Source organism: Pseudonaja textilis, chromosome 2 (assembly GCF_049901715.1).
Source record: "Pseudonaja textilis isolate UNSWEBS1 chromosome 2, rPseTex1.2, whole genome shotgun sequence".
Taxonomy (NCBI): Eukaryota; Metazoa; Chordata; class Lepidosauria; order Squamata; family Elapidae; genus Pseudonaja; species Pseudonaja textilis.
The window spans coordinates 165,340,663-165,596,931 of NC_141991.1; the positions used below are offsets into that span (position 1 = coordinate 165,340,663).

General features: G+C 39.6%; 8 protein-coding genes and 1 long non-coding RNA gene across 17 annotated transcripts; 5 read left to right on the forward strand and 4 right to left on the reverse strand.

Moving 5' to 3' along the window:
* Positions 1 to 27,448: 27,448 nt before the first annotated feature.
* Positions 27,449 to 72,467, forward strand: IGFBPL1 (insulin like growth factor binding protein like 1). The gene is made up of 5 exons (XM_026712692.2): positions 27,449 to 27,996; positions 65,396 to 65,505; positions 66,631 to 66,747; positions 70,597 to 70,750; positions 72,262 to 72,467. Exons 1-4 carry the CDS (start codon positions 27,486 to 27,488, stop codon positions 70,744 to 70,746), a joined length of 888 nt encoding a protein of 295 aa, XP_026568477.2. The 5' UTR covers positions 27,449 to 27,485; the 3' UTR covers positions 70,747 to 70,750; positions 72,262 to 72,467.
* A 1,971-nt stretch (positions 72,468 to 74,438) lies between these two features.
* TOMM5 (translocase of outer mitochondrial membrane 5) lies at positions 74,439 to 76,437 on the reverse strand. Its single transcript, XM_026712693.2, has 2 exons — positions 76,222 to 76,437; positions 74,439 to 74,864 (listed from the first exon to the last, which is right to left on the reverse strand). Exons 1-2 carry the CDS (start codon positions 76,340 to 76,342, stop codon positions 74,830 to 74,832), a joined length of 156 nt encoding a protein of 51 aa, XP_026568478.1. The 5' UTR covers positions 76,343 to 76,437; the 3' UTR covers positions 74,439 to 74,829.
* Positions 76,438 to 97,041: 20,604 nt separating this feature from the next.
* FRMPD1 (FERM and PDZ domain containing 1) lies at positions 97,042 to 175,801 on the forward strand. 2 transcript variants are annotated; one of them, XM_026712765.2, is made up of 17 exons: positions 97,042 to 97,216; positions 132,066 to 132,203; positions 143,464 to 143,553; positions 146,384 to 146,541; positions 147,402 to 147,504; positions 149,954 to 149,999; positions 154,195 to 154,302; positions 159,202 to 159,297; positions 160,697 to 160,822; positions 162,436 to 162,555; positions 164,908 to 165,044; positions 165,399 to 165,525; positions 166,984 to 167,079; positions 170,630 to 170,812; positions 170,895 to 171,042; positions 171,670 to 172,458; positions 173,325 to 175,801. In XM_026712765.2, the coding sequence occupies exons 3-17, from the start codon at positions 143,468 to 143,470 to the stop codon at positions 175,598 to 175,600; spliced, it is 4,599 nt and encodes a 1,532-aa protein (XP_026568550.2). In that variant the 5' UTR covers positions 97,042 to 97,216; positions 132,066 to 132,203; positions 143,464 to 143,467; the 3' UTR covers positions 175,601 to 175,801. The 2 variants fall into 2 exon arrangements, with proteins under 2 accessions (XP_026568550.2, XP_026568554.2); XM_026712769.2 differs by lacking the exons at positions 97,042 to 97,216; positions 132,066 to 132,203; positions 143,464 to 143,553; positions 146,384 to 146,541; positions 147,402 to 147,504 and having other exon boundaries at positions 149,957 to 150,046.
* On the reverse strand, positions 103,236 to 110,063 carry LOC148127228 (uncharacterized). Its single transcript, XR_015742113.1, has 3 exons — positions 109,869 to 110,063; positions 108,976 to 109,078; positions 103,236 to 103,687 (listed from the first exon to the last, which is right to left on the reverse strand). It is a non-coding gene; the product is annotated as an uncharacterized LOC148127228 (long non-coding RNA).
* Positions 175,802 to 177,153: 1,352 nt separating the features above from the next.
* On the reverse strand, positions 177,154 to 189,652 carry TRMT10B (tRNA methyltransferase 10B). 4 transcript variants are annotated; one of them, XM_026712772.2, is made up of 9 exons: positions 189,331 to 189,652; positions 188,594 to 188,785; positions 186,140 to 186,248; positions 185,676 to 185,800; positions 184,226 to 184,378; positions 183,716 to 183,794; positions 178,447 to 178,514; positions 178,065 to 178,188; positions 177,154 to 177,461 (listed from the first exon to the last, which is right to left on the reverse strand). In XM_026712772.2, the coding sequence occupies exons 2-9, from the start codon at positions 188,756 to 188,758 to the stop codon at positions 177,358 to 177,360; spliced, it is 927 nt and encodes a 308-aa protein (XP_026568557.2). In that variant the 5' UTR covers positions 188,759 to 188,785; positions 189,331 to 189,652; the 3' UTR covers positions 177,154 to 177,357. The 4 variants fall into 4 exon arrangements, with proteins under 4 accessions (XP_026568557.2, XP_087782463.1, XP_087782462.1 ...); XM_087926337.1 differs by having other exon boundaries at positions 188,594 to 188,782; positions 189,331 to 189,465; XM_087926336.1 differs by having other exon boundaries at positions 188,594 to 188,782; positions 189,327 to 189,462.
* Positions 189,653 to 190,612: 960 nt separating this feature from the next.
* On the forward strand, positions 190,613 to 202,500 carry LOC113444167 (uncharacterized). 2 transcript variants are annotated; one of them, XM_087926339.1, is made up of 6 exons: positions 190,616 to 190,845; positions 193,725 to 193,772; positions 193,940 to 194,113; positions 196,744 to 196,843; positions 199,444 to 199,574; positions 200,709 to 202,500. In XM_087926339.1, exons 3-6 carry the CDS (start codon positions 193,955 to 193,957, stop codon positions 200,979 to 200,981), a joined length of 663 nt encoding a protein of 220 aa, XP_087782465.1. In that variant the 5' UTR covers positions 190,616 to 190,845; positions 193,725 to 193,772; positions 193,940 to 193,954; the 3' UTR covers positions 200,982 to 202,500. The 2 variants fall into 2 exon arrangements, with proteins under 2 accessions (XP_026568560.1, XP_087782465.1); XM_026712775.2 differs by lacking the exon at positions 193,725 to 193,772 and having other exon boundaries at positions 190,613 to 190,845.
* Positions 202,501 to 203,655: 1,155 nt separating this feature from the next.
* LOC113444151 (uncharacterized) lies at positions 203,656 to 210,230 on the forward strand. Its single transcript, XM_026712740.2, has 5 exons — positions 203,656 to 203,846; positions 205,367 to 205,543; positions 206,656 to 206,755; positions 208,229 to 208,359; positions 209,382 to 210,230. The coding sequence occupies exons 1-5, from the start codon at positions 203,781 to 203,783 to the stop codon at positions 209,667 to 209,669; spliced, it is 762 nt and encodes a 253-aa protein (XP_026568525.1). The 5' UTR covers positions 203,656 to 203,780; the 3' UTR covers positions 209,670 to 210,230.
* A 3,217-nt stretch (positions 210,231 to 213,447) lies between these two features.
* On the forward strand, positions 213,448 to 228,009 carry DCAF10 (DDB1 and CUL4 associated factor 10). The gene is made up of 7 exons (XM_026712744.2): positions 213,448 to 213,894; positions 220,244 to 220,357; positions 221,131 to 221,328; positions 222,617 to 222,819; positions 223,958 to 224,068; positions 224,209 to 224,354; positions 226,669 to 228,009. The coding sequence occupies exons 1-7, from the start codon at positions 213,557 to 213,559 to the stop codon at positions 227,035 to 227,037; spliced, it is 1,479 nt and encodes a 492-aa protein (XP_026568529.1). The 5' UTR covers positions 213,448 to 213,556; the 3' UTR covers positions 227,038 to 228,009.
* A 10,945-nt stretch (positions 228,010 to 238,954) lies between these two features.
* On the reverse strand, positions 238,955 to 247,148 carry SLC25A51 (solute carrier family 25 member 51). 4 transcript variants are annotated; one of them, XM_026712682.2, is made up of 3 exons: positions 246,997 to 247,148; positions 244,857 to 244,930; positions 238,955 to 242,409 (listed from the first exon to the last, which is right to left on the reverse strand). In XM_026712682.2, exon 3 carries the CDS (start codon positions 242,370 to 242,372, stop codon positions 241,491 to 241,493), a length of 882 nt encoding a protein of 293 aa, XP_026568467.1. In that variant the 5' UTR covers positions 242,373 to 242,409; positions 244,857 to 244,930; positions 246,997 to 247,148; the 3' UTR covers positions 238,955 to 241,490. The 4 variants fall into 4 exon arrangements, with proteins under 4 accessions (XP_026568467.1, XP_087782467.1, XP_087782468.1 ...); XM_087926341.1 differs by having other exon boundaries at positions 246,921 to 247,056; XM_087926342.1 differs by having other exon boundaries at positions 246,913 to 247,047.
* Positions 247,149 to 256,269: the final 9,121 nt, after the last annotated feature.

Here is a 256,269-nt window from a genome sequence, read left to right on the forward strand (position 1 = left end):
TGTGATGCTTCATTCATTACTTTTGGTTTTTGCATCCGCTGAGCTGCTGTTGGCTAAATTGTGGGCACACCCCTCCTCTCTGATCACTGGACATGGCCTTTCAGGACCATTTTGACTTGGGATGAAAAAAGCCACTGCCTGCATAATGCCAGATCAGTAAATTGATGTCCAAAAATAGCCTGACATAATGGTGGCCCAGAATAAAACAGGAGAGACCTCTTTCAATGCATTGTGTAAGCTAACTCCTGCTTCACCCTGTAATCCTATTATACCCTAAGCAATCCTATTGTTGCTTAGGCTTTATTGAACACAAGCCTATTGAACATTCAAAAGATTGTTATCTGTTATATAGATATGTAGAGTCAGATATTTTCTAACTCACAACTGCTCACCATGTAATAGCTACCGAATCTCACACTTACAACAAAGCTTTAAAACCCAGTTGTGTCCCATTCCCAAATCAACTAGGGTATGCTCCAAGAGGCACTGAATGAGGACTTCTCTTCTGATTAGAAGCAGAGAGAGTCAACATTTCTCTACTATAGATTACCCTTCCCCAAGTGATTATGAGAAAGGGACAAAGGATCCTTGGCTGGAGTCCAGTCACTTTTAGATCCTCTAGCAACTCTCCAAGAAGCCAAGACCCTAATAAATTTATGGTAAAGAACAGTGTTAGAGATCAAATGTCCATTTGGTAGTCCAAGATCTTCCCATTATTCCAAGTTCAGGATTGGGGCGTTGCTGGATTCCTATAAAAGGGGAAACAGAAAGGAAGCTGTGTAAAATTACTCACCTTTGCCCAATAAATATTATTGTGACTGTGAGAACATCTCCTTTGTTAAGAGCTGTTCTCTTTGCCAACTCCTTTGTTGAGTAACAGCTCCAGGTGCAAAAGTGTTCTTATCCAGCTCAAGATTAACAGAGTTGGACAACACTCAATGAAAATGCAGACTCATGCAAATCCCTGCTATACTCTAAATCTGTCTTCCCCAATGTCACATCTTCTGGATGTGATTGGTTTATAATGCCTGTCATCCCTGACCAGTTTGTGATGATAGATAAGGATGTTTGACCCATGTCAAGGGCACCACAATATGGACATCTGGCAGAGAACTTGCAATCCAAACATTCTGAGCATTGTGCTTAGATTATTTATGGACTTTTTTTTTCATGGCAAGCTATATTTAAAGCAAAAAAACTGATTCTTCAACCAAAAAGTTTCCTCGCTGTAGTTTAAGAAAATAGTAATTAGACCATCTCTGTCTTCTAGAATCCAAAGATTCAAGGAAAAAAAACAGAAAATACAGAGAAAAGCAAACAAAGTGATGATAGTTACTTTGGTAGCCCCAGAGAATAGAAATAAATGTATTGTGCTCTGAATGCAGTGTGTCTTATTTTCTTTCTGAGCTGGCCTATCATTCTTTGCATTCTCCTATTTTTTCAATCACTATTTTTCCCCTTCTTCTTTTGCTTAATTTACCTCTTCCCCTCTTTCTTCAAGATAAAATGGTTCTTCTGGGTCACTCAAACTTAACTTCTCGTGTCTAGGTGAGCTGCGCTTTTTTTTTTTTTTTGCCAGCTGACTCAAATTCCTTCTCCAGCTTTTGTCGTATTCCAAGGGAGCAATAGATTTCCAGTAGTGTAAGTTATTGTCTTTAAAACCAGTAGAGCTCTCAGTCCATACTTTAATGACCTCTGAGAGGGCCCAAACCAATAGTAGGCTGAGTGCAACACTGTGTTTATAGTGCTTTTACCCAACATAGATTGCAGCACTTGTAATTAATCTGATACAGTGAGAACACTCTCGTCAAGCAGAAGAAACAACTCTGTAAGGACCTTGATAGTGGAGCAGTGCCTCCAATTAGTGATTATCACACATATGTTTCGCAGGATAACACGTGGTTATTAAAATGATCTCTCCATGGTACCACAGTCTGGAATGTCATTGTGTCACATTATCATATCCTAATGATCATCAATTGGCTCATTTTTCAGAATTAGGTCTGTAATTAACTGATGGATTGCTAAGACTTCTGAGTGCCTTTCAATTACTGCCAAAAACATAGCTATTGAAAGTATGATTGATGATGAGGCTCTTGGGCATTGACAACCAATACCTGATGCATCTTCATTCTTGAGTTATCCATGGGAAACAAATAACTATGCCCAGAACAGTGGCATCTGCAGAAAAAGGAAATGAGTCCGGAGCAACAGGAATATTCATAGCTGGTAACAGAGATGTGGCTGAATTTCTCAACCATTCCATCCCCAGGGAGTCTCCACGCAAATGTGATTCATGAAGGCAGTACCAGAGATTTTCATTAAGTTCCATTTATTAAGGTAAATTACCTGTCTCTTTCAGCCACATAGCCCTAGGAATTTCTATACCATAGAAAATTTACAGGCTATATGAACAGTGAAACAGAATATTATTATTGGACAATCTCATATTCCTGAAGTGGACAATCTCTTTAGCTACAGGTAAGCCTCAACCTACAGCCACAACTGGAATCACAACTTCCATTGTTCAGTGCCTGAATTTTATTATCTTTTTTGCCATGGTTTTTAAGCAAATCACTGTGATCCTTAAGTGAAGTGTGTGTACATTAAGTGAATCCGGTTTCTCCCATTGACCTTGCTTGCTAGAAACTGGCTGGGAAAGTCACAAACAGTGATATGCAGGGTGGTGCAACTATCATAAATCCATGCTGGCTGCCAACGGCCCACATTTTGATAATGTGACTGCAGGGATGCAGCAAGGGTTGTAAGTGTGAGGACTGGTCAAAAGTCACTCTTTTCATAACTGTTGTAACTTTGAATAAATGCTAAATGAATGGTTGTAAGTAGACGGCTATTGGTACATATATTATTGTATGGTGAGTTGGGAAGATCATACATTTGCATGGACATATAAACAATGTACGCCAGTGCTAATGCACAAAATCTCTTGGTCTTATAGCTATCTCCCCAGGCATTTGCTTTTTTCTGCCTTATTGCCATTGTGGTTTGGACAGCATCAGCATTTTACCGAATAGTCCTAAATAGTCCTGAATTACCCAGCAATTATGGAACCTTCTGAGGAAAGAAACAGGAGTGGAAGAATGGGTGGCCCTAGCAGCTGCAGCAGCGCGAAAGCAGGAAGGAACAAGCAAATGGTGCGGTGGAAGTGGGTCATAAGCATTCTCTTTGTGGTCCACGTCAAACCCCTAGAGTGTCACCTGCAACTTGCAGACTGCCTACCCCAGTAAACCTATTTACATTAGATTAAGTCCTTACTGAATTAAATGAAAAATTGCTCCTAAGTTGCCGCACAGAGAATACGACTGAAGCTATTCTTTTAGGATTGCTGTGCTGTGTCCCTTTTAGAAGCTTACAAAGTTCTTCCTAGGAATTGTGGAAGAGGAAATCAAGAATCGACTTGCACCAATCAGATTTAAGTCAGTTGATGGATGGTGGTTTGTATCCACAGTGAAACATTAAAGCTAAGCAAGGTAGAAAATATTCCATTTGCTGAGATATAAGTTCAATTTCATGATGACATGTTTAAGCGATCTGAAAGTACAGATACTCCTTTCTATCATTAGAAATTTGGGAACTCATATTTTGGGTCTACAAAACAACAGGCTAAGAAATGAAATAGCAAATCTAGTCCCTAATGCAGCTCAAAATAATTGATTGGAATAATGTGCCAGCAAAGGAGGTGAAATTGATATTTTTAAGAAGTGGTACTGCTTCTCAAATGGATTTCTGTAAAGGGAAAGTCATAATAGATTCATGATTTTTACAGTGTTAGATAAATCACTGAGTTAGAAACATGTTAATGAGGCACTCACAGTGCTTTAGGAGCGGCCAGATGCTTGTCACAACATGTTGACTATCAGGTGGCAAAGAAACAGCACAGAGAATGGTACGAATGTGAAAAATAGGATTTTTATATATATAATACGATAAACTCCTGCATTGTGTGCAAAAAGAAATACTACACAAATTATAAGATATAGCATATCAAAGCCATTGCTTTGAAAACTGCTCTTCAGAAGTGATCTATATGTCAATGTCACTGTGCATACTTTTTAAAATGTGGATTTCCAAGAAGAATATTAGATAATACTAGATAACCGGTGACCTATTGAGCCCTCATTTTAGAGTTATTTCATTACCTAAATGGAGAAACAGAATGACCACCAATGACTAAAAAGCAGTGAGAGCAGGAAACATTCAACTTCCTGCCAACTTCCCCATAGAGTTTCCTTGCGGGAAGCTGGAAGGGAGTTTCAGAAATCTTTCTCTTTTCTTTTTCCTTCCTTCCTTCCTCCCTTCATCTCTCCCTCCTTACAATGTAAAGCCTGGAGGATTTAGGCAGTGGGACTGACATCCAAAGTAGATTACCAGGATAGCACCCGAAGCATCACTGTGCATCTATAAAGACCCATATCCCAGTAGGATGTCCTTGGTCCTCCCAGCCTTTCTTTCCTCTTCATCTCCCCACTCTTAGTAATAAAACAATGAGAAGTTAAATTCTCTCCCTAGGAGGGCTGATTCCCTTGGACCCAAAGAGAAAAAAAAGCAAGTGAGTCCACTGCTATGACAGTGATAAGGAGACTAAACCCAGAGCTAAGGAGAACATCTGCTTCACTGATTCCAAGACCTGAAACCAGCCCTATGGCCTACTTTATTAAAATACAAGATGGGTAGTCAAGGTATGTGCACAAATACAATCTTACTTGTATAAAATAGAACTCTGTGAGAAAGCAATAAATCTCCATCACTGCCATATAAGGCTATCAAACTGCTGGTTCGTGTGTTTCTAGAAAGGCATTTGAGTATCGAGGGATAGCTTTTAGATTCAAGACATAATTTACGGTAGAAATCCTCTCTTGTTGTAAATCAGACAGTAGAGCGTATTGCTTTTTGGCTTTCCTAGCCAATGGAAGGTTTGTCTGCTCGTCCTTTTGGTTATCGCAACCAAACACTCAAGGTCATTCATAAATTACACGCAGTTCAATGTAAACAGCAACTCCAAAAATCTTAGCTGCATGCATGGCTCTTTATTACGTATTTAGCACAGCTGGGACATTGATCAAAGAAATGTCATTTTCCCTTACCCATACACATTCACAGATGCACACAATTATTACTCCCAAACCATTCTTTTGATTTTCTTGGAAAAGAGCTGTGTTAATCTATTGGGAAGAGGAAACACTCAGAAAAATTCTGCTAACAACTTTTTCTGACTATAACACATTTTATTAAAAGGGTAAAGTTTCATGAAAGCAGCTCATGAAAGCTGATACTAGTTAATAAAATGTCTTATTTAGAAATAGTGCTAGCAGGATCCTGATTTTTTTTTTTCCAATTTCTAGCCCCGGTTTCCAGAAAAAGGACTCAGAACATTAAAGTATCCTTCAAGTAACACCACTAGAATTCTCCAAGCTGCAGAATAGTTTTAATGCCATCTAATCCAAAGAGATGGTACTGACTGACTGACTGACTGACTGACTGACTTACTTACTTACTTACTTACTTACTTACTTACTTACTTAAATTTATATGCCACCCATCTCCCTCTGAAAAGCAACTCTGGGCAACTTATGATTAAAATCATAATTATAAAAACTACCAAAAATATTAAATGTAAAGGCAAGAAACAAAAAAGGCAAGATCAATACCTTATAAGTATAGTATAAATGTAGTAAAAACAAGAGAAGTGCTGCTGAGTAAAGTCAGGAATTTAAAAAAAATCTTCTGTAATAAAGCATCACCATATTCTGAGCGTAGTAGAGAAAGGAAGGGAAAACTTGCATTCGTACGCATATACTGTCCTCTAGTGTTCCTTCAAAAGGTTGGTGATATTCTTTACCAACTAAATGGAAGAGAATTATTGTGTGTAGCTGTAACATGCTCATCTTCTGCCAAAGGTCTCTCTAGCTAAAGGATTCCCCCATTTCTGCCTATCAGAAAGCTCTTCTGTAATCGACATATGTTATATTCCTTCGATAATCTATAGTGGCCCAGCATTTGCTTTTGTTTAATTAAATAAGATTTGGTGATAATCTCACAATTTAGGTGACCATAACCTGTTGGGGACTTATTCCTAAAGTGGAGAGGGCTAAAATCAATAGCGGGCAGAACTTGAGCTGAAAGTGACTAGGCTGCAATTATTTTTTCTCCTCCATTATTTTCCCTTAGCCAGCAGTTTGTCAAAGAGGAGACAATTCACTCTGGTTTCCTCTCAAAACATTTTTGAAATTAAGCCAAAGACCACAGGACCTTAGACCTTAAGCTTATAAGTTGTTTTAGGATAACAAATTATCTGTTCTGATACAATAAATCTATTAGACTGAAAACATGCTTGATTTGTTCAGTACTCTTAGCTTATTTTACCCATAAACGACAGTGCCAGTCCTAATATAGTGGAATAGAATCATTAAAGAAAGGATGCAAAATGAATAAACAACAAAATGAAATGTGAATGACAAAAATTAAAATATTGATTTATTTTAAAGAACTGAATTGAATGCTTAAATTATCCTGCAGCAAGTTGACCCATGGCGAGTTGGCCGTGGCGAGTTGTCCTGCGGAGAGTTGGCCAAGGTGAGCTGGCCACAACAAGTTGGCTATGGCAAGTTATCCCATTCTGGTGGTTAAGGCACCAGGTTAGGAGCTGGGAGGCCATGAGTTCTTGTCCTGTCCCAGGCATGAAAAACCGGCTGGGTGACTTTCAGTCAGTCACTAGGAAGGAGGCAAACCACTTCTTGCCAACAAAATTGCAGGGAATTATCTAGGTAGTCGTCAGGAGTCAAAGATGGATGGATGGATGGATGGATGGATGGATGGATGGATGGATAGATAGATAGATAGATAGATAGATAGATAGATAGATAGATAGATAGATAGATAGAAGAAGCCCAATATATATGAATACTAAATAGCATATCTTTCCCACCCATTCATTCCCCAAAGACTGCAAAATTCATACTCCATGCATTGTGCATAATTTAAATTTTAAATTACTACAAAACAATGAGGTATAGTGGGAAACAGCAGATAGTGGGAAACAGCATTAATTTTTGCATGTTATTATACCAAGATTTGCATGTTAGAAATAATTGCTATGGTTTATTTAACTTCATCGATAGCTAGCCTAACAAATTAATTTTTCATTTGGTTTACACCAAATAAAATAAATCTTTCAATTAATTTGCACCCCATGCCTGGATCATCTTTTTTCCATTTTAAATTAAAACTAATTTGCAATTAATGGGCAGGTGTGAAAAAGTGCACTGGAAAAAAACAGTGCCAGATAAGCAAGCCTTTTTATAACACACATGCCCATAAAAATAGCAACTTCTGCATCAAAATGTTATTTTGAAAATTTAATGGAACACTAGTCCAAAACCAAGTCAAGGGCAAATCAAGGTGCCACTCACAATTAATTTTGCAATTCTCGCCCACATCCTACAGCAACCGTTAATCAGTTCTCTTCCAGTTAATTACTTTGTTCATCAATCATTACCATCTCCATTATTAAATTCATAATAAAGTGGTGAACAATACCATACATTGGGGTGGAACTAAATGCTAGGGATTTCTGGAAGAAATGAAAGTAGGACAGAGAGAAAGTTGGGAAAGAAAGATCAGGAAGGAAACACAGATACAGACATAAAAGACAGGGTTTGGAGTGCAGTTAGAAGCATGTGACTAGTGAATGGAGGAGACCCATCAGCCATTAGATATTTGGGAGGGAAAACAAAGTCTATCCATCCATCCATCCAAAATCCTTATGCTGTTCCTTTTCAGTGTATGCAGCATTATGCATTATACTGTGGAAGGTATAAATTGTAAGCCAAATTAGGCATGAGATAATAAAAGGGGGGAAGTGCTATATCTGCTCTTATTTTTCAATCGTTTCAAATTATCAGTTTCCACCACACCTGTATCTCTCTTCATACTTTGCCAAACTGCAAGGTTCTATCCAGTCACAGCTTTCCAGCCTCCCTTTTTCTCTCAACCATCTTCTTCCTATACTTGTTTTGCAATTCAGTCATTCTTTCTCTCTACGTGACTGAACCACCTCAGTGTACTTCTTTCATACTGGCTGAAGTCCATATTCACACAGAAATTTGGGAAGTACAGCATTTTAGGTCCAAAGCCCAAAAGGTCATAATAATAGAATAACAGAATAAAAGAGTTGGAAGGGACCTTAGAGGTTTTCTAATCCAACCCCCTGCTCTGGCAGGAGACCTTATACCGTTCCAGCCAAGTGGTTGTCCAGACTCCATAGTTTGGAGCACCCACAACTTCTGAAGGTAAGTGGTTCCATTGGCCGATTGTTCTGTCAGGAAATTTCTCCTGGTGCTTTGAAGCAGACAGGAGAATACATACAGTGCATGATGTAGCAGCACCTTTTAGTACATGTGCTGTCCAGACAGTTTATAGTTAATTGGGAATTGGGATAGTTAGTTAGGAATTGGGAGCTGTCCCCTTAAGGGAATGTATCATGGTAAATGTAGCTAAGGTATCTTGGGAAATGTAGTCCATATCATATGGCCACATCTGTAAGCCTGATTGGTCACTGAATTGACCCTTGGTTGGGTTGTGGAAGGTTCCTTCTTGCTTGCCTGAACCCAGCATCATGCTGGCGTCTCACCTCCTTGCTCCTTTTACACCATAAAGTCCATCCTTTTACACCATAAAATCAGCTATGCAGAAAATTGGACATTGAGATGAATCTCGACGTAACTGTGAGTTATATTTGAGGATGCCTGATGAACCAATAGAGACTTTGTATGGATGCCTTTGTGGAGTTTAAGTCTGTCTGCCTTAAATTCAGCTAGTAATTAAAGGACAGAACAGTAAAAGGATGGTTATATCTTCAAATTCCCATGAAAAGTAAAAGGAATATTGCTTATCTGAATTCCCTCAGTAAAAAGACAGTTAATTTGGACTCCCAAAAGTAAAGAATGTTGTTATATCTGATTTCCTGTGACAAGAGCCAAGTATATTGAAATCAGAATTCCCAAGTCAAAGTACAATTCTAATCTGGACTTCCAAAGTGAAGATACAAGCTAATCATATTGCCTGAATTATCTTTCTCTTCTAAGCCACAAACTTTGAAAGTCTGTTTGAATTGACTGGGAGGGGGACAGAAATCCCATTCCTCAAGAGAAAAACAAAAAGTTTCCTGTTGGCTCTCTTTGAATTATTCTGTTGTCTCTGCTGAATCAGTGGCTGTTTGCAAAAGAGGGGGAATTGAGGCAAGAATTTGTGCTATTTCCCCGGCCCTTCAGCCACAAAGAATGAGGAAGGTTTTCGACTGTATCTCCTTAAAAGGTACAATACTCAAAAGCAACACTTTTTCCTGGGTTTACAAAGTAGCCATGCAACCCAAAGGAAGCATGCGTTTAAATTAAGAAGGTGCTGCCCACAGTATTCCCATCCTTGCTTCTCTCCTCCTGGTGTGAGTGTCAGAGAATTCTGGATGAGTTCCAAGAATCCTGCAATTCTCATTGTCGAAGGTATTCTAAGCAGACCAATGGGGGAGATGAACATTGAGGTCTTTTGCAATCTTGTATGCTGAATGCTTTACATAATTATGAGTCATCAAGATTAAATTTACTAGGTTAATAAGACAGATGTTTTTTTTAAAACTTCCCATTATGGGACGAGAGAGTAACTGGCCTCCATGAACCTGAGCCTCTCTGCTGCACCTTAACTAATATAATGTTAGTTTGGCTGTCATATATACACAAAGATACAAACACATACATCAGGGTTGTATGGAAATGACGCCTTCGGTTTTTAAGTTACCAATAGATGACGGTACCAATGCATTACAGGTGTTATGTGTTCTTTAGTGTCTACTCTCTCACTTAAGTTGATAGGAAGTTGATAGGAGAATAATTTATGTTGCTATTTTTGTGAAACGAAATCCTGCAGTTGCATCACGATGTTTAAGCAATGCACTGGGACTGAAGGAGTTTGTTGAAGGAGTTTCTTCTATGAAAATCGATTGTTTGTTGTAGGTTAATTATGGTAAGGACTGCAATGACATGAGTACTGTGTGCCACTTGGCCAAAAAATGGAAAGATGATGAATCAGGAAGTACTGATTTATGGACTCAATAATGGAGTGGATCAACCAACCTGTTTCACATGAAAAAGGTTGACGAACTAACTGATTAAAGGTGGTCAATGGCTCACTTACGGGGAAATTGCTGTCAAGCTTAGCATTCCACAGGAATCTGTGGGTTTATTTGTTTATTTCATAGACTGCTCAATTCCTAACCCTGAAATTTGTGACCATAGTTTGTGTTATTTTAGTCTGATCTGTTTTATTTTGGCATTGTGCTCTTCTGATCAGTGGTATTATATATACCGGTAATCCTTGACTTACGACCACAATGAAGCCCAACATTTATGTTGTTAAGTGAGACATTTCTTAAATTTGCCCCATTTTATGACCATTCTTGCCACAGTTGTTAAGGGAATCCCCAGAGCTTTTAAGTTATTAACAAGGTTGATAAGTGAATTTGGCTTCCCCATTGACTTTACTTGTCAGAAGGTCACAAAAGGTGATCACATGACCCAAGGACACTGCAACCGTCATAAACCTGAATCAGTTGCCAAGCATCTCAATTTTGATTACATGATTACTGGGATGCTGCAAAGGACGTAACTTGGAAAACAGCTGTGAGTCACTTTTTTCAGTGCCGTTATAACTTTGAATGGTCACTAAATAAACTTTTGTGAGGCCTACCTGCGTATAAAATATAACTGGCCAAAAAAGCAAAATGCCAAAATAAAACAGACCCGGCTAAAATAACACAAGCCATGATCACAAACTTCAATAATTTCCTGGATGACATAAAGTGGAAGCCACACAATAGCTGAGGAGGAGATTATTCCAGTGGGCAGGAAGTACAAAGGGAGGGATACCTTCTCCGTTCCACAAGATGACATTCTTTAATTGATGGGACCTGAATAGGGTGGGAAAGAAATCTAGAGATAAAACGCACTTGGTATCCTAAATGGTTTTCGTGGTGATAACCCACGTTGTCAGTTACACCAGAAAGCCGAGTGGCAACCAGTGCAACTTTGCAAAGCAGCAGGATGATAGAACAGTGTGGTGCTCTCATCATGGCCCACACCTCCATCTACTGGACCAGCTATACTTTCCAGACAGTCTTCAAGGGTCTCCCCATGTACACCACCTTACAGTAATCCAATTGTGAGGTGACTGTCCAAAGAGCCTCCAAGGGGCTTAAAGGGGGTATTAGATGTACCCCTCAGCCATAGCTTCCTCCTGCTGGAGCTGAGAGTCTAGGAAAAATGCCAAATTGCACACAAGTCTTATATGGGGAAGTTTAATCTCACTTAAAGTCAACAATGGAGTCCTTCCAGACCCAGAGGGCGGGGGGGCAAGTAGATGTAATAGCCATCTTGTCAGTCTTGAGTCTGAGTCAATTCCTTCCCATCCGGAACTGCCCAGGCTCCAAGCACTGGGTTAGGAGGGCTCTAGCTACATCACTGGGCTAGGGGTCAAAAGCTGGCTATCAGTCCTCACACTGATGATACTAAACCCAAAACTGGTGGACGATGTAATGCAGCAAGTTGCAGGTACCTGCTAAATCAGAAGGGGAGAAACTCTGGGGAAGAAAAAAATAAATAAAAATTGAGCTTTTGAACTTTAGTATTGGAGAAGACTCCTGAAAACACAAGGGTTAGCTAAACAAACAAACAAATGGATCACCAAATGACCAAATCGATTCCAAGTTCTCACTTGAGGCATAAATCAGCTGGCTCAAATTATGATTAAGTGAAGCTTTTTTGAGAAGTCTATAATGCTGGAACAAGTTAAAGAAACAAGAGGTAGATAGATAGATAGATAGATAGATAGATAGATAGATAGATAGATAGATAGATAGATAGATAGATAGATGACAGATAACAGATAGATAGATAGATAGATAGATAGATAGATAGATAGATAGATAGATAGAAAAATAGATATGATAGATGATAGATATGATAGATGATAGATAGATAGAGATAGATAGATAGATAGATAGATAGATAGATAGATAGATAGATGATAGATAGATAATAGATAGATGATAGAAAGAAAGATAGATACGATATATAGATAGATGATAGTATGATAGATGATGGATGGATGGGATAGATGGATAATGGATGGACTGAAAGACAGACAGGATAGGAAGAGAGAGGGGGAGGGGAGACAGAGAGAGAGGGAGGGAGGGAGATGGGTGGCAGGGAGAGAAACTTTACAGCAGCGATGATTTCATCATTGGAAGCCCTGAAGGAATAGAGTGGGGAGAGCTTGTCTTGAGAGAAAATCAGTGTCTAAGAGTACACACATATTTAAAATATTTAGCCAACAATTAGCTACCAATGGAGGAAAACAATAAACAAATGTATTATACAGCTGAACCATAAAACATTTTCTCTGTAAAAACATTTTCTCTGTAAAACCATTGAATAGAATCGGAATCTATAAAACTGGAAATAAGAGAAAAAGCTACAAATGTCATATAACTACTTCCCACTAGATGGCAGTCAATTCTTAGCTAAGCCAATATAATGTGTTGGTCATTCATTCTGCAGTGACCTCTTGTTCTTATTTGTCACAGGTCAAGTGAGGGCAATATACTTTTCAGAACTCTTAAGCCCTGGAATCCAACGCAATTAGTGCGGTCAGTGACAAACTGAGTTCCAAATACACAGTAACAACTACCTCAATTGAAAGCACAAAACAGGGCCTCCCATCCACTAAATGTGGTTTTCTTTGTGTGCCATACAGGTCCTTGACTTGTGACAGCTATAGGGAATCAGAATTTCCATTGCTAAGCAAGTGATTGTTGAATGAGTCATGCCTGGTTTTATAACATTTTTTTGCCATAGTGAATCACTGCAATTATTATTATTATTATTTTGTAAATTTTATTTGAGTTTTCACAAAAAGAAAAGACACAATTAAAACATCTTTTTTGAAAGCAGCATAATCCCGGGTTACATTTCTTCGTGCAGACACAATTTCAGTTTCATGCTCATTTTTATATTCTATTCCATATCTCATTACAATTTTACATTTTCTACATAGCTTCTCCCCTCTTTTAATTTCCTCAATTTTATTATATTTATTTCATCTCAATTCAAATCATTATATTTATATTTTTTGTCTGTCCTGTTTCAATTGTCTATTATCTTTTCTCATTAAACAAAATTTCTTCTGTAGTTACTGATAGGAGTATGACGCCTTTATATCTTTCCCCTAAAATTATAACACTCAATATAATACATAGCTTCCATTCAGATTCTGTTTGGTACATTCTTAAACAACACACACTATTCTTATAAAAAAGAAAAAATTATAAATGTATATAATTAAAACAAGATTCCATTCCAATTCAATTCTATCGTTAATATTAAAATTCATTTTAGTCTTAAGATTTTTCACGTTACTTTTCAATTAAATATCATACCTCTATGGGAACAATTATTAGCTTTCCAAAATCAATTCCCCCCTCTTCACTTATATTTTATAAAACATTGACTAATTAAAGTGTTCCCATTCCTTCCTAATTCAATTTTCTCATTTATTTTATTACATTTACTTTATTCACAAACATGTCACTAAGTTACACTAACCATTCTATCCCTCATTCTAATCATATGTTGTTTCCAATTTTCTAAAGTTATTTCTATTTCAGATATAATAACACAATCTCATGTACCTTTACAGAATCCCCCTTTCAGTTAAATTTTTACCCATTATCGCTAAATAAGTCCTGTTTCTTTATATCTTGCTCCGGACCTTTGTGACTGCTTTTCTTTTCCTTCTTCCCTCTCTTCTTCTCCCTCCCCTTTTTACCCCTTTGTCTCTCTACCTCTACTTCCCTCTTCTGTATTCCTCTTTTCTGTTGCTTTCCAGTATTATACTTATTTTTCGAATTATTTTTCTTTTCTTTGGTTCTTTTTTTAAATCTTAAACTCTCCATCCTCTTTCCCCACTTTCCTTTTTCTTCCCCACATAAAGTTACTTGTTCATTAAAGATGGCTTCTTCTTTGTCCCAGTCTTCTTGTTTTGCAGTCTTTTCTTGTTGTTTCTCATAGTTCCAAATCTCCATTTCTAAGATTTGAAAAATGAAGCCAAAAGAACCCTTCCCTTCTTGTGCATCTTCTTTGTACTTTTTAAGTTCCATTTTCAATTCATCCAAAAGTGATGCCATTGTAAAAAAATTTAAACAACCACCCAATTGATTTTAGTCATTCAAATATAATAGCCAAAAATCCAAAAGTCACCAAGTAATCCAAATACACACAAACTGGTTCTTTTTGCTCTTTCTTTTTTTTCCACTTTCGCTTCCTGGGGTTACTATTTTGTTGCAAAGTTTCAGTTAAAAAGTATCTTTTAGAAGTCTTATTGAAATTTTACTTTAAATTATTTTAAAGTCCAGGCAGTCTCCTCCCACTTCCAGATCCTGCCCTTATTCTTTTTCTCCCCCTTCCTGCTTATAGAAAAAAAAGTTTTTAATGTCCAGAAATCTTTATTGTCCCTTTGGCATTTAGTTATATTTTCAGCTTAATTGCCTGTTGATGCCAAAGCGGATTTTTCCAATTTCTTATTCTTAATTGTCAATATAAGGAAGGAGAGAGAAGAGAAAAAAAAGCCAAACCTTTCTCTTTTCACTTTCTTTCGCTGGTTCCGACTCTTCTTTGGGAGCAATGTTATTTCTTGTAAAATTTAAATTCCAAGGTACCTTAGTTATTGCTTTTTCAATTTAGTTCGGTCAGGCAAAACTTTCACTTCTTATCTTCCTCCTGCACATTCTTTTCCAGTTGAGTACTTCTTTTGAGGTGGCCATTTCTGACCATCACTCCTACTGCCTTCGGGAAAGGGAGTTTGACCAGCTGAGGAGGAGAGATGTGGCTCTCCTCGACCCTGCTGGCAGTCTCCCCCTTCTTCACCACCTCTACGGGGTGGCTTAGCCCCGAAACCAGCCGGCTCGGGGTGCTCCAGCAGCAAGCCCAGGCAGAAACTGTGCACGATCACGGATTCCTGTCTGTCGCCGAAGCCCTTCAAACCGGAAGATTTGTGAATCACTGCAATTATTGAGTGAATTGTGTTTATTAAATCAATCCTGTTTCCCCCATTAATTATGCTTGTCAGAAGCCAGCTGGGAAGGTTGTAAATGATGATCACATGACCCTGGGACACTGCAACCATCATAAATACATACCAGTTGCCAAGCACCCAAATTTTGATCATGGGATTATTGAGATGCTGCAACAGTTGTAAGTGTGAGGAATGGTCATGAGCCATTTTTTTCAGTGTTGTTGTAACTGAATAGTCACTAAATGAATAGTTGTTCTGTGAGTCAAGGACTATCTGTAGCCAGCAACTTCTAGGGTGCAGGATATCGGTTCATCACACACACCCGCTAGATCAAAATTGGTGTTCCTGTGTAGCTTCCTCTTTCATAAAACAAAGTAAAATCTCTTTGGAGCTGAGCAAAGCCACACATTCAGGTAGTTTTCTCAGCAGTAAGATGGAAGCAACTTGCTGAAGCCTTCTTCCAGGGTGTTTTTTTTTAAAGACTTTCCCTTGAGGCATAAGTAAGCATCCCAACAATAAAATATAAATAGAGGGACTTCCGGTTTGGGCTTCTTCGGCAATGGACTGAAATCGTGTTTTGATCCGTGCTCGCTGCTGGAGCGTCCCAAGCCGTCCGGATTCGGGGCTGAAGCCACCCCGTAGAGGTGGTGAAGAAGGGGGCGGAGTCAGTGGGGTTGAGGAGAGCTGCATCTCTCCTCCTCGGCTGGCCATTACTCCCTTTCCCAAAGGCGGTTGCAGCGGAGGTCAGAAATGGCCACCTCAAAGAAGAACCCGACCGGACAAGATTGTGCAGGAGGAAGTTTAAAGGGGAAAGTTTGACTGACCGGGTTGCATGGAGAACATCTATTTAAGGTACCTGGAACCTGAATTTTAAAGATTAATACTATTCCTAAAAAAAGATTTTAAGCTGTGAAAGAGAAAGGGAAAGGAAACGGAATTGGCTTTTTTTTCTCTAACATCGAGAGTTTTAACTGACTTGGAATATTAAAAAGAAGAGATTTGAACAAGAAATTGATACTAATCAACATGACATTTGACATTAATAGGCTATTTCTAGCTGAAAATAAAGTGTCAAAGGGATAAAGATTCTTGGATAATTTAAAAACTTTCTTTAAAAAAAAAGAAAGAAAGCAGCAGAGGGTAAAAGGATAAAAGAGGGTGGAATCTGGAAAATGGAGGAGACCACCTGGAACTTAAAAAAAATTGATAGTGGAATTTTAACAAGGCTTGCAAAAGGTAAATTGTAGCTGAAACTTTCTTACAAGAGAACAAATCCCCTGGAAAGAGAAAGTGAGAAAAGAAGCAAGAAACAGTTTTGGATTATTGGATGATTCCTGGAACTTTGGATGGAGGATCCTAATGAAATAAAATAAAATCAGCTGGGGATTGTTTACATTTTTTTTAAATGGCATCACTCCTTGAAGAGTTAAAAATGAGACTTAAAGAGCAAAAAGAAGAAGCACAAGATGGAAGAGGATCTTTTGGCTTCATATTTCAATTTTTAGAAATGGAGGTCTTAAACTATGAAAAACAACAAGAAACACTGGCAGAACAAGAAGGGCGGGACATCTTCAATGACCAAGCAATTTTAAGTGGGGTAAAAAAGGGAAAGGGGGGAAAGGGAGTTAAAAATGTTCGTACTGAAGCAACAACCCCCCAAAAAGAGTAATTTGAAAAGTAATCATAATATCAGGAAGAAGCAGAAGGGAGGATCACAGAAGGGAGAATCAGACAGAAAAGGGAATAAAAAGGGGAGGGAGAAGAAGAGAGGGAAGAGGGAAAGGAAAAGAAACTACAAAAGACAGAAACAAGATATATAGGAACAGGAAAAACGTACAAGAATTAAAGGTATAAACCTATTTAAAAGACAGAGACAATGGTTAAAATTTAACTTGAGAGGATTCTGCAAAGATGCATGGGATAGCATTGTTATATAATATGTTAAATGATTAAAGTGATAGAAAAAAATTCTATTAATGTGTAGTGGAATATTTGTTTGTAAAGAGAATAAGGCTCTCAATGATTTAAAAAGAATGTTTAAAAAAACTGAAAAAAAACATGGAAGATTTTTATCAGTTGATAAGATGAACTTGAATAAGAACAATAACTTTACTGACTGTTAATAACTATTGTTTGGTTTTTTATTTAAAGACAGTAATAAATAAAATCTGAAATATAGATGATTAAAGTGAAAGACAATTGATATTACTAGGTAATGTTTGTTAAAAGAAATAGAAATGTAAAAGATTGTTATTAATATTAATGGCAGAGCTGTACTTGAATAGAATAATTATTCCATTTACTATTGTTATACATATGTACACATATATATATACACATATATACTTTTTTCTTTTAAGAATTTAGTGTATATTTTACGGGGATTGTATCAAGCAGAATTCGATTGAAAATAGGTATGTGTTATAAAATAGAGGTTAGATAATGAATGTTATAACTGTAAAGATGTAACTTAAATTTTTAAATAAGATTTGAAAAAAGATACAAAGGTGTTACACTCTAGTAATTACAGGGTAAAATTTGTTTTATGAGAAAAGATAATATGAAATTGTAAACAGGACAGACGAAAGTATAAAAACATTAGAAAGATTTTAAAAGTTAGAAAAAGTTATGTAATTGAATTAAGAAAGGAATGATATAATTTAAAATAAGGCTCTAGGAAGTAAAGAAAGGGAAAAGCTATTGAAAAAATTGTGAAAATAGTTATAAGATATGGATTAGAATGTATAAGATAAATATGTATTGAGTTTATGTCTGTATGGAGAAGTGATAACCGGGCCACGCTGTTCTCAGAAAAAGATATTTTATTTGTATTTGTATGTTTTGTGAAAACAAACTTTTATTAAAAATAAAGAAAATATAAATAGAAAAACAGTGATGGAGCTAGTACGCAAAACAGAATACTGCCTTTCTATACCCTAATGTTCCATACCATTTTTGTCTGGTTTCTCCTGAAGCATTTTTATTTATATTATTTGATTTATATTTGTTTTGTAGCCCTTTTCTTCCAGCATTTTTTTTAAAACCTTCAGAAAAATCATTGAAAGATTTAGTCAAATGGAACCCCATTATACTTACTGGGGTTCACTCCCTGGATAATATGCCTGGACTGTAATCTCAGTAAATAAAGCTAAAAATTAACTGTACTCATAATGGCCATCTTAACAATACAGATTCCAAGTGACATTATGGAGTGGTTAAGGTGATTGATGGCTAGTGAGAGCAGGGGGAAAAAATCAGAGGTGCGATTTCTATGTTAATTGCAGGGGGAAACCATCATCATTATTGACTGAGAGAGGCTATGCCTGCTCCTTGCCATTAAGTAGCAAAGCTGAGCATCAGTGTATAATTCAGTGCAAATGACTCTCTATTGTGGTTTCAAAAGAGCATTGATGGCATGCCTCCATTATTTTGGACAGCACTAAGTTTTTCTTTTCTTCAGTTTATAGAAATTGGGGATAAATGCGTCCAGTATAGGGAGCTGTTGCCGACCATTAAATTTTGAGATGACAGAAAGCATCACCTGGGAAGCACTGGATTGCAGATTCCTTCTGACCGCACTAAGGTAACTGCTTACATCCTGCTTACATCTTCTTCAGTGTCCTTTTTTCTTTCCACAGTCAAGTAAGTTCTAATCATTAAAATTTTTTTCCCAAGGTTGCAATTAGCTCTGCTCTTCTCTTTTTAGCAGCAAGTTGACCCCAATAAAGCTTCTCTAAGCAACAAAATAAAGGATATAGAGAGAAGACTGAATTTGTTTCGTGCCTTCATGTGCCAAGCTGCCATTAAGGGGATGGGAACAAGGGCAATAAAAAAGAAAGGCAAACCCAATCTTCACTGATAGTTGCTAATCAGTAATGATTGTATTTATTCAAAATGTAAAGCTGCTTTATCATATAGGGGTTTGGGGCTACGGGGAAGCAGAGGAACAAACAGTACTGTGCTGTCCAGACAATATATAGGTAATTGGGAATTGAGATAGTTAGTTAGGAATTGGGAGCTGTCCCCTTAAGGGAATGCCTCATGGTAAATGTAGTTAATGCATCTTGGAAAATGTAGTTCATGTCATGTTGTCCCATCTGTAATCCTGATTGGTCACTAAATTGACCCTTGGTTGGGTTGGGGAAGTTTCCTTTACTCCTGCTTGGACCCCAGCAGTGTACTGGTGTCTCACAGTTTGCTCCATCGTTATGGTATGAAAGATCACTGTATTTTTACACTATGAAGTCAGCTGTGCCAAGAATTGGACATTAGATAAATCTCGACATAACTGTGAGTTATAATTGAGGCTGCCTTGTGACCCAATAAAGAAACTTTGTATGGAAGCCTTTGTAGAGTATGTCTGTCTGTCTTTCTATTAAGCCAGTAATAAAAGATTCAACATTTTGCAACCTTCTGACAAGCAAACACAATGAGGAAGTCAGATTCATTTTGCTACTAACTTAACAATTGCAGTGACTTAACAACTGTGGTGAGAAATGTCATAAAATGGGACAAAACTGACTTAACAATTGTCTTGTTTAGCAATGGAAAATTTGGGCTCAATTGTGGTCATAAATCAATGACTTCCTGGAGTTCTTTTCCTTCCTTTCCTGTCTAGAGTAAAAATTGATTATTTCTCAGAATGCAAGCAGAGACGTTTTTTCACCTCTTATTCCGGTGGGCTATTTAAGATTGAGGCATCTGCAAAGCTTATATCTGCCCATTCATCAGATATTAACTTCTTCCTGATGGATGACTTATTAAAATAAGATCCTGACAGTAGCATTGCTCAGAATAGCCATAAACTCTGAGAGACACAAATTCCAAGGCAGGATAGAAGGTAAGGCAAAGAGAGCTACAAAAACCTCTTTTTTTTCCCTGTTATTTGAGATTTCTCTATTGTTTGCATTTTGGAATCAAGGACTTCTAGAGGTCATCACACATTACAAAGACCTTTACATGAGTTGATTCTATTGAACCATTGACCTATTAGACAATAAAGACTAATAAACAGAACTCAGCTTACAAAAAAAGTTAAGTCATTTTAAAAACAATTTCCTTACAGCTATATTTTTTGAAAATATTAAAGGGATATAAATTTCACCTTTTTCCACAGTCTTTCCACAGGTCCAGATTAAATTTTTTGTAGTCTCTTGACAGTCTCATAATAGATCAATATGTAAATATTTGCATTTCATATAATATATATAGATCTCTTTTTAAGTTATTCCAATAAGGCTCTCCCTTAATTCTCTAGAGCACTTCTGGTAATAATAGCTGGCTTATCTTTCTTACCAGAACGTTCCATAAAAACCACCTGTGATCTGGCTCCAATTCCTGATCTTGCCACTAGGCAATACAGTTGGATCATTTTAGTTTCTGAACCTAATGGCTTTACATTTCCTGTCCTCTTTAGACGAGTATAAGCATTGGCTTCAAAACTGGCAAACAGATGATCCTTCTGTCCTTGAACATTGCTGCCTTCGATTGATTTTAGGCTTTTTTCTTTCAACTGTCTTCAAAGCTCTTGATCAATTGCCCACAACGTAACTAAAGAAAAATCTGGCAGAAAGTAATGACTGAATGCAACAGCCTCCTCCATATTAAAAGCATTAGGCTGAAAACTTTAAACCCAGCCCAGCAATAACCAGTGTGGGAATCTGCTAGCCATTATGTTCATCACAATGGAGCTCTGGAAGCTTTCTTTGTGAGCCATCCATTGCACAGAGCAGGGATTAAGCACAGATACTGAGGAAATGAATGAGCTGAGTAGCACAGAAGGGTGAAGGTCTCACCTTTCAAGACTAAGGCAAAAACTATCAAAGAGTTATATGAAAATTTGACACATAATTAAAATGAAAAAGCATATTTTAATCCTGACTCCAAATCTAGACTCCAAATTGACCTGAATAAACCAGGCTACATTCAGCAATTAAGCTAATTACTCAGATGCTTCCGTGCCTGCTTTCTCCTGCAAGAAAGACAGTTATCTTCGTTAGACACAATGATCCCAAATTTTATTTTTTGTGCCTTTGAATCAGTTTTTCATTCTTGGCAACTGCCAGACAAGTCCCTGTAGTTTTGGGGCAAAATTTTGGAAGTGGTTTACCACTGCCTCCTTCTTGGAACTGAGAAAGGGTGACTGGTTTTGTGGTAGGATTGGAATTCATGCTCTCCTGGTCTCAGCCTGGTACCTGGTTCTCTGCACTAAACCGACTCTCCGAAGTCGGTCTGTCTGACTGTCTGTCTGTCTGTCTGTCTACCTACCTATTACATTTCTGAACTGCCCAGCTCCCACCAGGAGGGATTTTGGACAGTGTACAATAAAATAACAAAACATAAAAACAGTATATAAAAATTAAAATGTTAAAATTAAAATTTTAGAATTAAAATTTTAAATTATAAAATAAGGCAAGAATAATTAAACCCTATTAAAAACAGTTAACAAAGGCAGAAGAGGGAGTCTCAGCACCACGATTGGATGGTCCTTTGGGTTCCCCATCCGAAGCCATAGAGTCATGTTTTAACTCCTTTTCAGGAGACCAGGAGAGTGGGGGCCTGCCTCACCTCCGTTGGGAGGATATTCCACAGGACAGAGGCAACAGCAGAGAATGCCCTTTTTCTAGACCTTGATAGTCGGAATCCTTAAATGAATGGGGTCTGCAACATACCTTCCATGCCTGACCGGGTGGTATGGGCTGGCATAGTGGGACAAAGCTGGCTCTGTAGGTGCCCCTGCCTCTTTCCATGTAGGGCTTTATGGATCACAAGTGCAACACCTTGGGAATTGGACATGGAGGCACACTGACACCAATGCAACTCGTGGAGCAATGTGTTACATGCACCCATCTCTGCATACCCAACATAGCTCACACAGCCGCATTCTGTACCAGCTGAAGCTTCCCAATACTGTCTAAGGATAGCCCCATGAAGAACGCATTGCAATAGTCCAAACAGGAGATGAGGAGGGCATGAGTGACCAAGGGGAAAGCCTCCCTATCCAGGAAAGAGCATAACTAGCGCACAACATGGAATGGTGCAGAAGTCCTCCTAGCCATGGCTGCCACCTGCTCATTGAGCTGTGAGTCCAAGAGGACGCCCAGTTTGTATACTAAGTCTGTCTGGGGTAGCAATCCCCTCCAAGGCCAAAGATGATAAACCTCTGGGTAGAGAGGAACCCATCCACAGTCACTCTGTCTTACAAGGTTCCGCTGAAGTCTGTTGACTCACATCCAGGCCCCCACAGCCTCCAGGCACTGCAAAAGAGTGTCGATTGCCTGCTTTGCCTGGGACAGATGTATAACTGGGTGTCAACAGCATACTGCCAATACCTCATCCCATGTTGACTGATGATCTCCTCCAGCAGTTTCATGTAGATTTTAAAAAGGAAAACTCCTGTGGCACCCAACAAAGGAAGGGCTGTGAGCTGAACCTCTCACTCCCTATTAAAATTGATTGGGACTGGTCTCTGAGAAAGAATGGCAACCAACATAAAACTGTGACACCCATCCCCATTTCCCTAAGAGAGTCCAAAAACAGACCCTTGTCAAAGATACCAAAAGTCACAGAGATATCAGAAAGATCCAGGATAGATCCACCATCTCCATCCTATTCCCATCAGAGATCATCCATAAGTGCAACCAATGTTGTCCCATACCCAGGCCTGAAACCTGACTAAAGGGATCTAGATAATCCATTTCTTCCAGAATCCTGTGAAACTGCATGCCACTACATTCTTTCCCCAAAAGGGCTGGTCGGAAACTGGATAAAAATTGTTCAGAACGGTAACGTCCAGCAATGGCTTCTTGAGCGAAGGGCAGCCCAGTGCCTCTTTAAACAAAAAAAAGGGGCCAGGAATAACCTACCCAACAAGGAGGAATTCCCCATTATTTGGACACACCTACATGATACCTCCCTGGTGGTCTTAACCAACCAGGAGGGGGCATGAATCTAATGTGGAGGTGATGGCATTCCATAGGACCCTATCCATTTCTTCAGGTCCAACAGAATCAAACCATTCCCAGATTACTAAGTAAATTATCTGAGATTATTCTAATTATGACATCTAAATTATTTCAGAACTGAACTGACCATTTTTTTTTTGTTCTCCTTAGATAGTGATCAGCAAGCAGCATTACATCCTCTCTTGTCTACAATGTAGAAATCTCAAATAAATTTCTTCCTATTGAGCATCCTTGATAATAATAGGCCATTGTTTTTCTTACCATGAGGCTCAATTCACAAAGGAGCAAACTGACAAATCAAAATCAGATCTGATGTTTAATACTCTACTGCAAGGGTCTTCAAACTTGGCAAGTTTAAGACTTGTGAACTTCAACTCCCAGTATTCCTGAGCTAACATGACTGGAGGAGGAATTCTGGGAGTTGAAGTCCACAAATCTTAAAGCCCGTCAACTTTGAAGACCCCTGCTCTATTTTGTAAACTGGAGCCATGACTCAGTCACTCTAAATTTCAGGTCTGAGCTTGTCAGTTTTGCAATTTTAGGTGGAAAATTTGTCAATTTCACCATCTCTCAATCTTTTTTCTCCGTCAACTGGGCACACAAAAATGCACCTATACAAATTAACAGAAAGCATTTGATTGTTGCAATAAATGTGTATTCTGGAGCCGCCTGGAGTAGCTTTTTGTTTTGTTTTTTTGCTAATTGGGGCAACCTGGCCAAACACAGGGCTTGTTTTGCTCAACACAGAGATAGTCCTCAATTTGCAACAGTTCATTTAGTGACCGTTTGAAGTTACAACAGCATTGAAAACTGTTTGCCTACGATTGTTTTTCACACTTATGACCATTGCAGCATCCTCACGATCACATGATTAAAATTGACTCATATTCATGACGGTTGCAGTATCCCAGGGTCATGCTGCGAACTTCTGAAAAGCAAAGTCAATGGGGAAGATTCCCTTAACAACCTGGTTACTAACTTAATGACTGCAGTGATTCACTTAACAACTGTGGCAAGAAAGGTCATAAAATGGGGCAAAACCCACTTAAGAAACGTTTTACTTTGCAACATACATTTTGGGCTCCATTGTGGTCATAAGTCGAGAATTGTCTGTATTTAATTTTCTTTCAAAACCCCCAAACGGTGCTTCTTAGCTGCATACTTCCACATCAATTGCACCTGTTTAAAAAGTTGGAGGATTCAGATACCTCAAATCCTCAAGTTCTTTTGCACCACAGCCCCCAGCAAGCTGCACTGCTTCTCCCCTCCCTCATGTCACAAAGGTTCTTTTTCAAGAGGCAACTGGACTTTCTGGTTTTTCTCTGACATTTCACTTCTCATCCAAGAAGTTTTTTCAGCTCTGACTGGATGGTGGTGTGGAGCCTTCTTGGAACTGTTGAAAGAACTGTGCTGTAGGACGGAGATAGATGATGTCATATCCCTCCCGCTCTGTCCACTGACAGAGAGGACCGCTGGTTTGAAAGCGGGGCGGTCGAAGAGGCCATCTATGTCAAAATTGAATAGCCCTCTCTCAACAGAGGGGAAGGGATACAATACATCATCATCAGTCTACAACACAGTCCTTTCAGCAGTTCCAAGAAGGCTCCACACCCAGGGGTGGGTTTCTACCAGTTCTGTCCACCTCTGTAGAACCGGTAGCTCTGAAGAGCAGCAGACGTAGAACTGCTGATGTTTTTGCCCACCAGCCCACCCGGGCTCTTACCTGATCTTTATTTCCTGATTTTTCAACTTCAGCTGCTGAACGAGGCACAGCTGCAGTTAGAAAAGCAAGAAAAGAGGGCTGTTTCAAAGGCTGCTTCTCTGCAGGCAGCTGCTGCTGACGATTTACAGGCTCGCAGCCTGCAGGGAAGCTCGTAAATCCCGAACCGGTAGTTAACCCTGTCATATCCCACCCCTGTCCACACCCATTTGCAGATGACCCAGAGGACACAGATAAACCTCCAGGTGGCCGCAACGATTCCCTAATTAAAAGAATGCAAATGACCAGCTGTCTGTAAGAACTATAAATCCTTCCATTCCCCACCATCCAATCAGAACTGAAGAAGCTTCTTGGATTAGAAGCGAAACATCTTCAAAGAAAAATCAGAAAGTCCAGCTGCCTCTTGAAAAAAACAAACACCTTTGAGGTAACCGTGACCTCAATAGCCCCCTCTCTCGGTTTTCCATCTAACCATTCTCTCCAAACGCCTCAGACCTCCATTACGCTTAACGCAACAAGAAGTTGAGATTCTAGGCTTAGACAACCTTGAACTACACCAGCTAAGATTGGACTTAAGCATAATACGCTGCTCAAAAAAATAAAGGGAACACTTAAACAACACAATGTAACTCAAGTGAATCACACTTCTGTGAAATCAAACTGTCCACTTAGGTAGCAACACTGATTGACAATCAATTTCACATGCTGTTGTGCAAATGGAATAGACAACAGGTGGAGAGCATAGGCAGTTACCAAGGAGTGGTTCTGCAAGTGGTGACCACAGACCACTTCTCAGTTCCTATGCTTTCTGGCTGATGATTTGGTCACTTTTGAATGCTGGAGGTGCTTTCACTCTAGTGGTAGCATGAGACAGAGTCTACAACCCACACAAGTGGCTCAGGTAGTGCAGCTCATCCAGGATGGCACATCAATGCGAGCTGCGGCAAGAAGGTTTGCTGTGTCTGCCAGCGTAGTGTCCAGAGCATGGAGGTGCTGCTAGGAGACAGGCCAGTACATCAGGAGACATTGAGGAGGCCGTAGGAGGGCAACAACCCAGCATCAGGACCGCTACCTCCGACTTTGTGCAAGGAGGGACAGGAGGAACACAGCCAGAGCCCTGTAAAATGACCTCCAGCAGGCCATAAATGTGCATGTGGCTGCTCAAACGGTCAGAATCAGACTCCATGAGGGTGGTATGAGGGCCCGACTTCCACAGGTGGGGGTTGTGCTTACAGCTCAACATCATGCAGGACGTTTGACATTTGCCAGAGAACACCAAGATTGGCAAATTTGCTACTGGCGCCCTGTGCTCTTCACAGATGAAAGCAGGTTCACACTGAGCACATGTGACAGATGTGACAGGGTCTGGAGACGCCATGGAGAATATTCTGCTGCCTGCAACATCCTCCAGCATGATCGGTTTGGCAGTGGGTCAGTAATGGTATGGGGTGGCATTTCTTTAGGGGGCCACACAGTCCTCCATGTGCTCGCCAGAGGTCGCCTGACTGCCATTAGGTACCGAGATGAGATCCTCAGATTCCTTATGAGACCATATGCTGGAGCGGTTGGCCCTGGGTTCCTCCTAATGCAAGACAATGCTAGACCTCATGTGGCTGGAGTGCGTCAGCAGTTCCTGCAAGACAGGCATTGATGCTATGGACTGGCCCGCCCGTTCCCCAGACCTGAATCCAATTGAGCACATCTGGGACATCATGTCTCACTCCATCCACCAAATCCACGTTGCACCACAGACTGTCCAGGAGTTGGGGGATGCTTTAGTCCAGGTGTGGGAGGAGATCCCTCAGGAGACCATCCGCCACCTCATCAGGAGCACGCCCAGGCGTTGTAGGGAGGTCATACAGGCACATGGAGGTCACACACACACCACTGAGCCTCATTTTGACTTCTTTTAAAGACATTACATCAAAGTTGGATCAGCCTGTAGTGTTTTTTTCCACTTTAATTTTGAGTGTAACTCCAAATCCAGACCTCCGTGGGTTGCTAAATTTGATTTCCATTGATAATTTTTGTGTGATTTTGTTGTCAGCACATTCAACTATGTAATGAACAAAGTATTTCATAAGAATATTTCATTCATTCAGATCTAGGATGTCTTATTTTTGTGTTCCCTTTATTGTTTTGAGCAGTGTACATAAACTCCTATGTTACAACGTCTTACCAGTTAATGAATATTTCAACTTTAACCACAACAACACAAGAGCAGACAACAGATATAAACTTAATGTAAACCACTCCAAACTCGATTGCAGGAAGTATGATTTCTGCAATAGAGTGGTCAATGTCTGGAACTCCCTACCCCATTCGGTTGTCACCTGCTCAAACTAATTTACTCATTTCCCCTCAAACTAACCTCTATTGACCTCACCCCATTCCTAAGAGGTCTGTAAGGGGCGTGCATAAGCGCACAATCGTGCCTACCGTCCCTGTCCTATTGTCCCCAATTATTAGTTCCTATTTCTTGTGGTTAAACTTATGTTTATTCTTATTTCTATGGTATTGTAACCTTTTGACTAAATCAAGAAAGAAAGAAAGTTCGGCGCTTAAAGCAGCTTCTTCTCGCCCGGGCGCCTGGAGGGGAGGGGCGTGGTCGCCTGGGGGTGGGGGGCGGCTTTCTCGTCGCTCTCCGCTGCCGTCCCCCTCAGATGGCTGCTTTGGCGCGAGTCGTCGCAACCGCTTCCCCCGCTCCTCTGGGATACCGCAGCATGACCGCCGGAAGCCGGGCTCGGTGGCTCTCGCTGGTGGCCCTTTGCTGGGCTCTGGCGTCGAGGGGCGCGACCGGCTCGGCTTGCGCTCCGTGCAAGCCGGACCTCTGCGCGTTTGTGCAGTGCGCCGTGCCGGAGCTGACGGCCCGGGACGAGTGCGGCTGCTGCGAGCGTTGCCTCGGCGCGGAGGGGGAACGCTGTGGCGGGACGCAGGGCGCTCGTTGTGGCCCTGGGTTGGTGTGCGTGAGCCAACGCCAGGCAGAAGCGCCCGAAGTCGACGCCGACGCCGAAGAGGGAACCGGCCGTTGCGTCTGCAAGGAGGACGGCGCCGTCTGCGGCTCCGACGGCCGGTCCTACAGTAGCGTGTGCGCTCTGCACCTGCACAGCTGGCGCGCGGTCCTCGACGGCCGCGAGCGCGTCCGGAAGGCCCACGACGGCGAGTGCAAACTTGGTGAGCCGCGCGACGCGGGTGGGGTGGGGAGGGGGGGAGGGAAAGCCGAGAGAGCGGTCGCCACAAAACACCCGTGGCTTGCTTCCTCTCGTTCCCGACAGCCCCAACTTTCCAAACCTTGCACTCTTTTGATATTTTAATCGGAGAGAGAAATGCATGTCAGTCTGAATTGGAACAATGGGTTGTTCTTTATATTCACACACGCGCTCGCGCGCGCACACACACACACACACACACACACACACACACACGCAATCAAGGTAAAAACTTGAACGTTTGCAGTAACAGACCTGTTTGCAGTAACCTTAGTCTTAGACACTGTTTTTAAGACTTTATATACTATTGTATCTATTAAGACAGTTGTCACTTTATAGGAGCCCGCAATTATAGCATAGCTTTTGAGTGTGTGTGTGTGTGTGTGTGTGTGTGTGTACACATGCATTCATACATGTATGTATGTATTGGGATATCTGTCTTATCTATCTACATCTACCTACCTACTTATCTATCTATCATCTATCCATCCATCCATCTATCCATCTAGCTACACACATATACACACACAGGGTGGAGGGGAGAGAGAGAGAAGGATATAAATAATTATCCTATTTCGTTCAGGTAAAGCAACAATATACAAAATACAGACAATACATGAAATACGATGGGGAAAAGAAATCAAGGGGAATTCTAAAAGTAGATCATTAAACTTCTCAGGAACTGCCTATCCTGACAACTGTTCTTACTTCCATCCTGATCCTATGTTGCCTTGGGTTCCTTGCACCTTTCTCCAGCGTAATATATGATCTCTTCAAAGCGGGTAGCATCCAGGAAGGAAATATCAATGAATTCAAGTTGGGGAATTGAGAATTTGGACTATTATATGGTCCATAAATATGAACACGGACCACATATGGCTATTGACACTCCGACAACCTGAATGCAGGCACACTTGTAATCCTGGTTTCATGCAACACTCATAATTTAGTTAAATTAAATCATGTTCAGAAAACGTGGGTTATGCTTCCGCTACAAGTTCGAGCACCCATTCCCATTCCACAGGCACTACTGTTACAGTAGCTCAGAAGTCATCTTATGCCACTATAACATCTAGGCGCGAACTTTTCCTAACAACTTTCCATAAACATAGCCAGATAGGGTATTATATAGAAAGAGTGTTCTATTCACCCAAACTCACCAGCCTGGGATTTTATGTGACATGTTGGGGGCTTGGATTAAGAAGACCTAGATTCACATCCCCTTCCACCTCTAAAAGTCATTAGATGGCCCTCAGCCAACGGAGTCTCTTTCAGCTTAACTCCCATGTTTGTCACAAGGTGGGAAAGGAAGAAGCGGGGGATGATCGTGTGTAGTGGGCATAGGGACAGGTGGAAGAACTGCTACCACAGTCAGACAAGTAAAGCCAGGAAAGTAATTTGAGAAAACATCCCCTCTCTAATTCACCGGAAGATAAAGTGAGATAGTGGAGAGAACATTTAGACTTGCAAGATACTGTTCCAATAATAGTAGTTTTATATGGCATTGAATTTTACATCTGGTCTATTTATAAAGCTGAGGTGTGTGTGCTATTCCAACAAACATAATAAATAATTGTTTAAATGGGGCCACTGTTGCCTATTATTGTATTATTACATGCATCTTCTCAGCTGTCTATTTAAATGGTAATAAAAGTACGTGCAAAGGAGAGGGGAACACATTTCTCTGTTAGTAAGTACTTCATTATATCTTAACCCAAGGGCACTAATTTACACACATATAATCAGTGGGGTAACATTTAATGGCCCCCTTTGGGAACCAGGCTGGGCGTAACAGCTGTTCTCTTTCTATTTGTAATCAGGCCTGTTCCTTTCACTTTGGTTTGTGTGTGTGTGTGTGTGTGTGTAAATGCAAATATATAAGCATTTCAATAATACATTGCATTTCTTTTCTTTCTTTTTTAGTTTTATTTGTGCAGTGTAACACATTACTATTTTAGAAATAAGTCCCCTTATTTCAAATCTCTGTGGTATGACTAGAAATGCCCAGCCATGTTTTGGATATTCACTATGCTATTTAATGTAATGCTGCCCAACTGGAGGGTCGAAGTCTTTGGATACATGTGAATAAAATCTCTGTATTCATGATTTGTAGCCCTTTCTTTAAACAAAAGCCAAGCTTTTCCCCATCCCGCTGAACGTCATTCAATCTTGCTTAAGAGAGGACTGGGAGAAGTGGGAATCTTACTTGAGACAGGACCCTTTCAAAAGGGCCTGTGTCTCCTATAAGCTGCTCCCTCCCAAGGGCCAGCCAGCTTTATAATGTTCTGACTACTGTGTGTGTGTGTTGGGGGGGGGGGGCAGGGGGAGAGGGGGAAATGACAGATCTCTTTTTGTATCACCAGCAGTGCTTTTCATACCCCTTAATCCTCTTGCTGACTCAACCAGTCTGAGATTAGTTTGAAATTTGCTCATTTCACTGCCACTTAGGGTTACAGGTTACATTTCCATGAATTCTATACACACATTTCTGTGGATGAGTAGATTTTAGAAACCCCTTTAATTTTAAAGAGAAGAGAAAGGGGGATTTTTTAAAAAATGATCAAAATAATCCAAACAGAAACTAGAAATAATCACAAAAGTCCAAAAAATAGTATAAAATGTTTAAATAGCGGAGGCCCGGGTGGAGTTACTATAATGTTTTTTCCTCTAATGTTTTTATGCTAATTTTGTTTTGCCTTTTTTCAAACTAAACAAAATTTGTTTATAACATTTTCATTTCAACCTTTGCTCTAGTGTAAATTTATTTTATGTATGTATGTGCATTGTTATCCCTGATTTTTGATTGTTTTACCTAATTAATATAAAAATAAAATCAGGAGGAGGGATAATGAAATGTTCTTCCAATTGTAGCTTAGGTAAAAGAGCTACCAAGTAGTCTTACTTATTTATCCAATTTTTATCCTTCCTTTTTAAACAACTTGCCCTGTTCACAGAAACAATTAACACAGTCAGCCAATCACCCAATCAGATCTTCTAACCAGTGGTTTTTGGTAGACAAAGTACAACAAGAGTCATCATTTTGGGAATACGTAGTTCCTGCCCACTTTCTTTAGCAAGTTGTGTCCCATGTTCATATTCCCACAAATAAGGTACAGTATTTAACAAATAACATGGGAAGAGAATGGGGAAAATGGTTTCATATTACATAGCAGGGGTGTCTGTTGTATATGACCAAATATGGCCAAGGGGTGGAGTCAGCTAATATACTCCACTCATTGGCCCCACTGCTGGCGGGAAAAACAAAGTCTCATCAGTGGCTGAAGCTTTGGACAGCGCCAACTATAAAATCGGGCGCCTGCCACGGCTGAGCGGCTTTTTCCTAGACTAAAAGAAATAAAGGTTGCTTACCAGTTCCCCATGTCCTGCCTCTCCTTTACCACGTGGACCCTTTGAACACTGGCGACGAGGGTGGGATTCTGAACTGTGGAGAGAACAAAGGACATCTCATGGGGTCGGCGCCATTTTCAACCGCAGCCGACCAACGACATGGCACAGCGCATGACCAGCCTGGCCCACCGCCTGATGGCCGTCCCTTACGATCCCGCTAAGGAGAAATGATCGTCCTACATGGGCTGATTCAACCTACACCTAGAAGTTAATGGACTCCAAGCAGCCCCCGATGTGCAAAAAACATACTGTGATGTTGAGATCTATGAAATGACCAATACCCTGGTCCCGTACGATCTACAGACTGTATCCTGGGACTAGCTACAGCACACCCTCTGTAGTCACTATGGCCCGTCTCCGTCCTATCTGGACAGCCGCTACGACTTCTACATGTCGAGAGAGGGAGAGACGATCAATTCATTCGTGGCAAATCTATGGAGAATTGCAAAGAACTGCAGATTCCCAGATACTGAGGGGATGATCCGGGACCGGATCATCCTAGGAACAAAGGATCCCGCACTAAAAAAAGAAAATCCTGGCCCATGAGGATATCTCCTTCCAAAAAGCCGTCAACGAAGCCAGAGCCACCGAATCATCCGACAACTCAGCGGCACAGATCCGAGGGAACGGAAGAGTCCACACAACTGGGACCAAGTGCCTGCTGTGGCCTAGTAAGTCTGACTCCAGTAACGACGATGATGGCAGAGACGTACATAAGCTGAGGTCCAGTAAGCCAGGCAGGAAATCAGGATCCCGAGAGTGTGGCGGCTTCAGCAGAAACCACCTCTGATCCATGTGCCATTTTAAAGACACCGTATGCCGGAGATGCGACCCTTAATAAAGTGCTCCAGCAAAGTGCCCACCCAGTGCCCATAGTCCAGCACCTCCTACACTCCCTGGGCCAGGGGACTATATTCGCTAAATTGGACCTGGCCCAGGCTATTAGCAACTGCCTGTCGACGAGGCTACTGCTGAGGCGCAAACCATCATCATGCACAGGGGGGCATTCAAGTGCAAGAGACTTCAATTCAGCGTAGGCATAGCCCCAGGCCTGTTCCAGAGTATCATGGAGCGGTTGCTGCACAACATCCCTGGAGTAATACTCTACTTTGACAAAGTAATTGCTTCAGCTACCAGCAGGGAGCAATTGATGGAACGTCTAAGGGCAGTCCTGGGAAGATTCCAGGAGGCAGGATTGAAATTTAAAAAAACAAATGTCACATAGTGGTCCTGCAGGTAGAATTTTTGGGGTTCCTAATTGACGCCACAGGCATCAGACCCACAAAAGGGAAAGCTTAAAGTGATAAGGGAAGCCCCCACGCCACAAAACAAAGCAGAGCTGCAAGTGTTCCTAGGGTTGCTGAACTTTTACAATGTGTTTCTGCTGCAGAAAGCAACCATTGCAGAACTGCTCCACAGGCTGCTCGATAAAACGGCAAGCTGGACTTGGGGACAACAGGAGGCCGAACCATTTAAAAAAATAAAAAGCATCTTAACATCGGACCATGTTATCATCCAATACAGCGAGACGCTACCATTAACTTTAACCTGCGACGCCTCCCCCTATGGTATCAGAGCGGTCCTCAGCCACAAATTACCCAATGGAACTTAAGCTCCTATTGCTTATTTGTCAAAGACACTATCTAAAACACAAAGAAATTACAGCCAGATCGACAAGGAAGTGCTTGCCACAGTCGCAGGGGTAAAATGTTTCCACAAATCCCTGTACAGCAGTCAGTTCGTCCTCATCACCGATCATAAACTCTTACTGGGCATTCTTGCCAGCGACAAACCCACACCGAACATCCTGTCCCCTAGGAAGTTGAGATGGACAGTATTCTTGGCAGCACATTAACCCACCAGCCAGGGAAAGACATTGCCCACGCCCTCAGCCATTGCCCCCTTGCAGACACCGCTGAAGACCCAGTGCTATCCACAACAGTGCTACTAATAGAGAAGATACGGCCCGGGATGATGATGTCCTCAGAGATCACAAGGCTCACGGCTCGCGAAAAAACCATGGCACGGATTTCAAATTGGGTGTGGAGGGGATGTCCAGAAGCAACACAAGGGGAGGAATACAAACCATACCAAAATAGGCAAGCCAAGCTGACAGTACTGAAGGGTTGTCTATTATGCGGGGAACCAGGTACCCCCCTCCTTAAGAAATAAAATATTAGAAACGCTTCGCGAGGGCCATCCTGGAATAGTCCGGATGAAAGCCATAGCCAGAAGCTACTTGTACACCTTGCCAAGAATCCAGGCCAGCACCCCCAGCCATGAGATTCAGAAAATGGGAAACACCCACCACACCATGGGCCCAAATACATGTTGACTTCATGGGGCCCTGCCAAGAACAGACATTCCTGATAGTTGTTGACACTTATCCAAAGTGGCTGGAAGTAAACCTAATGCAATCCACCACGTCGGAGGTGATAATAAAGGTGCTCAGGCGCCTATTTGCCACTCATGGACTACTCATCTCAGACAACTGCCCACAGTTCACCTTGAAATCATTTGAGGCCTTCCTAGCTAAACTAGGGATTAGGCATGCACTATCAGCACCTGCCCACCCAGCCACGAACGGTAAAGTAGAGATAATGGTCCAGGCCACTAAGGAAACACTACAGCATATGGGCCAGGGGGACTGGTAGGAGAGGATCGACAAGATGCTCCTCTTTCAGCACATCACACTCCACACTACAACACACCGCAGCCCAGCAGAACTCTTTAATGGGTTGGCGGCTGCGGACTGTATTAGACCAGGTCCATCCCAATTACAGCACAGAAACACACCCAGACTCCACGGGGAAATGCAGACAATTCACAATAGGAGACCTGGTCTACACACACAGTTACACCAGGGAACCAACGTGGGTGCCAGCAAGGGTCATCGAAAACACAGGGCTGTGGTCCTACAGAGTAGAGACGGAGAGAGGGAAGCTATGGGAGTGACACATCAATCAGCTACGGGGCCGGGTCCCAAGCACAGACAACCAGCCAATCACCCAACACACAGCAACTGAACAACACAGGCTGCAAACACCAACCCCGCAGGCACAAACCCCCGAACAACAACAACAGAGACACTTATCTTACGAAGAGGAAGCCCTGCGGGGTCCTTCTGAGGTCTCAGGCTCGATGGTCCCTGCCGCGCCAGCAACAAGCTTTGAGACGATTCCACTGGCGGGGACCAGAGCAGCGGCGTACCCGTCCACTTGGGCTGCCGCTCCAGGAACAAGTGAGGTGCGCAGGTCGAATCACACCCCTCAAAGCCCTGCCTACTTACGCGATTACGTATGGTAGGCGGCAGCTGATCGGAGGAACACTAACTAGGAGGGGAGGGGTGTTGTATATGACCAAATATGGCCAAGGAGTGGAGTCAGCTAATAGACTCCATTCATTGGCCCAGCCGCTGGTGGGAAAAAGGAAGTCCCGTCAGTGGCTGAAGCTTTGGACAGTGCCGGCTATAAAAGCCAGCCCCTGCCGCGTCTGAGCAGCTTTTTCCTAGACTAATAGAAATAATTGTTGCTTACCAATTCCCCACGTCCTGCCTCTCCTTTACCATGCAGAACCATCGAACAGTGTCAAACTCAATTTCATTGAGGGCCACATTAGGGTTGTGTTTGAGCTTGCGGGAGGGAGGGGCGTGGTCAGCTCAACGTCACTTATCAAGGCTCTGCTTTTGTCCATGAAGGCCTCCTGCAGCCCTCTGCCAGTGAAAACGGAACTCGGGGAAGATGCGCGTGGCCCAACTGGGTTCCATTTTCATTGGCAGAAGCACTGCTGGCTGCTACTTCCCTGTTTCCAGGACAGGCCCATGGGCCGGATCTAAGCATCCCATGGGCCGAATCCTGTCCACGGGCCTTGTGTTTGATACCACTGCTACACAGAGTAAGGAAGGAGATATTCAGGAAACATTACTTGGGTAAAAGAGAATAGAACATTTTTAAAGTCCAGAACAACAGACATTCAGAACAAGCTCAGGCACATGCTTCCCTTGTTCAAGGATCTACGGGGGTGTCAAAATGGTGGCCTGCAGGTCAGATGTGTCACACGTAGGCCACGCTCACCCCAGTTCCACAAAGGGGAAAAACATCACGAAACATCACATGACGGTAACGTGACGTGGCGAGCTTGACACCCGTGATCTAGAAGGAGGAGGAGAAGACATTACAATCAGACTTAAAAGAGTCTGTTATTGTAACCAATCTCAGTAAAAGTAGTTTTAACCTTCCTGTGGAATTGATTTCCTGATCTGAGCTATCTAGTGAGGTTGACACATCCTAGCCTCCATCCTTTTTTTCATTCAAGGCAGGGGAACTGGAAAAAAAAAATCAGCAAAGCACAGCTCCCTTGAGGCCATTCCTCTGATCCCATGGATAAACCAGTTACTAGTACCAAAGGAGAAATTCTACACTCCTTTTGTCTCTCTGTTCCTGCTATGAACAAAATCGCTACTCTGCTTCACAGCCAAGGAACAACAGGGATTGGAAGTGTGGTTTGTATTTCCTTAAGATGCCTCAATGTTCTGCTGGAACCTGCACTATGTATTAGTGTTGTTTTGCAGAAAAAACTCAGAAATTGATTTAAGCTGAATCTAACTATCATGGTGTTAGTGAGCTGGGTCAGTTGATCCCTTTTTGATGTTTCCATAATACATGAACAATATGTTGTCTGCAATGCCACCGCCTCTCTTCTAAAAAGCATTGTTATAAGGTTATTTGGGGACTGCAAAATAATCTGGATCCCCAGTAGCAAAGAGACAAAGAAAACGAACTCTTCGCAACTATATAATTGTTATCTGATATTCCTATAGTCTACCTGGCTTCTGGCTCATCTACATCTGCCGTAAGAGACGCTTGCCATTCTGTTTTCCACAGTGTAAAACTGACAAAGGCTGTTAAAGAACTGAAGCTGTGTTTGGTCTATGTTGCTTTCAGAGATTGTACCAAGGAGGATCTCAATTCACATGAGGATCTTTAAAAAAAGAGGCTATTTTCTGAATAAAGTCTATATCTTATATAAAAGGCACATTTCCCCAGTAGTAACTAGTGGCATCTTCTAAGTCGGTCAATGTTAAGGCAGTAACACAGCTATGCAGATTACTGTTACATCAGGACAGAAAAGGTTAGGATGGCTGTAGAACAGAGGTGTCAAACTCAATTTCATTGAGGGCTGCATCAGGTTTGTGTTTGAACTCAGGGCGGGGGCAGCTTGATGTCTCTTATGTAAGGGCACCTGAAGTGGCAAAGTGCTAAGACAGGACTTCCCTCAGACCCACCCTCCCTCATTATAATCTCCTTCCTTCCTTTTCTTCTTCCTTCCCCTCTTCCCCTCTTTCCTTTTGCTTCCTCGCTCTCTTCCCAACTTCCCTTCTTTTTTTTTGTCTTTCCTCTTTCCCTTTCTCCTTTTCTGTCCCTTCTTAGTTGCTCAAATGCAAAAGGGGAAACATTTCTCCTTTTGTTTTGTTTTGCTTTTAGTTCGTTTTGCTAGCCTCCGCCAGCAAAAATGGAGCTCGGGTGGCTGCATGCGGCCCTCCCGAGCTCCATTTTCACTGGCAGAGGCACCGCGGGCCAGTCCTTTGTTGTTTCCAGGGCAGCCCCGCGGGGCTGTTTCTAAGCACCCTGTGGGCCGGATCGGCTTGCAGGCCTTGAGTTTGACACCTCTGCTGTAGAAGGTACTATGAGTCACAAGTCGGGATCCTGTCTAGGTAGACATAAAGCAGTTCCATGTGAACTGTTTTCTTCCCAGTCCTTAAAAGCAATTTAAAGCCAATCCCAGTCATCTTCACTTCGGCAGATGTTAATGCTAAGAACATACACAGAATATCATGAGCCCCTCATTATTCCTTCCAGCTAATTGAGGGGATGGAGGGTGGGGATATCATTTCATCAGTGCCCTGGCTCTTGAACTACCACAGCTCGAGCCATTACAAAAGTTTTATTGTCCCTACCACCATTCAGAAGTGATAGAAATAAATTGCTAATGCATATATTCATCTCCAGTTCCTATTGTGTAGATTTGTCGGGTCACTTCCCTCCCCACCGCCAAATTTGAACAATTACTACAAGATGGTTTCATCCATCTGCCAAAAGCCATTGCTTCACTTTTCTTTTCAGAACCAGGGTTAGCTCTGAATCCAGGAGGAATATAGGATCTGCATTTTGGCAGCCAGATGTTTTTCAGAACAGCTCACGTAGTAGTTGTTTGCTGCAGTGGCAAAAGTAAGTGAACACAGCCGGAATCATAATAATACTCCAGGCAAAAGGCAAAATCGTCAAGGATTCTCTTTCCCCGTTGCTTCAATGCTGGACGAGGCAGATGTTTTTTTTCTCAAGGATAGTTTTAAAACCAGGTCACTCAAGATACGTTCAGATTGAAGGTGTAACAAGGAGAGAATTAGGGTTGCCTTCATAAATATCTTAGGAGTTGTGGCCCATTTGCTTCTGGCTTTGGGCTGAGTCTTCACTTCCTTTCAAACACACACACACCCAATGGTAGATGACAAACTGACTTCCTCAATTTGGAAATTAATAATTTCATACATCATAAATATTATTTGTATGAACCTGTCCATATCTGAACCTTTGATAATTATCTTTTGACATACAGAGAGCCTCTCCCAAAAATGAAACCGAGGAAAAAGCTCATTGCTCAAAATACAGGTAGTCCTTGACTTACGACCACAATTGACCCCCAAATTTATGTTGATAAATGAGACATGTATTAAGTGAGCTTTGCTCCATTTTACAAATTTTCTTGCCACAGTTGTTAAGTGAACCACCTTACTCTTGTTCAATTAGTAATACGGTTGTTGAAAAATGGTCATAAGTCACTTTTTTCAGTGATGTAACTTTGGTCACTAAAAGAACAGTTGTAAGTCGAGGACTAACTGTACCAGCTTTTAGACATGAGGTTTTTAAATGACAGTGCAGCACTTTGGACTTGAAGACGAAAGAAATGCTTCAGAGCAAACAGAATAGTCCACATGGTCCACAAGTCTTCAAAGCAGCTGCACCTTTTTCTGGCACCCTACAGCTATTTTCTGTAGTTGTGATGTAATCCTGGCAAAAAGTATGTGCTCCTGCGTGTCCCCAAACCCTTTGGTTTTACAATCTGAAATATTGGACAACTCTACTATTTATTTGAGGGTTTTTTTTTAAACAATCATAAAAACCTTAAAATGCGATTCATAAACTCAAAAGTAAAAATACAAAAAAATAAGAATGAAGTCAGAGTTTCTCAAAAAGAATTTAATTAGCTTAGAAGGCAGGTGGAACAATGAAAAGTTGGGGAATGTTTTAAAATCATTTTTAAAGCAGACATTTATTACTGCTGCGCATTCTTATCTAAACGGGCCTTAAAATGGCTCAAAGACTATTCTGGAGCTTTGCAGCTGATTGTAGTTTGCTTCATGCTATAAATGTTACATATAGCATTTATGTATAAAGAGCAGCTTGGTAGTACTATGGCCTCAATATGTTCTGATGCAAAATTAATAGAGCTTAAATCATTGTCTTCTGATTTAAGCATCTGATTTCCCAACACAAAAATGAAGGGAGCAAAACCAATTCAATAGAACAATACTAGCAAATGTAGACACCTTTCTATGACTTCACTGCAGGGTGAGACTGATTGCAAGTCATCAGAGCAGGGCAAACGCTGGGGACAGTTTTATATTTATATGTAATGTTTTGGATTTGATTGCAAGATTTAGCAAGTGCAAGAGCATAAACAGAGCACTTGTTGGAGACTCATTAAAGCAGCCGCACCTGTCTGTATCCAGGATGGAACAGGTGTACAGGTGTCAGAGACCATTCATCATATACTGAATCATCCCTAGCCAGTAAATTGGACTATCAACCTGAGACTTTGAGCACCGAAGAAACTTTATCTTTTTTTATTAGTCAAAATCCTGGCACGAAACAGGTGAAGGAAGCATAATTCAAGAATGGTGTAATATGGGGATACTGAGGCTGAAAAAAAGGAAGATTAAGCAAAGAGTGACTTTCCTGTGAGGAACAAAACAGGTAGGGAGTGAAATCCTGAAGGAGAAGGGACAAAATCAGAGGTGGTATTCAGCAGGTTCTGACCAAGTTCTGGAGAACCAGTAGCGGAAATTTTGAGTAGTTCAGAAAACTGGCGAATCCCACCTCTGACTGGAGATTTTACAGTCTCCTTCCCCTGCCACGCCCACCAAGCCACACCCACAGAACCAGTAGTAAAAAAATTGAATCCCACCACTGGACAAAATGCTTTTTATCTGTTTCCAGAGTCTGCTTTGGGGTAGAGGGCAAATTTGACCCTCGCTTTCCTATTTAAATGTAGTGTGTGGTAGTTAAGTGTGTGATTATGCTTATACTGTACAAAGATTTTTTCTATGTATATCCAAGCATGAGTACTTGAGAGTCATGACATTAGCATGCTTGAAATGATGTCCTTGAAGTCTCCCATTCCTCCTTCTGAAGATTAGAGTTGAATTTTCTACTAGTCGCTTGGAATGTTGTGGCTGTCAAAAAGTATCACTGTTCATATGGCATTTACATAACCCTTCTGGGATTTAAAGTTCCTATTCCAAGCTCATTTAAACTTTAGCCAGTTTTAAAATATTTTGTCCAAAGTGGCTTCTTCCTTCCTTCTAGTATCCTAGAAACAATATCTGTGATATTGAGACAATATCTTTGGGGGCCTGTGAAAATCTGTAAGGTGTTAATGTTAATACAGAAGTGTGGAGGGTTGTTTGTGAGAGGCACACACAATTGACACCCAGACAGTTCTATTGCCCAAAGTAGCCTGATGACTCCAGATCTGTTAGATTACAACTCTCATCCATTTCTGATTGAAGAATGTGAATATTGCAGTTTTACATATCTGGAAAGATCAACGGATGATATAGCTCCTATAGATTAGACCAGGGGTATCAAACTCGATTTCATTGAGGGCCACATCAGGATTGTGTTTGACCTCAGGGGGGTGGTGTGTGTGTAGCATGGGGGGGGCTGTGGCCAGCTTGACATTTGTTTTCGGCTGTGACAGCCTCCTGCAGCCCTCTGTCAACAAAAATAGAACTGGAGGAACCACGCTTGGCACTCCCAAGTTCCACTTTCACTGCCAGAGACACTGTAAGCCAGTCTTTTGATGTTTCCAGGACAGCCCTGTGGGCCAGATCTAAGCACCTCACAGGCCAGATCTGGCCCCAAGGCCTTGAGTTTGACACCCCTGGATTAGACTGTAATGCTGAAGAAAAGAAACAGGTTTACAAAAATATGTTTTAGAAGAATGAATGACCACTTGCGGCAATTCTAATTAACAATTTAGTGCAGCGATTCCCAAAACATTTTATTGGTTACCCAAAGCTGCTTATCAGAAAATCTGACTGAACTTCAGCGACCTGTCCTAGGTCCTTTAGCACGTTATAACTTTTAACATTGCTGAATGAATGATCATAATATGAGGATACTATTGTGCCATAATAACAATATCATTGAATGATCTTTTTGTCATTTGGTAATTTCATTGGCTTTCATCTTATTATTAGAATCTGACTTTGGGAGATTTTTAAAAATATATTTTAGTGAACGTGGCAATCATTATGTCAATTTATATGTCTCTGTTGCAGTGAGTAATGAGTTTGTATGTCATTACCCAAAGAAAACACACTTTTACCCAATTTTGGGCAATTTCCCAGGTTTGGTAAGCACCAATTTAATAGGCTTTTCTTTCTTTTATGTATGTATTCCAGAATTCTTGTTCCCATGAGTATTTTCAAAGCTTTTATTATTATTATTATTCTGAGAACATGTATATGCAAATTCAGAAATCTTATTATCCATGCTTTTTTCTCATGCTCAGTTCATCTTGGAAACTGGCATGGTGTGAAATGAACATATTAATATGTAACATATGTTTCACAGATTGTATAGATCTTTACAGGAATGAGACAAGCAACGGAATAGTGCCCTACTGATTTATGAGCTTCTGGATGGTCACTTTTCCCCCTTATTATGAACTATTTCTATAATATCAGAGACACCAGCGGATGGCATGGTTACCAGTCTCTCTTTAGTCTGGTGAAGATGAGCATCCGTTTATTTATTTATATCTACTACAGGAACCCGGCTATATTTACATTCTGATGGTGACCGTAGCTAGTAATACGATATGCAGTGCCCAAAGTACAAAAATAGAGAAGCGGAAATTATAAAGGGAAGGTGTCAAAATCTGTGCAGAGCTAAAACTGAATGATGAAATGATAGCTCACTGTAGAATTATGAGTCAGTAGGTGAATACATGGATCAGGAAATAAGTTTTGTTTCAAATCCAGAAAAAAAACACATAATCCCCAAATTTTTCTGAATGATTCCAAATGGTGGCTTGAAACGAAACCTGGAGCATTACAGGTGGTCCTCGACTTACGACCTCAGTCGAATCCAAAATTTATGTTGCTAAATGAGACGTTTAAATGAGATTTGCCCCATTTTATGAACTTTCTTGCCACAGTTGTCAAGTGGATCGCTGCTGTTGTTATGTTAGCCACATGGGTTGTTTAGCGAATCTGGCTCCTCCGTTGACTTTGCTTTTTGGAAGGTTGCAAAAGATAATCTCAGGACATTGCAACCATCATAAATATGAGTCGGACGCCAAGCATCTGAATTTTGATTGCGTGAACACGGGCATGCTACAACAGTTGGATGTGTGAAAAATGGTCATAAGTCACATTTTTCAGTGCCATTGTAACTTCAAACGGACACTAAATGAACCATTGTAAATTGAGCTCTACCTGTAGTTATTCCAACCTTTAGATGAAACAATTGTGGCGGACATTCTGGAGTGAGTTGGGCAGGGTGATGAGCACCGTCCATTCTCTCCCCTCTTTCAGAAACTGTGATGTCATCATTGCTTCCTTCAGGTGATTCTTCTTTGATGGTCTCAGCAGCATGCAATGCATCATTTTTCACTAATCTGCCCCTGATTTACACAATATCCCTTCTGCAAAAATCCAAGGTGCATGTACAGATTAGATGAAACCTGGCTCAATAGCAGTAACTACAAGAGAGATCTTGGAGTCCTTGTGGATAATCGCTTTAATATGAGCTAGCAGCCCCAAAGCCATTGCAACCCTAGGTTGCATTAACAGAGGGATAAAATCAAGATCACGTGAAGTATTAATACCGCTTTGTAAAGGCTTAGTAAGATGTAGAGACTCTGGAAAGAGTGCAGAAAAGAGCAATGTTCCAGTATTTTGAGGGACTGCTACAAAGAAGAGGGGAGGGTCAACCTATTTTCCAAAGCACCCGAAGGCAAGGCAAGAAACAATGGATGGAAACTAATCAAGGAGAGAAGGAACCTAGACTTAAGGAGAAACTTCCTAACACTGAAAACAATTAACCAGTAGATCGGTTTGCCTGTAGAAGTTGTAAGTGCTCCATCACTGAAGGCTTTTAAGAAGATACTGAACAGCCACTTGTCTGGAATGGTATAGAATGGCCTCCTGCTTGAGCAGGGGGTTGGAGTAGAAGACCTTCCAATTCTGTTATTCTGTTGTTATTACCTTCCATTTCCTTCCCCTAGCTATTGCCCTATCTTAGCACAGCATATCCAAGGACCACCTGCCGTTGATTTCTCCAGTGCCTTCTCTTACCCATAGCTTTTTCCTGTTTGTATCTACCCCGCTCCAAAAAGAATTTTCCGGAAAACAACCACATTTTGGTCTGTATCTGTGAGGGGGGGAGACTTTGTTCTGTATTCAGAGCACACCCCAGAGCACATTTAGACACAAAATCCTCCTAACCAATTACTCGATAAATGAAATGATTTTGCAAGTAACTATTATATTATATTATATTATATTATATTATATTATATTATATTATATTATATTATATTATATTATATTATATTATATATGTGTGTTGTTTTGCCTGAAATCCAGAGGCAATCCTTTTTGGTATAACCAAATATGTTCTATTAACCAAGGAGGAAATATGAAGATAAATCCTACGTGTCAAATAACTGAAAATAATTGCATTATTCCCTGAAATCTGAGATGGTATCAGAAAGATTTAATGAAAGAGTGTGTAAGATTACTATGCTCTAGGATGTAAAATGGTCCCGTAACTATTATTAGAGAGAAAGGAAAAGCTGAATAAGATGATGCCGCATAATCTTTTTCTAACTAAAATGTATCTATAGAGCAGTGATGGCAAACCTATGGCATGCGTGCCACAAGTGACACGCAGAGCTATTTGTGCTGGCACGCGAGCCACAGGCAAGCTTACCTCACTGCGCATGCCCGCGCCTCATAGCTGATTTTTTTTCCAGTTGGTTTGAGGCCTTTTTCGGCCTCCCAGAGGCTTGGAAAAAGCCTCTGCAAGGCTTCTCGGGCCGAATTATAGGTCCGTTTCATCACTTCCTGTAATACTGGAAGTGACAAAAGGGGCCTATAATTCAGCCCGAGAAGCCTTGCAGAGGCTTTTTCCAAGCCTCTGGGAGGCCAAAAAAGGCCTCAAACCAGTCAAAAAATCAGCTGTGAGGCACAGTGCAGGTAAGGGGGTGGGGGTGGGGATTGCGTGTGCATGCACAGGGGTTGTGGGGCGGGGGGCTGCGCATTGCATTCTGGGTGCTGGCACATGAGTACAGGCATGCTGGTGCACTTGCAATTTTTTGCACAAGAGCCCAAAAAGGTTAGCCACCATTGCTATAGAACAGTGGTCCCCAACCTTTTTTGTACTACGGCCCGGTACAAAATGATCCACGGACCGGTACTGGCATCAGCATGCACGACCAAGGCAAGGCAAGCCGAGCGACCGGCTAGCCAGCCGTCCCCCGCTTCTCCCTGCCACCTTCAACTCCTCCTTTGTACCTTCTCGCGGTCAATGGGCTTTTTGGGCTCTTTCTTAATCTCCTCCTGAGTAATGCGAGACTCCACCACCATTGGGAGGGCTCTTCGTTCGAAGCCACCACCCCTTCGACAAAACTAAGGCGCGAGGATTCCTTCAGCACCCAAACGCCGCTTTCCAACTGACGACCAACAAGCTCTCAAGCGCCGTTGAAACAAGATGGCGGCACCCAAGCAAAGTAGGCCTTACTTTCATTCTTTGCAGCCAGGTACAAAATGATCCACGGACAGGTACAGGTCCAGGGCCCGGTGGTTGGGGAGCCCTCCTATAGAGGATGGGGAAGACATAAGAACACTGGGTTCAACAGCAATAAGAGTATTTCCCAGGAGAATTTCATGCAAAGTTATAGTATTAGATTGTCTTAGCTGAATGTGAAGATTTTCAGGTATTTATTTGAAATATTATTATTATGGTTCATCACATGGTCAATCAGATGTTCAGACTGGATTTGACATTTTTGTCTGCCTATCAAGTCCTTTCCAAGGACCTCAGATAGGTAGGTGTTGATGTTAGTGCTTAAGGGTATTGTGTCAGGATGTAAGATTATTATAATTTGTTAAATTTATTTGCCATCTATCTCGCTGTGGGCCTTGTCTAGGTGGCTTATAAGAGTAAAAGAATAAAAGCAAAAAGAAGTGTAAACATAACAATAACAAAACAGTGAAACAATTAAATAATGAAAGTAATGACAGATTAAAAGATGGGCTGGGTGGGTGTGCAGAGAATGCAGAGAGGGAGGTGAGATTGGCTATCAATGTAGTAGCCACCTCCAGTGTGGTACTTCCCCAAAATACCTGTTTCGGAAAGCATCTGTCAAAATTCTCCAGCAAATGCTCTATAATTTTATTTGTAACGTTTGTAAGGCTTTTGTTGCAATAGCTGTACCTGTCTTTCTTTTCAACCATCTTTGGGGGGGAAGGCAGGAAAATTCTTTCTAGCAATCCAGTAAGATTGCTAGATTTTAAAAAACACACACAGAGAGATGACTGACAACACTTCAGTGAAGGAATCGAAGCTTTGTCTGGATTAGTCTTGCAGGGTCTGCTTTTGGTCCCAGGTGTATTCTGTTGCTTTTGAAATTGTTGGATCTCATGCTTTCTACTCTTGTCCTGGCTTTGTCATCTGCATTTGCCTGAAAAACTGAAGCTTCTGTAAGCAGACTTAATGATGACCTAATGAGCAAAAACACATCAGGAGCCAGTCAAAGAAATGAGAATTCTTTTGAAGTGTGGGACTTTTCCAAAATCTTTGTACCCATGCCACTCCAGTCAATCAGTTCTTGAATTGCAGAGCTATATTTCATAAACTCATTTCTATGAACTTATTTTTCTATAACATGCCTTTGAGCTGGGAGAATTATTGGGTTATATTAAGTTTAAAACATACTGTGATGGCCCGGGACAAGGCACGAAGGTCACACAGCCAGCTGAGAGTTCAAACTCTCCTTTAGTGCTCCAAATGTTGCCTCAAAATGGTCCCATGTTCTTGGCAAGTCCCACAGCAAAACGCACACATACACACATGGCAGCCTCTGGCTGCCAGCAAAACAAAGGAACAGGGAAATGAGTCCACAAACCAAAGAACAAACAAGGAATCCACAAAGTCAGGAACAAGGTACTGAGTCCACAAAAATCAGGAAGAAGGCATTGAGTCCACAAGTAAGGAAGAAGCAAGCAATCTTGCAAACTCCAAGTGTCTGTAGGGGCACACCAAACTCTACCAATTCAGCATTTGTTCCCGGCAAACGCCCCTCCACACAGCGTTTCCTTAAATCTCAGTCCCCAAGTGCGCTTTGTGAAGAGGGGCAGGGTGCTCTCCTCCTGAGTTGTTGGGACAGCCTCCGCTGTTCCCACCTTCTCTCTACTCTCCATGCTTGGGGGTCAGGAGGGAGCAGTCCTTGCTCATGCCCTGAGCTCTGTAACTCTTCATGTCCACTGCTTGCCCTCTCTCGATCATCCTGCCCCTATTCCACCCTGCTAACAAGCTGTTTCAATCCTGAGGGGCCCTGGGCTTCCTCGGCTTGTTCCTCCTCAGATTCCACCGAAGCGAATGAAGCCACTCCCTCGATCTCCATTGGCTATAGCTCATCCTCTTCTGCAGATTCAGGCTCCATGGGTGCAGGACACACACTACTTCTTGCTGGAAAACAACAGACTTTTGAAACCAAGCATCAAATTTGTTGATTGTTACCACCTGTTATATAAATTGTGAAACTTCAATTGTTACAAATATTGTTAATATCATGCAATTTGCAGCATAAGAGAGATGAAGTATGATATGATTTAGTACATGTCTGAGGAGCCTGAATTGAGCAATACAAAAATGACCAAACCTTTTAATCATGAATTTTCTTAGTAAATTGTTTAAAATTAGAAGGTAAAATTGATCATTTTGTCACCCAAAATTAATTCAGGAGCAGCTCTAGCAGTCATAAATTGAATATACCAGTACATACATACATACATACATACATACTAGTGGCGGTATTCTACTGATTTGGCCTGGTTATGCTGAGCCAGTAGCAACAATGAGCAGCGGAGAACAAACCAGTTCTCTCTGCCGCTTTGCTGTTGGGCCCACTCGCCTGCACAGCAGAGTGCTGCGAGGCAGCTGCTGAAGCGACCAGGAGAGGGCAGGCTTGCAAGAGGTGAGTTGGAACGCCTCTGCGCCTGTGTAAAATGCATGTTTGGCGCATGAGCACGCAATGTGTGCATGCATTAAAATTGCGCCCACCAAGCCACACCCACCGAACTGGTGGTAAAACTTTTTAGATCCCACCACTCATACATACATACATACATACATACATACATACATACATACAAAAACATAACCAAAGATTCCCCATTTTACAACTTTTCTTGCCAGTCATTAAGTGAAGAAATTGCTATCCAAGGAGAGGTTTCAGTTCAATTTGAGATGGAGCAATTATTTAATACATGAAGAACATTTATTAACCCTGTTCTATAATAACATACAGAACAATGGAAAATCATTTACAGTAATGTGAAAAAGTAATGCCTTCAATTATAAACTTAAAAATTTCATCGAGAAAAGTATCTCACACACACACACACACACACACACACACACACCTGAAAAGAAGGCAGTTTGGGGGGGGCAAGGAATTTTTTTTAAAAGAAATTATAAAATGGATATCGGCTTGACATTGCATCATATCAATGGTATCTCATTAAGTTAACTTCTGTGCAAACTAAATCGAATGTATTTTATATCCAGGCTGCATTCATTTCTTTTTTCCAACCTTGCCTATATTTTGGAGGGCAAAGACCAAGTCCAGCCTTTGCACAGGAAAAAAAGTGCTTTTCTCAGACTACATGATCCAGGTAGTTCAAGGGGAGATGCCCACACAATGGTGCTGCCCATATCAGCAAAAAAACAGACTGAGCTCCTATACCTGATTCTGCTTATCTGTTTCAGGGACAGTATTATTTGTGTCTTAATGTTGACTAAATACTATTTTATTCAGAAGCAACAGATAAGAGAAGCGTCAAGGGGAGGATGAAAACTGCCAAGAGCATGGTGCCAGGCTAAACTGCAGGGGAGGGGGGACAAGTCCTCCCTTTATGGCTTATAAAGTTGGCAAAATATGGTTACAATATTTTCTTTAATGAACAGGCAACCTGCAGCCTAGAACTCCATGTAGTAGCTCCTGAGTGAGTCTCTTTTTTCTGCTGTGAAAACCTTATCCGATTGCACCACAATTCATGGCAGTGTTTCTAAAAATGGCTGACAATTTCCCATCCTTTCCCAAACCAAAAAGAAGAAAAGAAAAAAAATAGTACATCTAATCTATGGTGCATCCATGCTTGGGTTTTTTATCACTGCTGATGTGGTTCCTGCCTGCCAAATATTACTGGTTCCAGCTGTAGATAATGGTTTAGTAAATGCCTTTTTTACTCTAAGTCTGAAATTGGCTCTTCTTTAAGGCACAATACATTCAGGATTTTTCGCCACAATAACACACTGATTATTGTTACTGTTTGTCCCAATAGTTCACCAAAAAATGGAGCCAAAAGGATAGACTATACCTGCAAATGTCATTCTGATTAAAAGGGCGGGGGAGGGGCGGTAATATAAGAACTGAGTTCAAGGAATCATTCACCCTTTCTTGAAATGAGCGACAGTTTTCAAAACCAGCCATGCTAATTATCACTCTTCCTCTTCACCAAAATGCCAATTAGCGAGGTACCAGCATGCTGAGGTCAGAAATGCTAACAAAAGCTCTGCAATTTCTGCTTGCAGTGTTTTTGTTGAAAGCAAAGAGGTTTGTGGTGAATTAATCATAATGCTATGAGTGTCTGCTGTTTAAATATATGTGTTTGTGTACAGTTTGCATACAAATACTCATAATTCAAATGATGGAAAACGTGATCCGATTCAATCCAAGAAAGCCTTCATTGTAGAGCAGTGGCATGCCTCTACATTTCTAGAGAAATTTGTAGAGAAATTGTAGAGCTTCCGTACTGGAGACAAATTTATTGAGCGTCAATCACACTTGGCCAAAAAAAGCTGTTGTGTTGTATTGGTATGCTACCTTACCCTACCTTATCCTATTCCTATCCTATCTTGTCAGGCCTAGTTAACAAGGCAAAAATAATAGGACATAAAAGCTCAGATAAGGAACTTTTTGTAAAAAAGCTGTGCATCAAATCAGATAGGAAATAATTCTTTCAACTGCTGTATATCAAAGGTGGATAATTTCTGTTTAATCTTGTTATAATAAATTTCCTGTCCACATTCTTATGTTTGTTTCTCATACCCATGCAATAGAAAGACCTGGAAGCCATTCTCTGTTGGGTAGGAGGAATTGCTTTTCATCTCTTTCTGGATTTTATAGCCATACCTTCTGATGTGCATTTGTAGCATCTCTCACCATTAGCCAGGCTGCCAGTAGATTGTGACAATTCTGGTTTGAAAAGCATCATCGCAGATCTCTCCCTGACTTAGAACCTGTTCTGTGTGGACTGTGATGATAAAAAGGAAATTATCTCTATTGTCATTCAGCAGAGATGTTCAAAGTGTGAAGGGTCATCTGCAGGACCTCCAAGATATACTATATTAATCTGTAGATCTTTTTGTAGATAAAGTCACAGGAAGTTGCCCAGGCTTGGACTCTCAAAATCAAGTTTGGCTGCTTCTTGTCAGCATCATGTAAACTTTGGTGTATGCTATCTGAGAATCCTTGTGATTTGTGGAAAACTGAAGCCATATATTTGCCATGCGTATCCTTGTCTACCATTTTGCTGACTGCAATGTTCTAGAAGTTTACATTTCATCTTCTCTACTTTATATCTCGTTCTTCTTTGTTAACCTTCCTGATTGCCTTCAGCTCCATCAAACACCATGACGCTCTTCCTTCCCACCTCATTTCTCTCCCCAGTTTTTCACTGAACCATATTCCTTTATTCAGGGATACCTTGAGTTATCCCCTCAAGGTTTTGTGGCACTACACATAGCCCTTTTCTCTAGCAGTAGCCATAAGACTTCTGTGGAATAGAGTGAGCAGGTCGCACTTAATAGGAGGAGCAGAGTGATCCAAGAGAAGATGTTTCTTTATTATTGGGGAAAAACATGTTGCAGAACTCAGAAAATCTGTTGATCAAGAAAGTTACTTGGCACGTAATGTTGACATGTAAACTGTTTCAGGCAACTATATAAGATTTGATTGTTGTTGCTGGTGGGGGGAGAAAAAATTATTGGGTTTGGTGTTTAGTATTTTCCTTCTTAAATACCCCCAGACTCACTGTGGGTGACTTGGGCATCCATATACATTTTCTTAATAAATAAACATATGCATGCATGAACAAATGGTTTACAATTATGATTATTGTGAAGGTAAATAAGGTGATCCTGGCAGTATTAGAAGCCTCTGTGGCGCAGTGGTTAGAGTGCAGTACTGCAAGCTACTTCTGCAGCTAGCTACCTACAGTTGGCAGTTCAAATCTCACTAGGTTGACTCAGCCTTCCATCCTTCCGAGGTGGGTAAATGAGGACACAGATTGTTGGGGGCAGTATGCTGACTCTGTAAACTGCTTAGAGAGGGCTGTAAAGCACTATAAAGCGGTATATAAGTCTAAGTGCTCTTGCTATTGCTATTTGGAGGAAGGAGCTAGGTAGCTAGCCTAAAGAAGTTTAGAGAAATTTGGAAAATATACTTAATCTGTATTTTCCCAACACATGTAGAGGTCCAAAGACAGGAGGCTAACTAAATAAAAATGGAAAAGAAGTAGATGTTTTTTAGATCTGGCCATTATCTTTGAGAGACAAACTTTTTGAAGAAACAGAGATGCTTGTAGGGTCTGTTTTTTTCCAGAAATCTGAGGTAGAAATAGGATAGTGGATTTAACTACAAGTTGAATGTCAAGTGTTTCAACTTATAAAAGAGCAATCAGATCTCTCTCTCTATATGTGTGTGTGTTAATAAATTAAATAACAACTAAACCTTTTTCTAACAGAAATGAAATCTAAAAATAAAGTGCTAGACTCTAGACATTTTTCAACATGTTGATGCAAAATTGTTTGCCTCTTAGAGTGAGAGAGCATAATCTTTCATTTGTAAGAACCCCCTTTGGCATTAACTAGTTCTCACATAATTTCACAGGAACAACTATGTATGCAAAGAAGCTAAGTTTTTACAAGAAAACAAAATTTTGTTCACCCACGTCAGACTTATACATGCCTTGTTTTCAAAAAATGGGGAAAACAATAAGTATTGCTAGTTAATGCAGCCAGATGCACCAGACAATGGCTGTATTTACACATTACATTAAACCAGGATTTTGTCGCTCTTTTAGGCAGGGTTCATTGAATGGACTCAGCAAGTGGCTGTTCACCCAGCCAATTTTATTTGGGTTAAGAAGAATTGGATTAATTAGTATTTGAGGGGTGAATACCAAGGAATACCAAGTTTGTAGACCTGATAGTTGAAAAACACCCAGGAGAAAGTAGCATTGCCAATCCTATGTGGATGGTATTGGAGATTGTATTCTATGTATTTGTATGAAATTTGTATCTGAAAGCAGGAATCTCTCCTGAGTAATAATTAGTGAGACAGGTTTATAAAAGAACAGATATTATGCTTATGCACCAAAGACAAATTCCTTGTGTGTCCAGTCTCACTTGGCCAATAAAGAATTCTATTCTATTCCTATTTCCTATTATCTTCCATTTCTATTCCATTCCATTCTATTCTACTGAAAGCCAAACTTAGCATTTACCTGATTACACCCTGCCAGAAGAAAAATCAAAGGGCTTGTGATATGTGCTATTGTGCCGGGGGGGGGGGGCAGAAGGAAGTGACCTCAATTAGTAATCCCTTACACAAGATCTTGCAGAGCAATAACCAGAAAGGGAGTGCAAAATAAACATTTAACATATATCCCACTGCATTTTTGGGTTAAGTGGATTATAACAATTTAAAGAATCTGTGCCATTGGCCTTGGATCACTTCTTAATGTCTTGAGTATCAATCTGCCCTGTCTGTTGATAGACCAGTATTTCAGTTTGGTGGGTCTCTCTTCTTGAGCCCCTAACATATAGTGGTACTTGGTGTCTGGGTTGTTTGTTTGTTTGATCTTGGATGTAACATTCTTCATTTGAGGGAGTTAAATGCTTTCTTGCTCATCTTCACACAGAACAGTTGATTTTGGTTCACCTATCCAAAAATGTTTGTGCTGTAGATACATACTCTGTTTTGATGGACAGCATAACCACTATTTTTGCTTGCTTGATTACACAATCTTAGTTTCAGTCTGCCCAATCTTCTGCCAAACCAGTTTGATATTGCTGTGACAGTCTTAAGAGTTTAAATGGGCACTGCCAGTGGTGCTATTCTACTGGTTCAGCCCAGTTCTGATGTTCCGGTAGCGCCGAAGATCAGCTGAGACAGAACCAGTTCTCTCTGACGAGCTGCTGCTGCCGGACTCTCATACTGACCTTTATTCCTTGCTTTTGAAGCTCAGCTGCTTTGCGCGGCACAGCAGATTGCCATGCATCAGCTGTTGAAGCTACAGGGATTGCAGGAGGTGAGTAGGAAAGCTTCTGCGCGTGCACAAAGTACATGTTTGGCATGCACACGCAAAGTGAGTGCACGTGCGCAAAGCACGCCCACCAAACCACGCCCACCGAACTGGTGGTAAACCTCTTTGAAACCCACCACTGGGCACTGCCCATTAGGTACAGTATCTGCTCACCATCTTGATTCTAATCCCTCCCTCTGTTTGATGTTCTCATCTTCCTATTCTGATTGTCATCACAATACCTGGCCATGCTACTACAGTTAAGTATAAGGAGTTTCCAACTGTAGTCCTTTGTTTGTCACTTTGCAATAGGAATTTTCACTGTTTACACATAAACACATGTTTGTGTTTGTTTACACATAAACATATTTATGTTCATGTTTACACATAAACAGAAAGTCAGTTTCCCTTGGTTTCGTCAGCTCCAGCTAGCCCTGGGTATTTGAAATCTTTTCTGTCTGGATAAAGAGCAACTTCAGATCTTCCTAGGAGTAGAATTTTATGAGGTTTTAACATAGTATTGTGATTTAGGAGATTTCCTTATTTGAGGGGATTTTGCTTCCTGGCTGGCTTCCTGGGAAAATTCACTTTTGTTATCTTTTAACCTGTATAAGACAAAGGGTTTTTAGACATTTTTCTTCAAGTACAAATATAATTCTAAATTGTATATGTCTACAAGTAACTCCTAATTACTCCATCTCGAACCCGATTCTCAACTTTAAATGTTTTAGGTGTAAGAAGAAAAATACCCACTTGCCACCTGAGTTACCTACTTTCAAAGGCATAAGCTACTCCCAATCTACTAACGAAGTTACTGAAAATGCCCTCAGATATGATGCTTTGGGGGCAAGGGAGCAGACTTTGGCTCCAGACGGAGACAGCAACAGCAGGGAAAGAGCTGGAGATCAATCGATTTTATTTATGAATAAGAATTCACTTTTTCCAATCCAGTCCCTCCAGTGCCACTTGGAAGCCTTGAGGGATGCTGCGGATACTGAGGTTTTGTTTTCTACATATTTGTAAATTTTCCTATGCGATGGAATTCCTATGCCATATGATCATGCACTTTAGGCTCTTTAATAATAGTAGGCAAATTTTAGGGCTATGAGTTATCTTGATTCTCTATCAATAAATATAACTCAACGTACGGCCACAATTGGGACCAGAATTTCTGTTGCTAAACCAGAAATTCAATGAGTCAACTTGATGACCTTTCTTGCCATGATCGTCAAGCAAATCCCTGCCATTTTTAAGTGGATCACACAGTCATTAAGTGAATCTGGCTTCCCCTCATGACTTTGCTTGTCGGAAGCTGGCTGGGAAGGTTACAAATGACAATCACGCAGTCCTGGAATGCTTGGCGGCCATGGTAAACACCTGAAATTTGATCACGAGACTATGGGAATGCTGCAATGGTCATAAGTATGAGGAGTAATCATAAGTCACTCTTTTCCATGCCATTGTAATTCCAAATGGTCACTAAACAAATGATGGTAAGTCAAAGGCTGCTTGTATTCACAAATCTTCCCGGATCTGTTTTAAGGACTCTACTGTCCTTGGTTTCAGTGCATATGCTGATGTTATGTCTCCCCTTTAAATGCAGGAGGGCAAACCGAAACAAGCAGTTCCAAAATATCACAAACCAAAAAGCAAACTCTCACAAGAGGACCGATGAAGTATCTTCAGTCCTCAGCAATAAATCCAAACTCTGTCCGGCAAACCTGATGTGGCTATAAATCCCAAAGCCTCAAAGAGTTCTCTTCGAATGTTCACTCCCAAAAATCACTTTGTTTCTGGCAAAGCTCGCCAGCCAAGCCGTTTCCTTTTATCCTCTATGAGGGCGTGTTAATCTCCTTAATTAGTCACTGGCTCGACGCCTCCTCCCTAATTGAGATTGATGCCTCATCCTTCGTCTGTTTCTCACATCTAACCAGGATCTTTCCAAAGACTCCTCCCCACTAGAAAACTCTCGCATGTGTTCCTGGTTAGCTATTCCCGGCTGTTGCTCAGCCAGAGGAGAAGAATCAGAGGAGGTCGAAGGTCCTGACATCTCTATTAAATCAGGTTCGTCTCTCCTAGTTAAATCCATTTCCTCATCCTGACTACAATCCAAATCGCTCAGCAGTGCTGGCTCATAATTCACTGCCATTTCCTCTTCGCTTGAGCTCACATCTGCCAACGGAACAGATTCCAACTCCGGAGTCACAACATGCTGATATATTCACAGGTGAGAAAGTGATACAGTACAGGGAAAATGAAAAGTCTTAATCTGTACTGAATAACACCAGTGAGAGCAAATTGTGATGATTGGGAAACTATGTTTTTTTTTTATATCATCTTCTAGTCATCCAGAGTTTTATAGCCCAGATATGAAAAGCTTAGGCTTTGGGGGCTTTTTACATCTGACTTACACTCATCACTCACTCCCACATAAAAGGGATTTTCAGTGGCTGTGATTGCTACACAGCCACCAGAGACCATTTCTGAACTGACCTACATTGTTTTGTGAGCTCAGGCAACAAATTTAAGGAGATTTTGCAACTTACCTGTGGATCTTTTAAAAAGAAATTGCTTTCAGTTAGGTCCTCTGATTGAAAAATTGGCATCTCACTTAAAAAGCATTTCTCTGCTAGTGATTTATATCAACTTCCAATCTCACTAGACTGTTTTCAGTCACTCTTCCTTCATCCATAGTAGCCCAGCCAAATTTGAAAGAGTTTTGTCTCTCACTCTTCAGCATGCTACAAAGCACCAAGATATATTGTTTTTTATTTTTTTCAAATAATATCCCTGGAGATATATTCTAAACTGAAACTGTACAAGGGAAAGAGAATAATGATTTGTTGAGTTAGGAGTCAGGAGTTGGGATGAAGTGTTCCCTCCAGAGGAAAATGAGACTGCCCATAAACCCAATTTTTAAAAAGAAACTATTGGCTTCACTGCAATTTCAGTTAATCTGCAGCTAAACCGGAACTAAATTGATTCACCTCTTGAATATTGCCAACATCATTGCAACACTGAAGTTTGGAGCTGCTTTTCTGGATTGGGGGATTCTGCACACTGTCACTCATACCCTTGTGATCTTTCATCTGGACTATTGTGAGCTGTGGTGGCGCAGTGGTTAGAAAGCAGTATTGCAGGCTAATTCTGCCAACTGCCAGCAGTTCAATTCTCATCGGCTCAAGGTTGACTCAGAGCCTTCCATCCTTCCGAGGTCAGTAAAATGGGTACCCAGATTGTTGGGGGCAGTATGCTGACTCTGTAAACCACTTAGAGAGCGGATGTAAAGCACCATGAAGCAGTATATAAGTCTAAGTGCTATTGCTATTGCTATTTGGAAGTTTCAATTGGTGCAGAATGTAGCAGCAAGTGTAGTAAATGGCTCCACTTACTCAGTATCTGTAACACCACTACTCTATGAGCATTGGACCCTGGCTGCATTGGTTGCCAGGGTGCTTCCAAATGCAATTCAATGTGTTGGTTTTAAAGTCCTTCATGGTTTAGAACCAGGTTACTTCTCCCCAAATGTTTTTACCTATCCAATCCAGTCAGACCAGATGGGCATGCTTCAGATCATGTCTGACAAAGAATTCCAGTTGTCAGGGCCCAGAAGACATGCCTATTCTGCCACACTGCCCACCTTGTGGGACAGTCCTCCTCCAGAGACCAGGGTAGCTGTGTCGCTGCTGGCCTTTTGTAAAATCTGGTTCTGTGGCCAGGCCTGGCCCCTGACGATGTACGGGAACCAATTTTTTGGTTTTGCTCGTGATGTGGCTTGATGCTGCTCAACCGCTGTATTTTAACTTTTGAAATGCTAAAATTGTTTTTATTTTAACTCTGTTCATCACCTAGAGACACTTATTGAGATGGGTGACCGTATAAATCAGATGGAGGGATGGTTGTATGGATAAATAAATAAAATAGAGAATCAAGTCATGGTTTCTCAAACTTTAATTCTTTATCATACTTTTTTTAAAAGTTATCACCAAAGTAAAAACTAAATATTGCTGGTGCTGCTGTGCTTGTATCTCAGCAGTGTCTTAAAATAGTTAAGAGCAAGTTGTAGTTGCTTTCTGCTGCTAAGGCTACATTTAGACGTTATACAAAGCTGAGCTTTATGGCCCCACTTTGCCAGCATAGCACTTACTCTGCTAGTATAGTAGAGCTTAAACCATGTACTTACTGTGTATTCTCAAACACAAAAATGAAGGGAGAAGAGCATAATTCCATGGAACTACACAACAATACCTTGTACTATGTGCTTCTCTTTCATGGCAACACTGCAAGCTCAGAGCAATTGTATAAATCAATGCAGCCGTGAAATTCTCAGAAGACATACTTGGGATATTTTAGTACTGTTTACTATTATCCAAAGAAAGAAAATGCTGAAGGTTTGCGATGCTTTGGATTTGGTTTGGAAGAAAGAATTCAGAATGTGCAGGGAGCACTGATTGTTATTGTTATCATTTCCTGGCACTTTTATCTATAATTCAAGCAAGTAAACATACCTAATGCTCCTGCCTCCAATTTTTCTCACAACAATCCACAAATGGAACCTTTGTCTGGAATTATAGTTTGTCTTACACCAGTATGTAATGTTACCTATTGGGAGCACTCTGTTTGTTTATATTACTTAGCATGACTGACATTCTTTATATTCTTTATATTTATAGAGACTTTTATCATTAAAACCTAAGAGCTCCTGCTGCGTATGTAGGGACCTGGCCCTAATTAAATATTCAGAATACGAGCTGAATATTGTTGAATTTGCATTTATGGGTATGTTAATTGGACATAGTTGGTTTAAAACCAATCTATGGCCCATATGAACCTCCCTTTTTTTCATTTTTAAAGCCAGTTTCAAAGTCATATTTGTTGGCTGCCTCCCAAGAGCTTTTGCCCACTCCCTTCCAAGAGATATGAAGAGCTATGCTAAGAAGTCATTTTTCCTTCATGTCTAATTCAAGATAAATTGTGGTATTTGCTTCTAATGGTTAGTTTAAAGTGTATTTTACATTAACAGGTTGCATTTGAAATATTTGTTTTTAAAACATTGGCTCTTTTTTATGCTGTAAGCCATCTTGGGAGGATTTGAGTTCTTGTGAAATGACTAGAAAATTGATTAAAGCAATTAAGTAAAACAATTGTTTGTGGAGTAAGAATTGTGGAGTATGTTAGTGAATTATGGAATAGGAATTGTGGTGTAGGTTAGTGAAGAGTTAAACTTTAAGAAGCTCAAATCATAACAATATTCCATAGACAGGGAGATTGACAGTATAATGGACTCAGGAATTGCATGAAATAACAGAAAAGAGGCTGACACACGTTGGGGTGTCATATTGTATGGTTTGAAAAGAATTAAGAATGGCTTGTTTGCTTACATTTGTGCTATGAAACTGTCATGCTGCAGATGTTGCCCCAGAAGTGTGCATTATTTCAAAGAGTTATTGGTATAGATGTCATGAAAAACAGTTTGCGAGGTAGGTGGGGTTGGTAATTCTTCCTGGGGAATCTAAAATATTGCTGTATGCCAGCTGCTGGTGGCAGTAACTACTATACAGTAGAGTGTTCCTTTGTCATAGAATGCCTTGGGCCATTCAATTGCAAAACCTATCGCGTTACACTTTTTTTGGCTACAGTCCTCAACTGGGGCCAGATTTGGGGGAGGAGTGAGGTTAGCATAGGAGATTTTGTGAAAAATACATGGTTTACAAGAGCAAACTTAAGTGGGTTACTACATGGCTTCCATTAACACTGTTCCATCTACAAGGCTATCTCTGGGAGAGGGAGATGTAAAAAAGTCAATATGGCAGCCACAACCCATTATGATGCATATAAAAGGGCGGGTAGGATTTCATGGTCATCTTTTTTTACTACTTTTACAGGTAGTCCTCACTTAGCGACTGCCTCAGTTAGCTACTGGAGTTACAACAGTGATAAAAACTTTGTGACCAATCCACACATTTATCACCTTTGCAGATCTGTAAAGCAAAGGAGAGTTGAAGTAAGATTACAAACACAGCCATGGTTTTACTTACCAACGGCTTTGCTTAACAGCTGAATTGCCAGCCCCAGTTGTGGTTGCTAAACAAGGACTGCCTGAGTGTATTACTTTTTGGGGTACTCCTGCTATTCTGTCCTTTCTCACTTGCAACCAGCTGTCACTCTTGGACAGTTCAGCCCTTTGAATAGGAAAGGGTACGAGGAAGATGTTTATTTATTCGTATCAGAACCATCACAATTAAAACAAGGCGTATAAACCAGTGGTGGGATTCAATTTTTTTTACTACTGGTTCTGTGGGTGTGGCTTGGTAGGTGTGGCAGGGGAAGAATACTGTAAAATCTCCAGTTAGAGGTGGTATTTGCCAGTTCTCTGAACTACTCAAAATTGCTGCTACCGGTTCTCCAGAACTGGTCAGAACCTTCTGAATACCACATCTGATATAAACCACATTGCCTGAGTTCAGTTAGTAGACTGTACCAAAATCATATTTTGGCTCTGTGGGATACACAACTGTCACCAAATGCATATTTACCTCAGCTGCTTTCTTCTCCAAAAGCAACTTATCTAAAAAAAATGTGTTTGGCTAATCCACAGCTTAGATTCATTGATCTGTATGAGCTTGGGCAGTTAGTTAATTCTGTAAATCATGATATGGATTACCATGTTTGAATGGCTTGTATGGACTGAAGTTTCATCCACCTCAGTTGCTTCCTCTGAAACAAACAAGCATCAGGCTGTTCTTTTGCATGGAGAGAAGAGAAACATCTCTTTCCTGCCTGAATGTTGACTGCAGCGCATGAAGTAGGTCTAGACTGCTAGAATATCTTTCACAATGGGCCTTTTTGTCCATTGGCTCAGTTCACATGAAAGTGATTCAGTGGCTTTTTTTTTTTTTTGGCTCCTAACAATACTAAAAATATTTTGGAACCTGAATCCAGGTAAAGTAGTAAAGGGCTGCTCAGATACGCTTACTGGTTGGCATTTTTTTTCCAATGAGTTTTAAATATGAGCCCAAGACTTAACAAGGAAAGAAGGAGTGTGTGCGTGTGTGTGTGTGTGTGTTTATGGGGGATGGGACGAGGTCTTTAATCAATGGCTGAGATTCAGGAAAAGATGCTGATTTGCAGCTCTTCTCTAAGTTGAGTGCTCATTCTAGCTGCTTCAGTTTTAAGCTTTGCCCAGCCTTTGTGAAGCATCTGTGGGAAATTTTGCCTAGGCTGAATTGCATTGACAACTGTGAAGCTTAGCTCTATGGATGAATAAGTGATGTCTGGGAAATCCCACTTATTTTGGCTCCTGTGGAAATGATTCTGGGGTCGGAAAACATGGGAGGGGTAGTGAACAAAGCAAACAGATACAGTGGCAGTATGGAAAAATCATCCTTGTAATTGGATTTTGTGGTGGATAAAATGATCTGCCAGGTTACAGACAGGACAAATCCAGACACAATCCTTTTTATTAAAATACAAAAATCTAGCCCATTATTTATTATAACCAAGGCTTGTCATTATTCAAAGGAGTTTATGGTAGTATTTATCAGAGATGCCTGTTTATTATTATTATTATTATTATTATTATTATTATTATTATTATTTCTACAAGATATAGCTTAGAGGAAATAGTCGTGAGCAAGTGCTATTTCTTCTAAGCTACCCTTTTTATGAATTTGAATTTTATATTAAAAAGCTATATTTTTATCTATTTGAAACTTCATGTCTGCATCTCAATTAGGTCTTTATTGTACATGCTGTATAGTTCATTAGAAAGCCAGTTTGGTATAGTGGTTAAAGCACCATGCTAGGAACTAGAAGATTGTGAGTGCTAGTTCTGCCTTAGGCACAAAGCCACCTTTGGCCAGTCACTCTCCACCAGTCTTAGGAAGGAGGCAATAGGAAATCACTTCTGAAACTATCAGGAAAACTATAGGGACTAATCCAGACAGTTTACAGGAGTCAAGACTGCCTCAAAGACAAAAATAGGCTATTAATTCTTTTTAGTTATTATTCTTAATTAAAAAGATAGAATCTTATATCAAAGCTGTAAAAAAAAATTACTGTTGTCTATGTGTCCTTGAAAAATTAATTGAAAATGGAAATTCTTTACATGAAATCCCAGTGTTTTAGTATTTTGAAACAGCTACCTTTTCTGTTCTTTTTTGATGGAGGGAGAGTACATGTAATTCTTAAAACAATGAACAGGAAAAAAATCGTTTTACTATAGAAAACCATAAAATGGTCACACTGAAGCAAAAGCAGCAATGTTTTTTCTACATTTCTTTTCTTTTACATTCTTGATAAATATCTACTGGCCTTTATTTTAAAAAAATGTCCCTTTCCAAATTCCCTACATAAGGAATACGTAGTAATATTAATGACAGAAAAAGATTCTGCTTTTTTATCTCATCTTTTTTCATCTCCTGTCTAAGATGTCATTGTTCATCTGTCTAGAACAGTGTTTCTCAAAATTAGCATAGCTGGCTGGGAAATTATAGGAGCTGAAATTCACATGTCTTAAATGAAGTTGCCAAGGTTGAGAAACACTGGTTTAGAAGGAAGTGGTATTAAGTCTGCCAAAGCAAATGTAGCAAGTTTTATGACATCTTAAAAATTACTGATTTTATCATGGTGTATATTTGTCATTTCCTACAGGCTAAAAGATTCAAAAACAATATTGCTGATCCTAACAGTGTTGATTTTTATCATGCACTATGACCATGCAGATGGAAATCAATTTTATCTGTCACAAAGAATTCCTGATATATAACTGGAGAATACATGGTTTCTCAAGGCTATAAAACAAGAGAAGAGGGAATCAAACTATTCTCCAAAGCACCTGAAGGCAGAACAAGAAGCAATGGATGGAAACTAATCAAGGAGAGAACCGACCTAGAACTAAGAAGACATTTCCTGACAGTTAGAGCAATTAATCAGTGGAATGACTTGCTTCCAGAAGTTGTGGATGTTCCATCACTGGTAGTTTTTAAGAAGCGATCAGATAGCCTTTTGTCTGAAATGATTTTGGGTTTCCTACTTGAACAGGGGGTTGGACTAGAAGATCTCCAAGGTCCCTTCTATTAAGAGAAAAATGTTACTGAATCTTTCTACTCCAGTATCCATGCCCCATTCCTTACCTGATTTTAGATAATGAGATTTGTTTATAAATCCGTTGTTGAATGTCATACTTTTGCAGACCATTTGGATTTTATTCCTTGGCAATCTAGTCTACATTGTTCTTTCTTTTTTTGCCCATCAAAATCATTGGCAGGGGACTTAATGTGGTTATAACAGTGCGGTCCATTAACTTAAAATCTAATACATATGGAAGAACTGTAAAAAGTTATAGCCAACTGTTATAAAGAATAAAATTTACTATTAACCTGCTACTGCTCCTCATCCTTGAAAGGTACAGTGCTTCTAACAGACAACCTGTATTAAAGCACATGTGGAAACAGTTATGCTCCCTAGTCATCCTCATTCATGAACCAGAAGAACCTCAGCAGCTATATAGGTACTTCTGGTTTAATGACCACAACTGGAACCAGCAGCTTGGTTGTTAAGCAAATAAGATGCTAAGTGAAACATCACAATTTTAAGATCTTATTTCCATTTTCCTTTGCTTTACAAACTTGTGAAAGTTGTAAATGCGAAGACTGGTTGCCAAGTTACTTTTCCACCATCATTGTAACTGCTAAATGAGGCAATAACTATTACCTGTAATGCTGGCATCTAAAGGAAATTAGTAGACTGGGCATTTCACCTTTTTTTACAGACACAGTTAAATAAAATTACTACAGACATTAATTTCTCATTTGAAGCGTTACAGATGGGAGTTCTTCTAACAGATGGCCTTTCGCTGCCTCGCTTTCCCATCGTTTTCAAAGAACATTGTGACAAGAGACAGGTGCCAGCTACTCATTCCCATCTTCCCTGTTGCTTTAGCTGCAGGCATCTTCTATTTGGGATTCTCCCAGCATGCCAGGTGTGGAATGCATCTTGCTATGTCAGTTCCAAACAGCCAAGCCTAATGGGGGGGGGGGGATTTTGTATTGTGTTCTCAGAGGCTGATCCAGAAGTCTTCCTCCTCTCCCGCACACCCCACCCCACCCTCCAGGGTGATAATTGCCATCTGCAAGGGAAGCAGTGCTAATGGCAAGGGAATCCAGGCTGTCTGTGTATTCCTTGTGAATTGGGGAAGCTGAAAGGAAATTGGCTTAATTTTACAAGCCTGCTCCCTCCATCCCAGAAGGCTTGCCATCATTCTGAAGTGTTGCCATAGATACAGCTAAGAGAGAACTCTGCGTGAAATCAAAAGGGGAACTATAGAATGATTAAGATATGTGAACCTTTGAGTTGCCTTGCTAGTTTGAAAGAGCAGTCATTACTCCCGGGATGTATATTTATGTTATTTTCACTTCTACGAAATAAGATGTAAAGAACAGTTGTTGACAGCTGGACCTGGGTGTCCCAGAACCAAAATAGACTTGAGAATAAACAAAAGCATAGAATTAGAATCCTTTCCAATATAGAAAACCATGCTGTGATAACCCGGGGCATGGAACAAAGGCAACACAGTTAAATAAGCAAGAAGAGTCCCTTTAATTATCTCCAACTTTGCCCCCAATGTCCAGGTTATCTTCAGCTGGAGAAAAACTCTCAGGAACAGCCTTTAACTGGAGAAAATTCAGTCCGAAGACGAAGTACATACAAACTGTCACTAAACATTCAAACAAACCATGCTGCAGTAATTAACTTGACAGGGCAGGAGAAGGAATTGCAGCCTTGAAAGCTCAGCCAAACACACAGGGTTGGGAAGACGCCAGGAACCCAGATTAGCCTCCATGATACCGGATAATTCACAGTTTGCTTCTAACAACTTTGCTGTGCATAGCTTCCCTTTTTAAACACTTGTGTTCCCAGCTGCAGCTATGAAGGGAATCAGGGCCCTTTCCTCCCCTGTAAGCCATGCAGCTCATGTTGCTCCCGTCTCCGTTCCTCCCTGCATGCCCTAGGATGAAGAGGGGATGGCCCTGAGTCTTCCTCTGAATTCCCTCTGCCTTTCTCTACCTCTCCCCTGCTCTGCCTAGCTGGACTTTGCCCTTCCCCAGTTTCTTCCACAGTCAAAGGAACCACATTCCCACTCCCTGTCAACTGCTCGGTCTCCCCCTTGGAATCAGATTCCTAAAGGGGCATGACACATGCATATGTTGGCTTTGGAACTACCCCACCCCACCCCGCCTTCAGAAGATGTTGAAGAATACTGATATTAAAATTATTTTAAAATCCTTTGGGTGCATAGAATTAAGAATTACTATAAAACAGCTATTTTACATTCCTTTTTTTTTCCTTTGGGGGTGCATAGCAGAATATCTGGGAATCTTCTTTTCTTGCATTTAATCATTTCAATAATAGATTATTAAAAACACTCACTGGCCCAAAAGCCACCCAAATAGAACATGGTTGCATGAGGAATGTGTGTTTTCATAGTCTTAAAATCACCAAGTCTGTTAATCTTAGATATTTAGAATTACACTTCTACTAAGATAATATTTAGTAACATGCAAACATTAATAAATTAGACAGACAGACAGACATAGAATAGATATATGCGTCCATTAGAAGCATTGCTCTCTTAAATCTTTACCAAAACTAACAGCAGATTATTTAAAACTATGTATTTTTAAATATTAAAGAATACTTTAAAGATAATATTTTTTACAAACCATTTAAGCTGTTAGAAACCTTGATAAGTAAGTTCCACCCTAACTTCCTTTGAATCATAATTTAGTGTTAGGAATTTGGAGGTGGCTTAACTACAATTCCCAGAAGTCCCAACATTAGCTATACTGGTTAGAGCTCTTGGGAGTTGAATTCAACAACATCTGAAAATCCCAGCTTGTCTGTTCCTGCATTTAATGGAGTGTGGACTGTTTTACTAGCAGACTGAATGTTCCATTTCAAAGATTGTTGTTTTCTTACCAGGATCAATCAGATCAGGGCATAATTCAATTCCTTAAAACTCAAATGTTGTATAACGGTGCAGATCAGGCGCTTCTGAGATTATTGCTTTGTACATCTGTAATCATGTTCATCCTTCATTCACATTTTTTAAGAGTCTGGTTTTTTTCAGACCTTGAAATTTTCTTGCACAAGAACTCTGAATAGTTAAGAAAGTCTTCATGGAAAAGCAAGCGCCATTGGATTCCATGAGAGAGCAACAGCGCCACATCCTGGACAACTGCAGCCTTTTTTTCTTAAATTGTCTTTGTGTTTCCTGACGCATCTCTACTTTACCTTAGCTTAGAAGAAGGGACAGTGAAAAAGATACATAATCGTAATTTAAGATTCTCAAGAATCCAAATTCTTTACAGGGCTCCAGATTGTTCTTCACAAATCGTTAAGCATTATATTTCCATACTAGCAAATGAAATATAACTTTAAGGCACTTTAATTTATTTAAAAGTACTGATATTAGTGGAAAGAATTAAACTGACAACCATTCACTAAGGGAACTATTTTTATTATCTCTATTCCATGAAAAATTCAGAAAGCTAAAAAGTGCAACTATCAAATATATCTATTTATTTCCAAATAGAGGCACAGTACAGGTAGTCCTCAACTTACAACCACAATTGAGCCCAAAATTTCATTTGTTAAGTGAGTTTTGTTCCATTTTAGGACCTTTCTTGCCTCAGTTGTTAAGTGAATCACTGCAGTTGATAAGTTAGTTACCCATTAATTAAGTGAATCTGTCTCCCCCATTGACTTTGCTTGTGAAAAGGTCGCAAAAGGGCATTACATGACTTTGGGACACAGGAATGGTTATAAGTATGAACCAGTTGTCATGCGTGTCAACTTTGATCACATGATCATGGGGTTGCTACCAAGGTTGTAACTGTTAAAAATGGTCATAAGTCACTTTTTCCAGTACCATTGAACAGTCATCAAATGAACTGTTGTAAGTCGACTCACATTCTAATTCTAAAATGCTATATATCTCTGTTTCTTACAGCTCCTGCTATAGTTGTGCCACCAAAAAGGATTCACAATGTAACTGGAGCCCAGGTCTATTTGTCCTGTGAGGTGAAAGCTGTTCCAACACCAATCATCACTTGGAAGAAAGTAAGTTAGGGGTCCTTCTAGATGCCAGTTGGCTGAATCGGGAACCTACATCAATGCCAGGAAAACTTCTGACTCAAAAGCAATATCTTACTTGTGAGAGTAGGTTGTGAGATATATTCAGTTGATCCTGGATCTTCTAGAACCCCCAAAAGATCTATTTATTACAGAATATAGAGCAGGGCTGTCAAACTCGCAGTCCATGCGCTGGCCATGGCCACGCCCAGTTTATCAAAGGGGGGGAAAGTTCTGATAAGTCATGTGATGCTGCCATGACGATGCAAGTTCTGACACCCCTGATATAGAGGTATTCATAGACTGGATCTTAAAAGCTCCATTAAAATCCTGCAGGAGTGTAGAGCAGCTCCTTAATTGGATGTATTATTATTAACAGCTTTTCTTTACCCTTAATTAGCTGGAGCTGACAAAAGCATTGAGGTCCTGAAGATAAAATATATTTTAAATTCAGCGAGCTCTGTTTATTCTTGAATATATACTGTTAGATTATCATGATAGAGGTAGATTATCAGCCTTTTCGTTAGATCAACAGTCAGTACCATTTTGTAGGTGGCTGAAGAATTGTAGTGAATGAGGTAATGATACAAGATGCGTATGGCAAGTCTTCTCTATTATTTTTAAAATAAATCTTTGCACTGTGGCATTTTTAGGATTTGTACAAATGCCTTGTGTTTCCTTTATCATGATGCTCTTGATTTTTGGCAGCAGGTACCAGAAGAAGCTCTGAGGGTGCCAAAAATGGTCCAGGGGGCTCCAAATGTTCATCATAGATTAAACGGTTAAACCTATGAATATCCCAGAAAGGGAAGTCTTGAGGAATGGTAGGCTAGGAAACGGAGTATGGCAGTTATAGCAAACAAAGTATCTTAGGGTATTGGAATGTAAGGTTATGATGAGGCATAATACTAAACAAAGCAAGAAAATAACTAAGCTGAGAGAGAACCAAAGACTTTTCATTTCAACTCTGAGCTGCAAAATATTCTCCATTAAACAAAGCCTCAAGTTTTCTTTAAATAAAAATTGTTCTACACAAATGGTTAAATAAAACATGTAAATAAGTTTAAGCCAATGAATCTCTTTCAAATAGGCCGTCTTGGTTAAATCCCATAGGTCACGGAGTCCCCCAAGGGAGTTAGGCTCTTAGAAGAATTGCCCGGAGACAGAGTTAACATGGCTGTTCAGGTTCGAGGTGGTCCCTCTAAGCATGAGAGCACAGGCTGGGTTTTGGTAAGTATGTCAGAAGGGCAATTTGTAGTGGGACAGCTACTGGGACACGGAACGATTTTTATGTGTAGGATCTCATTTCTTTGGCAAATGATCCCTCAGGATTGTATGTCATCAGTGAGTGTAATTAAACCCAGTGATTTGTGGTGTAAAAGCCAAATTTATTTATTTGTCAAATTTATTCACCTACCTCACCGTGGGGCTAGTCTACATTACAACAATAATGAAGAAGAAACGAAAAGAAGTGTAAATATAAAAGTAGCAAAGTAAAGGAACAATAGAATAAACCCTGAAAAAGAAAGAAGGATAGAGTGATATGAGAATAAAAAACGGGTGGGTGGGTAAGCAGGGAATGAAGGGGAAGTTGGGGCTTGCTATCAATCTGTAGTATCCCCTCCAATGTGTTGGTAGTTTCTTTATTTCATTTTCTTCGTTTCTTTTCTTTCCTTCGATGGAAGCATCATCCCATTTATTCCTATCATCATGATCCTACCCTTTTCAACAGACTGTCAGGAGATAGATAGGTTGCTCTTGCCAGAAACTGATTTGATTGCAAATAGACAGGCTTTGAAATTCAGCCAAAGGCTGGAGGAAACACAGAAAAGTAGAGAGAGCGGGGGAAGGACAGACAGACAGCCCTCTGAGAGCCATAGTGGGTGTAGCTTGCAAATGAGCAGTGCTAAATTTTCCAGCCTTTGTAAGATTGGGAATTATAGTGAATGAAGCCTCCTTAGAAGTGTAAAACAATAGAATTGGGAATAATCGATTCAGTTGCAAAGTTTCAGGAATATTAAGGCATAAAATTAATGCTTAGACCTGGGCGTAATCTAAAAGACCCATTTAGCCTTTTGAAGTTCCTTCTTAACTCTCACCAAATTATAAAAAAATGGGCTAAAAGTATTAACTCCACCAAATGCAGGGGTGCTTTGTTGGATCTAGAAATATTCCGGGCCTGCTAAAAGAATACTAGAGATAAGTATGGAAACTACAGGTTCTGCATCTATGGGTGGAACAGGATCTGCACCATTATTTTGGCTTAAATATATCATTTGTCTGCAGGAAGATCAAGGGGTCATTAGGCTTTGTAGCCAGCATGCAATTCTCTTTCAAGTACCGTGTTTCTCATATAATAAGGCCGGGTCTTTTTTTTTTTTTTTTGAACCCCGAAAAAACAGCTAGGTCTTCTTTTAGGGGGTGACTTAATTCCCCCCCTCCTTGCATCCTTGGGTGGGCGGGCGGCGATGGCTTGGATGTTGACCTCGGCATTGGTGGGGCACTTTGTATCAGGAGACCTTCCGCCACCGTTGCTTTCCCTTCTCCCCATGCTGCCACGGCGTTTGGAGCAATGCGGCACAGCTGACAGGCGGGCCCTCCTGCCCAGTGGTGGAGCTCTGGCCAAGGCAGCAAATGCCTTCCCGCTGGGCCCTCTGCTCATCCCACCAGGGCCGCACCAGAGCCGGGCGGGCTGGGCAGAGCCAGGAAAGTGAGCGGCGGGTGCGTGCCTGCCTGCCAAGTGAAAGAGACGGGCTGACCTGAGCTTGGTTTCCCAAGTCCCTTCAGCCCGACCCCGAAGGGACCACCGGGAGAAACTGCCCAAGGCAGTGCTGCTTCCCTGACTGGCGGGACCAGTGGAGAGAGCCCAAAGCCATCCGTCCTTTCCACCCCTCGCCCAGCCCATCTCCACGCATCTCCAAACGTGCTGGCAGCTCCAAACGCTGCAGCGGCACGGGCATCGGGCTCACTTGGCGGGGCTCAGCTGGGAGGAGGACGTGGCGTGGGCTGTCGCCTCACCTCCCTGTCCACGGGCGGGTGGGCATTATCACTGCCTTGAGCAGACTCTCCCGGTGGCCCCTTCGTGGTCAGGCTGGAAGGACTTGGGAAGCCAAGCTCGGGCCAGGCTGGCTCTTTCACTTGGCAGGCGGGCGCACACCCGCAGCTCTCTTTCCCGGCTCTGCCCAGCCCGCCCGGCTCTGGCGCAGCCCTGGTGGGATGAGCGGAGGGCCCAGCACGGAAGCACTCACTGCATTGGCCAGAGCTCCGCCGCCAGGCAGGAGGGGCCGCCTGTCAGCCGCTCTGGGCGTCCCAGGTGAAGCTCTTCGTGCTCTGCCCGGCGCCAGGAAGGGATGGCGGCTGGGCGCTTCTCCTGGGGTGGGCTGATCCTGCACTATGGCCCCAAGAGATTCACCTCCCCACGTGGGGTTGGGTTGCCCTCTCGGGTAGGCTTTGTCATACCGGTAGTAGGGTGTCGTTTTTAAAAGAATGGCCTTTGTCTTTGAACAATGCCAGGGAAGGCGGTGACAGGAGCGCCTGAAGCCAAGTGTCCCCGCCGGGCTCCGGTTGCAGGGAGGAGCCCTGGGTGGCCACGCATGGCTGCGCCAAATGCCGCATGGCTGCACCAAACACCGCAGCGTTGCTCCAAATGCCACGGCAGCACAGGGAGAAGGGAAAGCAACGGTGACGGAAGGTCTCCCAATACGAAGTGCCCCACCAACGCCGAGGTCAACACAGGTGGCACCATATCCGGGTGTGCAACAAAAGTACTTCCTAACGGCAAGCCCCCATGCCATTCCCCATGCCATTCCCCGCCATTTCACATGTTTTAATATAGGCCTTAATTGCGGGGAGGGGCTTAATTTCATTTCATGCGTATAAAACATGCTGGGACTTCCTATTGGGGGAGGCCGTATTGTTGGAGAAACACGGTACCTCTTAACTGACAAGAAAGATCATCCATCCTTACACTCTTTCGCTGATGGAGAACTCCCTCTTGGGATCTGCACAAAGTAATATGCTGAACTCATTGTTTTCTACTTGGAAATCTGAACTTGAGCTACCCAGAAGACTTAATTATATTAGGTATGAAGTCGAATTTCCTTCTGTATTTTCTTCTTCAACCAAGTATTAATTGAATTCCAGTGCCAAGCACATGTTCCTACTGATATGCTATATTTCAAACTGCATTCTTTTTCTCCTATTTTTTCCCGTAGAAATTACAGGTGGTAAAGTTAATAATATATTTTAAAAAAACACACAAAAGAATGGTGAAATATCATGATACAAAATGTCAATACATAATATGGTCAAATTTAGCATTTTATTGATAAAAATTTCTTGAAGATTTAGTATATAGACTAACAGAAGAAATGCAAAAACAGCTAGGAAGATGGTCCTAGCAAACCACTCCGTTTTGCCAAGAGCTCCACCATTGATCTTAACTCAGGGAGCCTTTACTTTTGATGATTGCAGCTGATTTTATTGGATTTTATATATGCAATGTTGACTACTAATTCTATAGCACCTGTATACCTTGAAATAATAAAGAATAGATAGTTTATGGAGATGCTCAGTCATTCAGAACAAGGTTGTCCCAAAGGTGCTTTTTCAAGAGGCAACAGGACTTTCTGGTTTTTCTTTGAAGATGTTTCACTTCTCATCCAAGATGAGCTGAAGAAACTTCTTGGAGGAGAAGCGAAACGTCTTCAAAGAAAAACCAGAAAGTCCAGTTGCCTTTTGAAAAAGCACCTTTGGGACAGTAGACGAAATTGTTTTTCCCAAACTGATTGCCAGGAAATTATCAAGTCTGTTCTGATCAAAACCATATTTATACCTGGCATACAAGGAGAGACTTACCATTTCACAAGAATTATTATTCTTAAATCGCAAAGGAACTGCTGTACCCAAACGTTCACTAAATGGTGCTATTGGGAAGAGGTTTTTCAGTCCCTGATTCTATTGAAAACAATGTAAAAAGGGATTACAGGTATGCAAACACAATTACAGTGCAATTATAGGAGCCAAAAAAATAATAGCCCCAGAGAGAAAATGTTTGGTGTGCTTGTTATTTCCCCATAGATTAATCCTCTGACAAAAGATGATGAAGGTGTTTATCAGTGTCATGCCACAAACATGGTGGGAGAAATGCAGGCAGAGGGGACTATTAAAGTCCTGCACCAAAGTAAAAATAAGAAGGATCACTTCCCAGCATCAGAAGACGTGAAGTAGCAAGGTAACTTTAATCTTAGTCTTCCATGTTAATAATGCCTTTTTAAATGACTATAAATGCCTGCCCTTTTTTTCATAGACAAGGATGGCATAATAAAATGAACAAAAGGGGGCTTTAGAGGCTTACAAGTCGGTTTCAACCTAAAGGCAAATAGATCTTGATTTCCATGGAACATTTATAAGCACACGGTTGCAATTTGCACACCATTGTTCCCCAGAACTCACCTTACAGGAGTTATTCTCTGAAAGGCTTTTATACTACATTGAGTATGTTGAATTTCTGATTTTTCTAAAAAAGAAAGTTAAAGTTGGTATCGTTGCCTAGTGCTGTCAAGCAGAATCTATGTACATTTTACTACAGGCATTGTAAGAATTATGAAAATGTTGGAAATTGCCGCTATGTGGCCATCCCTTCAATTCTAATCTCTGAAAGTATGGAAATATCTCAAACAAGATCTTTTTTCAGTGGTAATTTATCTTGGGGTAATTGGTGGTTGTTATCCTCAACTTCATAGTATGCATGATGAGTTTCAATGGAGAAATACCTGTAAAGGCAGATAAATTGACTAACTTTCTCAAAAAGGGATGGAGAGAAAACTATGACAGACTTATTGGAGCAATTAAATGCTTGATGCCTAGATAGTGGTGAGAACAGGACATTGGTAGCATTCATGGTTCTCCTATTAAGCTATGGGGAAGACAGGAGCATCCCCTTTATTATTGTAGTATAACTCTTTGTGCCTTTAATCTATTAACTGCACAGAAACATGCTAAGAGTTTATGAGTAAATTGCAACTTTTTCTCATTGTATTTGTAGTTCCTTATATGGAGACACTATACCAGGGTTGTCCAGCCTTGGCAACTTTAAAACTTATGGACTTCAACTCCCAGAATTCCCTAGTCAGCATGGCTGGCTAGGTAATTTTGGGAGTTGAAGTCCACAGTTGCCAAAGTTAGATACCCCTGCTCAACAGTATTAGTGATACTATACTACATTTTTCCAAAAACTAGTCCATGTGTTTGAGAAGTCAGCAGCTGATGCACATTTTCAGGCATACGACTGCTAGAGTATAGTTCTGCAAACAGTCCACGTTCATTTACATTGTGCAAATAGCTTTGGCTATAAAAGCTGCTACACAAAGCAAGATCAGTGCTTGCCAACCAAAGTTGAAATCTAACACTTTTTCCTCTTCACCTTAAAAGGAAAAGAGAACCAGAACAGATGGGAATATGGTGGAACAGGAAAAAGTGCATTTTAGGGTCTGATAAGAATAGGAGCTAAAAGGTAGGGATGAAAAGAGAAAGAGTAAGTGCTTTGGACACAGAAAGAAAATTGGTGGATTACAATAAGGAATGTGTGTAAAAAAACAATTAAGAATGAGTCAATAAAACCAATTATTTGTAACTGAAACTAAACAAAATCCTCCACATTAATTTTCTGTAAAACTGCATATAAATATTATTTGTGAATGCCACAAGTTATTTTTTTCTCTTCCTTCCCCCACATCTGTCTAGACCTCCTCCAGTGGGATCGGAATTGAACACAATCTAGACACCAATGGATGGATTAGTGATTGCTTTCTTACTTTCTGAAGACTAGAAGACACTATCTCAATCTTTTCTTGAGTAATGGTGATATTTGTACCCCCTTTTTAGTGTTTGATGAATATTGAACATGTAGTTAGTATGGAACGAAGACATAATAAAAGCATGTTTTTTTAAAAAAATGTTTTTATTGGCACGCTCAAGTACATCTAGAAAACATTACAACTTACTACACAAATTAACTGGCAAAATAGTAATTACTGCATTCAAGGCCATTTAAAATTGAGACATGGACAAAATATTCATTTGAGCTCTCCCTTCACGAAGCAATCAATTCTCCATCATTTTTGTCCATAAAACTAAATGGCCTACTAAATGAGAAATAGCAAAAACAATATTGTATTTTAATGCATTAGTTTAACCACTTGAATGAAATTTGCGAAGGTTTATATTCACCTTTCTTCCAAGACCCTTATAATGAACTTCCCTTCATTACATAATCACCACAACCCTGTATGGTAGATTGAACGAAGAGCTGGCTCAAAGTCATCCATTGAGTTTTCATGGCTTGGGTGGAATTAAATCTTGTCTTCACTGTGATAGCCCAACAGTTCAAACAATACACTGGCACATTACAAATTCTGAACTGGATTCTGAATAGAACTCCTGTCCTATAAAACCTAGAACATGTGTCAATATAATACACACATGCACACTCCTCCAGAACGCTATAGGGTCTCCTGCTTGTGTAGGGTGGCTGAACTAGAAGACTCCAAGATCTTTCAACTCTGTTATACCTTTACTCTTACGTCTTTAAAAGTGCACTAAATTTGAGAACATACTGTTTCATCTTTATCATCTTCGTTGCTTGTCTTTTTATAGAATAATGCCTTTAATCTAGTCATATTCTCTGCCCAAGGTAAAAGATATTATAACAGGTTTTGAAGTGTAATAGAAAAGATGGAAACTCAGAGTTAAACTGCAGTTTCCTGCATGCTTATACCCATTTAGTAGAAGACAAACTCCTGTTATTCTATCTTCTCATTCCTGTGTTACTTTTATATTTTGATTAGGTAGGTACACTTCAACGCAAAACAACCCTTAAACTTCAGCTACCTAGTTTTATTTTCCAAAAATAGTCCTCAGATTTTGATGGAACCTAGAGGTATTCGGGGGGGGGACGGGGGGGACGACTCTTCCCCCAAAAGTCATGATTGTTAAAATGACAAAAAAAAATCATGAAACTACAAATGAAATCCGGATTTAAAAATGACCACACCACACTTTTCTTAGGAAAGATTGCTACTTAGCCATTGACATCTGGTGGCTGCTTTTATTCATGGAAATGCTCACATGATATATTCAATTAGAGAAATCAAAGTGGGAAAAGAACCACCTCATACACATAAACCAGACTGCTTTTTGAATGAAATGAAAGCCCCCGTCAATCGCTCATTTCTGGAAGAAGCTGATATGGATATGAAAGAGAGCGTCTTCTCATTTTTGTACATGGCATCTGGATACTAAGGTCTGTTGTCTTCCAGTTAGGTTATCTGGCTGACCTAGCCTCCATTAATTTAATATTTAAAAAGCAAAAAGAAAACTTCTGAAGCTACGCCTAATTTCTTCATTGCTCTCAAGGGAGACAGTTTCAATAAATTGACTATGATCTTGTTTCATTTCAAATAAAGATTTTAGGCAGCAGGCACATCAATGTGGCCGCAATTCCTATCTTTAATATGAAAGTCATGCCTAAACTAGTACCTATCTCCCCATTTAGCACCAGTGATTACATAAGTCATCATTGTTTGGTATTCTTCCTTCCTTTGCTCTCTGACCTGACAAGCAACTTCATTAGATGAGCCCACATTTTAATCATAACCAAATTGTTCTGTCTATTACTCCATGCCTTTTTTTAGCTTGATTGCTTAACAAAACTCAGTGTCATCGCAAACAAGAAGAATTGTCAGCTTTGCTTTTGGCTGAATTTAATATTACCTGTTTTTGATCTTTTGAAAAGCTTCAAGCACAGTGCTGTACAGTGTGTGTTTTTTTCTCATCCCGAAGTGTCAGAACTTAACAAAAAGGATGCAGTATGAAAGAATGAGTTTAACTAATATGACTGGAAATATAGCAGAATACTATCATTAGAACATATAGTCCATTTATTTTAATCTTTCAGGATATATCCATAAGGTTTCACATGGACACTGTATAAGTGACAACAATATCACTATGAATGCTTCAGATATAATTATATTTCAATGCATATTTAGCAGCTTTCCCAAATCGGGCCTGATTATAAGCTCTGAATAAGAATAAGATTGCACCAACATGAAGACAAGAACAAAAGTCTGGCACATGGAAAGAAAAGTGACAAAAATATTTTACTTTTTCAGCTGCTCTACAATCTTCATATGGAAATGTTCAGGATCCATCTGTTAGGATATAGAGTCACTTTAACTATAGTCCATTCTTAAAAAGGCATTCAAAGTCCAGTTTGGTCTTCCATGCAGGCAATCCTCGAAGCTCTTATTATCATATGCTGTCCAGCTTCTTTAAAACAAATGGAGCTATGGAAAGAAACACAGTAATGCTCTCAACAAACAAAAGAAGACATTTAGATCATAACTCCTGGTTTAAGTTTAACTAAATCAGCAGGAAAGTGATGGTATTCCCTTAGTATAGGTAACTGACATTGAATGTCCTATATAGGTATAACTACACCATGGTAAATTTTCTAGTAAATATTTTTTGCTTAGTTTCTTCCCCATGGTGATGAGCCACAAAGCTCTGTAAATGATCTGATCTTGAAAATGCAGATTTAAGAAAATTGCACTGAAAATAAATTTTGAGTTTTCCACCTCTTGAATATTTGCATTGTTCTTAAGACATTCAATACCTAACTTTAAAGTTATATAATACATGTGTACAAATCATGAATACTAGAGATATTTTTAAAATGCAAAACAAAACAGAAGGGCATTATTTCTCAAGTGCCAAAAATGTTTTTTTGGAACTCAGGGGCCAAGTAGCAGTATTCAAAGAACTGCCAATAGTCCAAGCCTCTGGCTTTATGAAATACTGCATTGCAGAGTACTGTCCTTATATCTCAGCTGCAAAAAATGAAGACATCTGTTAAATTACAGTTGTCTTTCCATTTGTTTTTTTTGCTCCATCAGAAAATTTAGCTGTAAACACCAGGTTTTCCTGATTATGGTTTTCTGAGTTTATTATTATTTTACATAGTGTTTACCCTTGGGTTGTGATTTCCCCTAGAGTTTGGTTTAAGATAGACAGCCGCATAAATATTTATACTAACTTTACTTATTTAAAGTTAGCATTTATTCTTCCTTGCACCAGTATTTCATCCTTGCCCATTGGATATGGGCAGCCAATAATAAATTTAAATAAATAATAATCTACTCTTAACTCCAACCTTTCCCCCCCCCCAACAACTCCCTAGGGCCGGACCGAGGCATGCCTGGCCAAAGTGACCTTTTTTAAAAATTTGTCAATTGCTTACAAGATAATAGGTATAAGTAAAAACATAGTTATGAATACATGGATACATATAAGAAAAATAAATATATATATAAAAGAAACAATAGGACAGGGACGGTAGGCACGTTGGTGCGCTTATGCACACCCCCTACAAACCTCTTAGGAAAGGGGTGAGGTCAATAGTAGACAGTCTAAGGTTAAAGTCCAATTCCTCTCGGGTTCTACTTCAAACCCCTTAGCCGCTACTCCGCCCCGCATCTTCTGATGACACGAAATGCTCCTCATCTTCCCATCTAAACCTCCCCTTCCCCAACGTTAATGAAGGTCCCTGCTAAACCCCGGCTTTGCAGCAGCTCCCGGGAAAATTATCCCCAGCACGTGGCCGCCGCCGCCGCCGCCCCAGATGTGCGCGCGGGAGGCACTCACTGATGCGCAGCACGGCAACGTAGATGAGGAAGTTGCGGATGGAAGAGAGAACGTCCTCGCGCATTTTGCGCTTCAGCTCCTCCGGGTCCAGCTTGGGCCCCAGACCCTCAAGGCGGAACATGGTGGTCTCAGCTGCTGTCGGCGCCCAACCAAGGAAGCTTCCGAAAAAACTACCCAAGGGCTCTCTCTCGAAGTAACCCCGCCCTCCCTACGGATGTCATTGAGGGACAAATTTCTTGCTACGGTCCGCGTCCAAGGGGAAAAGACTAGGGTTATTGCCCCTTCTTACACTTCCGGTACAGAACGCTTTTCAATTCTTGACTTCCGGAGCCGAAGGAAGGTTCTAATCCTGAATACGAGAGAAAAAAAAGTATCTTAGGGATGGTAGAAAATCGCATGTGTTTTTTTTCCTTCTTCTGATTTTTCACCTTTCGTCTTTTCCTCTCTCTTCTTTATTATGTAAATAGCCCCGCTGCCTGTAAACTTTTTTTCTCCCTGTTCTCAGCAGAAAGGTAATGCTGTTTTAAAAATTAAGATTGGGAGTGCGGATTTATTACAGCTTTACTAAACTGCAACGTTTCGGTTCCTGCTTCCATCTGCAATAAAAACAAAAAACACAAAGATGCTCTAACTGCATATTTATAATTCTTCTGCTAGGAGAAAAAAAAACCCCATAAACGATTCAATGTTATATCCAACAGTATGTTGCAAATTGCAATGACTATTTGCCATATAGATTGGGTAGTTGAAACTGAAAAATACACTGCTCAAAACAATAAAGGGAACACAAAAATAAGACATCCTAGATCTGAATGAATGAAATATTCTTATTAAATACTTTGTTCATTACATAGTTGAATGTGCTAACAACAAAATCACAGAAAAATTATCAATGGAAATCAAATTTAGCAACCCATGGAGGTCTGGATTTGGAGTTACACTCAAAATTAAAGTGGAAAAAAACACTACAGACTGATCCAACTTTGATGTAATGTCCTTAAAACAAGTCAACATGAGGCTCAGTAGTGTGTGTGTGGCCTCCATGTGCTTGTATGACTTCCCTACAATGCCTGGGTGTGCTCCTGATGAGATGGCAGATGGTCTTCTGGGGGTTCTCCTCCCACACCTGGGAGGAGCATCCCCCAACTGGACAGTCTGTGGTGCAACGTGGCTTTGGTGGATGGAGCGAGATATGATGTCCCAGATGTGCTCAGTTGGATTCAGGTCTGGGGAACGGGCGGGCCAGTCCATAGCATCAATGCCTTCGTCTTGCAGGAACTGCTGACACACTCCAGCCACATGAGGTCTAGCATTGTCTTGCATTAGGAGGAACCCAGGGCCAACTGCACCAACATATGGTCTCACAAGGGATCTGAGGATCTCATCTCAGTACCTAATGGCAGTCAGGCTACCCCTGGTGAGCACATGGGGGGCTGTGTGACCCCCTAAAAAAATGCCACCCCACACCATTACTGATCCACTGCCAAACCAGTCATGCTGGAGGATGTTGCAGGCAGCAGAACGTTCTCCACGGTGTCTCCAGACCCTGTCACGTCTGTCATGTGCTCAGTGTGAACCTGCTTTCATCCGTGAAGAGCACAGGGCACCAGTGGCGAATTTGCCAATCTTGGTGTTCTCTGGCAAACATCAAACGTCCTGCACGGTGTTGGGCTGTAAGCACAACCCCCACCTGTGGACGTTGGGCCCTCATACCACCCTCATGGAGTCTGTTTCTGACTGTTTGAGCAGCCACATGCACATTTGTGGCCCGCTGGAGGTCATTTTGCAGGGCTCTGGCAGTGCTCCTCCTGTCCCTCCTTGCACAAAGGCAGAGGAAGCGGTCCTGATGCTGGGTTGTTGCCCTCCTACAGCCTCCTTGATGTCTCCTGATGTACTGGCCTGTCTCCTAGCAGCACCTCCATGCTCTGGACACTACGCTGGCAGACACAGCAAATCTTCTTGCACAGCTCACACTGATGTGCCATCCTGGATGAGCTGCACTACCTGAGCTGCTTGTGTGGATTATAGACTCTGTCTCATGCTACCACTAGAGTGAAAGCACCGCCAGCATTCAAAAGTGACCAAACCATCAGCCGGAAAGCATAGGAACTGAGAAGTGGTCTGTGATCACCACTTGCAGAACCACTCCTTTATTGGGGATGTCTTGCTAACTGCCTGTGCTTTCCACCTGTTGTCTATTCCATTTGCACAACAGCATGTGAAATTGATTGTTAATCAGTATTGCTACCTAAGTGGACAGTTTGATTTCACAGAAGTGTGATTGATTTGGAGTTACATTGTGTTGTTTAAGTGTTCCCTTTATGTTTTTGAGCAGTGTATTATCCTTGTGGGCCCAAGCTTGTCTTCGTTTTCTTCTGTTTATAAGAATAAAAGGAAGATACTTTCAGGATAAGGTAAAGAATTCTAGGTATAGAATAAAGCACATGTGGAACATACCCAATCCATACAGTTTGATAAATAACAAATTGGAAAACAATTCCATCATCCTGGTGATCTTGATCACAAATTACCTGCAGAATAGGTTTGCACAACCCCCTGTGAATGTTCTAATATCATAATCTGGCTATAACTGGATTGTGACACAATGTGGACTTTATTCTAGATGTTTGCAATGATAATGAGCCATTAATGGACATTTGAGTAGCAACTACTACTCAGGCATTGTTCAGAATTGGCCCAAGACATTTTGCTACCCTCAGAAGAACAACAAATGGTAACTATTTGATTGAGAAGAACCCCATTCTCAAACCAAAGTTCACAGTATCTAAAGCCAGTAAAATGTTGGCAGCATTGGCAGTTCATCCATGACAGTAAATCATCTTTTCCATCAATATTTTTATGTCCTCTAAAATCAGCTGTCTCACAGCTCTCTACATCTAATATGGCATTGCCTGCCATCCAATTTACAAATAGGAAAGAAATATTTCTGGCTCCAAACAGCTGGCAAAATGCTTCTCAGTAGAGCTGCTTTGCTGATGATTCTCAAGAAACAACTTCTAATTCTGGGAAAAAAAGAGTTCACCATTTTAAACCCCACCAATGCTACATCAAGTGTTACAAAACATGATAGAACATTTAAAATGGCAGTTATCATCCTCAGCTTCACCCACTTATGCTGTGAATAAGCTTAGGACTGGGCAACTGTTTTTGTAACTGCTGCAAAATTATGATATGTACAAAAATGGAAAAACTGAAATATAATTGGATGGTTGGCTAAGATGACATAATTAGCAGAAATACCTTTTGGACTTTCTGCTGAAAAAAAGAAATCAAGGGTTGGAAGCCCATTCGTTATATATTTTTTTCTTTTTTTTCCTTTCTTTTACTGCATATTTTCACTTACTAACTTTATTCTTTTTTCCAAAATTTGCATTGCTTTTATTCTCTTAAAATGTATTTAATAAAAATTATTGTAAAAAACAAATTGGGCAGTTGATTGATACAAGAGTCAGTGGTTTCTGACAAAGAGCTTTACACTACAAGCAATCATTAATGAAACCAAGCTCTTGCCTGAGCAGTTGAAAGACAATCAACGTAGAATTTCCTTCTCCTAACTCTGGTTACACTGTTACATGGTTTGAGACATAGAAAATAGCAGGGAAGAAGTAAAGCTATGAGGACAAGAGATAAAACTGGGATTCCTAGGCCATTCTAATGGTTCTACAAAGAGTTAATGAAGAAAGACTCAGAATTTGTGTCTACACTCTGATGTTAAAAGTCAGGTTACTGCTGATTCTATGTTTTACGTGAGTATGGGAAGGAGAAGCACATGATATAACTCTTCTCTAGCTTTCCCAGGATGAGATTTGGGAGTTGAATGCAACATGTACACGTTGGGTATCTAGCTGTGCAAACTGCAAAGTTTGTCTTCTCACTGCTTTAGGGTCTCTTTGAAATTTATGTGGTATCCTAAAAGTGCTTTGTCACTGCTAAGAACATCAGGTGCGCATTGAAATAGAGAAAGGAAGATCTAGGAAGCAGTATTCATACATTGGCAATTAATGTTTATGTATAATTCATTCCCACTCATTCGGTTGGCAAAAAATTAGAAGTGCTACAGAACCAGAAAGTTAGGCCTTTGGGAGAAGATAGTGGAGGAGCAGAGAGCTTCTACAGACAGCTCATAGAGCTGTGACAATTACTGCTAAGATGAAAGGAGATGATACTAAGAGATAAGGATAAAGGTGGGATCTTTGGACATTTTGCTTTCCTTTCCAAAAACTCAAAAAAATCAAAGTGTCTGATGGCCTCAGTTAGGGTTGTCAAACTCAGTTTCAGTGAGGACCACATTAGGGCTGTGGTTGACTTGGGTGGGGAGCTAGCTGGCGGGGTACGGCCAGCTTGATGCCACTCCCCAAACTGCTGGCATGTTTCCTCTTTGCACTAGGTAGATGGGCTGAAGCCATGCTGTCCCGATATTTCCTCTTTGCATTGGGTAGACCGGGCTGAAGTGCCACAGGCCAGCCTCTTACATTTTCCAGGACATCCCCGCCTTGTGTTTTCCAGGACTGGGCCTTGTGTTTAACACCCCTGGGCTAGGTGAACTGAAGAAACTTTCGGATATAATCTCTGGAAACACCTCATTGATTGCTAGAATGTCTGTCTTATTCTAGACATTTTCTGTGGCTAGAATTGGGGCACATTACATTTTTCAAACAAGGAGCCACACTTGACTAATTATTGTTAACTCACCTTTGTTATCTAGAGTAATAAATTATATCTAACATTGATGTTGCAAAGACTATCAATTTCTCATACATTTTCTACCATCCTACAATTGTATGTACCATAATGGGATGGGAGAAAAATGAGCTTAATTTCTATTTTCAGAAACGGTGATTTCATGGGCATTTGTTTCCTTCTTTCTAACAGGGTTTGGACAAACTGTTTTGCAATATATCTAAACCTGTTTTGTAGATTGTAAGATCCAGTTTGGAAGTCTAAAAGCTGCCCACCATATCATCTAATACAGGGGTGTCAAACTCAATTTCATTGAAGGCCACATCAGGGTTGTGTTTGACCGGGGGGGGGCAGGGTGTGTGTGGCCAGCATGATATCACTTGTGTTGGGGGGGCGCCTGTGGTGGCCTAAGCACTCTGCCAAGGTAAATGGGTTCCTGATCTCTGTTTACAGCTGCAACCGTCGGCCAGCGAAAACAGCTTGGGAGGGCAGCCGTCCCGAGCTCCATATTCAGAGGTGCCAAGGGCTGGTCCTTTGCTGTTTCCACGGTGGCTCTGCGGGCCAGATATAAGCACTCTGAGGGCTGGATCTGGCCCCCAGGCCTTGAGTTTGACACCCCCAATATAAAATATAAACAATGTAAAACAGCTATAAAACCAGCCATGTTTTTCTTTATCATGTTTTGCTGTGATTTTGTTCAGTTGGTGTAATAAAGCTATCACTATTATGGATTTAGACTTTTTTCCATCAACATACCTACACAATTTTTGTACTTTATATTTTTATGTTCCATATCTTTATTAATGTTCTCTCTTAATAAAAATTGCAGTTCAGTGCAACCTGGATGCCTCCTAGATGGCTTTATTTTGAATTAACCTAATTCTAATTTTTATTGACCTTCAAATAGTTTCTTTTACTATTAATGCTTTTCTTTCATAGTTTTCAAAATCCTTTTCTAAATTTTTCTGAGCTTCAACAAGAAGAGAACAGAGAAATAAAATGATGATTATATTACTAAACTCCATACGCAATACAAGTCTTTTTCTCCAGAATAATTATTTCTGAATTGCATGCAGTGAGATATCCTATATGAACTGAGAAGAATCGAAGCAAATGTTGAAGAGAAGAGAAATAATGAGATGTCCAAATGACTGTAGACATTCTTGCTGAAGAACATGGATTATTTGGAAACTATGCAGTTCAATCTTTTGTTGTGTTTCCTGTCCAGATATCTTTTCTGATCATTTTTCTAAGGATCAATTATTTTTATCAATGGGATGGTTTTACAGTGAAGAAATTTTAATCCTTGGTTATTTTATTATTTTATTTTGGCTTTTCTGAAATATAGCTTTTGTTGATGAATATGTATACACATTCATAAACACAGCATTTTCCACCTGCATGTATTACTTAGGGAAAGAAAAGTTCCCAGGATTGGATTCGAGGAACCAGCAGGTTTGGATTAACAAAACAATCAATGTAAATTTCTGTTGGTATGTTGCTCCTCTTTCCTGTGGAGCAGGGGTGTCAAACTCAAGGCCTATGGGCCAAATCCAGCCCGCAGGGTGCTTAAATCTGTCCTGCAGGGCCACCCTGGAAATATCAAAGGACCGGCCTGTGGTACCTCTGCTGGCCAAAATGGGCTGCCCACGGCCTGTTTTTGGCCTCCATGACCTCCTGCAGCAGTCTGCTGACTGAAAATGGACTGTGCAGAGGCCCCACGAGGCCCCTAAATGGCCCATTTTTGGCCTTCCCGGCCTCCAGCCGAAAATGGGCTGTGTGGGGCCTCCATGGGGCCCGTTTTTGGCTGGCAGAATGCTGTAGGAGGACCGGATTGGACTGGATTACGATTCTGTGGCCTCAAGTAAGTGCCTGATCTGAATAGAAAACAAGCAACATCCTATGTTAATACTACAGTTTAATGCCAGATTTTACATACTGTAGGTCCATTTAATCTACAATCAATAATCTATAATTAACAGCCATTTCTGTTTACTAGCCTGGAAATTTACTTCTGCTATTAGATCTTGTATTATATTATTTATGCTATTGTATTTTTTATTATTAGTTGAATAATAAAAAAAAAATAGTATTAATAGCTAATCTGCCTGGAAAAGCAATTTGCTATTAAACAATGGGGTATAAATTTAGAAATAAAAAGTTTAGTGGAGTATGAAGAATAAGTATTAAATGTTTGCCAGTAATATCTGGTAGAAGAAATAGGGAAATGGTTATAGTAAAGATCTGTGGAAAGAAAGAAAAGGGAAAAATGCATCTTGAGCCTATGTCAAACACCCACCATGGCCATGCCCACACCCAGCCAAACACACACACACGCACACACACGCACACACAGCCATCCAAGGTCAAACACAACCCTGATGTAGCCAATGAAATCGAATTTGTCATCCCTGCTGCAGAGGTTGTGCTACTTAAATTCTATTTCAATTTATTATAATCAAGGATCAAATTTTAAATTAAAAGTCATCTTCCTTTTGGATAAACAGGTAAAAATTTTAATAGATGTTTTGGGGACAATTTAAAATTTTCTTCTTTGTCCTCTTAGGTTGCATGTTAATTATGGTGTGTAGATAGCTAGGTGGTATCTAGTTAGCTAGATAAAGAGATAGATAGATAGATAGATAGATAGATAGATAGATAGATAGATAGATAGATAGATGATAGATAGATAGATAGATAGATAGATAGATAGATAGATAGATAGATAGATAGATAGATAGTATTAAATTCTTTCTAAGAATGGGGCAGGCATTGACGAATGAAACAATGTTTATTGTAACAAACAGGTTACCTGAGTCTTCCAATATGCTGCCGAATTGGCCAGCTGACGGATAACAGCTGATGCTGTTTGACAACTCCCTTTTATAGTTCGCTATCAGGCTGCTCAGCCAGTTGGAACAAACAAAACTCCCGCTCAAAATGTGAACCAAGAAATAGAACTTCTGTAGAACCCAATACTCTTTTCCCCCAGCTAGGAGCATACGTAATCGTTTAAATAGGCGGGGCGTCTTCTCTTGCCCCAACCTGCGCATCTGGTTGGAATGGACCGGCTGTCACCAAATGCTCTGGAGGTGGTAGTGCTGGACTTCTCGCCAAAGATGAGTTGGACTCTCTCAGAAACTCATCATCGGGTAAGTTTGTGCCAGCACTCACATCACTCAACGGTGTCTCGTACTCCAGTGCGTCATACCCACAAAACATTCCCTCTGTTTGTTCGTTCCCCTCTGAGTTACTCTGGGATGAGTCCCAACAACCTCTCAATTGGTCGATATGGCATTGCCATATTCTGCCATCCTGTAACCCAATTTTATAACACCTGGGGCCCGTTACAGCCACCACTTGGCTGGGCAACCAGAGGGGATTACCCCCCAAATTCCTAGCATAGACAGGGTCATTGGATGGAGCCTATCTAAATTATTCCTAAGCTGCCTTCCCATCAGCAGCTCTGCTGGAGAATGATTTGTCACTGAGCTAGGGGTGATACATTGTGATAGTAAATAAGTGGCTAATTTTGAGTACCAATCTTCTCAAGTCTGCCTAAAACCTCCTTGGCAGCCCTTACAGCCCTTTCAGCTTGCCCATTCTCTGCCGGGTGATAAGGGGCTGTCAGAGCATGCTAGACCCCCTTCTTAGCTAGAAACAATTCAAAACTAGCTGATGCAAATTGTGGACCATTGTCCGAAACAAGAACATCTGGAAAACCATGAGTTGCAAACAAACAGTCTAATGTTTTTATGACAGCTGTTGAAGTAGTAGAATGCATGAGGGACAGCTCAAACCATTTGGAATAAGAGTCCACTACAATTAAGAATATGCAGCCAAATCTATGTTGACTCGTGCCCATGGGACTTAGCTGATTCCCATTCCCTTGGGTTGGCAGCTGGTGGGGCAGGCCACAATAGTTGACACACCTGGCAGGTCCTGACCTTAGTAGTTATGTCTGCATCTATGCCTGGCCACCAGACATAACTCCTTGCCAGTGCCTTCATTCTGGCAATACCCAGATATCCTTCATATAAACTATCAATTATCCCAGACCTCAACCTGCTAGGGACAATGACACAGTAACCCCATAATAAACACCCCTGCTGGGTGGACATCTCATGCTGCCTGGCTCTAAAAGGTAAGAATTTGGTGTCTAATTTTCCTTCGGGCCAACCCCTTCTCACCCAGTCCAAAACCTGTAATATTACCTGGTCTCTCAATGAACATTGAGCAATATCTGCTGCAGTCAGAGGTAACTGTTGATCATCTAATGAGAACACAGTTAATGATGGTGCGGGGTCAATTACAGGGGTTGGTAAGGGACAACGGCTTAAAGCGTCCACATGACTACGGTGTTTCCCAGCTCTGTATATTAATTTATATGAGTAGGAAGCAAGGAATATTGTCCACCTAGTCATTCTCTGTAGGACTTGGACGATCTCCAGACAAAATGCCTAATAAAGGTTTGTGATCGGTCACAAGCTGAAAATGGTGACCATAGAGGAACTCATGAAATTTTTTGATGGAAGCGGCTGCTGCTAGGACTTCCTTATTGATCTGTGCATAATTCCTCTCAGTACTTGATAAAGTCCTGGAGAAATATGCTTTCGGTGCTTCCAGGTCATTTGGCAATTTGTGTGCCAGCACTGTGCCTATCCCAAAAGGGGATGCATCACAGCATAGTACCAATGGTAAATCCCTGTCAAACTGTATTAACACAATGTCAGATGACAACAGAGGTTTGACAGCATTGAAAGAGAATTCTTCTTTCGGCCTCCATGACCAGGAAGCCTTTGCATCCAATAATCTATGTAACGGTTCTGCCACAGAAGCCTTATGCGGAAGAAAAGAGCTATAGAAATTCAGGAGCCCCCCCAAATGCTTGCAGTTGGATGGTATAGGGGCATCCTTAATAGCTCTTACCTTTGACTCAATGGGATGAATACCTTTAGCATCTATGTGATATCCCAAAAAATCTACTTGGTTGACTGCAAATTTGCATTTCTTTTCCTTCAATTTAAGGCCTGCTGGGTGAAAACATGGAAATGTCGGAGCAGTTGACATCTTGTCTATCATGAGATTAAAAAAAACAACACAATACCTCCAGCTCTGTTCTTCCTCAGCTTTCAGGAAGGAATCACATCCTCTTCACCAATATTGGAAGAAACAAAACTTCTGCCCAAAATGTGGACCAACAAACAAAACTCCCACTCAAAATGCGGACCAACAAATAGAACTTTTGTAGAATACAATAGATGATAGATAGATAGATAGATAGATAGATAGATAGATAGATAGATAGATAGATAGATAGATAGATAGATAGATAGATAGATAGATAGATAGATAGATAGATAGATAGATAGATAGATAGATAGATAGATAGATAGATAGATAGATAGATAGATAGATAGATAGATAGATAGATAGATAGTTGAAAGATAGATAAGATGATAGATAGATAGATAGATAGATAGATAGATAGGTAAGTCTTAACAGTTGCTTGGATAAATTGCAGGTTTTTTGGCAAGATTTTCAGAAGTAGCTTCTTACTAGTGCTGAGAGAGAAAGACTGGCCCAACCTGCAACCTTATAAACTGGGAGAACTGAACTGGAAAACTTTGATAGAAGCATGGTATGAAATAATGCAAAGATGTTATTATTGTATTTATTGTTGCTTGGGAAATGCATTTTTTTAAAAGTATATCTAATAGGGAGAAGTACTGTTAAAAGGTTATATTTTATTTGAATTATTGTTTTCTTACATACTGTGACACCATACATGTAGTCCTTGACTTACCACAGTTCATTTAAAAGGTTGTTCGTTTGTTTGTTTTGTTTTGCTCCATTTGGTTTCTGTTAGCAATGCAAAAGTAATCAAATCATTACTTGTTAGCATTTAAATATTTAAGATTTTGGAAGCACTGCAAGATAAAGCAGTGATTAATATGGTGCTGCCAAGAAGACTAATAGATCCCTGGTGAATCAAGAACATTCAGGTCTTTCAACTTTTACATCTAGTGATCTTGTCATTCCGATTGATATGTCAGTTGGATAGATGATTGAGATGTGATTGTTTTTAGGCACTGTATTTCTGAGAGAAATGGGTTTCTGAACTGTCTCTAGAGCAATGAAAGCTTAAATAGAAAGTTAGCAGAATCTTGTGGGGGAACCTTACTCCAGAGGACAAAGCACTGCTACAGCTGTACTCCAAGGGTACTTCAAGAACATTTTGTTTAATTGAAGGAACCCAGAACACGCCAACCTTGCCAGATTGTATTAACCAGGCAGATATTATGGGAGCCAGGCTGGCAGTCTCTCATGTAATCAGATCCTAGGCCGCAAACAGCTTATATAAGTAATGACCAATATTTTGAATCACATCCAAAAGCCACTGGAGCTCGCAAAGTAGAGGTGTTACATAGGCTTAGCAAAGCATGCCCATTATTGCCCACAGCAATGAATCCTGAGCCATTTGAAGCTTCTGGGTAATCTTCAAGGGCAGTCCCATGTAGACTGCATTGTAGTACTCAAGTCTTTAGATGATCAATGCCTGAGTGGCAAGTTACAACATATAACAGTCATATAAACTCCATTGTCCCATGAACTGATACTTCACAGTCTGGTTATGAAATGTCTTCAGGAAGAGGAGCAAATTCACAAAACACCAACGATTCAGTCCCATGCTGTGTGTGTTCTCCACTGGTGGTAATTCAGTTTCCCTGAGAAAGTATATTTAGGGACCGGGTTATTTATTTGATGTAATATTTCTCCTTCATTTTACCACCATTGCCAACATGGTGTTCTCCAAGACAATTGTTTCAAAAGGTAGAGGTGCTGTTATATTCTGGATATCAGAATTGTGAGGGAAGCCTCACAAATGCAAAATGGCCTACTTCCATTCAACATCCATCTCACCTGAAGACAGATTCTGGATCGTGATGGCATCAACTGCTTCTGTTTTGAAGGATGGTTGGTTTTATTGTATTTTGTCACCACGTTCCTCTTTAATCATACCAACCTAGATGTGAATAAATTACTTGGTGAAATCTGGTAAGAATTATTAGGGGGGAAGATGGCTGAGTCATGTGCCAGAGATTAGAAATGCTTCTTTACCAGAGAGTTGTGTAAATAAACCTAGGATATCATAGAAGCCTATTACACTGAGAATACAAAATGTTCTCTCTCTTTTTGTTTAAAATAAGGTTCCTCATCCAGGCTTTCTGGGATAATGAACTGTTTTAATTCAATCTTTCATTGAGGATGCTAATCATCTGGATCCTTCTCAGTCTGGTTTCTGAGACAATACAATAATGGTAAGGCTTGCTGGGAGCTGGCAAGTGTTACTAGGAGAAGTGCTCTGCTGGATGCCATTGACCCTATTATTCTCCTGGAGCATCTGGACAATATGGTATCTTGGAGGTAACCTGATCTGTGGTGGATCTTGCTTGGTGTAGTTAAACATTGCTAGGGAGGTTCTGGTATTGCCCAGCCCACCTAATTACAGCATTAAACAAAATACTAGGAAAAATGTTCCTAACAGTATGAATCAACAGAACAATTTGCCCTGAAAGATGATATGTTTCTTTTACTGAAAAGCCAGAGGTAGAATGTGCACTAACAATGGTTTTCTTGTATCAACAAGAGGTTGGACAAAGTGATATTTGATTATCTTTTCTGATTCCAATATTTCTACAAAGTAAACAATGAAGCTATTTTTCAGGCACGATGCACACTCTTAACAATCCTATGAAATTGCAAATTGTTTGATCATTCAGGTTGTGGAATTAAAAAAATTCTGCATTTGAATGCAGAATGTTTATTTGTTTACCTAATTCATTTTACATAGCGCATCAAACTGTATGAGAGCCAGTTTCATGTAGTTGTTAAGGTACAATTTACAGCAGTTTGTGTAATGGTTGTTCGAAGTTACTACAGTACTGAAAAAAGTGACTTATGACCATTTTTCATACTTATGACTGTTGTAGCATCCCCATGATCATGTGATTTACATTTGAATGCTTGACAGCTGACTCACATTTATGACGGTTGCAGTGATTATCTATCTATCTATCTATCTATCTATCTATCTATCTATCTATCTATCTATCTATCTATGTTTTAAGAACCCAAAGAATATATTAAAAATCTGTTTACTATTGTTTCCTAGTCTAAGATACAGAATAAAGGCCTCAAAGTTATAGGAAGGCAGACTGTGTTTGAAAGTTATGAAAAACTTCCTAATAACAATAACAAAAGTTTCATAAAGGAACTGATTACTCAGAAACTGATGAGTGATGAGTTCCTCTTTGCTATATACACAAAGAAACTAAACATATCTGCTGCCTGCCAAGGAAACTTTAATTTGGATTTCTGCACCAAGTATGGGATTGAATTCGGTGGATAAAATGATTTTTTTAAATTCTGTGATTAGTCCTGTAGCCCAGGACTTGTCGTATCTCTCATACGAACAAAGGACGCGAGGCATGTGACTTGGTTCAGCTCATTTATTCGGGAAAAACACAAGTGGGGTCAGTGGGGAAGAAGCGCGGCTTAAAAGCATTTTCCGCCGAGCGCTGCGGCCAATCGGTGTCGTTTGAATCGCCCGCGATCGGCTCAGCCAATCGCGGTCGATTCCGAACGACCAATCAGTGCCGCGCACTCAGCCAATCCGGTGGCCGTGCGCTTTGGCCAATCCGGGCTGCCGGATTTCGAGTATGCAAATGTCTGTACAGAACACCCTCCTCTTGGTTTGGTCCTACGTGACGTACTTTCCGACTGGACCTGCGCAGGTCAGTTGTTTCCTGGCTGTCGGCCGGTTCGGTTGGGAATCCTGTCGCTCTCCGCCTCGTTGATGGAACCGCCTGGAAGGATGAGTCAGGCCTCTCGCCGCAGCTCCCTCCTGGTCTCCCGGGTTGGTCGAGCCGCTGGCTTCGCTGCTCCCGCTCAGACTTCCCAGGCTGGTTGAGCTGTCTAGGCTGCTCCCGCTCGGGCTTCCCGGGCCGGTTGAGCTGGCTCGGCTGCTCCTTCCAGGTGAGGCTTCGAGTGGGTCGCTCTCCGGTTCTTCAGATGGTGAGTACTGCTGGTTTCTTTTGGGGTGGTTTTGTCCTTCTTGTTCTTTGGGGCCTTCCCTCCCCTCTTGGTTGGTGTCTTGCCGGTTCTCCTCTGTGTCTGATGTTTGCGTGTCGGTTGTATTTCCCGCGGTGGTTCTTGATCTCAGTTGGTCGATGTGACATTTCCACGCTCGTCCGTCGGTTGTTTGAAGGCGGTACGAGTGTGGGCCCGTTGCTTGGGTTATTGTTGCCGGCACCCAGAGGGGGTCCCCGGTAAGGTTTTTTGCGTACACCCTGCCTCCTGGTGCGAATGTTCTGCATTTGCTGGTGGAGTCAGGGGGCTTCTCTGGGTTGTATGTGGGGTGCAGGCGGTCGAGCGGTGATCGCAGTTTCCTCCCCATCAGTAGCTCCGCTGGGCTCCTGTTTGTTGTTGTGTTCGGGGTTATGTGCTGGATCAGCAGCATCCAGTTTATCTTGTCTTGTATGTCCCGGTTTCGATCTTTTGAATGGTCTTCTTCGTGAATTGGACCATTTTCCGCTTCCTTCGCCGCCGGGTGCGCTGGCGCCGTTAACGCGTGCCGGATCCCTCATTCCGCCAAGAATTTTTCGAAGGGTAGCGCGGTGAACTGGGGGCCGTTGTCTGAGACGATGACATCGGGAAGGCCGTGGGTTGAGAAAAGCTTACTGAGTTCTCTGATGACGGCTTCTGTGGTGGTTGTCTTCATGTTGCTTACCTCCAGCCAGTTGGAGTAAGCGCTCACGGTTACCAGGAAAGTGTGTCCTCTGGTTGGTCCGCGAAATCTATGTGGATCCGGGACCATGGCCCCCTGGGGGTTTCCCATTCTAGGACCGGGCGGCGGGAGGGTTTGGTCTTGATTCTTGGCACTGCCTGCAGGAGGCCACCCAGGCTTCGATCTCTTTGTCCATCCCTGGCCACCAGGCGTGACTTCTGGCCAGGGCTTTTGTCCTAACGATGCCAGGGTGCCCTTCGTGCAGCATGCTCAGGACTTTTTTCTGCAGTCTCTCTGGAATTATGACTCTGTCCCCCCACAGTAAACAGCCTTTTTGCGTGGATAGTTCTGTTTGTCGACTCCGGAAAGCTCTGAATTCGTCGTCCACGTCCTTTTCCGGCCACCCTTTTCCCACCCATCTTAGAACCTGCGCCAGACGTCTGTCTTTATTGGTTGCTAGGGCAATGTCTGACGCGGTTAGGGGTAGGTTGGGTAAGGTCTCGATGCTAAGGGTGGATGTGGTGGGTGCTGGGTCAGCGTCCAGGGTCGGTAATGGCGTGCGGCTTAGAGCGTCCGCGTGTGGAATTGACTTACCGGGTCGGTGGACTAGCCGGTAATTGTAGGCGGCGAGGAATTCGGACCACCTTGTCATCCTTGGGGAGAGGATGATTGGGGTGGCCCGGTCCCCCGCCAGTATTCCCAGCAACGGTTTGTGATCCGTGATTATGGAGAAAGCCCTGCCGTAAAGGTATTCGTGGAATTTCTTTACGGCTGCGACGATTGCTAGAGCCTCTTTGTCCAATTGGCTGTAGTTTCTTTCGGGTTTTGAGAGAGTCCTTGAGAAAAAGGCGATGGGGCTTCTTTTCCGTCGGCGAGGGTGTGGCTGAGGACGGCTCCTACGCCGAAAGGTGATGCGTCGCAAGTTACCGTGATGGGGAGTGTCTCGCTGTACTGGATGAGGACAGCGTCCGATGTGAGAAGGTCCTTGGTTTTGTTGAACGTGTCCTCTTCTCGTCTTCCCCATGTCCAGGTGGCTGCCTTGTCGAGCAGCCTATGCAACGGCTCCGCCACGGTTGCCTTTTGGAGCAGGAAAACATTATAGAAATTAATCAACCCCAGGAACGCTTGTAACTCACTTTTGTTTCTGGGTCTCGGGGCTTCATTGACAGCTTTGATTTTGCCCTCGGTGGGGTGGATTCCGTGCTGGTCTAGGAGGTATCCTAGGAATTCCACTCGTGCCGTGTGCAGTTGGCATTTCTCCCTCTTAACTTTTAGCCCTGCACTTTGGAATCTTTGCAGTACCTCCCTTAGGCGGCCTTCCAGTTGTTTCTGGTCGGTCGCGGCTACCAGCACGTCGTCAAAATAGGGTACTACCCCTCTTATGCCCCGGAGTAGCCTCTCCATTAGGCTTTGAAACACCCCCGGGGCTACGCTGACTCCGAACTGGAGTCTCTTGCAGCGGAATGCCCCTCGGTGTGTGACTATTGTCTGTGCTTCTGCGGTTGCCTCGTCAACCGGCAGTTGCTGGTAGGCTTGGGCCAGGTCAAGTTTGGCGAAAACCCTGCCCCCCCCCCCCAGTGAGTGTAGGAGGTGCTGCACTACTGGGACGGGGTAGGCGTTTTGTTGGAGCGCGCGGTTCAGGGTGGCCTTATAGTCCCCGCAGATTCTCACCGACCCATCTGGTTTTATCGGGGTGACTATAGGGGTCTCCCACCGGGAATGGTCCATTGGCTCGAGGACTCCCTGCTCGATGAGCTTATTTAATTGCTCATCGATCTTGGGACGGAGGGCAAAAGGCACTCGCCGGGGTTTGAGGCGGATGGGAGCAATGGTGGGGTCAAGGCTGAAAGTTATTGGGGGCCCTCGGTACTTGCCTAGGTCTCCGTCGAAGACCTCTTGGAACTCGGGCACGAGCTGTTCCTCCCAGTCTGCCTCGGCGACGTGGTTGGTGCCGGTCACTTCTATTCCCAACGGTGCGAACCATTGGAGTCCCAGGAGGCTGGGGCGGTCTCGTTCGACGATGGTCAGGGGAAGTATTTCGGTGCGCCCTTTGAATGCGCCCTTGAAATGCCCGGTCCCTACCACGGGGATGCGGTTCCCCTGGTAGTCCTTGAGGATGAGCTTCTGGCTCTCCAGCTCGTGCCATTTCATGGAGGGTACTAGCCACTTAATCTCCCGCCACGTGACCATGGATAGGTAGGACCCGGAGTCCACTTCCATCTTGCATGGGCGGTCTTCGATGGCGACCTCCACGTGGACTTTTCGGCCATCCCAGTTGGAGGAATGGCCGACGACGATCGTCTGGTGCGTTTCCTCGCACTGGCGGTTTTCGCTGAAACGGCGGCTCCTTGCTTCCCGGCTCCACCGGCTCTCGAGATCTCGGTCGCGGTTCCTGGGGGGGGTGTTGTCGCGTCTGGTGTTGTCGCGTATCCTCAGGCTGCCGTCTCGGTTTCGGGGGCTGTGGTTTCGTTTGAAACGGCAGACCTTGGCGATGTGGCCCCGCTTGTCGCAATGCCGGCATATCGCATCGAAGAACCGGCATTCCGACCGCGGGTGCTCGCCGCCGCAGCCGGCGCACTGGAACTTTGATTTTCGGTTCCGTGGTTCGCGCCGGTCGCGCCCCGTCTGCAGCCGGTGGACGTCTTCCTCGTCGTCTTCCGATTCGGAGGGGGACTCGAGGTCGCCATGGTGCGTGGATGCAGCCGCTCGGTGGTTGATTCCGGGCCAATTCTCAGGGGTCGCAGTCGTCTCGGCCGTGGCGGGCCGCTCCGTGGTGCTGGCTTGCCGCAATTGGGCCGCTGATTTCCGGGTCGCCTCTGCTGCGGTGGCTTCGGCAAGGGCGTCGGCGAGGGAGATGTCGCCCTTTGCCATGATCCGACTCTGTAGGACGGGGTCCCTGAGGCCGAGGACGACGCGGTCCCGCAGGGCTTCATCGAGATCGGTGAACCCGCACAGGCCCCCGAGGTCCCTGAGGTCAGCCACAAAGTCGCTGACACTCTCGCCTTGCTTCTGGTCGCGGCGGTAGAACTCGTGCCGGCGGATGAGGGTGGGCATGGCGGGCGCGTAGTGGCTCCTCAGCAGCGGTTCGAGATCGGCCCAGTCCATGGCCTTCACGTCGAGAGGCTTGGCGAGGGCTTTTGCCATTTTAAACACTGCGGGCCCGCAGTGCGTGAGGAAGACGGCTCGTTTTCTCTGCCCATTCGCGTCCTTGAGGTTGCTACTCTCCAAGAACATGAGGAATCTGTCTATGTATGATTCCCAGTCCTCCGTAGCTTGGTTGAAGGGAGCGGGTGGCACGTTGCCGCTGGCCATGCTGCCGGTTGCGGTTCCGTGGGCCACGTGCGGTGTGGGACTTGTTTTAAAATCCCATCCTCGTCGCCAGTGTCGTATCTCTCATACGAACAAAGGACGCGAGGCATGTGACTTGGTTCAGCTCATTTATTCGGGAAAAACAGAAGTGGGGTCAGTGGGGAAGAAGCGCGGCTTAAAAGCATTTTCCGCCGAGCGCTGCGTAATCGGTGTCGTTTGAATCGCCCGCGATCGGCTCAGCCAATCGCGGTCGATTCCGAACAACCAATCAGTGCCGCGCACTCAGCCAATCCGGTGGCCGTGCGCTTTGGCCAATCCGGGCTGCCGGATTTCGAGTATGCAAATGTCTGTACAGAACAGGACTAATGCTGGATTTTGGAATTTTTGGAACTAAATTTTTGGAACAAATGCATTTTGAAATCCCTACGAAAGTAAGGAAATTTTTACCTATGAGCGTTAGCAGTTTTTCATCCAAGCCTAGGGAAATTCTTTTAATGTGAAAGTGATATGTAGACTACGATCTTATGAATATTCATTAAAAAAATAAAGTTCCTCTTGGTTCATGGACTCTATTCCCCATTAATACATTCAGGGCAACATTCCTAAATGATGCATGGTGATGATTACCCCTACTTGTAGTCAAGATGTAAGTAAGAGAGAGGGACATATACCTTATTGCTCTAATGGCGCAGTGGTTATAATACAGTATTGCAGGCTCAAGGTGGACTCAGCTTTCCATCCTTCCGAAGTTGATAAAATGACCCAGATTTTAGGGAGCAATATGCTGATTCTGTAAACTTTCAGAGAGGGCTGTAAAGCACTGTGAAGCATTATATAAGTCTAAGTGCTATTGCTATTTGGTGTCAAGAGGGTGAAAAAAATCAAGAAATGATAAAACACACCAAGAAATACAAGTGAAGCATCCAGGAAAGTTCTCCTATTGTCAGTGCCAGTAGGTAGAGCAGACCAGAAAAACAACTCTACAGGAAGACCAAAATGACACTTTATTGAAATAGGCTATACTAACAGAATCTTGCAAGACTGCTGGGAATGTACTTCCCCTGTTATACCTCAATGAATCAGGGAGGCATTTGTCTGAGTCTCTACTGAACACTACCTGGCTTCTCTTGGACTTAAGGAATGTTTCAATCTGTTTGCCTAGGTACCAGTTCTTGCATACTTCAAGATCACCTCCCTGGCTTTCTATGATCATTGACTTGGAAAGCAGATTGAAAAATGCAAACGGAAATAGAAGATAATTGATCTAAGTAACAAGGATCTGAATAACCCTAACAAAGTGGACGTTTAAACAAACTGGTAACCTGGAGATGGATGGAATGCTGATAGACTACACCCTCCCTTCTCCCTCCTGTCCTTCAGAATATGTTGAAGGCTTCAAGATCTGGGCTTCAATAATCCTGATGGCCATTGGATAGCATCCAAGAGATAAAAGTTCTCTGTCTTGCTTTGTTTTATTTAGCCATAGTTTCTATACTAGCTATATGCATCCTAAATCAAAGCTGTCATTTAAAATCTAGTCCAATGTTTTTCAACCGTGACAATTTTAGGATGTGTGGACTGTAATTCCCAGAATTCCTCAGCTGACACATCTTAACATTGCCAAGGTTGAAAAAGACAGATCTAGTCATGGGTCTGATCTGACATTCAACATCAACATTCAGAAGTGTAGCCTCAGTCCATCTGGAGCAGGGGTCACCAACCTTTTGGACCTCAGGGACCACCAAACTCATAATTTTAAATCCCGCGGACCAGAGACCCTGGGAAAATCCCAAAAATTCTGCAGGAAAATTCCCCACTTCATTTTCCTACTGAGCGATTATTCTTTACTTGGGATCACAGGATATCATCTCCAGCTCAGTTCTCAGTGAGTGAGTGAGAGAGAGAGACTTTTGGCTTCATGCAAGGAAAGCAGCAGAAGTCTTTTTTTTTTCTCTCCCCCAAATTCTGCCAGAAATGAGTCTTTGTGAGACTTGTTGCACCGGTGCAGCCTCTTGGAGCAGGATGCCTTGCACTCTCCCAAAAACTCATTTCTGGCGGAGTTTGGGGGAGAGAAAGAAAAACTTTTGCTGCTTTCCTTGCATGAAGCCAAAAGCAGAAGAAAGAAAAGGAAAAAAGCAGCCGGATGGCCAGGCCAGGCGCATGGGGTGAGTGGGGCAAGTTCCCCCCTCCGCCCTTTCCTCCCTCCCCTCACTACTTCGTATTGTTTGCAATGCAAGCAATGCAAGCCTTGTGTTCCCACTGCAGCCTGGATTAATTGCTTTGGGGGTGTGTGCTTTGGGGGTGACATTTCTCTGCGGACCACCAAAATTTTCTCGCAGACCAGCAGTGGTCCCCAGCTCACTGGTTGGCTACCACTGATCTGGAGCACATTGGTAATAGGAGGCTACCTGAGTAGTTGTGACAAAAGCAGCCCAGGTTGCTCAATTAAATATTATTTTAACTGTAGAATCACCTTTCTGCAATAACCTATGCTCTTTGGTGTTTCCTTATCCATATCTGCGTTAATAATCATAATTAAGGCTTTTACATTGCAGGTACATGCTGTTCTACTGGCCATTGTAAGGAACACTTGAAGAATAACTTCACGAATCTTAAACGTGTAAATTAATAATTCCAAAGGAACAAAAAAAATATCATTTGATGACTTCGTCCTTGGGTCATTTTGTTTTAACCCGTTAAGTTACTGCTCTAATATGCTGAATTAGCTCCATCATGAGGCGCTGTCGAATTACTCCGTCAAGAAAGGCAAACTTAATTTCTTGACGGAGTCATACGAATAGCCGCCCCCCACCCCCGGCCCTCGTGACGTTTGCAGAAAACACCGCCGCGTCTATACACCATATACAGCGTTAGGGCGGAGCTTCCAAGGATAGGGGGCGTGGCTTTCAACTAGGGTTGCGTTCAAGCCCCGCCTTTTGCCGAGCGGGGCGGGGCGGGGGGAGCCAGAGGCTCTGGGCAGGCGAAGCAAAGGGGCGGGGTTATTGTAGAATTAACGCCGCCTCTTTCAGCGCGCGGCCGGCACCTGCTGCTGCCCGGCGAGGCAGAGGCAGAGAAGCTCGGCTTGCGCCGCCGCTGCCGCGCAAGCAGAAAGGACATCTCGGGTACCGTAATTCCCGCTCGGTTCCGCGAGCGCGCAAGGCGAAGAAAAGTTCGCCCCTGGAAAAGAGCCGGCAGGTAAGCGCGCTGGGTTCGACCGTCCGACGCGTCTTCTCAGCTGGAGCTTTGGGTTCGTACGGTCCGCTGGAAGCCTCGCTCTGAAGGGAGCTTACGCGAAGGTAAAGGGCGCCTGGGACTAAAAACTCAGCCCGCTGCCCGATTGACAATCCAAAGCGAGCGGGGCGGGGAGGCATCTCTGGGTCTCCCGAAGGACAGGCGAGCGCCGCGGGCAGCCTTTCCTCCTGGAAGCTCCTGGCCGCCGCTGAGCGGGCAGCTGGAGGTCAGGTTGGTAAGAGCCGGAGGAAGGTGACAAAGTCTCCCCCACCCTCCATCCAAAGTCTTAGCCTCTCAATGTGGATTGAAACCACCGTATGTTCTGTCCAAAGTTTTGTAGCCCGGCATCCTGCCTTGCCCGGGAGCGGGTCCTGTTTGCTTCGTCCCTCAGTGTGGATTGAAACCATCCTTATGTTCTTCCAAAAGTGTTTTTGTTTTTTTCCAACTGGACTTTCTCGCTTTTCTTTTAAGTCGTTTCGCTTCGCATCCAAGGAACTTCTTCAGCTCTGACTGGATGGTGGGGAATGACAACCGTGACCTGGATGACTGAAAATCTCCATGGACAATCGTATATTCTGTTCAAAGTTTTGTAGTTCGGCATCCTGCCTTCCCTTGGGAGCAGGTTAGGTTTCCTCAGAGAAGTAATGCTATTAGCGGGTACATGTGCTGATATAAAAATGTCAGTCAACCGGTGCATGGCTCTTTCCATAAAGGCAGGGGGGTTTTTTGGCGGGTGAGGGGGAATTAGGTCAGGTGAAGACCATAGTTTTTGTCTGTGGAGATTCTCAGTCAGAGCTGAAGAAGCTTCTTGGATGAGAAGTGAAAGGTCCGCAGAAGAAAAACCAGTTACCTCTTGAAAAAAAGCATCTTTTGTTTTTATGTTTTACCTGTATATACGTAACCGTAAAAGCCTCCAAGGGTTACCCTATGGTAAGATGGATGGCCAATAACTCTTGTAAATAAATAAAATAAATGTAAATATATAATAGCCTCACCCCACTTTTCGCAGGGAAAATATATCCCACTATGAGGGCTGCGTGCGGTTGAGTAACTTGATGAAGTGCGTGGCTCAGTTTCTGTGAACAGTCAGACACAGAGTTTCCCTTCTAGAAGGAAGGATGATAAACTTCAAGTGGCTTCCTCTTTCTGAGCCAATAGGCTAGGGTGATGTGACATGCATCTCTCTACTTATCTTAGAGTTTGGTAGACTTTGCTGTTTGCCTACCTTTGAATGGGTATTAAATCCAGTTTGTATAAGCCCTTAAGGTCGCTTCTTATCCCCTCTTGAGTTTTTTGAAGGTGTAAATACAGTATATCACATTATTGGTTCCCTTTTTTTCCCCTCTGCCTGGCTTCTCCAACTCAGTTTAACTTCAGTCCTCCCATTGACAGTCTCAGGGTGATACGATTCTTAAGATGTTAGATGTGGAGTAGGGAATCCAGATTTTTTTTTGGCCTCCCTTAGTTACAGAAGTTCACTGGGTGATCTTGGCCCAGTTAGTTTTTTTCTCTATCCTATTTTGGACTGTTTTGGGGGAGCAAAAGTATACCAGCCTGAGCTCCTGAATGAATGTGGGACATGAACTGAATACATTCTTTGCCAAAGTTAACTTCTGATTCAGACATTTCAAAAGAATCAACTGCAAGTCCCTCCTTTTTTTGAAAACCAAAGCATTTGAACAGGGCAGCTAATTTACTGTGTCAACTTCTGTATTAAGAAGCATTTTATCCCCAAAAGCTTGAATAATTCCTTCTTTCTGATATTCTAGAAGATCATTAAAATTCCCCCAGTCCAGCCAGCTTTGGCTCCTGTTATCTGCTGAGGATGCCCATTCTTACATTTACATAATTATTTTATGTTGCTTTATGCTGTTTGTTTTTGTCTTATTTCTCTTTTGTTGTCAACTGCCCTGAGTCATAAGATTAATACAATTAACACATATAGTTGAATAAATAAAATTCCCAGCCTTCTATCTTGATTGGCAGTAACATTTTGCTAGAGTTTCCAAAAAGGTTTCTCAGAGCCAAGCTGCAAAGATCAGGGGATTTTATTTTTTTTAATTTCTGTCCCCATTCTTTTTGATGGATTAATTATGATCTGTTTCTTGGAGTGCATTGATAAACAGAAGATAAGTGAAATTGTACCAATCTGAATCTCCCTTTTGATCCTCTGATCAAAAACGAATTCTGCCCCCCTTTTTTGAACCTTCACATTCTGACCTCCAATCTTGCACTTTGCCAGAATAGAAATCCATGTGCAGAGTTGCCCATACAGTACTGTACTTTTGTTGTGTCAGCCTGCCAACTGGGAATCATAACATCAATTATTTAAAAGCTATGATTATCCTTTCTTAAAGAAGCATACATCAGCTACTGCTCTTTTTTTTAAAGTTCAGATGTTTAATAATAGTCGGATTTAATATCCTGCCTTTTATTTAATTAGGGATGTTATATAGAGAGAGACAGCCATTGTATCGTTGTGTCATTCATATAAGGCTGGGGTCAGAAAGAGCATAATTTTGGTTTTGTAACACTGCCAATGTTAATTCAAGCCCGGGACCTAAATGGTCATAGGTTTTCTGTCCACCCACTCTCTCTTTCTCCCACCCCCACCCCCGCAATTTATTTCTATATCAACAACTTGACATGCAGAAACTTAACATATGAAGCTTTCTCTGCCATGACTATAAAGTGTTATTGCAAGAGCTTTTTCACTTGCTTAGTTCCTCTATGTCATTGTTGCTATCAAAGAGATAGGAACAGATTATTAAGCATAGTGTCTTTTTCAAGAAGCAGCACATCTCCACCTGCCGAATCCTAGTAACTTGCCATAAAAAAAAAGAGATAATTTGATCGTGATTGTTCTGGCCGTGTTCTCGGTCATAATGATGGAAAGAATAAATATTGTTGGATTCGTGATGAGCAGTGATGAGAAAGGGTGTGGGATTATTTTCTTACAGAAAGGAGCCCATTTTGCACTCTGGAATATAATGATAATACCCCATTGGCCTAATGGCTTTTGTAATATAGCCTTATGGTGCTGGAGAAATCTGAATCTCTCTAAATCAGGAATGTAGATAAGCAAGGTTGCCCTCCCTGCTTGGCACAGATGATCTCCAGAAGCTCAAGTCCCTTCCGTTTGTGGATGTATCTTGCTCTCTGGGGGACTGCAGCAACAAACAATGAGTTGAAAAGCTATCACAGTTTGCATTTCACAAATGCAAGTTCCCCAGTGACTGAGTTCAGACATTGTGCTAAGCTACAATTTGCTGAACCACAATTTTCTTTCATAGCCACCCTTGGCTGAGCTCCCTCTTCATGCTAAGGCACAAATCATAATTCACAAATTATATTAGCTGCACTGAAACAATATGCAGCACAAAACACACACACCATTGTTTGGTTTACCACAGTCCTGTGACTCTCACCCCACCCACATGTACAGATTCAGTTCTCAGTAAGCCATCCGTGCCTGCTGCTGTAAACCAGGGAATGAAGCACCCAGAAATCTTAATTTAATCATGTCATTTAGGACTCAAGCAGGAAGATTTCTGAGATCCTTGCTGGTTGATAACATTCAAGGAAGTTGATGCTACTGGACCTTTAAGCCATACTATGTGCAACCTACAGATGGGTTGGATGAGCAGTTGTGGGAAACGAGAATGTCTCGTCTAATTAAGAAAAGGGTGAGGAGTGACATGATAGCAGTCTTCCAATATTTGAGAGGTTGTTTCAGAGAGGAAGGGGGTCAACCTATTCTCCAAAACAGCCGAGGACAAGGTAAGCGGTAATGGATGGAAGCTTAACAAAGAGAGGTCCAACTTAGAATTAAGGAGAAATGTCCTCTCAGTGAGAACAATCACTGAAACAACCGTCCTCTGGAACTTGTGGGTGCTCCAACCCTGGAAGTTTTTAAGAGGTTGGAGAGTGGAGTGATATATGGTCTCCTGCTTGAGTAGGGGTTTGGACTAGAAGACCTCCAAGGTTATTTTCAATTCTGTTATTCTGTATTCTGCAACATCTGTGTTGGTTGCCAATATGCTTCTGGTTATGGCACAGAGTCTTGGTGGTTAGCAATTAACATGACTTAGGCTCCAAATAGCCTGGGGATCACCTTTGATACTCTCCTGCCATTCCCTAATTATAACAATTATTTCTGTTACCTTTAGGTTGGGATGTACATCCTAGAAAGAAGATGCTTTTAGAGGTTGGGTCCGATCATATAATGCCTCACCAATTTAAATATTCTACTCTTTCCACTTTATTGGTATTTCTCATTGGTGATGTCCATTTTATTCCTAGAGGCTTTCGTTGAAGTCCATTTTATGCCCACACAGTTTGGTTCATTCTGTCAGATTGGTTGATTGCTCTATATTGTTCTTATGAGTTTATAATTTTAAAGCTACACTAGCTGATGCTTTGTACAAGAAAGGAAAGGTGTATGTGGCTCAAGGACTAATTATAGGGTCATTGACTGGGTGCTAAGGAATGCAACTGTTTCCTGAAATGACTCTTACTAGGCAGTTTGCCAATAGCTCTCTGGTTGTTGTTTTTTTCAGAATACTTAAAGGACTATAAGATAAAGCTACTCATTTCATTAAAGATGGAATTGCAAGTATAGCTTTTCTTGAATAAGAGTATCAAGTAGTGATGCTTAGAAACAACATCTGGAATCTCTTCTATAGACCATCAATTGGTACATGGGATAGTAGCATTATTTTAAATTTACCGATGGAGAAGAGGGCCCCAGTGAAGAAACTTGGTTTCTATCTATCTGAATCAAGTTAGAATCAAACTGCAAAAGAGAATCCTTATGCTCACATAATGAATGTAGCCAAGCTAGTATTCGAGTTCTAGTTTCTCAAATCTAGGTCTTATGGTGTTTCTATCTATAAAATATACACACACTCATAAACACGCACAAATTGTTGGATAGAATTTTATCCATCAAAGTTTTCCAGAAGGTAGAAGGCTTGATAGACACTGTTATACAAATTATTTTCCTCCCTCCATCCCCATATTTTTACCTGAAAGATTATTGCACTGATAACCCTATTTCATTTCATCATGAGACTTTTAAGGAAGAATAATTAGTTTATAGTGAGGGATTTGAGTAGAGTTTTGAACTAAGGATTTTTATAAGATCTCTCCATCTTTATGTAAGTTCCTCATCTGTACCAACATTGCTTTATGATGAAATAAGGGCAATTAAGGTAAGCCAAAAAAGCAGATTGATCTTTATTTGCTGCTATAATCAGTTGAACATCTCCATCATTTACCCTAACCACCAAGAGTGCTTTGGCTGAAAGATGATGAACAATATAACAGTAGTTTTATTTCAAGAATTATTGATCAAAGTTATGTTTTTGTCAAGGACGGCATTAACTGGATGAAATATTCTTTGTGGCTTACCTCTGTGTTGGCTTCAATTTTCAAAGCAAATTTATAAGCCTGTATATGTCACAATATTTTCAGCAAATTGGATCTTAGGAAAGCTTGTTTCCAGTTCTTATATCACTGTCTTATTAGTGAGTCCATTTCCTTATCTGCTGATGAATTAACTAAAGCTTTACTTGATTAATCAGGGGGCCACCATTAATAGGTAGAGCCAGGAGTGTGTTAAATGTTTAACAATTAGTTCTGCTTACTTCCATTGCCACCACCATACTGTGTCACTAGCTGCCAAGCACAGTTGATCAGTGTGCTAAGTAGTATGATTCGGTTCTCAACCGGCTCTCAAAAGAAAAAAGTCTAATAATTGACCTCATAAACTGGTATGAGCCTGCTCAAGCATCCCACTAAATAGGCCTATGCATTTTTAAAAAGCTCTTTTTATTCTCATGTACTGCTGAAATACAAATTGCCAAAAGAAAATGACTAATAATTACCATTGTTTGTCCTGAGAAGCACCTTTTTCATCATCACCATTACAATAATAATTGTCTGTTGCTTCCTTAAATTTTTGAAGAATACATCGGTATGGTTTTGGTTTTTTTTTTGCCAAATTACCCTTCCCTTGAACCAGTTCTATCAGCTGTGAGCTCTAAATATTGCTCATAGGTAGGACTAATTCATAGTTTACAACTGTGCCTCAGTTTCAACACCAAAATATATAGGAAGAGCTATCCAATCTGGATGCACCTGGTTCTGTGCTTTTAATACCAACTCCACCTGTGAAATTTTTCTGAGGAAGAACTAAATTCAGGATACTGGGGGAATACCACATCCAAAACAACAGAAAAAAGAATTGACATCCAGATCTGCTGAATGTTTCTTACAGCTATTAAAGGACGGGGCACCCTGCCTTATGTCAGATTTGATAGCATTAATGCAATCGGTAATTACTCCAGATGCAATTTCCTCCCATTTGCTTAGCTTTCTCCCTATGGGCCTTCCAGATTATCTGTAGTTGCTGTCCACGTTATTTGAAGAGAGCTGAGGGAGAAAAGGAGGAAGCACTGATAAATACATTCAAACCTACTCATTTTCTAGTAAAGAAGACTTGATGGGCTTATTTCAGATTCTTCCATTGTCTGGTCTTTTTGTATTCAGAAGCTGCTTTCAGGACACCTAACTTGATGGTATCGATGGAAACCAAGAATCAGGATCTGGTATGAAATGCAGGTTCAGGATAGAAGACTTCAACTTCTCCTATCAGTTTCTGTGAAACTAACAAACTTGGGAAATTGGTGGATTGAAAATCTAGCCATTTTTATTTTGTAGAAGGTAGATGTTAGGACACTAATCCAGATTAAGCTCCTATACTCTCAGGTGGGCTGTTAAAGAGCATATTCCAGGGCAGATATAATTTTCAACTGTAGAAGTCTTGAGTGAAAAAAAGTTCTGATTGAATGCCTATAGTTTTCTTTTTTTTCAATCCTCTTCACACATTTTTTTCTTTTCCAGGAAAAATATGCATAATATATATTAGTTTGATTCTATGTATTACACATGCATTTTTAATGTCTTATAAATCACTTGCAAACCTTCCCATTCTGCTTATTCTTCATCATTATCACTCAACAATTTTCTTTTTCCTGTTTATATCTTCCCACACCCAGTCCATTTAGTGTTCAAGGAACTTCCTCCTCCCTTCCTTGTCTTACATAGTAGCTTGTATCATCAGTTCTTCCATAAACTGAGATCCTACAGCACTAGGTGAGCAGTTTGAAAATCTGCAACTGTCTCTTTGGCTCCTGTCTTTTGCCTGATGACCGTCCCATCCCTTTTAACAGTGAGGCTCCTCTATGATGGAGCTGCCACGGACAGGAAACTATGGTCACTATCACAATATTTAATTTAAAACTTCTTGCTGGGCTTTTCAACATCTGGGTGGAGTTGAGTAGGTGGAACTTTCTCATGACCACTCACCAATGGCTTTCTACCATTGTCCACACATAGGAGCTCCTGACTTGTCCTGCAGCATGAAACTGTCTGTCCTCATGATATTGTAAGCTGCCCAGAAGCTGCTTGATAGTGAGATGGGCAGCATATAAATTTAATAAATAAATAGCATAATAAATAAATAAAAAGGAAGGAAGGAAGGAAGGAAGGAAGGAAGGAGGGAGAGATAGCAAAAAGTGAAAGGAGAAAGGAAAGGAAAGGAAAGGAAGGAAGGAAAGAGAAAGAAAGAAAGAAAGAAAGAAAGAAAGAAAGAAAGAAAGAAAGAAAGAAAGAAAGAAAGAAAGAAAGAAAGAAAGAAAGAAAGAAAGAGTTGTGTAGTCTATCTCTTGCTTGTCTGTCTCACACATCTCTGATCCAAGGGGTTGCCCTTGTTTGGCCATATTGATTCTTGACCAGTGACTCAAGATTAGAAGTGATTTAAGGTCTTCCAAATGACTAATATATCTCTGCTAACAAGAAATATTGTATTTATTTTATTTATGTGTCAAACATGTACAAGATAACAAGTATAGGTATGAACATAAACATGAACAAAGGAAGTAAATACAGATAAATGGGGACAGTAAAACAGGGACGGTAGGCACGCTGGTGCGCTTATACATGCCCCCTTTATAGATGGGATTGAAAGAAAAGAGCTATAGCACTTCATGCAAAAAGCAGAAGGAAACGAAATAAAAAAGAGAGTTTTGCTTGGTTGTTACCAGTAACCAACAAGACACTTTACGCAGGATTTTTTTTTTTAATCTGGTATGTCTGTCCATATGTGGCAACTTGATAAGATAAATGTTTGCTGCAGAACTAAAAGTGCACCTATTCACTGGTGACATGGAAAAACAAGGGGCAGCTGACATGATTCATGTCCATGCAAAAAGACAAATTTACAATCTGATTTTTTTAAAAAAACCTAAAAAGTAAACTCTCTTGTGAGTCAACCTTTGTTCTGGATGGCATGCCTATTTCATTTGCTTGGCGACAATAGGGAATTAGTTTACCATTGCCTTCTCCAAGTATTTTATTCAAGTACTAATTAGGCTCACATTCATAGGAATCTATTTATAATTCAATTTCTGACTTTCAAGTGTCTACACCAGGGGTCCTCAAACTTGGCAACTTTAAGACTTGTGGACTTCAACTCCCAGAATTCTGGGAGTTGAAGTCCACAAGTCTTAAAGTTGCCAAGTTTGGGGACCTCTAGTCTATAACTTGAAGTTGAAGAGGTTCAGACACACTTCATTTATCTGCAGCAACATGTGTAATTTAGCTTTATCTACAAACCCTGTTTAAGAAATAAGATAGTTTATGGGGTATCTTTGTAATATTTGGCCATACTGTACTGAGGGCCATGACTAGAAAGCTGTAGGATTGCCACATTTGATGTAAGTCCTAGGTATCTTGAGTTTGTACCTTTGACTGGTCAACAGATAGTTTGTTCTCTTCCTTGCTACTACAGGTGGTCATCAATTTACAACAATTCATTTGTTCAAAATTACAATGGCACTGGGGGAAAAGTGACTTATGATCATTTTTTCACACTTATGACCAACTGCAGCATACCCATGGTAAGGTGATTTACATTCATATGCTTGGGAACTGATTCATATTTATGACGGTTGCAGTGCTCTGGGGTCATGTGATCACCTTTTGCGACCTTCTAAGAAACAAAGTCAATGGGGAAGCCAGATTCACCATGTTACTAACTTAACAATTGCAGTGATTCACTTAACGAATGTGGCAAGAAAAGTCGTAAAATGGAGCCAACAAATTTCTTAGCAACATAAATTCTGGACTCAATTGTGGTTGTAAGTCAAGGACTACCTATACTAAAATGTCAAGAGTGGACAGCAAGGATACTTGATTTTAAAAAAAACCTTCCACTGTAGTCAGTACAGCCCTTAGTATTCTTGATGGAGGCTGATTAAGTCCTTGCTATATCCATCAGACAGTCTGGCTACTAAATCTGGATTGGGGAAGGAGTAGATATAGGAGAAATTCTTGCCAAGGCTGGGACAACAATCCCTTTGTGTTCTGTTTCAGCCCTCCAGCATTTTCACCCACTTTCGTTTGCCAGGGATTGTGCATTGCTTGGAATGTTTGCAAATTCACTCCCAGAGACTTTTGCAGGACGGGCAGTGTTAGGAATAATCACAGTGGGCAGCGAGGTTGATGAACTGGCAGGATAATTTCTCAAACTTTGTTTAACTGCAGTGTTCAGATTTCATAACTAGCTCTCCCCAACTCTCTGGGGGTGTCTGTATTCCATACAGGGCTCAAAGATCGATTAATTCAATGATCTCCAACTTTGGTATGAAGCAACCCAGGCCTAGGAGTTATTCATTTGAGACCGATTGTTGTTCCAATGTATTTACAGCTACTTGATACACAAATTAAATTGAGGAGGCATTTCTGTGCCCACCAGATTGTCAGACAAAAATCTTTACTTGCAGGATTGCTGTGGGTTGAGTGGCCCAGTAACCAGCTACCCAAGAAGAGCAATCTTTATTATGAAGCACTTTAATTGTTCTTGATGTTCAACCTTTTGGGCAAAAATCCTCCCCAGCTTCACCCAGGCCTTTTGGATGTACACGCAGCATGGATTATTTTTCTTGTCACTGAAATCTCAATTCCCACCATACACTCACTAACAGCTTGTCTTTCCCTCCTTGTACAGTACAGGTAATCCTCGATTTACAACAGTCCATTTAGTGACTGTTCAAAGTTACAATGGCACAGGAAAAAGTGACTTTTTTGACTGCTTTTCACACTTACAACCATTGCAGCATCTCCATGGTCACATGACCAAAATTCATATGATTGACAACTGGTTCATATTTATGACAGTTGCTCAGTGGTAGGATTCAAAAAATTTTACTACCGGTTCTGTGGGCGTGGCTTGGTGGGGGTGGCAGGGGAAGGTTACTGCAAAATCCCCATTCCTTCCCCACCCCACTAACCTGCTTTCCAGCTCCATTCTCCTGTGCAGGGCAACAAAAGATGACCCAGCCTATCAGCAGGGACTTGGGAGGCAGAGAAGAGATGGGGGTGGGATCAGTCAGAGGTGGTATTTGCCAGTTCTCTGAACTACTCAAAATTTCTGCTACCAGTTCTCCAGAACTGGTCAGAACCTGCTGAATACCCACCTCTGCAGTTGCTATATCATAGGGTCATGTGATCATCTTTTGTGACCTTCAGACAAGCAGAGTCAGAATGGGGGAACGCCAGATTCAACAGCTTCGTTACTAATTTAATAACTGCGGTGACTCACTTAACAGCTGGGACAATAAAAGTCATAAAATGGGGCAAAACCCACTTAGCAAATGTCTCACTTACCAACAGAAATATTGAGCTCAATTGTGGTCATAAGTCGAGGACTACCTGTATAAGTCTTATCCTGAACTCCCCATCCAGAAGAATTAATGAAATATAAAATTTAAAAAAACTATATGGAACTGGGACTCAGCTATACAGTATATCTAAGTTGCAGCCCCCTGATTGCTAGTAGCTTTCAATGCATTTCAAGAATAGTTTTGCAGATTTTAGGATTAGAAAATAACTTTTCAAGCTGTATTCTATAGCTGTGCTTTATTCTGTGGCTTTTGGTGCTACTTCGTTGTTGTGGCAGACAACAAAATCCAGGTTGGGTCTCAGAGTGATTTAAATTTTCTTGTGTTGGCTGCCGCAGTGAACGATGGATAGATGGTCAGAGAACAGAAAACGCGTCTATTCACTCTTTTCCCAGATCCCCTTCCTGAGAAACTGCCATCTCTCTCCCACTTCACCTAGGTGTATTTTTAGAACCAAAAACCCTTAAGAAGGCAGCCTATTGATTCTGTCCATCCTAGCCCTCACGTACCAGCTTTTCCGTTTTAGAATTATATTCTGGTCTTCTTGGTAACATGACCTCAGCATCAATATTCCTATTATCTCCCATGCTTGTGTTCTGAAATAAACCAGATCCCTGCAAGTGTCTGGTGTTTTTGTTTTTCCACAGGATTGTCAGCAACAACAACAAGCCATTCGGTTTGTAAAGATTGCTAGGAACAGAAGGCCGGAAAAGACCCCACTTCTAGAGAGTTTTAGCTTTTACTTTTTAAAAATTTCACTATTGCATGCTCCGCGTGTAGCTCTTGGTTTATAATTAATGGGGTGTGCATAAGCGCATCAATCGTGCCTACCGTCCCTGTCCTATTGTTTCTTTTTATTTTTCTTATAAGTATCTATCTCATGTATTCAAAACTATGTTTATTCTTATACCTGTATCTTCTAAGCAATTGACAAATCAAATAAATACTAAAAAAATACTAAATACTAAAGATACAAACCATTGTCAGCCGAATTGCTGCGCAAGACATAAATAAGCTTCTGCTTTGTTCTAGTGTTGAATGAAAGGCAGGTTGGTGATCCCTCCATTCTGAGCTATGGAACCTTAAAAAAAAAAAAGCTATATTAAAGTTTTTAGACCCATTTCTTTCTTTAAAAAAACTAATTGACTTGGGCAGCTTGCCCTGGCTTTGAAGCAACTGGGTCTTTTTTCTGGAATCATACATCTGTTCTCAGCTGTAGTACAATCTGCAGAAAAGCCATGTTTGGTCTAAGGAGTTGAGGCTGCTGACAATGTGCTAAAAGCACATCTGCATTTGTTGCAAGTAACTGCAAGCCTATTCGTTTGTTTGCTAGATTTATATCTAGTCTTTCATTCAGGAGCTCCCTCCTCCCCGCTTCAGGAGCTCCCTCCTTCTTTCCCTCCCTCCTTCTCTTCTGCTATTTTTTTTCCCCTATTACAACAATCCTGTGAGATAAATTGGACTGAGAAAGAGCCTAAAGTAAACTTCCATGGCTGAGGGTGGAACCAAAGTCTCCCTAATCGTAGCCCCCTCTCCTAATCACTACACTATACTGGTTATCCAATTTAATCTATTAAATAAAGCATATAAGTGAATATTATATCCTTGTCTCTCTCATCAGAAAATTTGCTGTTACAAATGGAGTGAACAAGGTGTGGGGGTGAGTGGTTAAGGCGCCAGGCTAGAAAGCAGGAGACCATGTGTTCAAATCCCACCGTAGTCATGAAAGCTGGCTGGATGACTTTGGACCAATCACCAGGGGACGGTGAGTTCTAGTCCTGCCTTAGCTGACTGAAGTAACTGTTTGATACCTAAAGATATCTGGGGCGTATATTGCAAGAGGCTTGTCTAAAGCAGAATTCTTCACTTACCCTGGCAGGAACAGGCCAGTTCATTTCCATACTACCAGGATTACAGGATATCACCCTGAACTTTGTAGGAGAAATTAACCCAGTTGCAATATCAGCAGCTCCCGTTTGATAGTAGCTCCTTGAGATCAACTCCAGCTCTTTCTATCTAGCACACTGCCTTTCTATTTACTGGCTTCTCCATTTTTTGGCACTGCCCAGTATCTTCTTGTGACAGCTGAAAGGAATGGGGAAGTCTCAGACTTAGCATATGATATAAAGGGCTTTCAACAAGTTTTTCTAATAACCACCCACTGAAAACTACTATAGTCATTCTTTCTCTCATTCAGATTGGATATGAAGTTGCTTTGCTTTAGTTACTGAAACTATTACATCAGTGGAGCTCTCAAGAGGACAAATGTAATATTGCCAGAAGACAGATGTAATATTCCCAGGGCAGTGAGCTGTATGATATCAGAAGTTCCTGGATTGCAAAGTTGTTGGGCTAAATGACATTCTCCTACGATGAAGCACCACCAATTATCCATAATTAAAATAATAATGCAGAGGTTCCTGCTTCTCTAGTATGACACTTCCTTCTTGTCCTGTGCAGAACCATAACTTGTGTCCAGGTGAACCTGGTTCCATCTTGCACTTTGTTTGGAAACCAAGTTTTCAAAAGGAACTTCTCCCACCTGTTGTTCCGTCCAAATTTCATAAAAGTGAATTGTTCTTGGGTACCAAAATAACCACATTTAGGCCAAGGCAGAAAAAATAATAATGATTAGATAAGTAACTGACGCAAAAATACAGATTCTAATCCTATTAAGGAGATTTGTAATTATCAAAGACTGTACTTGGAGAAAAAGTTGTTGTTCCAGAAAGGTTGCTTTTCTTGGATGAAGATGTAGAAAGTACTTGAGGAAGAAGAAATGAAAAATCAATGTGGAATTAAGGCAAGCGGGACCACCTTGTTCATTAAAAAGGGAATAATTAATGTCCACTCAGTTTAGAAGGTAAGAGAAAGGCACAGTTTGAAAAGAGATGCCAATAGGATAGGAGATTCTGTGACCCTGTGAAATGAACATAGCTTCACGAGTTGTGCTAAAATAATTTTCCATCACAGCTGATAGCTATAGGTTGCTTTCAGGCAGGTTTGTTAACATTACCAAGCAAAAAGGTAACCATACAACAATCCTACTTTCCCCTCCTTAATGAGTTTGTGTCTTCTTAAAAACAAAATGGTAGAAAACAAAGATCATTCATAGAAGACAGAATCATCTGCAAGATAATTGCACAATGGAAATATCTTGGTTCAGAAGCCACCCATGGAAAGATCACAGGAGTAAAGATTGAACGGGTCCAAAGAATTGCTGTTAAATGGTACTGCCATCCCCCCATGCTGCCTTCATAGGCAAGTGGTCACCTGTGTGATAACAACAGCATGTGTAGTAAGAAGTCAAACACTGCAGATTATCTACAGTCACATTACAACCCAGTAAAACTCAGAACATCATATGGACAGAAGAAATGGTTTTATCTAATTAGGACTATTTTGTCTAGGTCCGTGATGGCGAACCTATGGCCTGCATGCCACAGGTGGCACGCAGAGGAATTTGTGTGGGCACAAAAGCCCAGGAAAACTTACCTCACTGCGCATGCACGCACCTCACAGCTGATTTTCGGCCCATTTGAGGCCTTTTTTGGCCTTGAGGGAAGCCTCTGCAGCCTCTGTAGCCCGAAAATTAGGCCATTTTCATCACTTCCTGTACTTCCGGAAATACCAGAAGTGACGAAACGGGCCCATTTTTCGGCCTGCAAAGGCTGTAGAGGCTTCCCTCAAGCCTCTGGGAGGCTGAAAAAGGTCTCAAATGGGCCGAAAATCAGCTGTGAGGTGCACGCGCATGCACAGGGGGCTTGGGGGGTGCCTTCAAGGAGCTGGCATGTGATTGCGGGTGCGCAAACATGCACAAAATTTTTGGCACAGGAGCCCCAAAAAATTAGCCACCACTGGTCTAGGCCGAAGTCAGCATCCCTGTAACCTATATTGCTGACCTTTCCCTACTTAAATCTAACCACAGCATAAGCATATCCTGGCAACGAGCTTTCATGTTGGTACCTTCATCTCATCCTATCCTGGGAAGAAACAGCTTAGGTTATTGTTAGTTATACTGGTGTACAAGCATTCTTTTCCTGACACTATCCAAGGGCAGCCTCAAAGTGTACAAATGTGTTAGGCTTTGGGACCTATTGCTTTGGAAGGAGGTTACGTGACACATGGATCAGAGGAAACAAAGAGCTAGACAGGGAGAGCAGGAAGATTTAAGGTCGTGGTGGTATAGTTTTCTCCCAGCTAGTGGACAGGTGAGAACATCTCAGCTCAGCAGTGGGGAAAGTTAATGATATAATGAAGGTGAATATACATGTCCCAGGATAATGTTTCAGGATCCAATCTGAGTCAGTCACTGAGACCAGAAGTTTTATCTTCTGCGTTTTAGGACTTGTACTGGATCCTGCAAAGTTTATGATGATAATTCTCTTCAACTCTGTCATTTTCTGATTATTCATAATCTCCAAATTATAGACATACGTGTCAGACCAGTAGTGTTGGGAATCCCTGGCATCAAAATTTGTTCATCCCTTAATGGGCTTACACTGAAACGTAAACTGAACTTCCTTTAAAAAAAAAAGGAACCACGATGTCTTGACATTTAAAAACTGCATCTGGAAAGTGGAAGGGGACTTAACTGCATAGGGTTAATAAAAATGAGATGGGAGAAAAATAAAATATAAATAGCTTATTTGCTATGGAGTTAACTGCTTAAGAGGTAGGTTAACCAGGCATCTTCCCTTATTCCTTATGTTTTACTTTAGCTGTCCATTCCATTCCCCACAATTTATACTTAAGTGACCCACATTCATTTACAGGGGATACATACTTTGGTTGTTCACCCACACCTTGTAAAGTTCCTTAAATATAGGCAGATTTCTGCAACACTCACTGCTTTTTACTCTGCTGATATTTAGCCATTCATAAAATCTGTGGACTTATGCTTTAAAAGCATTCTAAAGCTTGCCACTGTTCAGAAAATGTATAAATGTTTGGAAATAATCGGTAGTGGAAAGATTTGTATAGGTGTTGTTACAGCCATCATATAGCTATCATTATCTAATTCCTGGAACATTCATCTCATGCATTTACCATTATCTTAACTTTTAAAAAACTATTTTTCCCCTGGCTGCTTTGGTGATGGTCATTTCAAGAAATGGAGACTTTTGTGTATTGCAGTGTCCAGTGTGTTTCAAGATAGAGGTGCTCTTCATTTTATTTGTGGGAAAATCAAACCTGGACTCTGGAGATTGAAACTGACTAGATTACTGTAAGGGTACACATAAGATGCAGAAAGTGTTCATAAAATGGGTGAAGCCTTGAATGAATAATGGGAAGCAGGAGGGTCTCTATCTGCTTTCTGCCAGGTATCAGTAAATGAAAAAGGATTACATGTTGCAAAATGGCCTTGGATCTGTAAAGGAATAATGATCTGATAATTACAATGATATAAATAATTCGTTTATCACACAAACAGATGTAAGGACTAAACACAACATAGCAAAGAAGACCAGGAGGAACTTCAGTCTGCAATAATCACTCCTTTTGGTCATGAACAACCTACAACTTTCTTGGTGCTTCTTCCATTGCTCAGAGTTTCAAGATATTTGCATTCTGTTCCTGTTCTAACACAGTGGACATTGTGTTTCACTGTCAGGCTGTTTGCTTAATGAGTGCTGGTTGCTTTTTGGAAAACTACCACTGGCACAATGCCTTACACACAAAAGAGGCTCCTTGCCAGTATTAACAAATCATCACCTCCCCTGCTCTTCAAAGGTTGGCCTGGTTTTGTTCTTAGACACTTTCCAAGTTTCACTTCTGCACAGGTGCAGCTAAATTAGATGGTCTGCTAAAACCAGAGGAACATTTCTGCAACAAGTACTAGCCTATGGTACATGGGAAAGATCATGACCTGGGTTGATTCAGAAAACATTTATAAATATGAGGGCCAGAGTCTTGTCAAAATGGGTCTTTTCAATTTGGTTATGCAGCACACGTACACTGCCTATTTTCCCAAGATAGTTTGGCTAGCTACCACACAAGCCCAGAAAAAGATGCATGCAGTTGAAAGAGTTGCTGACCAGTGCTACACCTACCCCCAGGTGACCCAAAGCACTTTTTCCTTTCAAGTCCAAAATAATGCAGAGTTCTATGAGAAAAAAAACACCACTCCATCTGGCTCTAGGAGGGAGAGAGGGAGGGAAAGAAGGAGGAAGGAAGGAGGGAAGGTAGGTAAGCAGCCTGGTACTTTGCTGGTCTTGCCCCTGGTAATATAAGCAAGTTCTGATCAAACTCTTGTAAATCTTAGTAGTTGGAAGCTCAGGTCAGTTTTCTCAAAGCTGCTGGACAGAACTAGTTTTGCACTAGCAGAGATTTGTTCCAGGGGTGGGATACGACAGGGTTAACTACCGGTTCGGTGGTTTATGAGGTTCGGTGATTTATGATGTGCTTCCCTGCACGCTGTGAGCCACGTGCCTGTAAATCGTCATTAGCACACTGCGTGCCGAGAGCAGCCTTTGAAACAGCCCTCTTTTCTTGTTTTTTAACTACAGCTGTGCCTCAACTGGTTCTATGTCTGCTGCTCTTCAGAGCTACCGATTCTACAGAGGTGGACAGAACTGGTAGAAACCCAACCCTGATTTGTTCTGTAGAACAATCAATGAACCCTTTTGGGTTTTGCAACATACTATGATCTTCTTCAGGCTGGAGTTGATTTAAATGCATATTGCACAATCAAATGTGCCCAGGATTAGCCACATATGATATCTCTGTATAAAGCAGCCTCACAGCCTATGGAAGTTACTAGTCTAGATGGTTCCTGATTTACGTGTTAGATTTACTAAGTAGTACTTGGAAAATGCACATAGTAGGAAAAAGTTGTATAAAGTCTGTAGATGCCAGAAATTCAACGTGCAGCTCTTGGGCAGGACAAGGGCATCCATCTTATTGTTAGCATGAATAAGTCAGGACGTAGCGCAGGGGGAACTTTTTCTAAGGCACTCTTCTGTCTTTAGTTGAGAAGAGATACTTCTTTGAAGCCCACCTCTTACAGGCTTACCTCTAATATGATAAGGATTTAGAAGGGCAGAATTTGAAAATTAGAACCATTCACCTTTGATGAGATTGAATTACGCAGAATTAAGAAGGGTTGTGCCCAGAGCCTCCATTTCAGTTAGAGATAAGAAGGTGACATTTCTGTTTGCTCTTACAGCCTCTCAATGTAAGCCAAAATGGGCTTACATTTTAATCTTTTCAGCCTTTCTATCATGAGTCCCTTCAAAACCTGGGATCTTTTAAAAATTAGCTGGTATTCTGTTTTTCCCTGCAAGTGAGCAATATATGCATGCAATCTTTAAATAAGACACTGTCTAGATCAAGCATCCTGTCTACAAAAATACCATTAATGTGAAAAAGTATGTTAAGAGAACGAGCCATGGTGGCGCAGTGGCTAGAATGAAGTATTGCAGTATAATTCTGCCAACTGCCAGCAGTTCGATTCTCACCAGCTCAAGGCTGACTCAGCCTTCTATCCTTCCGGGGTCAGTAAAATGAGGACCCAGATTGTTGGGGGCAAAAGGCTGACTCTATAAACCGCTTAGAGAGGGCTGTAAAGCACTGTGCTATTGCTATTGCTAGGAAAATATTCTGATAGAGTTTTAAACTGATGGTGCGGATATAGCCCACTGCCTGCAATGAAATCTGTGGTGTTTTATAATGTTCTGGAAGGAAACATGTTTATCAGATATTTATAGAAGGAGAGGAAACATGGAGGGAGAGGGGAAGAAACATGGTTGCTTCATCCCAAACTTTATATATTAGTTACTGCGCATAGCACCCTTGTTCTAATCGTTACAAATTGCATTCATATCTGCTCTGCTGACAATAGGAAGCAAGATGATATAACTCCAGATTCAGAACATCAAAGCCTCCCTCATTAACTGATAATTGCATTTTCTATAAAGATATTCTGGAAATTGAAAGAACCCCATAGAAATTTTCTAAACAAAAAAATATTTTCTGAAAATATTAGTATCTTAATATGAATTAAGATATTATGTGAGTTGCCTGCATGTAAAGTAGAGGCAAGTTTTTTTCTTACCCTTATTTCCTCTTTATTTTCCCACTTCCACCCTTGCTTTTTAATATCTGCAAGGAAGTCTTGGCTTGTGCTACTAGATGACACAGAGAGCTCTACAGAGTAATGTATAATTCAGTTGAACACAGTTGATTTTATTTTCTGACAACATTCTTTTGTTTGTTTCTAAACCTCATACTATTATTCCTGTGTTAATGCAAAAGATAGGTGCCTTTAGCATCTATTCTGTTAGCCAGTCTGAATTGAAATTGATGCTGATAGGTGAAAATTGGCTTACACATCCATTTAAGGAATATCAATTCTGTATTCTTACTGAATCAATTTAATATTTAGGTATCTGTATATCAAAAAGACAACCGAATTAGCAACGTGTAATATAAATAAAATAGAGAGAGAGGTTTCTTCAGATATTCATAGATGGGAGTCATTAACTCTCACTCTTTGAGGATAGATGAACACTCTCAAAATGAATATTATTCCTAGATTAATTTATATTCCGAAAGGAATTGCAGTTTACGCACATGGAAAATATTTTCAGAAAAGAAAAAACACTCCAGCAGAATTGTGTGCGATTTATCAAAGTCACAAACTCTTTGATGTTTTGTGATTTCTTGCCCCATTTTTTCATTTCAGTGGAAAGATGACTTTGGAAGCCAAGGAAGCTACTGGTTGCAGCTGGATTGCCTCAGGTTGCTTTCCAAGTGACACATGATGAATTTCTAACAACTGTGGCTAATGCAAGGGATCAGCTCAAATGGGATTTCACAGCTCTTGTAGCTCATGTCCTAAAGTTGATGGAAAAGCACCATGTGCCTCTGGATGGTAATTATTGCAGGCAGTGCATCTCTTGAACAAAAGCTTTTAAGCTCGCCAGCTGCACTTTTAGAATTTTTGTTCATTTAGAACTGTTTTGCAAGCTCTGGCTTTTAAGGATTATTTGTTTCTGAAGAGAGATCAAGAGCCTGATACAGCAGGAAAATGGCTTTTCAATTCTTTGAGAGAAACCCCAATTGTTTCTCATGAAAATGTACACCTGAGGAACTCAATATCATAGAACTGATGTTTGATTGGATTTTGTTTTGTTTTTTGAAACCAATGCTTGTATATCACAATCCTCCTGATTCTACTATGCGGTACGCCTAACATTGATCTAAGCAATTGTGTTTTCTAGATCATTCCCCTGTACAGCAGTGACTTCCTTGCGATTCTTCCCTCTCATAGAGTAGTCCACCTAAATAGAACAGGAAGGAAATTGATCCAAGTTAATTAGCAGTAGATCAGTTTTTCATTGATTAATTGATATCCCGGTCAATTAGCAAATTTAGGCTGTTTATTTTTGCTTTATTTAGTGGTGTTTGGCCTTGAAACAGAAACTAACCATCCATTGAAACAAGTGAGATATATTGAGAAGTTGACCAATTGGAAGACCCCAATCCATTACATTATTTGATCATGGGAGGGGGAAGGGTCATCTTGTATTAAAAATACAACTACACTTCATTTGACACTGATCCCAATTTTGTTTACAAAAGGAAGATTCAACAAGAATGTTTGAGAAGGGGAAAGTTGTGGTTTTGGAAAGATAGTGACTATGCACCCTATTGGAAAATTAAAAGGATAATTATGCCCAGTGGCCAGGATGACTTGATCCTTTCGAGAAGGAATGGTCAAGGGCAGGGGTGGGATTCTACCAGTTCGCACCTATTCGCTAGAACCGGTTGTTAACATTCTAAGCAGTTTGGAGAACCGGTTGTTAGAAGAAATTACTGGCCTAATCCTGTAAGGAAGGCAGGAAGGAAACATTCTGGTGTTGCTTACAGAAACTGCCTCTCCGTTAACCCTTATTACATTCTTGGCAGGACTAGACTTCCTGTCTCAGGAACTTCTCTGGAGTTTTTTTCCCCCCTCCTTTGCTGGTACTTTGCTTGTGTGGAGTGACCATTCAAAGTTACAATGGCACTGAAAAAAGTGACTTGTGTCCATTTTTCACACTTACGACTGTTGCAGCATCCCCACAGTCATGAGAGGCCAGGCGAGGAGATGCGTGCCTCGATGTGAGTGATGTTGAGTTGGCCAGACCCAGCCAATAACATGACCACCAAGCCATGTCCACCCAGTCACATGACTACCAAGCCACGCCCACCACCTAAGCCACGTCCACAGAACCAGTTATTAAAAAATTTGAATCCCACCCCGGTCAAGGGCAATGCTTCTGCTGGTCTCTGTGACATGTTTGCTAGATTCTTTGCAAATAAAATGACTTACATTCTTTTTTTCCCCCAATAAATTTTGTATTTTTATATTTTAAAAAACATCTCTTTTGGTGAACAATGTGGTTCCAGGTTTTTACATTTCAATACAAACATGACCATAATTACATATTCATCTTTCATATTCAGTTTCATATTACATTATTACTTACTCCATTTTCCTTTAAATATTCTCAAATATTCTTATATTCATTATACTTGTTTTATCCAATTCCAATTCATATCATAACTTTTTTCATTTTTCTTTAAATATTCTCATATCTTGTTTTACAATATTATCTAAATTTCTTATTTCATTTCTATATTCATTACACATATTTACTTTTATCTGTCACATTTGCAATTTTATCACATACTATTATTCCATTCATTGTTCAATAGGTTCCATCCTAATTCTAGTAATCCAAAAGTTGTCCCCTTTAATTGTCAGTTTGAGTTTGCCACCCTCTTTGCCTTATACACTACTCCAATTTATTCTCTTTAATTCCTTATAAAGATTTACCATAATATAGTAAATTACTTATATTCCTCAGACACCTTTTAAATGGAGTCTAATGTGATCTGGGATAACATCTTGTGACACTGTCATTCAACCTTGTGGAGACAGACTAACAGCATAGAATCTTCTGTAATAATATTTCCATCACATGTGGCTAGATCCAGGCCCTTCATGGCTTCTTTGGCTGAGTACAAGTAGCTAAAGTCAAGAGGTGCTGAATGCTTCTTTGAGAGGAGACATAGTAGCCTTGGAAGAAATGGTGATATGCTGTCTCTTGAAGAAACCCTATCTTGATCAGGCTAACTTTTGCCAGGTATTTAACCTTCCCTTTTTGAGGAAGGTGCTGGAGAAAGTAAAGTTGAATCAGCTCAAAAGCTCCTACTTGAAGCAATTATCTGGATCCCTTCCACCAGATAGGTTTTAGGCCTGTTATTAAGCAATAACTGATTAGACAGTCTAACAACCCATTAAATTCTTCTTTCTGAGTTTTGGATCATAGCTGGTTATAAAATTCTCCAATAAGCCCTATATATCTACTGCATTATAACTTCTGATTGAGAGATATAAAAATATCCCTACAAGAAGAAGAATAAAAGACATAGGAGGGAGAGTACAACTGTGAGAATAAGTAGAATAAAATTAAGGATGTTAGGGATTCATCATTTATGCCTGTAGTGGTACCAAGTAGAAGTATTATGTTCTATGGAAGTTCCATTGTTGGTCCGCATTTTAAGCAGGAGTTTTGTGTGTTCCTATTGGCTGAGCAGCCTGACAGTGAACTATAAAAGGGAGCTATCAGATGGCATCAGCTGTTATCTGTCAGCTGGCCAGCTTGGCAGTATATCGGCTGACGCGGGTAACCTGTTTCTTTGTTACAATAAACACTGATCATTCGTTAATGCTTGCCTCAGCTCATTCTTAGAAAAGACTACAAAATTGGTGACAAGGGTGGGATGCCAGTCTGAAAGCTGAGGAAGGACAGAGCCGGAGGTAGTGCTGTTGCTTTTTGTTACCTCAGGATAGACAAGATGTCGACTGCTCCGACATTCCCATGTTTCTACCCATTGTCCGAAACTTGGGAAGCTTACATTAATCGTTTTGACTGTTTCCTAGATGCTGCTGATTTGTCTGAGATTTCAAACCATAGGAAAAAAGCGTATTTCCTAAGCTTTTATGGAGCCGCAGTTTTTGATACCGCCACAGCACTGTTGGTACCTCAGACTGTTCAAGCGGTATCCTGGGAAGATTTACAAGAACTTTTAAGTAATCATTACTCGCCTAAACCATCTAGGATTGTGAGGCGGCACGCATTCAGGAGACAAGTACAGGCTGAGGGAGAGACTTTCAGTATCTACATGGCCACCCTCCGAAAAGCAGCACTACATTGCGAGTTCCAGAATCTTGAGAATCAATTGCTTGATTAATTAGTATGTGGTGTATGAGATCTCAGGCTTCAAAGACACTTGCTTGCTAGGGGCGATTTAACCCTTGAGATGGCTGTTGAGGAGTCTCAAACAGCAGAAATGTCAATTATCTCTGCTGCTGAGATACAAGGCTCTTATAGCAATGCTACAACCAAACCAAGTGCTGCCATGCATTACGATGACAGTTTCCCTGACAAAATTTCTGAAACCGATGAAGATGTAAATCACCTCAGAGGGCAGCCCCCACCACAGCGAAAGAATTGGATTCCTGATAACAAACCTATGCAACCACAAACAACCTGCCTGAGTTACTGTGGTAATCATTTAAGATCCGCATGCAAATTTAGAAACATAATTTGTTTAAATGCCAAATTTGAATATCCTGGTCAATTAGCATAATTTAGAGAGTTGATGCCAATTTTGCTTTATTTAGTGGTGTTTGACCCTTGTAGAAACAGAAATTATTTGATCCATTGAAACAAGTGAGATATATTGGAGAAGTTGACCAATTGGAAGACCACAATCCATAACATTATTTGATCATGGGAGGGGGAAGGGTCATCTTGTATAAAAATACAACTACACTTCGTTTGACACTGATCCCAATTTTGTTTACAAAAGGAAGATTCAGCAAGAATGTTTGAGAAGGGGAAAGTTGTGGTTTGGGAAAGATAGTGACTATGCACCCTATTGGAAAATTAAAAGGATAATTATGCCCAGTGGCCAAGATGTCTTGATCCTTTCGGGAAAGAATGGTCAAGGGCAGGGGTGGGATTCTACCAGTTCGCACCTATTCAAAGCTAGAACCGGTTGTTAACATTCTAAGCAGTTCGGAGAACTGGTTGTTAGAAAAATTACTGACCTAATCCTGTAAGGAAGGCAGGAAGGAAACATTCTGGTGTTGCTTACAGAAACTGCCTCTCTGTTAACCCTTATTACATTCTTGGCAGGACTAGACTTCCTGTCTCAGGAACTTCTCTGGAGTTTTTTTCCCCCTCCTTTGCTGGTACTTTGCTTGTGTGGAGTGACCATTCAAAGTTACAATGGCACTGAAAAAAGTGACTTGTGTCCATTTTTCACACTTACGACTGTTGCAGCATCCCCACAGTCATGAGAGGCCAGGTGAGGAGATGCGTGCCTCAATGTGAGTGATGTTGAGTTGGCCAGACCCAGCCAATAACATGACCACCAAGCCATGTCCACCCAGTCACATGACTACCAAGCCATGCCCACCACCTAAGCCACGCCCACAGAACTGGTTATTAAAAATTTGAATCCCACCCGGTCCAGGGCAATGCTTCTGCTGGTCTCTGTGACATGTTTGCTAGAGTCTTTGCAAATAAAATGATTTACAGTCTTTTTTTCCCCAATAAATTTTTGTATTTTTATATTTTTAAAAACATCTCTTTTGGTGAACAATGTGGTTCCAGGTTTTACATTTCAATACAAACATGACCATAAATTACATATTCATCTTTCATATTCAGTTCATATTACATTATTACTTACTCCATTTTCCTTTAAATATTCTCAAATATTCTTATATTCATTATACTTGTTTTATCAATTCCAATTCATATCATAACTTTTTCATTTTTCTTTAAATATTCTCATATCTTGTTTTACAATATTATCTAAATTTCTTATTTCATTTCTATATTCATTACACATATTTACTTTTATCTGTCACATTTGCAATTTTATCACATACTATTATTCCATTCATTGTTCAATAGGTTCCATCCTAATTCTAGTAATCCAAAAGTTGTCCCCTTTAATTGTCAGTTTGAGTTTGCCACCCTCTTTGCCTTATACACTACCCCAATTTATTCTCTTTAATTCCTTATAAAGATTTACCATAATATAGTAAATTACTTATATTCCTCAGACACCTTTTAAATGGAGTCTAATGTGATCTGGGATAACATCTTGTGACACTGTCATTCAACCTTGTGGAGACAGACTAACAGCATAGAATTTTCTGTAATAATATTTCCATCACATGTGGCTAGATCCAGGCCCTTCATGGCTTCTTTGGCTGAGTACGAGTAGCTAAAGTCAAGAGGTGCTGAATGCTTCTTTGAGAGGAGACATAGTAGCCTTGGAAGAAATGGTGATATGCTGTCTCTTGAAGAAACCCTATCTTGATCAGGCTAACTTTTGCCAGGTATTTAACCTTCCCTTTTTGATGAAGGTGCTGGAGAAAGTAAAGTTGAATCAGCTCAAAAGCTCCTACTTGAAGCAATTATCTGGATCCTTCCACCAGATAGGTTTTAGGCCTGTTATTAAGCAATAACTGATTAGACAGTCTAACAACCCATTAAGTTCTTCTTTCTGAGTTTTGGATCATAGCTGGTTATAAAATTCTCCAATAAGCCCTATATATCTACTGCATTATAACTTCTGATTGAGAGATATAAAAATATCCCTACAAGAAGAAGAATAAAGACATAGAGAGGAGAGTACAGCTGTGAGAATAAGTAGAATAAAAATTAAGGATGTTAGGGATTCATCATTTATGCCTGTAGTGGTACCAAGTAGAAGTATTGTGTTCTATGGAAGTTCCATTGTTGGTCCACATTTTAAGCAGGAGTTTTGTGTGTTCCTATTGGCTGAGCAGCCTGACAGTGAACTATAAAAGGGAGCTATCAGATGGCATCAGCTGTTATCTGTCAGCTGGCCAGCTTGGCAATATATCGGCTGACTCGGGTAACCTGTTTCTTTGTTACAATAAACACTGATCATTCGTTAATGCTTGCCTCAGCTCATTCTTAGAAAAGACTACAAAATTGGTGACAAGGATGGGATGCCAGTCTGAAAGCTGAGGAAGGACAGAGCCGGAGCTGTTGCTGTTGCTTTTTGTTACCTCAGGATAGACAAGATGTCGACTGCTCCGACATTCCCGTGTTTCTACCCATTGTCAGAAACTTGGGAATCTTACATTAATCGTTTTGACTGTTTCCTAGATGCTGCTGATTTGTCTGAGATTTCAAACCATAGGAAAAAAGCGTATTTCCTAAGCTTTTATGGGGCCGCAGTTTTTGATACCGCCACAGCGCTGTTGGTACCTCAGACTATTCAAGCGGTATCCTGGGAAGATTTACAAGAACTTTTAAGTAATCATTATTCGCCTAAACCATCTAGGATTGTGAGGCGGCACGCATTCAGGAGACAAGTACAGGCTGAGGGAGAGACTTTCAGTACCTACATGGCCGCCCTCCAAAAAGCGGCTGTTGGGTATATTGATACACCAACTAGGTTTGGGTGAATAAATATATAAACCTAAGTTTAAGTGTTTGTAGCTTTAAGCACCAAACTGCAATGTAATTAGATAATTAAGGGTGCGGTTGCAAGCAGCAATTAAAAGGCAGTGAGAGAAACGTAACACTTCCTGATTACTGGTTCCTGGTTTCTCTGATCTCTGCTGCCTGCTGTTTACCCCTGTTTGGGACGTCTGCTTGTTAATGCTTGTTGGCTACTGTGCTGTACAAAAGGACTGTTTACTTGGTGAGCTGATATCCTGTGCATACTCAGCGTTGTCTTCGAGAGAAAGGTATCGGAAGGAGAAGATTTACAAGCAGATAAAGACATTGTATTGACTAGTTTAATGAACTAAGTTACTGGATGGATATATTGGATAAATGACATATGGACTGAATGACACTGCTTAAACTCTGAATGAATTAAATAACTATTTAAAACTACAAACAGTGTTTTTGTCTCCAGTGTGTGTATACTCTTGGGCCCAGCCTCTCTCTCATTTGGCTGCCTGGCTTGACTGCTGCTGTGCATTCTGCTTGGGGGTTTGTCCCCAAACACTAACATTGGTTATGGGCCCAGCAGTGAGCACAGTCTAACTAACCAGGATATAGCAGTGATATTTGGTGTGAGTTGCACATTACTGTAAAAACAAACTGTTTGTTGAATAGTTATTTATCTGAAGAGCAATGGCACAAGTAAATTTGCCAAGTCTGTCCATGATATCCAGACTAGATGGAACAAACTATGTTTCATGGTCAATGAAATGTAGTTTACTTCTGCGAAGAGAAGGTCTGTGGGACATAATAACAAACCCACCAGATGTATCTAACTTAGATCCTAATGATGAAGAGGATGCCAAAAAGATACAAGACTATGAACGTAAGAATGAGCAGGCTTTATGCATCATAGGACTAACTCTCTCAGACCAGCAACTCATCCATATCCGTGGAGAGGAAAATGCTGCTAACTGTTGGGAGAATCTCAAGAAGATTTATGTTCGAGACAGTGTAGGAGCTCATATCAATCTTACACGGAAGCTGTTTAGAACACATCTTGAGAAGAATGGAGACATGTTAACTCATTTAAACTGTATGAAAAGCATTTTTCAGGAATTACAAGAAAAAGAGCTTATATTTAATGAGTTACAACAAGTATACATCATACTGTCTTCATTGGATCGAAGCTATGATGATTTTGTGACAGCTTTAGAAGTATTGCCAAAAGACAGTTTATCAGTAACTGAGATTACCGGCAGGCTATTAGAAGAAGCCAGAAGAAGGTTTGAACGTGACCAGCTGAGAGAAGATAAACCTAAGAAAGAAGAGAAATTATCTTCAAAGCTTGAAAGAAACCAGCTATGTAAAGTAATGCACCCGGAAGAAGAGAATTTATCTTCGATGGCATACACAATTAAAAAGTGTTTTAATTGTGGAGGCAGAGGACATTTGGCAAGATTCTGCAGAAAAGGAAAACGCCAGAATGTAAAGAAGCCAAAGAAATCCTTTGAACTAGCCATGTTTAGCAACTGTGATGTGAAGAATGATTTATGGGTGGTGGACAGTGGTGCATCCCACTGCATCACGAGAGATAAGACAAAATTTATAAAAATGTCTACAAGCTCTCAGCATATATCACTCGCGAATGGCTGGCACCTCAAGGCCAAGGGTGAAGGTATTGCATATTGTCCATGCTTAAACCAGAATATAAAAATGTTGTATGTACCACAGTTAAAGATGAACTTACTTTCTGTAAGAGTATTGGATAAACTAGGTTATGTAGTTACATTTAAGGATAATAAGTGCATACTTGATAAAGATAACAAAAGGGTAACTGCAGCTTTAAATGGAGCATTGTATGTCTTACATGATAGTAAGAAAGGGGAGGCACAGACTGTATTTAACAATATAAAGCCTCATAATGAATGTATCCATTTATTGCATAGGCGTTTGGGGCATGTAAATTTTAAAATGCTAAAACGTACAGTAGAGTTATCTGAAGGAATAAGGTTAAAACCCTGTGATAAATATTTGCGTTGTAATGTCTGCTGTGAAGATAAGAGTAAAATATTGCCTGCAAATAGGCTAAATGGTTTCAAAACTAAAGAACCTTTAGAAGTAGTATTTGCAGACATTATAGGTCCAAAGAGACCCAGTATGGGGGGTGCTCGATATATACTGAGCATTATGGACCATTACTCTAGATATGGGTTTTGCTACTTAATGAAAAGCAAAACTGAAACATATCAACATTTCTTCAACTGGTTAAAGTTTGCAGAAAGAAAGACCAAACGGCAACTGATAACCTTGGTGACAGATAATGGTACGGAATTTGTTAACAGCAAATTCCAGAATAGATTAAAGGTAGCTGGAATAGAGCACAAGAAATCTGCACCATACAGACCACAACACAACACATTTATAGAGAGAAGAGGCCAAACACTACAGGCAATGGTTAGAACAATGTTAACTGATTCTGGATTACCTGATTTTGTGTGGGGGGAGGCTGCAATGTGTGCTAATAACATATTGAACAACGTTGTTAACTCAACTACTGGTGAAATACCATTCACCATGTGGCATGGCAGGAAGCCTGATCTGAGTTACCTGCACACATTTGGTGCACCAGCATGGGTGCATATCCCTACACAACTCAGGCGTAAAGGGCAACACAGAGCTAAACAATTTTTCTTCGTTGGTTACCAAGCTAACCATAGGGCATATAGATTTTGGGAGAAAGGCACATCTAAGGTGTTATGTAGTGCTAATGCCCAATTTCTAGAGCACGTAGGATGGGATAAGTTAGAACAGGATAACAATAAAGAAGTGATTATTGAATCCTATAGAAATCCCATTAATTATCCCTGTAACTTTAAAAATAAGGTAAAGAGAGAAATACAGGAAGAAATTGTGCCCATAGAAGAAGAAATAGAACCAATAGCTGAGCAAGATGAGGAACATGAACAGGTAGTAATTCAAAAAAGTCCTCATACAAGCCCTGTAATTCCCAGAAGAACTACACGAATATCTAGACCGCCTGATAGATACCAGGCTAACACAGTGTGCCAGGTAAATAGAGTTCCAAATACTGTGGATGAGATAAAAAGGTATCCTTCTAAAGAGAAGGAAAATTGGTATGCAGCAATGAATAAGGAATTGAAATCCTTGAAGGATATGAAGGTATATGAAAATGTGAGATTACCTGTTGATATAAAACCCATTGGCTGCAAATGGATTTTTAAGATAAAAACTGACAAGGATGGAAATATAATCCATAAGGCAAGATTAGTAGCCCAAGGTTTTAGACAAAGTGCCAATGACTATGATGAAGTATTTGCACCTAGTCTTAAAGCAGCAACATTAAGGGCAGCTTTAGTGTGGGCAGCAAGCAAGAAATATATAGTTAACCATTTAGATGTGGAAACTGCTTACTTGCACGCTCCACTAAGACATACTGTATATATGAAAAGGCCTATTGGATTGAAAGGTGAAAATAATAATGATTGTTGGTTGTTAAAGAAGAGCCTCTATGGTCTTAAACAATCGGGCTATGAATGGAACCAGTATATTGTAAAGGAACTAAACAATATAGGGTTTAAAGCTGGTTTAGCCGATCCATGTCTATTTAAAAGGGAGACAAATGGTAAAATATCATTATTATTATTGTTCACTGATGATATTGCCTTGATTACTGAGACTAATGATGAAGCAAATAAAATAGTAGCATCATTAGGTAAGAAAATAAAAATCAAGCAATTAGGGGAAGATAAAGAAATATCTAGGTTTGAATATAGTGAAAACACAGAAAGGTTTTAAGATATCTCAGGAGGATAAGATATCTAAATTGCTAATAGATTATAAGATGGAACTTTGTAAGCCAGCAAAGACTCCAATGAGTCAGGATATTTGCAAAATGGATACTCAAAGTTCCAAGTTTGATAAGGCAATATATCAATCTTTGATTGGTAGCTTATCATATATTAGCAATTGGTCAAGGCCAGATATTGCTTATAGTATTAATCAACTGGCACGACATAATAATGATCCGCTTCAATGTCATTGGAATGCATTGAAGAGAATCTTAAGATATCTTAAAGGAACATTACACCATGCACTGTATCTAGAACCAAAAGGTGATCTCATACTGAGTGCTTATGCAGATGCTAGTTTTGCATCAGAAAGAGACACAAGAAAGTCGACTTCAGGAACAGCCATAATGCTGGGTAAGACATTAATAGGTTGGAAGTCAATAAGACAACAGCATATAAGTTTGTCTACTATGGAGGCAGAATTCTCCTGTTTATCGCTATGAATTGATTATGTATAAACAAATGTTGAATGATATGGGTATAACTGTAAATTATCCTATAATTGTACATGAAGATAATCAGGCAGCAATTCAAATGGCCACAAATATTGCAGTAAAAACTAGGAGCAAGCATACAGATTTAAGGTATCTAAACGTTAGACAATCTGTACAGAGTAAAATGATACAGCTGGAGTACTGCATGTCGGAGGACAATATAGCTGATAATTTTACTAAAGCCCAAGGTGCCATTAAGCACCTAGAGAGTTGTGAAAAGTATGGGTTTAGATTGTAAGGGTATTATATATTTATCTCACCCAAAAGGGGAGAATGTTGGGTATATTGATACACCAACTAGGTTTGGGTGAATAAATATATAAACCTAAGTTTAAGTGTTTGTAGCTTTAAGCACCAAACTGCAATGTAATTAGATAATTAAGGGTGCGGTTGCAAGCAGCAATTAAAAGGCAGTGAGAGAAACGTAACACTTCCTGGTTACTGGTTCCTGGTTTCTCTGATCTCTGCTGCCTGCTGTTTACCCCTGTTTGGGACATCTGCTTGTTAATGCTTGTTGGCTACTGTGCTGTACAAAAGGACTGTTTACTTGGTGAGCTGATATCCTGTGCATACTCAGCGTTGTCTTCGAGAGAAAGGTATCGGAAGGAGAAGATTTACAAGCAGATAAAGACATTGTATTGACTAGTTTAATGAACTAAGTTACTGGATGGATATATTGGATAAATGACATATGGACTGAATGACACTGCTTAAACTCTGAATGAATTAAATAACTATTTAAAACTACAAACAGTGTTTTTGTCTCCAGTGTGTGTATACTCTTGGGCCCAGCCTCTCTCTCATTTGGCTGCCTGGCTTGACTGCTGCTGTGCATTCTGCTTGGGGGTTTGTCCCCAAACACTAACAGCGGCACTACATTGCGAGTTCCAGAATCTTGAGGATCAATTGCTTGATTAATTAGTATGTGGTGTATGAGATCTCAGGCTTCAAAGACACTTGCTTGCCAGGGGCGATTTAGCCCTTAAGATGGTTGTTGAGGAGTCTCAAACAGCAGAAATGTCAATTATCTCTGCTGCTGAGATACAAGGCTCTTATAGCAATGCTACAACCAAACCAAGTGCTGCCATGCATTACGATGACAGTTTCCCTGACAAAATTTCTGAAACTGATGAAGATGTAAATCGTCTCAGAGGGCAGCCCCCACCACAGCGAAAGAATTGGATTCCTGATAACAAACCTATGCAACCACAAACAACCTGCCTGAGTTACTGTGGTAATCATTTAAGATCCGCATGCAAATTTAGAAACATAATTTGTTTAAAATGCCGAAGAAAGGGAAACATAACTAGGGTTTGCAAATCTGGAAAAAACTTTAATCCACATTACCAGCCTCAAGTTAGATCACAAAAGCAAAAAGAAGAATGTTTTACTATTACTAGGGCTTCTTACAATTCTAAGTTACCTAACAATTTTTCTAACCAGATTTACACTAACAAAATTCATGCAACTGTCTCCTTAGAAGGAAAGCAGTGTCCAATGGAAGTTGATACTAGCTCATCACTCTCCATTGTATCCTGGAGCACTTTAAAAAGGTTAGTTCCTGCCATCACAAAGAAACGTCTCCAGCCATGCAAACTGTCCCTAAAAGACTACCAAGGGCGCTCTATTCCAGTAATTGGCACAGGAAAATTTAGTATCCAATTTCAAAATTTTGAGGGACTATTTCCTCTCACAATAGTAGAAGGCACCCTACCAAGCCTATTAGGGTTAGACTGGTTTAGATCTTTGGGACTTACAGTATCTGGAATACATTCCATTAAGGATCAGGATTTATAAGCCTTATTAAATGACTTTAAAGAGGTATTTAGTGACGAATTAGATCAATATGTAGGAACTCCAATCTCATTTACCTTGGACCCTAATATAGCACCCATCAGGTTAAAACCTAGAAGAGTTCCTTTTGCATTAAGACCTAAAGTTGATGCAGAATTGGAAAAAACTAATAGCCCAAGGGGTTCTAGAACCCACAGATTTTGCAAAATGGGAAACCCCTATTGTGACACCCTTGAAGCGTGATGGTTCTATCAGGATTTGCGCTGATTATAAAAGTACCATAAATAAGCCCTTGCAAACCAATGCTTACCCAGTGCCAATAATTCAACATCTGTTGCACTCACTGGGAAAGGGGATTATTTTTGCAAAACTAGATATGTCCCAAGTCTATCAACAGTTACTGGTTGACAACCTTACAGCGGAGGCACAGACTATTGTCACCCATCATGGTGCTTTCAAATGTACAAGATTACAGTTTGGAGTTTCAGTAGCACCAGGGTTATTCCAATGCCTTATAGAGAGACTACTTCAAGGCATTCTGGGGGTAATACCCTACTTTGATGACATTCTTATTTCTGCATGCAACAAAGAGGAACTTTTCAAATGCCTCAGAGGTCATTACGTGTTTCAAACAAGCAGGCTCGAAATTGAAGAAAAACAAATACAAATTTGCAGTCAACCAGGTAGATATTTTGGGATATCACATAGATGCTAAAGGTATTCATCCCATTGAATCAAAGGTAAGAGCTATTAAGGATGCCCCTACACCATCCAACAAGACTGAGCTGCAGGCTTTTGGGGGGCTCCTAAATTTCTATAGCTCTTTTCTCCCTCATAAGGCTTCAGTGGCGGAGCGGTTGCACAGATTATTGGATGCAAATGCTTTTTGGACATGGGGGCCCAAAGAGGACTTTTCCATCAATGTTGTTAAAGCTCTGCTGTCATCCGATAGTGTGTAAATACAATTTGACAGGGATTTTACCTTTGGTACTATGCTGCGAAGCATCCTCTTTTCAGATAGGCACAGTGCTGGCACACAAATTGCCAAATGGCCTGGAAGTACTGATAGCATATTTCTCCAGGACTTTATCAAGTACTGAGAGGAATTATGCACAGATCGATAAGGAAGCCCTAGCAGCAGTCGCTTCTGTCAAAAAAATTCATGAGTTCCTCTACGGTCACTATTTTCAGCTTGTGACCAATCACAAATCTTTATTAGGCACTTTGGGGATCATTCAAGTCCTACAGTATTGTCTCCAAGAATGACTAGGTGGACAATATTCCTTGCTTCCTAGTCATATGCATTAATACACAGGGCTGGGAAACACCTTAGTCATGCGGACGCTTTAAGCCGTTGTCCCTTACCAACCCCTGTAATTGAGCCCGCACCATCATTAACTGTGTTCTCATTAGATGATCAACAGTTACCTCTGACTGCATCAGATATTGCTCAATGTTCATTGAGAGACCAGGTAATATTACAGGTTTTGGACTGGGTGAGAAGGGGTTGGCCCGAAGGAAAATTAGACACCAAATTCTTACCTTTTAGAGCCAGGCAGCATGAGATTTTCACCCAGCAGGGGTGTTTATTATGGGGTTGCCATGTCATTGTCCCTAGCAGGTTGAGGCCTGGGATAATTGATAGTTTACATGAAGGACATCCAGGTATTGCCAGAATGAAGGCACTGGCAAGGCATTATGTCTAGTGGCCAGGCACAGACATAGACATAACCACTAAGGTCAGGACCTGCCAGGCATGTCAACTATCATGGCCTGCCCCACCAGTTGCCAATCCAGGGGAATGGGAATTGGCTAAGTCCCCAACTGGCTTTGAAGAAATCAACAGACACATTCATTAACTACTGTTGGGAAATGCCCACCAGGCAGGGAGGAAGATTCAAATGAGGATTAGCCTTGAATTGTGAATTTGCAAGAGATTCAGGACTGGCACCCTTCTACCCCCCCACCCATCCCCATGCACCATATCTGTTCCCAAGAGAAGGCAAGCAATCTGGGGGATTCCTGTATAACAGGCAGAATATAATGAAGTAGCTTGAATTCTACACATGGCTCTGGTTGCTTGCACCTGACTACTGACCACCATCATTGCTACATGGAATCGTGAAATCCAGAATGAATAGACTTCCAGATACCAAATTCTAGAGATGGAAAGATCTATCTCATGTCCTGCTTGTGAATTTCCAGAGGTGCTTCTAGAAATGCTAATAGCCACTTAGAAACAGGAAGCGAACATGGCAAGGTATTTATTATGTTGTCATAGCTGTCCATGTCCTGCCTTACAAAAACAGCTAAGTCCACAAAGCATGAAGGGAAGGGATCATCCTCAGACTATGCGCTACTGGAAAATCCTGCCTGAACCCTCACTTTGTGCTTTTCTTTTGCCACAGGTTGAAAGGCAAATGGGTTGACGTCTCCTCTGTTCAGCAACAGGTGATGCCCAGAGCTATAAACTGAACTGGGAGTTCCTAAAATGCAAAACATATGAGTGGTTTGGCTGGATTAAAGCTGGCATTAAGAACAAACACGTAAGTTTTGGCAAACTGTTGGAATCAATATATTTGTTTCCTCCTCTTTTTTTTCCTCCTCCAATTTTAATTGCAAACTTGATTTTTCCACAGCTCCAACTGTGCCTTCGGAGATTACTAAGATTTATTGGATTTGCTTATTTAAACAGGTTTCAGACCCACTAAAATCAATTGGGTAGGCACGCTGGGAGCAGACCTATATGATTAAGCATACAATTTGAGCAGCATTGTTTACTTGCTTCAGTCCACAAAGTCTAGGAAACTATCTTTCGGGGTGGCAAAGAGTAGCCTGTTCTCTTCCTTCAACACCTAAATCTGATGAGGGGGTGCCAGACTGGGCTGCAAAATTCTGGACAACCACCAAAAAACAATAGAATGTCATATCATGCTGTAATATAGTGCCTTGTAACAGTCATGCACTTCTTTCATTACTGCCCTCGGTTTATTTTTGTATAACTCTTCTTGGGAAGATCAATGTTTGGCTGTTGTCCTTCTCCCTTTCTTTTTATATCTGCCCCCTCCAGGTATACACAGATTTATATCCTCGTCAAGGAGTCTGGACCTCATTGTTCTGGTTGACTTGGGACATTCAAACTTTCTGTTAGAGGAAACACTTTACAAATGGTTATTCTCACAGCAACGTTGTGCTTCTCTAACTTTAAGTAGCTACATCCTGGGGGAGAAAAACAAACAAACAAGCATAAGCTATCCTATCTTTTAACCATAAGAGCTTTGGAAAGATTACAATAGAATGATCAATATTCTCTGAAATGCTGAGCTCTCACCACAGGAGAATGCACTTGATTCAGCAATTTGCTAGGATTGTGTGCTGTAATCTAGCTTTGGCCTCAGAGACATCTCAAAGGAGCTGAGCCATTGTCTCTTTTTACCAGAATATGAATGTGTTTTCTACATCAGAATACCATTTCTTACCTCATTTTTTCCTAAACAGAGTTGATTGATGAGATTAGGCAGAGATGAATTTATCTTTGATTGTTCTATTTGTTAATTTTGTTCCAAGTTCAGATGATATGACTGTGTGCATAGTGGGGGGAAATTGAGCTACTCTTGCCGATCATGTAGCTGTTAAGATAGATCTTCAGAATGAAGAAGAGGGGAAGGGGCCAGTCTGATGAAGTGGTTGTGGGTCTAAAAGCCAAGAGACTGTGAGTTTTAGGCATGAAATCCAACTGGATTGTCTTGAGCCAGTCGTTCTGTTTCAGTCCAGTGTTGTAAAATATTGGGCTCAACCCTGTCAGGTTGTTTGTGGGGAAAATAGGAGTTGGAAGGAGTATTATGTATGTGGTCTGCCTTGAGTTATTTATTAAAAATAATAATAATAAAGTGGGGAAAAGGAAGGGAGGAAGAGTAGGAAGTGTAATGGTCATTTGGCTTCACCGGTGTGATTGAAAATGCCAAAATTCAGGTGCAGATTTTTGAACTCTTCATGCCCTTCTGTCTGGCTCAACATCACTATCACTGTTGCTTTCTTCTCTTTGCTTTAAAAAAAATCCAAATGAAAAATCCTGTGTGTGCACATTAAGAACCTTACACATTGTGCTTGAAGAAATCATAACACTCTCATCCATCACTTAATAGAATTCTTTGATTGTCCGTGCAACTTGCTGGTAGTTCAGTGTGAGAAATTAATAGATAACTAGTTAAAGAATCCTAGCAGGGGAAGCACGTAATAGCCTTACAATCTTTTTATAATAGATGCTTGTTTTTAGACCTCCCGGTTAAACAGGAGCGAAAGGGCACCTGACAGACAATGAAAAATTATGCAACAGCATCTTGCGCCCAGATTCACTCAAAGTGATGGTACATTTATTTCCAAGAGTCTGTTTGCAAAGCTCAGCCCATGGCAAACTTCGTTGCTGCTTTTGCAAAGCAGATTTGCAAGGGGAAAAAGCTTTTTGGTGCGTAGGTAAAATGCCATAATTGAGAGGTGATCAATTTGACCTGAAATTGACAACTCAATTCAATTCAGAAATTCAGATTCAATCAGGAGACTAATCCCATATTGTTTAGTACAGTAGAGTATCATCTGCACTGCAGAGACTTTATATTTTAGCTGGGCTTCTATTTATATATATATTTAATATAGTTATATTGTTTTTATTTATTTATATATAAATAAATTTATATTGTGTTTTATTTATTGTGCTTGTTAGCAGACCAGGGCTGCATTAATGGGTGACCATATAAATCAATATAAATAAATACACAAATAAATATCAGATATTCAAGAATTCCATAGAAGTATAACCAAAGTGGAAGACCTACAAACACTCCAGAGGTTGTTGTTTTTTGTTTTGTTTAGAAAAGTACCAACCAGACTCCCAAAATACAAAGGGAAGCCAGACTAACAGAAAGCCTTCTGGACAGTTAGAAAGTTATAATGTGAAAAAGTCTCCTTGTATTCTATAGCAGGGGTCTCCAACCTTGGTGACTTTAAGACTTGTGGACTTCAACTCCCAGAATTCTTCAGCGAGCAAAGCTGGCTGAGGAATTCTGGGAGTTGAAGTCCACATGTTTTAAAGTCACCAAGTTTGGAGACCCCTGTTCTATACGATATCATCAAACATAAGGGATGGACTGAAAAGGGATTTTGAAGATCATCTAATCCAGGGATGTCAAACTCGATTTCACTGAGGGCCGCATCAGGGTTGTGTTTGACCTCGGGTCAGGGAGGGTGGCCAGGGTGGGCATGGCCAGGTCAACATCACTCATCAAGGCTCTGTTTTCGGTCACAACGGCCTCTTGCAACCCTCTGCCAGTGAAAACTGAGCTCAAGGAGGACGTGCGCGGTACTTCCGAGTTCTATTTTTGCTGGCAGGAGCACCGCGGGCCGGTCCTTTGTTGTTTCCAGGATGGGCCCCGTGGGCGAGATCTTAGCACCCCTGAACTAATCCAACCCCCTTGCCCTGTGTGTCCAGGAATTCCCTATCAGAACACTGGCTAGACAAGCCTACTGTTTTGAGATGTGAAATGTTCCATCCAACAACCCAAAGAAAGCCTAGAAAACGGTCAGCTGTCATACTTAATGGCGATAAGGTCATACAAGTATTATCTTCTCCTGTAAGACGGAAGTTGCTACAGAGTCATTCACTGCCTCCCCCACACACTTTTTCTCTCTTGCTTGTTTCCAAAATGTTCTGCAGCTGCTTTTTTGAAGGGTGTTGTTTGTATTTATACAGTGAGCGTATGTGGTTATTCACTTTTTGTTGCTTTTTAATTAATAGCAAAAAAGAGAAAAAAGGAGCAAAGCACAAAGATAACAGGGATGGAGATTCATCCATTGTCAAAGAGAAGGGAGAAAGAGCATGCATAAAAAGTGCTTGCTGTGTGCTGGGGTTATGTTTTTCATGCCACCCTAAAGTTCAAACAGATTCCGCGGAAAGGCTGCCTTTACATACCTAATAAATATACAGCTAGAAGGACTTTAATTTCAAGAAGTAGGCAGGAATTTCTAGCTTGCCATTCCAAAGAAATGCCTCCTCCTTCCCCTCCTTCCCTCCCTTTCTTGTCTAGGTATTATGCAATTGGCTCTGCAATATAAACATGGAAATGAAATCTTCTGCCAAGTTTGAAACTCCTGAGGCTTCTGAAAGTTGATTTGAAAACACTGAAATCTGGAACTAAGCTACAATGTTGTCATTTTTCTCTGGTGTTTTTTTTTTTTTAACAAATTTTATTAATTTTCAAAGACAATACACAGACAAACAAAACATAAAACGTAAGAACATAGAACATCTTTTCTAAGAACTACTTAACAAAACAAATAAAACATCTTATTTAAGTATAACATAATTCTAAATTATCACATTTCCATACAAACACAATTTAATATGCATCTTATGTATTCAACTTCATATCTTATTACTCTTTTTCCAACTTCTCACTGTTTCTTCCTTTACTTCTGTTCAATTTTATTCATTAAACTTATACTTTCATCTATTTCATATTACTATATTTCATATTTATTACTGTTTCATATGTTCTTATCCAATTCTTATTAATTCTTATGTTCTTATTAATTCTCAATAAACAAACAAAATACATAACATAAAGACATAAAACTTCTTTTTAGAAAGCGGCTTAACCCCGGGTTACAACTTTTTGTACAGACATAAATCAAATTCATGCTCTGGTGGTTTTTATTGAGTCCCTGCTCAAATTGCCTATTCAAACTCCCCCCACCCCCAATTTGGAGATAGAGAAAATGGGTGGATCCTTTCCTCCATTTCTCCAAAAAATTCTTGGACAAATTTATTAAGCATCCCTTGGTGATAATACAGCAGCAAAGTTATCTCACCTTGCCTTCCATTGGGATTTAACTGAGTATGGAAAGCCCAGAGGGTTGCAAACTCCAGAAGAGATAATTATAGAATCAGTGATAGGAGATACACAATATTGGCCCACTTTACAATTAAATAAGTGTAAGAATATCACACTCCGGCAATGAGGATTTCATTCCAATTGTCTCCTCAAAATTCTGCCACATATATTGTTGTTAATCAAATTGAAATAAGCACTGGAATAAAGTACAAGTTAATTTCTCTGCCCGTCACTACTCATCACTTTCTACAGTCATGAGGGAAATAGGAGTGTACAGATCAGCTTCTGTGATTGACAGGCTTGGTATAAATACTCCCAAGAGCTTAACATCCTGTACTTACTTATTCAACCGCATTATGTGTTTTTTGCATGTTTTAAAAGCTGCAGTGACTGAACTATCGTGCCTTGTTCTAGATTTGAAAGGTGCCACTGGTGCCAACCTTTCCTGGGACTTCTCCCAGGAAAAAGCTGGTGCCTTCACATATATTCCATTAATAGAAGTGTGGCCTCCTTATCACAGCTTTAAGGCAATCAGTCTGGGAAGAGTGGTGTTATATGCTCCTTGAAAACAATTGATAAATAGCCTCTTAATCTCTAGCCAAAATAGAATTGTTCAGCAACACTAGAGAAGTGCGGAAAGGACATTCAACTATTATTTCACTCTGAGCATCCATTTAATGGGTACTGCTTTGGCTCTAGCTCCTTCTTTGGGATTTTACCCAGCCTATCAGCATCCAGATGTCCTTGACAGTGTTTGGAAGCTAGCAGGAAGTTTGGTCCTTCCAAGCAAAGTGATGGCACTGCAGAGATTCAAGAGTGCTGTTTATTGTACTCCGGTAGAATCTCAAAATCTTGAATCCTATTCAATGTTTTTCTCGGTCCCATCTTATAGTGAACCAAATCAAGGCAGGTTTGTTTTGAATTTCCTTCTCATACTTCCCTCTGTCTCAGGATTGGAAAATCTCTTTTCCAAATCCCTCCTTAATGGCTCACTCATATCTCCCCATGACCAGCTCTAAATTCCCTTTCTTTGAGAGAGCATCAAAAAATGATACAGGTCCAAGTAAGATGCAAAAGTTGAAAAGCAACCCAGAAGAAGGCAAGGATAAATGATGCATACCATTGCCCCCCAAAAATTGCATGGACAGGATACTCCACTTCCAAGCGTCTCTTTACCTTTCTGCCATCCTAAAAGGATGTCATTAAGCCTAAAGGTAGATATAAATCTGTGCATGAAAGAGCAACTTCTCCATAGTTCTGAAGACAAATATATCATGGGTAACCTCTGTAATGTTTGGACAGAACATGTGGGAGAGTGTCAGCAATAGAATTAGAGGCAAAACACAGATGATAATCTAATCACCCTGTGGGAGAAAGTTCTTGTTGGATTAGGCCCGTGTTCAGTGTTTTTTAGCTTGGGCCTTTGTTTTGAAAGTTTTGCCTCTGTTAGATTAGCAAATATTCTTCAACATATTCTTTTCAAGCCTTGGGTAACTTTTGTGCTGTGCATTATTGATCTCTAACTTACTCAAAGGCTGCCTTCACTGTTGTTGTTCTCACTGATAGATAATCTAGCTCAGCTATTACATTCAGAGGGTTTCAATGTTATTATAGGAAAAGATAATGCTGCTATTATTAGTGGCCTTGAGCACTTGCTTTGGTTGAAAGGCAGAGCGGGTTAATTTATCACAAAATAAAACCCCAGTTAAAACGCAGTGGGTTCAATGCCTCATGAAACCATAAGTCCAAGAAATATATTGGTTATAAAATCACAGCAAAAACAAGCAGCCTGCCGTTAACAGTATCCAAACAGGAAGATCAGGTATCCTCTCCATAACCACTAATATTGATTGATTTCCATAGGAGCAGCGTGTCAGTGCTGCACCCAACAGGCACTCTGGTTTCATTGTCATCCATGACAAGTTCAGCCTGGTTTTCTTTCCCATCCGTTAGGATTACAACACCAGGGTAAGAATGACCAGAAAGGGTTTAGTGAAAGTCCCCTGCCTAAATCAATTGTGGCTGCTGGATTTTTCGGCTTCGATTTGCCCAGTGGTTCCATTGCCTCGTGGCTTGATTTTCTGCAGTCACTGAGAAACTTAGGAATAAGAACGTTGATATGGTTGCTCCATGTCCTGAATTTCCATTCAGTATAAAATGCCTTGGGGGATATTTCACGAGAGTCCTGTGCTCAGCAACAGTATCCTTGGTTTCAGTAATTATAGTCATACTAATGGTTATGTCCATATTATTTATACCTTCATCGTGTTTCTCTTTCCCTTCTAAATGGGCCCTTATTGGTCTGATGAACTTTCATTGTAAACAAATACATTTCACTGATGAAATAAAGCAATATTCTACAGGGGAGTCAGAGTTAATTGCTAAAATCTTAGCTGAGTCATTAAAACACCAGAATGGCAATGCATAACTGAACTGAATTGTCATTTAAAAAAAAAATAACACCTTACAAATGATGTATACTTCATTTGACTGTACGATAATGGATAGAAGCTAATCTGTTCCATAAAATACATGATCTCTATTGTAGAATTTAATTTATCTCAGTAAGCTTATTTGGATGGGTATTTTTTCAATAATTCCATTGGAAGGGCATGCTTCAAAAAGATCCCCCATGGGTACCAATGTACTTCATCGAAAGACCCTGTCCCTCATGCCTACTATTCTTGTTCCAAATGGTGATAGGACCAAGACCAGGATTGGTATTCAATAATATTAGTTATTAGAAATGTGAAAAGCAGGGCACACTGGCAGGAGGATTATGGGAGCTGTAGTTTCACATGTCTGTCGAACACCTAGCGAATAGAGATTGTCTCAGAGGAATTTCCACTATTCCGTCAGCGGAGTCAATCTGGATCAGGCATCCACCTTGATTTCTAATGACTTGTTGAGTGAAAATTTGGTTAAACCCCCATGTGTTTCAAGGTTTTTTTTAGAAAAATAATATCTTGATGAACTTAGCTCTGTGAATCAGACTTGAATGTTGTCTTTTCTGCTTGCTTAATGACAGCTGTTTTTTTGGCAAGGTCATGACTAGCATTTTTAAACTACCCTCTATTCAAACAACTTTTCTAATTAGAGTTTCCAAAGCAACAATTGGGTTGTTTCCATTCCATTATGTCCTGAACTGGGGCATGAGGGGAGGGGGAGAGAGGGAGACAAGAAACAGAGAGAGATCTGCATTGACCCCACATTTGTTCTCTTTTGCAAAACATCCCAGAAAGAGTGCATCTTCCTGAAAAAAGATTTGGCGTATATAATATTTATGGAGAAAGAGAACATTTTGTCCCACAATCATTTGCCACTATGTTCCTGTTCTTTGCAAAATTTTCATGAAAGTTCTGTACAAATATCGAATTAGTACTTTTAAAACTCCTTTCTTAGAGCTACAAATGAACTTGATGGGAACTTAAAAGGGCCTGGGTTGTAGCATATATGGCTAACTCAGAAGACCATCTTCTTCCAGATAGAGAAGGAACAGCGTATGTCTGGGTTTTGATTTCAGATGTAATGCCATGACGGATCTGAGATTTGAAGCCTAAAATCCAAGGGTTGAGACTCCTAGATAGGATCAAAGTATTCTTAGAAGAGTTATTGTCAAAAGATGCTATTATACAGCAGCTTTTAACAGTCTGATGCAACGCTGATTTAGAACAGTTGTGCTTTTTATTATTTCAATGGAAAACATAGGCTGGTTCCATAAATTGCCTAATCTCTATTGAAAATGGTGCCTTCATTGCAGTAAACCTTCTGGATTGGTATTCGTTCTAGTGTATTCATTACAATTTGGGGGACTGATAGAATTTCAAAGTGCTTAGAAGGCTACCTTCCTCCATAAATGTGAATTGAAATGGGTAGAAGAGTTGTGGCTTTTGCAATTTCAATACGTGTAATGTAGAAATTATTGATTAGGTACAGATTTATCCTCAACCCACAAGATAGAAATTTTAGGAACAGATAGAAGTCACGGTCTCCTAGTTTCTACCCTGGTGCCTTAACCAGTATACCAACATGGCTCTTCAAAGATTTGTGTGTGTGTGTGTGTGTTTCTTTGCTATTGCCTGACATTGCTGATGTTTTCTGGCTTATTGCATGGTTGCAAGGTACTGCGCCTCACTACTAAGGATTGTGTTATGGCACTTAGTGTCCATTTCTCCCAATAATATAATATATATTTTTCCAAAGTGTCTTGCCATTGCCTACTTCCTATGGCTGAGAGAAAATGGCTAACCCAAGGTCACCCGGCTGGCTTTGTGACCATGGCAGTACTAGAACTTACAGTCTCCTGGTTTCTATCCTGATTCCTTACCTACAACACCAGAGTGGCTTTCTGTAGATGTACTAAGTAGTAATTGTTGTTTGTTTATTTAAACAACATTAAACAAATGAATCTGAAAATAGCATAGAAAAGATAATGAGTTTAAAGGACCTGTACTGTCTTTAACCTGAAATGTTCAATTAAGCAGTGAACATTCCCATCTATCTCATAAGTAATATCTGTACTTATGCATCTATTATATAGTGATACATATTAGAGATGAAAGAATAAGTGTCAGCTCCCAGTGACTAATAGATAAGTCCCTGGCATTTTCTTGGCAAATGCTGTATTTTTTGGAAGTGGTTTACAATTGCCTTCTTCATTGGCTCAGATCCAAAATCATACAACAAGCTAAGAGAAGAACAGAAAAGGTGCTGGGTGTCCTGCTTGGCGGGGGGTTGGACTAGATGACCTACAAGGCCCCTTCCAACTTTGCTAATCTGTTAAATCTGTTAAACATAGATGTCCCTACTGCTAGTCCAGCACCTCAGCCACTAGGCCAAGCAGGCTCTCTATAAATGCATTATCTCACTTTTAAAGATTCCTGTAAAGAAGGGACAAACAGAAGGAAGTTATGCAATCCAATGCACTTTGTATTAATTAGTGTTGTACTAAAAGGAATTTCTGAGTAATAGGAAGTAGTTGACTCCAGGATGTTCCTGCCTGTTTGTACAGGGGTTTAACAAAACTACAAGTGAATGCCATCTCTTTAGTCCCTAAGATCAGGCAATGACATTGCACTGAAGTGAGATCTGAACCAAAATATATCTAGCTGATAAATATTAATATACAGGTAGTGTGCTTGTGTTGTGGTTAGCTGGCAGCAGGTGCGGACAGTGGAGGAGAGCGAGGGCTCAGATGAGGGGCCAGGACCATTAGGGAGTGGACTGCTGCCTTCAGAGATTGTGGGGGCTGGCAGCAGCGATGAGGAGGTTCCCGAGGAGCCTTTGCCAAGTGCGCGTGCACGCAGGATTGATCGTAGGAGAGAGCAGTTGCAGCAGCACAGGTGACTCGGAAGTAAGGCTGCAAGGTAATGGCCCCTCCCTCAAGAGGATAAAAGCCAGGTTTGAAGAAGCGTTTTTTGCAGAAGGCAAAGACGCTCTGAAACTCAGCCTTGTGGACATCGTAGTTAGTATTTGAAAACTCTTGTAAACTAGTTCTTATCTCTAGGTTTTTGGCAGCCTTGACAAACAACTTGGCAAGGTTCTTTCTTGTCGGAGCTAATTAGTTGGAAGCAGCCTTTGAGCAGAATTCGTGGATTAAACCTTAAAAGGTGGGGGCTGCTGCCTTTGTCTTGTGTTTGCTCTCTTGGAACCAGGTTGGGTCAGAACAGCTTGAGAGAAAGACTGTATAATAATCCCAGAAACTTTTTTTTCAGAAGCATTGCTCCTGCCAAGGGAATTATGGAACACCCAGCAAAGCACGTGCTTCTGTGGGTTTTCAGTTCCTGGAGGATCAAATCAGAAGTCGGGCTGAAAAACACATTTTCTGCCCTAGACTCTGAAGACATTTTGCTAGTCTGAATCAGTAAGATTGAATTAAAAAACATATAGCCAGACCCAATTTCAGGTGGCTTCCATGTTTTTCATAAATCAATTTTATTGATTGATTGATTGATTGATTAGCCCTTGGGCCATATCAAAGTGCAGAGTTCCAGAAACGAATTATGGCTGAAATTTGGTAAAAGTAATTTGAAATGGAATTGGATAAAATACAATTTAAAATTAAATTGGAATAAAATACAGTCTAAGATGAAAATGGAATAAAATACAATCATTTAAGATAGAGATAAAATATGATAAAATTATATTTCAGCGTCATTCATAAATCCATGAATTTTCTCCAATGAAGGGTCCTCCTTGTGTGATAGTGACTTTTCAGTCGATTTTGTGCAGATGTCATGCCGGCTGAAAATTTATGAAAGTTGAAGTTCAACACATCTGGATGGTACCAGATATGGGGATGTTGATGTGAAGACTGCAGTTCAGTTCCCATATTTTATAAATATAATGGTTCTTTAAGCTGAGATATTTCTTAGAAAAAATATTTGTTCCCCTTCCTTTGCCCCAGTTCTTCTCTTATACCCATATTTTAAACACTTTAAACACAATTTGAAGTTTCTTATCTGCGTCAAATCTATCTAAATCTATCGTATCTAAACTAATTATATTCATACAGTGTAAGAGATCTCAATTGTGTTGATGAAAAGACACATTTCATGAAATTAATACAAATATTTTTTAATAAATAGAAATTTTACCCACTGTTTTGCTTTAAGAAAAACATACATATTTAGACTGCAAAGTTATCTGAAAATATTAACTCAAGAGGACTTTTTTCTATATGACTCTGTTATTATACTGTTACGTCTAATAAATTACTGTATGTTCCTTAATAGCATTTTGGATGTGCTTTTCTAAGTAATTTAAACATGAGTATTTGAAGAGACTCTAATCCATCCATTTAAATTGGAGGGCTCCTTGGAAGAGGAAGAGGAGGAGGAAAATATTTGCTGGGAGTCGGCTGTGAATAACTCAATAAATTTAGTAAATAAATACATAACTTGTTTTTTCTCTGCCATAGGTAAATGGAAGATCTAGAAACACGCAAAGCACGCAGGATAGAGCAGATGGTAGCAAAATGGCTGCGTCGATCACGAGATAATTCAGCCAGGTATGTATTTTAATGTAAAGTGTTTTCATTGGGTGTGAGATGCTGTTCAGTAGCTTACATTTTGCTTACATCTGGTCTTGCCACCCAAAGCTGTTTTGCAGTGAGGAAGGCTTATGTTGCTTAAGTTGATCCTTCTCTCTCCTAGGACAAGTAAAATACCACAGCAAACTTTTGGACTTTAGTATGTACTCTGTATATGATTACTCCTGAAGGTAGTTCCAAAACTGCAACTGTTGTAACATATCAGTATGCTCACAGTGCCATCTCAGGTGCAGAGAAAACATATCAAAGTTGGCATTAGTTTCTAGTGCCAGGGCAAAGCCTTAGCTATAAATGTAGGGTGGGATACCAGTATTAAAATAATTAAAGCCAAAAGAGAAAAATAAAGCAGAAATAAAAGTTATTTGTAACCTTGTTTCACAGCAGTCTGCAAAAGAAAAACCATATATAAATTTAAGCTGGAGGGGAGGAAGAAATTTAGAGTTAGGATGATTGGCATCCTTGCTAACCAACTATTATGGTGGATTTATTGAGCTAACATCAGGGAGTGAGAGTTCCTGACCCCCATTTTGCAGCTACCTTGTTATTTTTTAAAAAATTATTTTCTGGCACCAGGAGCCAAAAAGAGCAGGGCAATGAAGTAACTGCATCACCAGAGGGCACAAGATGGAAATTGAACTGCATTTCCCACTTTTTTTTTTTAAGCTAACAATGTCCAGAATTTGTGGAGGCTTAACATGCCTCTTTGATTTGATTTCCCACTGAAGGTTGGTGGGAAATACTGCCATTATCAAACAACTGAAAGGGCAATTTTGAGAGGAGAGAAGGCAAGGAGCTGCAGGGAGGAGTGTGTGTGTGTGTGTGTGTGTGTGTGTGTGTATTGTTTACAAAGGTCAATTTGAAAATAGTGCGAAAATTGCCAGATTCTCCCATGGAGATTTGCTTCCCAGACCAAATTTCTATTCAGGACCCAGTCATGAGTCTCTGGGTATCATTCTTACCTTTGTTAGCTTCTCCAGATGTTGGAGGGTTGCAAATTTGGGTTTTAGTAAAACAAAATGACCCCACTGCCATTCTTGTGGCTTTTGTTAATATCTGCCTGCCCTTTCAGCCTTTAGCAAGTATGGGAAAGTCAGGTAGCAGGATGATATTCTCTCTGCAGAAAAACTAATACATATATCATACACCACCACACATTTGACAACTTACCCATACATCACAATACACATTAAAAGAAACATTTGTTGCATGGTTGTGACCTCCATCTCCACTTTGGGCACAATAGCACAAAATAGGTTACTTTTTATCAAGTCTCACCAATATTTTTTTAGACAATTTATTGCAGAACAAAACTTTAGCACAGGGAAAAAAAGCTTGGATTTAGGCTTACCACGTCTGGCTACCTGTGAGAGTGAATTATCATCCTGTGGTCTGGAATGAACCTCCTGTAATGATTTTTTTTTTTTGCCAGATGCGCATTGCAGGGAATGACTTTAGGTTGAGGAATCGGTAGGCAAGCTATGCTAGAGGGAAACAGATGCAGAATTATCCCTCTTTTTTAATGAAAAATCCTCAGTAATTTCCAAGGAACTCAAGACCAACTTTCTCAGGATTGGAAAGGTCACTTCATCATGCTTGCTGAAACACTAAATACTTAAATGTCATTTCAAACTTTGAACATCATGGCACTCAGGAAATATCATTGAAAGTATCATTGAAAGAAAATCACTAATAAATATTACCTGTTTGTTGCACTGCAGAACAAATCTGTTAAAAATAAAATGCCTTAATTTTGCCTTAATATAAATGTTGCCAATTTTCTGAACCCTTTGCTTTTTTTGTATGACTTTGGAAATTTGTGGCTTTTCTGTGATAGATATCATGAAGGCAGCAATGGTTCCATCCTGGTTTAATTTGGACTTACGAGACACTATCACTGTAAATGCTATCTTAAGCTTGGTTTATTTCTATACAATATTTACTGTAATTCTTTTTTGACTGAGATAGATGAAGCTCAAATTTTTACAGAGTTGTTCCAAACTGTGGAATTGTTATCTTCAAAGCAAGTCAACATTTCAGCACTGGTACATAACATCAAGCCTATTCATGTTCACTTCATGTCCACATGGATTTTCCACTTCGTTAGGAACTCCATTGTGTTACTATTCCACTCATATCAAGTGACCTTATGTAGCAAGAACTGTCCATGCATACCCTCTTTGCTGAATATATGGACATCCGGCTAAATTGTAAGATCCAGATATAGCCTTCATGTTTAAATGTGCATGCTAACATTTATTTATTCATTAAATCCATAGGGCTGCCCAATTCACCTACCCATTCTTGCTGCCTTACAATTTGCAGAAACATGAAAACAATGAAATAGAAATGGGATGCAGTAATATTTAATATGACAAACATTCAAAACAGAAAAGGGAAATAGAGTAATAACAGAATAATGGAGAAACAGAAATGACCAAAAAAAGGATTAACTGAGGCCAACCCACACATATTAGTCAAGTTCTCTCTCTCTATAGATTGAGCATCAGTATTACTTTTCAGCTTTATGGGTATCTTTTCTGGATCTGCCCAGTACTATTTAAAATATTTATCAGATTGTTACTTTCCACCTCATACATTTGACAATAAACATTCCAGCCACAATATATATCAGAGCATCTTTCTTGTTTACTGGCTTATGTTTGTTTTCCTCACTAGGTATGTACTGATGTAAAAATATCTCCAAAGCAAAAGCTGAGATTTCAGGAAATCGGAAGCACTGGATCTTTTTTTTTTAAACTGGCTTTTTTTTTCCACCCTAAATTTGCAGAGGGAGAGCATCAGTGAGTGATAGATCATCCGATGGCAGTAGGCAACCTGCAAGTCATGTCAAACTCACAGTGGATGTTCAAAAAGATGTGCTACATGGACATTATGGCATTGAAGTTTCTCATAAGTTCCCCCTCTTGATCACATCAGTTGCTGCAGGTAGAAAACAGTTTTCCCTTCTCACATTTTCCTGATGTTGAAAATTGTCTGGAGAAATACAAAGCTGTGGTTTTGAAAAGACAGATGCCTTAAAAATATGCTGATCTCTGACATTGTCTTGATCCCAAGCTAATATACATAGTCAGATAGAAAAAACTGGCTGAGTCCAGGCTCTGGAATTTTTGAAAGAATAGAGAATTGGGCACAATAGCAACAGCATTTAGATTTATATACCGCTTCATAGTGCTTAACAACCCTCTCTAAGAGTCAGCATATTATTGCCCGCAACAATCTGGGTCCTCATTTTACCAACCTCGGAAGGATGGAAGACCGAGTCAACCTTGAGCCTGGTGAGAATCGAATTGCCAAACTGCTGGCAGTCAGCAGTCAGCAGAAGTAGCCTGCAGTACTGCACTCCAACCACGGTTCCTTTCAGCCTGCCGGAGGGAAGCTGGTAGTCAGATCTTGCTGGGATGTCAATCTAAGCAGATACCAGTATTGCCAGCCCCTGAGTGCCTTGCATCAGTCAGGAGTGGAGAACAAAACAGCATTTGGAAGGACAGAACGTTGTGGCAGGTTATGTTGAGAAGGAGACTGTCCTTTCTGCCATTAGTTCTGCTAGAAAGGAAGTGCTGCTGACAAGGGCAGTGTGGGCTCGTCGAAGGGCGCCCATTAAGAACCTTTCAATAATTTGGATTCAGATTTCCAAATTGTAGGCAAGCAATGCCAGGTCATCTTACATGGCTTCAGTTTCTTTACCTGCACACTCTCATACGAGCACACATGCATTTGTTTGTTTGGGGGCGATGTTGTAAACAGGAAATGCCAAGTGTCTCCCTGACAAGGCTGATGTTTTGCAGGCAGCACTGCTGATGGGAAGCTTCTGCCAGGGGATCGCATCCTTGCAATAAACAATGACGCAATGGAAGACCTTACCAGTGAACAAGCAGCTGCTCTTTTAAGGTGCAGTATGGGGAGTCTCCCCCAGGGCAAAGGGGGGGCAGATGGCTAAACTTCACATCAGCGGCTGACTTTCATGCCATGTTAGCTTGCAAGAGCTTCGCTTTCTCTCCTCTCTTCAGCTGAGCACCCCAGAAAACCATACCCTATTTTGAAGCTGGTATGCTATACTCAAAAGCATGTGAGGTATTTTTGGTATAGGTAGTCCTTGACTTACGACCATAATTGAGCCCCAAATTTCTGTTATTAAGTGAGACGTTTGTTAAATGAGTTTTGCCTCACTTTACGAGGTAGCCACAGTTGTTAAGTGAAAAACTGCAGATGTTAAGTTAGTAACCCTGGCTGTTACACGAATCTGGCTTTAGCGTTGACTCAGCTTGTCAGAAGATCGCAAAAGGTGATCCCGTGACCTTGGGACCCTGAAACTGTCATAAATATGAGCCAGTTGCCAAGCACCTGAAGTTTGACCCCATGATTATGGGGATGCTTTAAAAGGTCGTAACTGTGAAAAACAGTTACAAGTCACTTTTTTCAGTGCCACTGTAACTTTGAATGGTCACTAAATGAACTTTTGTAAGTTGAGGACTACCTGTAATGATATGCAGCAATAACATTGAGAGGCAGGAGGCAGAGGTGTAGATAGCCTGCTGAAGATATTTCAGCCCACCGGAGGAGGGAGGGCATAGGAAGTGTTTCAGAAGGGACCCTCCCTGGTTTTCTGGAGAGTAAAAAGAAAAGAGGGGAGAAATACTTTTTAGTCTTGCAAAAACATGTTATTATAATCTTACAACAAAGATATAGCCAGTGTTCCTGCTTGAACTACCTTGCAGGGATAACAGTTTCACAGGAAGTAATGCTATTCAAGAGAAACACGTTTAAAACATTCTGACCTAACTGAAATAATTTAACAGTTCTTTGATCCTGGCTTGTCTTTAAACACAGAGAATTGTAGTATGAAAACAGGAACATCCATTTTTCTTTGTGGTGTTTGGCAGTAATGTGCGTATTTGTTTATGTAGCATATCATCGGGATGCGTAGCACTTTGGAGAGAATAACAAGGCAGGTTTCCCACACTGCTTTGAGACTGTTTGCAGTCTCAGCTTTGGCCCAGGTGAGATAACAGAAATCAAAATGGTAAAAATTAGGAAGCACTAACAAAGCTGCTGAAGCTGCATGGGAATTAGTTACAGGCTCAGTTATAATAAATTAGGAAGGCTATTAGTACCAAATTCTTCACTGAAAGCATGCATTTTGAGAAGGCATTTGTAGCACATGTAGGGGCATCCAGGTACTGTATTCTTGGAGGCTGTTTCAAGTAAGGGAGAGGAAGGAAGAAAGGATGAAGCTGTTTGAAAGAGTAGAAGAACCTTGGATGGTGGCATTAAAAAACTAAAGTTCATAAGCTGGAGCTTATTTGGTTGTTGGAAAGAGAAGAACTGGCTGGTCGATTTGTGAAGGACACTGAAATTTAGAGCAAACAACCTGTACTAAATTATGGAATGAACAGGAAGACATTATAGCAATCTAAGGAGTATCATGTGACCAGAGCAATGAGAATAGGGGATGGTTTGGGCATGTGAATAGAGCAATGTAAGATCAGATCAATTAATTTAGGCAAATTTAGTTTAGGCAAGATTAGGAAGGTATTGGCCCAAAGTATTCCTGGAGGAACTTTTAAAGTGTTATTAAAAGGAAAGTGATGTAATTTGAAAGACTGTATATGTGGGCATCAAATGATTAATCCAAAACTATGAGCATGTACAACAGGGTGAATGGTAATACGGCTGCTGGATACAGAGAGTATAGAGAAAGAAGGAGGTGGCAAGATATTTTCTCTAATTGAGATTGATAGCTACTTCCAAGCTAAATATGGATGGAACTGAGGGAATCTGGGGTGGGAAAGGCAGAGTTGGAAATCACCTGCCCTTAGAGGAACACGTAATCCTCAACTTATGACCAGAATTGAACCCAACATTTCTTTTGCTAAGTGAGACTGTTGTTAAATGTGTTTTGCCCCATTTTAGGACCTTTCTTGTGAATAACAGCAATTGTTAAGTTAATAACATGATTGTTAAGTGGGCTCACCCATTGGCTTTTCTTGTCAGAAGGTTGCAAAAGGTAATCACGTGACCCCAGGGCACTGCAACCATCGTACCAGTTGTCAAGCGTCTGAATTTTGATCATGTGACAATAGGGATGCTGCAACAGTCATAAGTATGAAGAACAGTCATAAGTCACTTTTTTCAGTGCCATTGTAACTTCAAACAGTCATTAAATGAACTGCTGTAAGTCAAGGATTAGCTTTGTTGAAAATGATGCAGTGTTTTTGACTTTTATAGTAATGTCTTTGGATAAAGCCATTTAGTTGGGGGGAGGAAGGGGGGGGGTGTTCTCCTTGTTTCCCATCCTGTGTATTCAAACTTGTGTTGTTTTATTATATTGTCTTAACAGGGAATCGCAAGGCGCTCTCCAGTTTACAGTTCTGCGATGCACCTCGGTAAATTGCCCTCATGTACCACTGGTGTTTGAGTTACTCCTTGGAGGGTAAGGTTTGGCCTCCCAATGGGTATGCAAATGAGAATCACAAATACGAAGCTCCAGGAGGTAATCTTAGAGATACCATGGGTGGAAAATATGCCCAGATAAGGGACTTAATGCATCGTGGGCAAAGATGGTGAGATGCTTGCCAATAAAAGTGAGGTAAAAGGGTTTAAAGGGTGGCCAAGTTGACATCACTGGACTATTGTCACCCAGTATGCAACATCAAGCAGAGTGTTGGAATTGGGTTCAAGCTATATATTACATGCAAATGTGCAGAGCAGGATGTTGTCAAATAGTTTAGATGGGGGAAATTGATTTTGGAAAGAGTAGACAGTAAAAAGTTTTTTAAAAAAGGTACCTGGGCATACTTATTCAAGAGCTTTCAGTGCATTATCCACTGATCTCAGCGGCTTACAAAAAAACATACTTACACTGCACTGTAATCACCCGACATCTGCAAATTCTGAAAATATCATTTTTGCTTCCACAACAGAACTTTTCTGCCCACCCACCACCCCCCATACCACAGTGGTTTACCTTTGAAATACAGGCCTGACCCTGCTTAGCTTTCTAGCCCAAACAAGTCTGGTTAGATATTGCCTCTCACAAGTCCAAATATATGTATGTATGTCTTCATTTAAATCCATCCAGGAAAGGAATGGATTGATGGAAAGGAAAATATGAATTTGTAGTAGGTAAATATAACTGCAGTCCATCCCAACATCTCCTTCCAGAAGCAATTTTAAACTAACATTTAAATGCATTTGTATTCTATAATTTCCAGGCTCCTGTATAATGCTGGAGTCCCCATTCAAGCAATCAATGACTTGAGTGCCACCATACAGACATACGAAGTCGCTCTCTTATAGAAAGTTAAACCATTTGGACCATCTTGCGCAGGATTGTTCCCCAAGAATATGCAACTGCAACTCTGTGTGTTCAGTCAGCAAAGAATTGCAAATTAAGAAGCAAAATAAGTACACTAAGAACACACTTATTTGAGTTTTTTTTTAAAAAATAATCTAGACAGCCTAATACAGGAGGGAGATACAGGGAATTGTGCTGCTGCCTTTTTCAGTAGTGCACCCTGGGCTTTTGGTCCTCTTGTCCTCATTTATTCGTACCTATTTCCTATATTCTTGCTCATGTTTATACTGTTATCTTGTAAGCGATTGACAAATCAAATAAATAAAAAGTGTTGCCCTGGCTGCAGAAGGCTTGCTTGGCCCTGGTCCATCCCAATTGTCACAATTCTCCAGGGCTTCCAACTTGCCACTCCAGATTCTTTATAGCTGAAGATCTTACAGATAGACGAGATGAGAGCTTTCATCATGCAAAGTGTCACGAAACAGTGCCCTAAATCTTGCTTTTGTGTGCAGATGTATCTGTGGGTAATAAAATAAAACCTACTCTGAAATTACGGGGAAACTAACATAGTCAGGGTGCATAGCATTTCAAGGAGAATAACACTGCCTTGAGACTTTGCAGTCTCAACGTTGGCTCAGGTGAGATAACAGAAATCAAAATGTGAAAATTAGGAAGCACTAACTAAGCTGGCGAAGGGGAATCAAGACTTAGTTATAATTAAGTTAAAATAAATTAGGAAGGACATTAATGCCAAACTCTTTACTGAAAACATGCATTTTGAGAAGACATTTGTAGCATATGTAGGGATCAGAGGTGGTATTCAGCAGGTTCTGACCAGTCTGGAGAACCGGTAGCAAAATTGTGAGTAGTTCGGAGAACCGGCAAATACCACCTCTGGCTGGAGATTTTACAGTATCCTTCCCCTGCCATGCCCACCAAGCCACGCCCATAGAACCGGTAGTAAAAAAATTTGAATCCCACCACTGGTAGGGATATCTAGCAAGTATTCTGGGAGGCTGTTTCAAGTAAGAGAAAGGAAGGAAGGGTTGTTTGAAAGATAGAAAATCTTGGATGGTATTATTAACAAGTAAAGTTCATAAGCTGGAGCATATTTGGTTGGTGGAAAGAGAAGAACTGGTTGGTCAATGTATCTGTGGGTGTAATAAAATACAAACCTATTCTGAAATAGTTGATAAACTGACGGTGGTAAAATAAACTTGTTTTCTGTTCACTCTGGTGAGTTGTACAGTATTGACAGAAGTTCTGAGTTGTTTGGGGCATGTGTGAAACCAACTACTTGGAACTAGACCCCCTTCGCTGTTCATTTGCATTTATTTCTTAGACCTGCTAATTCAAGAGATTGCATGGTTCTGGGATGTTCCTTTTCTCTCCTGATTTTTTAATAGATTTAATTGTAATTAAAAATTTACTATCAGCCCTAACTCAGGAAGTACATGCATTAAGGGATGATAGAAATTGAGAAGACATTGAGAATTGGCATCGCAAGATGTTCATCCATATTTGTGGTGGGATGCAGCAAAAGTTCAATTTGTTTCCAGATAATTCCGGGTTTGTTTAGTTTACGGCTGCTGAAAACCACTGCAGTGAAGAGACATGAAAGAAACTGATAAATGCAGTGTTGATAGTTACCAGTGTTTTCCCCCCCAACTAAGACAATGCAAGAATTCAGGGTGTCTCTGGTGATGAGTTGAATAGTGGAAGATGATACACATCTTCACTCAGCAGATCGTTACAAAAAAACAGATTACTCTGGCTTGTCTTCACTTAACATACAGTAAAATTTTGTCTACTAAAAGGCAGTGTTGATGGCCACTAAATCAGGGGTCTCCAACCTTGGCAAGTTTAAGACTCGTGGACTTCAACTCCCAGAATTCCTCAGCCAGCTGGACACCCCTGCACTAAATAACTGTCACTCTGATAGCAATTAGTCATGACAATTAAGAGATTCCATCTTTAAAAGCAGGATCCTTCCATGTGCCACTTCTTATGAACAGGCATTCTAACTCCTACAGGACTACCTTCCAGATGTTTTATGTTACCCTAGCCCACAGATGTGAAACCCACAGCATCGCATTGCCATCACATAACATTTCACAACATTTTTTTCCTTTGAGGAGCTGGGGTGGGTGTGGTCATGCATGACACATCCAGCCCACGCAGGCCACCAGTTTGACACCCCTGCCGTAACCCATCCCATTCATTCATTTCAAGCTGGGATTGTTGAGAATTACAAGGGGTGCTCCCAGTTGAGAAGAGTTTCTTCAAAGGCTGAATGTGAGCTGTGTTTTGTTTGACTGTTGTTAATGAAAGTCATTGGTCCTGAGGATAAGGTTAGGAGTTGTGATCCTGGGCATCTAAAAATCATCTATTAAGAAAAGCTGCTCTAAGAATTCAGGTTGTACTCTTTCATGCAATCTATGTTAGTCGGGCTAAAGGGAATTGTAACTTTAGAGCTGGCTGCTCTAAAAAAAATTGCAGAAGGAGATTGGGCCAGTGTTGATGGGCAGAGACCACCATTAACATTTTTTGAGGACTTGAAATCCATTTTTCTTAACTATGCTGCCTATTTTAGGGCTTATGGTCTAGTTTTCACATGTTTATACCCAAGAAAAATACATGAAACCTTGCTGGTGGTTCCTGGTGGTTATGGTCTGCTGAGGGAGATGGGTCATTCTGAAATGTGATAGATAGATAGATAGATAATAGATAGATAGATGATAGATAGATAGATAGATAGATAGATAGATAGATAGATAGATAATAAAAAATAGAATAAAATAAAATAAATAATAAAATAAAATATTCTAGGAGTTGGAACAGCATGGTGATCTACAGATAAAGACTCTGGCCTCTCACCTGGAAGGTTGAGAGGTCAATCCTAGGCAGTGGCAAATATGTCTATCAGGGCACAAAGAGAAAATATCTGTTGCAAACTTTCCATAGGTGTCAGGAAGGGCATCAGGCCAGTAAATGCTCAGCTCCATTCCGTCACCCTGACCCCCACACTAAAGCAAGGGATTACCAAGGGGAAAAAAATTTCAGGAGGTTTTTTTTTTTTTAAAAAAAGGAGGAAATGGTGGGAAGATTCCAAATTACCCACCTTTTGTACTTGATGGTCTGTTGCTCTGGTCCAGCAAACTTTTGATGGCCTTACTCTTCTTGTGATTCTGTTTCAATTTCTGTTGTGAGAAGGCATTAAAAGATCTCAGAATTTGTTACCACGTTGTATAACAGTTTGCCAACCCAGTGCTTTTGTTTTTCAGGGTGGCCATAAATCATCCTTTCTTACAGCGGAAAAAAGAGCCAGGCTAAAAACAAATCCTGTAAAAGTCCGTTTTGCGGAAGAGGTTGTCATGAATGGACATAATCAGGTTTGTGTGAATGCTATTATTATCAAGCCATATGGAATAGTTGGCTTTCAAATTTGACAGGTAAACCAAATTACATGCTGTATTAAGATAACTGCACTAGCTGAAAGTGATCATGAAATGAAGACAGCGTGGCCTTTTCACAACTGTTATCCCCTCCAACTTAAATACATTAGCACTTTGTCAGATAGATTCATGGGCTCAAGGTCATTTGAACCGAGTAGGATGCCAATGAAAAATAAGCAAAAAATCTTTCTTTCCTTGCTAGAAGGAAAAAGCTTATTAAAAATATATGTTTCAACCTGATACAGTAAATACACTGAAATCAAATTGTCCTTGGCAGGGGTGGGATTCAAATTTGTTAACAACCAGTTCTGTGGGTGTGGCTTAATTGGTGGGCATGGCTTGGTGGTCATGTTATTGGCTGGGTGTAGCCAACTCAATACCACTCACCTTGAGGCACGCATTTCCTTGCCTGGCCTCATGACTGTGGGGATGCTGCAACAGTCGTAAGTGTGAAAAATGGTCATGTCACTTTTTTCAGTGCTATTGTAACTTTGAATGGTCACTCCACACAAGCAAAGTACCAACAAAGGAGGGGGAAAAACTCCAGAGAAGTTCCTGAGACAGGAAGCCTAGTCCTGCAAAGAATATAGTAAGGGTTAACGGAGAGGCAGTTTCTGTAAGCAACACCAGAATGTTTCCTTCCTGCCTTCCTTACAGGATTAGGCCAGTAATTTCTTCTAACAATCGGTTCTCTGAATTGCTTAGAATGTTAACAACCGGTTCTAGCGAATAGGTGCGAACTGGTAGAATCCCACCCCTGGTCCTTGGTATTCTTGGAAAAAGAAAATGGAATGGAATGACAATGTTAACAGGGACATCTACAGGGGAATGGGAGAGTCAAAAAAAGTCAAAATGGTAACCATGATCATGAATTGAAGTCCAGGGATTTTTTTTTAAATATACGATTCAATTGTGCAATCACGGAAGCCATCTTAAATTTTTGTAACCCCTTTGCAGATATTCTTGAATTTTTCTGTGCATGAACATATTTTTAGGCACACTGTTTCTCCTGCTGGGGTATTGACAAACAATGTAACTGCAAAATTGTCAATCTAAAAAGTAGAGATCATCTGCATTTCTCCGAGTTTTGTTAAACAATAGTCTCCAGCACCTCTCATTATTGGCTAAATTGACTGCTGTTGCTGGGAATTCAGATATAGTTGAGAAGCTCATCCGCTTGGGGTATTAACAGAACGCTATTTTTTTCCCCATTCCCTTTTTGTTTACAAAATTGTGAACACTTTGCTACAGGTCATACCTGGCAGAGATGAATAAAACCTTCCATTTTGCTTTGGCTCAGTTTCCCCCCCCCCCTTTTTTTTCCAATTAAGTTGACCTCAGTTTGAAGTTTTCACAAATATTCCTATCTGCTTTTGCGTGCATCTTCTGGTAATATGCATGGACACGTTTCTAGAAGACACATTTTATCTGCCGTTTTCTTTAATGCAGTCAATTTTCATATATCGTGTCCACTGAGGCAATGTACTTTTCTTCAAAATATTTAATATGCGTATTTTTAATTTGAAAGCTATGTGGAAAAAATTCAAATATTGCATGAATATCACTGCAGTTCCAAACACGGGTTTCTTGGAAAATGTGAAATCAGTGGTTTTGCATTAGGGTGCAAACCAGACCTATTGTTCTCCCATTTATAATCACGTTGCTCGCTGTCTAGCCTTATTTTTCGGCTCAGTCAAGGATTATGAGCTCATGAATGTATAATAGGAGGCATTGTTTTACATATAGGGATCTCTCTAAGTCCATCCGCTCTATCCATGCAGGAAGATAACTTTCCCAGATACTTTTATAGTACTTTTCCAAATGGCACAGCAACCTTCGCAGGAGGGCCCATCACAGTAGTCCTTTTTAATGGAATATTACTGAAGCTGAAGTAAGATTTTTTTGGAAAAATCCCAGAAGTGCTTTCACAGTGTTGGCCTGAAGGCATAAATTGTTGATGAGATGAAATGCTTTTAAACCTTACTTTTCCAAGGTAAGGCTTGTATATCACCCCACGGCAATCTTCTGCACGAGTCATCTGAGGAATCTGTCTATGTAAATGATGGTCTCCCCTCAGTTCTGCTATGCTGCCTCATGATGGGAAGGGAGGTGTAATGCTAGGAGGAATGAACAAAGAATAATGGGAGAATATACCACGAGTATAATAACCCCAGTAGGCTTACCAAGGCTTGAAGGTCATCCCAGCTGCCCAGCTAAAGCAAGCAGGCAAGCATGGCTATTGGCCAGCAGCAATATAGAAAGATGTTGAAAGTGGATGCCAGCATTCATTCATAATGTGTGGGACAATGCAAAGATGAGTCACTTCCACATGATGCTGAGAAAACCCCATGGATAGACACAATAAAGTGATTGATTATATAGTACAGATAGTCCTCGACTTTTGACCACAATTAGACCAAAATTTCTGTTGTTAAGTGAATTTTGCCCCATTTTACGACCTTTCTTGCCACAGTTCTAAGTGAATCGCAGCAGTTGTTATCTTAGTGAAATGGTTGTTAAGTGAATCTGGCTTCCCCATTGACTTTGTGTCAGTCTGTGCTCCATTCAAAATCCAAGAAAGAAATACTTAAGACTCCATAGATTAGAGAAAAGAATTATTTTACTGAAAAATGAAATGGTAGCATCAAGTAAGATTCTGAATCTGAGAAATTAGGCGCGCAGATCACCTATACAAAGTGATGGAATTGTTCCCACCCCCCAAAGTTCAAAAGATTCTTCCAATTAAAAGTTCTGGATATGATCATGTGGACGTCTTCAGGTGGTGATGAGGCCTCTGTCCATTGACCTTGGCATATTTTGATAAAGATTTGCAGCTGCGCAGAGAAAAGAAAGCTAAACAAGAAATAGAAACCTAAAAGCAGGAATTTATACTCCCCCCCCCACTCCTCATTTACACAACACAAGAATGTAACACCTCCAGCTCTCTTCCCAGACAATTCCCCCCTCCTCCCCCTGTTACTTATGGCAGCCAAAAGATGCAAAGTAGTAGCAGAAGATCTTGAAGGCTGACACTTTGCTTGTCAGAAGATCGCAAAAGGTGATCGCGTGACCACAGGATATTGTAACCATCATAAATATGAATCAATTGCCAAGCATCCGAATTTTGATCATGTGACCATGGGGATGCTGCAACAGTTGTAAGTGTGAACAATCATAAGTCACTTTTTCCAGGGCTGTTGTAACTTTGAATAGTAATTAAACAAACTGTTGTAAGTCGAGAAGTACCTGTATTGAATTATGGGCCTCCCTTGGGTCAAAGGGCACCCAATATCCTAATGAAGAAGAGCTGATTGTGTTTGTCACATGGCTAGAGCAGAGCCCTTTGGGAGTTGCCATGCAGGAAAAGAAAATCTAAAGTTACAAAGATAAAATTCCAGTGGGAACATGACACAAGCCCAATGCAGAAAAAGATGAATCAATTACACCTTGACATCTTAGGTGTCAGCGAATTGAAATGGATTGGAATTTCAGTCAGAAGATATTGAAGAAGAGAATAGTTTCTGCCTTTTAAGATCAACTGTCAATGATAAGGAACCAAAGGTCCAGAAATATGACACAGACCAACATTTGGTACGATAGTAGCAAATGTTTTGGTAAAAGATATTCAGATGCTATGACACGTCTATACCCCTAACAAGTGGGATCATGCATGACATGTTTTTTCTAGTGACACCCTACAGAAGGTGAAAGTTGGACTTTGAAGAAAAAGGGTAAAAAGAGTCTTTTACTTTCTTGAAAGTTGGTGCTGGGGAAGACCCTTGAGAATACCAGATATAGACCCCCCAAAAAATCCTCCACCCTATTCCTTGCTTTTTGTTCTGATTAGATCTATGCAAAATTAAAGGGTAAACTTATAGTGTGTTAAGATTCTTTTACATTTTTTTAAATTGCTGTTTGAGCTATTCAAGTGCCAGGAAGACATTAAGGCATTTAGAAAATCAGTCCTTATTTCTAGAGTTCATTATTCTTAATGAAGAAATTTTGAAAAAGGATTTCTTTGGGGGGATCTTAAAACAATGTAAAATGTTGAGCTAAAGAAAAATCCTTTGGCATTGCAAAAATTACCAACTATTCATATTTCTTTAAGGCCTATCTCTTCTTCAAAGTCTTTAAACCAATGGAACTCGTGTAAAAGAGATTTCTCAGGGCTCTGGTCCCACTGGCAAGCAAAACAAACCATGACTGCTGACTTGAGAACTGGCTGAATTAATTGAATCCTGCCAGTATAAAACAATAACAAAGAATAATAATATTCAATAACAAGAATAATAAACTCTATTCTGGATAAGGCAATAAACTAAGGTATTGGGAGAATGGCTGGAATCTGGAAATCACAAATTATCCTTTTTACTATCTCCAAAGTATGTGGCAATGCTTTAACTTTCCCACAAGGAGGCTGCTTTGTAGCACTGGAAGTAAATTTAATCTTTTGATTTGTCTCACTTGCACCCAAGAGACAACAGAAAGGCAAGCAACAGGAAGGCTAATTCTTTACTTAACATCATTTATTTCCTGCTCTGTAACCTCTGGCTTCCAGATTTCCCTGTTTTTTTAATTGTATCTGTCTATACAGTAAAATAAATGCTGAAAACTAAATATACAACAGCACCTCAACCTGACAAAATGTTCTTTAAAATGTAAATGTTCTCAAACCCTATTAAGCCTTGAAAGCCAGTAAGGGAAATCCCCAGAATTAAGCAAACTTTACTTTCTGCTAAGAACTCCTTTTGTTCCTCAGTAAATTGCTGCATATTTCAGACATAATTTGAGGGTCAAAAGTATTCACTGGATGCTGTCATTTGTGTGTTTGTCTAGGGAAGTTCTCTCCTGTGTATGCCCAATGTTCTCAAAGTCTATTTAGAAAATGGGCAGACTAAAGCATTCAAGTTTGAAGCAAACACAACGGTCAAGGTATGTTTATGTATAATATTGTGATTAAATGTTGGATTAGGAACTTTCACTTGGCAATGGTGGCCATTGAAGAGTTGGGCCTGTGAATATTTCTCAAACTCTCCTCTATATTGCAAGATGTTTTGTTGAGAGAAATTGAATAAAATGAGAAGAGATGCCCTTTAAACTCAATGACGAAAGCCAGAAGATGAATACATTGCTGCAGCATCTACTACAATAATGGAAAACATACTGTGGGCAGGTAAAGTAACAATCTGGTATATGATGGAAACTCTTGGATCCTCATGAACCAAACAACATAGTTCAGTATTTTTGTTTGCTGAAGTGACTTAAAAATAGAATAAGAAAGCAATCAAGTAGCCAACTTGCCTCATCCACAATGCTGCCTGTATTTTTTAACGCTTATAAATTTGGTTGGGACATGATCCACATTTATCCAAATAGCAGATTTTATCGCAGCCTATGGTTAGTGCCCTTCATTGCAAATTTTATGACTATATTTCTAATGTATGGTAATGTCAGAGAAATTAGTAGTACAAATCTTAATCCTCTATATCTCTGTGCTGGATTGTATTCTATTTTGATTCTAATCCACGTGGGTATTTCTTTTTTCAAATTGCTGTCAGATTACATTGCAGTCAACAATGGGAGTTCGTTGTCAGTAAGCTACACTAGCCAAGATTGTGTGCCAAAGAATTTTTATGCATTTGAATGGCTTCTCCATCATGGGTCAGATCTGCCATACCTTATGACGTGTGTACTGTTGAGGTAATTCCCCATTAGGAGAATGAGCGCATACAGGGAGACGTATTTGAGAGTAGTGTTTGAATAATACACACACAGCACACAGATACACTGTAAGTAAATGTAGGTTTTTTTCCTTTCAATAAAGGTTTTAGTCAAAGTTCAAAATAAGCAGTCCAAAAGTCATTCACAAGGTAAATCAGTCAGTTTTCAATCCAGGGATAATCCAATAACAAAGTCCAGTATCAAAAACAGTTCAGTATCAGACTTATATCAAATCCATGAATATCAGTCAATTAGAAAAAAATGGAGGAATGGCAATACTCTCCATCAGAAGGAAAAACAGAGACTGAGACTCACTCAGGCTCTCTTCTGAGACTAAGACCAAAACAATCCAGGTTTCTGGCTCCATCTTATGGCCGTTTGAGAAACCACACCCAATTACACTTTTTAGGATTCTCTTAAAGATACTTTAAAATGTCTATCCTGGGTTTATATATTTTCAACCCAAATAGTTCTTAGGTGACTTACATTCCTAACATGTACAATTATCCTTGTGAACAATTAAGCTCTCCAAGGACATCATTGTGTGGACCTAGATACTTTCTACATGTTGTTGAAATTGTGATTTTTTTTTTACACCCGTAATTGGTAGGATATTGTTCTTACTTTGAAAGAAAAGCTATCCATTCGAAGCATTGAACATTTTGCCTTGGTTTTGGAAGAACAGTATAATGTGCTCAAGATGTATCTTCTGCATGACGATGAGCTCATTGAACAGGTTAGTTTCACTGCTTTAGGACATTTCTGGTGGTGGTGGACAAATTAATAAACTTTTGCCCAGGGATACTGACCAGTGCAGGGAGCTTAGAATCGCTCACTTTGGCGTTTTGTCTTCTGTGCTTCATAATCCATAGATAGGGAGGGTACAAACTCCAATTATCAACTCCTATCAGCTTGGCCAGCATGGCTAGTGGTCACAGAAATGAGATTTACAGATCAGTCACATTAATAGAACCACGTCTCACACCTTCCAAAGTGGAAATATGTATCCCTTCAAAATATATGGCTGATGATGGAAAACTGGGGCTATTGATTCAGAACATTGCACTCTTGTAAACCTGTTTATATAGCAGCAGCCTTACTGAAATAATCCCAGTTTTCATGTATTGGTTTATAACCATAATAAGGATTTGATTTGATAGAATATCAGTTTCCCTAGAATCTATTTTCATAAACTCTTTTCAATACAGTGTTAACAGCTATCAATTGGTTATTCAAAGTAAAATTTTAAACGCCCTCTTAGAATTTGTATAATCTTATTACTAATGATAGCCCATAAATATTTACTTGATGCTGCTTTGATTTCTTTAAAGTACCATTGAATTATACTTAAGTCATGCTGAAGTGGATTTAATATAAGTTGCTTCCCTAATGAATCATCTTGAGATGAAGATAATACACTGATTGTCATACAAGATCTATTTCTTCCATTCTTTCTTCCAGAACGACAAGCACTCACCTTGTTATAATAGTAGACACTGAATGATTGAGTATTTGGAATTTTTAGACAAGAATTTCCATCCTTTTGGTTTCTTTGATGAGATCCACATAGATTAGAAAGATTTGAGTAATCCAAAATCCCACCCCTCATCCTTGGCAACTCTCTCTCTCTATATATATATATAACTCTGCACAATTTACTCTGCTTGTACCATACATGGAGAGGATCAAGAAGTTAGATGGGATTCTGAAGCAGTATTCAAAACTTTATATAACAAAACCCATCTGCCTTTTTGCTGGAAATTATCCAGACTTGTCTGAGCAGCTATAAAGTATTTAATACCTTGTTTATCAAAATATCTTAGCAGATAATCACTAGAGGTTGGTTTCCAATTCTAAGGACTTTTGTTATAGTAATAGCATGCTATAGACCAGCGGTGTCAAACACAAGGCCCTCGGGCTGGATCTAGCCCATGGGGTCATCCTAGAAAATGTAAGAGGCCGGCCTGCATCACTTCAACCCAGTCTACCCAATTGAAAGAGGAAACATCAGGCTGGCCTGCGTCACTTTGGCCCAATCTAACCAATGCAAAGAGGAAACATTGGGCCAGCATGGCTTTGGCACAGTCTACCTAATGCAAAGAGGTAACAAGAGCAGTTTCGGGAGTGGCATCAAGCTGGCCATGCCCACCCAGTTGGCCATATCTGCCTAGTTAGCCACGCCCATCCGGCCTCCTGAGGTCAACCACAGCCCTAATGTGGCCCTCAATGAAATTGAGTTTGACACCCTTGATCTACCAGTATCTATCTATCTATCTATCTATCTATCTATCTATCTATCTATCTATCTATCTATCTATCTATCTATCTATCATTTCTTCTTTGTTTCAGGTGGTTCAGAAGAAAGAGTCTCATGATTATCGATGCCTCTTCAGAGTTTGTTTTATCCCCAGGGACCCATTGCATCTCTTGCAGGAAGATCCAGTGGCTTTTGAATATCTCTACTTGCAGGTGATATGGGAATACACTATGAGCTTTTCTGACTTGGTTAGGTTTCATCAATAAATAGCATAAACCCAAGTATCAAACAAGTTTATTTATCCATAATAATGTTGGTGCCTTTACATATAGGGAACATACAGATGTGTATAACACAACACTACACAACACTAATAATACTTTTCAAGTTGTTTGAACATATTTGGAACCATTCAAGATTTAATCTATTTCAGAAATTTTGACTTTTAATTTTTACATGCATTTTATAATTACAGCAACAAACACGAAAAAATAAAGGCCACGTTGTGTGTCCAAATGTGATACATGTGCAGAAATAAGAATGGGGTGAGGATTGTATAGTAAATTGGGGTTTACTATACAATTTTGTGTTTCTGTATTAATTTATTTATGCTCAGTATACTGTAGTTTTAAAGATAATTGTTTCAGAGTACAGATAATTTTCTAAGGGGGCAGTTCTCTTTGTGAGATTAGGAAGAGGCTTGACAAATTTAACAGGTCATTAAGAAAAGAAAGCATTCTTAAGGGCCTAGTACCATCATTTATTGACTTAATTTGCATCTCAGGTTTAGAGAAAGCTAGTTTTCACTGGGGATAATCTATACTTTGAATCTTGTTAAATGCTTTTCACTTCGATGTTCAGTTTTCCGTGGATTCAGTTTCCACCCTATATCATGCCTTGTTCTTAACTGAATAAATGAAAAAAAAAAAAATAAACAACAAACTAAAAAGTCCAAGAAATTCTTCAGCAGTGACTGCTCTCTAACATACTTTAAGGCGCCTCTGTGGCACAGTGGTTAGAGTGCAGTACCACAAGCTACTTCTGTAGCCAGCTGCCTACAATTTGGCAGTTCAAATCCCACCAGGCTCAAGGTTGACTCAGCCTTCCATCCTTCTCAAGGTGGGTAAAATGAAGACCCAAATTGTTGGGGGCAATATGCTGATTCTGTAAACTGCTTAGAGAGAGCTGTAAAGCTCTATAAAGCACTATATAAGTCTAAGTGGTATTGCTATTGCTATACTGTCAAAAAATATAACAATACCCTAACATGAATAGAACCTTACACAGAAATTTCTAGATATTACATCTACTCAGATACACACAGAGGCTGCAACCACATTACATTCAACTTTATATAGTGTGCTTGTATTGTCTTACTGTATGAAAATAAATCAGTTTTACACTCTACAGTAGGTACTTGTTCGTATGTTGATTGCTTAACATAATGTCCCAGTCGGAATGTTATGGGTGGTTTATGGTTGCTAGAATTATTCCTGCTTTGCTTAGCTATATAAGTCACAATGCTCTAAGTCAAAAGCAGCTAAATAGGAAAGAAAGTAACTCAACTGGCAAAATAATAAGAATATTGTTTTGATAATCTGCCAAACTTCCTTTGTTTTGTTAAATAAAATATGGTCAAAAATAAACCATGGGTGAATATTATGTCTGAAAACAAATATAAACCTGTCTCTAACACACACCGACATATTCTATCATGTGAAATGTTAAAATAAATATACCACATGGATCTTTTGGTCAGTCTCTTTCTGTCCTAATTACAGAGAGAAAAAGTGGACTGAAAAATCTGCATTGGGTTGTCATGTGCATGTCATATCCCACTTGATTTCTCATATCAACATAGGTGATAGAACACAGAATAACAAGAGTTAGAAGGGACCCGGGAGATCTCCCAGTCAAACCCTCTACTCAAGCAGGAAACCCAGAGGTGGTATTCAGCAGGTTCTGACCAGTTCTGGAGAACAAGTAGTGGAAATTTTGAGTTGTTCGGAGAACTGGCAAATACACCTCTGACTGGCCCCGCCCCCATCTATTCTCTGCCTCCCGAGTCCCAGCTGATCGGCTGAGTCTTCTTTGGTTGTCCTGCACAGGGGAACAGAGCTGGAAAGCAGGTTAGTGGGGTGGGGAGGGAATGGAGATTTTGCAGTAACCTTCCCCTACCAGGCCTACCACACCATACCCACCAAGCCACACCCACAGCACTGGTAGTAAAAAAAATTGAATCCCACCACTGAGGAAACCCTATAATGTTCCAGACAAATGACTGTCCAATCTCTTCTTAAAAACTGGACGTGGGTTTCCAGATTCAGAAGTTACAAATTCTCTATCCAGCGAACGTGTGCATGTGCGAACCAGTCTCAAATTGTACATAACTCAAAAGAAATTAATTAAACACTGGGCTTTGCAACCATCCTAATTGCCCAACGGTCTTAACAGTAGAAATCACTTCTTACAGTAACAGGATTAGAGCAAATCCTGTTTAATCTAGCCTGGTGCAATTGTTTGTCTCTCCTCTCCCCTTGTTAACCCGGCCCTGTCCATTTCAGAGCTGTAGTGATGTTCTTCAGGAAAGGTTCGCTGTTGAGATGAAGTGCAGCGTCGCGTTACGGCTGGCCGCTTTGCACATCCAGGAACGGATAATCACCTGTGCTCAGCCACAGAAAGTCTCACTAAAGTATATTGAGTAAGTGAAAAGGCACTCAGTTGTAAAGTCCACTTAAAACTTTTTTAAGGAAAATACATGGCATTTAAAAAAAAAAACATTAAACCAACGAGTTCAAAGACAATCTGTCACATAGGTTGGTCTTTTTTTACTGGGTCGTTTGCATCGTTTGCTCTCCTTGGCCACCCACCTCAGGTGGATGCCTGTGGTTGAGAACAGTGCCACTTCTGCTTCTGAAGGCTAGCAAATTGCTGAAACTTACATTGCAGTCTTGTACTCTAAAACCTTCTGTAACGATTATAGGATGGTGACTGCAAGTTCTCCTGGATGATCATTTCAGGGTAGGGTTGTTGTTGTTTTTTCCTGATGCTGCAGGAAGGATTGGGGAATAGAGAATTTCATTTCTCCAACTCTACTCCGAAACATGAGAGGCAAAGACATCAAAAAAGCTATTAGTTTCCACATGAAGAGGAATCATCTCTTGCTGGACCCGAGGCAAAAGGTAAAGTGGCTTTAAGATATCTGGGAAGGTCACCCTCCAATGGATCTTGACTCTGCCATCGTCTTCCTTGTTAGGTCCTTTTTATTCCTGTATTTACTCTTATAGAACCTAATTTTTCCTTTCCCAAATACCAGTATATACTGTTGGAAAACAAGCGGGCACAATGACTCAGTGGTTAAAAGACATTGAGCTTGTTAGCTGGAAAGCTCTAACAGTCCAGATTTGAGACCCGAGCGCCATGTGACGGGGTAGGCATCAATCCTTGCCCCAGCTCCTGCCCGTCCAGCAGTTCGAAAGTATGCAAATGTGAATACATAAATAGGTACCACTTCAGTGGGAAGGTAACAGCGTTCCATGTGCCTCATCAGATAGTCATGCTGGCCAACTGACCACGGAAGCTTCTTCAGGCAACACTGGTTCCCTCGGCTAAGAAATAGAGATGAACACCGCCCTCTAGAGTCAGACAAAAACTGGGGAAACCTTTATATTTACTGTTGGAAAGAATAAGGAAGAATAGGGAATGTATTTCTATAATAATAAAATCAATTCTTTTATTAGTGGGACCGAGATGAAGCGCTAGAAGATGCTTCAGACATTGGCACTAGGAGAGACTAGAAAATATTTGTGGCCAGTAAAGTATAAAAAGGGGGGCTGTGTGGCTGTGTGTATAAATACAAATGATCTGGTCCTTGACTAAAAAAGGTGATTTGATCTCTCTGATTTTCATTAGAAAAATTAATGAGATAACAACACATGCTCCAAGAGCACAATGGTGGATCCATGGGGAATTTTAGGATGTGCATATGCTGTCGGTAAAAAAAGTAGGACCATACCTATAAAGATAGTTAATAATTGCCTATAATTTGTGATTTGAATATGGTTTTGTATTTATTGGGAATCAACTAATCTCATATTTTACTGTATTCAATGCTTGGGATAACATTATTAGTTAAAAGGAAACACAATATTTCTGTTCTGAGTATTACTCTGTGATGCCTTCAGAAATACTGACTGTTCCCAAGACTACAGATAATCCTCATTTAGTGAACACAATTGGAACCAGCAATTTGGTCACTAAATAAAGCAATCCCTAGGTGATACTACAGCTTATGATCTTACTTCAGCTTTCATTTTCTTTATGACCTGTGAAGATCATAAATACGAAGATAGGTCATAAAGTTACTTTTTCATCACTGTTGTAATTGTTGAATGATTGCTAAATTAGGCAGTCAGTAAACAAGAATAGCCTATATTTCTGATTCAGAGATGCCCTATAATACTGGTGGACAACTGGAACATTTGCCCCACTATTGTCCCACGAAGGTCATGGTAGTAGTAGCTTGCCATATTATTATTGACCCCAAATTTTATTGTATGAGTATAATAATAAATAAGAGGCTGTGGGACTACCAATTGTGAATATCTGGTTGTGTTAACTTTGCTTTTCCACAATTGCAGCATCTCCTTTCAGCAGCCCAAGTGCAATTGTGTTACCTGCAGATTCTTGGAGACCTGAAACTCTATGGAGGGAAAATCTTTAATGCCACACTCATGGTAAATTTATGATGTCTAATAGAAAATAAAATATGTATTTCAGGGCTATATATAATTGGTTTCTCGGTGCTCTCTGATATTGGTAATTTTCTCGTAGATACAGGTAGTCCTACTTGGGACCAGCAACTTTGCTGCTAAGCAAAGCGGTTGCTAAGTGGGAAATCACATGACTGCAACTATGTTTTCCAGCTTAAAACTGACAAGATTAATTAATTTCACACTTTCGGTTTTTGTTTGCCTTCCAACTACTCCCCACCCTTTGTATTACTGGAGTACCTGCTAATGTCTTGTACACATCAAAAGCAATGTGAGTGCCATGGGCACACTACTCAACAACTTACTCTCTTGAAATCCCTTCCTCTCCAATCTTCTTCCTCTGCAGGGGGAGCAGATGGAAGGGGGGGGGAAGCAAGTGATTTTCATTGGCAATCTCTCTTTTGCCTGATCCTTCCCCCTTTTCCCATAAGGAGAGATATTGGAGAGGAAGGGATCACAAGAGAATAAACTCCTTGGTCTTCTAAATATTGAAAGCAATGTAATCACACTGGAAGTCTGGGCCTAAAAGCCACAGGCACGCTATTCAAACAGCTTATAGTACTGGTCTTGAAATTTCTTCCCTTTCAATTTCTCCATTCTGCGATGCAGGAGGGGTGTTGGGGGAAAACAATTTATGTGGGCAATCTCTTCTTTACCTCACATTTTTCTGCTGCCAGCACAATCTGCTGGCTGTTTATATCTACAACCTAACAGAATTAATCAAAGAAGAAAAAATAGGAGTCATGTACACCATTCAATGTAAGGATTTTTACAGCCACTATGTAGGCCACACAGATGGCAGACTGTACCACAAACATCAAATGACAGAAAGAAGACATGAACAGCGCCTTAATCTTGTAACACATAGAGAGACTTGACCATAGCTTATACTAAGACTCTGTTAACATTTTAGAATATTGGGGAATTCCTGGAATGTGACATTCACACATATCAGTCACCAACAGACACACAAACTCTATTTGCATACTATTCAAAAGACATAATCAAAAGCCTAGAAAGGAAAAAATGATCCTGGAACACATCCTGTTCACAGCAGCCAACACCCACATTGGCAAAAAAAACAAACCAGGACCAGATAAACATTCAAGGGATAAATAACACCTTAATCAAGGAACCATTAAAAAGGAAGCCACACCCACACAAAGATTGGCAAGACAAGATGCTTAATATACATATATAAACAGCAGCTCTCCTTTCCACTGATGGTGTTATGCAGCCTGGTAATGAAATGTCTGCAAGAAAACATCCAAGCTCAAAAAATATCAAGGACCCAACAGTTAAGATTTCGTTTTTACAGCAAAATAGTATTTTTAGTGAATGTCTCAGCCTTTCCACCATTGCATTCAACTCTTCATGTTACAGTATGAAAGCTAGGTCATCTCTGTGATTTTGGGGATTTTCTCAAGGTCATTGGGAATGTCATGATGGAAGGAAACAGTTTGAATCCTTTATTTGAAATAGCTAGGCCTCTGTCTTAAAATGACTTTTCAGACACCTTGTCATCATTTGCACTTCTTATGGATTAAAAAAGCAGATATTTGGTGTTTATTGATTAGAATTGAACTGGTTGCCACATGAGCCAAAATAAAATTCAGTGATCAAATGCCAGGACACATGCATACATCACAGATTGCAATACTGATGCAATGACACAACCTAAAGTGTGGCAATGTTAAGTCATCTCTCACTGCTTGCATCAGAAGAAGTTCCTTGCTTCCTATGCGGTGTATAGATACCATTAAAGAAAGAAAGAAGGAGTGGCACTTTTCTGAAACAAAGGATGGCATAGTAATTCATAAATTGAAGCAAGAGCGGGGAGCTGTCACTCTTAGTAATGCTATTGTTCAGCTATTACTTTGAGGTATCCCTCTTACTTTCCTGACTGATGGAGATCTGGCGATTTTGCAGTAGGAATGGGAGGGCCATCTTGAATTCATGGAGGAAAGGCAAGATGAAAATAAAATAGTATCCATGTAGATGTCTCAGATTATACACCAATAAAAAAATGAAATAGTTCTATCTTATTGGACAATAGTTAGTTGTGGGACTAAGAGTGATCCTGAAGATGTACAGGCTGTAAACCAAGAAGGGTTTTAAACTGTTAGCACCTCGAATTATGCTGGCAACTATAGAGGTGGGGATAAAGAAGACTTTGTTTAGCCTTGGTCCAAGGTGAAACAATTGTCCATGACTGCAGCAAGTTTCAGAAATACTTTTTGCTGTTAATGTTTAATGTATAGCAATAAACAATGCACAAAGATGCCCTTTGTGGTACACAAGGCCCAGTTATTTTAAGAGTTCTGAAATTCAATATTGGTATTAGAAATGTCAAGCCAAGTCTTTTCTGATTCTCACCTTGAAATACCCAGTAACCTGTTTTTCCTGAGGTCCACCCATGACACTATTTCTGTTTTGCTTGACAAGGAAATAAATAGACCCATCATAACCATTCAGAAAGAGGCCTGATGCTACATATAAAATCAGATGGCAAACAGGCTGCTGTATGTTTGATGGTATAAGGTCGAGTGTCTATATTTTGAGTCTCTGAATTCATTTCTTTACCACATTAGTGTATCTGTGTATAGATATCACATAAGATCAGTCCAGGAAGGCCTACCATCTGAGACCTTGAGATGAAGCCACTTGTCTCTTCCACCCATTTGTTCCCAGGACCAGCCTAACACACTCCTGCCAATTAATTAGTTTGCCAGTCACCTTAAAAGCTGTGAGCATTTCTCAGAGGCATAAATTGTGAGGGGCCCACAGCTTGATCACAACTGTTAAGATGAGCTATGATAATCCAAAAATGTTCAGTCAGAAGCAATTATGTGGAAATAGTAATTTCCTGAACTGGTCAGTAATATAGAAAAAACAGACCTGCTGCTATCATCCAGTGCTGGAGTTAATAAATGAAACAACTGAGTAATTTCCTGCTTTCCTCTCTACAGTACAGCATAAATGATAGCCAGTAAGTTTCATAAAACATTGAATTATGTTAAAGTGAGCTGTTCAATTCCCATTTAGGTTTTTGTAATGCTTTTGTAAACTTTTGGCTGCATTCATAAAACATAAGATGTTATTTGTTTAACTTCATATTTCTGAATTTGTGGCAATTTCACACACCCTAAACATTTCTAAACCATTGTTTAGACAGCACAAATGTAAGCCATTATTTGAGAGAGAGAGAGAGAGAGAGAGATTTCTCTATAGGATCCAATTCTTTACTAGGTGGCTATTGTTTCTTCTCAATCAAAGCAAGAATGAGAAAAGGTTAATACAGAATACTATTTAAAAAAAAAAACCTTCTGAACTGATCAGAAATGTCTCCTTGAGATTAGCATGTATTTAAAAATAACGTTGTGAAAGTTCAAATTGTGTTACTTCATTTGTGTGGGTTTCTTTACATGTCCAAATTATACTGTATAGAAATTGTATCCAGACACGAGTTTGTTCCTTTCTAAGTTTGGTCATAAGCTGCTTTCCCCCCATGAAGCTACAGGACAGAGAGACATGCATTGCCTTGCTGGTGGGAGCCAAATACGGAATCAGTCAAGTGGTTAATAGCAAACTCAATATCATAACCTTGCTGGCAGAATTTGCTAACATAAGCAGACTGGAACTCACTAAAGAATCTGACAAAGTAAGCATGGTGAAGATCTACCTCCAAGATATAAAGGTAAATATATTTCATATCAATTTTGATGTATTACCCTGTCAGGAACATTTCAGCTCATCATGTTTCCCTTCTTCTGTACAAGGTGCTCACTCTGCTACTGGAGTCCAACAATGCCAAAGATCTGGCTTGTCTCATCAGTGGTTACTACAGAATGTTTGTAGATTCAAGCAGCTCCATATTCATCTGGGAGGAGAGAAAACCTCAAATGCACCGGATCTCTGCTGAGGAAGGTAAAAAGCAAGTTTTCTTAAATAAGTAAAGGAGAGGACTGTTCCAAACTCAATAGTGCACCTGTTGCTAGAAATACATGCATATGTTTAGCACTTTGAAGTCTCCGTCTGTTATTTATTCTTCTCTATACAGCTTTATTGCCCCCTTCATTTGTAGGAGCAAAAGCAAAAGGATTCTTAGAAACCCCATTGGAAATGGTCATTGAGATACTCTGAAAGGATGTGGGAGATGTTTCTGTCACATTTGAATGTGAATCCATCTAATTTCAGGGGCATGAACCAGTGCCAGAGATACCATTCAAGACACAGTCCTCCTAATTTTGCATGCAATCTAAATTTATCAGGCTTCCTATAGTTGAACCTGGGCCTACTTTCCCCCATCCAGATCCCCACAGTCTCCACACACTGAGACAGACCCTGTTATGGTTGAAACGTGTTTGAATATTAGCCCATTATCCTTTGACTACCCAAATGCTGCTGCTGAGAACAGTATTCAGGATGTGTTCAGAGGAATCCTTTTTCTTAGCTGTACAGTCATCTTAAGGATCTTTTTAGGGAGCTTTTATTTCAATTGTGTTCTAAGTTTGCTTGGAAGGAAGCAAGGAAATTGTCTGTATGTGTTTGCAGGATACGAATCTAGAACCTGCAGTGACTCTGAAGAATTTTCTGAGCCAGATTCCTCCTTGGACCATTTCTCAGGCACACATTCACCCAAGTACAGCAGTATTAGTCCCCCAATTGAGGAGGAAGGAGAGCAACAAGAGCTGGAGCAAGAAAGAAAGACCTTGGAGGCCAAAGAAATGAGCTTTTGCAATGGGTACAACATAAGCGATAGCCTTTCAGAAGCCTCCGATTCAGCCAACACAGAAAGCAGGGGGCCAAAGTCCAGTGGCTCAAGTGACTCTCTGGATGCCTTGGAAGAAGATGATTTAGAAGCGTGCTCAGCAAGCAGGACAGAGATTTTTCAGTTTTGTAACTATGCTCTTCAAAAATTGGCCAATAATGACAAGGTGCTTTTTGAGGCAGATGGAGATGAGGAAAGTGGAACATCACAAGAAAATTTTTTTTCTTTCCTCCTGCCACCCCTGGTATCCAGTCCAGGTCTTCTACAGCCAGAAGAGGAATCCAGAAGAGAAAACGGTATGAGTATTCTAGAGTCCAAGCTGGCCGAAAGCAACATCATGGAGTACTACAGCCTCTGTGCCAACCTCTCTCCAGCCAGCAGTGGAGGGAAGAATACCCAGAGTGACAGTCCTGAAAGTTGCTCTTTGCAGGAGCTTGAAAACCATGAGAACATCAGTGAGGGCCAGGCTCCTGTTTTTGTCTTGAGATCTCCCCCTGGCTTTGAAAGGACTAACTCAGATAATAAAGTCTGTGATGGAACCGAAAGGATGACTCCAAAAGAGCCACAAGCAGGTGAGTTAAAAGATAACCCCTGGAGTATCTCCTTTGTGGTATGAACCTCCCAAGGTCTTTTATTTTGACTGCTATCTTGGCAATCCTTGTTGGTCTCTTCCATATTTCACACTGTTACTCATGATGTCTTGTAGTGCTATAGTATCAATGTGAGGCCTTTAGAATAATTAAAGCTGATTGAGTCACTTACTGAAATCTAGCCAGTTATTAGCTTTTCCTTTCATATTCAAAATATTATTCCTTATATCTGCCCAATATTTTGTTTTCATTTAGGCATGGGTGCCTATGACTGAGAGTTAATGGCTATTCCACAAAACTCATTGCAAAGAAAATTCCAGTTCAGTGTTTCATATTATTACATTTCCTCTGATTTTTTTCTTTTAGTTGCTAAAAGAACCAATACACGGAAATAAATTGTCGCGGTACTTACTTTTTGTGTTCATGCAACTATAAATGGTGGAATATTTGTGTGAGAACGTTTTAATGTAGTAAAAAAAAAACCTAGAAATTTACTACTACTAACGAGTACTCTGTGATAGCAGAATTTCTGTAGTCTCTCTCAACTTTTCATCCCTTTGTGCCATAAAAAGATACAAAAGTGGATGGAAGAGGATGATGGGTAAGTATATCTCCAACTTTGTTGAGCTGGTTACAATAGATTAAATTTCAGTGACAAGGTGAGAGAGGAAGGCCATCAGATAATGCCTGACATTTCCCTAGTTTCTTTATTAGCTTGTAGAAAGAAATGAATCGAAGGCACCTTTAGACACACATATCAGCAGCAACATAAATCTTTTCACAAATGACTTTTGAAATAGGACAAAAAAGTAATTCTCCATATTGATGGCCTCTTCTTTATTTTTTAGGTTCTGAAATTCTACCCCTACATTGTTCCCCAGAGTTGCCATCTTGTGGCAGTTTGGATGAAAACATCCTGTCAAGACAAAGCAGAAGGGTGAAATTCAGGCCAGAAAAAGACCCAACGTGTGCCCATAAACTGAGGAAAAGAAGGTCCTTCCTCGAGACAAATTTTACTTCCCAAGTTAGTTTCCCCAAAGCTTCACCCCATGCCCTGGAAACCAATGTTGGTTGCAGTAAAGATGCTACCATTTCAGGAGCTTCAAATCCCTCAGGTGAGAGTTTATTGAAGGAACCCCAGCAAATTCTCAATCTTCTTGAAGCCACACAGAAAACCCAGGTGGTCCCAAATTCAACCTTTTCATTTGATTCACCAGAAATGGGGAAGACTTCATCAGTAACCAATTCAGTCTTGTGCCTGGCCTCTGCGCAGGCAAGTGGAGGAAGTTTAGACTCAAGAGATTGCTCTTTAAATTCCTTTTATGTGGCCCCCCATCAGAGTCACCATTTAAGTACACCAGAAATTAATTTTCAGCCAGATGGTCCTGATCCCACTTGTGAAGAAAAAACAGAAAAGCTTACAGAAATAGCTAGACAGGTTCAGGGACATTGTGAAGTAAAAGCAGAGTGTTCCGTAAAGCAAGCACTTGACAAGAAAACAATCAAAACTACGCCTCCAACAGGAGTCAGTTATGTATTGATTGAGGAAATAATACACACTACGACCAAACCTTCAGGGTCTCAAAACAGCATCCAAGACAAACCTTCGTCTTTTGCCCCAGTCTTGGACCTGGATTCTCATTCTGCAGAGAAAGCTGAGAAACAGGAACAGGTTATGCTAGATCCCTGCAAGAGAGTCAAAAGTGACTCCATCTTGTGTGAATCCAGCCAGGTCCTTGGAGACTTAAAACTTGAAGAAAGTGCCAGCCAATTGTCAAATAAGGGTGCTATGCAGAAATCGGGAGATGAAAAACTTCTGGGGATTTCAACTGTAACTGATACATCAGGCCAAATTTGCTGGCCAAATTTCAGTTCAGCAGCAGAAAATGCAAAAATCTGTCAGCAAGCAGATCATGATTGCCAAGGAATTACTAGCCAAAATGGCCTGGGCATTAATAATTTATCTTTAAAAGATGATGTTATCAATCAAGTCCCAGCCCACTTATCAGCTTTGAGTATATCTCATAATCTGTGCCAATCTGCAGACATTGCTGGTGACTTTAAAACAGAGGGGAAAAACCTCACAGGAAATGCTCTCATTACAGATTATAAAAACAAAAGATCCAGTTCACTAATGGCTTCCTCGGAGGAGAACGTAGAACAGAGCAAAAGTGGTAATTCAGCTGGACAGGGCTACCTTTCATTTGACATTTTGCCTAAGACTGCCAGACCCAGTGAGAAAAACTGTACTTCAGATCTACCCTTTCTGTCTTCTGACAATGCAACTGGAGGTGCAGTGGCATTCAGTGACACAGGTCTGCCAGGTTTAGTGAATTCTGAGGAAACCCCACAGAAACTGGAGAGATGCAGCTGCCAGTTGTCTTATGCAAGCTGTTTCCATGGGGTAGAAAATGAAGCAGAATTAGACAGCACCAAACCCTTCGCAAGTAGCATTTCTGAAGGACCCTTAACAAGTCCACCTTCAACAAGAAACCCACTGCCTTCAGATTTTAATCCCACCAGGCACCTCCAAGCACATACTTATGTGAACGGGACCCCCAGAGATTCTCAGAATGACGGATACCTCCCAGAATTGCCTATCAAAGAACTGAGCGATATGAAAGAAAAATGGTCTGTCTCGACATTTGACTTCTGCCATTTATTAGGGGATGTAGTAGAGCTAAAGGAAATTTTAAGGCGGTCTTCAGGAAGCCAAAGGAAACATCCAGAGGATCAATGCACTGCCCTTTTTTCAGAAAACAAGAATGCCTTGTATGTGGAATCACAGAGATTGTTAGCCAATTGTCAGAAGATTATCAAAGCACAAGGGCCTTCTCCAGAGACACCAGTGATAGTTCAAAAGACCTTCCAGAACCTTCTCCGGTTGATGGAAGTATGCCTACAGTTCACAGACTGTGGCTTTTGCAGTAGTGGGCACATAGACCTTAAAACCAACCTGAGGGATGTTTTATGTAGCTATCAACAGTTTTTGGAGGCATGTCGGCAAACTCATGAGAAGGATTACTCCAGCCTAAGCTTAAAACTATGTGTGTGTCAATATACGGCCCTCACCGCTTCCCTTTTCTGCCTTGTACAGCAGTTCAAAGCTTCATCCTGCACATGAGATGGATTTGTTAAGCTGTCTCTTCCTGCTTCTCCTTTCTTTGCACTAACAGTACAACTATTGTTAAATTCATTATAAAGAAAATTAGCTATTTTGAAAACTTGCATATTTTGTGACCTTCTGAGTCAGCCTGATAAATGTATAACCCTGGGAGAGTCTAATAAAAACAGGGGATGTGTAAAAGAATGGCTTGAAGGAAAACTGAGAATTGTTTGGTTTCATTTGTGAATGGATATTAATAGTCAAAGCTTGAATGAAGTCAAGGGAATAAGTCATTTCTCATAAAAGTATAGCATAATTCACATCCAATTTTACTTTTTTTTCCCCCCTTTCCCCTTAAGTGAAGAAGACACAGGATCAATCTTTTCTGAAGGTCTTTTCAATGTTAATTGCTGTGGATAAATGCTACTTAAGAATACTCAGAGAGTATGTAAGCTGTAAGTCAAACTGGACAGATCTGCTGAACATATTATCTTACAATGTTAGCGTGTGCCAAGTGGTGGAAATGTTGATCAAGGTTAAAGAATCCGTATCATAGGTATCTTATCTTTTGTGTGGGAGTCGTCTTTCTGGTGTTTTAAATAAATGCACCTGGAGTATGTTTCAAAAATACATTAAAAAAAAAAAGACTCAGTGATGTATAAGTGATAAGATGCTGGATTAACACCAAAGAAGACCCTGATTCTTGTTTACTTAAGCCATAGAGGTTCACTTGGCAACTTTGGGCCACTCACTCTTTCAACCCAAACTGTCTGACATGCCAAGGGTCACTGGCAGTGAAGCGTCACAGGCAGTATGGTAGTATAATGGGCTGCAAGAATAACCTTGGGAAACAGGAAGAAGAGCTGCTGCCTACATAATGGCCCTGGCTTCTGTTTCCCAGGATTGTTTTCACAGCCTATTACAGGTGGTAGCAGCTTTTCTTCACAAGTTGCTTTTACTTTTTATTTTAAAGGGATATTCCCCTTTAAAATAGAAGACAACTTTTGAACAGTATTTTCACCCAATTGCTGATTTTTTTGTACTCACTGAAAATGGAAGTGATGCATCTCTTTATTATACCTAATAAATAAAGACCTAGTTAATTAGCAGGAAGTAAGCTCTACTATAGAGGCCTTGTTTTTGAGTGCCTATGCAGGCAAGCACTACAAAGCATTTTATAATATCCCTACCCTTAATTTTAGAATGCCCCTAATAACACAATTAGTCAACTCAGCTATGCTTGGAAGGGTAAATAATAGTGGCAAGGAGATTTAATCTGAAATTAGAGCAATAAAGCATTTATGTTTTTTTAAAAATAAACTGACATAACCTCAGCTCCTTTGCCTATGAGTGCAGGAAAAGCTACCCATTCATTTCATTATGAAAGATTCATTGCTTTCAGCAAAAATTCCCAGCACAAGTGTCATGTTTTTTTTAAAAAAGTGCAAATCAGTAATAAGTGCAGTTAATTGCAATGTAAAACAAACAATGTTTTAACCTTTCTAATAGATTCACCAAGAATAACCAATGAGGGACCCAGTCTTTTCCCCAAGAAGTACAGTAAGCAGAAATGAAGATCAATTAAATAATCATTTACTCTCCCCACATGTCTATATACAGTAGTGTTGGAGTCAAAGCTTCATAATTTACAACTGGAAATTTTAAATCACTGTAGTCCAAAATATCTGGAATGCAATTGAGTAAAGGAGACTGTTGTAGGTTACCAAAAGCAGACCAAATCTTGTTTTCTCATATTTGTATCCAGAATCCTTTTGTCATTGTGTGTCTTTGAAGATGTATCCCTTTCCAGGAGAAACTGCAGCTTTAAGTGCTTCTTCCCAGCTCTTTGTATCATAGAAAGTTGATAAGGCATCAAACACTAAAAGAAACACATTGGATAATTATTAAAAAAAGTCAGGAACATTACAAGGAGGACAGAATCCAATCATGGCATAACAGAGCTTCTATAGAAACAATAGCCATCCTCTGTATTTCTAGACTCTTATTTTCCAACAATAATTTAAATGTGTTAATAAGGAGTGTGCAAGATTTGTGGTCTTTAATACAGCATGACATTCAAGGCTTTCGTACTTTGCTCAAGGTAGACCTCTACTGTTTAATGCCTATTTACCCATTTCTCTTCGGACAAGTCCGGTATGTTAGGACTATATCTACCTCAGGAGCAATTTCTTGAACGTTTCATGTGATACAACATTTTGTGCCCTAAAAAGTACAATAAACAAAAATGAAGATCAATTCTGTCCGAGTCCAAAACTCCAGTGTGCATAAACCAACTGTGCAACCATTGTCAGAAAGATGTAATTTTTTTTAAAAAAATGGATCAACATCATCCATGCAAGTTATCAGGAGTTGATTTGCAACAGCTAATTCCAACTATAAATTGAATAGGAAATCTGATGGTAATACCATGCCTGCAAATAGATGGCAGTAAATTCTATCAACAGGCGTGTGCATTACTTACCTTGGTTGATTGCTAAGGTTGTTGAATGGTAATTTTTTGCATTGATGTTTTTTACCATGTACTCTTGAATGGGCAGTCGTGCTGTCTGCAGATGTCTCTCCTGGGCAATTTGGAAAGTGAGTTTCTACAAAAACAAATTAAATATACTAAAAGGAGGAAGGGAGGAAATGATTCTTTATGCCAGTTTTTTTTTTAAAGGACTACATCTGGCTATTAGATTCTTTAAAAAGCTTACTATGCCTATCCTCCAAACCCAGAAGCTCAATTTTAATCATGTTAGTGAATTATACACAGGAAAATTATATTTGGGATTAGATAAGTTCCTGCAGTTCACCAATAAAATACTGCCTAGCTATTTCTGTAAGAATATCATTATACTTACTTTTTGAATGCTTTCATCCACCAGCCCTCCCAAAATATGTACTTTTTCTGGATCAACTTCCTCAAGAACTAAAATGAGAAGGACACAAACAAACATCTAGTAATAAAGAGAGATTGCATGATATCATTCTCATTACCATATTCATAATACCATATTCATATTCAAATTACCATATTCATATTCATGCCTATGCACAACACCTTTAGCAGGAGCCAGTAATAAAGGCAAAGAAATACAGAGAACATCAAAACTGGCAGTAAAGTTATAACAGTTATTATGAATGGGAAGCATTCAAAATATACACTGTCCTTCTACATGGGGCTACGTTTGAAAGTCATTCAAAAACTGCAGCTGGTTCAGAATGCAGCACTGATAACTACAGGTGCACTAAACTGATGTAATATCATCTCTTCGGTAGGATCATTAAACTCCACTACTTTTGAGTTGCTCCCAGTATGTTTCTGGGTGCAGTTCAAGGTGCTTTTGGTCACCTACAAAACCTTCATAGTACAAGACTGGATTACTGGTGGGACTTCCTATCTATCCTTATTTCTGCCAGTTCCATGAGATCTGACAGGTAGGTTTGTTCTGAGTTCATCCAATTGCACAATAACATCTACCGGTATCTTAACTTCTGTTGCTGTGTCTGCTTGTGGAACAATCTACTACTTATCCCAAAATTCAGAAGGACTAAATCCCAATGGCGAGTAAAATTTTAGCTTTCTTCCTGGACATGGTCAAGAAGCTAAGTGAACCCCATTTTAGGGGATTATTGCAGGGAATATGTGTGCTACCTGGGTGTGATGTGTTTCAAGTTTTGTTTATGTTTTTAACTATCTAATCATATGCCAAGAAGGGGAGAAGAACAATAGGTTGATTTTTATTTTTTTTAAATGTATGTTGAGAGTGGGTGAAAACTTCATTAGTCTCCCTTCGTAATACGTTTAACTCAGTTAGGCACTAACTGCTCTGTCACTGGAGGCTTCGGCAGCAACATAGTCCTACTAACTAGCTCAAAAAAAAAAATTCAAAATTTCGGGGATTTAGAATCTGTCCACTTACTCCAAGAAATGCCATATATTGCATCTGTCAAGCACCAGAGATTTCAGGAGATCCAGGCAGTTCAAATGTGTATAAAGTTTTATTATAAGCTTGAGCTCTCTACAAGAATCTGAACTACTAACCCTCAAGGGAAATTAGAAGTTAAAAATAGAAAGGAATTCAAGGTGGGATGGCCTACTATGTCTTGTGGGCTTGATGATGCGTGTGACCCTTTCCTCAGGCTCAGCCTGGTCATCTCCTACAGCATCTGCCCCATTACTATTCCAGCAAGGTTCCATGACACGACTAACCCTTTTTCCATTTCCTTTTTCATCCAATCAGAACGTGGGAGCTTTGTTTTAGAGTAGGTGTGTCCAACCAGCAGCCCAAGCAGCTTTGAATAGCTGATCATGCAGCTCTCCCAAGATTATATCCTTTTAATATTATGTGATCTATATACTGTACATTAGCTATATTGTATATACAGTATTTTATGTGTCCCAGGACAATTCCTCTTCACTCAATGTAGCCCAGGCAAGCCAAATGTTCTCTTACTATACAGCTAAACTTAGTAGGTAGTTTTGTAATGGAGAGGCTTCTAACCACTCTTTATATCAAATTCTCTTCTCAAAATCGGTCAAAATATGGGATTTAGGTGTTCTATAATACAACTGACTTGGTGGAATTAGTTGGGTCTGTGGGGGAGGGGGGGCAAGGTAATTGCTTCTTGTCTGTGCTGCTACAATACACTAACTCTCTCCCTGAGCCAGTTAAGCATGCAGGAAAAATTAATATGTTATTCTACCTTAATTCTCTGAATTGTGTAGCAATCTTTAAAAAAATGACTAAAATCAGAAAGACTGAAATAGAATGGCTGCTAAGTGTTAGTCCTCTGCCTTGGTTCAAAACAAAATGTCTAGGTATGCTCAAATATATTAAAATTATGCCCAGCAAAATCTATAAAATATACAATACAGAATAACTGTAATAATTATGGTTTCTATCTGACCCAATTTCTCCTTGCCTGCTTTGTGAAGGGTTTGTTTTTTTTCTCCTTCTCAGCTCCAATAAGCTTACTCACTGGACTCTTTTGAAGAATTCTCCTTCCTCGTTAAAAAAATGATTCTTAATTATGTTTTTATCTGTCTGCAAAACTTTGCTGTTTTCCAAAGCTTGCTGGTGCTCTCAGCAAGCTTGTGTTTAGCTGGTGATGTTATTTTGGCTAAATAAAATATTAAGTGCTGGTACTTGAGTACTGAAAATGAAGGGAACAATGTTATTTATAGATACCATTTACACTATCATTTTCTCATATCTCCAGTAAGAGTATTTCTGGCTTAAAGTGCATCAAACTAAACTACCATCTGCTTAATATTATAGATTTTTCTATTTTGAGATATACCTTTCTAATTGTTGGTAGTAATTAGCTCTATTTTTACTCTAAAGGTTACTATATATTCCATGCTAGTCTATATTATTTGATGATCTTTTTGAAAAATAACACCAGAACAACAGTGCCCAACCTTTCCACCTTGGTGTAGCAGGGGGAGGCATGTGAGTGATAGATGCACACAGGCACACACAGCTCTGTTGGTGGGAGAAGTAGGCACACATGCCCTCCCCTTGAGCGAATGGAGCTTCACGTGTGAGAGGAGGGCACTTGTGCTCGCATGCAAAGCTCCACTCGTGTAAGCAGAGACCGTTGAGCACAAAGCTCCATTTGCGTGAATGGAGTTTCACACTCAAGCCCCCTCTGCTCACACGAGTGGAGCTTTGCGTGTGATCACAAATGCCCACTACTCAAGAGCGCTCTGCTTGTGAGTTCAAGGGCCCACCACTCTTGTGAGTGGGGCTTTGCGTGCATGCGCTTGCCCGCCATTCACATGGCCCAGTTCCAAACAGGGTGCAACCCAGTGGTGGGCCATTGCCCAGGGGTTGGGGATCCCTGCAGTAGAAGGTCTGTAGCTTCAGTTTAGGAAGCCTTTAGTGATTTTAAATCAACATTTAATTCATTTTTTATATTTGCTTAGTAGGAAAGGCTTGGTATTTTAGATTCAGTTATTCTTCCTAATCCAGGAGTTTCATAAATATTCTAGAATTAGGAACTTGATGTTACTCATAAGGTCTATTAACTTAGCTCCTTCCTTGTTCAACTTATACATGAATTTATAGGCAAAGAAATTTTCAAATCCAAACTTTCAGCCCTCTAGAGTAACAGACATGAAGTCCCCACTCTTTTTTTATGTAGAGGATCGTTTTAAGAATTTCAACTGGCCTCAGATGATCACTTAATATTTTTGTGCATTACTGCAAGGAAAATCACCTTGGAATATATTTCCAGAAGACTAAAGTACAGACAAGTTCTCGACTTAAAACTGTTCAGTGACTGTTAGAAATTACAATGGACCTTCATAGAGTTACTTACAACCTGGTTTTGACAGCCTCCTGCTCCCCCCGCCCAGATCACATGATCAAATTTTGGAAACTTGGCAACAGGCAACATGATCGCAACTTGCAATATTTTTTTGCTTGAAACTGGTATTAACTTTTGGTTTCCAGCAAAAAATGTCCATTGGGTATAATGGGTTCTCTTAACCATCACAGTGTTCATTTAATGACCATCAAGATATATAACCTTAATTCTAGACTCAATTATGCTTTTAAATCAAAAACTATCTAAAACGATCTTTCCTAAAACATTTAGGAAGTTTCACTGGGGAGTTTTAAATCCAGGTGTAGTCCTTCAAGACTCAGGATCATGGGATACAAGTATCAAATCTGTATTCTTGTGGCCTCAAAGAGATTCTTCAGCTCTTCTATTTTTTTCCCCACACTTTTCAGCCCTAAAACTATTCACTGGCCAATGCTTGGCTCAGTTGCTTATAGATCTCCATTACATTTTACCCAAATTATAGGATGATTTTTGAGGAAATAGTACAAACTAAGTCTATTACAGCAGTGCTTAAAGCTCTAAAATGTGTATTCAATGCAATTTTACCGCTAAAAGCTGGCCAGATGAAGAAATAACCTTATTATTCATTTTCCAGTTGGGTTGATCCCATTCGCCAATAAATTCCAGTTGTTTTGGATTCTAGTGAATTTTAGAACATTTCACAATTTCCAAATTTCCTCAAATTTATGGTGGCTGGGAGTTATCAAACAAAGGCTCTTAGATGCTGAATACTAGAATAAGACAGGCCTTATTCAAAATTCATCCCATTACAGTTTAACCACCTTAGATGGGAGTCAGCTAATTATGCTGACTCACTGTCTTTCCCATTTCAACAAAGACTCTTCTTCAGAGCAAGGTCAATAGTTGGCGTTTAGCATTTTTATATAGGAGAGTTAATAAAAGATCCTATAGCTAATCGGATTTTCTGTTGTGATGGTTCCATGAATCCATCCATATTAACAAGATTCCATTTTTCTTGGTTGTTACGTGCCCGAGATCAATCTGAAGAATCTTATATTATTTCCCTTCCATTAGATAACAAAAGCTTTACTACAAATAATATAGCAAAGTTTTACACAGAAGCTGTACAAACAGCTGACTTCTGATCCATATGTGCAATACGATCATACTTGCTCCACTGATTTTTGGAAATATATAAATAAATTTCAATGTAGTAACAATTTAGATTATTAGTTTTTAAAATATAATTTATAACTATGTGGTTTATTTATTGCATTACTGTACTGACTGAATACCTAGATTTAGATTTTACTTAAAATTCATTTTATAGTGCTTTTTATCTTATGTTATAGTTCTTTTATGTTATCTAATGTTAATTTTTAAGTGTTAGTAAGAGTCCACTGCTGCATTATATTTCAGCAGTGCTGCAAAAACCTTTAATTGCGAGTCCTCACCCCACCAATCAAAAGAGACTAATTTTTGGTTCCCAGCCACAGTATTTAGAGAAAGAAGTGCATATACAACCACCACAAGCTTGCATTAGGTTTGGCTGAGTTATAGTTATCCCTACTTACTGCAATTCTGCTACTACCAAGGACCGAATTCACATAACATTTGCTCAGTTTGGCATATAAAGCTGCTTGTCCCAGCTGAACGCTAGAATATATAGCATTGGTTGACAGTTCATGAGGTGGATGTAAAATAAGTGGAAACAAGTTTCTCATTTGAAACATACATTAAGAAACCTCAAATCCAATTATTACTCATTTAAAATAATAATAACAAATTTTAAACAATCCCAAAGTTGCAATATACCATTATCAGAATCTGGTGTGAGATATACAATCATGTCCAAAGGAAATAGGTCAAGATAACTTTCTGCAGTAACATCCATCTGAAAAAGAATGTAACATATGTAAATGGAATTTCAAAAAATCATTTTAGAAAGACTACTTGTGCAGGAATTAGTGTGCAGTTTTGAGGAAAAAATTGACTATTCATTACCGTTCTATTGAAAAACACATTTTGAATCAAAACAGCATTTTAGCCCAATTTAAACGTAATAATATTTTACAACACTACTGAAGATATTAAACTACAGGATTTCTTAAAAAGCAACTATTCTGTGCCTACTCACGTTTGGACTGCAATTCTGGAAGATACCACGTTAACCATCAAGAGAATATTATGGGAAAGGAAAGGAAAGCTACCAATTCTACGTGTTTTACCTTCTATTGATAAGGCAACTTGAAGAAAAAGTATTTTCCTTTAGTGTCATCACTTGGAGAAAGCTAAAGCAGAGAGAAAGAGGGGAAATATACTTACCAGATAATTGGCAAATCCATCATTCATTCTCAAGCATGCTTCATAAATAGGACTATTTTTCACAATTCCTGTGAGGTGGAGCCAAAAGGGCTTTTGAGCTTTCTTGTTAGACCCATAAAGCCGCCTAATCTGTGCAGCAAGCCGACTTATTTCCTTTGAAGAAGGAAGAAAAGCCTCAAGTGAGATTGGTTGTTTTTTGCTTTAGGTGCTTATACTGGGAACATATGTCTGGAACCCATTATTTAACAGCAGGACTATACATTTCTTTCTAATAAGGTACAGTAATTCTCTGCCAAACTGAGAGTTCTCCATAAAGTATCAAATTCTATATAAGAATTTGGAAATGTAACTCAGTATATTTACATCTTTAATTGTTAAGTTCCCACATGCCAATTTATATTAACATATTTAATAACTTGAGGTCAGACAAAAGCTATGGAGGGATTTCACGAAGCATATGAATCCAAGAACTTTGCATTTTATTTCAGGCTGATGTAAATTTCCTCCTGAGCTGTCTGGAGAGCCAGTTTGGGGTACTGTTTAAGGCAGTAAAGCTGGCTGGGGAATTCTGGGAGTTGAAGTCCTCCAGGCTTAAAGTTGCCAAGGTTGGAGACCCCTGGTTTAAGATACCCAGCTACAAACCAGGACACTGTAAGTTCTAGTCCCACTGTGAGCACAAAACTAGCTGTGTGATCTTGGCCCAGTCACTTTCTCTCAGCTCTAAGAAGCAGACAAGGACAAAGCATTTTTGAAACCCTGCCAAAAAAACTGCAGACACACGTCAAGGCAATAGCCAGGAATTAAAACTAACTCAAAGGAACCAAAAAAACCCTGCTTATGAGCATCTCAAAACACTGGATCTCATGCTCTGCCCTATGTAATTGCAATACACATTTTGATCTTGCAACATTGTCCTCATCAAATTTAATAAAGAGCACTCCATCCATCTCATCTATTGCCTTTCAGTGGCCCTAAAGTCCTCTCCATTCCACTTCCAGTACACCCAATCCAAGAGGTAAATCTTAGAAAATATCCTTAAAATCTGGCCAATCCCAATGTTTCCTCAGTTCAAGAGAACGTAGTCATATAATTACAAGCAAGGTATAAAATCTCTCACAGAATAGTTTTTCTTCATCCATCATTCAATCATTTCCTTTTCTGTGGATGCTGCAGAGGTGGTGTTTCCTGCACTTATAGAACTAACGACTTACATTCCAGTCTGGGCCTAAATGTTCAGGAAGCTTTCTATTGTTCTCATGAGGAAAAATCAAATGTTCACATCCACATTTCTAATTTTTATGGGTACAATTCCTTCAGTCAATATAGCAAATAATTGAATGCAACCTCTTCAAAGTATTGTGAAATAAGTACTCAAGAGCAGAGGCACACTCACCAGTGCTGAAAAGCAAATTCCATGTTTTTTTAAAAAGAGCAAAAAATATAAAACTACCTTCTGAGTCATGTGACCGGTCAAGCTCATGTCAATACACAGCCGAGGACCTGTTGCTTTGGCTTCTAGAAGCCGATCTTTTGCAATGGCTTTTAGATCTCGCTTACTAAGTTGAGGAGCAGTGCCTGAAACAGAGAAAAGAGAAGGAAAAAACAAATCATCCAATTGCTCACCACTGAACGATGTTAAACATACAGGTGAGGCATAAGCCATGATTTTGCCTTTTTTGAAAGGCACTTCTGTGCCTATAAATCAAAATCTCTCCCAAAATATATGTTCCCCAGGCTGCCTACACTTCCTTCCAAGTGAACATTACAAAACATTAGCTGTAGTAGAGAAGCCTGTTTCAGAAAACCTGAGCACCACTCACAGAAAACCTAAGTAAAGTTCCTTGAAATTTCAGAGTAGAGAGAGCAACTATTTTCTATAGAAGATGGACACGGAAATTATACTGTTTCTTGTACCTTTTTGTTCAGCATGCTTTGCTTTACGTCGTTCTCTTTCACATTTTCTTTTATCCTTCTTTGCAGAAACAATCTTCTCCCAGTGTCGTTGTTTCCTTAGAACATTCCTCTTAATATAAAGAAAAATAAACAGACATGTAAGGGAGGAAAAGAAACCATTTGCAAAGTTTTTCTTATTAGAACTAGATGCATATGTGGTGCATATGTGTTTGTATGTGAATATATTCCGTTGTTTAAACTTCCCAAATTTTGCATATGACATCTAATGCAGCTTACACAGTATTCATTTCTCCTCTTTTTCTACTCTCATACACAGAAACTGTTACAAATTGCAGCTATTTTACACAGATAGAAAGGAATACATAATTGTGTGCTGTATTTTTTCCCAGATAACTATTAAAAATGACAGTATAATTAAGAGTTAGTATCTTTTTCTGCTACTAAAAATGATGGGAGTACAGTATTATTTGCTTAGTGCTTTCAGTCAATAGCAAATGTAATGTTTAAATTGCATTTTGGCACACTGCTTGCCTTTCTAAATGCATAAAAGATATTTGTGGAAATCCAGGAAAGATCTGCTGTGGAAGTATTTTTGTAGCAACATTTTTATTAATATGGTTGGCTGACAATCAGCTAGATCAGGGGTGTCCAACCTTGGCAACTTTAAGACTTGTGGACTTCAACGCCCACAAGTCTTAAAGTTGAAGTCCACAAGTCTTAAAGTCCACAAGTCTTGAAGTCCACAAGTCTTAAAGTTGCCAAGGTTGGACACCCCTGATCTAGATGTTTAGATTGGATTTGGCATTTTTTTATCCATCAATTTAGTTCTTGCCAAGGACCTGCTTATTATGATGATGATGGTCACAGAGTCAGCCAGATGTTTATTTATATATTTATTTATTTATTAGAATTTGTCAAACAAAAATGAGAACAAGAATAAAAGAATAAAAATACAATGCAGGGACGATAGGCACGTTAGTGCACTTATGCACGCCCCCTCTACTAACCACTTAAGTATGATGTAACATCATCCATGGAAGTCAATTTGTGACTGAAACTGTGAAAATTTGTAGCTGAAACAACTGAATCAGGTAGCATGTTCCAGACTTTGATAACTCTATTACAGAAATAATATTTTTACAGTCAAGTTTAGAACCATTTACACTGCGTTTAAAGCAGTTGTTTGCATGCGTATTATTGCGATTAAAACAAAAAAGTCATTTATAGGTAAAACATTGTTATGTATAATTTTGTATGCAGTACCTAGATCTGACCACAAGGGATACAGTTCTAAATTATCCAATCTCAGAATTTCAAGCCTAGTAGCATAAGGAATTCTACTGTGTGCAGAAGAGTGCAAGACTTTTCTCACTGCTGATCCCGCTCAATTGTATTGATGTCAGATATATGGTGGGGATTCCAAACTGTTGAACAATACTCTAAGATTGATCTAGCATAAGTTTTATAAGCTCTAATTAGCAATACAATATTTCCAGGAAAAAAAACAGTGCAAAATTAAATTTACAACTCTTAATGCTTTTTAAGCTTGGATTTAGTTTAGATTGGATTTGGAATTTTTATGCATCAATTTAGCTGTTCCCAAGGCCCTGTTTATTATTATGATTGGCCACACAGTCAGCCAGATGTTTAGACTAGATTTGGCATTTTTATCCCTCTTTTGAGTCTTCCTTGCCTGAAGGTGTTAAAGATATCGTCGCAGGATGTAAATTGTCCAAACGAAGCTGCCTTTTGCAATTGACCTACAGTGATTTTGTCAATGCTGATGGTGTTCAAGTGGTCCTCCGGTTATTATTGTTAAAGGATCTTTAGGCCACTGGTACAGAGAAAGGCTCAGCTGATGTCAACATGACAACTTTTTGGCACCAGCTTAAAACTTTTCCATTGAGCCAGACATTTGAGAACAAATCTGTTTTGGTTCTTGTTTGAATGTGTTTTGTATTGCTTAAATAGTCATTGTAATGTATTATGGTAATTTCCCATTTTCTTCCTATTATAGTGATATCTTTTAGCTAAAGAGCAATAATGAGCTATTTCAAAATATATAAACTAAAGGGAAACTGAAGTAAACAAAACATTTATTGCTACCTACAAACCGGGAAAGTGGGGATAAAAAGAGTATTCATTCACAATGTGTGAGTACCTACCTTACATATCTACAAGTATGCCTTTAAACAAAGCCATTGCTATAAGACTTTTAGGCCCTTCCTCAATGTAAAATATGATCCCTGTGAAACACTGAGATTCACAATAGAAGAGAATTCTTTATTGGCCAAGTGTGATTGGACACACAAGGAATTTGTCTTGGTGTAAATACTTTCAGTGTACAAGATACATTCGTCAAGAGTCAAGAATCACAAGGTGCAACACTTAATGATAGTCATAGGGTACAATAACATGAAACCACATTAAAATTGCCCAGATTTGTTTACATACCGAACACCAATTCTCATTTCCTGTAACCTGTTCACTGGATCTTTCATCGTTCCCATCAATTTCCAGAAGCTCAAATGCATCCCAGAGATCTTCCCCATATCCATCTCTGTATTGATCACAACCTCCACAGATGCTTTTCTCTGCTTTCTTCTCAGGATTAGTCATGGGGGGGGAGGGGAGTTGTCCAAACTGCTGTGAAAGCATAGGAAAAAATGACGTTAAATGCTGGGCCATAGAATTGAATTGGCAGAAGTGAAAACTGCTCTCATTCTAAAGCAGGATAGTTTTATTCTGTACTGACTGCAGCTTCTGTCTACTTTTCAAAAGAGCCTCAAGTAAGCATGTTATAGTAATCCAACATTGAAACACGAAAAGTATATAACTCAGTGTATTCACCCTTTATTCAGAAAAGGGGAAAGGGTGTGAACCAGTCTTAACGGGTGCTGATTAATAGCACGGAAAGGGAAGAATAATGCATTGCCAATTCCAGATATGTAAAAGAAGACGCACTGGTATTCCAACGTTGCCTGAGAATTTCAGACTCATGCAATTCCTCCTGCCATATAAGGTCTTAAAGGCATGTCTTCTACTTAACACTTCGTTGCACAAATAAAATCAGTGTGTAGTTTCCCCCCCCACCCCCCAAAAAAAGATAAGCAAAATGTGCTTTACAGATAACTTCTTAAGTACTTTTAAGAGTCATGAATTATTTTTCAGACTAACCGTCTGTTACTCACCTCCCTCTAATAGCAATTTCTCAATTAGCCTTTCTTTTACTTTTCCGGACACTTTTTGATTCAATTACGAAAAATTCGCTCCACGCCGAGCTATTTCCTTCATCTATCTATCTATAAGGCATCATCCAATGAGACTTCCCTCTACCGGGAACCAGCTGCATTCTGGGAATGGTAGTTTTCATCGTGGGCGACGGGACAGGATTATCTGATTCAAGATTGGGCGGATGGGAGCGTGCGTTGCTTTGATTTGGAGACCACGGGGGAGGAGTGTGAATTTGATTCGCTGGCCATCCGTTCTGAAATGCCATCCTGAGTTGGATTTCTACAGGGAAAGCAAAAATACTCTTTTCCATTCCGAAGCCTATTCGCAAGTTTATTGTTTTTCGGGCCAGTTTTGATTTCTTTTTATCTTTTTCTTTAAAAAAATTCATTATAAGTCGCTCAGTAATTAGAAACCAGGCGATCTATCTGTGATGTGATTGCCATTTCATGTATGCATCAACCATGCTTTACCTCACCTATACCCTACAGAGGAGCAGAAATATATTAATCACACATTCTGAGTGCACATATTTATTTTATTGATTGATTTGATTTGTGAATCGCTTACAAGATAATAGGTGTAAAAATAAACATGAGTATGAATACAGGAAATAGATACGAATAAATGGGACAGTAGGCACACGCCCCTTAATTCACTGCATAATTCGCTCAGGTGAATAAAGATTCACACAATTGCAGCGTTCACATAATATGCTAGGTCTCTCCTCTAAGATTGAAGCCTAACCCGACAAACTGCCACCTGCATGCTAGTAAACCATAGATTAGGATAGTCCGACTCTTTCCAGAGGTTTTGTGCTTCCTTACAGATCTAGATACGCTATTACCTTCAATTTGTAACTCCCCACGTTGTTCTGTCTTCATCTCACATAAAACATCTAAAACTGCCACTATCAAAACACATGATGCACCCACAATAAATTTAGACACCCCCCCCTTTAGTGGATATTTTCTGGGGAAGAATATGTATGTGTATACACACACACACACACAGGTGCATGCGGCTAGAAACACTCATAAACCGCTTTTGGAAAATAACTTAAAAGGTGTTCCAGATGGGAAAACAGCAGCGTGGCTTTTGATCTGAAAGCCGCTTTCTGAAACCCTACGGTCACTTACAAAGAGAAAAAATCCGATTATTAAGCGAAGCTGGAAAAGTGAGAGGCTTGCTCCGATTTCCATCCATTGCATAACTTTCCCTCTGGTCTTTTCTTGCCATTGGTTACAAGCCTGCCACTTCCCCCTTTCTGTTGCAATTGATTTGCTCCTGGTGATTTTCTTCTTCTTCTCTTTACGATTAGAAAAGGGGGAGGATTGGTAGACCCGGTTTCTTCCGATCCGAGACTAGAAACCTGAAAGTCCCAAACTTCTGTTCTTGCTCTTTCTTTGGGAAACACCATAATGAAGCCGCTTCTCTGCAGCCTCCTGCAGCTCTGGCCTCGAGGATCTGTTTCGGTGAGTGTTACCCTCCTCCATTTAGCCACTTCTGCAGGACTTGATCATCTCCAGTTAGTTTTTCTTGTCCCCCCCCCCCGCCCCCCAATTGTCCCGTTTGCTTCAGTTCTCTTATACTTCTCTTCCCAAACTTCCCTCCAGATATGCGGTGCAATCTTTGGGGGAAATCTTTCGAGGCAGAAAAAAACATCTGTTTTTGCAACTTGGATTCTTTTTGCAAGGCGGCGTTTCTCAACCTTGTCCGCTTTGAAGATGTGGGAACTTCAACCCCCAGAGTTCCCCAGGGACTGAGGAACTGTGGGAGTTGAAGTCCACACATCTTAAAAGTAGCTGAGGTTGAGAAACCCAGTATTAAAGGGTCCAACTATGCTGTAAAAGGGCAGCGGTGGGTACAAAATTGTGCCGGGCAGAAGACCTATTTTGACTTGGAGAATGCAACTGCGATTCAGAAAAGGAATCTAAGATGGGAATGGCAAAAAAACAGGAGCTGGGGGATTAGCTTTCTTGGGCTGGGTGCTTTTGGCTGGGAATTTAAAACAGCAACAGGTAGACACCATTCTCTTCTAATTTTCAGTTAAGGCCCACAAGCCACCTCAGACTCTCAGAGAGTGGGGGCAATGAGGCTATAGGGACAGGCAGCAGGAGGTTTTTCCTATTGGTTTCAGCTTGAGAAAGAGGTCTTGGATTACCCCAGGTGATGTCTTCATTCTGGATGAGAGGTCATTCAGAATAATTCAGGGCAAAATTCAGAACATAACTGCGTTAAACAAATTGTACCTAGCAGTTGTTGAAACTGGGTGAACTGCTTGCATTGGTGCATGCATAAGCGCACCAATCGTGCCTACCATCACTGTCCTATTGTTTCTTTTTTATTTTTCTTATAAGTCTATCTCGTGAATTCAAAACTATGTTTATTCTTATACCTGTATCTTGTAAGCGATTGACAAATCAAATAAATACTAAAAAAAATACTAAAAACTGTTTATTGGGAAACGTGAGTGTTGCAAGAGGTGACTGCATTTTGCAAGTACTGTAGGTGTGACTCTAGCTCAGTGGTCACCAATCAGTGGGACCGGGGACCACTGGTCGTCCACAAGAAAATTTTGGTGGTCTGCAGAGAAATGTCACCCCCAAAGCAATTAATCCAGGCTGCGCAAGAACACAAGGCTGCACTGCCCACATGGCCCATGGGAAAACAAGGCTTGCATCGCTTGCATTGCGAACAACACGAGGTAGTGAGGGGAGAGGGGGGAAGAGCAGAGGGGGGGAACTTGCTCCACTCGCCCCATTTTTTCTTCTGCTTTTGCAAGGAAAAAGGAAAGCCGCAGAAGTCTTTCTTTCTCTCTCCCAAACTCCATCAGAAATGAGTCTTTGGGACCTTGCAAGGCATCCTCTGCGCCAAGAGGCTGTGCCGGCATGACAAGTCTCTCAAAGACTCATTTCTGGTGGAGTTTGGAGAGAGAAAGAAAGACTTCTGCTGCTTACCTTGCATTAAGCCAAAAATCTCTTCTCCCCACCACCAGAACGGAGCTGGAGACAGTATCCTGCAATCCCAAATAATGATCGATTGGTAGGAAAACAGGGTGGGGAAGTTTACTGCAGACTTTTGGGGGGATTTTCCTAGGGTCTCTGGTCCACAGGATTTAAAATTATGAGTTTGGTGGTCCCTGAGGTCCAAAAGGTTGGTGACCACTGCTCTAGCTCATCTTCCCTATTGCATTTTTTTCTTTGGAAAAGTTGGATTTGAGTGAGAGTGTCCGGGAGGTTATTAAAATTGTGAAAGCAGATAATTAAAAGTGCCTGCAGACTGATAAAAATGTATATGTGAACATTCATTGAGTTCAAAACTCAAAATGTTTAAATAGTTTTTGTGTGAATTTAAATATATAATTCAATAAAGCATGCCAATTTAAGACTTTGCAAAATTGCACCACTTAAATGTTCTGATATTGTCTGAATATATACCTGTTTGCAGATTCAGGACTATGATCAGAGTGTATCAATATCATCTGAGAGTTGGATACTTTTACGTTATTTATATTAAGATTGTGAGGAATGGGGAAGGCTACAGGGACAATTTTAGTTATAAGAGAGTTTGCATAACTAAGACTCCACCAATTTAACCTTTTAACAGGAAGGATTTGGACACTATTTTTTCTGTGTGCCTGAATTATGTTCACTGCAGGTTTTATTCTGATCCATAGTCTACCATTTTTCTTTTCCATTTGACCTAAAAGGAATCTTCAATGTTTGTTAGCCTAATATCACAAATATCAGCTTCTTTAGCAAAAAGCAGGTACAGCTCTTATGCAATAACTCACTAACTAAAAAAAAAATTTCCCCAAGGTATTTTTTAACCGTTTAAAAAAGAATTTTTTATTTATATTTTTTCTTTGTCTATGTATTTTTATTTATGTGTGGGATGGGTTAGGTGTCACCATTTTAAAAGCAATTTTAAAAAATATGTCTGGTCTGCCAGGTGCCCAAATTTGATGACATGACCACAGGAGCACTGCAAGGACCAGTCAAAACTACCATTGTTCAGCACTGTTGCAACTTAGAATGGTCATTAAATGGGGAGTAACTGTAGTTGCAGTTCTCTAAACCTATGTGTTCATTCATCTTTGCTGCTACTTCTTGGAGGCAAGTCATTATAATCATTTTAAATCCAACAAACTCACGAATCTCTTAAGTCCTGTTATACAGTGCCTAGATAACATTGCACAACAGACAGTAAAACCTATTTGAAGCCTATGAAAATCAAATTTTTCTGGGAGAAAAGGACTTTACTGACAGGGTGGGGTGAGTTGAGTTTGCTTTCTGCCTTTTTTTATAAATGATTCAAAGTTAGTAAATGTTTTGTAACTTATTTTTCCCAGTTCTTCAAGCAAATTTGTCATTGGTGAGAATTCATCCCATTGAACAAGGTAGTGTGGATAACTATAAACATTACCTGCAGCAGTGCCAGTTATACAGAGTTTCAAGCCATAAATAATGCAGTTCCAATTTCACAAAATTTGGGGAGCACTGATAAACTATATGCCATATGTACTTTATTAAATGCAATACTGTATTCTATATTTCTGTATTGTAGCTTCTGCCACGAACCATGCCAGAGAGATATGGGGGGAAACACCTAAGTGTAACCTCGAATCATGCATACCATACAGAAGGAGAAAACACCAAGCCAACTGAGCGGTATCCAATGCCCAATAAAAAAGACCTACCACATGATATAATTGAACACCTGGAAGAAGCAAAAGCAACGGTAAAAATCAGCTGGGGGAAAAAAAATCAGTTCGTAGAATTGTGTAGTATCTTTATGAACCTTCAACCTAAGTGTTCTTCCTATACACCTGATTAGAGTTTGATCATTATCAGATTAAAGAGACCTTAATGGACAACAGGTTTCTAACTCTACATGTGAATCTAACGATTAAAGATGAGGATTTGATATGCTATCTAATACATGTTTCTTATTCAGCTGAGTTATGCCCTGAGGTTTAAAATAGGCTGTGGTTAGATGAGAAATAAGATCAGAAAGAAAATAGTTTTGTTTAGCCCTTTTCTGTTCTTGTAGAATCTAGGCTAGTTGCTGCCTTTCACAGCATAGTTGAAAAGGGACATGACAATGAATGGCTTCATCAGGTGCTATTTATTTGTTGTCATTCAGATATTGTAGCCCCATTAGGCCACCAAGCCAGAAGAAGCACATCAGTCCTGTATCTTCAGAAACCTTCTATAAACCTCAACATCTGGTAACAGAAAACTCCCAAGATGAAGGAGCACCAGCTGAGCTTCAGTTCTCTTAAGTTATTTTTCAGGCTTATTGTTTTGAATCAAAGAATATTTGCCAGAACTTATAAAACTGCCTTAAAACAGATCAGATCAGCTTATTTGTCCACATAGCCCAATATTATTTAACTGGCATTTGCTTTCCATTTACTTTACATCCTTCCCCTGAGAAATAGTTTTTTTTCTGCTTAAAAAGCCTCAGTTGTAAAGCTCAAGTCCTTTTGCTAGGATGCCTCACAAAGAGAGAATTGAGATCACTCAGCAGTATCCTTATATTGGAACCTCAGCACATTGTTTCAAAGATTTTACAAATATTCTCAGGACTTATTTAGCGTCTGCTAGAATGCAGGATCCATCTCTGATTTCTCTCGCTTAAACCTTTTCCTCACTTAATCATCATGTGTGCAAACTGAGAATCCAGAAGAATTAGGAGGGAATGTTATTAGCACCAGCTAAGTTGTTGTCTTCCTTCAATGGCTTGGGAGGTAGCTGTCTCAAAATGAAAACTCACCCTGCTATTTTTTAGAGGAGAGCTATCGGAACAACAAATCTGAGAACATTATAGTTCATGAAATACTAGTCCCAACAGAATGTTTTGATAGTAAATGGGTAGAATAATTCTGGACTCCTGAATATTTCCCTGAATAGTCTTGAATGTGATTTTTTTTATAAATATAGTTTATTAATTTTTAAAATTAAAACCAATCACAATACATACACAAATAAGCAAAAGAAAAAAAAGAAAAGAGGAGAGAAGGAGAGGGAAAGAATTTTGAGAAAAGAAAGAAAAAGAAAGGGGGAAGAAAGAAAGAGGTTACAAAGTAAAAAGTATTCTTATTTTAACAGTTTGCAAGATCTTCTTTCGTTTTCATAACCTTAACTTGTGTCATATAACCACACCTGTTTTTAACTTATATCGCTACCTTGTTATTATAGGTTGATACTTTTCTTTCATGCCTTATGATATATAATTTATCTTTGATCAATCCAATTATACCAACAATTCCAGCTATCGTAGTATAGTGAAGTGTCTTTGTTTTTTAGCGCCAAAGTCAATTTATCCATTTCTGCACATTTTGAGATTTTTTTCAATAATCATTTCTTCTGATGGAATTTGATGTTGTTTCCACTGTTGAGCGAAGGCTAATCTGGCCACTGTTAAAATGTGTATTGTTATGTATTTGGCTTTTTTGGAGATTTGCTTATCAAAAATCCCTAGTAGGAAGGACTCTGGTTTGTATTCGATCTGCTCTTTAGTGATTTCTTCCAACCAAGTTTTAATTTTCTTCCAATACTTTTGGGTTTCTGCACAAGACCACCACATATGGAAAAAGGTTCCTTCTTTTTTCCTACATTTCCAGCAATGCGGACTCATGTTGGGGTGATCTTCGCTAACTTTGAAGCGGGGAGATGCCATCTATAAAACATTTTATAAAGATTTTCCTTGTATGCTGCCGATTTGGTAATCTTATTGTTTCTGCCCCAAACTTTCTCCCATTCCGCTAATGTGATGCTGCGCCCTATGTTCTTACTCCAATCAATCATATTTCCTTTTACAATTTCTTCTTCTAGTTCTGTTTCTAATAAGTAGTTATAAACTTTTGTTATATTTTTTTTATTGGATCCTAATAAAATTTTATCTAATTGTTGCAATTTGTTATTAATTCTGAATTCTTTTTTGTCTTGTTTGTATCTGCTTTGAATCTGGAGGTAAACCCATTGATCAATTTTATGTCCTTGCTCCTGAAGATCCGGCCTCGGTTTCAGATTTCCTTGTGGGTCTAATAAGTCTTTGTATTTAATCATTTTGGTAAGCTCCAAATTGTTTGGGTGAATCATTGCCTCCATTGTTGAAATCCATACTGGTACTTTTGTATAATGTTTTTTCCTTATTTTCCTCCAAATTGTTAAAAGTGCATCTCTAATTAAATGTCTATGGAAATATTTTTGATTGGTTTTCCCTACATCCCATAGAAAGGTGTGCCACCCCCTTTGTAAATCGTGGCCTTCTAGAAATAGTATTTTTTTATTGGTTAAATTCACCTGAATAGTCTTGAATGTGATTTTAAGGTATCTGACTATTTTCCCCTCCTTGATTCTCAGAATGGATTTTTGCCCAATGTGTTTAAAGTGATGGCTAATCGACCGGAAGAATTCAGGGTATTCTTTGCCTATCATGATGTCATCATGCACAAGAAAACAGGTATGAGTAGCAGTCAAACATGGATGTTTTGAAGATATTTTTCTAAGCCAATTGCACTAGATTGCATTCCAGATGTGTTCCTAGAATATAGGTGTAATTCAAGAACCATTGAACCAAAGAAAGTTAGAGCCAACAGACTATTAAACTACGGTGATATCAGAAAGCTTTAAAATCATCTTAAGGTGATGCAGTAGGGCTCTAATTCAAAAGCAATTAACTTCATAGGATACTTCAGTAGGGAGCTAGCTCTGAACTACTGAATGCAGTTTTCCATGTTCTTTATCTGAATGCTAGAACCTACTAAGACTGCTGATGGCCTTTTTGAGACTATTGTGAAGCTAAGAAGGGATTTTATGAAATTCACAATACTTGTCACTTGTCAAAGTAAGGCACTTTTCACCATAAAGGCTACAACTTAGAATGTGAAATTGGTTTTCTCTGGCAGTAGAAGTGGCTGCGGCAGAAATCCTTTACCATCTCATTCCTGTATAAAAGGCATGTCTTTTCTTGGCTTAAATGAATCACCTCCATGAACAACAATGCAACAGGATTTGATTTTAGAATCCTGAAAAATGGCTATAATCTGACAAAGAAGATAGTCACTTTTCAATACGTTTTTTATTTTCCAATAATGACCAAATGGTCAACAATAGTTAGTAATCTGATTAGATTTTGGGACATTAGAACAGGTCTAAAAGGATAGATGTATGACACTGTTCTATCTTTTAGCATCATCAGTTTATTTCTGATTTTTATCTTGGTTATAGAATGTCAGATAAGTGTCAAACCTATGCATAAAGATTGTTGCCTTCTTCCCCTAAAAAAAAGGCTGTTGTTGCTTCTCTTAAAATTTGGTCATTTGCCTAATGCTGAGAATGCAGTTCTATTCTTGCTTGATTATACTTGACTTAACTGTCTGTTGATAATGACTGTCCACATTGACTTATGATTTCTGGGAAATGAGTGAATCCTGTTGTGGTTTTGACTCTGTAATGCGTATTTGTACAGTACGCTTTGTGGCAAGTGAGGCTTCTTTCAGGATTTAAAGAAATATATTTATTTGTCAAGCAAGTATTAGATAACAGGTATAAGTTTAAGCATGGTTATGAAAGCATGAAATGGATACGAATAAAAAAGAAACAATAGGACAGGGACGGTAGGCATGTTGGTGCACTTATGCATACCCCCTACAGACCTCTTAGGAAAGGACCTCTTAGTCAATAGTGGACAGTCTAAGGTTAAAGTTTTTGGGGAAGAAACCAGAGTCAGGTAGTGTATTCCAGACATTAACCACTCTGCTGCTAAAGTCGTATTTCTTGCAATCAAGTTTGGTGTGGTTAACCTTGAGTTAGTTAGTATCTATTGTGTGCTCTTGTATTGTTGTGGTTGAAGCTGAAGTATTCATTGACAGGTAGATAATTTTATGTACTATATTTAGATCGGATTGAAGGCGGCATAATTCTAGGTTGGCTAGGTCTAAAATTTCAAGTCTGGTGGCATAAGGTATTCTGCTATGAGTAGAGGAGTGGAGAACTCTTCTTGTGAAAAATTTCTGGACTTTCTCGACTGTATTAATATTCATTATGTAATGCGGATTCCAGACTGATAAGCTTTATTCAAGTATTGGTCTAAGCAAATGTTTTGTATGCTCTAGTTAGTAGTGTGATATTACCAGAGAAAAAGCTACGCAGAATTAGGTTAACAACTCTTAATGCCTTTTTGGCTATGTAGTTACAGTGGGGTCTAGCACGTAGATCGTTAGAGATGAGTACTCCAAGGTCCTTGACATAGTTGCGGTCATCAACAAGGTCTTGATTATTCAGCTTGTATTTTATTTTCTGATTTTTTTTTACCGATATGTAAGACAGAGCATTTGTTTGTTGAGATTTGAAGTTGCCATTTGTTTGACCATTCTGACACATAGTTGAGGTCATTTTGAAGGGTAGCAGCATTGTCAATGGTGTTGAATAGCTTTACATCATCAGCAAACAGAATGCAGTTGCTCTTAATATGATCACAGAGGTCATTTATGTAAAGTATAAAGAGAGTTGGTCTTAGAACACTGCTAGGGGGACACCACTGTTGACAGGTACAGGATTTGATAGGGTGTTCCCTATTTTGACCATTTGTTGCCTGTTTGACAGGAATGCATCTATCCAGTAATGCAGTTATCCCAGAAGATGGCAGATAGTAGTATATAATTATTTTAAAAAAATACCTTATTTTTGCTCCTACTGGCATAATAAAACATTAACAGGTTTTTAAAAAGCTGATATTGTATAACTACATGGTATTAGGGGATACCCATCAGCTTCAGTGGTGGTATGCTACTGGTTGAACCGGTCAAAAAAAGCCTCGACGATCAGCTGAGAGGAGAAAGAAGAGAAAAGCACAGGATTACCCTCCCATCCCGCTTGCGCTTTTCTCTTCTTTATCCACTCAGCTGATTGGCCCTGCAGGCCTCAGCTGGTGTGGGGAAAGCTGTGTGTGTGTGTTAGGGGTGTGCACATGTGTGCACGAACCAGTAGTGGAACAGGTAGGATCCCACTGGCGAATCTGCCCTGAGATTACTCACCTTTTACAACTCTCTTCCTCCACAGGAAAGCTAAGTATGGCTGACAAAGAGCTCATTGCTGTGACTGTGAGTACTGTAAACCGCACTCTCTACTGTGTAACTGTACATAGTGCCTCACATCGGAGGTACTCCAAGAAACCAACTTTAGCAGATCAGGTCAGTCCCCATAACTGCCTTGTTTGTCTCTCTCTTTTCCTTCATGAGAATCTAGTTGTATGAAAATATCTGTAAAATTAAGAGAAATGAATAAAAGAAATTGGTTTGTTTGCTTGCTTGGTTTGTTTGTTTGTAGGCTGTCCAAATCCAAAGAGACTCTGGGCAGCAAACAGTTTCACTATGCATGCATTTATTGCCTGCCCAACTCCGTAATGTATGAATCTTAGAAGTGCACATCAATAAAAAGCAGAGCACCAAAAATGGATAAAAATAAAGATAAAACCAAGATAACGAACCAGTCATATCGATGCACATAATTGAGGTGGGCATAACAAACATTCAGTCTCCTAGCAGGAAAGTGTGTCAACTTACATGAAAGCTCAGTGCCCAACAGAAGAGCCACATCTTAATTGCGCTAGGAAAGGTTAATAGAATTGGGGCTGCCAACTATCCAAAGATAGATACAGCAGCAGAGAAGATACTTCTTCCAGCTCCCACACTGCCCCAGAGACAAGACCTGGAGCATGCTTATCCTGTGTAATCTAGTAGGATAGGCAGAAATAACCATGCAGCCCTGCTAATAACCCTGCCTTGTGTCATGTAGGGCAGGGGTCTCCACCCTTGGCAACTTTGAGACTTGTGGACTTCAACTCCCAGAATTCCTCAGCCAGTATGGCTAGCTGAGGAATTCTAGGGGTTGAAGTCCACAAATCTTAAAGTTGCCCGAAGTTAGAGACCTCTGATGTAGGGCTTTATAGGTGATAATGTGAACTGCATCCAGAAGCCTATTTGAAACCAATACAGCTTGTGAAATTATGATGCTACGTGAGTGTAGAATTATGCCCAATGTTACCCATTTGCTGCAGTCTGGACCTATTACAGCTTTCAGATGGACTTCAAGAGCAGCGTCATATAGATCTCATTGCAGAAATCTAGACAGGAAGTGACTAGGGTGGATTTCTTGTATTTATATACAATAAGTTCAAAAAAAGCAGAAGAAACAAGTTGTACAAAAAGAAGCTTGCTCTAAATTCAGATGTTCCGTAATTTTAAAAGATAGCACCTTAAAAGAAAGAGGGAAAGTTTATTGAAGAAAACAAAATAAAAAATGTTATGCCCTTTGCTTTTCTATAGGTGGCTGTGAATTGGAAACTGGCTGATCTAAGTGATCGGGAAGTGGCCATGCTTGAGTTTGCCCTTGCTGTCTGCAGAGCAGATAATATAACAGAAGAGCACTTTCAAAAACTGGAGGCACATGGATTTGACCGAGAAGATGCCTGGGACATAGGCTCCATTTCAGCCTTTTTTGCCATGGCAAATCGCATAGCTCTCTTCACAGATATGCGTCCCAACCCGGAATACTATAACATGAATAGAGAAGAGGGCAAGGTCCAATCTTCCAAATAAAGTTTGCTGGTATGTACAAGACTATTCGCTCCTCGGTGCTATGGCTAAGTCTGACTAATGGGCAACACTACTTTCTATTACAAGCAATACTGTACTTTCAAACAGTTTTTTTATTTGGCTGATGTAGCACGTCTTGCTTACTTTCATGCACTTAAATATTTTCTACTCATGAGAGAATCGAATTCTAAAAAATAGGGCTGATTTTATTTTTATCTTATAATATTGAAACCTAACTTAAACAATCCTTTCGTATCTCTGAGCTTTTCTGAGCAGTGGTATTTTGATCAGAAACATTGATTTTGGGTTCAGACTGCAATTTGGGGAGTAACATCATCTTAACTGCTGTTATATAGTTACACTGATCAGAATACATAATTCTGTCTGTAACTGATTTGAGATGATTAGTCAATAATTTTGACTATAGTCTGTGTTTAATAATGGAGACATTTAGTACAAAAAGGTACTATGCGATTTTACCAGGCTTTAAAATGTGTAATTTTAGATTTTTGTCATGAATCAGGAATATTCTTACCTTGATGTTATAAATTACATACCATAAAACTTCTGTAATTCAAATATATTTGAATGTTTATGGTAATCCTTGATAAAACTCTAAGCCAGGAGAGTTCCCATTAATCACTTAACGACAGCCTTGGTTACCAATGGAATTTTTGGATTCGACTGTGATTGTAAGTCAAGGGCTATCTATGGGTATATAATTTTTCAAAGATCTTGAATAATAAGTGCTATTATTGGTATTTTAAGTAATTGAATATATTGATTTCATACATCACTTATCTTTCTAAATTTATTTCCTAATAAAGTTCAGAATCATATTTTTGCTTTCAATTTAGAAGTGGTATTCAAATTTTGTTTTAAGTCGCATGTTTTTTCAGTTGTGGGTGTTTATACACCTTTGAGGGACTTATTTTTTTATAGTTTGCTTATGAATCTTTCTAGATTTATTTTTCTTAATTTTTTTTTCTTTTTAATTATATTCCTTTAACACAGAGGTCTCCAATTGACAAGTTTGGGGACCCCTGCTCTAACACATTGTTCCCCACACAATGAATAAGTAATAAATGCTAATAAATTCTATCATAATTTGTTTCTTCCCTCCTTCTAAAGAATGACTTATCTCATGTACATATAGCTTAATCCTATATCAGATATTTTAATATTCTACTAGATCTTTTACTTAGTCATTCTAAAAAGTACTTATCAATAACATTACATTTTTTAAATATACAGTCTTCTTTCATTTGTGATCATTTCCAGTTTGGCCAAATATCCAAGTTTGTTCCTTGAGTTTGCACCAGAGGGAGCCTTTTTCAAGTTTGCTTTTATTTCTATCTTGAATAATATAAATTGTTTCTTTTCCATATGGTTGCAATATTATAAGTTTAAATGAACACCTTCACTTCTATCAAATATTTTCCATCCTTCAGAAAAAGCCTTAAATGTAATCCTTTTCTATAAGATAGTTTGTCTGTTTCAATAAACCAAACTCTGTCTCCTTTTTACTTTTTCCTTCTGTGTGCAAGCTTCCTGGATAATGTTATAAACTGTAGTGAAGTAGCCCCAAGCAATTTAACCATTCATGGATAATTAAAAATGGACAGTGATAAATAATCAAAATGGATACTGGTGTGTGTGTGTTTGTGTGTGTTTGTGTGTGTGTTACAGATATATATGTATATAGCATGTGTATATGTGTATTATGTATGTGTTTGGGTAACAGATAATCAGAGTTGGAAAGGACCTTATAGGCAGGAGACCCTACACCATTTCTGACAAATGGCAGTCCAATCTCTTCTTGAAAGTCTCAAGTGATGGAGCTCCCATAACTTCAGAGGGCAAGCTGTTCCATTGGTTGATAATCTCCATACCTTGGTAAATTTAAAGTAAAATAAAGCAATGAATACTAAAGAAAAATAGTGATCTGAGTGAGGATATACTGTCCTTAGGTGCTTATTCCAACAATTCACTCTTTATGAAGATTTCAGTCATCCAGATTATGATTGTCTAAAAGGCGCGTTTTCAAAAGGCAGTTGGACTTCCGTTTTTTCATTGAGGAAGACATTTCGCTCCTCATCCATGGAGCTCCTTCAGTTCTTAATTCAGTCAGAACTGAAAAAGCTCCTTGGATGAGAAAGGAAACTCTTCCCGAAGGGAAAAAAACAAAAACAAAAGTCCAGCTGCCTTTTGAAAAAGCGCCTTTGAGTTCGCTCTTTATTTCCTCTTTTCAAGCAACGCATTTACCAGCCCGGAACAGCATTACAGAAACATCAGAAGCACAATGATTACGCTCTTTACATAAAACATGCCAAGCGAGAACCACATGGATGTCCGAAACATATACTTAATACGAGTAAATCCCTAATCTTGAAAACGGTTAACGGTGAATTTCCAGGCAGATTTATTCGCTCTTTATATAGCGACCCAATTAAGGCAGCCGTGGACCAAGTCCTCCCATCTCCAAATCTCCAGTTGTGTTGTCTCTTCTCAATTGAAAATTAATTCCTCCTCCATCCCTGCCTGCCTCGTACAGTGGTAACTTTTACTACTTCTCCGGCTTCGCTACCTCCCATCGACCGATCTCGTTTCTGGCCACGCCACGCTTAAGAGAAAGGCCGCGCCACCCCCGAGACCTTGGCTTTGAGAGGCCTGTTGGCAATGATATCATAAAGGAGGCGGGTTTGGGGAGACAGTGTCGGGCATGCGTGCTTCTTTTCGCCTCTAAGACCCACCGAAGGCTGGTGTTTCGGATTGCTCGGTTCTGTTTTCCCCAAGGGCATCATGATTAAGCGTTTTCTCCTCTCCGGTTTCCTTCAGCTCCACCGCCGCAGTGGCGGCTCCGTTTCGGTGAGTAGCATTCTCTCAGCCGCCGCCCGCCTCCCATCCCCGCTTTCCCGCAATCCCGTAATATTTCCATCCTCCTCGCCTAGAAACCAAGGCTGTGTCGAGGGGTTTCCTGGACCGGCGCTTTTTGGACCTAATTCAACAGGGGGCGCTTTCGGCCAGGGAAGCCACGGGAGATGATGGGGTTCAGCTCTTTTATATTTATATTATACCGTTGGTGTAGTAGGTAAGATTGAGGAAGCTAGAGGGAAATTGGCAGCTAACAGACTTTCTGTAAATGTGCCCAATGATTAAGTCAAATGAACTCTGGAACTCTTTATTGTGAAATGCCCGTTGCAGGGTTCTCTCTCCTGTTTGGAGAAAAGCACAATCTTGTTTATTAGAATCCTTTCCCAATAGCTTTTTTCCCCCTTGTGTCCTTCAGAAAGTGTAAAATTTACTGAGAATGAAGGGGGGCATTAATTCACCAAAGCAAGGGAAATAAAGAAACAATTGGTTTCTGACAGAAATGTTGAGGAGGGGAAAAAAAAGAAGAGATGCACCAGCTCATTGCATATAGCTGCTTTCCTATCTCTCTTTCCTTCCTTTCCTCCTGCTCTCCTTACATACATACATACATACATACATACATACATACATACATACATACAGCTCATCTCACTATCCAAAGTGAGATATTTCCCCATTTACTTAGTGTCATCATAGCATCATCCTAACCATCAGTGAAATAATATAAAGCTGTTAGTTACTGTTGTTTTTGCACAACTTTAGAAGACTTTATGAATCCCTTGTGAGAAAGTGACATAGTGAATCTCACTGCTTTCTAATTTCATCTTACCTTTATGTCAAAAAAACCCAACTCTCTCCATTCAGAATTTAAACTTCTCTGAAAAAAATGAGTTTCAACAGTTACTTCACTTTATTTTTTAGAAAGTTCCAAAAGTGGGAGATATTTGGCCATGTTTCTGTTTTGTAGCCCTTCTGCTTGCTTTCTCCTCACATACTCCTAACCAGAGTTGCTCCAACAGTAAGATGGGTGGCATATAAATTTAATAAAGAGATAAAATATTCTATTCTAAACAGAAGAAAATCTAAGCCTGAATTGTTATAGCGGAAGATTAGGTTATCCCAAACAATATCAAGCATTCATTTTGAACATTCATGAAAAGCTAGTGAGGATTGAGACCCAAATAGCTGAATTTAACGTTTGACTCTAAAATAGTGATCCGAACACAGATTTACACAGGGACGTCTATGATTCTCAATATCTTTGGCTACTGTATAATTTTTTCAAATATCATACTCTACAGTATTGTATACAGTATACATTTTAAAAAGTATATATTTTACAGTAAACTCGGGTTTATCACTGGTGAGACCATCTCTTCAAAATGGCAGGTGAGGAAGTTTAGCAATCTCACTGCACTAGTTTGAAATGCCTATTTAGATCTTGGACCTGCAGTGATACTGAAGCTCTTAATATCCCATGTAAATAGAAGATTCCCTTTCATTCTGTATTTTAGTTTCTTCCTCTCAGTGTATCAGGAAACCTATGGGGAAGATCCGAAAGTGTAGCACTAAATCATCCAAAGAGTACAGAAAGAGAAAACACTACTAAGGAGATTGGACGCTATCCAATACCCAAGAAGACGGATTTGCCATATGATATAGTAGAGCTCATGGAGGAAATGGAAGTAAAGGTAAAAATATCTTAGTGGAACAATCCTGCCTATGCTAATTTTCTTATTGTGGGACTGTATATTTCTTATCTTGCGTAACACTTTCCCCCCTTTGGCTCTGATACCTATTATGGCTGGTTTTTAGCAAGACATAAAAATATAAAAATTCTGATTAAACATTGTCTGAATTTGGTACTCTCATTAATGAATTAAATGATGCATCTTGGGCTAGAACTTAGATGATATTGCGTGCTTGCAAAGTCATCAAGCCATCAATCATTCTTCAAGAACTATATATCTCCTGTTCTTCTCACTTTCTAGAATAACAAAAGCCACCAGGATGACTAAACATCTGTTGAACTATATTGGATCTTAGGGCTATTGATTGGAAGAAATAATACAGTATTTGATACACTTTTTTAAAAAGTTGGATTGATAGCAGATAATTTTATTATTCCATGTAGCTAAGTGTGGTTAATGTGGTGCTTTTGATTCTTGCCTGCTAGCAACCTTTCAATTGGAAAGGACAAGACTTGAAAACCAGAGATCTTCTTCTAGAAAAATATATATTTTCCAATGAGCCATTATTCTTCTCCATTAACATCACTCTTTGACACTCCACCACAGGTAGTCCTTGATTAAACCATTCATTTAGCAACCATTGGCACTGAAAAAAATTAGTTATGACCTGTCCTCATGCTTACAACAGCTGCTGCCTCCCCTCAGTCACATGATCAAAATTCAAGCACTAGGCAACAGCCATCTACTTATGTTGGTTGCAGCAATACAGGGTCATGTGATCACTGCTTGCAACCTTCCCAACCAGCTTCTGACATACAAAGTCAGTGGGGCGAGCTTGATTTGTTTAATGACCATGTGATTCACGTAACAACAGCAATGATTTGCTTAATAACTGTGGCAAAAAAAGGTTGTAAAATAGGTTGCAACTCAGTTAACAGCCGTATTGCTTAGCAACAGAAATTCTGGTCCCAGCTGTCCTAAGTTGAGGACTACCTGTACATAATCCAAACTAATTCTGCCATGTAACTATATTATCTGTGAATTGAAATAATACGGATATTGGATAGCCTGTTGTATAAATGATGTCTGACTACTTTTTTCTTAATTCTCAGACTGGGTTTTTGCCCAATGTGTTTAAGGTTATGGCTCATCGGCCAGCAGAATTTAGGGCATTCTTTGCCTATTACAATGCCATCATGAACAAAGAGACAGGTAAGAATGCCCATCCTGCACTGACTGGATGGAAACTTTTTCCTGGTAAGAATCTCTTAAGTCACTTAGTGGCATTTAGTATTCCAGTATAGGTCCAATTTAAGAATTGGCTCAAGCTGTCTTTGACTATAGAACAGGAACCAGCCAATTACAATACTATCCATTAGATTTCATATCCCTGAAGAATCCCTAATTTGCAGTCAAAAAGTTATTATGAACTATTGTTTTATCAAACATGAGCGGTCTGGTGGCCTAGAGGTAGAGCTCTTGCCTCACAATCAGAAGGCTATGAGCTTGATCCCAGGTAGAGACAGATATTTCTCTCTGTGGGCACACTGAGATAACATCTGCTGAACAAAACTCCTCATTGGCAACAGGAAGGGCATCTGGCCATTAAAACACTCTGCTTGCACCATTCAGTTGCCCAGACTCTACCCCGCAAGGGATTATGGGATTGTTAACCAAAGTTGATGATTATTATATCAAACATGGTTTTCCAGTCATTCTTGAAACAAGATTGATGATGATGATGAGCTTTCAATGAAAATAAAAGGAGGTCTCATAGAATTTCACAATATGTAGCAAAGAATGGTTTATAGATTGTCCTCAACTTACGTCCACAATTAAGCCCAAAATTTCTGCAGTTAAGTGAGACATTTGTTAAATGAGTTTTCCCCCTTTTACGACCTTTCTTGTCACGGTTGTTAAGTGAATCTGGCTTCCCCATTGATTTTGCTTGTCAAAAGGGGATCACATGACCCTGTGACATAGCAATAGTCGTAAGTATGATCCAGTTGCCAAGCATCTGAATTTTGATCACATGATCATGGGGACATTTCAAAGGTCATAACTGTGAAAACTGGTCATAAGTGACTTTTTTTCAGTGCCATTGTAACTTGGAGCGGTCACTAAACAAACTGTTGTAAATTGAAGACTATCTGTATTTATTTTAAAAGCTAGCCCTTAAAATGTGAATATGTTCGTGCAGATTATTGCAGTGGTGATTCAGTTATTGGTGCATTGGGAAAATTGTAGTTTTAGTTCTGATTATTTGAGATCCAAAATTATTTGTTGTATGCATTGGTCGTGCAGATTATGGACTGTGCTACAAGATTTTTATGAATGTGTAGTAGCTGTTAGGATTTAATTAGGGCAACTGCCAGACTCTTGACACAGTATATATTTGGATAGTATTATTTTTTCAAGTTGAATAATAAAAAGCCATCAGTCTCATTTTAGGGGCTATTTGCCTTCTTAGCAAAAGATAACGGTATTAAATATAGAAGGTTTAACTTCTATTTGAAGTTGCTTGCCTGCAATCACATGATAACATATCAAGCATGGATTGAAATTGTCAAATTATGGCAGTAAAGCAAGTCCAGGATAATTCCTATTAATTTACAGTCGTAATACTTGCTTTGGGGAATAAGCCCTTAGGCAGCTATAGAAATAAGATTCATCTTTCTCCCATAGGAAACCTAAGCAAGGCTGATAAAGAACTCATTATTGTGGCTACCAGTATTGTCAACAAGTGTCCCTACTGTGTAATTGCACATAGTGCCTTACATCGCATCTACTCCAAGAAACCAACTTTGGCAGATCAGGTCAGACCTAAGTTTATTTTTCTTTCTGTGTGGGTTTGATTTCTGTTCTGCTTTAAATAGCATATAAGCATGGTTAAGTACATGCAGTAGCTTGGAATCTTTGTGGGAAAAGTGGAAGGAATGCGTGAAAATAACTTTTAAATTCACACGCCAGTTTTCCACAGTTGTGTTGTTTCACAACTGTATTATTCTTAGCAGTTTTGTCCTTAATTGAATTCCATTTGAAGAATATGGTTGTAAGAAGATTACGTAGCACCTGTCCTGTAAGAAATTGCAATTGAGATAAAATCTTGAAAGATTTTCAAAGAAGGCCGGATAACAATTACAGATTAGTTCTAAATGAGATTCTGTTAAAATGAAAGTAAAGTAAATTCATCCATTTCTAAAGACTGCAGAAGTTAATTTAGCCCTCCAATCTGCCGGTTATTAAAAATCAAGCAAAGCAGGCAGGCAGATTGAGTTGCTCACAGAATCACAGATTCACTTAGAGATCTATCTTTCTGCAGTCTGCTATCTGGGTCTGCACTGAAAAATAGAAACAGAAGGAAGGAAGGTTCAGCTCTGCTTTTAGATTAGCTAGAAAGCAAGAAATCCAATGATTTCCTGCTTTCTAGCTAATCTAAATCTCCCGGCAGAGTAGAACAGCTGATGGTCGGGGGGGAAAAGAAAAAATCGCAACTTAGCAGGCAAGTTTGCCAGCTAAGGAGTGAATGGATGGGGAGGGGAGGGGAGGGGCCAGCCAGTGGCGTGATTTGCCAGTTCTCCGAACTGGGCAGAATCATAATAATCAATTTTATACAACTGGTCCGACCAGTAGAATCCCACCCCTGGATATACTGTTACGAATATCCTGTATTGTGTTATAGTTTGCGTTCATAAATATTCCTCATTCTTTGTTCTAAAGATATTGATTTCTTTGACACAAGCTGATCTGGGCCATGCAGGCTAAAAGATCTCACATTTAACCCTAAATTAACCCAAATGGAAGTATGTAATTTCTTATGGCTTTGTTTTGTGTTTAGGTGGCCGTGAATTGGAAACTGGCTGATCTAAGTGATCGGGAAATGGCCATCCTTGAGTTTGCCCTTGCTGTTTGCAGAGCAGATAATATAACAGAAGAGCACTTTCAAAAACTGGAGGCACATGGATTTGACCGAGAAGATGCCTGGGACATAGGCTCCATTTCAGCCTTTTTTGCCATGTCAAATCGCTTAGCTCACTTCATAGATCTGCATCCCAACCCAGAATTCTATATCATGGGAAGAATACCAAGAGAGAAAAACCCAGTTCCTCCCAATAAAACTTGTTGATATCCTAATCTGTGCAAACACTGAGGTCAAGCTTGACTAATTACTGAATTACAAAAATGGATCCGTTTTAGATGCAGTGAAAAGAGAATCAAACTTTTGATTGTACAATACTTCTGAAATGATTTCCAAGTACATCTCAATTGGATTGAGTTTCTTTAAAAGAAAAAGTGAGATCAGATACTAGTAGTTCAGTTTCTTTTGGTCATAACTAAAGATATGATTGGAAGTAAGAACCTCGTATCTTTTATTTCTATATAGCTAACTAAATAATAAGACCTTTTTATTCAGACATTGGAAAAGACAATTCTCATTTCCTCTAAAGTACTGGCAAGCATGTTTGATGTCTAAAGGCTTAGGTTTTTGCACTGGATCAGGAATCTTTTTTTTTAATTATTTTAATGAGCTTTATAATGTAATTATATTTCTTCTCCATGGATTTAACAATGCTTTCATACATTTGTAAATTTCAGCTTTTTTATCCTTTGATTAAAAAGGTCATGTAAACAACTGAAGAATGAAAGGTATTAAACAGTTACAATAAATTAATATATGTTTTTGCTATTTTTTGCTATGTATTTTATTGTATTTAGTTTGCTCTTTGTAAAATGTCTTAAATTATAATGGTGTGACAGATTTCCCGATGCTGATATCTCAGAGCCCTGATACATATTTGTATATTAGATTCAAGCAAAGATGAAAAAGCAATTACAGTATTTTTTTTAACTGAAGGAATACAGTATGTTGTTGGCTCAAGACTGATATGCATTGAAATTCTAGTCTTGCTGTAAACATACCTCCTTTAATCCTAATGTTTGAAAGCTCATTTTGTTAGCTTGGTAAATTAGTTGGGTCTGTAATATTAGAATTAGAATTATTTTATTGGCCAAGTGTGACTGGACACACAAGGAATTTGTCTTGGTGCAAATGCTCTCTGTAAAAGAAAAGATACATTCGTCAAGAGTATTTGTTCATTATAGTAAGGTAAGAGTAACTACAGGGAATCTGTGTCCAAAATATATTATATTCATTCCAAATCTAACTTTAATACTCATTAAATATCATTCAAATGAGTATTCTCTGCATGGATGAGAAGCTCTTTAATCTGGAAATGCAGAAACAAAAAATGCACAAATATATTCTATGCTTCTTTCATTGATTCAATCCTATTTTGCTGCAGGCTGCCATGACCAGTTTTTAATCATTAATCATTTTAATCATTAATTCCATAGTGATCGATAAAATAGTGATCCAATATAAAGCAAAACTAGTGGCCTAGAAAGCTTACTGACCCACTTTTCAAAATCATTAATTGGTTCTTATTAGTTCATCCAGCTATGACTGTACTACAAATTCTTCAAAAACCAACCATGAAATCCCACAAACATTAGATAAGTAATGAGTCATAATGCTTTTTACAAATGTGTATGGGAATGTACATCTGAAAAAAATGGAAGTTCTAATGCAGGATGGAATCTGAATAAGAACAGATCTACCAAAAACAGTCTCTGGTCATTGTAGAGACATTTCATTGAGCACAGGTTCATGGCCTGCTCAAATAGCTGAGGACACCATAGATCACTTTAATCGTGGTTGTTGAATCAAGGACAGGTGTCTATGGAGATTCTCAATCACTTAGGTCATGGTTGTTCAAAAGGTGGTTTTTCAAGACACAACCGGACTTTCTTTGCTTTTCCTTGAAGATGTTTCACTTCTCATCCAAGAAGCTTCTTCAGCTCTGAGTAAAGAACGAACCTTTACCCTCATCCTATACCCAAGCTACAAATATTCCCCACTATTGCATAACCATGTCTCTCCAATATTCTGTTCAATCTTTCCAGGTGGACTGTGATTCGTCAGAACCAACACTCAGAACAATGTGAATGGGATATGCCAGGTATGGCATGCTTCTCCCTTTTTCCTTTAAAGGAAGTCTTGGCTTTGAGAAGAAATATCCATCTGGTTCAGTTCCAAGCTGGGAGAAAGACACTGGAAACATGGAGGCTGATTGGAAAAATGGCTTATTGATAAAGCAGAACCATATGGGTTTGTGGTTCTGGGCAGCTGATAAACTGAAGTTGAGAGTGGAGTTTTTTTTTATACCTTCTTTGGGCTTTGCACTTGAACTTCCTGTTCCTGTGCAAAGAACATGTATTCTATTGGCTGTTGTCAGATTCCTATGGGATCATGTAGGGGTTATGTGGGATCATAGCTGGCTCTAGGGGCAAAGGAGGAAACACCAAATCCTAGGTGTTTGTCTGAGCTCCTGGTTTGGTTGAAGTTTGGACTCCCCTGAATGGTGTAATGAAGGGGCTTGTGTTCTGAAAGGGTGTTCGGCAATTCCTATTGTGGCTTAACGGCTTTCATCCTGTTTTGGATCTTGAGTGAGAGTTAATTCTACCATTCTGCCTTTGTTTAGACTTTGCTGCAGGGAGTTTCAAAATATCCTGTCTTGAATGGATTTCTGCCTGCAGTATTTGCTTTGCATATGAATAGAGCTATCTAGAAAACCGTCTTTCTTTTTCAATAAGCTCTTTATCTCATAAGTGCTGACATCTGCTGTGGGCTATTAAGAAAAGAGGGGGTTGCTTTCTGCCTCTAAAAAAATGTGTTTCTCCATTTCTTTGGGGAAATAGAATATTCTGCTTTTTTAATACTTCTTAAAACATTTCATTCTTCTAGGAGAGGGGTGGATGCTGATGAGTGGGTGCTAACTTTCTACACGTGTATACTTGTACCACCCAGTGTTCCTGGGTGAGTTTAAGGATGGTTAACAATCCCTTCTGGTATATTTATTGTCACAAACCCAGTTTTTATGACAAGTATTCTCAGATTATTTGTGAAAGACTGGATTTCTAATTATTCTCCAAAGCACCATAGGGCAGGACAAGGAATAATGGTTGGAAACTGATAAAAGAATAATTAAGGAATTAGGGAGAAACTTTCTAATAGTAAGGACAATTAACCAATGGAACAGCTTGCCTTCAGAAATTTCCATCACTGGAGGTTTTAAAGAAGAGACTGGACGGTCACTTGTCTGAGATTGTATAATTCTATACATATACATATACATGCATAAGCACACCAACATGCCTACCGTCCCTGTCCTATTGTTTCTTTTATTTTTCTTATATGGACCCATTTCATGTATTCATAACTATGTATATACTTATACCTATTATCTTGTAAGCAATTGACAAATCAAATAAATAAATAAAATAAATTCTCCTGCTTGAGCAGGGGGCTGGACTAGAAGACCTCCAAGATCTCTTCCAGCTCTATTCTATTCTAATCTAGAGAGACTAAGTAACATATTGCTGGCTTCCTCTCGAGCACCGATGACGTTACCTAGTTGGGTAATCTTCAAGAAAACAACCAGCTTAGAGAGCCTCAAGGATCCCACAGTTCAACCAAGAGCTACAGCTATTCTCCCCTATTGGTTCCTCCCACTAATTTGACAAGATACTGTAGTAGGCAGGGTAGACAAGACATCAATTCGCGTTTGGATTTTTGAGACTGACGGAACCCCGCTAGCAACCCTGCATCTCTGAGCACAAACTCTGCTGAAAGCAGCCATTAATCCTACCTAACCCCGCTGAAAATGACATTTGATTCCTGAAATTCTGAAACGAAACCAGAGGTTTTCCAGTTTGTTTAAAAACGCCCGGCCGTTCAAAGCCCAGTATGAGCGCGTTTCCCCAAAGCGGGGGCGGGGAACATCCCTTCGGGCGGCCGCTTCGCGACGCTCTCGAGTTTGCGCCCGGTGCGATTTCTTTGGTGCTCACCGCACCGGAAGTGGTGGGGAGCCGAAGGCCCGGGGGTGGGTGGGGAATGGTGGTAGTGGTGGCGCTGCTGCTGCTGCTTGTCGTGGCGGCGGGGCCGGGCTCGGGATGAGCTGGAAGGCGCGGTGGGGCCCCACCCCAGAGCGGTCGCCCCCGGGCGACGGCGACCAGTCGCCGCCCCCTTCGAGCTCACCACCCCGGGAGATGTCACCGAAGTCGCCCCCGGCTTCTTTTACTTCCACCGCCCCGGTCTCGGCTCCAGGCGGGGGGCTTTTCTCTTGGGTGCGGGAACGGGGCTTGGGCCATGGGGGCCGCTGCGTGGAGCCGGCGAGGGACACTTTCCGGGCCATGACGAGGCTCTACGGTGCTATTCAGCCCGCCGATTCGGTGTCCCCCATCACCCGCACCCACGGCGCCGTTTTCAACCTGGAGTACTCCCCTGGCGGGTAAGGAGGAAGAGAAGGGATGCTCGGAGTCGCTTTCGGGGGGCGCTCCACCTCCTCGGTGGTGTGGCTGCTCGCACCTCGTAGGGCGCGAGAGGTCTCCGTTTAGTGGCGGCTTCGCGGTACATTTGTTTTGCAGTTTAAGCTGCAGGTTGAATTATGTCCACGCTTGCAACGAAGAATTGTGTCTCCATTTTTATTCCTATACTTGTTCCCCACCCCCCGGATTTAGGACAGTGTAGTAGATGTTGCATCCCGTCCCTGCTCCCCCCTATACAGACACACCCCCGGTGGCTGTAGTTTGCCCGTAAAGTTATGAGGACATACTGTGATTGGGTAAGCAACTGCACAAGGCCGGTGAAGTGTTTGCAAATAGGGAAATAGGGACAGGGTAAGCAACAAATAAGATAAGAAAGGATGTGTCAGTTAGGGGTCAGAAGCCACTTGGTGTAATGAGAAAAATATGCGGTTTACTTATTTCAAATATCTCAAGATCATGAGAGCAGTTCCATTAGTGTCAACTAATGTTAATTTGCTGTGTTTTGATGCTGTCACCTACAAACAGAAGCTTTTGCGCCTTTTTTTGTGTGTAACTCTGTTTCCTATCCTTAAGTTCTTTTTAAAGATGAATGTATGATTTAAATGGCACAAAAGATCCACATTTTAAAAAGAAATATTCTCGTGATTGATTGGGATATTGCATTGTGCTGCTCCAAGGGAAAACTGCAACATTTTTTGTTGTACTGCATTTATTCTAAGATCAGAGGAAACGAAAGTAGGAAAAGTATAACTTCTGAATAATTATTTGTTTTTGTCTCCTGATAACTGCCTGGAGAAGTCTTTGCAGTTTTCTTGGCAAGATTTCAGAAGTGATTTGCTACAGAAATTTTGGTTTCGATTGTGGTCATAAGTTAAAGATTTATCGGTTTTTGCATTGAAGAACGTAAACTGGTGTTGCAGAATATAGCTTGGTTTAGCATAAAGTGAAATCTATTTCTCAGAGACCCTCATTATTTTAAATACTGTAACAAGTTAATCTCCAAATTACATTTTTGTGTATATCCAGATTAATACACTTTACAATTTCTATTTGGTTTTTTTAATCTTTTTGTTCTTGGATTAAGATGATGCCGGTATATTTCATATAATACATTGCAACAAACAATTTTTTTATTACAGGTAGTCCTCGATTTACAACAGTTCATTTAGTGAGCATTTAAAGTTATAACAGCACTGGAAAAAAAGTCATTTTTGACCGTTTTTCACACTTTCGACCTTTGTAGCATCCCTGTGGTCAAGTGATCAAAATTCAGAAGCTTGGCAACTGACTTATTCTTTTGACGGTTGCTGTTTCCCAAGGTCATGTAATCATCTTTTGCAACCTTTGGTCAAGCAAATTCAATGTTCTTTATTCTCAGCTAAATAATATATGCTGGCTGTAGTCCAGATATTAAGCTGTGAAAAGTATTTGAAAGGGATGCTTCTGTAAAATGTCTTGGTGTGAGTGAAGCACTCCTCAAAATGTAAAGGTGGTTCCATACTTTGAAAGGCCCATTTGCTTGTTTCAGAGGCTGTTCCAGTTGACTGTATATGCATGTCTATGCATGGGAAGTTCTTTTATTGTTCATGTTTTATCAACCATATGCCTCCTAAAGGCTGAGATCTCTACTTAAAATAATAGCCCATTGGGACTTGAATGACAGATCTGCTAAAGTTATGAAAAAGGTACTCCTGTTTAAAAACTGTTAAATTGAACAGATTGGGATATCGTGTAAAGGTGATATATTTATCTGAACTTTGATGTTTTTCATTTAGCACATGTGTATTTTTATACAGTCTTTTATTTTATCTATTTTTCTCCTGGAAATATATGTTGTATTTTACTTTTTTTTTTTAATATGGCCTTAAAGATGATCAGTCAATAAACAATCTTTGCATTGTCTATCCGCTTTTATTGAGATTGCCAGAAGTACAACCTTATTAAGTAACTGTGCTATAGTACCTTAATAAGTCAAGAGTTTTTCATCTATGTGCTAAAGCTCATAATAAGTTTCTACACTGAAAGTTCACAAAGAAAATACGACTTTCATGCAAAATAAGTTTTGGCTGTAAGTACTTGAAACATAGATTGCCTGGTATTCCTTGATGGTAATAGTTGAATTGTTTCATCTTGCCAATAATTTATTTCTTGAGTCTAGAATAAGGTGGCTGGTGGAAACCAAATGAATCCCTTTTGCATTAAATCAGCAGTATGAATTCTTCTGTATCAGTGCTTTGACACTTCTAATTTGGCTTGATTCACACAGTGTTATTTTGTGTTTTATTTTTGTTTAGGATGATATAGGTGTGCGCACATTTCATTTAAATTACCTTCTGTTAGTAACAAGGGAACTATAAATGACAGTGATATCATTAGAACAAGCTCGATTCCTTTCCACTCCATTTTTGTTTGTTTTTTACAAGTACAAAATCAGTGCATTAAACATGGCAGAGGCTTCACGGAATTATTTAACATTTTTTTTCACAATCATTCCCAAAATGCAGAAAAAACTTATACAGCTGAAAATCATCAGTGGATTGCAGTTGAGTTTCCATAGTGCAATTTGAAGGCATTTTGAAGATGCACAGTGGGGCTGGAGACTGCATGCATCCCATAAACTTTGGGTCACTGTTGTTTGGTCCATGAATTCTGGCCTAGTGATACATGACAGCAGCTTGTGAAATCATTGAGAAATCGGTATTTCAAGGTTCTCTGCTTTTTTCCCCTCTCGCTTGATGTCATACTTTAAGCTTAAGAAGCATTAAAGTTTACTACTCTGCATTTGGACATAGAAGCCAGAAATCTAGGACTTGTATTGTTATTTTTTTAACTTACAATTAGATCTTTCTAATTGTAAGGGATCTGAAGAGTCGGCAGTGGGCTCTGATTTTTTTAACTCAGGTTACCTCTGAGTTCTTGGAATTTGATAGAAACTCAGAGCTAAATATAATTCTAGATTGCCATTGTTCAGCATTTGTTTTTGATTCCTAAGATACATTGCTTAGCAGAACTAGTACTTTTATTTAGGGCTATTCATTTTTTATATGTAAAGTTCCTCTCTGAGTCAGTCTGGCATATGGCTTTTCTTTGATTGCTAAAACCTTTGATCTTCCATTATTTGCAATTCCTTCAATACCATCTATATTTGATAGGCAGGTCCCACCATGCATCCTCACATTTGTCTTTGGCAGAGCTCCCAGGCTTTTTGTCCTCTTCTTTGTGGCAATCTCCAGCTAGTAAGCTTTTAGTGGTATAAATAGCATTGTATACAATTCAGGTTTGCCCACCCGCGTTGTTTTTTATTAAACCCTTGTCTATTTGCATCCTTGTTGCACTTGTAATGTGCCAGTGTATTTCTGGTAATATAAGATTCTACCCTTAATGGCAGTCTAGCATCTGAGGCCTCTCCCCTCTCCTGCTGGAAATTTTCTCTACTTCCTCTATTCCTAATCTTAGTTTTTGTTATCAACTAGCTAGCATTTCTTTGGACTTCGTCTAGATGGATATGTGAACAGCAAGCAAGAAGCCATAGGGAAATACAAACTATCACAGGCTACCTATCAAAACATATTTTCTAAATGAACTTAAATATTAAAATTAAAAAATAAATATCAACATGAAAAACCCTATTTTTATTGCTGAAGATATTAAATATTAAATCATATTGAAAGAAGAACCCAAGGAGCATTTGAACAAACTGGCCAAAATAAATGTATTTGGTGTCAAATAAGCCATAGAGAGGACCATCAATCATGACTCTGTGGAGGCTAATCCATAACGCTTATTAAGAAGACCTTTGCTTTAATAGTGACATGTTGCTTTTTGCTTGTCAGGGATTCACACAGGAATCCTTAGGAAAGATAGTTGGAGTATGTGTGTGTGTATGATAATTTTCCAATTATTCTAGTCCCTATTTGTTCAAAGGCCTTTATGGTTAAAAGTATCACTTTCAACAGAGTCTACAAATTCACTTGGAGCCTGTGCAGCTGGTAAAGCATTGGCATATGGATTTGAAGCAATTCCAATTCCTAATTTTGGAGCTTTATCTCCTTCTGTGAGGGAGATCGGCAATTTAAAAATGTGTGAGTGAGTGAGTGTGTGGTGAAGAGAGGGAAGGAAGGGACAACGTGAAACCACAGCAGTTTTAAAATTTTTGTAAAGGCAGTACTGAGTACAATATAGTAATCTTCCAAATGTGAAGTTATAAGAATGTGCATAACTAGTTAAGATATCTCCGTGCAGGTGTCATTACAGCTGCACATCAGATAAAGTTCATAAAAGATACTTCTAACCACAGAAGGTGTTAAAAGTCTTTTTTTAATAGTTAAGAGTCATTAAATCACAATGTTGCTTACAGGTTTGGGAATTTATTGACTCCTTTGTTTAATTGGATTCTCGCAGGTGTGTCCTAATTGGGCATACATTCTGGTAGGGAGACATTCCCTGAGGATGGGCTCCAGCACGAGTCTGAAAGCTCAGAAGACTAAACCTCTGATCCCGGTGACTGACCCAGATTGGAACATTATCCTGGGCCACATATATTTGCCTTCATCCATAGGTTCTTTTTATCTAGGGTCTTGCCACTCCTGAGGCACCCCAAATTCCACTTAACAATCTGCACATTCATTTAACAAATGCATTAAGCAGAGCAGCTATGAGAACTCATTAATGGCCTTTCAACTGTAATGGGCAGACTCCATTATGGTTGTAAAAAGATAAGCCCTTTCTATTAATGCAGTGTAAAATCTCTTCCTAAATTATATGGATGCACGTGTATTTTTTGCAGAATTGGGGAGAAAAACATTAAATCTTGCCTTTGCTGTTAGATGATGTTTAAAAAGAAGGCTGCAATCTATACAATGTACTCATAGCCTTATTGTATATTTGTGATCACACAAACAATGATCAGTTAAAGGAATTGTGTTCATTGAAGCTCAAATGTATATGGGAAATATTAGTTTAGCAGGTGCAGAGTTTAATAAAGCATTATTCAAGGTTTGAAAATGGAGGGAGGGGAAGGGTGGGAGGGAGAGAAGGAAGAAAGGAAGGATCATTATTTTTCTTGAATAGGAAATACTTTCAAATGAAGATATGAATTGTTTCTTTTTGTGTAAATAGCCAGCTACATTTTATCATCTTGGTAATTTTGTTGATCAAATAGTAATCTCATTGATGAAATCACCTGTAAATACACATCATAGGGCAAAGTTAAGAGAGTAACATGTTCACAGAGTTAGCCCACTCTGGTTCTCTTGAATTAAACAACATTATCTGTTGGGATTCAAGAAGTATACCTTCTCTATCATAATGGGTGCCTTTTGGAATAAGGTATACCCCTGAAATCCATGTGCTGCCATCCTGTTGGACTTCAAAGCCTTGTGTGATTTGGATGGGGGGCCTTGTTGGGTGTGTCTCTTGTTTTTTTTTATGTTTATTAGCATGTTGTGCCTGGATCCGAACTTGGTTTTATTATAGTTTGGGTATTAATGTTACTATTTGAGGATTCACATAGGGTCAGTTAAATTATTAGAGCCTAAATTGAATTGAATAAATAAATAAAATTTGAAGTCTTCTAGAACTCTGGGGAGAAAGTACTTTCTCCCATTATTAGAGTGATATTTTTCTGATCGAATCTTGGATGATTGAACAAAGCATTTTCCTGCTCAGTCCTTTTTTTGGACAATTGTGTACACCAGTTTTATCAGAAGTGCTAGAAGAATTCATGAAACAGTTTCTGCTTCATAACACTGAAGCAAGTGGAAGAAAATAAAATTAATAATTTAAATATGTAGAACATAATTTAGAGTACTTTAGCTAGAAATATTACACCCTGGTTATTGAAGAAAGCAAGTGTGGTGTAATGATTAAAAGAGCTAGACTAGAAACCAAGAGACTATGTGTTCTACTCCTGCCTGAGGCACAATGCCAACTGGGCGACTTTGGGCAATCCTACTCTCTCAGCTCTAGGAAGAAGGCAAGGACAAACCACTTCTGAAAACTTTCCCAAGAAAACTGCAAGGGCTTGTCCAGACAGTTGCTTGAAGCCAAGATTGACTCAAAGAAGCAACAAAGTTATTATATTTTTATTCTATTTATTCAGTGCATTGTTGTTTCTGTAGTTGGTTGGCTTTGTGCATATTAATTTAAAAGAAAGAAGAAAAAAATCTAACACAAAAGAAACAGCTTTGTCTCATTATTAGCATTATTGTTATTGATTCATTTCTAAGTATGCATGGACCTTTTGGAGCCTTTCTTGTGAAAGAATGTGAGGTTTATTTATATGTAATATACCTGCTTTTTTTTGCTGTTCAGGTCAGTGCTAACTGTTGCTTGTGAACAGACGGAAGTGCTGCTGTTTGATCCCATTTCTTCAAAGCACATCAAAACCCTTTCCACTGCTCATGAGGACTGTGTAAATAATATCAGGTTAGTCTCCTGGGAGGTGAAAATCAGTTGCCAATGATTAAAATTTCAAAGCCTGTCTTGTTCAACTGTAAAAGTAGTGAAGGATGAAGTTGTAATGTTATGCAAAGTAGTTGTCATTCAAAATGTTTGGGTTCAACTCCTGCCAGTTCTTCCTCCTAACCAAGGGGATCATAAACCAGATTAATAATTACAGTGTTCAAAAACCATGGCAATAGGAATGAATTTAAGACAGATGTAATTCCAAATGGAGAATGAGGATCCAAAGAAAAATATATAACAACACGAAAACTTAATTTCAAATTTGACTGAACATATTTCTTTGTTAGTAAGTAGCAAACATTGATTAAAATGAATACATACACAAGCTAATAATTGAACATGATATAATCATTTATAGTCATTTAAAATTTGTGTTTCTTTTCAAATGAGGCATTTTTTCATGGATTGTGAAATGACAAAGTAATGGTACCTCTCATACATTCTTACTAAATAAGCCAAATGTAAAATTGGCTACCTTAGAAAGCTTCTTCTGATATTTCTTAAACTAGCAGGTCCTCAAATTCCCCCTTTAAGCACTACAGCCCATTTTTGAGATCTGCTTTAGTCTTTCAGATGCTCTAAAAGCAGTAAACTGACATTATTCTATATGATGTAATTATATTTTGGAATCAATGCAGGGTAACATTTAGTATTATGATTTACTGATGTTTGCTATGAACTTGATTGCGTTAATGAGATCCTGTCCCTTTCCATTCATCTTTTTATACTTGTAGGTTTCTTGATAACAGATTATTTGCAACTTGCTCTGATGATACTACCGTAGCACTATGGGATCTGAGGAAGCTAGATTCAAAAGTGTGCACTTTACATGGTCACACCAGCTGGGTGAAGAATATTGAATATGATACCAACACAAGACTCCTAGTAACATCAGGATTTGATGGAAATGTCATCATTTGGGATACCAACAGGTAAAGAATTGACCCCTTTCTTCATTTAGATGTACTGAAATGACAACACTTCCTTTTTAATACAACAACACTGCCTTTTTAGTATCTTATCTGAAAACCTGCTAGCTGCATGGAAATAGGGTGGTTGTACTTTGAGTTTCTTGGTTCATGTCTTAGTGGTGTGCAGGTGTAAGTCAAAGTTCATTCCCTATCATACTTTATTCTTTCCTTTCCCCTTTATTGTAAGGTCAACAAACTGTCATAACTGAAATTAGCATAATGCTTCTGCAAATTGTCCACTTAGAGCCAAGCTTGGAGCAGAATCTTGAAATATTTTTAAAATTTTAGTAGATGAGTAAGAATGACCACATCAAATCTTTACTATGACCATAAATCCAGTAGTTTTATTCAGGGGTGGGCTGCTGGGGGTTTGCAGGGGTGCAGGAGAGCCCCTAGTTAAGATTCTGTGCAATTTGGAGAAACCCCCCAAATCCCACTCCTGGCTAGCCCTGCCCACCCTCCCAGGAGTCCCCCTGCGGCCTGTTTTGGATGCAGGTATGTGCAGGGCGTGCGCAGGGTGAAAAACGGGCCTCCCGGAAGTTTGGGAAGGCCAGATAAGAGCCTGTTTCCAGCTTCCAGAGAGCCTCCAGAGCCCGGGAAGGCCATTTTCACCCTCCTGGAGGCTCGAGGAAAGCCTCTGGAGCCCGGGTAGGGCAAAAAGCCCCCCCCCCGGTGCAGGAGGACGACTAGGCCATGCCCACCATGGCCATGCCCACCCATCAACCGGGCAGAGAATCCCTTGCTAAAATTTTTGAAGCCCACCCCTGGTTTTATTTATAAAAAATGAAACAGATATGGAGAATTAGAACTTTTATACTGAAACCAATCAGGTGTTTTGAGCAGCCATGATATGTCACCACTGCATAATATCCCAGTGCTTTACAACAGAACATACAATATTGGTGGATTAGAGTACGGGAATATCTTCTAGGTCTAGAATATCTGCCACATGTTGTCTTACTTTACAAGCAGCCATGTAATACTGGGTCATGGCAACTGCTGTTTGTTTGAAGCGTGCTTTCCTCTGCTTGCGTACTGCACATGAGACACTGCCAGCAACCCACGAAGCATAGCAAAGTCCTGCTGCTTCTTTGAAGCTGTAGAGCAGGTGCTTTGGAGCTCGAGTTGAATGAGGAAAGATGAATATTATTCTTTAAGAGAAATACTATCTCAAACGTAGGATTAAAAATGTGGGTTCTTAAAACTATGCAATAATAATGCCTGTGGTTTGATGGGTGCCTTTCCTTAGGTGCACAGAAGATGGCTGTCCTCACAAGAAGTTCTTTCACACCCGCTTTCTCATGCGTATGAGATTGACTCCAGACTGCTCCAAAATGCTGATCTCCACTTCTTCTGGGTATCTTCTGATCTTGCATGATCTCGACTTGACCAAATCTTTAGAAGTTGTCAGTTATCCCATTCTGAGAGCCAGAAGAACCACATCAAATTCTGGCAAGTCTTGGCATTTTGTTAATATTACCCCTGTTGTGCCTATATTGTTCCTAGATCTTGTGAGATAATAGATGGCATTGGATAGATAGCATTGTATGCAAGAAGTAACTTGAAAAGCCTGTATGGTATATATTGCAAAAGGTTAGTAGGATGAAGGACATATGGCAATAGCACTTAGACTTATATGCCACTTCACAAAGCTTTACAGCTCTCTCTGAGCGGTTTTACAGAGTCAGCATATTTCCCCCAATAATCTGTGTTCCCATTTTACCAATCTTGGAAGGATGGAAGGCTGAGTCAACCTTGAGCCTAGTGAGATTTGAACTGCCAAATTGCAGGCAGCTGGCAGGCAGCAGAAGTAGCCTGCAGTACTCCGTTGTAACCACTGCGCCACCTCAGCTCTTGTGCTGAAAGTTCATTTATAGTATTATTTTGCACACACTGAATTTATGGCTTCATTTGTACACCCTAGTAAATTAATTTCAGTGTATGAATTTAGCCTCTGCTAATTTTGAAAGCATTGCTTTATTGCATCTTTGTGTCTATTTCTAACTGAATTAGTTGCTGTAGGGTGACTAAAACATTTGAGAAATAAACTGCATAAGTGTTCTTTCTCTTATAATAAACTACCTTCTCATGTTCGTACATGTTAATAAATCTGGATGGATCTGTTAGCCTTGCCTCTTTTTATGAAGAGGTGGCAGTGTTCTTGAGTGGCATGTGAACTACTGTGATGCCTATTCTTTTTGTGACTTTTTATGCTGAATGGAACCAGCCTAATGTTTTTGCATGGTAGCTTTTTCTGGAAGAATGCCAGTTAGGGGACTTGCCTTATGGGTATGTTCTGCTATTACTGATCTTGCAATAAATAACAAGATTAGTTTTCAGGAGGATGAGATTCCAAGGAAAATAATCTGTAAACTATTAATTTCTAAATGTTGGCAATACTTCTTAGAAATAAGCAACCACATGATACCTAACCCAAGAAAAGTTCTTAAAAATCAAGAACGATTTTCTCAATCATTAATGGAGCACCATTTGAAAAGAGTTTTCAAAGCCATTACATTAATCCATTAGGAGAGGTATCAAACCCTGTTTTTGTTTTTGATGTCACCTCATCTTGCTTTTCCATTCTCAGACCTGGCATCTGTCACTTCACCTGGTCCTAGAAGTGCTGAGTCACCAGGACACCAAGGAGATTCGGGCCCACGTACTGAGAAACATACCGTAAGAGTAACCCAGCGAGAAGGTATGTAAAACAAGTCAATGACTAATTGCAAAACCTGAGCCTCTTCTGCATGGCAAGGGCTTACAAAATGTTCTGTCCTATTGGACAAGGAGGGAATTCAAAGTGATGTTAATTGTAGTGTTGCCATTCTGTTCCCTTAGGTGGATCTCCACGTAATAGTCTTGAGGTTTTAACCCCAGAGGTTCCTGGTGAGAGGGATCGGGGAAACTGCATTACATCACTTCAGCTCCATCCTAAGGGATGGGCAACACTTCTTCGATGTTCAAGTAACACTGATGATCAGGAGGTAAAAGTAGGGTGATGATAATGGTGCATATGTATGTTGATCATGTTCTTGCAGAAAAACTGGAGTGTCAACTCATAAAACATTTTCTATACACGTTTTATATTTGCCAACAGAAAGAGGAGGGAAGAGTTTCAAAGAGCAAGCAGCAGTGTGGAATCGAAAGTACATTCCATTCATATTTTCTTCAGAGACTGATTAGATGACTGAAGCTTCTGCTGCGCAAAAAATTAATTGGAGAGCATGATTGATGACTCTTGGCTATGGATGTGTTTCATTGGAGAATATGAATTGGGGTGGGGGTGGGGAAGCAGGATCAAGGGTGACAGTGAATTACATGTCTCAGAGTTGACTATGCCCAGGTCATGCCGACATGTTGACTTCCAAAAAATCCCTTGAAATTTTGGGAGTTTGGCTCGAGAGTGATGATTTAATTGGGGTAACTGCCAGAATCCTGATATGGAGGTCTTTTGCCTATTAATGGAATAGAAGCAAATTGTCACTCCATTGATAAAATGAGAAATATGGAACAAATGTGGCAGCAGTGTATACAATTGTAATCTTGAGTTGCAGTGTTTGCTTCACTTGGATCATTTGAATGATGTGGTGAACTTAGCTTGACTGAAAACGATGCAGTTGAACATCTGGTTCATTATTTTGCTTCATTCTCATCATCTTTGAAGGTGATATCATGTTCTCCAGGGGAGGGATCCAAATTTCTGAACAACCGGATCTGGGTGGGTGTGGCCTAATTTGTGGGTGTAGCTTGGTGGTCATGTGACTGGCTGGGCATGACTTGTATGTAAATATAAATATGTTAATATTGCTTTTTTTTATTAAAAAAGAACAACTTTTACCTAAAATCAGGCAGAGCAGGCAGGCAGATTGAGTTGCTCACAGAATCACAGATTCACTCAGAGATCTATGTTTTTGCCATCTGCTACCTAAGTCTGCACTGAATAATAGAAGCTCCAGGCTCAGCTCTGCTTTTAGATTAGCAAGAAAGCAAGAAATCCAACAATTTCTTGGGGAGGGGGGTAATAGCGACTTAGCAGGTAAGTTTGATGGCACACATGCCATGTAAGGAGTGAGTGGGCGGGGCCAGCCCGTGGCATGATTTGCTGGTTCTCTGGCAGGTAGAATCCCACCCCAATGAGAGTGCGTTTTGCACTCATGTAGACCATTTCCTAAAAACCTCAGCTGTGCCACCTGGACAGCTGACAAGCACTGCGCAAAGCAGCTGAGGTTGAAAAAGCAGGAAATAAAGGACAGCCAAAAATCCGGGCAGGTGGCTGGACCAAACAGAGCTACCGATTCTATAGAACCAGGCCGAACCAGTAGCATCCTACCCCTGTGAAATGATTGAAAGCCATGGAGAAAATCCTATTCTCAGCTTGTTTTGCTTCCAAGAATTCAGGATAGACTAAAGGAAATACAACTGTGTAATGAATTGAGTACAGTTGTACAGACATAAAGGCAGTCCTCAACTTACAACCACAATTGAGCCCAAAATTTGATCCTAAGCAAAATGAGTGAGTTTTGTTTCATTTTATGACCTCAGTTGATAAGTAAATCTCTGCAGTTGTTAAATTAGTAACACAATTGTTCAGTGAATCTGGCTTTGCCATTGACTCTGTCAGAAGGTTGCAAAAGGTGATCTCATGACTCCAGAATGTTACAACTGTTATAAAAATGAGTCAGTTGCCCAGCATCTGAATTTTGATAAAGAGACCATGGGGATGCTGCAGTGATCATAAGTATGAACAACAGTGCTGTTGTAACTCTGAACTATAATTAAGTGAACTGTTGTAAGTGGAGGACTATCTTTATCAGAGCCCAATAGCTTAGATGGCTTGAAAGGGGATTAGAAAATTCATAAAGGACAAGGTTTCATATGAACTCAATAGTTAAAAAGAAATGTCTGTGTTTATAAAACGTATTTTTCTGAAGATTTTCCTTACTACATTTAGGCACTTGTTTAGTCATTAAGAAAATACTGAACTCAACAAGTTTATAACCATAGTTTACAAAGCATTGCTATTGCTTATGCCCATGTAATTAACTGTTAACATAACATTGTGCACAGTTATACTGAATGAGTCTAAATAACAGCAGGTAACCAATCCTGGCTAATTTAGAAAGGGTTTAGAGGTCTATTTAATATTGAAATGGGAGACAACAGGGAAGTACTGCTAGACTATCCATATTGTTACAAGAAAGGCTCCATGAAATGGGGGGGGGAGGGGGGGAGAGTGAGTATTATGCAATATCTATATTGATATAACATTAAGTGTTATTTTCCCTCTACTTCCTGTAGTGGACCTGTGTTTATGAATTCCAAGAAGGAGCACCAGTACGGCCAGTTTCCCCTCGCTGTTCCCTCAGATTGACTCATTGCATCGAAGAAGCCAATGTAGGCCAGGGCTACATTAAAGAACTCTGTTTCAGCCCAGATGGCCGGATGATCTCCTCCCCACATGGCTACGGAATCCGTTTGTTGGGGTTTGACACCCAGTGCAGCGAACTGATTGACTGCTTGCCCAAAGAAGCTGCCCCCTTGCAGGAGATCCGTTCACTCTACTCGCATGGGGATGTGGTTCTGACTACCAAGTTCTCTCCAACACACTGTCAGATTGCCTCTGGGTGCCTTAGTGGTCGTGTTTCTTTATATCAGCCAAAGTTCTAAGCTCCCCTTGCCTTCAAAGGAACATCTCTGTTTTTTTTAATTACTTCAGTTTAGTTGGAGTGTTTGCTTTTTTAAAACAAGTCTTGTAAATTTGGACAAGTACAGAGTTAATATTGGACTTAAAACTGATACCAAGTCCAGTCCTTTATGTGTGCTGTGACTGAATTTGCACATTAGATTTTTGTGTACATGATATCTCTCCGCTCCTGATAATTCCATCCGTAATTAGAGGTAGCTTGGTAGCCCTTGTCAACCTTGTTTTTTCTGTGTGTCTCTTGGTGCAAGATGTTGGATGGGCTTGAAAGGAGGGGAAACAACCAGTTATATAACCTGTCTGCTGCTTTGTATCAAAGGAGTGGAGATCAGCTCACTTGGATTCTTTGATTTCTGGATTTTGCTGTCTATTTTCTCCTAAGTAATAGAGCACTTTCTTGCACAATAGACTAATTATAGCCAGCATTTACATTATTTTTTCGTGAACAACTAAATAGATTGTTATTGTTACTTTTTTGTGTTTTTCTGCTGTGGTTCAGTTTGTAGGCTGGTACTCTTTAAGAATTGTGCAGTGTTAATTATCACTCTGTGCTCCCACACACAAACTTCTCTCATCTAGGCCCGTCCTTGACTTGCTGGAGAAAGTTTATTGGAAACTGAATAACTTAACATTTTTCTTTCACAAATCTGTTAAAGGAGCATCTTCTGTTAAATTATTGGACATAGATTGGAGAATGGAGTATGTGCCCAACCATATATATTTACAATCCAGCAGGAAATCCTACCCCAAAAACCTCAGTGAAGTGAACAGGAGTTTGTAAGCAAGCAAACTGTGGTAGACCTTCTGTGGTAGACCTGGTAACCTTCTGTTCATTTAAAAGAGGCTGGTGCTGGTCCTGAAGCTTTGGGTCCTTTCTTGTGATGGGTTTCATCGCAACAAAGGACTTTGAAATTGAATAAAATCTTTTTTAAAAAATGTCAGTTTTTAAATGAATGTTGCTCAGTGCTGTACTTACGTTTGCAACCTGATTAAGGCTAGTTGGCTTTTGATGTGCTTTGCAAGCCACACACAGGTAAGCTATAGCATGTGGGGAAAAAAATCCTTACTGTGCACACCTTACTCCATATGCTGTAAGATTATAGATAATTTTGTGTGTGTGTGTGTGTGTGTGTGTGTGTGTGTATGTATGTATGTATGTATGTATGTATATGTGTATATGTATGTATGTATGTGTATATATATCAAGTTTTCGCGGGTACTTACATGTATAGAATTCAGCTTTGTTCGGGTGTTTTCCCACGTCATTATAGTTGTGCTTTTAAAATTGTAGCAACGTTTTGGCCGAATCTCATCTGCCATCATCAGGCTTCTGTATGTATAGACGAACACAATACAGAAGCCTGATGATGGCAGATGAGATTCTGCCGAAATGTTGCTACAACTTTAAAAGCACAATTATAATGACATGGGAAAATACCCGAACAAAGCTGAATACCATATATACATATATATACATATACATATACATATACATACATACATACATACATACATACATACATACATATATATAATTATCACCAGCTGTATATGAAAATCAAAAGATTTTGCAAAACTAAATATTTTCTTCTGTTCCAAGAGTAACACATTTTACTAGCATATTTGCATGTGAGAACATGTTATAATAACTTGGCAGTGATACCTCTAAAGATGTTTTAAAAAAATCAAATGTCTTCTTTTGCCCAGTAGTGGCATAAGCAGAATTGCTTATACTAGAAGATTGCTGAATTTCCATTGAATGTGAGATACATAGAACATAAATTAATTATGTGTCAATTTCTGCAGACATGCAAGTAAGATGACATGGCTCCCTGGAATTTACATGTAAAGTGTTCAGTTAATTTAGAGCCATTTGGAGACTTAAAAGTTTTTGCCAGACTCATTCCTATCTGTTTAAACCGTCTAAAACTCGTCCGCATGACATTTTTCTATATGGTGTCCTGGAAATTAACATGATTGCATGCCTGAACGATCATTTTTAAAAGAAAGTGATTTTTCCAGTAGGAGGAGAAGTTTCGTTTAGCAAGTAGCTGCTGTGCAAGTTGTTCTGAAAATTATGCCAAAAACAAAATATATTTATAAAGTTGGTCAGAAGAATATCAAATTTGGGATAATAGATGTCTATAAATGCTGTTCTGGAAAAAAAATGTGTTGACTGATTCTCAGAATTGTTAGTGTAGACACTTTATTAAGAAACATGTGGCATAAGGGACTAGAATGTAGCTGTTGATCACCATATGCTCTGTTGATGATTTAATAGATTAACATAAATACGAACAAGCCCAGAGCTATGCTGTCTGGAATATATTTTAAGTTAGACATAGGATGGAATGGCAGACAATACCTACACTTCTTGTTCTTCTGTGATTCAGTCTTCATTTAATATCATTCATCATAAGAGTTGAGTTTCTAGCCATCTATTTTAATGGCTAGAATGATTTTTTTTAAATCTAAAATCTGCTTAGCCAGGTGGTGTATTGAAATGGTGCTCTTGTGTATGTGAGAGAACAGTAAACAAACATATTGTAACTGTGAGATGAATACAATTTGCATTTAAAATTAAATAGAAATCACTTTTTGCTGGATGATCTGAATTAGATATGCCCACATAATCTGTTCTTGAATTTTAAGATGAAATCAGATCTAAAATCAGTTTGCAGATCAAAGCTCTGTTGTTTGAGTCCAATCTCACTTTTTTATTTTTAATGTATTCTTAAATTTTTTTAGAATATTTGAATTTCTGCTTAAATTTTATGTATATTCCCAAAGGCATTAAAAATACAAGAACAGCTGAGCCAGAAAACCAAAAAATAGAAAATGCTGGTTGTTGATTACTCTGCCTCTAATTGGGCTGCAGAGAGAAGTACTGCAGTCCATGGCTTATCATAAATAATTAGTGTGTAAATTAAAAAAATATGTGGATAGATCAATTATTGGAATAGGAAATGGACAGCAGGTCCTTGAAACCTTGTTAAGATTTCAAATGAATGGCAAAGCAAATACATAGACAGTAGTATCATAGGTATTTGGTCCATTTGTACATTGAATGTTGGGACACACTCTCTTCCTTCCCCCCAACCCCGAAATCTCTTTTAGGGTAAGCAATTAAACAGTCTTCCCACAGCATCTAAACTATGATTCCTGTATTCCTGCCTCTTTTGTTTGGAGGTTAGGCTGGGATAGAGGGAGAAATGTCTGTGTGCTTGACTCCCTGTCTTTTCTTTTTCAATTAGAAATCTTCCTGTACAGTTGCTTCGTTTTGACATGAGTGTGTATAATTTTGGATGTCCAGTCAGTAGTAATGTTCCAAAACTACACTTTGTGAGAACTGGCATATTTTCCAGGCTCTGAAAACATTATTCTTAAATTTTGTAACTAGTTATTATATTTACAGAGTAAATATTTACAGCTTTTGACACTTATCAAAAGTAAACCTAAGGCCTAATGAATTTACAGAATAAGAAGGAAATTCTTGGTATGCCAGATTTTTTTAAAGGAGCAGGGTGATGCAAAGAAGATTCATGGTACTTAAACTGCATGTAAGTGCAAACCAGTGATTATGAATCAGAGTTTTATGTATGTATGGGTTATTAATTCTGCACTAAGAAAAAATATATACATAAAATGCAAAAATCCCCTTAGTCCAGCTGCCAGAATTTGATTTCTGTTTATCTTTTATGCAGGATAAGGTTGCATAAAAGTGACTCCAGATATTAAAAATAAGTATTTTGGGGATAAAAGTGTAACTCCTGTGTTTTAGCATGTTCCCGTGAAACTGTGACTTACCCATGATGAAAGGTTCTTTGACTAGTCAGGAAAGTTTGAGAAAGTGAACTTCTGTAAGTGCATGCACAAGCAAAGGGCAACCTTTAAGTGCATAAGTTTCAGGTTGCACTGTTGAATTCTTAGTTTTAAAAAAAATCAAATTATTTGATGAAGGTAATTTCCTTACTTCCTTTGATGTCCTTGAGAATTGCTGTTATTTGGAGCAGTAGATAGCGTACATCTAAGACAAATGAATCTGAACAGATCCAAATTTATATTGTCTTGATTTGTCAGCTTACATTTACCTTTAGAGCTCTTTTTTTAGTGCAAGATTCATACGATAAGAAACAGGGTTTCTTTTGATTTTTTGTTCAAAAAGAGCAATGGTTTTCTGAAATGGAGTGCCTTTTTGCTAATGTCAATCTTAGTACAGTTCCATTGACTTTAAATTACACTAAAACACTTTTTAAATTGCTGGTAAATGTCATCTCAAAATTCAGTTAGTTGGCTATGTATTTGTGGATATGAATATACTTCACAAAAAAAAAAACAGGCTGTATTTGGAATGAAGTAATGGCTGCCTAGATGACACTAACTTAAAGTACAATCATGGTAATAGAGTCTTCACTATTACCACCGGTAGCAAGAGTTGCTTGGCAAGTGGGGAACTATATAATGGAATGAATGAATGAATCATCGGTATGAATGAATCAACACATTATGGTATCAAAAATTATGTTTCAAGCTTTATGTAATTTTCTTCCACATAATATTTCAGTAAGCTGGATTCTTAAAAATATTTTTGTTTAGTCAGTTTATTTTGATAACGCAAAAGCTTCTGGCATGGTAAATTTTTAACCTATTTATTAATTAAACTTCTGAAATATTTTACAGTATAACTATAAACTCTTGTCACACACCAAAAATTGACCGAGTAGTAAGATTCTGCAAGATGTAGAAAAGTATACATATGGAACAAATACTTTGCATGTAGCCTGAGAGATTAAATCTCTGCAATCTCCCTGTGATAAATTGACTGGGCAATAAATAAAGAGGAAAAAAAAGGCGGGGCGGGGGGGGAGAGAGATGTTGTCTGACATCAGATGTGAATGACTTCTGCCTTAATGAGGGAGATGGCATGAATTAGATGTAAAAAAAAAAACACCTCACCTTGAACTGGATAGCTAATGGATTGACTTGACAAGGCTTTTTCAATCATTCCTATGGCTTTTGCAAGCTAAGTACCAAAACGCTAATTCCACAGTCACTGAAAAGCAGCCCCCACTCCAACTCCAATACCAGTTTCAAGCATATTTTTTGCAACCATAAGAACTAGAACATTTTCTTTAAAAAAAAAAAAAACCAAGATGTTGGGATTCCCAGGAAGCATTTTGCACTTTCCCCAATCCCTATAGAATTCTAACATGCAGCCATGAAGATGATTTGGTGTTTGGATCACCCCAATCTAACTCTTCCTAAAGCTTTAAAAATCTTCAGTAGAAATGCAGAGAGTAATTGATCGTGGCTTGTATTTTTTGGTAGAGCTGAATTTATTGTATTGCAATCATCAATGTAAACTATATATTGCATTGCATTTTTTTAAAACATCCTACCTCATATCATGCTTTTTTTTCTTTTTTAAAAAAAGGTATGCTTATTTTTAAAATCAGCATACAGTAATTCCTTTTCAAAATGCAGAAAGCCAGCAGTGCAAAGAGATGATCTTTATCTTAGGCAACTGAGAATGACCCCTTGAAGCAAAGCAAGGCTGTTCAATATTCTGCATTTAGTACAAGAACACTGCTGTTTTCCCCCAATTCTAAATCCTCCAGATATGTTGGATTACAACCCCCACAATCCAGTCTCCATGAACTTCGTCTAATCACTGCTTTAATTACTTCTAGATGTTGATTTAGTGCTTCAAAACTTTAATAAAATTATATACTATACTGAACTTAATCTTAGTTTCAGAAATGTCCCGTGATTCACTGATCTTTCTGTCTCGTAGTTATCATCCTTAAATTAGATAGTATGGCCACGTGGCTTTTTAAAATGAAACATTTTTCAGTGGGCATGTTTCGAGCTTAGTTATTATTTTGGCTTAATGGAAATTAACATTTGACTTTGTAAAATTCTAGGGGGAAAGTTGCCTGATTATAAAACTGCAACACTGAAAATTAATGTCCTTATGCATGTCTTTTCAAAGATCTCCAGTAAACATTAGCTATAACAGTAACTGATTTATACAGTTTTTCCTCTTTACATTTATTTATCATTTATTTCTGTAAACATCTTTTACATCTGTTTATAATTCTGGTAATATGTATTATGCCCATATATGCTTTAAATGAGTAGCTTAATATTTGTCCCATTGTATATTAAATTCTAGAAAGCATGACATATCAGCCAAAGCAGATACATTGTATTTATTGTGTTTGATACATTGATACAAAAACCTTACAAGAGTTTATCAAAACACTACTGATATGTACAACTGTAATTGTTGCTGAATGTACACGGAGTGCAGTAATATACACCAGATTTGAGAATGGATAAATCTCAGTACTGTATTTATAGGGGTAAAAAATGGTCTGCTAAAACATTTCCACTTAGGTTGTGAAAAAGCTGGTCATGTTTCAGTGACATTGAAATCAGACTAGAATTTGTTGCACTGATTTCAAAAGGATATAGAGCACACATGAAAATTGCCACTTATTCCAAGTTCAAAATTCACATTGAAATCAATCAGTTATGGTTGGCAATATCACTTGAAAGATAGCTGGTCCAACAACATTGACCTTCTGGTATAATATACAATGGTAAGAAAATGTCAGGTGTTTGGGGATTAAAATGTTGGAAGCTCTATAATGCCTCTAAGGAACAGAGTACACACATTCTTGTACATGCCCCAGAGTTAATTTCTTAGCATGCAATTTCATGTGGAAAGTATTCCTTGAGCATGAAAGCAAGTGCTTTGACATTGTATACTAGCTATAGATGACCAGAATTGGAAGCTGTTACATATTTTGCATGTTTTTCTCTTAAATATTTTTATAGGATGTCTCTGAACAGCTGAAAACTTTCTTTTCGCCTTTTTTGTAATGAATGTCAGGGATCCAATTGGTTTTATCTCTAAAGCATGGGGAAGGTTGAAATTCCAAATAAACATTATGGAATAAACTCTTGGATGCTACTGAACATATTTCATGGACAGGATTTCATTGCAAAAGTTAGCAGATAAGAGATTTGATGAGTTCTCTAAAAATATAATGATTTAGCATTTTAAAGATAGCTTTGGGGAGTATGAATCTCAAAATATCAATCACATTTCTACTTATATGGAAAATAGTTGCATCACAATCTACTAGTTTCCAGCTTCAATCTAAAAAGGGATTGGGTATGGCTTCCACATGTGTGAATTTTACATAGTGGTTTTTGGAATTCCACATGTCCATGTATCAGGCAGAGCTACCAATTGATATTAATTTGGGAGAACTTTCCTCCTTTTAAAGATCATTGTGGAAAACAGCTGAGTGAAATTTAGAGACCACAATGGAGAATTATTTCCCAAATGTCAAAACAAAAGAATGAAAAAATGGAAGTAAGTGGATAGAGTTGAAATGTACATTAAACTAAAGCCAGTTCTTTAAATAATTTGCATCCCATTTGTTAATAGCTTTGTGGTGTCAGCTTATTTGTAAACATATTTCCATCTCATGCAAAAATATTTTTTTAAATATGGAAGTACAAATTTGTGCATGTAGAGTACTTTGAAATTATTTCATAATAAAAGGTGTACATTTTAAATACATCTACAAGAATTGTCTAGGAAATGTATTTACTCTTACACGGGTGATGTAAATGTTTGAACAATTTTTCTTGCTTGCTTAATAAACACTTCACATTCATACTCTGAATTTGTTGCTTGTATTTCAGTAATGTGTATTTTAAAGATTTTTTTAAAATCAACACTGGACAGACTAGTCTTCAGTAATGTAGATTGATGTATTCAAGTATCTTTTAGACACTTGAAACTCAGTTCAATTCAAAACTGTACTTAAATAATCATCTTTAACATTTTCAAGTATTGTTTCAATTGTAAATTTTCTCTATCTATACTATATCAGGCACCAGTGTGAAGCATTGTGTTTAATTCTCTTCTTCAGAAACTCAAATTCATCTGTTGTATACACAGCTGGATTCATACATAGTATGAAACCATAGTATTTGTTTTGTTTTAGCTTAATATTTATTGTGAATTCAATTATTTAAGCAATTACAGCTTACGGAAATGAATGCTCCAGCTAGTAAATGTGATCAGATTCCACTAAACTCTACAGAGGGAGTGATTCAGTTGCACAGTGACATTTTTTCTTTCTTTTCTTTTTTTAAGGAAAAAAGATTGCTTTCCAGAACCCATTCTGAAACTCGAGTTGGGTAAGAAGTTAGTACAAAAAGAAGGAAGATGAAATTAGATAAAAATATGTTCCCAAGTAGACTTTCCTTATAGAAAATCCTATATTTTTTTGTATGTTGGATAGAAAACATTATAATAAAGTTGGATTTAATGGACATCTCTTCCTATCCATTAAATCGTATTTGTACTGTTGAGTTCAATGAAAATGTGTACAGAATTGGCTTTGCGCTCTATCTAAGCATTAACTGGATCTAAATGCTTTCCTTTATCGAAGAAACACCAACATTAATTAGATACTGCTAATGCTGTTATAAACAAGCCTAACTGTGCTTATTTGGGTTTGACTTTAGCTGCTTCTACTTGGATTCCAGTTCAACTGTGACTTTTGAACAAGAAGAAAAGGAGCATTGGGCTAAAATGAATTGATCTGGTATTAAATTGAAATTCAAGGTTATAGTTTTAAACCTTTTCCTCCTTCCAACCTGATTTAATCCAAGTTAATTATATTTACCCTATTGCTTTGTAGTAAATGGCAAATTTATATTGTGACTCTCCTGGAAATATTCCACAAGGTGTGCCTTACAATAGGCCTCTCAGTGAAACAGAGGCGTCCTTGAAACTTGTCTAGCATTTATGACCTCGATTTATGGCAAACAGCTGAGCCCAAAATTTCCATTGCTAATAAGTGAGTTGTGCCTCATTTTATGTCCTTTTTGCCACTGTTGTTAAGCGAATCACTGTAGCTAATCATGTCACTAAGGAAATCTGGTTTCCTCCATTGTCTCTGCTTGTTGGAAGCTGGCTGGAAAGGTTACAAATGATGGTCCCATGATCCTGGGACAGTACAACTGTCATAAATACATGCCAGTTGCTAAGTTTGAAGCATATTCACACATCCCCAAATCCTGTTTATTGTCCTGAGTGGCAAAAGTGGCAGAGTAACTGAGTCGCAGAATAAAAGAAATTTACTTTTCTCTTACACTTATTCGAGAACTTAATTGATGTCCATTCCTCAGAACCTCAATTATTCATGGAGGAGAAATTTTCAGCTAAAAATCAAATCAAGTTTTACAGGTAGTCCTTGACCATAATGGAGCCCAAAATGTATATTGCTAAGTGAGACAGTTAAATGAGTTATGCCCCATTATATGACTTTCTTGCCAGTTAGGTGAATCACTCGTTAAAAAGAAAGTTAAGTGAATCTGGCTTCCCCATTGACTGTTTGCCAGAAGGTTGCAAAAGGGGATCAACGTGATCTGGGACCATGCAAATGTCATAAATAAATGCCAGTTGCCAAGGTCTGAATTTTGATCGCATAACTAGGGGGATGTTACAGTGGTCTGTGTGAAAAATTCATACTTTTTTCCAGTGCTGTTGTAACTTGAACAGTCACTAAATGAATGGCTGTAAAAATCAAGATTACCTGTAGTTGGCCTTGGATTATGAGGGTTAATCTTTACTAGTAAAATACTCACCTGATACTTGCTGATAAGGGTAGTTGTCAACCTAAAAGCATTTGTTCAGCAATGGTTTGCAGCAGTCTTTCTCTACTTGTACTGAATTACAACACACATATGTCTTTTGTTGTTACTTAATGTATACCCTTAGCAGTGTCTTCCCAACTCTGGGACAGGCTTAAATGTTAAATGTCTTACATGAGCAGACAAAAGAACTATAAGATACGAGTTTTTTTTTTTAAAAAAAAAATCAGCCTGTCTGTCTAGTTAAAAAAAAAATTCCAGGAACTCTAATCAAGAAGCAATGCTCTAGTGATAACTGGCCTGAGTAAATTTGTGTGTGTGGGCACGCACATGTTCTTAGCTTCCCGAAGAAGCAGAAGATTTTGTGGGAATCCACTTCAAAAACTCTGGTATAAAGTTTAGTAGGCTTTGTCACTCATTATTATCCATTCATTAACCTGGAAGGAAGTTAAATGATTGCAATGAGTTGGAAAGAGGTAATAGAGGTAGATTAGGAATCCGCAAAGGGGGTAGAGAGCAAATTTTATGCCCGTCTAGTTTTCTGCTCTCATGAATGAGTAATACTTTAACTTATCAGTGGGAAACGGTCCACAGACAGCAGTTTCCTAGAATGAAGATGAAGAGCTACTTTTTTCCTTTGAGAGGTTTAAAATATTTATGTGTGATGCAGGCCTTTTGTCGTCTCATATGGTATCTGCACACTTCAGTTACCAATGCTACGTGCTCCCAGTCCAACCCCTTGCTTAGCAATCCACAACGAGAGCATCTCCAGGAGATGGCCTTCCAGCCTCTGTTGAAATACTTCCAGGAAAAGAATAGCCACCATCTCTGGAGGCAGACTCTCCCATTGCTGAAGGTAGGGATTTTTTTCTTGATCTGCTTTCTCATAATTAAAACCAATTTTGTGTCTGTTTTCTGAAAGAATCCTGAAAAAAAATCTACTCTTTTTCTCCATGACAGTTCATCAGATACAGATAGTCCTTGTTTAGTGATTGCCTCGTAGAGCAACTATTCAGTTACAACAGTGAAGAAAAAACATCTGTGTGTGACCAGTCCTCACATTTACGACCTTTTGTCTGTAATGCAAAGGAAACCCGAAGTAAAATCATCACTTAGCAATCACTTCTGCTCAATGACCAAGTTGCCAATCCCAGTTGCAGTCATTAAACAAGGGCCACATGTACTTGAAAAAAATAGCTATCTTCTCAAGGCTAAATGTTCTGAGTGCTGCCAACTATATTTTTCCTTCCAAAGTTCTTAATATCTTATCTTCCTCAAAACACACTTCAACTTGTTAGTGTCTTTCCCAAAATGCAGTGCTGACAACTGGATTCAATGATCCAGACATGATCTTACCAATCTGAACAGAGAAGAACAATGAATTACTAACTTGACAATCTACTTCTGTTGACGCAGGCTAGTTCCATGTCAGCAGCTATATCAGTGTTGATTCGTGCTCCATTTGAGATTCACCAAGACATACAGTTCCTTTTTGTATGCACTATCGCATATCCTATACATATGCTTTTGATTTTACTCACAAAAACGGAGGATTTTGCATTTGTCCTTGTTGAAACTGATGTTGTTGAGATTTTCCTGAATCTTGATACTGGTTCCTGAGTTATTTGGTATATCACTTTTTATGTCACCTGCAAATCTGATAATCCTATTTTGTAAATCTTGTCAAAGCCACATACAGATAAGCTAAGCATACAAACCCTGGAGTATACCAATATAACATCTTCCAGTGAAACTCAGAGTCAATGGCATACATTCTACACTTGTTAGACAAAATAATGTTCTATTTTTTTATCCAATTGGTAAGATAATTAATTCAGGAATATTTTCTTCAAGACTGTGCATTCTTGTTTGTTTTTAGTTGGCTGTTTAAAAGGTAATCAGTAACCTTATTGCTAACATTTTCATCTTACTGCTTAACTTTACCATCAGGTAATACTTAAAACCATGAATACAAAAGTAACCTATTCCACATAATGCTGAATTTAATCAAATGTTTAAAGCCATGCTAGTCTCTGTAGTTCATCTTAATGAGCAACTTAATATGTTTGTGTTGCTAGGAGAAACATTTTTTAACAAAGTAACTTGCTTGAGCTTTACATGCAACTTGATATCCATAAGAGAGCAGATGTATCCAAAATAAGACTTAAGAAACAAGAAGGAAATATCAATACTCAACACTCATTTTCCTTTGATTTAATTAAGTATTAAAGATTATTGTTAGGGAAGAGGAAGGCATTTTCCCCTCATAGATGTTCACTAGTCTCTACAGAATGTTTTGGATGATTGCATGAATGGATAGAACTGATACTACACATACACAGCCAACACACACATCACCATTCATACAACCACATCTCCCCACTGAAAGCATAATAGTCATGGGTGGGGATGTTAACCTTCTTTCCCCATTGATCCAGTTCTTTAAAAAAAAACACTGTTCTTACAACCCTACTATTTTTTAAGTGTGACCTCATTATGTTCTTTGCAGTTCCACTGAAGGATATTGTTCTGCTGGGTTGGGAGGGAAGAGTGGCCCATGACCCCAGGCATACAGAGTGGGCAGAGAATGACGGTGACACGCCTATAAATATTCCTAGTCTTTATGGTCAGGGAAAAACAAAACACTATTACAGAATATTCATTTCAGGAAACTGAATTTACTTGTGTTTATTCCACCAAAGGAAATTACCAAAAAAAAAAAAAAAAAAAAGATCCTTCTGGTAGAATTATACTTTACCAGTTAAACATTCAACCGACGTTTTGTTTATGTATATATATCTATAATTACAACATTCAAAATAGTAAGCATTCTTTCATCTTGTGCTTGGCAATCCAACTGTGAAGCTAAGCATCTTGAGCATCAAGAAATCTAGATCAATTAATATTTGATTTGGGGCACTCTTGTAGAGGGAGGGACAATATGCAAAATAAAGTAAAAACCCTACCATCTCAAACCTACTGTTATCTAAATTTTAAGAAAATAATTCTAACACTTGGACAATAATCAACAGAGTTTGGGAGAGCTTTCCTATAAATCATAAATAGGAAATATTACCACCTATTTGCACAAAATCTTGCAGCCAAAATGATTAATTTGGCTGAATTTCCTCTTCCTAACTCACCCATTGCTTACTATTTTGTATACATATATGTTTATTGGCATGATTAAAAATTCACAGAAGCCCTATGTAATATTTGCAGATGTTTTTGTCCCTTCTTTAATATATTCATGGTCCGTCACACGAGTTTATAGACTGAGAATAGACAGGCTATATACAGTATAAAGCAAGGATTTAGGCAATTTTGTCACTTATTAAAAGTGGATGGATGAATCTCTCATGTCAGATTTTTTTGTATGAAGACTCATCTGCATTAAAGGAAAAGCAAAGAGCAAGCTAGCCTTTTGCAAACTCATATATCCTCAATATAAACAACTCGTGAGTGGTGTGTGAAATAGCTCTGCAATTTCTTTTTCAACAGAGTAAAATACTGTGAAAAATTGCAATAAACATTTCATTTTGGTATGCAAAAATTCTGCTTCACTAGACCTTAGATTGATGTAGAGCAGGGCTGTCAAACTCCTGGCCTGTGGGCCGGATGCATCACACACTGGCCACACACACACTCGGTTTAGGGAAGGGGAAAAAAATTCCCTGATATATGAGTTTGACACCCCTGATGTAGTGTCTAACCCATTCAATCAGTTGTACTGTACCAGTAAATAATACCTGGAATTTTATCCTGTTTACTTTTAGTTAAGTTTACCAATTTGTACCAAACTTTCTAAACCTGGAAAGTGTATGTGTCTCTCTCTCTCTCTCTCTCTGTGTATGAGTAAAAGAAACCACCACCCTGGATTAGAATATTTCACCAAATCAATACTTTAAACACCTAATTGACATTGAAAAATTCAGTGACAGTGCAAGTTGGAGAATATTTTAAAGCTTTTCAGTGCTTTTCTCACTCTTTCATCTATAGTCAACAACCACTATTTAATAGTAGAGATACATCCTACTATTTCTAAAATTTAATACTAATGATGACAAGATGTCATTTGCATCAGTAGTGCTCCAAAACTACTTGGAACCTGTTTTAGAACAAGAGTTTTCTCTTCTACATTTGGCAGTCTCTTTTCAAAGTACAATAATATTCATAATCATCATCATAAAAAAACCAAGAGGGGGGACATGAAGCTTCATGGAAACTCAAAGTCCACTTATTACAAAAAATGCTACCATTTGTTACAAATGGTCAAACAACAAATTAAATATCAGGGTTTGTTTGTTTTTTGCTCTGCTATTTTCTATGAAGTGCATTCTTTGGATCACCAGGAGTGTTGATTGAATAAAGCTGAACGTGACCTGGAGCAAATTTTCATAGGCCAGCATGAAATTTAGTTTATTATGCTTTGAGTGAATCAGTCCGCTGGCTTTATATTTCAGGAAACTTCTCGGTTAATTGTTTTAGTCATACAGCTGCCACATCCATAGATTGGAAGGCTAAGAACAAGACTGAATAAAATTATATTTTGAACTAGTTAGGCACTGCATAAATATTTGATATCCATACCAACTGAAACCACCATTTGTTGGCAATTTAGTTTCTCAAATGTTATGGAGTCAGAGATACTTGCGAGTGTGTTCTCATTATATCTTGGAAACTGACAACACAGGATTGTCCGATGCTCAACTGAAGAGAGAAAATTAATAACCAACTATAGTAATTTAAGCAAGAATTCATAAGTTGCATTAATTATTCCCCAAGAAATCAGGGACCGGTGATAATTTAGATGGGCCCCTCGGAAGAGATGTGTCAGTTTCCTGTCACGCTCCACCCAAATCTTCATAAAGACTGTGGAAAAAGACTGGAATTCCCCACCAATCTGTGACTGCATGCGGGCTTTGACAACATTCAAAGGGAAAAACATAAACCCCAACATAGCACCCAATACCCCTCCGCATATAAAATCATTGATCAGATGAGTACTGTAAGTTGTTGCTTCTGGCAGGCACTGCTTGATGGGCCCTCGCAGGCCAAAAAAGAGAGCGTTGCTAGGACCGTTCCGAAGTAGGATTGGCACCAAGCCCCGATAATATTCCCTGGCCCCATGCTCTCGAAGAACCCTGAACGCTTGGTAGGTGTTTGTAAATTTGTCATGATGTTTGTAGTCCTGCAGAAGTGTCTGCACACGCTCAAAAGGGGTCAAGACAGCTTCTGTGGTCCCAGCAAGCACAGCTGCCAAGCTCCGGGCAAAGATTTCAGGTGCACTTATGTGTCTGAGCAGCACGGAAGACAAATCTTCATATAGGCCAAACATCAGTGCCAAGGTTGTGCTCTTCTGCATCAGCGGAGGAAGGATACCTCGGTACAAATTTCTGATTCCATCTTTCTGTAGCTGACATATTGCGTCTCTGGTTCGTACCCCATACAGCTGTTGACGAAAGAGGACTTTCTGGATTGGGAAAGTTACTGCAATGTTTGTAATGGCTGCACAATAACCACAGAAGTAATGTTTACCAGAGTTCACTTTTACAATGCAATTACCAGTTTGATCTTCCTTTGCCTTGTTCAGCAAAAGGTCTTCTGAATCCGCCATGCTGCTTGTTGTGTTCTCATATAGGTATTCTCTTCTCCTACAAGAAGTAAAGGTGATTGAACAAAGCCAAAATCTACTTGCTTTCATTTCAGATGAAAAAAATAACCACATTAAGAGGTTTAACTGGCCTCTTCATTAGTTTTCTGAAAGGTCTCTATTTTTTATGCTGAATTTCAGGGAATGTCCAATTTCAAAAGTACTAAGAGTATGTTTTCAACTTCTGCTTTCCTTGTAATAAATAAAACACTGTGAAAATATTTTCATATATTGTATTATAAAAGATTCAAAAATATTTAATTTCCATGGTCTCGGCCAACTGATACTACCCTCCTTCCCAATGTTCTTCTTTGTTCAGTGTCTTCTCAGCTGAATTAATATTTAGACAGCATCTTACATATAATGCATATCAGCATTTTAAAATATACCTTATTCCAGCAAACAGGTCCCTGTTCTCTTCAGTAATAAATTAATTTCATTAAAAAATAAAAATAGCTTTTGACTTCCACAGAGCTACAGGTCTTCCCCTTCTAGCTTATCCCTTAGATTCAAATAAAATAACGGATGCAGAGACACGGTTGAGATTTCCAGCATCTTAAAAAAATTAACCAGCCTAAAGAACTTATTTTTTCCAATTAATGAAGAATGAAAAAACTGCAAACCAAATAAAAGAAACAAAAATAAAAAATAAGAGCCTAAGATGCTTCAGTTTGCTTTTGTTTTGCCTTATTAAAACTTGTTTTCCTTTTTTGTCAACTGATTTTATTCAAATACATTATACTAAAATATGATTTAGCAATAGCTAGTGACTAAGTCTGTATTTATTTAAATTTGCCAAATACTTATTTTTTATCTTGTTTTGTCCTGTCTACCCTAATTCCTTATTTTTATCTTATTTTTTATGTGTCCCTGAGTCAGTGTTGACTCCTGGCAAACTGCCTGAACTAGTTCCTGTGGTTTTCTTGACAAGGTTTTTCAGAAGTGGTTTGCCATTGCCTTCTTCTGGTGACATTTTAAGGAGCTCAACTGGAGCCTATATTCATTTTTCCCCATTGCCAGACAAAGTTTGTTTTGTCTTCCTATGTATTATCTGTATAGCTCTACCAACTGCAGTATCAATAAATAAAACCATCATGGTAACCAGGTATTTATATCTGGCAAAGAAAACTAGATTATGCAGTAGTCTGAAGTGCAAAGCATTCCAGCTTTTTTATGGTCGAATTACCTTTATTTTTTTCTATTACGTAATCAACATTCGTTGCTTCTATTAAGTAATTAACATTTGTTGTAGAAGTCTGCTACTGATCTGCCTATAAACCTGCCTTTCCAGTTACATTCCTGTTTGAGCAAAAGCAGGTCATTAGCAATCATTTTAAATCTTCCTCTTACATTTCTTTTTACCCACGCGTTGCCTATTTCTTCATGTTTTCATTTTCAAATTTTCCATGGAATTGTCCTGAAACTGTCTCCCTCTCTCATTTCCTAACTTCAATACAAGAAGGAAATAAAACACAGAAGTTTTATCCCATGTCAGTTTAGCACTAGAAGAGGCTAATTTAGGAAAAAATAAAAAGATAATGGGAATGGGAATATTTTATTGCAAATGAACTTAGAATTGGAAACCAGAAAAATACAAGTGTGGATTTTGAAAAGAAAGAAATACCATCCTTTAGCTCCATATATTACTCTTAACAGGAAGAATGGAATGAGCTGAAGTTCCAGAAACAAGTACAGATGGAGTACAACACTCTCTATTCTAGTAACTCTTTTCCTCAATTTTGCACTTCCTTAGAAGGCATTCTATACTCTATATAGAATATTTTACTGTTCTATCCTGTTAAGGCAGTATAGAAATCAAACATATGTAAAAGATACTGTTTCCAGCAATTACAATGTACCAACTATAAACACATAAAAAATGAACAACAATGAAAGACGATTGGTCTAGTGAGACAGCATTGTTCTAACTACATTGGGGATGTATGAAAAGACAGTGGTAATTTATCACCATATTGATAAATTATCAATATAGGGGGAGGAAAATGGACTACTAATATATAGCCAAATTCAGATAACACAACACCTCACTTCTCAGCATAATATGGACTGCATCCATGTGACAAACAAAGAAGAGTGGAGCATTTACTAAAATGTAAGGACAGGACAATATGAAAATTTGTAATCCCCGCACCAGGGACACATTAAGAGCTAATCTGTATATTAGTTTATTCAAGCTGCTTTCTCAACAACACCTGCCAAGATGTGATAATAATAGCTTAAGAAAACATAAGTTATCAAAATTGTTTGTACTAGTTCACATGAGGGAGGAAGTTACTTCTTTCTTTTTTTGTGGTTTGTATTATTTTTTACTTTAATTATACTTAATAAAAATTAGTGATAACCTAATAAAAGTGTGAAAACAATAGTCTACATTGGGATACAAATTTTATTATAAGGAAGCCATTGCAGTGAAAATGAGATAATTACCTTTCCTATATGATACAAAACAAGGTTTTCTCTGTATAAGTAGCATTCTGGAGCAGGTCTTCAAACTGTTTTGCCTAAAAAGGAATCAATAGTTTTTGTTTTATTTAGTTGCAAAAATATGGCAGCAAAGGCATAGAAAATTAGCTCTAATGCTGTCTAGTGCTCATCATGATTTGTTTATTTAAATAATATTTAATTTATATTTTACCTTTTGCCTTAATTTACTCAATTCACCATCTGTATTTATAAAACTTATCAGCTTCTCTATAGCCACTATGGTAAATTTTCCCTATTTGGATAGGAAAAATACTTCCTATAACTTTCTTCTTGAGCATGATGAGAGAAAGATTTTAAAGATACAGATCCCCAAATCACATATTTTTACAATTTGAACAGATTTTAGATGCTACATAATTGAATAGCATTCAAATTACACCATTATTTACGTAACGCCTTCCAGAGTCTGTAATCAAGCTGGTAGTGAAATGTTTATTATCTAACATTTAGCTAGTCTTTCCTTGCTGTTTTCACCTATTACTTGTATTTCATCATAACTATATTGGCTTCTCACTATATATCCTTTCAAGTATAAATCCATTAGAAGCAAGTAGAGAAACAGCTGCTATCTTGTTTTCATCAATACATTTGACAACATGCTTCTTGATGTAAATTTAAAGCAAATAGTTATATATACTGATATTTGCTATTTTTGTTATGAGTTACTTAAACCAGGGGTGTCAAACACATGTCATCACAGCATTGACACGTGATGTATGACTTTTTTCCCCTTTGCTAAACCAGGGATGTGTGTGCCCAGCACCTGATGCATCCAGCCCAAGGGCTGCGAGTTTGACACCCCTGACTTTACATGCTTTATATTTCAAATATAAGCCAAATATATTTTCAGAAAGACCTTTGTATTCCAGGAATTTCAAAAATATTCTCAGTCACTGCAATACTATAAAGTAATTCAGTAACATAATCTCAGTACTGTAAAGATGAAGTACATATGATTTGTGCCTGAAATATTAAAACTACACACAGCTTAAAATTATAAGTATTATATTGTACAACTATTAGTTCCCTTCCCCAAACCAAAATACTAATATTTCAAACTCCATGCCAGAACTACACTTCTATTTAGCCTACTATTCATCATAAAACCTGAACACATTTTGAGATCTTGCATGTTTTTGCAAATTTAGAGTTGGTCTAATATATTCTATTGGGATGCAAACGTGCAATTTCTTTCATAGCCATCACACTTCATCCAATTCGTTGCATATAATAGGCCCTATAGTGCAAACTAAAGTGAAAACGCCTACTATAAACAATCCTCAGCAATTCAAAACTTAGCATGGTAAATATATATCAAATTACCAGTTATACACCAGGAAAAAGTTTTTTTTTCCAAAAATGCTTCTGCTTATTAACGGGTGCATAAGCATTTAAAATGCTTGTGCTTGCTTATGCTTATTAAATGCTTATTAACGGGTGGCGACTATAAGGCCGAGACCTCATACACATTATGCACATACAGTAGGCACGTATTTTGGGCTAACGCATGAAGCCTGTTGCAACTGAAGAGAAATGCATTTGATTTGGTCCCTGCAAATTTTGGGGGGGGTGCCATTTTAGGAGCGCATACCCATCTATACAACGGTTCGTCCTGACTTCTACAAAATTAACCTACCGCGGGACATTGAGTCAACGTTTCGAGGGCCTCGTTGTTAACCCCGCTGCCGTGCTTTTCAAAGTAAGACGGTTCGTCCCATTTTTACCCTATACAAAACATGCATGTCTTTCCACGCTCAAGAGAAGCAATAAAAATTAAAAAAATAAAGCGAAAGGCGGGATGCAATCCTGTTTGGGGGGGGTAGGTAATATATTAACAGAGTCTGGGATTGGTTAACCAGAAACGCCCTTATCTTCTCCTCGCCCTGCCTTTGCCCCGAGGTCAGCCGCGAGCACCTGCAGCACAGCCCGGCCCGCCGCCGCCCCCGCCGCTCTTTGCCTTTCCCCTCCGCATCTCCATTTTGCCCGCCTGCCCGTTTGCATGCTCGCCTGCCGTCTTTGCCTCTCCTTCCGCCACCTCCTCATCTCCAAGCTGCTCCTCAACAATCCCCGCCAATTCACTGACCCGCGCGGGCTTCCTTCATGGCGGTGGTGGTGGTGGAGGAGGAAGCATCGCTGCTCCTCGCGCGCACGTTGCCACCCAAGGCCGGCAGACAACTCTCCGCCAACCCGCCCGTGAGCGACGCGCAGCTGCCTGAAACTGACAGGGAAGCTTCCCCTCCCGGGCCGGCCGGGACAATAAATAAATAAATAAATCAGCTCCTTTCGCCACGCCCTCCTCCCGCGCGCCGCAGAGACGAATGACGCCACCAAACGAAGGGCGCGTGACCAGCTTTCTCCAATCCGCTCGCTCGCCTTCCCGCGGAAAGGCCGGGAGGGGGCGGTGCGTTCGCGCTCCAAGCGAGCTTCAAACGAAGGAAGAAGGCGGGCTGGGTCGGGTCGGGTCGGGGCCGCTCTAGCGAATGCCTTGGCTGTGCAAAGGGGAGGGAGGGAGGGAGGGGTGGAAAAGGGCTTCCTGTTTTGCCTGATTGGAGGCGGCGCCGCTGGAGAAGATTAAAGGCGAATGCAGAAAATTCCGGCGGTTGTTTCGCCGGGTCCCACCGGTTCGAGCCCTGAGTAGGATGAAGTATATGTGTGGGTGGTGGTGGTGGTAGTGACACACAGGGCTCCCCAGTGATGGGGAATATCGACCTCCAATAGTCAATAAAGGGCTGGGAGACAAAAGAGTAGGAGTCAGTAAATCTATGTACATAAAAGCGAAATACCCCTCACGCATCATCACGAAATTTCCAGATCCGTAAAGCCTACAAATTTGAAATTTGGCACGTATTTTCCTCTTGGCTTCTAGGTGTTCACTAAAAAAGGATTTTTCAAAATGACCATCAGAGCATTAGTATTTCCTGTATTATTATTAACATGTTCTGATGCTAAGGAGTTCTACTCCCCTCACCCAGCTAAAAAGAAATCTGTTCCAAATGCAAAACACAAGCAGAGGAGAGGAGTTTCAGGTTCAGTTTTAGTTTCACAGCAGCAACCAGCTGTAATACAGAACAGTCGAGATAAGCCATGCCCAGGCTCCTTGCTGTCTCCTTGCTCACACAGCAAATACGGTTTCAGTTTCCAAACAGCCCTCAAACCTCTCACACACTGACAGAATGCTAGCCAGATGAATACTTAAGGATGCTGGTAGGCAGAGGCACAGTTTTTTCATCTTATTTTCCTCCCGATCACATAGTTTTGTAGCAAAGCACGGGTACCCTGCTAGTGGTTGATAAATGATGAAACATCATTAGATCAGTTAATGGGGGGGCACCTCTGTAAAATTCCATTCCAGTCTTTCTAATCCTGAAAAAGGTGGCTAGGGGGGAATCTTGTGTTACCCAAGGTGAGATGGTAACCAGCCGCAAGAGTCCATCATCACAGAGTCAGCCAGATGTTCAGACGAGTTGGCATTTTTATCCACCTATCGTCCTTCCCAAGGACCTGGGATAGGCAGATATGGGTGTTTTATGTTTACATTGCATGATATAAGCTGTTCTGAGTAAAGCTGCTTTTTGGTGAATTTGTCAATGCCGATGGGTCAGTGGTGGGATCAAAATTTTTTACTACCGATTCTGTGGGCGAGGCTTGGTGGGCATGGCAGGGGAAGGATACTGCAAAATCTCCATTCCCTCCCCACCCCACTAACCTGCTTTCCAGCTCCGTTTTCCTGTGCAGGGCAACAAAAGAAGACCCAGCCGATCAGCTGGGACTCAGGAGGCAGAGAATAGATGCGGGCAGGGCCAGACAGAGGTGGTATTTGCTGGTTCTCCGAACTACTCAAAATTTCCGCTACTGGTTCTCCAGAACTGATCAGAACCTGCTGAATACCACCTCTGTGGTGGGTGTTCAAGCTGTTCTCTAGTTGTTTTGGAGTTGCAACCATGAGTTATTAGTATTGTTACCACCTTTGCTTTCTTTTTTCAGTTGTTCTAGTTCTATTTGCAGGTCTTTGTATTTGGTTATCTTCTCCAGTTCTTTCTCTTCTCTTCTGCTGTCTCCAGGCATTGCCAAATTCACTAGCCAGACTTTCTAAATTATTATTTGTAAGTACTGTTTGTTAAATTATTATTTAATAAATTATTTATTAAATATAATATTTGAATGCTGATGAAGAGACTCTAAAGTTTCATGAAGAGTTGAATGAGCTTAAGAGTTTGGGGACGCCTGTTTGGAAGTGATGTAGCATTAGCTGGTTAGCTTCTTTAATGGCCGTTTGGGTGTGGATTTGTGTTTAACAGGTAGAAAATCGCTCCGCTATATCTGCAGAGCAGTCAGACAAAGAATTAAGGGACTCCAGGCCCCCCCAGATGGCATTTCGCTCAAGGCATCTGTTGAAATGGACATGTGTGCCAGCAACCACTGTCACTGTAATAATGTTAGTCTTTAAAGAGCCATGAAACCACAGAATATTACATTATTTATATGATGCTCAGGAAATGATTGAACAAAAAAAAATTACAAATACACAATAAAAATGATTTACGAGACTGAAAAGAGATAAAGTGTCTTATTTCCTTGCTAAGAAAGATTTCTAAAATATTATGTCCTAAAAATATTGTTTATTTGAAATGGCTTATGACAATAAATAATAAAGCTACTATCAGAGGATCCTGTGTGTAGAAAAGTACTTCCCAATGTTACTTTCGACAGCATCACCCCAAAATAGTACATAGTAATGCTTTTTTAACTTTAAAAAAAGAATTATTGTAAATACTGATTCATTCCCATATAGTAAATGTTCATCTCTGACTTAAAGCAAATAATTATTTTTTTAAAAAAAACAGATGTCAGCTATTGTTTCACATGAGGGGAGGGAAGGGAAGGTATAGATCTCAGCCCCAAATCCTTCAATCCCATTTCTCTTTACACAATACTTACTTTGTATTTCTCAGAAAACAACTAGCAAAGTTCATCAAAAAATCGCATGAGGAAATCACTGACATACACATTTACAAACAGACGTCTAGGAAATCCTACTTCTTAGCAAATAAGTAAACTAAGAGAGTACATCGGTGGATATTCCTACTCCTACTGGGTAGCCCAATGTACCTACCTCTTTTATGAAGAAAAAAGGTAGCTCATTGTGTATCTTATAGGTCACAATTATAATACAGTTCCTGAAGTATGTAACCATTAAAGATTATTACCTTTTCCCTATCATCTTTTGATGATGAATTTGATTTCAGGGTGGTTTATCATCAGATTTGCATGAATATTCAAATATTAGCTCCCTCTTATACTTATAATGGGTATTTTGCAGTAATGTTATTTGGATGAGCGTCTAATTTGCCAGGTTTCATAAAAGATATAAATCATATTTTTTCATGATATTGTCCTTGTTTGGACAATTTGGTTACTTAGGGGAGCCCACTCTCCACACTGAATTAAATAGGGCATCTCATCAGTTCCTTCAGTGATACAACCTTTATGCTAGAGGTTCCTATTTGTTTTACCATCACACCTCCCTTTACTGTAATCTTAATGTACACCGCTCCCCTAAAAATACAAACACCAACATGGACACAAATGAACAATAAATGCAATTCAACTTCAGAATAGCTGTAAAAATGTGTAAGTAAGTTTTTTTGCACCTCACCTGGACTCTGCACCACCATGAGGGAGATAGTAGACTTCAGCTTGGGAACCCTGCTCTATGCTAATTTTCAGAAATGTCTTTAGATTTACTGTATTTAGAATTACTGTATTTCCTTGAAAAGGATTATTTAAATTAAGTATACCATATTCTGTTTGGAGGGGATATATAAAATGGTAACTAATTTTATATTAATTATACTGTTGGTTTGCCTTGCCAAAAAGAGATTCTGCTGTTGATGAATGTTGGTGGAGATTGTTGGTGGAGATTTCAGAAAATCAAAGTCTGTTGCTGTGCTTGAAGTCTGATACTTGCATTTTCACCATACTTTTTCCCTATTGTCTTTGGGCAGGAACATTTTAACTAAGCACTGCATTCCAGCCTCTCATAATGTTTACTTTATATATAAGAATGCCGTGGGGCTCAAGTGAGACTCTGACGTAGTCTTGGAAATAAAGATGTGACTCAATGGTTTATATTATAGCAGTTTCTTATTTAAGATATATCTCTTTTAGCTTTAAAAATATTTAAAGAGAGTTCAGCTTAATGTGCAAAGGAAGCTTTGCATGTGAAGGATTTCTCTGCAGACATGCTGATATGAGAGTCTTAAAAAGCTCATAAATACAATAGTATTGTTGAAAGGTGTCAAAATGCCTTTTTTTCGACTTCCGGTTTGAAGGGCTTCGGCGACAGACAGGAATGCATGACCCTGCGCGGTTTTTGCCTGGGCTCGTCACTGGAGCGCCCCAAGCTGGCTGGCTTCAGGGCTAAGCCACCCCGTAGAGGTGGTGAAGAAGGGGGAGACTGCCAGCAGGGTTGAGGAGAGCCGCATCTCTCCTCCTCAGCTGGCCATTACTCCCTTTCCCGAAGGTGGTAGGAGCGGCAGTCAGAAATGGCTGCCTCAAAGAAGAACTAAACCAGAAAAGAACGTGCAGGAGGAAAATAAGAAGTGAAAGTTTTGGCTGACCGGGCTAAGTTGAAAAAGCAATAACTAAGGTACCCTGGAATTTAAATTTTACAAGAAATAATATTGCTCCCAAAGAAGTGTCGGAAGCAGCGAAAGAAAGTGAAAAGGGAAAGGTTTGACTTTTTTTTCTTCTCTCTCCTTTCTTATATTGACAATTAAGAATAAGAAGTTGGAAAAATCCACTTTGGCATCAATAGGCAATTAAGCTGAAAATATAACTAAATGCCAAAGGGACAATAAAGATTTCTGGATATTAAAAAAAATTTCTTCTATAAGCAGGAAGGAAGAGAAAAAGAATAAGGGCAGGATCTGGAAGAGGGAGGAGACTGCCTGGACTTTAAAAGAATTTAAAGTAAAATTTCAATAAGACTTCTAAAAGATACATTTTAACTGAAACTTTGCAACTAAATAGTAACCCCAGAAAGAGAAAGTGGGGGGGAAAAGGAAGAGCAAAAAGAAACAGCTTGTGTGTATTTGGGTTGCTTGGTGACTTTTGGATTTTTGGCTACTATATTTGAATGACTAAAATCAATTGGGTGGTTGTTTAAAAATTTCTACAATGGCATTACTTTTGGATGAATTGAAAATGGAACTTAAAAAGTACAACGGGTTCCTTTGGCTTTGTTTTTCAATTTCTAGAAATGGAGATTTGGAACTATGAGAAACAACAAGAAAAGACTGCAAAACAAGAAGACTGGGACAAAGAAGCAATCTTTAATGAACAAGTAATTCTATGTGGGGAAGAAAAAGGAAAGGGGGGAAAGAGGATGGAGAATTTAAGACCTAAAAAAACAACCAAAGAAAAGAAAAATAATTTGAAAAATAAGTATAATACTGGAAAGCAACAGAAAAGAGGAATACAGAAGAGGGAAATAGAGGCAGAGAGGCAAAGGAGTAAAAAGGGGAGAGAGAAGAAGAGAGAGAAGAAGGAAAGGAAAAGAAGCTACAAAGGTCCGGAGCAAGATATAAAGAAACAGGACCTATTTAGAGATGATGGGTGAAAAATTAATTGAAAGGAGGATTCTGTAAAGGTACATGAGATTGTGTTGTTGTATTTGAGATAGAAATAATTTTAGAAAATTGGAAACAACATATGATTAGAAAGAGGGATAGAATGGTTAGTGTAACTTGGTGAAATGTTTGTGAATAAAGTAAATGAAATAAAATAAATGAGAAAATTGAATTAGGAAGGAATGGGAACATTTTAACTAGTCAATGTTTTTTAAAATATAAGTGAAGAGGGGGGGAATTGAGTATGGAAAGTTTATAATTGTTCCCATAGAAGTATGATATTAAATTGAAAAGTAACGTGAAAAATGTTAAGACTGTAATGAATATTAATATTAATGATAGAATTGAATTGGAATGGAATGCTGTTTTAATTATATACATTTATAATTTTTTCCTTTCTTTTTTTTTTAAGAATACAGTGTGTATTTTAAGAATGTACCAAGCAGAATCTGAATGGAAGTTATGTATTATATTGAGTGTTATAACTTTAGGGGAAAGATATAAAGGCGTCATACTCCAATCAGTAACTACTGGATAAATTTTGTTTAATGAGAAAAGATAATAGAAAATTGAAACATGACAGATAAAAAATATAAATATAATGATTTAAATTGAGATGAAATAAATACAATAAAATTGAGGAAATTAAAAGAGGGGAGAAGCCATGTAGAAAATGTAAAATTGTAATAAGATATGGAATAGAATATAAAAATGAGCATGAACCTGAATTTGTGTCTATATAAGGAAATGTAACCCGGGATTATGCTGCTTTCAAAAAAGATGTTTTAATTGTATTTCTTTTCTTTTTGTGAAAACTCAAATAAAATTTCCAAAAAAATATGCCTTTCTTTGAGGATTTGATTTTCCCACTGGGAGAGCTCTGGTGCAAGGATATGGACAACTACTTGAAAGCTGGATCTTTTTATTTTTCAGGAAAGCGGAGAACAGTGAGAAGTCTGCGTTCCTGGACTAGCTAGCTTCTTATGGTAAGTCCCTGTTTTTTTATACCCTTTTCTCCCTTTGTAAGTTGATTTTGTGTGAGTGTTTGTATTTGTGCCTGTTTCAAATCCTGTTTGAGTTTGTCTTTATTTCTGTCTGAGGGCAAACTCTGCGGGGTGTGGAAGGCAAACTCCGCGGGGTGGCCAGATTGTATTGTTGGCTTTCTGTAATCTCTTTTAGATAGTTTTTCATATTTGTTCTGTGGCAATCTCCTGTCTGTCCCTTTTGTAATTTATACTTTGTGTCTTTTGTCTGTTTGTTTTGCTTATTTGGCATGTCCTGTGTTTGTAAGGGTTTTCTAAATTATCTTTTGTTTCCTTTTCCTATTTGTCTAGTTTTCTTAATTACTTAGGCTTTTGTCTATAGGGATTCTTTAATACTTTTTATTTGATTCATTTCCCTATGTAAGTTTGTTTTCTGGCTGACTTGATGTTCCCCTTGGGCTTTTCCTGTTTTTTGTGACACTACTGCCTTCGTGAAATTCCCTTTCCACAGTATAATGTAAAAACAAGGGGTCACTAAGATCAACACCAACTTGATGGCATGTAATCAAATCAAACAAAAACAACAAATGCAAATGAGACATTCTAGTCAAGCAATCTTTCTCAGTGTTAAAGAGTCACAGGTCAAAAAGAGGGCTATGAAAATATTTAAAGACCCTTTCATCCTGGACATAAACTGTTTCAACTCCTACCCTCAAAACAACACTATAGAGCAGGGGTCACCAACCTTTTGGACCTCAGGGATCACCAATAATTTTAAATCCCGCGGACCACTAATATGAATTTTGACTGATGGTGGCTTGCTGACATTGGTGAGAAAGTCGGTCCCATATTCCAGAGCTGCAGTAGTCACAGGACTGGCCCTTTAGTCATCCCGGAGGAGCTGCTCCTCCACCCAGGTGCACCGGCCTGCCATGGACTGGAGGAGCTGCTCCCGGGTGATCAAAGGGCCAATCCTGTGACCATTGCAGCTCTGGAATATGGGGCTGACTTTCCCACCAACATCAGCAAGCCACCCTGGGGTGGATTTCCGTCCCCTGCCTTTGGTCTTACCTTCCAGTTCCAGCTCGTGTGGCTCTACTCAAGATAAGGTTTGGACTTAGCCAAAGGGTGCGGGCCAGTGGGTGGGCGGGCCATGTGGACGGCACAGTCTTGTGTTCCCGCACAGCCTGGATTAATTGCTTTGGCGGGAGTGCTTTGGTAGGGATATTTCTCTGCGGATTACCAAAAATTTTTTGCGGACCATCAGTGGTCCCCGGCCCACCGATTGGTGACCACTACTATAGAGCACTGCACATCAGAACTAGACACAAGGACAATTTTTTCCTGAACGCCATCACTCTGCTAAACAAATAATTCCCTCAATACTGTCCAACTATTTACAAAGTCCGCAGTACTATTCTATTAATCTTCTCATCACTCCTTATCATCCATCCCCTCCCACTTGTGACTGTATGACTAACTCCGTTGCTTGTATCCTTACAATTTATATGGACCGTTTCCTAGTATGATTTGATTGCTTATTGTACCCTATGACTATCATTAACTGTTGTACCTTATGATTCTTGACTCTTGACAAATGTATCTTTTCTTTTATGTATATTGAGAGCATTTGCACCAAGACAAATTCCTTGTGCGTCCAATCACACTTGGCCAATAAAGAATTCTATTCTATTCTATTCTATTCTATTCTATTCTATTCTATTCTATTCTAAAACATTTTACTAACAAAGTTAAGTTGAAATAAAATTATAATTACTGCTTGAATAAAATAAACAAAAAATATGAGGAAAAATGTACTCCCCTAAAAGAAATGTCAACTTACTGATAGAAAAGGCACCTATTGCACCTATCTGTCTACTGTCAAAATACTTACTTTGGATGCCTGTGAGCACCCTATGTTTATCGAACACAACAGAGAAAAGCATGTCTTATGAATATATTTCAAGCAAACTGTATTGTTCCAGTTCTGCTGGTACTGTGTAACCTTAACCTGAGCAGCTTTTAGTCTGGGGCTGAAACCCCAAAAGTTTTGGTTTTTACTGCCATCTGGTGGCCTCTTCGGGACCCCAGAAATCATGTGATCGCAATGCTAGAGCTACGGAGGAGATGATCTCCCTTTTTCCTCTGCCTTCCTTTCGCTTGTAAAATCTCTATGATCTGAACGCCCGTGCGCGCTGGAGCAAGGGGAGTGGCTCCCGTCCCCGGGTGTTTTCCTTCGAGCTCGCGCTCTAATAGAGGCGAGCGGAGTGAGTAGGATGCTGTGGGAAGGCGAGGCAGTAGATTCCGCCTGATCCATAAAAGAAGGCAGGCTCCGCAGAGTTGTGATCGGGATCGGTTTGTGGCTATGCTCGCTCATCTGTAAGTCCCATGGAAGAGAGTGAGACTTTGATTAAACTTGCCTAAGGAGAGGCTTGCAGAGTATACATACTTTACTTAAGAAATTCCTGCTGTTGGTATCCTGGTGTGTTAATTATTTTGGATTAATGCCAGCTTAAAGCTTTCTTGCTGTTATGGATGGGATGGGAGCAGGAGACAGACTCCTGTCAAAAAGCACCTTATTTATTCCATAATAGTCGTGCCACAAAACTTTGGAAGGATGGCTTTCACCTCCTCCTGAACGGCAGAAAAAATATTGCTAAGAATGGATAATGCAGAATAGTTTCTTTTGGGACCTTTTGCCTGCCCCATCTCCACTACTCTGATGGTCTCTTGCTCAAGCAG

Excerpts from the sequence above, each read along its gene's own strand:
- IGFBPL1 (XM_026712692.2), top strand. The coding sequence starts at position 27,486 with ATGGCTGCTTTGGCGCGAGTCGTCGCAACCGCTTCCCCCGCTCCTCTG. Across the intron at positions 27,997-65,395 it reads CGACGGCGAGTGCAAACTTG|CTCCTGCTATAGTTGTGCCA; the intron begins GTGAGCCGCGCG and ends TGTTTCTTACAG. Across the intron at positions 66,748-70,596 it reads AGAGCACAGGCTGGGTTTTG|ATTAATCCTCTGACAAAAGA; the intron begins GTAAGTATGTCA and ends ATTTCCCCATAG.
- TOMM5 (XM_026712693.2), bottom strand. The coding sequence starts at position 76,342 with ATGTTCCGCCTTGAGGGTCTGGGGCCCAAGCTGGACCCGGAGGAGCTG. Across the intron at positions 74,865-76,221 it reads CGTTGCCGTGCTGCGCATCA|CTCCATTTGTTTTAAAGAAG; the intron begins GTGAGTGCCTCC and ends TTCTTTCCATAG.
- FRMPD1 (XM_026712765.2), top strand. The coding sequence starts at position 143,468 with ATGGAAGATCTAGAAACACGCAAAGCACGCAGGATAGAGCAGATGGTA. Across the intron at positions 170,813-170,894 it reads TCTACCTCCAAGATATAAAG|GTGCTCACTCTGCTACTGGA; the intron begins GTAAATATATTT and ends CTTCTGTACAAG. Across the intron at positions 171,043-171,669 it reads CCGGATCTCTGCTGAGGAAG|GATACGAATCTAGAACCTGC; the intron begins GTAAAAAGCAAG and ends ATGTGTTTGCAG.
- TRMT10B (XM_026712772.2), bottom strand. The coding sequence starts at position 188,758 with ATGACTAATCCTGAGAAGAAAGCAGAGAAAAGCATCTGTGGAGGTTGT. Across the intron at positions 185,801-186,139 it reads AAAGCATGCTGAACAAAAAG|GCACTGCTCCTCAACTTAGT; the intron begins GTACAAGAAACA and ends TCTCTGTTTCAG. Across the intron at positions 178,515-183,715 it reads CACACCAGATTCTGATAATG|TTCTTGAGGAAGTTGATCCA; the intron begins GTATATTGCAAC and ends TTCTCATTTTAG.
- LOC113444167 (XM_026712775.2), top strand. The coding sequence starts at position 190,792 with ATGAAGCCGCTTCTCTGCAGCCTCCTGCAGCTCTGGCCTCGAGGATCT. Across the intron at positions 190,846-193,939 it reads GGCCTCGAGGATCTGTTTCG|CTTCTGCCACGAACCATGCC; the intron begins GTGAGTGTTACC and ends TCTGTATTGTAG. Across the intron at positions 194,114-196,743 it reads TGGAAGAAGCAAAAGCAACG|AATGGATTTTTGCCCAATGT; the intron begins GTAAAAATCAGC and ends CTTGATTCTCAG.
- LOC113444151 (XM_026712740.2), top strand. The coding sequence starts at position 203,781 with ATGATTAAGCGTTTTCTCCTCTCCGGTTTCCTTCAGCTCCACCGCCGC. Across the intron at positions 206,756-208,228 it reads CATCATGAACAAAGAGACAG|GAAACCTAAGCAAGGCTGAT; the intron begins GTAAGAATGCCC and ends TTTCTCCCATAG. Across the intron at positions 208,360-209,381 it reads AACCAACTTTGGCAGATCAG|GTGGCCGTGAATTGGAAACT; the intron begins GTCAGACCTAAG and ends TTTTGTGTTTAG.
- DCAF10 (XM_026712744.2), top strand. The coding sequence starts at position 213,557 with ATGAGCTGGAAGGCGCGGTGGGGCCCCACCCCAGAGCGGTCGCCCCCG. Across the intron at positions 222,820-223,957 it reads AAGAACCACATCAAATTCTG|ACCTGGCATCTGTCACTTCA; the intron begins GCAAGTCTTGGC and ends TTCCATTCTCAG. Across the intron at positions 224,355-226,668 it reads GTAACACTGATGATCAGGAG|TGGACCTGTGTTTATGAATT; the intron begins GTAAAAGTAGGG and ends TACTTCCTGTAG.
- SLC25A51 (XM_026712682.2), bottom strand. The coding sequence starts at position 242,372 with ATGGCGGATTCAGAAGACCTTTTGCTGAACAAGGCAAAGGAAGATCAA.